The 243,510-nt window shown below is 34.9% G+C and overlaps 11 protein-coding genes across 13 annotated transcripts; 4 read left to right on the top strand and 7 right to left on the bottom strand.

Annotated features, from left to right (window-relative positions):
- Positions 1-4,352: 4,352 nt before the first annotated feature.
- LOC137400848 (uncharacterized) lies at positions 4,353-18,216 on the bottom strand. The gene is made up of 2 exons (XM_068087191.1): positions 17,650-18,216; positions 4,353-4,529 (listed from the first exon to the last, which is right to left on the bottom strand). Exons 1-2 carry the CDS (start codon positions 18,214-18,216, stop codon positions 4,353-4,355), a joined length of 744 nt encoding a protein of 247 aa, XP_067943292.1.
- A 20,543-nt stretch (positions 18,217-38,759) lies between these two features.
- On the bottom strand, positions 38,760-58,896 carry LOC137399829 (uncharacterized). Its single transcript, XM_068086065.1, has 6 exons — positions 58,849-58,896; positions 51,042-51,264; positions 50,045-50,150; positions 44,592-44,746; positions 42,283-42,427; positions 38,760-40,495 (listed from the first exon to the last, which is right to left on the bottom strand). Exons 1-6 carry the CDS (start codon positions 58,854-58,856, stop codon positions 40,287-40,289), a joined length of 846 nt encoding a protein of 281 aa, XP_067942166.1. The 5' UTR covers positions 58,857-58,896; the 3' UTR covers positions 38,760-40,286.
- Positions 58,897-60,437: 1,541 nt separating this feature from the next.
- Positions 60,438-64,128, top strand: LOC137399503 (glutathione peroxidase 2-like). Its single transcript, XM_068085645.1, has 3 exons — positions 60,438-60,690; positions 61,510-61,599; positions 63,478-64,128. The coding sequence occupies exons 1-3, from the start codon at positions 60,445-60,447 to the stop codon at positions 63,757-63,759; spliced, it is 618 nt and encodes a 205-aa protein (XP_067941746.1). The 5' UTR covers positions 60,438-60,444; the 3' UTR covers positions 63,760-64,128.
- Positions 64,129-65,931: 1,803 nt separating this feature from the next.
- On the bottom strand, positions 65,932-97,468 carry LOC137399548 (L-asparaginase-like). The gene is made up of 17 exons (XM_068085712.1): positions 97,406-97,468; positions 86,309-86,476; positions 84,637-84,781; positions 82,801-82,918; positions 79,756-79,873; positions 79,144-79,235; positions 77,212-77,338; positions 75,290-75,433; positions 74,002-74,156; positions 73,164-73,274; positions 71,897-72,019; positions 69,316-69,414; positions 69,084-69,208; positions 68,829-68,951; positions 68,617-68,716; positions 67,949-68,138; positions 65,932-66,324 (listed from the first exon to the last, which is right to left on the bottom strand). Exons 2-17 carry the CDS (start codon positions 86,451-86,453, stop codon positions 66,194-66,196), a joined length of 2,046 nt encoding a protein of 681 aa, XP_067941813.1. The 5' UTR covers positions 86,454-86,476; positions 97,406-97,468; the 3' UTR covers positions 65,932-66,193.
- A 5,832-nt stretch (positions 97,469-103,300) lies between these two features.
- On the top strand, positions 103,301-137,439 carry LOC137399514 (peroxisomal membrane protein 11C-like). 2 transcript variants are annotated; one of them, XM_068085662.1, is made up of 6 exons: positions 103,301-103,382; positions 105,247-105,439; positions 106,648-106,744; positions 107,385-107,492; positions 126,454-126,528; positions 129,302-129,421. In XM_068085662.1, exons 1-6 carry the CDS (start codon positions 103,310-103,312, stop codon positions 129,314-129,316), a joined length of 561 nt encoding a protein of 186 aa, XP_067941763.1. In that variant the 5' UTR covers positions 103,301-103,309; the 3' UTR covers positions 129,317-129,421. The 2 variants fall into 2 exon arrangements, with proteins under 2 accessions (XP_067941763.1, XP_067941761.1); XM_068085660.1 differs by lacking the exons at positions 103,301-103,382; positions 105,247-105,439; positions 106,648-106,744 and adding exons at positions 131,420-131,601; positions 134,579-134,638; positions 136,738-137,439 and having other exon boundaries at positions 107,453-107,492; positions 129,302-129,537.
- Position 137,440: 1 nt separating this feature from the next.
- Positions 137,441-183,069, bottom strand: LOC137399513 (uncharacterized). Its single transcript, XM_068085659.1, has 9 exons — positions 182,946-183,069; positions 165,900-165,962; positions 164,578-164,625; positions 161,652-161,699; positions 151,912-152,138; positions 150,273-150,555; positions 147,386-147,612; positions 146,522-146,804; positions 137,441-138,513 (listed from the first exon to the last, which is right to left on the bottom strand). Exons 1-9 carry the CDS (start codon positions 182,950-182,952, stop codon positions 138,341-138,343), a joined length of 1,359 nt encoding a protein of 452 aa, XP_067941760.1. The 5' UTR covers positions 182,953-183,069; the 3' UTR covers positions 137,441-138,340.
- A 284-nt stretch (positions 183,070-183,353) lies between these two features.
- Positions 183,354-184,589, top strand: LOC137400847 (general transcription factor II-I repeat domain-containing protein 2-like). The gene is made up of 2 exons (XM_068087190.1): positions 183,354-183,451; positions 183,592-184,589. The coding sequence occupies exons 1-2, from the start codon at positions 183,354-183,356 to the stop codon at positions 184,304-184,306; spliced, it is 813 nt and encodes a 270-aa protein (XP_067943291.1). The 3' UTR covers positions 184,307-184,589.
- A 1,051-nt stretch (positions 184,590-185,640) lies between these two features.
- LOC137399942 (uncharacterized) lies at positions 185,641-191,230 on the bottom strand. Its single transcript, XM_068086207.1, has 13 exons — positions 191,129-191,230; positions 190,821-191,003; positions 190,486-190,592; positions 190,221-190,316; positions 189,717-189,948; positions 189,245-189,363; positions 188,659-188,876; positions 188,242-188,452; positions 187,996-188,116; positions 187,639-187,701; positions 187,017-187,202; positions 186,496-186,705; positions 185,641-186,105 (listed from the first exon to the last, which is right to left on the bottom strand). The coding sequence occupies exons 1-12, from the start codon at positions 191,197-191,199 to the stop codon at positions 186,501-186,503; spliced, it is 1,812 nt and encodes a 603-aa protein (XP_067942308.1). The 5' UTR covers positions 191,200-191,230; the 3' UTR covers positions 185,641-186,105; positions 186,496-186,500.
- A 10,959-nt stretch (positions 191,231-202,189) lies between these two features.
- LOC137400846 (streptococcal hemagglutinin-like) lies at positions 202,190-229,125 on the bottom strand. The gene is made up of 2 exons (XM_068087189.1): positions 229,065-229,125; positions 202,190-203,058 (listed from the first exon to the last, which is right to left on the bottom strand). Exons 1-2 carry the CDS (start codon positions 229,123-229,125, stop codon positions 202,190-202,192), a joined length of 930 nt encoding a protein of 309 aa, XP_067943290.1.
- On the top strand, positions 211,313-237,845 carry LOC137400348 (uncharacterized). 2 transcript variants are annotated; one of them, XM_068086677.1, is made up of 5 exons: positions 211,313-211,407; positions 235,600-235,734; positions 237,056-237,160; positions 237,244-237,335; positions 237,436-237,845. In XM_068086677.1, the coding sequence occupies exons 2-5, from the start codon at positions 235,644-235,646 to the stop codon at positions 237,607-237,609; spliced, it is 462 nt and encodes a 153-aa protein (XP_067942778.1). In that variant the 5' UTR covers positions 211,313-211,407; positions 235,600-235,643; the 3' UTR covers positions 237,610-237,845. The 2 variants fall into 2 exon arrangements, with proteins under 2 accessions (XP_067942778.1, XP_067942776.1); XM_068086675.1 differs by lacking the exon at positions 211,313-211,407 and adding an exon at positions 226,606-226,762.
- A 1,600-nt stretch (positions 237,846-239,445) lies between these two features.
- On the bottom strand, positions 239,446-240,034 carry LOC137400845 (uncharacterized). Its single transcript, XM_068087188.1, has 2 exons — positions 239,849-240,034; positions 239,446-239,571 (listed from the first exon to the last, which is right to left on the bottom strand). The coding sequence occupies exons 1-2, from the start codon at positions 240,032-240,034 to the stop codon at positions 239,446-239,448; spliced, it is 312 nt and encodes a 103-aa protein (XP_067943289.1).
- Between the last annotated feature and the right edge of the window lie 3,476 nt (positions 240,035-243,510).

Genomic DNA, 243,510 nt, shown 5'->3' with positions numbered 1-243,510 from the left:
TTGCAAAATGTATTACTCATTCCTGCAGTGTTTTATGGCGCCATACTAAACTTTACTCCCAGAATTAAATACATGTGTTTTGAGTTTTAAAATATGAATGATTGATACAAGTAGTTAACAGCGTTGTAATAGAAAGTCCTCTAGCACTCTAACAGACTGTTATGGAATTTTTGCTGTCACACTAATAGATTGTTCTAGAAATTTCTCTGTCCCACTAGCATATTGTTCTAAAAGATCATATGTCACACTAACCTATTCGTCTAAAAGTTTTTCTGTCACACTAATCTATTGTTGTAAAATTTCCTCTCTCTCACTAACCTATTGATCTAAAAGTTCCTCTGTCACACTAACCTATTGTTCTATAAGTTCCTCTGTCACACTAACCTATTGGTCTAAGTTGTTCTATCACACTAACCTATTGGTCTAAAAGTTCCTCTATCCCACTAACTTATTGGTTTAAGTTGTTCTGTCACACTAACCTATCGTTGTAAAAGTTCCTCTGTCACACTAACTTATTGGTCTAAAAGTTCCTCTGTCACACTAACTTATTGGTCTAAAAGTTCCTCTGTCACACTAACTTATTGGTCTAAAAGTTTTTCTGTCACACTAACCTATTGGTCTAAAAGTTCCTCTGTCACACTAACTTATTGGTCTAAAAGTTCCTCTGTCACACTAACCTATTGGTCTAAAAGTTTTTCTGTCACACTAACCTATTGGTCTAAAAGTTCCTCTATCCCACTAACTTATTGGTCTAAGTTGTTCTCTCACACTAACCTATCGTTCTAAAAGTTCCTCTGTCACACTAACCTATTGGTCTAAAAGTTCCTTTGTCAAACTAGCCAATTGGTCTAAAGGTTACTCAGTCACACTAACCTATTGCTCTAGAAGTTTTGTCGCACTGACCCATTGTTCTAGAAACTGTTATGTCACTCTACCACACTAACAAATTCTTCTTGAATTTGCTCTGTAAGACTAATAGATTGCTCTGTTAGGCACACTAACAGATTGTTTAAGGATTTTTGCTGTCACTAAAAGAGCTAGCTATCAAAAACTCATTTGTACTGTAATACAATTTAGAAAAAATTTGAGGATTTCTAATCACTGCTTAGAAACAAACGTCTTTATTCTCAGAAGACTTTCCAGCCAAGGCAATAAAGATTAAAGTTGTCGATATAAAGTTATTGCATTATCAATAAATGTTGCAAATGCTGGCTGTTATCAATTTAAATTCATTCTTGAAATTCTCAGCATCATATATCAACTAAACACGACTAATGTGGCTTAAAGACAAGATTATTGCTGACTCGCCTGTACACTATAGTCAGTGTAGGCAGCAGTCTAACAAGGCAGAAACTCACTTGCAAGGCCAAGCTAGCAAAGCTGCCAGAAGCACCCCGTATCCTTTTCTTCTCCTTCATCGCCATGCACTTGGATCTAACAATCGCCACAGAGCCATATTTTCGCTCCGTTGATGCCTCCGGTTCCATAACCTCAAATTTAGACGAAAAATAGAAGCAACTTCTACATTCATAGATGTAGATCAAAAGAAATGAACACTAAAATGAATGTCTAAATGCTAGTCATACAGACAGCGCAGTATTCTATTGATTCTCTATATCCTCAAGGTTTTAGCTTTAAAAACCAGCTTAACGATCACGAGTTAACCCAATGTTCTACTAGTAACGTGACAAATAAATAAATGCTAAATAGTTTACGAAGAAAAATCGATAATATACGACTTTACTTGTTAGCATGTCACGCACAAGACAGAATGTTGGTTAATTTGCAAAAATCAGTCGATTGAGATGCAGGTAGAAATATAACTATGGTCTCATCTTCACATTGGCAAGCAGTAGATATTAATGCGACATAGTTATTCCTCGTAACTTATGAATACTATCAGGAATAGTGATGAAAACAAGGTTCGACTAAATCCTTTTACATCCATACAAAATATAGATCCATTTGAGTAAATCAATTTGTTCAAGCCATATTTTTAAACCAAATATTTTTATATAGAATCACCGAGTTTAAGGTTATTTGAAGCATCACCTTTTTTGTAACTGGCTAATGTGTAGATGTCTATTTAGTCATGCTTTAAAAACACAACCAGCCGTTTAATGTCATGTAAAGAGAGTTCTCATTATGATTACAAAAATTTTGTTCAAATTCTTACGTGCTTCAAAAAATTTCAACCTATTTCCGAAGTTTTCGTTTGCCTGTAATATTTGAAGAGCATTTCAGCAGTACGCTTTGGCTATTTAGCTTGATTCAATAGGACAGCAGATAAATGAGGCTATCAGTCAGTTTTTGCATGACAATTCTATGTACAACGTTCGAAGGTCTTACCCTAGGACACTTATGTATTCGCCTCATCTAACTTTCGCGTTTTCGCGGAGTCATCCTCTCGCGAAAATTTCATGAGCGAAACTAAACTATCGTAACGAACGAGCGAAAACGCGAAATTAAATAGCTTTGTTCATTGATACTGTAGAATAGAATTTTATAACGACATTTGTTTTAACGCTTTTAACGACCACTATAGCATCGTTAAAATATAAATCAACAAAATAATTTGACTGTCAAAATTTATTACGTTATTATTTTGCAATTAATTAGGATTATTTTCCCATTAGGAATGATTTATAATGATAGGAATTTGATGTCAGTGCACACGCATTAGTAGCGTTATCGTTTGTTGGGGACATCAATCAATGCAGTGAGCACCGCGTGTTAAAAGAAAATAAGACACACTGACACTCACAGTACTACACAAGCAGCATGGCTCTGGAAAGGTTTGGATTCACCACTGACACCTCTTCAATACCTTGTAATGATTCAGAAGATGAGGCAATAGAGAAAGAGTTAGCTCTGATAAATAACACTAATAAAAAAGGAAGAGAGGAAGTCATAATAACTACACACTGTGCTAGTATCTGTAGTATTACTAGCAGCTGTATCATGTATGTATTTGTATACAACTTGTAATTACTGTAATAAAGATGTTCAGCAATTATTAGCGGCAGTTGAGTGTTTGGGAAAACGTTAAAATTAATACCTATACACAACACCGTTGATCGTTAAAATTAAAATACGTTAATATAAAAACAAGCTAAATTGTGACAAAACGTTAAAATTTTCAGCGTAATTAAATTCCATTCTACAGTAGTCCAAGAAACAAATGGCAGCAAGCGATCACATTGCATTATCGATCTCGGCCATACAATTCTACCTGCGGTTCACAATTACAAACTAGTCCCAAAATGAAAATTTTTTACCGGCGAACCGAACCTGAGGAATATAATTATGTTTGTTCCACTGCATTTATTTTCACATCATTATATTTTCGCACTCATCAGAGTTGCGAAATTAAGTTGCAGCAAAATTTTACTCTGTGTGCTACTCACGAAACTAAATACTAGCGAAATATAAGTGTCCTAGGGTACCTTAATTGGTCAGCTGCACTACACAAAACTGCGCAGCTTGTTTTATACATACTCAATGATTGGTTAAGATTGTAGTTGTTTTACAAGTAGTGGTCCAATATGCATGTAAAATATATTTTGCTAGTAGGAAGAGAACTGATGCTGAGAACTGAGACCACTTGAAATTTGATGTTTTCACTTAAACGACTCTGCTTAACAGTGTGGTGTTAACAGATTCTTACACCCGGACATGGCCCAACAATACCTCCAAGGAAGCATTTTATGGCTCAAACACAGTGGTAAACTTATTTAAGATAGAGTTTAAAGAAAGTATTAATTGTATTATTTCTTTATTTACATTTCTATTTTTTCTTTTTCAAATCTATTGTCGCTTTGTCAAACTGTGAGACTACACGAAGCGGCAAATAAACCCCATGACAAAAAAGGCGATGACAAAAATGAAGTCCCAAAGAAGCAGATTGGTTTAAAAAGTTGAAAGGAGAGAGCAAAATTCAGTCATGATCAATGGACGACAAGCAGAGATAGGAGTAAAGTGGTAAAGTCTACGGTTTGTCAGGGAGGTAAGTTGTTACGCACAATATGCATGTAGATGTGATTGATCACTTTTAGAAGGTTTGCCTAATAACTGTTTGTTTTTGGGGAGGCAAAATTTGTTATGGTGTTAGTCATTGTTCTAACAAAATTCTGGAAATTGCAGCATGTAACTAGCTCAAGAGAAATGTTGAGGTGACAGCTTGAGTCAGGGATGTATTCGAGAGAAAAGGCGATAGAGCTAGACATGACGAGATGGCATGGAGGTATGAGACGAATATAGCAATTCTGATAGCCAAAAATAATGCAACTGTCAGAGTTAGAAATTATCAAGGCATGTAGGGCAATGGAGGAGAAAAGACTTATGGAAGAAGCCTAAACCTTCTTCTGGTCAACGTTCTTCTGGTCAACCTTCTTCTGGTCAACTTTTTTCTGGTCAACCTTCTTCTGGTCAACCTTCTTCTGGTCAACCTTCTTCTGGTCAACCTTCTTCTGGTCAACCTTCTTCTGGTCAACCTTTTTCTGGTCAACATTTTTCTGGTCAACCTTTAGCTGGTACAAGTTTGTTTCAGCTTACAGCAACAGCAAGATTTGTGGCAACAAATTTTTGTGCCTATTCTACCAAATTTCTGTCACATCTTTATCTCCTAACAAAAACAAATGAGAAAGACAAAAGCCAGGGTCGAGGAGGCAGCATCGACTAGACTTTCTGGTTCCGAATTAGGCAACACTGGTGATATTGATGGCAATAGTAGTACCATAACAGTATTTCTGGTGGTAGTAGGAGGAAGAAGAATTCTTTGGTCACTGATTTGCAGTGCAGTTTTTACTTGAAAATAGTGAGAGATCCGACACCAGTAAATAATAAAAAATAAATAATAAGTAAACATATGGAAAAAAATCTAACAGTAATAAGGAGGAGACATGACCAGACAGGTAGTCTGGATGAGAAAGACAAATGAGAACCCGGGTCTTGGTAGCTTTTTGGGAGGTAACCATAAGGGGGCCGTGAAATATATATTATATGTACAATTTATTTATAATATACACATATATTATATAACAATAGACATGTCGGTGAATTTCGTTTGAACAAACCCTGGTTCTATTGGCTAATGCATAGTATTTAAAGCTCAAAACATGCAGAACTTTGTATTCTAATGCATTGCCACTATTGTGTAAATTCAAGTTTAATTGTAACATAAGTTTGTCGTGCACAATATGTAAACCATATCAGCAAATATTAAACATATACAAATTTTTAACTGAAAAATACAAAACTACAAAAAGCTGCCAGTTGATACTATCTTTCAAATCAGTAAAATAGTTTCAAAATGTTAAAATAATAAAACTTTAAGCGATGTAAAAGTATAAAATTTACAAAATGTGCAAACGAATAAAATGTTACAAGCTTCGAAAAAAAAATTACGATCTGCAATTTACTTACGCTTCATATATTTTAAACTGCATGATGGGATGAAATTGTCTTACTTTATCTCTTTGAATGCAGTGGTGAGGTCTTATGTGGGAAATGTTAAATATGGGCATTGCATTGCCTCCCTATTATTCAATTTGCTAGCTTTAAATCTTTGGGTAAACATGGCTAGCATTGATATAACTCTAGTGGTGGTAGAGTAGAAGGCTATCTATTGTGTAAGGGTAGCGCAGTAGCGATGTGTCAAATCTTTTTGGTGTGAGACAACCTATGACTAGAAAGTGTCTGGCTTCTTGGAGGTGAAATCATAGGTGCTCTCTTTTAAAATGCATGTTGTATTAGGGGCATATTAATTTTTTGGAATTTACAAGTTTTAGGAAATTTTATATACTTGAATTATAACCTCAATGAAGGTGTTAATTTATATCTATATTAATAAATTTCCTGTAGTTGTGTATGTCATAGCATTGCCACAGTTTTGACCAATTTTGTCCAAACTTCACATTTATATGCTCCAAGTCTTTTGCCAAGTCGGCAAAAATATTTGGTACCACAACTCTGTCTGGTTCCCGATAACCAGCCACTCAAACACCCATATGCGAGCTATCCGACTGATAATGAAAATTCTGATCATTGCCAGAATTACTTCTATATATATATATATATATATATATATATATATATATATATATATATATATATACCCATATTTCAGAGTTAGGAGTTGAATAAATATATACCAGTTAGGAGGTTTCGGAATATAAGGGATTAGGAGTTAACGCAAATATATATGGGTAAGCCTCCTATATGGTCTAATTTATCTACATTGTAGATATATATATATTTATTCACCTCCTAACTATTATATATTTTTATGGAAATTTTAGGAGAATATGGTATCATACAATATATATTCATCGCCTTATCATACTTTGTATATATGCATTCTAGAAAAACTGTCAAAACTTGGAGAATGTCTAGATGGTTGTTGTAAATTACATATCAATTTGAAGGTAAAATAATTCATACCTCAATGAGTAAGCAAAAATAATGATTACCAGTTAGCAGATTGCTACAACTTACACATAAATTAGAATGTTACCATTGTAACTTATGTAATAGTCACAATGGAAACATTACATAGCATGGCACAGCTTACCTACCCTTTAGTAAGATGCCGTAATCTATATCATTAAGGAATTTGCTATAACTTGTTTGTTTGAGAGGCTGCTCTGATTTACATATAATAAAATATGTTGCTATAACTTATAGATCACTTGAGAAAATGCTATAATTTGAATTTCACATAGTTGGTAGCAATTATCTATATATCAGTGAGAAGGCTGCTATAAGTTATATATTATTTAGGAGGCTGCTGCTATTTATAAATTGTTTTGGAGGTTGCTATAACTTACATATCATTGCAGAGGCTGCTATGAGTTACATATAGTTTAGGATGTTGCTATCACTTATAGATCACCTAAGACCTTGTTATAATTTGAATTTTCCATAGTTGATAGCTATTATTTATATATCAGTTAGGAGGCTGCTATCGATTAAATATTAATTAGGAGGCTGCTGATATTTATATATCATTTAGGAGGTTGCTATAACTTACATATCACTGCAGAGGCGGCTATGAGTTACATATAATTTAGGATGTTGCTATCACTTATAGATCACGTACGACCTTGCTATAATTTGAATTTTCCATAGTTGATAGCTATTATTTATATATCAGTTAGGAGGCTGCTATGGATTATATATTAATAAGGAGGCTGCTGATATTTATATATCATTTAGGAGGTTGCTATAACTTACATATCATTGCAGAGGCTGCTATGAGTTAGATATAATTTAGGATGATGCTGTCACTCATAGATCACCTAAGACCTTGCTATAATTTGAATTTTGCAAAGTTGATAGCTATTATTTATATATCATTTAGTAGGCTGCAATGAATTATATATTAAGTAGGAGGCTGCTGCTATCTATATATCATTTAGGAGGTTGCTATAACTTACATATCATTGCAGAGGTTGCTATGAGTTACATAGAATTTAGGATATTGCTATGACTTATAGATCACATTAGAGTTTACTATAATTTGAATTTCATATAGTTGGTAGCTACTATTTATATATCAGTTAGGAGGCTGCAATGAATTATATATTAATTAGGAGGCTGCTGCTATTTATATATCATTTAAGAGGTTTCTATAACTTACATATCATTGCAGAGGCTGCTATGGGTTACATATAATTTAGGATGTTGCTATCACTTAGAGATCACCTAAGACCTTGCTATGATTTGATTTTCCCATAGTTGATAGCTAGTATTTATATATCATTTAGTAGGCTGCAATGAATTATATATAAATTAGGAGGCTGCTGCTATTTTTACATCATTTAGGAGGTTGCTATAACTTACATATCATTGCAGAGGTTGCTATTAGTTACATAGAATTTAGGATGCTGCTATGACTTATAGATCACATAATAGTTTACTATAATTTGAATTTCATATAGTTGGTAGCTACTATTTATATATCAGTTAGGAGGCTGCAATGAATTATATATTAATTAGGAGGCTGCTGCTATTTATATATCATTTAAGAGGTTTCTATAACTTACATATCATTGCAGAGGCTGCTATGGGTTACATATAATTTAGGATGGTGCTATCACTTATAGATCACCTAAGACCTTGCTATAATTTGTATTTCCCATAGTTGATAGCTAGTATTTATATATCATTTAGTAGGCTGCAATGAATTATATATAAATTAGGAGGCTGCTGCTATTTTTACATCATTTAGGAGGTTGCTATAACTTACATATCATTGCAGAGGTTGCTATCAGTTACATAGAATTTAGGATGCTGCTATGACTTATAGATCACATTAGAGTTTACTATAATTTGAATTTCATATAGTTGGTAGCTACTATTTATATATCAGTTAGGAGGCTGCAATGAATTATATATTAATTAGGAGGCTGCTGCTATTTATATATCATTTAAGAGGTTTCTATAACTTACATATCATTGCAGAGGCTGCTATGGGTTACATATAATTTAGGATGGTGCTATCACTTATAGATCACCTAAGACCTTGCTATAATTTGTATTTCCCATAGTTGATAGCTAGTATTTATATATCATTTAGTAGGCTGCAATGAATTATATATAAATTAGGAGGCTGCTGCTATTTTTACATCATTTAGGAGGTTGCTATAACTTACATATCATTGCAGAGGCTGCTATGAGTTACATAGAATTTAGGATGCTGCTATGACTTATAGATAACGTAAGAGTTTACTGCAATTTGAATTTCATATAGTTGGTAGCTACTATTTATATATCAGTTAGGAGGCTGCAATGAATTATATATTAATTAGGAGGCTGCTGCTATTTATATATCATTTAAGAGGTTTCTATAACTTACATATCATTGCTAACTTTCTGCTCACTAAAATAAACGAATAATGTAACTCAATATTTATAAATATGGTCTATGTTATAGTTTCTTATTCAGTCACATATCGCTGCTGCACTGCATACAAAAACTTAAAAAAATTAGTTGGTAACAATGCATGGACGCAACTCAGTTACCGTGATTGCTAAAATGAAACACACACATCTCTGCTTGCTGTGCATATTATCTACAGTAATAATATGAATTACTTGCACAACATACTTAGTTACTCAATCTAACATACAATAACAGCAATGTCTTTCTATTCATCTTAAGCCACTCTTAGAACGTTAAGTAAAAACATTTTCCCACTTGGGAATGGAGTGTCAGGTTGCAAAACCTGCGCAATACCACAGCACCATAAATTGGGTAGATTCCAAACAAGCCCATTGTGCCTATGTAGAACCCAGGGAAAAACTTAATGTCACATAGAGAGCCAATAAAAATACAATAACATTCTATCTTGAGGGCACTTTCGCTTTTCAAAACTTCTTTCTTACTGCAATTTATTGTTAGCAATGATCAGTCGGGCTGGACCCAGCACAGTACCAAATTTTTTCTAACTTTAGATCTCTTGACTTTGGGTGGTTTTATTGATCAATAGTAATACTGAGTGCTATTATTCACATTTTACCAGTAATAATAATGCCCTGAACTGTCAAGAAATTGATAGAACATTCTACTCAGACACATTCACTTAAATTTGGAAAATGACCCAAAAAGATATATTTCTCATTGTGTAGTGAATTTCTGATTGTTTTTAGTCAAGCACAGCGTTCTAAGTAATTTTTTGGGCTTGTCGGTTTGACAGTAAGTTGTCAGTAGACTGGCTGCTGCGGCATATTTTCTTATATTTGGTTTTTCTTTAAAAGAATTATTATAATTTATCTTAGAGCTTGTTGCTTGAATAATACATCATAGTGTACAGTGCAGTACAACAGATAATATCTATTGTCGGTATTGTATTATCTATCATAGTCATTGTTTTATGCACATTTTCTGTACATAAAATAATAGCTAAGACTGCTTGATACAAAATAACTATTCAAGTGCATTACTGCGGAGTTGGTCTCTTTTAGTCTTCAAAAAGAGCACATTTATTGACAAATACAACGCAATGATAATAAGAAGGTTCAACAACATAAAAAATTCAGCTGGCATTTTTTTTCGCAGCCTTCTTTAGCAAGTTGTTGGCTCGAGCCCGAATCACTATAACACTTCTGTTAGGCAGCGTTGAGTGTATAGCATCCAACACTGATCTTGTTGGCAGTTTGCCTGATTTTTCAGTCCAGTGCTTGTCAAATTCTGCTATTTCCTCTGCACTTTACCGTTTTCTGCTGACTGAAATAGTAAATAATGTGAATTATCATTTATAAAAATCTGATAAGCTATGGCTTTGATGAATCACATATCATTGCTCAGCTCCATTCAAAAGTTAAATAAGCTGGTTTATGTGCGTCAAGTCAAAACAGAATTGACGGTTTCTCAGATACAAGTGAACAATAAGGACATTAATGCTCGTTAGTGTCATTTCTCATTTAGTAATATAATACTTAACCAATGTATTGTTATTCAAAACACACATATACTGTAGAAGGTACTTTGATGACCACTTCTATATACTACTTTAGTAGCTAATTATGAAACTAAATGGTGTGCCACTTGTGTGCATTCGATAGAGCAGTTTGGATTTCTATTTGCTTCAAACTATTAGATAAATGATCAGGATTAACATTCATTGAGCAGTCTCAATGGCCAGTGTTCAGAACGATTGCTGCTAAGCTTAGTGTGACCTGACTGGGTAGCTATTTATTGAGTCATTAATTAGGCTAATACTTGACCTATGGGGTCAACCACTGTGGTTAAACACGCATTGTTCAGGTCTTCCTTGAAACCACTAATGCCTAGATTGCTCTAGATACCTAAATGCCTCTGACTAGGAGAGCTATGTTTTGTAACCTGACAGCAGCAGAACACAAAGACTAGTGTCAGCATTTATGTAGGCAACGAATTTGACTGAAATACTTGAAAAGTTAGACACCTTTATTTTTTCTACTGCATTTGAGCTACCGCAAAATAATCACGCTTGTTTCCCTAGTACATTGTGTTAGTTTAAAGCCACTTATCATAGCATCACCCACATTTAATCTGATGTCTGAAAATCACTCTTCGGTGTTGATAATCCATGTATGTCACTCTGCACTTATTTAAAATCAATGCATTTTTGATTAGATGCTACTACACAAAGAGAAATATACCCTTGGGTTCTTTTTTTAAATTCATGCATTAGTGATTTGCAAATATATGAAAGCAGAGCCTTATTTAAAACTAAAATCTTTTTGCGTCGATATTTGCAAAGTTATGCTTGCTATTTTAACCTTGACCCAAAACTTCAATATTATAACATTCTGAAATACAGCTAAATTGACATAAGGTAGAATCTTAATTTGAAGGCCATGTTCATTTGAGTGCTACTCTAGAAGTGTTGAAAACTAGAGTGTCACCCTTTAATTGACAACCACTTCCAGCTGACTGCGACTTCAACATTCTTTGATCTTTGGATCCGATTTTGGACAGGATGGATAGAAAAATGTTGACAAATTTTTACTAACAATGACTCAGTTACAACAATAGCAATTAATACTTTTGTCAATGCATATTGAAGCGAGTTTTCTAACTTCTAAGCTTTACAGTGTTTTCGTTAAAGCTTTGAAAGCAGCACCGTGGAAATAATTAATAACTCTATCAGGCTGATAATAATTTTATTGTTTAAGCGGCCTTGATAGTTCGGCATATATGAAAAAACGGTTTAGCAAATATGATGAAATCTGTACTACTATTTGAGGCTAAAATTTCTTGCACACGCTACAGCATTAGAATAAGCAGTTAACGATGGCATTTTGCAAGCTCAACGCCCAGTGTATATGTTAACACTGGATCACAGCTTAGTTTGTGTGTTATATAGTTTTTATGTGTTTTTTTCAAAAGAAGTAACGTTCACTTGAACGGTGGCGTTCTATCTTTAACCGTCATCTATTATAGTACAGGTCTAGTAGAAGGGCGTTTAAATGAATGGGGATTCAATTAGAGATTACATAATATTTTATTAACCCTTTCACCGCTGCATGCACATTTAGGCGAAATCAATGGACGACCGGCATATGTGCATGTTGCGAATTTCCTGGCAATTGCGTAGTAACTTAATTTTATTATTCGTTGACAACATAACTAACAGTCTTTAAGACTTTTTATGGTATTGACAGTGTTGTCCAAAAGTTTCCCTGTAAAATTACCCTAAACTCACGAAGCAATTTTAAATTTTTGTTTAGGACTTTTCAACATAAAAAGAAACATTTGTTCTTTCTAATTTTCGAAATATTTAGTGCTATTATAGCTTTCGCAAGTACATCCAGAATTGAAAACAGATAATTACTTATGTTGATAACATTATTGATGATTGTTGATGACTGACGGATTAAGATTTTAGTGATTACACATATAATTAAAGTAGCAGCTCCAATAGTGACTCCAATGGTGGTCAAAGTAATAGTTTCGTAGGAGTAAGGAACATGGTAGAGCATTGTTTTTCAAGATTCGAAGGGATCGTAGCTTCACATAGCATTAGCAATGCACGAAGTAGGAATGCATTAAGATTTTTGAATAGTACTATTTTTTAACGTGTTGGAAAAATAAAATCTATAACAAAAAGGTTTTAGATAGAGTTGAAGCTAATAAAGATTGAACATATATTATGAAGCACAATCGACAATTTTTGCCACTATAATTGGAAGGGTTAAAAAAAGCAGTGCCATGGCATTCAAACATAGATTTTATAGTAATATTATTTCTTATAAATATTTTGAAATAAAACTTTTATTAATGTGGCACGCTCTTGTGGAAATTAACCGTTAATCAGCAACATACCCCCTTCAAGAAAGCGTCCAGCTATGCTTCGTACCATTTTCCATCTGGTGGATATAGTGCTTGGATGCGGTGACCAGGTTTCTACCAAAATAAGCAAAACAATTTTAATAGCCCAAACAGATGTTATGCAGATTAAAAATTGATGCAAAAGATGCCTGATGTTTTTAGGTTTTTCAGCAAATCCGTGTCCCTACCTCCCATTACTAAAATTCTATGAAGCAGTAATATTTTATCTCTTGCGATATTCTTCTACAAAATTGAAACATAGATTTTAAAGCTTCAGCAATTTAAAGGATTTCATTTACTCCAGTCACTTACTTATGACTCAGCCTCTAGTTTAAATCCGTATCAAATTACGACTAAAATGCATCAACTTGTTAATTACAATGAAAATAATACATTATCATAACCTTATACTGCCCTAAGCAAGCAAAACGCCCTATCTGACAAGTTTTTCAAAATTCACTTTTTTGTGCTTATGTGTAATTTAGGTTGAGATCTAACATGTCTCAAAATTTCATATATCTGAGACCACCACAAATAGCACTTTTCACAATGTGCTAAATGCCCTATCCACATTTACCACACATAAAGTGGCAATCAAAGCTCTCTATCTGCAGATACAGCGTTTCGATTGGCCTGAACATACACAAAGTTGGACATTATGAGCAGCATTATGTAATCAAAGAGTATATAAACAAAGGGAAGCGAAACTCAAGCATATATATTTGGTTGTTTTAAGGCAGCTCATACAAGCTAGTGCACTTCTAAGTGCTCATCTTATTGCTATATTTTTTATCATAATATATTTATTATGACAGGACGATATCTAAGTGACAAAAGTCTCGATTTAAAGATCCGACTCCGAGATTTGATGAAAAATTTGTTTTAATTACATGTCCATTGGAAGGTTTTGCTTTTTTAAAATACTGACATTATTGCACTCAGTTGTTTGTTCTAAATTATTTTCAATAAAAGCTTTTGATCTTTTTTAAACTACTATTTTACTTACTCCTTTCATTTCATGACATCAGGTTTGAAGGATACCTAGATCTTTGATCATCTCTTAACTTTTGAGCTAAATATGGCTATTACAGGGCTTTAATCCATGTGTTGACTGGATGAGTAATAGGAATTGCAACATATATCATTTTGTTGACTAATTGCGGGTTAATATCAGAATTTAAACTTGTAATCCTTTGATAATCCAGTCATGGCAAATGGTCTTGTGGCAAACTAACAATGAGAAACCAGTCCAATTATGCAATCAAAAGGCCCTATCTGCAGTGATAGGGCGTTTTGATTGCCTAGTGCCAGCTTAGTAAATTGTCAATTTAAGCAAACAAAATGCCCTAAGTGAAATAACTCCTTTGATTTTAAAGTTTCACGAAAAAAAAATTCGGTAAAGATTGTTGGATATCTCACCATAATAAATAAAAAAAGAAACTAAAATACTGCTAATACTGATGCCAGGCTCGACCAAAACGCGTTTGTGCTTGTGCTGAACAATTTACAAATATCAAGATACAACGTTTTGCTTGCTCAGGGCAGTAAAGTATAGGCTACTAATAATTCTGCCTGTTTGGTGCTATCAATCAGCTAACACTACTAATCAGAATAAAAAGCATCCATAATTATTTTAATGCTTTTTAAAAAGTTACAAAAGTTAGGAGCATCGACAGAGTCACAGATATTCATCAATTGCTGGCTACTGTGCTATATGTTACCATAACTATTTTAATGTGTGTCGGTTAATCTCACAAAGCTACCCTCGTGTATAATTACAAAGTTATCATTTTATGAAAATTAGTAATAATTTCATTCTTTTAGCATTATAAAGTTAGGGTTTCTTGACCTTTTTAACTTGACAATATTACGATCTTGCAATTAAGGCAGTAAAATCCAAATCCAAATTAGCTGCGAAAACCTATGCATTGTTGTTTGCCGTCGCAATTTGATGACATGAGTAAGTTGCTTTGATATAGTATTTAAAGTGGCTCGCCCTACAGGTCAAAAATGGCCACTACCGGTCTAACCTTTTGCATTGGTATTGAGGCGAAGTAAAATACTTTTTCATGATGCCTTTTCACCATAATATGGTACAATTAATTCAATGACAAAATTGGCAAAAGTAATATAAAACAATTGTGACAAACAAATATACCAATTGTGACATGATTAGTCTGTTCTTCTGCTGCTGCAAAACCCTAAATGGCTAGACGCATGAAAAAAGCAAAATGTTTAGCGGCTACAATCTCGCTAGAAGGTTGAACTTATGTGATAAGTCTTTAGGTTGTGTAGGAGTGAGAGGTTGGCTTGTTTCTTACAATCTATTTAATCAATTGACTAGCATGCAAGAAGATAGCAAGCCATGCCACATTAGGAGAATGAGTCACTTTAAGCACAAACCACAATAGCATAAGTACATAGGTCATTTCTGCTAGTGAGAAGACCTTGGAGAATAAGACCACATTATGCAATTCTGTGAAGATTTTATTACTGCAGTTATACTTGTGCTGCAATACTTCTAATAGAGTGAAAAGCAAATGAGCTGCCCAACCACAACCTCCTTCATTATAAAGTTACAAAGAATAGGAATAACAACAATAGCTTTCATTCGGAGGCTGAGGCTATTGAGAAGTAGAAAGTGAATTAGCTAAGCAGGCAATAGTAGAACACACATAATAAGAGCATAGGCATCATGATTGACATGTATGCAGGCAATGAATTTATGTACAATTTCACTACCAAATTTTTTAGTAAAGCTAGACACCTTTGGCTAAAGAGTGCTAGCTATAGGTCAAAACAAGCCAGTGACAAATCTCATGTTATGCATCCTTGTTTGGACACTTTATTTCTAAAGTGTTTAATGCATTGGAAGTTTAACATAAAAGTGTGCCAAGAATGCACAAAGAACATTGACAGCAATAACTGCATAGTACTGACAGCAATAACTGAATAGAACATGATGTTTAATTAAAATGTAACATAAAAATAAACGTTTTATTTTGTTTTGGTAAGCTTGCAGCAAAAATGTTTGCTGTGCACATAAAATATTGTTTTGCTCCAAATACTTTACAAACAAGTAATAATAACTTTATTGATGCAAATTGTACTGAAATTATATTTGCTACGAGCACCAATGGAAGTCAAAATAAGTAATACAATTCTTACAGACCTTTTAAAAACAATGGCCTTTGCTGCTACAGAAAAGTGAGTAGACCCATAGGAAGAGAAGTATATGTTCTTATACTGCTAAAACTACCTTTGGTTCAGAAATCAGATTTGAAAAGAGCAATGAATTATTATAAGCATTGGCAAAATGTTTGGGATGGATAGGAAACAAAGCTGGGTATTTCACATGCTGGTAATTTAGCTAATGTAAATAGATTTCCTACACTACCTAATTGAAAGCATCAATGCAAAATCTAAATACATGTAAATACTTACTAGCCATAGTACAGAGTGACCGTTTAATGTTTGTCAACATAACATCCGTACCGCTTTGAGCATCTTGAAATTATATTAAAGTTGCTTTCATTATGAGCTCCCTTTGACATTTTAAAGTATTAAAATGGGCAAATACAAGTTGCATTTTCAGAGAACTTTTAAATTCAAGTCAGATGCCACAAAAAGTTCCTCTGAGTTGTTTGTAGTATATTCTAAAAGCGCTAACACTACATTTGTTTTCAATTTTAAAGTTGACACAAATAATTGAGCAAATTATGTAGCTTATTAGTAAAACTTTTGTTAACATCAGCAAACAAACTGCATACATGCTGCCCGATACCGAAGGCCAAAAATAATAATATATATTGCTATTTATATTTTAACCAATAGTTTTGCAGTTTTGTTATGGTATAGCAATTTGTATAAAACCTACTGTATTTCAGGTTTGAGTAACTATGAGTTTTAGTAGTGTTCTGGCCCTTCCTATCGCGTGTTTTCAACATTTTGAGGTAATAATTAAAAGCCATGAGTTGAATTGCGCAACTTCAGCAGCATCTTATACATATACAGTGGTGATACAAATTATGGAACCGCCTCTAATTTTCGTTACATAACAATGATTTCTGAGTTGTGTTTGTTTTTTTTACAATCAAAATTTTACATAACTATAAAAAATTATATATCATTTGAATCATCACAATGTTGGCTTTTTGATGAACTTAAATTAAAACCACATTGCATTTTCTATAACACTTTTATTAGAGGTTTACTGAAAGCTGTCAGAGAGTTACTGTACAGTTGTCATTTCTATTAAATAGTGTCTGACCAAAAGTCATAAAATAACATATTTATTTTCTTTGAAATGGCTTTTATTGTGAATTATCTTAAAGAAAAGGTATAGCAGCTTTGAAAAAAGCTGTTTTGGTCCTTAAGATGATCAATACTTGGTTGGCCAGCCTTTGTTGTCAATCACTGCTCGGCAGCGCCTGGGCATACTATCTGTCAATGTCTGAAGCTCTTCAGGTGTAACTATTCGATGCCAGGATTGCAAAATAAGCTCCATCAATCTTCTTTTATTCGTGGGTTTGTCTTTAGTTACGATATTGCCTACTCTGCTCCACAAATTTTCAATTGGGTTAAGGTCTGAGTGACTGCCGAGGCCAAGTCAGAGTGTTAATGTTATTGTCAGCAAACCACTTCTTTACTCTTCTGGTTGTGTGGCATGGAGCATTATCTTGCTGAAGCAGCCACTCTCTATCAAACAGACTTCTAGCAGATAGTATCATCACACTTTGTAGTACTCCACAATTTTTTTCTGCATTCATCATACCATCAACAAAATGTAATCTACCAGGACCAGCAGCCTAGAAACAACCCCACACCATTACTGAGGTGGGATGCTTTATCGTAGGTAAAATACATTCTGGTTTAAACTCTTCACCAGGTCTCCTTCTTACATAATTGTTGCCAGAGTGATTTTGAACAGTAAATGTGCTCTCATCGCTGAATAATACTGCTCTCCAGTCTTCTGGTGACCAATTCACATGATCTTTTGCCCATTGTAGACGAGCCTTTTTTTGCTGAGATGATGACAAAGGTTTTCTACGAGCTTTACAGCCTCGTAAGCCATTATCTCTCAATGATTTGCAAACAGTTGATGGTGCTAACTCTGTACCTATGGATTCTTTTAACTCACTGGCTAGCAGAGGACTGGTTGGATGTCTATCAACCAAGGAAATTCTTACTAGGCGTCTGGTTACTCGATCTGTTGCTAGCTTCTTTCTTCCCCTACCAGCCATTTCTTCAACTTGACCAGGTTCCTTCCATCTGCAGATTGTTGTAAATACACTTTTCTTAGAGCAATATTCCTCCTTTGCAATTTCCCTTTGCGAATTTCCTTGCTGATGACGGTGAATTATTGCAGCACGCTTTTCTTTCGTGAGATGTTGAGGCATGATGATGAAGTTATTAGAATGACATTTACTGAGAGCAGAAGGACTTTTCAATACTACTTGGGCTACATTGAGTAATGCACAACGTCTCACTCAATGCAATTGTTGTCTTAAATGATTGTTAAACTGAGCAGATCAAAGAATTTGGAAACTCTAGACATCATTCACCAGACTACTATTTTTGAAAAAAATTACTTGTTATGAGACACCCTGACTAGTTGCACTTTTAACAGCACTAGCGATGAAATTATGTTTGAATGCAGAAAAAAATTAAACAATGCGACAGCTGATAAAATTCCCTTTCTAATGATATATAACTTTTCATATCTGGACTGAATATAACTAATATGAGAGCCATTATAGCACATTGTTTACTAAAACTCGAAGGCGGTTCCATAATTTGTATCACCACTGTATATCATTCGCCAAACTCATTGTCTTGAATCATCAAAGTTCACTAAATCATTCAAAAGGAAATACATACACTTGTATCTCTAATTCTGTTATAGCTTTACCCTTTTACTGCCACCCATGTACAAACTAAGCTACCGGCCTACCGCCAGCCATTTCACCGAAAATTGCCAATTTAGCTTCATGATATGTACATGAAGCATGTATACAATTTTTTGGTTTCAACTTCAAAGTTTATCTAGAAACTTTTGTAATATATTTTATTTTGCTAAAATGTTAACATATAGTGCTATGCAAAAATCAATGTACCTTCACTTTGTGCATTGCTAAAGCTATGTGAAGCTACAATCGCTACGAAGCTAAAACGATGCTCTACAGTGTCCCTTACACTTAAAAAACTATTATTTTCACTATCATCAGAGTCACTGCTGCTACTTTAATTATCTGTGTAATCACAAAAATCTGAATTTGAATTGGCTATAGTGTCATCAACATACATGTAAGTAATTATATGTTTTCTGACTTGCGCGATACTTAACAAAACTTACACAAAAATGTTCATTTTTATTTTGGAAATTCTCAATAAAAAATTTGAAACTGCTTGGTTATCTTAGACTAATCTATTAGAGAAATATTCGAACCACACTGACAATACCATCAAAGTTTTAAAATCATCCGTTATGTTTTTAACGGATAATAAAATTAAGTGACCACGCAATTGTTGGAAAATTCGCAAAAATGTGCATACGGCAGTTGCTGATAGATTTAGCATAAATTCGCATACGGTAGGGTAAGAGTAAAAACCAACAAAATATTTGTCAATCTCCTGCATCTAAACATGATATCTCAAATCTGATAATTACTCTCAGTGTTGACTGAGTAACTAAAAGTGGTAATGAGTAACCATGGAAAACTATTCATTTTATATAATTATGCAAGTGCTCAGCAATTGCAACCATGACTCATAAAAACTAAGAAGAGCAATACTAAATCTCTTTGCTATGCTACATTCCTTTGATTGGTTTGCGCTATTTATATTATGTAATCTGCCAATAATAGATGAATAGAACACAAAAGTGGCATAATGGTTTATGTAAGCGTTTGAAATAATACAATGCCTGTAAAAATTGACAACTTTTCTTACTGAAGCTATGGCTATATCAAATTATCACACTAATTTTTGGCTCGCATGCATAATGTGCTAGTTGACAGCAACTTATTGCAATATCGCATACCTTTAATTTTATGTCTGCAAATCAGTCTTTGGTGTGGGCCATCAATGCTTCTCATTCAGCAGTTATCTATAACTAATTGATTAATTTGATTATGAAGCGTCATTGATTATTTGCAACTATACAAAGAAAAACTAATTTTGGGCATGCTGTTACATTCTTACGTCAGGTATACATTTGCTAGTTACAGTAAAACTTTGTACAGTATATTTTGTGTTGGTGAATTTAAAGTTTTGCTTATCATAGTAACTTTGCCAAAACGTCAAACATTACTACATTTCAAAATACAACCTTACTGATATAATGTTTTATAGTTTGTAATCTATACTTATGTACATGTTAAAAAATATTATAAAATTCGGTAGGTGAAACCTTGATTATTTTGACATATTTTTTATGCAAACCAACGTGTAATTAGCAACATACCTTTTCTAGAAAAGAACATCCAACTTTGTCTAATACTCTCTGCCATCTGATGAATATACTGGCATTAATGCTTACCAAGTTTCTAAAAAAATGAATAGATAATTCAAATAGCATAAACAGATATACAAACCAAAATGAATGCAAAATACACATTTTAGTTCACTGGTTAGGTTTTTTGGCAAACTTGAATGTCTGCCTCCTACTACTGAAGCTCTATAAAACAGCTAAGCTCTTAATTACTACACAATTACTACACAAGATTCAAACTAAATACTAAAAGTTTTAAAATTTAAAGGCCGCATATACACCACTTACTTGCTTATGCCTATGCATGTACTACTATTACTTACAAAATCATAACTGAAATACGTAAACTCTCACTATTCATGATAACAATAATACAATTACATAATGATCATGATATTCTAACAACAGTTTTGACTGTTGGTAGAACCACATTAATAACTTTACTTATCATTATAAAAAACATCAAAAATTATTACATTAATAACTGAAAATAGATTAATGTTAGAGAATTAACTGATTCACTAAAATAACTATTAATTGTCAGCTGGCGTGTCTGTGTTGATGTTACAAAACCGAACATTCGTGTAACAATAATAAAGTCCAAAATTAGGATTTTACAAAAAGTTTTGATATTCTCCTTTATGGTATTATAATGCTGAACTTTCTTGACTTTTCTATGCAGAACAATATCAGCAGTTGGATGACATAAACAGGTGTAAAAAAATATATATCAAACGTGTTCTATGCTACATTCCTTAAAAATTATAATAATTGAAACATACTTTTTTCACGCTAGTCCTATTTCTTTATTAAATAAAATTTATACTGCTTTTCTACAACTGTATGTTTCAAGTAAATAAACTGTAAATTGACTAAAACAACATGAACAACTTACCAAATGTGACGTGCTCCCTTACATGTAGTTATTCCGCTGCTACCAAGCTCTAGTAGACTACATGGGTGAAGAACTAATAGTCCTAACAGCCACAGCAACATTATAACAGCCACATCTCGCTAGCTGTTATATACTGTGGTTATACTTTTGCCACTTTATTTCAATAAATTTATAAAATCAATTCTTCGACTAAAAAACCATCTCTCAGGTATTGCATTCGGATGAAAAGTTTCAAAAAAAGATTTATTTTGTGGCTGGATGCAACGGCAGCAAAAATATGAATTGTACTGATTATATACTTATTTAAACTTTTACTACAGCCATGCTTAAACATCAGTGAAAACCATAATGTGCAATTATTGTGAATTTTTACAAAAAAGAGCAGATCAATGAGAAACCGTGCAAAAAAAGGGAGTGCTTAAATGGCAGTCTTGAAAACCATAAAGAGGGTCAGCAAATAAATTGTAATGTATTGTAGTTTGTTAATATACAACTTTATTTCCCAAATCTAATAAAGCTATCATGAATATTAGCAAAACTGACTGTATCCGACATAGCTGCTAATTCCTTGTATTGGCTGATGATTAGTCATAAGCTTATTGCAATATGTTTTTAAATAGATTGTGCTATTAACTGAAACGATACCAAAACACTTAAAAGTAAGAATATTTTAAAATTGATATATGCCTCCTAGTTCCATATATAAGAGCCTCCTAGAGTTTGTAATTTATTGATAGAAAATTACACATTTTTGTTGGAGTTGTCTCCTCTTTTCCATATATATGAATATAGATATATAAGGCAATTATGGGAATCATGTTTAAAATACTTCTATAGGGTTGTTAAGCACTATAAACACTGCTAGAATTAGGAGGCTCCCTGGACGCCTCCTAATTTTTCAGAGCCTCCTAACATGGATTATATATTGATAGAAGCCTCCTAGTTGGGAAATATAGTTCTATATATATATATATATATATATAGTTGATTGAGCTACTATGTAGATTCTTTGAAGTGAAAAATGAAAAGTTGTATGATGGCCATTGTTGGAACCCAGGCTAAATTGATAGCTAATGTAAAAGCAGGTGCTAGTTACAACAGGTGCAGGCGTGATGAACACTGGTCTCTTTATTTTCTTCATATAAATGACAATGCGTAATAATGCAACGGTATGCAAAATTATCAATTTAAACAAGAAAACCAGCTCCAATAAGAAAACCACAAATTGTGTAACTTAAAACTTTTGTTGCAGGTTGCTAAATTTTTTATTGTCAGAAGAATCACAAATCAAGTTCATTCTAATCTCAATAAATCTCATGAAAATTTACTAATATAATTTTATTACCATTATTGTTTCGTTTGCATATTTTCTTTTGACTGAAGATTAAGATGAGTACAAAAGTTAGCCCTTATACTAACAAAACAAAATATTAGTCCGCTTTCAATATTTTCTTATTAAGAAACAGCTATGTGTATGGCTGGGTAATGTGACACACTAGATACTGACCATGTGTAGTTTGGCTCATGCCCCCCGATGATTTTTATCAGAAGGAAGCAAAGCATAGTCATACCAGTTTTTTGAACGAATTGTTCTAATTTGCTTGATACATCACCAAACAACAGCAGCAGCAAACAACAATCTATACATATATTTTTCAAAGTTGGTTGCGTGTATGTCGTTCCAGCGTTAGCTATTAAAATCTTGGAATAAAGAATTCATTAAGCAGAAGATTTGATCTCAGTACCTCCCTTTCGGCAGTAGGACACCTTACTAACTAAACCACGTGAGCTTGATAGACTCACTCGGCAATATGTGTCGGTATATTGGCGCAAATAGGTTACAGCTTTCGATTACGGCGCAAAGCGATGGCGTAATGTCATATGGGTAGCTCTTATTAGTAGTAAGCTTACTCAAATTATCCATTGGCAGTGTGCCAGGCTAATAGCAAGTGACAAGCAACTTTCATGACCTTTCATTGTTTATAAGCTGATTTTTAATACCTGGGTAACGCCGGGTAGCACAGCTAGTTCTCTTATAAAAGCCTTCACTTCCAAAGGCAATGCATCACGTTTAACACACTGTCATGCCATTACGTTGAACATAATGTCATGCTACTTGCATAATTTTCAAACTTATTCAGCTCAGAGATATTAGATACATCATTTTACAGTCTCATCAACCATTCAGTTATAGCTCCTCTGTATAGATAACAACAGAGGGATGTTTACACAAAGGCTTTTATGTTAAAGGTTAATCTGCAAAGTTCCTGTATGGTATTCACTGTTATTATCACTTTATATGATACTGTTATTATCTTAATGAGTTCTTATGCAGTCTTTCTCACTCATAATGTTCACCAACATTATATTAGACAATAAAGGAACCTGAACTCCCTATTAAATGTCGAATCCTTGCTGCGGTTCAAATCTCTAAACAAACGGTGGCAGCTACAATAAAGATGGTTCACTGTGTCCATATAGTGTAAACATGTTGCCCTTCATCATATAGAGTCATTGGTACATTTATTATACATGTATGGTCAGTATGCACATGCGGAGTAAATTATTTGTCCTTTATTTAACAGAATACTTCTTGTACGTGTCCGCTGAAAGTTGTTTTGTCGTGAAAATGTATTCTCAGAAGATAAATATTACCTTCCCTGCTATTCTGATCATTATACACTACTTCACAAAGGTCAAGGCCTTTTTAAGCTGGGAACTTCGATATGTCGCAATCTAGCTGCAGCAGCAGCGGGTGCTAACCAATTGAGCTCTAATCAAATAATTTCTAGATGGCTTTTCATCAGCTACAACATCTTCAACAATTACAACCAAATTTCGAGCAATTACATATTTCCGTCAAATATGTACATGTACTTTAGAAATAACATAGATTCTACTGGTGTACACTTTATGGTTTTTAAAAATAAAATGACATAAAATTTGAGCTACAATTTTGAATTGACAAACTGCAAATTGAAACCAAACTGGAAAGCGAACACACTAAATAAACGCTTGTACAAAACTACATGCATTAAATTGAATCGCTGACAGTCATTTAAAACTATTAAGATTCTGAAAGAGAAATGACCTTATATGGTCAACAATAAAATGGACAGTGTTGAAGTGTTATGGCTCTGCACCACATTAGATGGCGTGTACTAAAAGTGGTTGAAAATACCATCTCTCGTCTGACTACTCTATTGATGAATCGGAGAAGCATATTCATGATGATCACCAATAAACAACTGACGCTAACGATAAATCAATAAATAACAATAAATCGCTAACAAATGCTGTCTTAAATAAATAAACTTGGCTCACCAAGTTAAAAATTTCGCGAGGAACAATTAAGTGTACAGTCATACCTTGACATACGAGCTTAATTGGTTCTGAGAAAGAGCTTGTATGTCAATTTTCTCACATTTCAAAGCAATATTTCCTATATAAAATAACCAAATCCATATTAATCCGTTCCTATTTTCTGAAAAAAAAAACACTGAAAACATAATATTATAGTAGAAAAATATGCTTTAATTGTTCCAATTCATTACTTAAACTCACAAAGTATTAAATATTTATTTAAAGGTTATGAGCTGCTGTAAAATGTAACATTTTTATATACAGTTCTGCATAGAATTCTTACCTTTAAAAGAGACTAAAGGGGGTGTGAGAGAGACTTCACAGTAATACGTTCAGTACACTACACTTTTATGACGCTAGGCAACAACCTTAAAATTTAACTTAAATAAATTTAATGAGCCAAACACAGACTTGAAAGTAAGTTTTACCCTTACACTAATCTTAATTCTAATTTGGTTTTCGTTCTAATTTTTTCATTTTCTACTTCTGGATTGGCACCTTTTGTCTCGCCTTCACTGTAACTTCCAGCAAGCTTTTTTAAAACTTCTTCAAACTGATCTGATGGGAAAGACGAAATGATGCTGCTCTCGAAAGTGGCCTCTCACATACTTGTTCACCTAACTGCCACATCGAGAGCTGGCTCGTCTGCTCGTATCTCAAGGTATAATAAAGTCCAAATTATGCATCTCACGTTTCTCATACATTGGGGTACTCGCATTTCGTGGTAGAACTGTGCATAGCTCTAGACACCAAACACCAAAACCGTTAATAAGTGACTCCCACTGAATGGCTCACAAATGATGTACATCACAATGGAATGTTAAACATAGTTTGTAGATCAATATAATCTTTACTATAATAAGGGCCGTGTTTGCCTGAAAACTACATTGTGTTTTGTGGGATTCGAACTCACAACTCTCACCATAATAGACTGACATTGTAACAACCGAGCTACTCAACTGCTCACTGGTATTTCCAAATGAATTTACACATAGCTATTACATAAAGTTAGTTTGCGCATTACAGACGACCTTAGACAAAACTTTAGTGAATTTTATCAGAAAGTATTGGTATTTTTCTGTTGTTTGAGATTGTTTATGATGTTTGTGGTGATCTGACTGCCAGGACGTTTCAAGATTAAAATAGACAACGCTTCCCCGCGATGAAAATGCTCAGAAAAAAAATTGCACACCAAAATGACATCACTAGTTGCGCAGTTGCCTGTCTCTAACAGTATTGATATCGGCTATTGTGATTACGTTGCAGCATTACGCGTCTCTATTCTGTCGCTTTTCGTCGAAGTGCAACTCTCAATGTCATAATCACACTTTTGCTTGAATCAGAGCACTTTAAGAAAAGATTTCATTTAAACTATTGTATTTCTAGACTGGATAAGCCTACAAAGACAAAAATTACATCAAATTACAGCTTGATTTCGTATCTTTGTATTGATATAATTTTATTTGCATAACTTCAAAGGTATAAATTCACCTTTAATATAATATGGATGCAAGTTTAACAGCTAATTTGTTGACAGTCACCTGAAGCATCTTTCGCAGTGGCGATTATCTCTTGTTACTTTTTATCATGGATTGCATAGGTTGACATGATTGGTCTGCATGTAGTAGCCCCTAATGTTTGGTGGGGGGTCCTCCATGTTTCGTGACGTTTCTGACGATCCGACGACAGGAATATTTAAAAAGTGACAGATGAGACGACCATTTATCAATGTAGGTGACGAGGTGACGATGAATGTGTAAGTAGGATTACTAAAGGTACGGCTACACGTAGCGAATTCTTCGTTGGTTCTGAGTTCTGACCAAAATCATGAAAAACACAGAATTATTCGGTCGAAATTCACAGAACTATTTGAGCTGTGGATGCCTACCGAATTCGTCGACGAAACGCTTTTAACAGACTAAACAAATTATTAGCGAGCACGATTCTAGCAGCTTTAGCAATTAGTATAGTCCAAGACACTATTGCGACACACAATAAAAGTACGGAGGCAATTCAAGATAGTACAAATGATGTAACTGTTTAAGTTGCGCTATTGCTGGTTAGCGAGCACGATTCTAGCAAATTCTAAAATATATGTAGTCCGAGAACATAATGCGACACGCAAGAAAAATATCACGGCAATTCACCATAGTAAATACGATGCAACCGACTTGATTGTGCTAAAGATAGCAACATTTTCTACCACAAAACTTTTGCTGCTAAAAAGGAAATTTTTATTATTAAAAAATAAACAATTTGTAGCCATAGTGTACAAACGATAAATACATACAATAGAGCAATCTAAGCAGTTGCATCATGTGTACTATGTTGAACTGCACTTATACTTTTATTGTGTGTCATTATACTTGTCTTGGACTATACCAATTGCAAAAGCTGCTAGCATCGTGCTCGCTAGCGCGATTCTAGCAAAACAGAATAATTCTGTGTTTCGTTCATTTTGTGATTTCGGTCAGAACCAACGAAAAAATCACTATGTGTGGCCGTACCTTTACTAACTTATTATTTGTCCGTAAATCAACACGATCAAACAAAACTTTATTAGTTTTGGTATGAAGCATCTGGTCCAGCATTCATAGACTGCCAGGTAATTAAAGTAAACACCAACGAAATGCCACGACAATGACAGCAAATCCGTTTTCAAGTCTGTGACTGACAGTGATTAGACAATCTCGGTCTATTTTCAATACAATAAATGTAGCCCTAAAAACCTAAGACGGCTGTCCCTTTTCGCGGAGTAATCAGCAACGCTCCCAAACATCACAAATAAGTTTGTGAAGGTCGCTGGTTGAGCCGTGCTTTTGATTAGCAGAAGTTCAAGCTGGGATTCGTTAAGAGCAGCACTCCGAGGCAGTTCAATTAGAAGTTTAACGAGGCTTTACGGTACATTGTATATCACTGAACACGGAATCAACGTCGAAATGTTGAATGTTTAAAACGTCTTAAAAATTGTTGTAATTAAACGTATACATTGTCTTAGCTGAAGAAACTATTAATCGTTTGATTTAAACACAGAATACGTACAGACGGTCCCAACCTATGAATGAGTTACGTTCCGAATGATTGTTCGTAAGGTGAATTTGTTCGCAAGTTGCTTCAGCGCTATATTTTGTATTATAATTTATGTTTAAACCGGTTTTTATAATTTTACCAAGGTTTTTGCAATTTTAAGTCTAATTAACATCACTTACTATAGCTGCATGATTGAGTATTGAACATACATATGTGGAATCATCTGTTAACGATGGTACTGTGGGAGTTGTTATGGGAAAAAAGAGAGAAAACATGGAAATTTCAGAATGAGTCTTAAATCAAACATGATTGATGAAATACAGAGCAGAAATCTTATCACATAAAGTGAATATTTTACATACAGCTCTATGTATAAGTAGGAATTTTAATCCCAGTGATTAGTCGTGTGGTAGTGTAGAGCAGAGCATAATGCAGATGCATTGCTAGTGTTTGCAGCAGTGGCAGATGACTCAACTTCTATCACCTGAATATTAGCATCACTGCCTAAATTGGTGTTTTCAGCTTGACATTTTGCTACGTGAACTTTAAGCCTATCTGCGTGACCTCGCATTACGACAGCGCACCTATTACTTTTTGCCTTAAAACCTTTCCTTTTCAAAACTTTTCAAAACACAATAAACTTGATAAACTGAATTCTAACAATCCAACGACTTTGGCTTGTGCTCAATAAATGAAATATTAGTTTGCAAACTTAAAGCTTTTGTCCAAAAGGATCTTATTGTTTTAATTTCTAATTATAAGTAATCCTTTCTCACTGGCCAGACTTGAGAAAGTATTCATTCATTATTAGAGACGATGATTGGATTAGTATATTTCATATGGTTTTTATATTTCATCAGTAAAGAGATCATCATATCACTTAATCAAACCAATTGAAAATGAAATTCACTAATTCATTGTGCTAGGATTTCATGTAGTTTCAACTTGAGCTCTGTCGTCAATTTACTACTGTGTCCTAAATAAACTTCCACAGCTGATAATTACATATAATTGCATTTCTACCGCACATAAACCACTAGGAGCTTAAAATATTGTTTTTCACAAAAATAATGAAAAAACCGAAAAAAACCATAAAAACTGTTTTTTCGGGCTGGTTTAAACCACTCGGTTTAAACCATTAGTTTAAACCAAGCCAAACCTGGTCATAACACTATCACTTATCGTCACTTATATTGTTGTCATAACAACCCGCTAGCGGTCCTATTTATTCACCTTGTTAGCTGGTGTTCTTACCGTTTGTCAGAACGGTTGATATTATTGTATATAAAGGAGGGCGCTAATTTAGTTGAGCAGAGCAGATGGCCGTACGCTCCTCAGCTAGTGAAATTTCCTTTGCTATTTAAAAGCTGAATGAAACTACACGCACTCTCTTCTCTTTATTTATTAGTCTAGATCGTGCCAAGTAAAGGCCGGCAAATTCCTTTACAATATGTACAGTAAAAATTAAAAAGTTCTCTGCGTACTGGAGATAATAAATAAAGGTTTTTCCACAATAAAAACGCTCAGAAAAAAATTACACACCAAAATGACGTGTCACTGGTTGCGCGGCTGCCTGTCTCTAACATTATTGATATCGGCTACTGCATTCAAGTTGCAGCATTACACATCTTTATTCTGTTGGTCTCTTTGTCGAAGTGCAGCTATAAACGTCATTATCACACTTTTGCTTGAACCAGAGCACTCCAAGAAAAGATTTCAATAAACTATTATATCTCTAAACTGAGTAGGTCTACAAAGTCAAACATTACATCAAATTGAAGCTTGATGTCTTAACTTTATATTGATATAATTTTATTTACATAACTTCAAAGGTGTAAATTCACCTTTAATATAATATAGATACAAGTTTGACAGCTAATTTGGTGACAGTCACCTGAAGCATATTTCGCAGTGGCGATTATCTTTTTTATTTTTAATCTTGGATTGCATAGAATGCCATAATTGGTCTGCGTGTAGTGACTCCTGTTTGGTACTTTTCTAAAATGCTGGTCAATGTATCTTCTTTGGGTGGTTCTTATGTGACCTCTTTTGATGTGCCAGATGTTCTGTCAATTAAACACTCAATACACTTGTTTAATCCAAACTTTCCTTCTATTGGTATGCATTGTTGCTGATATTCGCATGAAACCGAGATGCTAAAAAATGGAAGAGAAAAAAACTGTATTGACAAAACTATTACATGTAATTAGTCAATTGATGAACTAACAAGAACTAACAATAAAAATTGAGGAATCTTTACCGGCTATTTGCCATTTATAAAACTTAAGTTTTGTTTTCTGCAAATACACTATTTTGTTACATGAAGTAAATGCCAAAATCAGATAGACAGGCTCATCTTAAGCGCTACCAAAGGCAGTGAGTGATTCCCTATTTTTATACCGCTGTAGCACTTTTAATACTACATGCTGAACGAACCATAAAATTATTTTTCTTCATAAGCCTACGCATTTGTATTTTGGGTGTTGCTATAAAGCATGAATTGTAATCATATTTTAATTATTTGATAAATCGGGTGTATTTTCATTGTTAGATATTGGTTGTAGGCAAAGCTTTATATTTAATTATGAAACACTCTATAATTACATGTATATATTGTGCAAAATATATTGCTGCTTCTAATTAAATTACAAATATTGTCTGCAAAACCTTGTGCATAAACTGCCACTATGTATAGGCCACACCCTAAACTTTGAAGGTTGTTTTTGAGTTATAGGTATACCACCTGCTGCCGTTCATTCATTCAACACATTTAATTTAACCTAGCCACACGAGTCGTTCGCCAAGGCTACTATCTCTCTGTCATCACACGCATTATTGTCATTGGCTGACGAGATGGCAATCGACCAATGAGTGTTCTGTTCTCACTTTTGTGGAAAAAGTTTTATGCTTTCAGCAAACCTCAGAAAACACGTACTAAATCAGCCAGCAGATTTTGTAACCTATGTCATCAACAAGGGCAAAATTGGCGTCGCGTTTAAATTGAGCGTTAGGAATGTAGCTTTGGTAGCTACCAACAACAAAGCTGCTGAAATTTTTGGCATTGACGAAAAACAACCAGACGAATAGGCCCACAAGCAAGTGTTGGAGATATTGCATGATAGCAATCACGACTAATGATCTCATTACTGTTGCGTAGTGATACTATTGCATTTTATACTGCGCATCAACACGTTATGTAACCAGGTTGCCGACCTGGATGAATACTTCTTTCTCTTACCTCGTGGACATTGCAGAGTACACACCTGTATTTCATAAGAGATAATAAACCAAACAAACAGCAATCTAATCTATGTCTGATCCTGTTAGTAAATGATAATTACTAACTACTAACTGACGGACACAACAATTACGTCAATACAAGCATTGAATATTTCCCAGCGACTCAATGTTGACCAAATTATTTTTAGAGTTTGTGCATTCTAGCCTTTTACTTTTCACCTTTGCACATTTAATACCTTAACCTTGAACGTAGTGAGAAATTTAAAGATATAACTTTTAGACTGCGTGAGTAAGTCACACCACAAACATTTAAATATTTTGAAATGAAGTGTTGCTGAAAATAGGTCTCAGACAGAAGAGGATACGAATGTAAACACTTGACTCGGATTTATGTAACTGACATTGAAGAAAAATCATTTTCCACTGAATCGTGATCAATGAGTTCAATATACTCTTCCCGTTAAAGCTCAAAAATATCTTTAACGATAAATAGATTTCTGTGTAAATGAGATATTAGGCAGATTTGAAAGGTATAAAATTGCATCCACAAAAAAATATTTTTTCACACAAACTATCGTTGTATTCCATTTGTCAAGTTCAATGTCATTTTTTCTCATAGAAATCAGATAAGGTGTGCAACATGTAACTCAGTTTTGGTCTACTCTTGTTTGCAAAAGCTGAAGTTTTGTTTGAAAGGACAGGATCTTTTCAGATAAATCGAGGCACTTGGACCTTTCTGGAGTAAACTAACTCATTCAAGATGGCAAAGATGTAAACCGTTTTTGTTGTTGTTAGCTTTTGTCTTTAAACTGTCATTCTGCTTTTTGATGAGAAGCTGTTTTAGTTTAACATGAAGATTAAAAGTACATTTTAGAACGTTTCCTCAGTGTAAAATAGCAGAGCATTGTTAAACATACCCAAATTATTACTGATAGTGTCAGGTTTTTATGTGCACCAAAAAAAAAACAATCACTTGCGGTGCTCAAACCATGTCTACTTCAGTATTTCAAATATTAGACCATTATTTCATGCTTTAGTCGAGCTCCAAACATAGGTGTCACAATAGAAAGCCTAATGCTCTTTTACAAGACTTGTGTACTGTCTATTTTGCCATATGCTGCTCCAAACTAATATTCCTTTGTATCAAAGGCTGACAAAGAGAAATCGAAACACTTTCGAAAATTAGGTTTTTGAATTATGCTACCTGATATGGACAGTTACAATCAGCGTTTGAATGCACCTAATGCTGATGAGCTAACTGTGTTATTAGAATTTTTTTCGAGAATAATAAGGTCGCATATCCAATCGGCCTAATTATCCATTACACTCCTACTTCTCGAGGAAATCCGTTACACGCATGGTTTTACTTACCTACTATTTATTTCTGTCTCGTCTAATTTGCTTTGAATGGCACTGACCAGTGTGAATAAAGTTAATATCTATCTGTCATTACACAGTTTAGAAAATAGTAGACTATTTAAAGTTTTCGCTTTCACAAGATTGTCAGAATTAACGGTTTTTTAATACTTCTTGTAATTCTTATGGCAGTGTCTTTGCCGCTAATACTTGTCAAATCATACAGTGAGTTTCTATCACTTCTGCTGACTCATTCTCAAATCCAGACCAACATCCTTGCATACTTGAAGCACTATCCGTGCAGACATCACAGTTATTTTTGCCTGAGTATTTTACACTTTTCTAGAAGAAAATCAATTTTGTCAAATACATCCCACATTGTACTAGTTTTCTTGTAGATGTTTACAAAAGAGAAACTTGTTTTTTAAATCTGTCATCATTTATATATTTTGGAGATAATAATTGTGAAATATTTGCCACACTTGTGGATTCATCAAGATAGATGCTAAATATAGGAAGGGGATCAGATAGCATTGCCTGATTTTTATATCAGCTCAGTATGATTGATTAAGTCAGCTATGGTCTAGTGCAGGGAAGGCCAAATGATTTTGGTCATGATCCGCTATGGCCGAATCTGACGAACTAAAGATCCACAACGAGCTGAAAATGTGCATTTTTCTCTTTTGCCATATATAAACACGCAATTATTTGTGTACATCTCACAACAAAGTGACAAATACGATTTTAAAAAACATTGTTCATATACATAATTTAACTAAAAATCACTGAATGAATGTGTTGTAATAAATATGTCTGATGTCAGTGAGAAAAATTATGAGTGAGCTTTTACTTCACAATACTATCAAAACGCAGTTTCCTGCCACTTACAGCGACTCTTAAAATTCATGAAGATGAGTATTTGTGAGCCGTGTTCTTTGATTGTTTTTTACAAAATTCATTGCTGAAAACAATAAATTTACAAAAATTCCAAAAAAGTATACAAAAGCATTTTTTAAACCAAATTTTTGAAAAAGTATTTCAAAAATATTTTGTGACAGCCAACTTGAAAGATCCACAAAAATATTACAGAGATCCGCATTCGGATCTAGATCCGCCATTTGGCCATAGCTGGTCTAGTGGTATGAACCGCTTGACCGGCAAACAACAGGTTGGGATTTAATTCCCGAAATAAGCCACTAGTGGTGACAGGAATGACATCCAACCATAAATTGCTCTTTCCAACTGGACATGTGTTCAGTTGTCGCATTTCCTTCCTCACTAGATTCAGACATGTCCAGCGAAGATCACAGAGCCGTGGTTTGTGCAGCAATGTTCTTAAAACCACGAACACAGCTTTGCTTGCAGTAAGCTAAGAAGGTATTATACAAGATCTTTGAGAAACATTGTCAACTATTCTCCTCTGTACAACGTCATTAAGTGGAAAAATTGCACTGGATTTATTATGAAATTTGGCTCCAATCATCTTAATAATGTCTTTGACCGCTGGCAACAGTAACTCCTCAGCTATGGTGAGGTTTCACAGGCAGGTATTTCTGAGAGCCACCAAATAAGATTGACCATGGCTGCTGCTTTGCTTATAGTAATTTCCCCCGATGCCAAGTCTAACTTTTCAGACTCCATCATTGAAAATACTGAATGTTCATGTTGACAAAGCTTGGATGCTTGCTACCAAAACGATGTTTCAGCTTGTTTGCCCTCCATAAATTCAGCTGATAGAACTTCATCACAAAGAACTCATTTGTTTTTAGTTCCTGTTGTAACTATTGAAGTAAAACTGCCACAAAAACTATTCCCACTTTTATTCTTTCGCTCTTTTGTTTGAAAATAATTTTGTGGGTTGTTTCGTATTAAAAAATTAATTTCCGTGTTTGGTTAATATTGAGAATATTTCATTGAATAAAATAATATTATTTTATTGGAATAAAGAATCAAATAACTAAATGAAAATCAATACATCAACAACAAAATACATGTACATGTATATGTTCCCACTTTGTAATACTCATGTAGCACTACAAACATTTATCAATTTGTGAGAGTCCATTAATACTCACTTATAACAAACTATAATAAATAGCCATTATTAATCACTTGCAAGAAACTGTGAGAAAGCAGCACTACCTAAGATTTTGTTATCATATAAAAGTTTGTCCAAAATTTACTGAACCACATTCTGCAGCAGTTTCAGAACTACTGATTGTATAAACTCCTATTATTCAATTGAATTGCTCAATGTAAGATTTTACTAATTTTGCGGCTTGTGTGAAAGCTGATGTTCCAAGCATCCCATGAAACAATGGTAAGTAAACCGGGTAATGATATTAATAGCCTGGAGTAATTTGACTTGTAATAAACAGTACTACAGCAGCTGTAAAATCCAAAGATTTTTATAACTTTCATAACCTAAGATTATAAAATTCAACTCAACACTAGTAATAATTCTATTACTAAAGATGAATTCTTTACTAACACCCTTCTACAGCGCTGATCATAATCATGGGATTAAAATGGCTACTCCATTCGTTATCAATTCACAGTTTGTTAAGGCAATATGACAATATGCATATCAATGAAAAGCTAGTGCTGAATATTCTACACATGAATATTATGAAATATCAACTGATATTTGTCTTTTTAGCTCGTTTTCGGTGTAACATGTCGGTATCTTCACATTATGACAAAAGTCCAATAAAAACTAAATATTTATTCATTGCTAAAATTGGGAAACCATGGTTTTGAACATAAGTGTATACGTGTAACTATACGAAAGTCAATTGACAGCCTTAATATTTAGACAGTCCTTATTGTGAATCACAGAATAGGATAAAGTGGGCGCCCTACAGATTGTATTTTTTGCAAAAACTTAGTGGCAATCAGAGTGTTTACAAGACTTGCTTGTCAAATATGCAGAGTATGTATGGTTTGAAATAATGATAAGTGAGTTTACGCCGCAAGTGAAGAGGAACATGAAAAAAATTATTAGACGGCACCATAAGTATAATTACCACTGTATACACGATTGATCAGCATTTTTTGACAGACCAATACCATTAGTGATAAAATCTAGATATACAGATGGAGACAATATGTATGGCCATTCTGCCACTGGTTAGTAGTGGCCAGGGCCGTATCCTCCAATACTGCAGCTGCTGCCATGGCAGTATCATTTTTTGAGGCTCAAAATCCTGGAATTCATATCATTTTGCTTGATTTTAATCCTTTGGCTGCGGAAACGACCAAAATGTCGTTTATCGGTTGCGTGGGAGATGACATTTATGTCGTTTTCAGTAGACCTTTGCAAAGCTGTCATCTAGTAACGTAAACAAAGGATATGAATACTAGTAAGTTTTAAATATCATCAACAAGATATTAGTCGATGTCAATATAATCTGCATCAGACTGCTGACTTTGTACTTGCATGTTGCGCAATCACTGAATAGCTGATGTTGCATTGCGCAAAAGTTAAATGGCTGATGTAGTATTGCGCAATCCATGGTTGAGTCATGCTATTTCTTTATTAACACAGTTCACTTACTGAGTTATTACGCAATATTCTATTTTAGCAACTGACTAATAATGCTGTTTTTCTGGAAATTACTGGAATAATGTTTTTAGTAGAGCTGCTCAATGATCGCGTTAATTAAACGATTAACGTGACCAATACAAATAAACGATTAACTGAGTTGGGTCAATTAATATTTAATTAAAATGCAACCGAGGTGATGATCTTGATGTGATTTCTTTCCTTTGTACTGTTTAGTACCATATGTTAGTATTACTAACGTAACGGGTTACTACCATTTAATTTACTAACAGATAAATATTATGACAAGCAACACTTTCTTACCAATAAATTAAACCACAATTATTTCGCACTCAATTATGAAAACACAGTGAGTCGCTAACATTAAACTTGTTTATACAATACAATGCACAAGCGCAGTGCCGATCTAGCTGTAAGCGGCCATGTTGTTAGTTGTTTGAACATGTTTCTAGGTAATAGCAACAAAAGCGATTTTAGTATTATTTAACACGTATCTTACAGATTATTTTTGTTTATTTTTAAAAACTTTGTCAAGTATATTATACACGTATTTTCATTTTTCAAAAAAATCACAATCCTATTTCAGCTTCAGAGTATTAGTGATATAAGATTGACACTTTATTGGAACATGAAAGCAGAAAAATGTCTTCCACCCTAGGTAGTGCATTTCTGTAAGATGTTGGAAGCGTAAACAAGAAAGCGAAGTGCAGTGTATGCCAGAAAGAATTTGCTTACCACCACAGCACATCATCATTAAGATATATTTTAACTAATTCTCATCCTACCGCGCAGAAATCATCCACAAGCTGTCGCAGACAATAACTAACACTACTGACTACCGGCACTACTGTCCCCTGTGAGCGGCTATTCTCTAAAGCTGGCAATATTGCATGCAGGAAGAGGGCATCTCTTTATTTAGATAATGTGAATAAACTGCCTCAACTCTTGGCTGACTTAATTATATACTTTCATAGACAGTTTTCATACTCATAATAATTATTACATTGTAACTTATGTACATTGTACATAACATGTACTACTGCTAACAATTGTCTAAAATATAATTAATTTATATGTAGCTGTATTATTTGTTTTTAAATATGCAGGCTTTTGCTAGATTAATTCTAAGATTAATCGAAGATTAACTGGCTTCAAACCAGTTATTAATCGCGATCAATTTTTATAATCGTTGTGCAGCTCTAGTTTTTAGTATATAAGGGCTGACATGCTGCTGGCTTTATTTATCCGTTATTCATTTGCAATAAAGACAACATCTAGTGAAAAGTTTGAATCTTTTCTTGATAGACCCGCACAAGGGGTCGTATATAGGAACTCGGGGTGTCACCACATCTACAGTGTGACAGCTGATGAATTACAATATGAAATGATTATCTAAAAGGCGTTTCTTTGTACTAAAAGCTAAAAAAAATCCCGCCTCCTGGGATAAGAAAAAAAGTTGGAAAAACCAGTCAACATCGGTTCTACTTTCAAATGGTAAAATAAAAAATTATTTGATCCTGCGATCATACTTGCCAACTCTCACGCATTGGGCGTGAGACTTACGCAATCACCCCAAAGAAAAAATCAAAATGCGTGAGATATGCGTGAGATTTTTGCCTCAATTTTCACAATTTTATATATACTATCATTGATGCATCAATTGCCCCAAAACCAAATCTCAAGCATTGCCCCACTCTTGGGTTGGCAGGCCTGCGATCGTTAATGATTTTGTGTGTGATCAGAATGAAAATAATTCAGATGATAGAAGTGCTGTAAACTTTTATTATACTGGGAATATACAGAGAAAGTCGATCGTTATTGTAGCTCGCACAGCAACGTTATAGCGTTGGACTCAACCGAATGGAATGCTTCCAAGCATTTCATACAGAGACAATTGTACATAGTTGTATTTTTTGTAGTAGTAGATATGTAAATGAACGCTTATGTACAACAAAATTTGTTCCTTGAAATAACTTTAAGTTTGAGCTATGCATGTAACATGCATAGCTCAAATTTAAATCTACTACTTGCTCAGTATTATAGACTATACAGTAGTATAAGTGCATTATTTTTAACATGGTGCTCTATTAATTTTACTTTTTAAATCTACAATAGTATTTAATTAAATTATTTCATAGGAGACTCCTCGTCTCCTATACCATTCAGCACTGTAGGCCGACCCGGTGATAATTCTACTTTATGCTAGCTGTGGCCAACCCCTTTAGCAGATTTCATTCACATTATATTTTCAATAAGCGTTGTTAAAGACAATCTCAATAAACAGTTTTATATTTAGAAAAATGGATTATGTCAAATTTGCTGTTAGAACATGTGCCCCATCAGGAGCCAAGTGTGCTAGATTTGCACCATTTTGACTAGCTATACTATACAATTTTTCAGGGGAGAACCACCGGACCACTTCCCCCCCCCACTGAGAGGGCGTTCAGCACCCCTCTCGGACTCGCCCCGCAGTACCATTTTCAAACAGGTAGATACGGCCTTGGTAGTGGCAGATTGACCATAAAAATAGCATTCTCTGATAATTTAAAGTAAAATGAAGTATACAACTTGTAGATTGTACATTTTAAAACGTAGACTCTAAAATTTTGTTTTGATTGTTGTAAAAAATAAGTTGGATAATATGACTGAAATAAAGTATGTATAACATAGCGCGGTTGAAGAGAAAACGCGTTGAGCTCAACCGTTACGATGGCTATCTCTTAAATCTATTTGCTATATCCGTAACAATGCTATTGACCAATTGGAGAAGTCTATCCGTAGAGATAAACCAGTTAATGAGTTCTTAACAAACAACATATTAGACAAAGCATTAAACTTGGCTCGCTACATTTTACAAACTGGTCATAGACGGTGATCAATCGAAAAACTTACGTAGCGCCAATGTACGGGCGCCTGACTGATTCACTGAAAGCTAACATACATCATGTGATTGGTATGATCAACACAAGGACATTTCAATATGGAGGAAGTTTGTGACGGCAAGTTTATAGACAGTCACCCAACCCACAGATCTGCAGCTATACCCATTGTTTTTATCTATGATCGCACTGCTGCATTAAACGAAGGTGATGATCAAAAAGAGGCGCTCCTTTATCCATTGTTGCCAGCTGAGGAAACTGAAGAGGACAGAGCTGCCGTAACAAAGTTACTGCACTTAATTGGTCAAGTGATGGGGCTAATCAGTAAATTGGAGCAGGAAATCGGGGCATCATTACCTAGCATTTGTCGTTTAGAAGACGTTAACTTCTTTTTCTTGCACATCGGCAAGTACACCGTTTCTCTTCGCAGACCCTCGATCTATCCGGAAAAAGTGGCCGAAAGCGAGTTGGAAATGTTGATTTTTTTATTCAACACATTTTATGGTGGATTTTCTACTGCAGAAGTTCACACTACGGAAACAAATATGACAAATAACCCCGATAAGATCAAAGCTAAAGATATTGACTGCATGTTAAAATTTCTGGAAAAGATTTGTAGACCTCATTTGGCGGAATGCTTGGGCTCTTGGACACTTCAAACCTCAACATCTTCATCAGGAGTTATTAACAAAAAGCTAATTAATCACATATCTTTATTGTTGGAATCTCTCTATACTACACACGCCGTGGTTGGAGCTTTGGCAATGGTCAATGGTAGACTTGTGCTATCAAAGAATTTGCAGCCTCACTTTATTCAGCTGCTGACATTAATACTGGCTGGTGAAACAGGTGAACTTGGGAACCATATTCAATTTGTGGTAGAAAATGTAACTGTATTGCTCTGCCATTTAACGGAAGAGCACCTCATCTCGCCGCACAAAACCATAAATAAGAAATTTCATGTGATGATGCACATTCATGGAGATCTTTCGCTGACCCTAATAGTGCATACAGATACTAATCCTCTCTGCGGTTTATCTTTTCAAGATCTCTGGAGACGTCCTTGTACTAAGCTTAAAGATGAACTTTTACATTTGCATCACCAACAGAGCTCTGCAGTTGAGGAATTAGCATCGGTTAACTTGCCTAGTCAAATGCCCACTGTACGAACATTGCATTTGCACAAACCGTCCAATGTGGTACACATAACGTTGCCACAATCTTCTGGTTCCGAGGCGCAGCTCACTGATAGTAAAAAAGGTTCTTCTGCTACGCTCGCTCAGTCTAGCCAGCATTGGAACGATTGGTATGCTAAATCTCTAGTGATATGTCAACAAGCCTTCACCGAGATGCCCTCAATTTCAGAGATACGTCTCGTATCTCCTACAGACTCGGTAGTGCATGCTACTCAAGACACTGTGACTAACAGTTTCTTTGGCTCTGCAGATGTTCGAAATACTTCTACTTTTCCAGGCTTGTAGCATTTTAAAATTCATGCCTATGTATAAATTATATAAATTGGAATATATTTTCTAAATAATCTGGCTCATATATATGTTCGTACTTCTATAAATAAAGTTATTTATTATAATAGCATACAAGCGGTTTACTGTTAGCTAAAATCTAATTTCAGTTATAGGCTGAATCTATTACTGTTGTTTGTCTCTGTCTTCTTCCGGTTGCAATTTTTCTTCAACCAAATCAATGCTTTGCTCAGCACCAAATCTAAACGTCGATTTACCATGGCTCTCATATGTTACAACAGGATGTGGATAATCTTTGAGTGATCTGTCAACTTTCACTACTTTTTTTTCAGCATCGTTGGTAGTATCTTCGATGATTTTCACTATACTTCCACCTGTTGGGAACAAAAAACAGTGCTACTGATAATAAATTAAGATTACTCAACAAGAGACTTAGATTTGCGCATGGTGTAGATTTGCAGCATGAACAGTTAGATCTCCTGAAAAATATCACAGAGTAGGAAGCACACCAGTCACTTACATGTATATGTACTTTTTAGTGCACTTTTTGTTTACAAAAAGTGTGAAAAAATAAACTTCATTGTGAAAAAAATGATGCTGAGGAAAAATTAGTTCTTGTCAAATTAGTTCCTGTTTAAAACTAATATTTGTATGGTTGCAGGCTGAAATGTAAAAAGCTGTAATTGTTAAAAGCAATAATTGCTTTTATTATAATTCACTATTTGTCATGAGGTTGCGATAAGTGAATTTATCGCTCTTGAAATGTTTGTGATCTCATATAGCATTCCTACTGAAGCTTATGAATTACTGATTGCAACAGAGATTCTTAAAGGTTGACTTGCAACAAAATTCACATTACAGTTATTTGGTATCAAAAGATTTACCATGTCTTACTCTGTTGTGTTGTAGGTGTCAAATACGTGGAAATGTGATTACCAGCTCTTGAAAGCTCAAAAACAAAAAGCCGCCATAGATTGGAATCTGTTTATTTATCTGACCTAGCCATTCCAGTTTGGTTATCGTCTTGTCACGTATGTTCTCACGTGAATTGAAAGGCCAATAAAAAAGCTTAATGTAAAACTTATCATAGCACTAGTTTATGACAAACACTTCGGGTTTTACCGAAGACCCCGTATCAAATATAGATGCTCGCTACTTTACAGTTTTCTTTCGGCATTATTCAATCGTCAGGTCGTAATCTGATCACGTGACCCAATACTGCGCAAATAATTTTTGCAGCTCTTTTCGATTATCACAGGTAACCAACAGGCTCGTCATGATTATAAGACAATGATATATACTCCTTCAAGGTAAGGTTAAAAAGTTTAATGATTTTTTACGGTAAGTTATAAGATATCAGTGCTAAAAGTGACAGCATTACAATGACGATAAAACAGACGCGTAAAAACAATAGACATGGTTTCATTGAATGCGTGAAGTATATTTGTGAAAATATTTCGACGAATGAGGTTGCATGAAAGTGTAAACAGAAACCATCCTGTAACAACTACGCCCCATTTGAGCCATTTTGGAAAGAGAATCCAAACTACGGCAATCTCGTGTGGCTGCAATTAACTGTTCGCTTTTTGAGCTTTTAAGAGCTTGTAATCACATTTCCATATATTTTGCACCTACAACACAACAGAGTAAGACATGGTGAATCTTATGTTACCAAATGACTGTAATGTGAATTTTGTTGCAAGTCAACCTTTAAAGTATTTTGGAAAGCATCTAGAAAATTTGCCTAACATGAATAATTCGATTTTTATAAAAAATCATTTTACTATTGGTGGCACTGAAATGTTTTGCGTTACTTCAATGTGTTACAAAACCTTACAGAGTTTCAGTCTCAGCCATTCCAGAGAGCCTTTTGCATCATTTTATACTTAGTAACAAACTGTAGTAACCCAAGTTTTCAGTGCATGAATCTAGATATGAGAATGAAAAATATAAATTCAGACTGCTGCAGTGGGAACTGCAGTTGGTTATAGAAGGTGGATGTCACCTTCTATTCACCAAACTCAAAATTCTGACAAACTGATCACTCAGGTATCGGCTTTGAGGATAACTACCATTTTCTGTGGTCGGCTCTAGTGTAGCCAGCCTGTTCGGCTACACAAGTTAGTGCTACTTGAGGAAAGCTCAAACTGTAATATCTTACCAGCGTTTAAGACTATGGAGTTGTCCTTTCTCTTACGTATGACAACTTTTATTTGTCCATGGATGACGCTATGCACAACGTAAGTGTCTTTTTGACAAACCTCTTCGACCTGCAATTTGGCTGTTGTTTTATGCCCTGATTCTACCTGCAAGCATAGTGTACATTTATCAGTGAAGGATAACATGGTAATCTTTGTTGACAGATAAAATGCTTATCCTCTGATTGTAAATACTATAAGCAGCTCTTTAAAAATATTACTGAGACATAATTATATTTATTTGTTATTTGTAAAATATAGTAATTTATTTTTAAGCCATTAAACAATAATTATGATGTGATATCATAATTTTGCACGTTTTATAATAGCTGGTTGAGAAACTGCCAGAAACTAATTAATAGTTCAATAATTTACGAACTCTAGGTCTTGCCATATGTATGTACGTATGTATGTATGTACGTACGTACGTATATACATACGCATGTATAACTTCCATTGACACTAGAATATTTATTTTATTGGCTTTTTATTGGCAATGAAAAGACAGAAACCAGAAATTATCAAGGGAGTTGAACAGGCGTGTTTTAAAAGTTGGTAATATAATTGCCAATGTTAGTCAATACATTGAAAAAGCTATTAAAATCCCAGTCAAATTGTTTAGCATGACAAAGATCAATTGAATAGTTATGACAAATATAATCTAATTTAGAATTTCTGATCAAATCCAACTTAAAATTAAGCTACGATCGAGTTACTGTTTTAACAGGGAAACAAGAGTTGCGCCTTTGATGAATGCACAACTCCCAATTTTGTTTTAATTCTTTTCTTAACCATATTTGTTCAAGTGAGTGAAGTAAAAATATTTTAAATATTTCATGAACTTAACTGGTCTGATACACTAATTCTTTATCCTTAATAGTCAATTGTCCTTAATAACATTTGTAACTATTTGCCTTAGAAGGCTTATAACTAAAATTTATAAAATTGGCTTCAGTAACTGATCCAAACACAATAATTTTTTACCTAATCAAGGTTCTAGTCAGCGTTATGTACATAAAATGACAGATAAGTGTTTTAATATCTCGATAATACCTAATTTTAAAGTTCAGGACATACATTATTACAGAGCTTGCACTCGTCTCACTTTGCACCTGAACGTGATATATTAAGTGAAGACGCAAACAGCGTGTGAATGCAAAGACTGCATATCTTTTTATTAAAGATAAACCTTCATGCAGAGCCACTCTTATGTTTACTTGTGTTCTGACAGGTCGGTTGATCTAGTTTGCGGAATTGTATTGGCAATGGTTCAAAACGAACAGGTTTCTTTAATTGGTAGAGAAAGAGTAAATGCATCTGTGATTGACAGATTGGCTCGTTCTACGACATATATTCCATGTTATTTATTTTAACCGAAATATATTTTTAGCTTCAAGTTCCTTTTAAATAGCAATGGCAACAGGGCTTCCCACAAACAACTATTAATATACAAACTAAGACTCTTTTATCTGTAGCAGATATGTAAGAATCCAATGTACAGTTGTGACTGTGCAGAAAACAGTTGAGATATTTTTGCAATGAAATCCTTTTTTCCAGATTTTTCATGAAGCAAAAATGTATTTGTGTTTAGCTACTTTTATAGTTAATGTATATAATTATTAAGCACAACATAGCAATGCAGATAGCTATACAAACACTGTTGTTATCACCTGAATAATATATGTATTGACAATACTATAATAGCAGTACTGACAAATCCAAAAAGGATGCCTGATCTCCACATTGCTGAAACCGATTTTTATAGGTCAAACTATTTGCTGACACAATGCATCATTTAGCAGAATTGTTATGTAGCCAGAGCAAATATCTACGCAGTGCGACAGCAATGCATTCCATTTGTTTCCAGGCCTTAAATCTACTTAATATGTAATTCAAAGAGTTGGGACACGCATTTAATTTAGAGTCAGGCAAATTTATTTTGACTATTACTGTATATATGGTTTATTATCAATGGTCTATATAAATTACTAGGTGAATAGTACTAACTACTATTAGCTAGTAGCCTACTAACTAGCAGTACAAGTTAGTAATGACTGATCACTAACTAACTGTCTAACTCACGTCATTCATTGTTTTAAAGTAGTTAGTACTAAATATAAGTAGTCAGTACTACCTACTAGTAGTTAGTATTACAACAATGAGTAACATGAGTAGATTTTTAAGTTCAAGGAAAAGGGTGCTCATTACATTTATAAATAAACAACAGACAACAGCCAATAAGGGAAAAGTAAAGAAAAAGTAATATTTTTACCATTATTTGACTGTCAACTCCCCAAGTCATCTCATTCACCACAGTTTCAGACTCTGCTGTGTTGACAGTTGTTTCCATTTTGAAACCTCCATGAGCCTCCACCACTTCACACGGTGTCTTAAGAGTCAGTGATGCCTCGACCCCTTTCGTCACACCTGCAGGTTCATAGGTCGGCATAAAGTTTGCTGTTCAATGTAACGTAGTAACTGTCAGTTGTTGTGTATAAAAATATTTGCACGGTTTGTGTATATGTCTGAACATTCCGTGAATATAAAAGTACATGTCGTACCTACTCTGAAAATTCTACTATAATAAAAGCGATGCTCAATCATTCGTTCAAAGCTCTGGTTGTAAAGCTTTGAAAAAAAGATCGCATCATACAGGCTTCACACTCACAATTTTAAACATGGTAGACTGACACTCTGACAATTGCCTCATTTGATCACCTGAATAATTCTATATATAATTATTATGCCTGCCAATCTCTCACGGCACAGAACAGGAACAGGGTGAGTGATAAGCATTGGTATTCTCAGAGTTATCTTTCTCATGCCACTTTAAGTGATGTGACAAAAACCGTAAATAATGTGTCAAAGACGCACTACTGTATCCAATAGACCATTTTGGTATACTCCAAACGTGTTTGATCTAAGGGAAGCACTCAGCAATTTTAACCCAAAACATCAAAGTATTTATAAAGATCTCAAAGTATTTATAAAGATCTCAGCTTTTGTTGATACTGAAAGGAATACGTTAGACCACATAATTATGTTAATAGCAACTGGCATAGAAATTAGCGATCAATTTTAGTGATTGGTAAACTAATGAGAAAATTATATTCTTGTTTTAACGGCAGTATGAGTCATCACTCATAAATAGAAAAAATTGTAATAGTTCATGATAACAAGTGATGAACTCTACATTGAACAGCAACCAATAATGTTAATATTGATATCATACGCCGTCGTTATTAAAACAAACTTTTCTACAACCACTCTCATCTGCATCAGTCCAGGAATATTCATCTAGGTAAAAACAACATAAACATCGATAATGCTGGTAAGTCTATGAATATCGGTAAATAGCGTGCGATGTGTATAGTGGAAGCTACTTCGGCTTTTGTTGGTGTTTTTAATTTGTAAACTTTTGGTGCGCAGCGTTCATAATAATTTAGTGGAGTGTTAGTCGCTAGGGTCTCTACAGCGATTGCCTCGAATTCTATTTGTTGTTCTACTTCAATACATTACTTATCATGATCTTCTTTCAATAAACACTAGCTGACTCAGTTATCATGTGTCCCAGTCTTTTGGGAGAATAATGTTTGCATAGTATTTCCAACGGTTGCTTCAGCTGTATTCTCTACTTTTATCTTTTTTGCAGATGACTGAAAAAATATTCGTTGCAACAAAATGTTACATTGACCAAATATTGTTTATAGACATGAATATTCTTTACAATTGAAAAAGGTATGTCCACTTATATGTCAGGAGCCATAGTTTGAGGTTAAGAAAAGAATTTGCGTCGTATGGAATTCAAACTTGCAACATTTAGTTTGATAGCCCAACACTGTAACACCTGCATCAATCGACCGGCACATATTTCAGAATAACTATGCTTATAGTTATTACACCTGACGATTTCTCATGAGGCCAGCGTACTAGTAGACCTAAAAGTTACATAACATATTCATGTAAGATAAGAAGATTCTGGCTATTATTGTCGTAGGAGGAATATTAAAAATTAATGAACTTCATGTACTAGTGGCGGTGAACCGTGAAAGATTAGGCAATTCAGCACAACCTAGGCAAGAACTGGCCTATTTCTCTTAAAATTAGTGAGGGGCCTGCATTGCAGCTCAAATGCATCAAGCATACCCAATCAAGTGCCCCCTATATATTCAGGATTTCAAGTTTCAATTTGTTGCTGGCAGTGCCTTGATAAATATAAAACACGACCTCAAACCTCATTCTAAATCTATCATAAGGCAATCAGCTTTTGTTTATTCACATCACATAGTCTTCAAATGAAGCCCTTGCAGTGCTTAGTTTATGCTTTGTGGTATGACAGACATTGGTTTGGGCTGGTTGCCGAACGGCAGCACCGGGTGTATTTGTCCATGGTTTTGTTCATGTAGGGAGCTGGCAAAACAGGCTTTTTCTGATTTCCGACTTTCTGTTTTCACTTAGTTGTGTGAAGTCTGGAACTTTGCAAATATCAATTGACATCAAGTTGAATCAAACAAAGGTACCTGCCATCAGAGCTCTGGACACTACTCTACCAGACCTCTCCATAAATCAGTTTGTGGCACACACAGCAAGAAGGCTAAGAGATGATTGACAATTTCTCCAATTCATTCTCGTGTCACAATATGAAATTGATATTTCGCATAAGTTTTACTACTTTGTTTTTCATTACCTTCTGCCTCATTACTTTTTCCTTCCATAGTTTTTACAAGACAACAAAAAAGAATAAAGGTTTGTCTCGACGGAAGCCCTCGTTGAAAACTTCCCACATCCTATGCCATGGCCACTCACGCAACTGTCATAGTATAGTATAATCCGGAACATTCTAGACTATTACTCATGCTTACATTATTGCATTGTTCCTGGTTATGGCAATCCAGTTCAGTATTACACTTCTACATTACAGTTCAATACATTATACATACAGCATACAGCTCTCCTCTTCTACTCTTCCATAATAGACACACACACATACGTGGATACAGAGCAAAACTTTCACAGCAACCAAATTAGCTGTGTTTTTGCATTTGATAACCTATTTAATAATATTTATTTTCAGGAAGTTTGAGGTAGAAATTGCTCTCACGAAGTTGTCAAGCTTATTCCTCGTTAGGGCTTGTGGTTATGCAGGAGTTGTGCCACATTGTATTCTTTTCATAAGAACATTTTGAGATGGATTTGAGAAAGTAAAACCTTTTTTTATTTTTGCTAACGTCACTGGTTAAATGTTATGTTGTGCAGGTAGGAAAAGTTTTATTTTTTCGACCACTTCGATTGTTTCAGTGATATACATTGCACCAAACAAACATCAACCCGTAAGCTTTTGTTGGTCTTAGTTTCACAATAGAAACTCTACTGAGTAGCCTTTGATCAGCCTTAGTTCCACAATAGAAACTTTAGTGAGTAACCTTTGATCAGCCTTAGTTCCACAATAGAAACTATGGTGAGAGCCTTTGACTAGCCCTAGTTTCTCAGTACAAACTTTGGTACGTTGCGTTTGGTCAGCCTTAGTTTTGCAATAAAAAAATGGTGAGTCAAGTTTAGTTCGCTTTAGATTTACCATACAAACTTTGATGAGAACCTCTGGTTAGCCTGAGTTTTAGTAAAACTTCATCTTTGAATATTTTCACAAATCAAAACAAACCTACTGACTAGAGATAAAGTAGGTCAACTACATGTAATAGTGGACATATCAACAGCATTTCTTCTGAGGTGATGTGTGGAAAGAGTGGGCGCTGCCAGCTGCTGTCATGATTGCCGTGATTGCAGATTGTATTTCAAAGTTGGTCTGATGAGGTAATAATGCTGTCTTCTTCAATTACTCCAAAGCTAAGAGGTCAAGCAGAGAGGTCAAGCAGCACCATATCATTACTGCTCAGTCATGCCTACAGGAGGCTGGTCATACCCACATTGGAAGTTTACATAATTGTATGAGAACATCTGCTCATTGCATTTATGTTTATCTGCTAGCCTTTCTACTGGATGGCTGCCCAACAATTAGGTGCAAGAGTTTTCTTCTCTAGTACTACTCCGATGGCAAGTGTAGTCTGTAGGGCCCTAGTTAGAGGGTAAGCAGCATTAATCATCAATCGCTTGATGCTCAAACCTTTTCTTACACAAACACCAGATTTGCTGTCAATATTTTACAAGTGCTGCCGAATAGGTGCTATGGTACAAAACTTTACTCTGTTAACCTACCTAGTTTTCCTTTGTTTTCATTTAATGTTGAAAGCATATATAAGATTATGTTCAAGTACCTGTTGCTGCCTGTCATCAGCTATATAACAAATCTATAAGTTAATTTCTGAATTGCTTCCAATAGCAACTAAGTTGTTTTTAATTTTATGGAAAAGATACGAGTTTGCTTTCAATTATACTTTGTCAAGGTTGTTTAATGCCAGCTTTATACCAATCTTCTAACTTCTTCAATTGTTCAGCTGTCTTGCTACAGTAGTATCACTAGTCTTTTACATCTCCTTGATACAAACATTATAGTTGAACATAAAATGGCAATTTACAGCTACAATCAATAGAGACTACATCTACTTCTACATCTACAACACACTTTGACCAGTAAGTTACAAAGTACTAATCAAACAATAAGCTTTACAAAATCAAGTCCTGCCTTGGTTAGCCAATGTTCAACACTCTCCTCATAGCAATACAAATTGATATGTTTGACTCACGTAACCACAGGCTAGTAATAACCAGCTAGCGACTAGCACTATCTTTCCACTGACTCTCAAAGTCAGCTCAACTATTTTAAATACCTGCCAATGTTTACAATGATTGCTTCTTGCTGTTTATGTATACCTCTAATAACAAGAACCAATAAAGGCACTGCAATTAAAAGTTTTTTTAATTATGTACTCGTTATTGCGTACAAAACTCATTATTTCCCTTCCTGCTGTAAGAACTTTTCAAAAACTGTTTAGACTACAGCCAATGGCAATAAACTGAATGTTTCATAAATATCTTAGAGTTTTTAGACAACCTAATTTTGCTAACATCTCAGTTAGTTCAGAAAGTCAGAAGCCCAGATTGTCCTGAAGTCAGCTAGAAGACAGCCTGACGATAGCCCAGAAGTCCGATTTTATCCTTGTTTCTGGACTTGATTTGCCTTATTATTGTATGCTTGAGCAACAATACATCGGACACTATGAGAAGATCACTGACACACAATTAAGGTGTTCTTTACGGCTAACAAAAGGTAACCAGAAACTGGAACTAATCAAGTTGCGCAATAACTAAATATCTAGTACACACTGACAACCTTACTCATCTTGATAAATTATTAACTGCCCACAAAAGCATTCAAACGTTGTGCGCCTTTGCTATACCGCCTTTGCTATGTTGCCATTCAATACACCGCCAATGTTGTAGCTTGGTGCTTTTGACTGTTTAATTCTGCACTGATGTTTTAGCATTTTGGCTTCAAATAAAACAAAAGAGATCGATGATCATTTGCTAAGAATAAAAATATCAGTTTAAACATTTTAGGCAGATCTTTCAGGCTTTCAAATCATAGAGTGCAAATGCTAAGATAACTAGAAGAGTGTTACTAAATAACAAAACATGCAAATGCTATTTCCTATGCATTCTAAAACTGGTTTCTCATGTCTCGTAAAGTATTTTTAAACCAACTGATTGGTTTATTAAGGTTTACTTTACATTTTACTTCAGCCAATGGTAAATAGGTTAGCAACTTACCTTTCTGTACCTCCACCGCACAACTCGAGCTCGTAGTTCGCTCAGTTTTAAAGCTGTAGTTTTGTGGCCCCTTTGTTTTGTTCTCAAAGACAGTTTTAAATAGAGTCTGTTAAATAGAAACCAAAAACAACAATAATGACCTTGACATATTTGATTGCTGTTTTTAAAGTTTGACAGCACCTTTTGCTTATGATTTTTTTGCACATTTTTGTGTTTGCAGTGAGCAAATACACCATTGAAATCATGGCTTTTCATGAGCTGTTGTTTAAACAAAATCTTAAATTTTCGCACAACCACACGAGCTTCGGTTATTTTTAGTTGATAACAGATAATGAGTGGTAAAATATGCAATTGACTATACTATACCTTATTCATCTTATTCATTTTTAGTTTAAAGAAACAGAATGTAAAAATACAACTATCAAAATAAGGTACCCAAAATTTAATGATAGGATTTGAACATGCCAAATGTATAATTGATAATTTTTCATTCCTTTGATGGCAAACAAAAGTACCTTGTTTAAACCCTTAATAAACGGTTTGCGTATTTACTGTAACCTAGGTTCTAATTATTCTTTACATGTTAAAGGATGCAATAAAAGCAGTTTGGCGACCTTACCACAGACCGGCTTGTAACCGCCTAAAACTGGCAAAGAAACCACTCCTGACCACAGTTATATTCAACACTATGGAACTTGATCACTCTATATAAATGCTCAAATAGTAGTTCTGTTAATACAAAGCTATATTATATATTATTATATTATTAAAATAATTATTAATAAAATATAAACAACTTTGGACATAGCATCAGATCTTTACTTTATTTGCGAATGTTAAAAATTAAATAATATTTTAAACAAAATTGCAACATATTTTTTTAATTGTTTTAGTTTAGCTAGCTTGTTTACTTATGTACAGGTAACAAATTTTCTTTGACGTGTTACTCCATAAGTTTGTAATAAAAAGCTCAATATTTTAATATTTTAGTTCTTACAGACAAGTTGTGCGCTGGAGGACATTGAGGATCGTCTTCTTTCGTAATTCTTGTATAATCAGGCTCTGAGTGTATGAAGTGAACATGGCTCCAGTCAATATCGAAGTCTAAATCTTTTTCCTTGAGAAACTTATGCTTCCATTTACGGTTTCGCTTGAAAAATTTATATGCCCACTCTTGTACTATACGCTGCAAATCTACCATATTCTTCCTCTCACCATTACTGCAACAATAAACTAGCCTTACAAACTACAGAAATGATAACAAAAGAATACATAAGCTTACTAAATAGCCTTCATTCTTTGAAGTAATAAAAAGACTTACAGCTCTATACAAGAGCTAAAGTTAGCGCCTCGTATAATGAGCAAGATCTGAGGCTACGCAAGATCATGCTTTTTATAATGTGCGATATTTTTTGCATAATTTCAACATGTAATTAGTACAAAAAATGTCTATTTTGATGAGCATATCATTTATAGATTAATACAGATGTGAAATCTAAAGCTACTACTTACACAGTGAATAATGCCCTGGCAGCACATCTACAGTAGATTAATAAGCCCCACTTTGTCATTGTGACTGTTAGTCAATGCTACGAGTTTCCACATCTTTCCCCCAATTTTATCCAAACTTCACACACCGTGCTTTCCGCTAAGTCGTCAAAAATATTTGGTTCCAAAATCACGCCTGATCCCTTATAACTACCCTTTTAATCACACATCCTATTAGCGACTCAAGAATGAGACTTCACATGCACTAAGGATGATTGTCACCAAAACACTTTGCAGTGAAAATCGACAACAAATGCTGCCGGCTATCCGATTGAAAATGTAAAAAATCCTGAGTAATACCGAGCTTAAAGCTAGTATATAATAATTTTGACCAATGGGTAAAAAGCTGAGTCGTCTAGACAATTAGCTAACTCGGAGGCAGCAGGTTTTGTCTACTGAAGCGCTCAACTTTGTGCTTGTAAAAACCCATAAATTATTTAATATCTGCAAAGGAAATTTGAACAGTTGTGATTGATTTATGTTATTAAGTGTGTCAACATACGGTTCTGAAAGCAAGCTTCGCGTAGGCCTATGTCCATTGTGAGCAAAACCAGGCTTGTTAAGCACTGATCATGAATGAGAATGAATCACACGTTGAATTGGACGCTGACTGCTGCCATAATAAACTTTGTTTTTCTCACAGTCAGTACTGGAATTTTAACAAATAGTTATTCTATTCATTTTCTCGTGTTTTAAAAATTGGTTTTTTTGTTAAAATTGTCATAAATTGTTATAATACATAAATATGTTTTAGCTAAAAGAGTGAAAACTGAGAGCTCAGTCAAAAGTGCAATATTGGCCGAGTCAAAAGTGACTTAACTGATATCGCATACTAAAATGGAATGTTTAGACCAGCAATCCCAAAGCATGGACTATGAAGTGTTGTTATCAAGTGTTATCAAGTGTTATCAAGTGTATTGACTGTTTCCCATCACGTAGGCCTATAGCAGCTGTTGGGAGCTGTATCTAGTTGCGTGTTGATTGCTATTTGTCTGTCAACTAATAGAAATGAGAATAGCCTGAACAGAATACAGCACTATTATTTGAAGCTCCATATGTTTTTGCATACAGCTCATAGAAAAGCTTACTGTCTATATCTAAACATTTAAGCTGATCACAAAATCGTAATTGTATTAGGTGCTTGTGTCCGTGCCACTTTCAGGGATGAGTTTTGGTACACTGAAACCCTAAAGAACTCAGTAAGAGAGACAAGTTAAGTTCGGATGTGAGCATGCTGCCAAAATCGAGCAATTCTCATTCCGCTTATATTTGTAAACTATTCAGTATTACGCGCAACATCCCTAAAATACAATCTCTGGGACTCGAAGCATCGATTTCGCTATTATGATTAAAATCAGTGAAACAATACCACAAGTCACCTCATCGGGTTGTTTTGAGTAATACATTGATGTCTAAATGCAAGGATTCGCATATTCTAGTTTTTAAGCTGTCAGCATTGGCTTTAAGCTAAGCATTTAAAACTAGAGTTTTTTTCTATGGAAAAATTGATTCATTCTAATACTCTTTATAGTGTAGTCAGTTTATCGCAGATTATTGACATCGAAAACTAAAATGACTCGCAAAAATGTTCACAAGTAGTACAGTAAAATAACCTAATTTAGCGTATGGTTTTGCCAATGTGACTAGAGTTTGGGGAAGTCCTATACCATAGAGAAAGGCTAGCTGACTAAGGAGATATACTTCGACTAAACAGTAATTAAGTTCCTTACTTCTGTACTTTTGATTGATCTGAGCGTTTTGATCGTTATCAGGATTTATCGATTTTAATCTTGAAATCTTCTGGCAGTCAGATCAGCTCAAACACCAAAAACAATCGCATACGATAAAAAATGTCGATACTTTCTGATAAAATTTACTAACATTTTGTGTAAGTTCATTTAAAACTAAATAGTAATTACATTCTTTACTCACGTCAGGTGCTTTCAGACTCTCGCCTCTTAACCCTTTGAACCCTAGCGGCCGCTTTTGCAGCCTTATGGAGAGTGTCTCAGAAACTCTAGTGGCTGGAAAACCGGCCTTGGCACGACTCTGTTTACAATCCCTGTTTCTAAGCAACAACGCAAGCCAATATTTAGCCTTTGCATAAAAAAAAGTCAGAAAATTTTTGTATCCATTCTTACCGTTTTCAAAGATATTTAGCAACTTCCTCTGTTATAATAACAAATCTTTATTAGGACGATATCGCGAAAAAATCGATGTGGCTTATTCGTTGGTAGGTAATAAATGATTATGATGCAAATAAAGAGTTTTATTATATTAATTATATTTTTCTAGTATATTTTGAGTCATGAAATTATGATGAACATGTGTTCGATGGATATGATACTACTGTAAATGTTTGTACGAGTGTTATAAAATTTTTAGAACCTTTTTAGTTTTAGCCTGAATAATGGTGAAGTACTGTTTTTTTCTGTTTGATGACATTTGCTGTGTGTTGCCCTACTTTTTTACTAGTACTTTATCAAATATCATTGTAATGTGAGCACATATAGATTTATTTAATAAAAGTTTAAAAACTTTGGATCGTTGGAAAAATTGTCCAGGGTTACAGACACACATTGTCAAAAACGGCCAGGGTTCAAAGGGTTAACCTAGAATTACAAAAGATAAAAAATACACCAATCATAGAATGGGATATGAGATGAGCAATCGCTTGTAATAATTCATATCTATGAAAATGGAGTTATCCTCTACCGGTAAGCTTTAGCGATATCCGACTGACATGATATTTACTCTATCAGTGACCAGCAAAAAAGTCCAATAAAACATTTTTAGTGAGATGAGAAGTTAAGATGTTTACAAAAATATTGGGCCATGACTTTTAATGATGCATTGACACACATGCATCTTCCTACAGTCAATGAACCCTACCAAAAGCACTTGCTTCTCATAAAACTGTTATGAATATTTGATTGGAATCTGATGCCCTGACGTTCAGCCCAACGGCGTACCTACTAAGCATAGGGAATTCAAAAACATCATTATCCAAACTTCATGCATAATTTACAAGACAAGCAATATTTCAAGTTGAGTACAAACACAGCATTAATGTTGCTGCATTGTTACACTGAAAAGGACTGTAAGCAACAAAATTCGTGTTAAAAACAGGTTATCTAGGAATATTTCTTGTCAACTTATGGAGTGAAGCATTTATTGACAACTTGTTAAAATGAATCATTTACTTTAAACCAGGGCTGGCCGATTAGTGGTGCTCGCGAGCTGTGGAGTACGAGCTGTTGATCACGGAGATGCAAGAATCAATTGTGAAGAATGGCTACCCGACTCTCTTGAAAAGAGCTTAAAAAATCTTGTCCCATTAGGAACAACTTGTCCACATGTATCCAAATTTTTATCTCTCATGTACATGTACATCAAAAATAAATATCAGAACGCCATCAACCCTAAAACTTATTTGCGCATTTCACTAACACAAGGAACCAACATTTCGATCAGATAGTAGTGGAGAAGAGGCAGCAAAAAAGTTGAAGATCGTAGAGTGAGTTGTTTTTATATGTTGCTGCTGTGTGAAAACGTTAAACTCTCCGTAGAATGATCATTCAACAACATATTGTTTTCATATACGGTAAAACAGAGTGCATGGTGTTCAAATAGTGGTTGTGCGGTGTTCCAATCATGTCTGCTTTTCTGCATGTTCTGAGCCCTTTTTGTTCAATTAACAACAAGGGGGGTTGTGAGATTGCCCTTATCAGTCATAGGAAATTCAGCAATAAGGTAGCACTGATTTAAACTAAACTAATCAACCCCGTGGTCTGTTTGAATAGTTGTTATCAGATTAGCCAAGAGCTACTGAGTAACTTCTAACTACTTGCTACTCTATGTTTAGCAGATAGATTCTATGTACCTTGACCTTGTCCCTTGATTCACAGAAATGCGCAAAACCTTAGACCTTTTGATAGAAACTTTTCAACGATGTTTTTCCTTTGGAGATTGAAATTACAGTAAAAACTATTTGATGACAAGAAACAGAAATACTTGAATATTTTAACTGCTGTCTGCATATATAGAATTGTAAAACCTTTAATTTAAGGCCACCTCTATTTGAACGCGACTATTGGAGAAGGGTTCAAAAATAGAGCACCACCTGTAATTGAATGCCACCTCCATCTGACCACTACATCGACATTTTTTGATCTTCACAACCCATAATAGAAAGTGATCAGTAGAAAAGTGTCCACAAAATCGTATTAGTAATGAATCGATTACATCAATAACAATTAATTATCTCGTTGTCCAACTTTAGGGCTTTTCATTTTTTTTTCATTAGAACTTTGAAAGCAACATCATAGAAATAACTAGCAACTATATCAAGCTAATAGTAGTTCCTTGTTTAACGCGGTTTTGATGCTTCGACGTTTGTGTGATATGGTTTACATCTATGATGGTAGATGAACGACTAGTTTTGAGCCAAAGACTACGTTTAGCGAGCAAAACCTTTACGCGCTGCATTTGTGCAAAGTGCAACTCATAGAAGTTTTTCAAAATGCAATGCGTAAAAGTTTTGCTATGCTAACAAAATTGTTTAGACACTGATATCGACTAGTTATGCAATGCAGAAGAAGAGTTGAGGGCAGAAAGTATTGAACAGCCAGAAGATGTTTGTTCTATCGAAAGCAACTATCAGAAGGTAAGTGGTCGAGCAAACAATGCAAATATTTTTGTTTCCAAAGCATTAATTTTTGTTTTTGCATGTAATATAAGTATGGTTCGTTTATGTCACTTGTTTTTGAATATATATTTGTAGCATTTGATAGATTATTCTTATATAACTTATACATTTGCAGATTTATAGCATTATATTTGATAGCATCATTGTGGTAATCTGATCTTACAATGGATCAACGCTCGTAATTCCTTTTCTATTGCACACAAAACACTAGTTTTGACTGTAAACTGTAGCAATCATATCGATGAAAGCAATGAGCTTTAATGCAACATTGTTAAATACAAATATGAATTAAAAAGTTGTCTTCAAATTTAGAATGAAATCAAAATTGAAAGCTCGAACAAATTGCAAAGCAGGAAACAGGCTATAATATCATCGCAGGTTAATTGCAAGCAATAGATATCGACTGTTACAAATATTTCTCGGTTCCTCAATGCATATTTATTACGAGATATTTGACAAGTTGGAGGTAAGTTCACAGATTTATTGCATCCACAAGGTTTAATATCGCTCCACCATCGCAAAGAGAGGGCAAAATATAGGCGACATTCCCTTCGCCCGTAAAAGGGCTAAATTTATTTTCCCGAAATTCGGATGAGCCATATGAAAAATAGAAGGGCAGCCTCTAATAGAACGCCACCTATATTTAACCGCCACTATAGAGGAAGGGTTGAAAAACAGAGTGCCATGGCGTTCAATTAGAATTTTTACGGTATATCATGTAGTATTTGCACCTTTTACATATACCCATACTGGTTACGCTTGCAAGATCTTTTTTATGTTTTCCTATTGAGTTTGTCTAGATTAAATAGCGATATGATTAGTTTTATTATAACTCTTTTGTTACAGCAGGACGTAAGTTTTTTAATTTTGTTTTTTATTCTATTCATGTAGTTTAAATAAAATGTTTTAGTAACATTTATATATCGCTATAATACCACTCTGTGCTGTATGCGATTCCATAAAAGGGGAAGTGAAGCAGTTGGTCTGTATTCAGCTGCACATATTGAAATTATTACTGTAGCAATACGTACTACTTTATTTTACTAAGAAGCTACACTTCATTTAAAACTAACACTGGAAAAACTGATAGCTAAAATTTAAAATATTTATAATTCCTACCAAGCGTTGCTGACATTATTAATACTACATTATAATTATTAATACACGATGATAAACAACTAAATTTAAGTAATAACAATATAAAATAGGTTTTGTTGCCCATTAATTTGTGAACCTGCATACTTTGGTTTTGCCAATTCCAAGTGGTGAAATCTTGTTAAGCATGATTTTTCAAATGTGCATAGACATTTTCCTGCAATTGTTTTTTGAAAAAATAACAATTCTTTCAAGGTCAATCTTTGAAGCATGGAAACACAGTGATTGACTAATTGATGACTTTTCTTCTAAGGAAACCGGTAAAAATGGATTACAAACATTAAAATCGTGAAACCAGAATAATGTTATTGAAAACAGCCATCTAGCAACTCACTACTGCGTTAAGAAGTGTCAGAAAACTCCTGTGACAGCAGAAAAGCTGTCTCTACATGAAATTAATAATTTGACACATTTTAGTTGCTACCTTCATACTAGTATAAATGGATAAATATAAAAGTTTACATGTTTCTGGACATAATGTCAATCTTTCTTATTGTTGTTTATAAAATGTATAACCTTTTGCTTGTCAGACATGCTGTACCATAGTTTACTGTCATTTCTGGTATTGATCAGTAACAGCTGCTTGAATTGAATCAAGAACGCTACTAAACAGAAAATAAATAAATACTTGATTTGGCTGCTAGAGAAATTTCACTTAACCCGGCAGGTGAGAGTAGAGTCTTGGACTAAAAAAGTACCTCATAGGAATAGTGGAACGGAAGTCTGTTCTGTCAGAATAAGTTGTGCATGGCTTCCCACTTTCACATTATCTCTTCACACAATCAGTTTGTATTTTTTGCTTATAGGTTTCAGCACCTTATAGGGTTAGGTTTTAGGCCTCATTTATTTCTTGTTACAGTTTTGCACTGCTGTCAGAGCTTCTGCTATAATATCCAGAACATTCTCTTGCAGATTAAATATGTAAGTAACTATCATTATTTCCCTAGGCGAATACCACCATCTGTATAGGGTTAACCGCATATAAAAATATTATTTCAATAAGCAAGAATATTTATGCAGACTATGAATACATGTTATATTGCTCTGAGTTAAATATTTTAATTTTTCAAATTCAGATAGCTAAACACATATATCTGTTACTCTACCACTTTTTTCAGTTAGCCTCCCCAATTCAAGAGTTTAGTTGCTATGACTACATAATCTCCATGACTTAGTGCTTCAAATTGACATATTTGCTTTCAAAGTCAGCTGTAACAAACATTAAAATTAACTGGATTGTTGACAGCAAATAAAACCATTAATTTTTTGTGTGATCTCAGGTTGAAAATGCAAACGACATCAAAATCAAATGTCAGATTTAATTCCGTTATGACAGTCATCATAATTCTGTGAAGAAGTTTTATTAGAATAAAATAGAGTGTATGCTACTCACGAAGCCATCCTGGTTTATAAAGAGACAACTATCTACTTGTATGCCCCAAGTTGAATAGACTGGCTGAGTACGCATTATATCAGAGCACTTGTTCAGGGCTGCCAATGGTGTTGATAACACCATGGTTTCCCCTAGAGCAAAGAACGAGATACTTTTGAGATGTGTGTTTAGATGACAGTTTTATGCAATCTTACAACATAGTAGCAGATATCATTGTATAGTTATGCAATTAAGGTGGCTATTTTACTTTGTAAAAGTGATTTATTTATACCATTCTTTTTAGCTTGACTATATTAGTTTTGTAGTTTTTTATTACGAAAATTGGTTTATTTTATATGCTTTTAATATATGCTCTCCAAATTACCTAGATTTATTGGTAACAGGTAAAATCAATGAAATGTGCACCTTATTAAAGAGAGTTCTGGGTAAAACACATCAACCCACATGTTGATCGCCACAATATGTTTTACCAGCTAGTATTGGGAGCTCTAGGGTGAACCCTACAAATCAATATCTTTGCATTATTTAGAGATAAACTGATGATATTATGATTAGCCTGGAGTAATTTGACTTGTAATAAACAGCACCAGAGCGGTTATAAAATCCAATGATTTTTACGACTATCATAGCCTAAGATCATAAAATGGACCTCAACGCTAATAGTAATCCTATTACTAATCAAGAATTATTTACTAACACCCTTCTATAACGCTGATCTATAGACCACTAAACAAAATTTTCTAGAAAGGCTAATACCATTAGTGATAGCATCTGGAGTTACAAACAGTGAAACTGTTTAGTAGTAGAATATTTTCTTACTAGTGAGTCAGCTTAAAAATATTGTTAGTACGCTTATGACTTTAATTAAACTTTGAAGAACTAAGTTCAAAATGAGAAACAAATTTAAGCAGTGTTAGGAATATTTTACGCTGAAAAACTATTGTTCAGAGCTACCGCTAGGTCTCACATTGCTTCATTATATGATAGCAATATTATCACAATCATTAGAACGCCAAGCTGCCAGACAAGTTTTTCATTGATTATTTTTATGCATCAGTCTCATCTAAACATTTTGTATTGCCGAATTACACTAACTAGCAGTTACCCGTCTTTGGCATTACACATACTTTTTTCACTCTCTTTTTCTCTTTTTCATCAAAATTCTATTTAATATTAATTAGCAGCTGTATCACCAATTATCATCAATACGAACGGATGTTACACATAGCTACTAGTCCAAAAGTTTGTACTTTTTGTATTTAGTAATGTTAGCTTGTTGAATCAATTTTTTCCGGAGGGTCTCAACAAGGTTGTGAAGAACCAAGCTTTTCTTTTGTGCATTTGTCTCATGAACGACTAGCTCATAAAGTCTTTAAATTTTTATCTAAAATGGCCTAAAATGTTTTAAAATCCACAACAGAAAAAAACTTAGCTGATATAAAATTTGGAGTTGTACCATCTTGCAATTACGAAGCGGACAAGTCATAGGCAAAACAGAATTTGAAATGTTAGCGATGCTAGCAAAGTTCCGTTCTCTAAACGATAAACGCTGAGGCAGTTAGATTTGTTTTTCAAGGTCGTATCTAACCCATACAAATGGCTGCCAACATCGTGGTTCGCACTCCAGTCACTGTTACTAAATTTCACGATTTCACAGTGGAAGACATTAAAGGCAATATAATTAAATTAGAAAAGTACGCAGGAAAAGTTCTGGTAATTATCAATGTGGCGTCGTTAGGGAATGATGCCAGTAAAGTGTTTCAACAAATGAACGATTTCCAAGACAAATTTGGAAAACGAATCGCGGTACTCGGCTTTCCGTGCAACCAGTTCCACCATTCCGTAAGTTTCTAAATATTTTGTAGATTTTCACCAAGGATTTTTTTAAATATTTTTATGGCCAATTCTGCTCATTACTTGCACTGCTCCTAAACGGTGAATGAAACTACTTCAGCTGATAGAGTAAATCTTGCACGATTTCAGAGAGATCTAGTCACCTTTGCTTTCAAAACTCTTTTGCTTGAGGGAAGCTAACATTCTTTACGCTTTCAGCTATGCTGGTATAGTTAATATTTGCACTTGTCTTTTGCTAATATAGCGACTTACGGCACTTGCAATCACTACTAAGTGGGTTCTGGTTACAAGTTGTCTTATACTGAATGAGTATTAGCTCTCATGCACAACTATAGTTGTTCCAAGCAAGATGACTGGTGAATGAGTATGGCTCTTTATTACGCTAGCTAAAACTGCACAGAGATGAGTTAATGTTCAAATAATCCACAAATGTTCATATATAGTTTCGTCGCTTGTAGACAGTATCTTGTGCTCTTTGTGCTTCAGTCTCACTAGTGTATCTTCCTTCGTTACTTATTCTTACCCATCCTCTTCCACAATGGCTTACATATCCTTATATACAGTGTTCCATTGGCTTTCCATGAAAGCTGGCTTGCATATTACTACGCTAATCCCAGGATAGCTTGATGCATATGGCTATTAGAAATAGCTGAGTTTAGCATATTCATAACACTGGTATAGTTTTCAAGATTAATTTTAGTTTCAAGTGGTTACTGACTAATGTGTGCAAGCAACGTGTGTAATTCATTCTCTTTATTAAATATTAGCAATTTGATACAAAATGATTATGGTTACTGAATTTTACAGGAAAAATGTGATGGAGAAGAATTGCAAATGGTTCTACGGCATGTACGACCCGGTAATGAATTTTGCCCAGTGTTTGAGTTGTTTAAGAGGGTAAGTGAAATCCAATTGGCCTGTTCAGATTGAAAATAGGCCTACTGTAGTGGATCTCTGCTCAGTTATGCATTAGGCTTGCATTTAAATATTGAGTTATTTTGAAGGTGTTTATTTTAGCCATGTTTTGTGGATTATATTCGCCAAAAATACATTTTACCTTACATGGGGCTACTATGTGCCCGAATTTTTCATTGAACCCACGGTAGCTGATGATCAGAATGACTTAGTGTGCTAGTCACTATGAACTTGCGGTGATCGGGTTTGTTATTTATTATGATTTCAGCACAAGTGTCACTAGTAAACTGGAGGTTTCTGTTCCATAGAGTTTTTTTTTACGCTAGCCTAGTCAGGCTAATTAAAATATTCTATGACGCTTTCAATGGCTCCACTATTGAACAGCTTCCGTAGAGTATGAGTGACATAATTAGTAGGCATAATTATTATTTCGCTATTCATTATGTTTATTCATTATGTCGTATACAAATTCCATAACGACTCTACCTGACAACATTTTATGTAATATCAAAGACCTCCATGCTATCAGTGAAAACAGCTTCAGTCTTGCTTATTATTTGTGAGATTGCAACAAGCATGATGGAGACACTAGATTTTTATGATACTAAACCATCAGTTTATTGCAGCAAAAGTCAACAAGCTAACGAAACGTTCAATAACATATATGAAAGTAAAGCCATATAACTATATGATTTCTATTTAACTATTTGTGCTCTTGGCAACTCATCAAAGCTTCTTAATTAATTTGTTACACTTCCATACTTGACCTTGTATGCTTAATATTTACGAGATTTTGGATATATACAGTTTCTAGAAAAGCACAGGAGATAAATGTGTCTTTCGCCAACTTCGACTCTATTTTCATAAATATTGTTCAGAATATTGTTTTCCTAAAATAATGTTTTTGATTTGGTGAACTATTGTATTGTAGAACTATTCTACTAATCTACTTCAGGAGTCGACCCACAGCAATAAGTACGCTTTGCTAAAATGAACATTTTACATGATTTATCCTGACGCTTTTGTCGGCGATTTGTTTCATGTATTTGGCTCTTTACGATATCCAAACATTGTGCCCACCTTGAATCAGTCTACGCGTAGGTGCATTTTTACGGGTCATATTGTTTGTAGACAAAAGAAACTTGCATTACCAAAGGCTCTTTGTTCCATGTAGTATTCCAAATATTTAAGGTAATGCGATCACAGACCATGTTAGCTTTATAGCTGTAGGTTACATGACAACCAAGTGACATAAGTTTGGTTGTTCATAGAATATATTACTTTCTTTTCAGTCAGACATTCTTATTGTGCCATATTTTACTGTAATTTCTGGTTTTGAACAGTAACAGCTGGCTTGAATTGCATTAGGGGTTGGAATTGATGATAATGAATAATCAATTGATTCATAGTGAAGATTTCGCTATATATAAAGCCAATTAATTCTTTTGTTGTTACTGATTTATAACGGTTCTGATATTTTTGTCAATGCATACTGCCTGGTTGTTTAGCAGTTTCTTCGGAGGGAGTAAAAGTATAGGTTTCAATTTTTTGCTAATTGTGTCTTTCACTCTTTTAATCACACCCAGAGTAACTAGGTTTTCTAAAGATTGTATGATAAAGTTGAATTGATCTATTCACACTAACAGTAGCAACAAAAGCTGTTTTGAAATTGAGTTGCTGACACCTCTGTGCTAATAGTCATAGTTTTGTATTACCTTTGGAAATGAGATTCTATCGTATTTGTGATATATGGCATTGCTTGTACAACGGTATAATTAATACACGACTCAGCAAATAAACGACGTAATTATATTCCTCAAACAACAATAAAATGCCTGCTCAATTATACTTACATTTTAGGTAGAGGTCAATGGTGCAAATGCTCATCCAGTCTTCCAATACCTAAGGGAGAGTCTACCGTTGCCGGGAGATAATATCCATTCCTTTGTAGACTCTTCTGCCGACATATCTTGGGTGCCCGTCTGTAGAAACGATATCGCTGATAACTTTGAAAAGTTTATTGTTGCCCCTAATGGAAAACCATATCGCAGGTACAGCTCCAAGATACAGGTTGTTAACCTGTATAATGATGTACAAGTACTGCTTGATAAGTTCAAGGACCACCCATCAATGTCAGCATAATGATTGTAAAACATTGAGGTCAAGCTGAAAATGATTCTTTTATCAAATTTTGATTTATCTTCACCACATAATACCATTTATTTAGCTGTTTGATTTTATCAATTTGCCACAAGTATACTCTTGCCATGAACTTATTTTTTCTACCTCTCCGTTTCACATCCACCTTTGAACTACCTGAAAGATGCTTTGCTAAATATGTCGATATTTTTGCATAAAGGTTCTAAAGCTGATCCTGTTAACATTACGATCATTTTATTAGCTCAAGCCGTTTTGTTTTGGTGTTTTTGCCGTCGGATTTAAATTACTTTCCATTACTTTATATTGCTCAATTTTTCTGCTCTGACCATATTTCCAATAATCGTTATTGCCCTTACATTTCCTTGTATGTAGGTCACCCTTATTTGTTTTAATATACCAAATATATGCACGAACTTGAGTTCTTCATTACTATGGAATCCGAGGCTTTTTCACTGATTATTGTATAGACATTTACTATTGACCAAACAATGCAATCATTTGGCTGAAAAAATTGTATTTTTTGTTGTACATCTGATGAGCTAGGTGAAATCCACAATAGCGTGCTCAACTGGCTATTTACTTGTAAATGCCTGCCATGTTTGGGCTTTCATTCGCCTTCCACTACCTCTGAATCTTTGTTTATTTCTGTGTGACCATTCCTTTAGTTTCGAACATACCAGTATACCAACATACCAGTATTACTTCAGGTGCAATTTATTACTTCCTTAGTTACCGGCTATTTCTTCAAAGTTACCTATCAATTGTTGATTTTTTTCACGTAAAGAGGTGTCTTTCAAAGCTTGTCAATGGCAAAATGGGAAACAAAGAGTATGAGGATGACATTGAATGTCGCATCCGGGCACAACCTTAGCACATAACACCAATTAGTAAGTGGAGCAGCGATGCCACTCATCGCAAGCTCAAATATTTACTTTCAACTAATTTTTGAAAAATGATGTTTCAGCAATTGCAAAAATACATTTTTATTGGTTAAAGTATTTTAATATGACATTTATACACTTAATCTTATATGTCGCTATATCCTGTTAGGTTCGCCTTTTTCCTTTGTAACACCCAATTTGAAAGTGCACATGGGATCCCATGGTGATACCAGAAAAGGGGGAAATACAATGCCAGAAACACATATTTACAGAAGTACATAAAGCGAGTGTTTTTAAACCGGAACTTACCCCAGAGACTGTGTGTAGTTTTACACTATTCATTCAGCCACCATAACAGGGACTAGTTAATTTGAAGCAACTTCTTGATTGCAGTCTTTGCTGCTATCACCAAGCTTGAAATTGAATATTCTTACTCAGCAATCTCACATAAATCATCACATTATTCTAAATAACTTCAGGAGTTTTCACCTCTATTACTACGCCATGAAGAAACTCAACAAGTGAAAGACTTACTTTACCAATTCATGTAGCACTGCTATGCCCCGACTCGGTGCGAATCAAAATCATGATATATTGAACTTTAGGTATTACTTGATAAGATCAAGGACTATCCAGTAATGTCAGCATAATGATTGTAAAACACTGATTGATCGCGTGCTGAAAATGATTCTTACATCAAATTTGGATTTATCTTCACAACACCATTTGTTTATCTGCTCGATTTTATCAATTTGCCACAAGTGTACTCTTGCCACGAACTCATTTTTTTTCTACCACTCTGTTTCATGACCACCTTTGAACTTCCAGAAAGATTCTCGACAATCGTTACTTGACAGATGCTGCAAGAATGACGTGTGGCATCACATACAGTAGGTGCAATATATGTCAGCATATAGGCAGCATATACAGTAGGTGCAATATATGTCAGTATATAGGCAGCACATACAGTAGGTGCAATGTATGTCAGCATATAGGCAGCATATATGCTTTTATAAGTATGGTTATTCTAAAAGCATTGTTTTATGGCATTGATGAAGGTGCATGTAGATACCAACCCATAAACATCTGCAAATGATTACCTATTTTATGTTTGCACAAAGAAACAATTCAATAATTCAGCTCTGCCTACCATTACTACTAACGAATGCTCAGATGTCAAACACCGTTTCTATGGTTACCAATTTGCAATTAATAACAAGATCACTTCGACATGAAGTGAATTAATGCTTAAAAGTTTCAGCAGCTGCCTGGGCAGTCGTTGATAACAGATTTATTAAAACAAATTATTTGAAATAAATTATTCAAACTCAATGTTTAAGCACAGTTTTAAAAATAGAGGCATCAATTGCACAACATCCTGAGGATAAGCGTCACATATAATAAGTATCACAAGCGAACAACATATGCAACATTTAAAAATATTGAGTGCGTTTTTTAAATATCACAGAAAACACAAATCCACATGAGAAAGGTTGTCAAAAATCAACCAATCACCGGTGAGAATGAATGACATCTTAACTAGATGCTGATTTCTCTTCTAAGCCTTCCTCTTTCTTTGAACCGGTTGAAGAAGGTTCTGGAACTGATGTAGGAGAGCTAGCTTGAGGCTCAGCAGTTTCAGCAGCCTGAGATTTGTTAGAGTTATCTACACATAAAAAGTGGTTGAATTGTAAGTTGACAACAATTTTTACACGACCACCAATTCATTCGTAACAAGAAATTCAAAGGCAGATACAGTCCCCCTTCCTAAGTTGAACAAATATTTGACTGTAAACTCAAAAGTACTTTCTGTATTAGAAAGTCTGTGGTAATGGATGAGATTGCCAACTTGTTTTGTTTCAATACAAAAGTGTGAGTTGTCTGATTTTGTTGAAAGACACATGATCACACCCCATTCATCTCTCGTTCAATTTCTGTGGTAGAATAAATGCCATCCTTTTTTAAAAAGGCCTTCCAACTTAGTCGTTGGCCAAATCTGTGCCTTCAGCTGCTTAAAAAGGTGGGGGTAAACATTGTGTATAATAGATGTCCAGCCATGCAAACAAGCATTCAGACTTGACAATGCATAAGTTCAGAGAAAGAGCTGGAGATAGAGATGCGCTGCATAGCTTACTCGTACTTAGACCAAGTGAAGGCTTAACTAATTTGGCTCATACATTTTCACTTTCTTATATTTTTAAAATTACATTTATTGCAAGCTTCTTCAATTTCTGAAATACAAATACGTAACCTCATTCAACAATATACAGTGAAACTCGGATAAATCGTCCTCGGATATATCGAACACATGGTTAACTCGAATGGATTTGCTTGGTCCGTTCCCACGCAATGATAAATGGTTTTAGATAACGCGACCGAAACTCTGTTAACTCGAACAGTTTTTTTCCAAATGGCTACCGAGACGGTTGTTACTATCGCTTTAGAATATCACTTTATTCCAAGCCATAGAGATAAACATCGACTTTTAGTAGTTCTTAGGCCTCGTTATTACCAACATCGGCAAATATTTTCATTAATGGCTTGTGCAGTTTTGTAATAACTGACTTACTGCAAAATTGATCTTGGTTAAAACGCTCGATGGAAAAATACGTATGTATTTTTTCTGAGAGTTTTAACCGCGATCAAGTTTTGCCAATTTTAATCTGAGAACGTCCTGGCAGTCACATCACCTAAAGCAACAAACAAATCTCAAGTGATAGAAAAATATCTATACTTTCTGATTAAAAATATTTAAACCTTCACACGAGAGACCCTTTAGCTTGCAACAAGCAATCTATGCTTTTGATTGATATATAGTTTGTATATGTACATGTATCTACTGATAAATACGTGCACTTATGACTGTCCTGATAACTTGAACGCTCTAATAACTCGAACACTTTTGCTCGGTCCCTTGAAGTTTGAGTTATCCGTGTTTCACTGTATTGCAAGTAGAAAATTATTCACAAGTATGTAGTAAAAATGTTAATGAAAACACCGGAATGCATGCTCAGTGAATGCGACTGATACAACTTCAGCACACTGCCCTTTGTTCAACTTCCGTGCTTTAAAACAGCCTTACCATGAACATGAGGCGCTAAAAATAAATCATTTTATGAAAATAAATCAATTTTCATAAAATTTCCAACATGCAATCTTTGAAAGTTGCATGTTGGAAATTACTTTGAGTGTAGATTAAAATACTTGTTTAAATCTTATGTTGTATGTCAGAAATTTGTATGTCCAGTCAATGATAAATAGAGGAATGGCTGTACTTTTATGAGAATTACCTTCTAAATTTCCTGCAGTACCGGAGCTCTTCTTCCACCGCTGCGCAACCAATGAGGATTTAAGCAGAGAGCAGATCTCTGTATGTACAGTTAGCTGAAACGCTGACCTCTGACAGTCGTCCTTGAGAAGAGGGTTACTGCCATGCCTGAGCAGGTACTCTACACATTCGACATGCCGGTACAGCACTGCCTGTCAAGGAAATGTGCTACACACTATAATGACAAGCATAAATGGCACCATAAATACACATACTAAATTTCTACAACAATAATCAATCAGCTAATATATCCGATAAGTAGTTACGCTGATTTAACCAGCTTCAATTGGAATATCTTGCAGTTTGATATGATATAGTTATAATATAAGTAAACCATCAAATATTATAATAAACTCTAGTACAATTATAGTATAACACGATATACCACGGTATAATGTTATACAATACAATAAAGCCATAATTGCCAGTTCTGCTTGGAATATTAGTGATTGTATGAGGGCATCATCTAATTGATGCAGGGAAGTAAACAATTAAATAATATTAAAATACAATGCTCTATTCTTGCAGTAGAGCTTTTACTGTTCAAATTTTTATAATTGGTGAAACAAAAAGCACTATCCAAATAGATAGGACAACTCCGAACAATGAGTAAGCGCGAATAGAACCAACCATGTGTAGCGGTGTCCGCTTGCTGTAATCCCAGACATTTAATTTTCCTCCTGCTACCCAGAATGCCTTGAGAAGCTCGATATCTCCTCGAGAAGCAGCTCTGTGATAAAATACAAATGAAAAGCAGAGTTAATTACAGAAAATTTAAGAAGTAATCAACACTATTTCTCTCTAGCTTTGGTAAAGGACAAACTGTATGTTTATCAACTCACTGGTTGAGTTCTATTGCCAATGTCTCAGGATGGACGTTAAGATGAGCACCCGACCTCCTTAGAAGTTCTATGACATCAAGTCTCCGCGTCATAATAGCCTCGAACAACGGAGATCGGTTAAAGCTACCATGTAAGGAAAGGTATGAAACCCTTTAGCAAGAAAGACTGGGTGACAAACTGCAACTTGCACCAATGTGGTAATGCTAGTTGACTTTATGACATACAAATACATGTACAGTAATTCATTATGCATACTTGTCTTTTTTGTGTACACTTGTGCCTTGCTTGAGCAGATACTGTATGGTAGCATAGCTTCCTTCCCTGACAGCCACATGTAATACATTTCGTCCATCGTAATCTGTTGACAGCACATTTCCTGGCTAGAAAGAAAACTCGTCAGTTGACACCGTAATTACGCTCTAATTGTACAATAAACATGGGTATTTAAAACACCTTCAGGAAACGTCAAAAGAAAACAAACACTCACGTATTTTTGACATATCTTCTCGAGGGCTGCAAGGTCGTCATGTTTGATTGTCAGACACATGAGAGGCAAGATCATGGTGTTTCTTAATTCTGAGAGATTCTACAAATGTTGAATACAGACTTTACTAGAGCTTGTAAAGAATAACTACAGATTTATACAGATGCTATTAGGGTTACATAGAAACTTGGAGAGGTTTAAACTACATTAAGACTACATCAAGGTGAATAAAGCCACCTAAAGATTAAACAGCAAATGGACACAGAGTTGAAGTGCTTCTACAAGGGGTGGATAGAGCTATGTAAAGAGTCTGCAAAAGGTGGATACAAGCTTCCATTCTACTATGGGTGGATATAGATATGGATAGAAGTTTTACAAGGTTTGGAAAAACACTTGCATAAATTCTATAAATAGCAGCTACAAACAAAGGATTGCATGAAGGGTGGATGTAAACATAGAGCAATTAAGATAAGCGTTGATAAAGATACATGGAGAATCTAAAAGGGATTAATACAAGCCTAGAAAGATTATACAATGCGAATAAACACTATTGAATACAAAAAAGATGAATATAAACACATGCCAAAAATAATAATTTATTCCAAGAGTGACAATAACAGCAGGATAATATCTTATTAAAGAAAATTATATTGGTGTTATCTTTTTAAAGGTTGCTGTGCAAAGGAACTGTATATATGTGATCTACTAGAATGCAATATTTATTAATGTAACCGCATGATTATTCAAAAACATATTGATTCATTTTAATAAAAAAGTACGCATACTATTTAAAAAAAGAAAAAAACTGCCAAACACAAATTCCACAAAACACAGCTACAAAATCAGCTGGCATTTAGGGATAATATATCTAAAATCTATTCAACCATATGGGTTACGAATCTAGAGTTAGTTTATTCTTATGGATGACAAATACAGAGCCATCACATCCCAATGTACAGCGAATACAGAACAATCTCATCCCTACCCTAGGACACATGTATTCGCCTCATCTAACTGTCGCGTTTTCGCAAAGTCATCCTCTCGCGAAAATTTCATGAGCGAAACTAAACTATCATAACGAACGAAAACGCGAAATTAAATAGCTTTGTTCATTGATAGTCCAAGAAATAAATGGTAGCAAGCAATCAAATTGAATTATCGATCAATTATCAAGCAAATACAGACGATCTCATCCCTATGCACAGCAAATACAGAACCATCACATCCCTATGTATAGCAAATACAGAACCATCTCATCCCTATGTATAGCAAATACAGAACCATCCCATCCCTATGAATAATACAGTAAGTACAGAGCCAACTCATCCCTATGGATAATAAATAGAAAGCCAGCTCATCGTTATGAATAATAAATACAGAGCCAAGTCATCCCTATGAATAATAAATACAGAGCCAGCTCATCCCTATGAAAAATAAATACAGAGTCAGCTCATCCTTATGGATAATAAATACAGAGCCAGCTCATCACTATGAATAATAAATACAGAGCCAGTTCATCCCTATGAATAATAAATACATAGCCAGTTCATCCCTATGAATAATAAATACATAGCCAGTTCATCCCTATGGATAACAAATACAGAGCCAGCGCATCCCTATGAACCATAAGTACAGAGCCAGTTCATCCCTATGAATAATACAGTGAAACCTCCGTTTTCGAACGACTCGCAGTTCGAACAAATCGGAGTCCGAGCAAAAAATTCAAGAAATTCTTGCTTCGTAGTTCGAACAAAAATTGGAGTTTGAATGCCGGTACGACGCGTGAGTGCGTACATGAGGGTGGGATGCTGAGCGGCGTACGGGGGTAGATCGCTCTCTCCGTGACCAACTGTTGTTGTACTGTCAGAGATTAAACAAATGTGTAGCAAATGGGCCGAGTTACAGAATTTTGTCGAACTCCACCACCCCGATAAAGCTGCAGCCACCAGAGTCATCAATGACTTTAACGACACTATCATGAACCACTTCCGAAAAGTGCTAAAAAGAAGGCAGAAGCAAGTGTCATTGGATAGATATTTCAAGAGAAAAGAACACCCTGTAGCCGAGTAAAAAATCCTATTCATAATTCTTTTCTTTATCTTTTTTTGTTATTTTTACACGTTCATGTTGGCGTAATCTTTCGTATGGAAGATTACGACAACGCAAACGTAAGATTAGCCTGGGTTACATTTATGTTTATGTTATTTGTGTCTTTGCCATTTTTCTTAACATTTTCTGAGATATACATTGCTTTTTATGTGTTGGTCAGCATTTTAATGTGCAATTTCATGCATAAAATAATGTATAAAATACTAAAAAGGTAAACATTCAGGGTGTTGGAACGGATTAAAACTTATATATATACACTATATATTAATTCTAATGGGAAAACCTGTTTCGGATCTCGAACAACTCGGTTTTCGACCAACCTTCTGGAACGGATTGTGTTCGAGAACCGAGGTTGCACTGTAAATACATAGCCAGTTCATCCTATGGATAATAAATACAGAGCCAGCTCATCCCTATGGATAATAAATACAGAGCCAGCTCATCCCTATGAATAATAAATACCAAATTAACTTACCTCAACAGCCTTTCCAACCATGGTCAAGTCGAGTCCAAGAATAGAGAGCGCATCGGAAAGGAGCCTTTGTTTGGGGAGATTATCTGTTGTCGTCAGCTCTCCAATCACATTGTTGCTTATAAACTGCGTGAGAGAAACAATCTTTCATAAAGCAATTATATTGTTCAGAGGGTCATACGATGAGTTGAACAATCTATGCATCCTTAGCACTGCATTGACCAGTTAGCCATTTGATATGAGCTGTTCTATGGTAATAACAACAATAACTAACAAGCAAACCTGTGTAGACAGACAGCAGCCAAGAACTGTAAAGTAATAGTACAGATAATAGGCAACGATGTCGACAGCAAACCATCTGCAAAGTGGGTGCCTCAGATTTATACTAAAATTTCAAACTCTCTTTTAGATACAGCTGTGACACTTTACAATTACATGTATGGTATATTAAAATATCTCAGTTTTTTAAATTGTGCTATCTAAGTATTGACAGTTTATAATCTTTATTCATGAAATTAAAACATTCGTTGAGGGGTTTGCAAAAGATTATTTTTAAGTATAGCTAACTTTTAAGGGTTATTGCAATCCACAAAATGAAATTGGTGGTTAATTGAACTAGCCGATTGATGTTATTTTCTAACCTCCCAAATACTAATTCGGAATGCATAAATATGACATAAACTTTTTTTCAGTAATTGTGTAATCTGCTTCAAACTTGTTGTGAATGTGCAGAAGATTGATATCACGAGGAGGCAGGCTAATTGCCAGACTCTCAACTACTGACTGAACCCTTATAACAGTCCTTGGTAAGTATTGCTAGTTATAATCTTATTTCTACTGTGACATTTTATAACTCACTCATTTTGTTCCTTATAAAATGCCTGCTATGATGTATGGTAAGGGTGAAAGTACTGGTCAACATCAACTAATTCTCTTCATATTACATCAGTTACATCAGTAATTCATGTCTACGTTTTGCCAAAAAATTACCTCTTTACACCACAGACGTAAGGAGGTAATTTTTCTAACAAGGAGGCTGAATAAGGAGGGTAAATAAGGAGGGTAAATAAGGAGGCTAACAACAATCGTCAGGCTTGCCTCACGAGTCTTGTTAGCCTTGAAACTGTTTTTTTTTTCGTTTTATTAACCTCATAATTATGGGTGAAGAATGAAATATAATGATACTGTTATATGATAATGTTATAAATACAGGCTATTTTAAAATGTTGCCAGTTAACCTTTCAGGCAAGTACAATGAGAAAGACATCACCTGTTTTTTCTGGGCGAGAGACCAGGGCTTCGTGATGGCATAGGAGAGCTTAGCTAGGGCTGCTTCTGAGGTCATGTCATAACCCGGTATAACACCAGCATCAGTGAGTGCCTGCAAGGAAAATACTACACCGTAGAGATTGGTGAAACTACCCCATAGCGGTTCATAGAGGCATACGAGATTTCAATATATATAAGTTTATGAAGCATTACCACAGATATTTATACAACTGCACCATAGACATCTATGGAACTGTGCCAATAAAGTTAATGAAACTGCATAATGAAAATCAAATAGTGTGTTAATATGAGTTCTATCTGTAGGTATATATATTTTTTACATTCTTAGATATATGTATGTTACATCTAACCATATCACTAGTTCACCAGCGCTGCTCTAGCTTTGTCTGTACCTGCTGTACACCTGTACTTACACTACGCACATTCCTATTGTACTCTACAAATGTACTTACTCTACACCTATACTTACTCTATGCACATGTTTACTCTACACACGTTCCTACTGCACTCTCCACATGCACTTACACTACACATGTATTCTACACACGTACATACTTACTCTAAACATGCACTTACTCTACCTACGCACGTACTGACTTTGCACACATACTCACTCTACACACACTTTTATTCTACACATGTACATACTCAATACACACTCTACACAAGTACTTACTCTACAGTCTACACACATACTGGCTCCACATACATATTCTACACAAGTATTTACTCTAAACACGTACCTACTCTACACATGTACTTAAACTACACAAGCACTTACTCTCCAACTATCATATTGAAGAACAAAAAATTCTAACCTTGATACCAGCATATGTGAGGCTAACCGCTCCTCTTCTACACTGCGTAGTGTTCACAATGATTACACCTCGGTCACACGCCTCCTTCAACACTCCAACTAACTCTATATTCTCATCAGGGAAGTTGCCTGCTCCATAGCACTGCATGACAATGCCTACAACCATTAAGTCTCTGCATGACAATGCCTACAACCCATAATTCCCTGCATTACAAATTACAATGCCCACAACCCATAAGTCTCTGCATGACAATGCCCACAACCCATAAGTCTTTGCATGACAATGCATACAACCAAGAAGTCCCTAAATGGCAACACCTGCAACTGATAAGTTCCTTCATGAAAATACCTACAAACCAGTCTGCTGCATAGCAGTTTCACAAGCAATATTCAAAACTCACTCAATATCATGCATTTTTGCTCAAAGAATAAGAACAAGGCACATAGGTACACGAAGGATAGCCAATTAGAATAGAGATACACGGGTATATCTCTATGGTAGACGTATATCTCCATGGTGGTAGATATACACAGCTCTATCCTAGCTGTGTATCTCTACCAGCCAGAATAGAGGTACGCAGGCTGTAATTACAATCAGCTATCTACAGCCTTTTGTGAAGAAACATCCCTAGACATCCGCTTAAGTTTCTTTGCTATCCCAACTAGTTGTACAGCTCATCAACACAATTACATTATTAGTGTATATATCAAAAGGATGTTCTGCAATCTTTCCTCCTAACATGTGGGAATAACTCTCTAAGCTCTAACTCGACCAGCTATGATATTTGGGAGTCTTCATTAAAAACGCGCAAGGAAGATGATGCTAGTTATCTGATTTATTTCAGATAATGAAAATATCTTCATCCAACTTATTTCTAAATATAACATGGCTTCAGACAGCATATTTTTAAAACAAAATACTGATACAGTGATGTCATATAAGCTTATAATAATAATAATTCCCATCATCGTTCCTTTCTGCTGTTACCTATGGTAACTTTATGGGTTATATGCAACCTTGACATTTGGTTTTAACTTCAATTGCTAAGCTGTAGTCTTTGCTAAAAACCCAATATGTACATTTCCTTGAGATGCTACAGAAAACAGATTCTGCTGCTGACACCAGTGTTGTAGCTTGACACAAGCCTAATAGTCTGACTACCAATTTCAGGAAGTGAACAAGAAGGTTTTGTTTAGGTAGGAAACTGCTGTGCTTTTTAACTGTCAAAAGCATTCCCATAAATTTCAAAAGGATTACCATAAAATGTTATCAAACCACCTGCCATTACCTTCAATAGGGTCTTGAAGGAAAGCCCTCACTACGGTGGCAGACAAGTTAGGGAAGACTCTGAGGACAGCCACATTGCCTGACAGCAGGGTGTGCACAGTAAAGGGCCTGGCATTCGACTCTCTCTGGACAAGATCCCAGTAGACTAAAACAATTGTCACCCAAGATCAAGGTCATAAAACTCCTACATGTACATGTATATATATATCACTAGTAAAACTGCACATTGATGAAAATATTCTACAATTATGTATCTGTAATACGTTATGCATCTGCATATGTTAATATCTGATATTAACAGTAAACATACCAGATTAACATTTGTGATTGCTTTAAGTATCATGCGTATTGAATAGAATATGATTAAATATGACGATACGATGGCTAGTGATGAGACGTTCCAGAGTTAGCAGAAAGTGATGAGGCAAGACAACATGAACTGATAGCAATCTCTCATTATGAAAGTGAGCTGACCACATCGAAGTCAGAAGTGTAATTTGTCACGAGACATGACAATTTTTACCAATAACTAATAGTGAATTAAATACAACAAGTTAAGGAAGGAACATTGCTGAACAGTCAGGCCATCTGTGATTTGGTGTCCTGTAGAGATATTGAAATGAAGTATTTAGCTCAGCAAATGGTTCCTAAGAACATGTAAGTAATAATTTAGTTAATGGTTGCAAATACATGTACATACATTTAACGAATAGCTGTATACCTCGAATCACTGTATATTACGAGCTATACGGAACAAAACAAAAAAATTTCTTCACTTTCATTTCTAAGTTAATGCAGTTAGTTTCCTGAAATGATTTCGCACTTTGAACTTGCTCAAACCAATATTTCAACAACTGTTTGAGAATTCAGTATTTTGGCTCTCTCTAATGGTTAGTGAACATAGTTTGGAATCAACTTATGAAATCGCCATACCAGAGGAATGAGCAGACTCGACGAAATAGATTACAAAAGTTTAGCTGTAAATACTCAGAATAACAGGTGTATGAAAATGAACGAATTAAATAGATTATATATTAAATACAGTACGTTATATCTATATATATAATATTGATATTACATAGTGTATATAATATATAGTATATATACTATATACACTATATAATTGTACATACAATGAACTATTATATGTATTATTATATAGTATATAATATAGTAGGCACTATATTATAAGTATATTAAAGACATTATTCTTGATATTTTATGATGATTTGCTGAGCAAGCGATTACCAAAGCTAGGACTGCACTAAACCAATTGTTGAAATGGCCGTTAGCTTTATTCATGCATTTTAACTTAAGTAGATCATGTAACTACAGACAGATGGATTTTCCAAGTATAGCAAGTTAATACAGGCTTATGAAAATACATTCGCTTGGTAATAACAGCCAATTTATTAAACTGAACTTTATGCAAGCGTAAATTGTATGGCCAGGCAACCCAACAGTAGATTCCTTTGAGATATTTTACAGGGAGCATCATTAATTCTGGTAAAATGTGTCATCAAGAGGTAAAGATTAAAAGCTGATGTTGGGAAACGATACTAATTGTAGTGGATTAGTAATGTTATTTACATGCTGATAGCTGTCAAGAATATTCGACTATTCATAAGCTGTGAAGCTCTTGATAGTGTGTATGGTGCGGTCTTACATTTAGCTGATGTCTAGCAGGAGCACACGACCTGTTCCAATAAATGAATTAAATCGGACAATTTTGGTTAGCTTCTAGCATAAACCAATTAATACATACAAACACGCCAGCATATGAATGTTTAACAAAGTGTCCTCAGTGTTGACCTGAAGCTAGACAAGCAAACTTTAAAATGATCACAGGACTGGCAAACCAACATGGCTGAAATAACATGGACAGAAAAACTGATGTTTAACCAAAGGATCTTTTAATCTCACCTGTTACTTGTACCTCCAATCTGCCAAGTGGAGGAAAATTTGGTGAATCAAATGCATCCAAAGTGTCTGCAGAAACTTTTCGAGCTCGATTTCCTCTCAGAAGAAGGTTGTTAAAATATATGCACACCTGTTCAACAACAGCTCTATCAAGGCTGCATCATGACTGGAGTAAGGTTGTATACATGCGTACCTATCTATGCTACGCAATTTTATCTCTACTACAGCTTAAACAATGCTATATATTCAGGTCGGTTTGTAACACAACACAATAGCATGTTTAAAGGCTTTCATTCTAACAAAACAGGTTTAAAGGACAACAGAATAATGCGATTTTTCACCAGCCACATAATAGGCAATTCAATTTGAACACACCAGTATAGAACATAGCTTTGCGATTTCCAAAAATCACCAGACAATTCAATATTGCAAACAGACGATTCGCAATATATCGCGATATTATTATTAAGTAAACTGTTTGTAAATCTTTGTTAATATTTTCTGTACATTTTAAATCAAAAAGAAAGTGTTTTGGGTTCATGATAATTAGAAATATTTATTTCATGAATGTCGATTAGCGTGGAAGGCCATTGAATGAGCTTATTATAAAACACCAGTGTGTTGTAGTTTCAGTATCGCTCATTCTAAAAAATGTCAAGTATGAGATAAATCACCATTACACAATTATATCGTTGTTACGATTGTCGATATCTCTTTAAATGGTAGCGACTTTCAACTCATCTACCTTTAAACCAGACAATCACCACCAAACAATTAAACAGCCGTATCGCAAAGCTCTAGTATAAAAATCAACCCCAACATTGCATGTCTGTGTCATATACATGTACATGTATGTACAAACTATCCCTCCAAAACCAAATATGATGTCTCTTAAGTAGAGGCTTTGAGTGTTTTTAAGATCATTGCTGTGCATACAGTGTCTCTGTGATCTTGGCTGGACATGTCTGAGTTCAGTGGCAAGGGAATTCCAACAACTGGCAACACCCAGTGGCAGAGAGCGATTTAAGCTGGGATTATATACCACTGATACTAGCAGTATAAACTATCAAACTATGAGCACCAAAAAAGAGTTTAATTCCTCGTATCAATTTATACCATATTATACTTCATAAAAAGGTAGGTCTGTGTTTAAATGGGCAACAGTGCAATGTTTTGAGAGCTTACGAATGCCTTATAATTATGAAATGATTAACTATAGAGCCACAGAGTAAATGTCACTGAATGTTCTCAGTATTACGAGTTTGAGTGAGAACTCAATATGGACCCTTCCATGTAGGATACTGACACTGCTAGCTATTCATGCTAAGTTTCCATTTGGTGACTGTAAATTTAGCTTGCCACTTAGCGAGCTACATACTATTATTACCAGATGCTGTCTAATCATCTAGCAAAATAACATAAAAAATCACATTTTGATGTTTATATCCATCTATCTCCTCGATACCTTTACTATTACTAAAATATGCTGTGCCATATAGTTTGATATAAGTGTAAGTTCTAGAGACATCAACATTCAGAAAATTTATTTTTTACATGTTTATATCAATATACTTTACCATGTACCTTTACTATTACTACAATTCGCTTTGCCACATACTTACACAAAAGTGTAAGTTTTAGAGTAAGCAACATTTTTTGATAGCCATGTAAATGTGTTAGCTTGTTGAAAAGTGACATGGATTGAACTGACTATAAAACAGACAAGCCACACTACGAGTATGCTGAACAGATCAACCAAATCTAATTGGGAGCTATAAACTATTCTTTAGTTTATGTTTGAGGCTGCTGGCAGAGGTCCAGTGGCACTAGTTTCAAAGTGAATTGTCCGAGGGGATATCTATTTAATAAATACATCATAACCACAATCGGAATGTGACCTGTTGCATGGCAACAGCAAGCCTTCAAATGACGTACCTCTGGAATATTAAAACTAGCTGCCATTATAAGAGCTCCCATCAAATTTTCTCTTCCATCACTTCTAGTTTCGAATATTGGAATCTGTGCACCTGTAAGATAAGAAGCACTTGCTACTCATTTCTATAAACCTTATAGAAAGAGATGCCGAAGAGGTCGACATTCATATGCCTATGCTAGTTCTAGAAACACATTCACAGTTGGGTTAGTAGAGATATGGCTCTAGAAAAGGTTGGCGCATATAGACATGGGAGTAATACACAGACCACCCAACAAGTATTCTGCGGTGCATGGACAACCCAGGCAGTCCTCGGAGATACACAAACTAGCCAGCAAGTCCTAAATGGTACACAGACCACCCAAAAAGTCTTCAGCGATACACGGACCACCCAGCAATTCCTTGTGTGACATCCCCGTGTTCCGTACCCATCTTGCCCAGCATGAAAAATCACTGAGGATTTGCGAGTAACGAAACTCGCTTGACTTGCAGACTTTTGTCATTCCATCTTGCAGATGATGCAAACATGAGGATCAACAGCATCATGGAAACATAGTGATGGAGAAGACTTGAGAGCGGTGAGACCAGACCAATCAGCAAACATTTAGACTAACCTGTGAGAATCACTGGTTTGCCTAGGTTCTCTAATATAAATGACAGGCTGGCTGCGGTGTAGCACATCGTGTCTGTACCATGTAAAATTACAAAGGCATCAAACTTTTTATAGAACTTCTACAAATATCAACCAAAATACAGATAAGTGGTAATAGTTCATACATTCAACTAGCTAATCTACTTGAAAACATTTTGTATGTGAAAAGACAAACGAGAACAAGCCACAGTAAGATATTAAAGTTACTAAACAATATTTCTTTATCTGACTTTTAAATCTAAAAAACTAAATATATATTAGAAAATCATCAAAAACTTTCAGCTACATGTATATCTGAGTGATTAATAGGGCTTCAACAAGGTATACATATGGCAGGCAGCCAAAATGACATCCATTTTTAGTATTAACAATTCAGTTTAAAACTCTCACCATTACACTATCGCAATAGCTCCATCTTATAGTTTTCATCATGTATCACAACTATCTGATACCAAATTATGCGTGAAACACTTCATACCACCATAAGAGAAGACAACCCTTAGTCTGACAAGTCAACCAATAATAACATATTGTTAGTAAATTGCGTATGACAGGACCAGAGTTCCCAAAATATACAATAAGTAAATTTTGAGAGCTTGTACAACATCAAAATATACAATCAATATTGGTGTACAAGTAGTAGTAGTATAGACAAGGTAATACAGTCAAACCTCTACTTGAGACCGCCTCAACATACAACTTTCTAACATACAACATAAAATTCCAGCAAATACTCTGTCCTAGACCTGTTATAATTTCCAGCACGCTAAATGTATGAGTGAAACGTTCTGAAAAACTGTTGTTTCATAGATAAAAGTAAAGCTGGCAAAAACTAGAAAGAAACAAAAGAAAATATAAAAACAACAAAATATGTTAGTTAATTTAAACTTTACCTAGTCTAAGGTAGCGTAGGTCACAAACTGTCTACATCTTATCACCAAATCTGTCTCGTGATATTATTTATTTGGGAACAACAACAAAAATATTTTTCTATTGATCACTACACATTTTTCAATAATTACCTGTGGTATTTATTAAAAAGTTCATCATAAATTTTTGGGCTGTAGAACGAGTTGAAGAAATCACAGTGTATTCTTATAGTAATATTCGCTCCAACATAAACTAGTTTTAACATGCAAGTACGAGTATTAACTTATAACTATAGAGGTTTGACTGCATGAGAATTACAATCACTGAGCTCACCACCATAATCCACACAATGGAGAATGAAGGAAAGGAAACCCAAGCAGGGGAAAAGTAATATTATATTTATAATCTAGCAAGGGAAACCGCAATTGATGGGCAACTAACCTAAAATTTTAATATATGCTGTAATCTAGCTTTAGCTCCAACATGTTGGTTTTTAATACCGTCTATGGTTTTGGATAAAGACTCTTACCTCTGCGAATATACTGAAAAGTAAGGGACTGAGATCAATATACTTTAATTACCAAAAATCTATTGCATGAAATCATTAATATTTCAAGAAATAAAGGGCTTGAGATATTGTTACGCAATAATAAGTGTTATTCACTATTTCATCTTTTTTATATACATGTATATTTATATCTGTGAAAATACCTGGTCTTGGATAAAATGTTTTTACTTAAAAGGATAATATAACAATATTTCATTTTTAAATATATATAAAGTTCGCAATTAAATTATTAATCAGCAAATTTGATATTTTCAAAAGTAAAGAAACTAATTCTATGATAATTGCAAATGTATTTAGACTCAAAAACCAAAAAGATGTATCATTGAATTTAGATAATGGGTTAATTTATATATGGCATTTTTACTACATGAAAATTCATGGTAATATCAAAATACAGTTTTCCTACAAATAAATGAAAAAATAAACCATAATTTCTTTTAAAAGGTGACAACGCCAACAATCCAGCCCATGAATGCCCATAATATAGAACCAGCATTTTCACATCATGTATTTTTAAGAAACTAAAAATGATCTTCCACCTATTAAGGTCTCAGTTAAATGCATCTATTATTAGGTGTGAATTGTCGCTGAGATAGCAATATATAGTTACTTTAACAACTCCGAATGCAAATAATGATGAATCCCAGACACTTTGCAAAATGTTGCTGATCGAAAGATACATCCAGGTCAATACTAGCCAATTGTGTCTGGCCAGTAGGTCTAACCTTGTGGCAACACCTCAAAAAATAGGGTCATGGAAAAAGAAGCTACCGCAAGACTACAGATGTAGATAACATATAAAAAGCAAAAGTCTCACCCATATTTAAATGCTCTTTTACTGTTTCACACTATTTCTAACAAGACATCAAACATTTGTTGGTATTAAATCCTAAAACATTCATTCCTGTAGGACCTGCCTCTATCTCTAATTCATGTAACTGTCCAGCAGCTGGGATGGCCTAAGGATATACAGCATCTGTACACTCTTTATATCATTATCACTGTCCCTCCACAAAAGTCAAGAGAATAGAAAACGCAAGATTAATGCCGTACAAAAGCTGAGGCCGTACAAACCAACATTTATACGAAAATAAGCAACCAACCAGAAGTCTGCACAGTCAGCTATTTGCTAATGATGAGGTAAGTAAACACAGCTATTGAATCATTTCCTTCTGATCAAAGCCTTTAAAAGGTCACCGTATTTTAGCTTTGTCCTTGATCAATAAGCAAAATCAATGACAGCAACATAGACAGGAAAATTTAGTGGTCTAATGTTAAGGCAAAAGTGTTTTAAGCCTAAGCTGTCAAGGTACTCCTGCCTAAACAAAATCTGAATATACAAGATAATAGTTGTATGACGGCATCCAATTACATGCAATCACCAAGTGAGACATGGGGAGATCGAGGTTATACATAACAGACTAGCTGATGATTGCTGTTAGTGCTAAGGTCATCGTCAACACCGGTTTAAAAAAGGTGGGCTGGATGTAGTCAAAGTAACAGATTAAGCAGTATATGCACATATTTATCTCAATTTAACTTAGTTTTACAGAAGAAGTGGGAGGGTACCTTGATATCCAGAGCAATTTGAAGCATGGAGTCTGCATCGACATTAGCACTATCTATGAGGTGCTGGTACTCATCGACCACATACTTCAAATGTTTCGTGTCTTTTCCACTGACCACCCTGCAACATCAACAATACATGAGAATATATACATGTATTCCTATCAGATGAAGTCATAAATTACATCCATCAAACACTAACTTATCTGACAATACTATTTCCTATATACAGTATTTAATAATTGCCCTTTATGCTAACTCTCACTACCTCAAATTATGCTTTTCAAGAAACAATCAAACTTGTGCCATATTCCTTATACTCCATGTTCCTTTTTTGGAAACGTAAATAATTCTCATCTAAATCTTCTCGATTCAGCATGTATAGGATTTGTTGTAATTTATTGCGTGCAATTGTGGTTATAAAAACCTTCTTATACCAATAACTTTAATATACGTATACTTGAATGTACAAATGCATATGATATGAAAGAAGGAAATAAAAATTTAGGTGGTATGATTGTACAAGTATCTGTACAGAATGTTATCTTCAAGCATTAAAAATAAAATGTTCAGAATTTAGCCTACATAATCATTCATAAACATAACATTACAACTGTTTGGTTTACATATTTGAAATCAGGACAAAAAGAGGATTAATATAATATATAATTAATAGTTATTGACTACATTCATAATGAGTAGCTATGTTGTAATGAGATTTGTAGTTTTCCAACAAAGGGGTTCAGTAAATACACTAACATGTCTGGTCAGAGCCGAAATAAGTAACAGAAATAACTTTAGCAACTGCACAATCCGGTGAATGCATTTATGGGTGTCAATCAGTAGTCCTTTAGCTACTAACACTCAAAGCAGAGTAGTTTCACTAGCTGGTTAGAGGCATTTATCCTTACCAAATACGACAAAGTTCCAAGTGCTAATAGCCTTTGTCACGAATATATGTTATATTAAATATTATGTTGAGGTATTATGATAAGGTTATAATTACAGTAACAGCGTGTCTTAAGAGATCTTAGGATAAACTCTAGAACAGAAGCTCTCTGCTTGTTTCAGGTCATCACTAATATCGAGTAAGTATGCACAATATGCATTTTGATTTGAAAAAATATTTTATGAAAACAAAATTTAAAAAGTTATACAAAATTAGCGCTAGATAAAATTCTATTCTAACTGAAATATACTTTCTCATGGATGACCCAAAAAGCACTCAGTGATACATGGACCACCCGGAAAGCCTTTGGTGATATTTGAAGCACCCAAAGAGTCATAAGTGATACATAAAACACCCAGCGTATCTGCAGTAATACATGGACTACCCACAAAGTCATTGGTGAGTCAAAGATTCCCAGAAGGTCTTTTCTGATAAATAAACCACCCAAAAATCTGCAGTGATAAATTAACCACTCCTCAAAACATCTGGAGAGATGCATGGACCACCCAGGAAGTGCTATGTAGTACATGGACCACCCAGACAGTCTGCAGTGATTCATGAACCACTCAAGAAATTCTATGTGGTACATAGAACACCCAGACAGTCCTCAGTGATACATGAACCACCCCAAAAGCCCGACATGGCACATGGACCACCCAAACAGTCCTCAGCGAGACATGTACTGTTAGTTTAGAACATCTGCTTCTAGACTAGATAATCACCAACTAGTTAGTTACACTGTGAATCTACTCAACAGAACAACCATAATCTTACAGAAATGTATGAAAAAAACTTGAAAAACTAATTTTCTTAATTTTTCAATTGCATGAACCAAGGAATAAAAAACAAACACACAAAAGACTTCAACATTGAGACTAATCCAGACGTACGGCATGTAAAGGGGAGGACATCTGAAGCTGTGTACGACAGGATGATCCACAGAAATCTTTTGGACATTCTCAGCATAGACAGGGTCATGAAACATTGGCTGTGATGATAACCAGCTGTGGAGGACGTCCTTCTCACTCACATACACTAAGTAACAGAATGATCATTTGCATGAAACTATCACCTGAATGTCATGAAAAGCTGTGATCTGAATTTTTAATAGAGCTATTACTACCTAGATGTCAAATGAAGCAGCAACAGAGCCACATTAATACAACTTCCACAGAAAAAATCAAAACAAATGGGAAGAAATACAGACAGGTAGCTGCATTCTGAAGGCCAAAGGTTAATCGACAGACCTTAATCCGATATCAGTCAAAATTTGAAAATATCTGGCAAAAACTCAGTTAAAGGTTGACTTGCAACAAAATTCACATTATAGTTATTTGGTATTAAAAGGTTCACCATGTTACACTATGCTGTGTTGCAGATGCAAAATATGTGGAAATGTGATTACAAGCTCCTAAAAGCTAAAAAACGAACAGTTAATCGCAGCCATCACAAAAATGCCGTAGGTTGGCATTCCGCTGCAGTGATTCCGTCATTTACAATGATGATGAAATAGACACACAAGGACAATAGACATAGTTTTATTGAATGAGTGAAGTATATTTGTGAAGCGAGATTCCAACTACGACATTTTCGTGATGGCTGCGAATAACTGTTCGTTTTTGAGCTTTTAAGAGCTTGTAATCACAATTCCACATAATTATTTTGCCCCGACAACACAACAGGTGAATCTTTTGATACCAAATTACTGATATGTAAATTTTGTTGCAAGTCAACCTTTCAGCAAAAATTTAGCCAAAAATGTCTCCTTGTTTGGCTAGTTGAATGTATTAGTTGTTTCTAACGACTTTCGTGTTGCAATTATATATTTATTACCAGGATTCTGAGCAACTTGGTTTTATTTATGATGTATTATTAATATTTATATAGATGTTCAAAAAAGTATCAGCAATCATGAAAAGTGGTAAAACTGTTTACCACTTTTAATATTCAGTATCATATGTATAATTAATATGCTACAGAACCAAATTATGTTCAATATCATATGAGGTATACACGGGTTAGCATTATGAAACAGTAGAGACAGTGATACAGGAGGAAGAAAAACTGTCACAACACTACAAGATTATTTATTGTGGGTGTTTATAGATACAGCTGCATGCTAAATGCAATCATGAACAGAAGAGCTTAAACAGTAGCATGTGGACTTGCAGATTCTGTAAAACACAAACCCTTAGAGCAACATCAAACCTTATGAGAAATGGTTAGTTTGTACAAAACTACTTCACATAGTTGTATGAAACAGCATAGTTGTACATATAAACTATAAAAACTGAAACACTACCAAAAGTAATTTTAAAATATTAAGCTTTAAAATATTTAACAGATATTACCTACAGATAAATTACAGGTACAATGTAGGTTCAATATAGTAACTTTAAAGGCACAAAAATAGTAGTTTAAACCGACAAGTCCATTATAAAAAACTTTTGATGCATGTAAATAGATACTTACTATCATGTACACAGCAAGCAAGCCTATATGTGATCTTTAAAAAGTGGAAACAACCACAAAGAACCCAGTTTAAATAGTAGACCTACATACCTCCATCAGAATTCAACTTCATGCCAATAGTGCCACCAGTGTAGATAACCAGAACCAGTCCAAACTGTATTTCCTCCAAAGACTTTGTATCCCCATCTTTAGCTCTTGCCTCATCCTCATGAAGCCTCTCAGCAAACGTAGCCATACTCCCTCAGTCAATCATTTGCTCTGGAATCATAGATACTTTATCAACACCTGATGATATCTTATCTTTTGATTATATCACATGACATGCAAGGTTACCCAATGAGTTCTATGGTTGATTTTTATTACCACCCGTGTAAGGAATTTAGAAAATCTTAATAAGATTTAAAATGGCATGCGCTAACTATGATTGATGACAGAGAACTAGAAAATTGTTAATCCATTCCTATAGATTTGCGGTGTAAATGGCTATGAAAATACTGGATGGTACTAATATAATTGAACCTAAACTTGACAGGATTTCAAATGGAGTAGCAGAAACATTAACAGTCATAGCTATCTACTTGCCAATTTCAGTATCCACAGCTTTGAGACTTTTCTGTCAATAAATCCATAAAGTTTGCACTAGTAGAAGAACCCTTTAGACGTGTAAATTAAAAGTAGAATGAAGATGTGAGTAAATATCAATACTGTCTACAGCAAACAGCACTTCTGAATAAGAGCTAAAACTGTGACAAAAAATATTTCTTTTATATTATTTCTTTCTTATTTCTTATCTTACATTTTAATCTGTTGTTTGACCTAAGACCTGGATGTCAGCTGCATGGATTCAGTTCGTGCTATGTTTGAATGCCACTTCATGTTGACTTATATACTATTTTCATTAGAATGGATATTAAATGATATTCATTGCCGTAATTGATGTGCCTATGTCTGCATCACGTAGATGTCAACAAACCAAAACACTAATCTTTAGTTGCTGTGTCACAGTCAAAATATCAGTTCTGCAGTTAAAAAAAGCACTACTTTATCTATGATTAGCTGTATTACCCGGCGTTACCCGAGTAATAAAAAAGTCTTTGCACAGAAAATTGATTTGTATTCAACATATAACAACATTGGCCATTTTAACTTTCAAACTTCATATCATGAAAAAAATGTTTTGTGTAGTTGAAATAAATTAAAACAAATAAAACAACTATAAAAAGGTTTAGATGGAAATGTGAAATAATTAGCAAGTAATTGCTAAATTAAGTCTGTTTTGTTACAATTACAAAAAAAGATGATTTGGTAATGGTGCAATTAATACTAACTGAAAAAGCAAAATAAAAGCCTGAATATGTTGAATTAATAATAACAATTCTTGCATAGATGTGTGTGTATAAAAAAGGTTACTGTTCCACCAGAAGTAGTCCATCAAAACTTTGACTACAACGATTCTGGTACCTCTCGATACTGGTACCTCTCGATACAGGTACAAATGTAAAAATGAGATATCGTACTCTCCTTGTCTGATCGAACGGAAAGAGAATGTCGAGGCTCTTCTTACGGAGGCAATATAATTGTCCGCGTGAGAAGAATTGGCCTTGACACTAGATATAGTAATTGAACCTTACTAAAAATGTTTCTTAACAGGGGCATCGTATATCAGGATGTGTATGGGTGTATATTTGACTGACTAAACAGCAACTGAGCACAAAATAGTAACAGCTATGCAGGATAATAACAGAATTATAGACCGTAATTATATACGTAGAACAATACAGGATAATAGACTAGCTATCCAGGATAATACAGGATATCTATACAGGATAATGACTTTATAACACGCCTGGATAAGAAACTTGCAGATGCATTCCTCGTGAGTTCAAATCCATCAGAACGCGGAAATTCAATTCCAAGATTTAATAGCTATAGCTGGAACGACACACGTACTAATATTGAGAAATATATGTGTAGATTAAGAAATTGAAATGTTGAGAAAACTTAATTGTATTGCAAATATTTACTAGAAGCTGGGAGACTACAATTGTTCATTAGATGCCCAGTACAAACACCATAAATGCTTGCAGCCTTCCTGGTCCAAAAATAGTGTATAGGCATGGCCTACATGAACCAAAATGTTGCCAAGCCCCATGCTATTACTTGCAGTAACCCCACTGAGAGCTTAGACTAAGAAACCATTGACTATGACAGATGACTCCCTGACGCTTTTCCCAAATAAAACATTATTTGTAATGTAAATAAAATTTTCCAGAGCAACACAAAACCTTATTAGGCTGTGGGTCGAGCAGGCAAAAAGAGCTCTAGAAATGATGTTCCGTGGGCACCTCTTTTCAGTGGCAATTTCTGCAGTGATTTAGACTAATTTCGGTATGGAGAATTCAAAACTGGAGAGTTGCCGCAGCCGCCAGTCCTACTTCGATGAGAAATTTGATAAAATTATATTTTAGGATTTATCTCCCCTGTAAATAAGATTCCGTCCATAGAAGCATCAGATTTGCAACTTTTTAGCATAATTATTTTGCAGTGATTTAGGATGTCAGTGGTAAAGTCAAAATTTATCTTCTATCTATTATCGAACATTCCATATCCTGTGATTGTTACACACACATGTAAATTATATAAATGTATATACGTATATGTGTATATTATTGTATGGTTTAATAGCTTTATTTTACAAAAAAAAATTCAAAACACTAAAATTATGTTTTATAATCGGACACTGATGAATCATAGAAAATAATAAGATACAGGATAAGTGCGTTCATGATTTGAGCTTGACATGACTTGTGTAGCCCACATACATGGATCTCAAGAACTTAATTTGATAAACATTGACTAAGCATACAGGTTAAACACTTAGTCACTTTTTAGAAAGCTAGAAAAACACTTTTTAAAGAGCCTGAAAGGTCTCTTTCTAATGGTGTATGCCTTCAACTCGTCTGCAGGGGCTCCTCGATTCACAGAACATGCTATCAGAAACTGACTAACAACAGCAAAATTGAGCTTGCTAGGAGAAAACATAGTGAAGTGAGTGAGCATTTTTTTAGACTAGTGATACTTTACCACTCAAACATTTAAGGTGAGATAACGGAACTTATAATTATTCTCTAAAATAATTATTATATCATTTAATTACATAATCAATAATCATGATTAAGATGGAAGGAATGCTGACATTGTAATCTGTAGAAACCAGTAGGCTTAGTGGTGGCTACTGATCAAGATGCTTGTATTCAGATTGAAAAATAAACTAAATTTCAATCCAGCAAAGCATTAACTTTTAGTCTTGCCCTTGTTTATCCAATGGACAAATCATGCATGTATTCACTCTAGTTTATTGGTCTATGCTAACTATGTGATAGTGATTTCCACAGTCAATGTTGACCTGGCATTCATTTAGCTACATGAAGAGAGTCGGAAACCTGCTACTCATGATACACCTTGTCAAGATAAAAATGAGCCACCAAAGAAAATCACAAAATCCAATTCTGCTGTCCACTTATCTGCATCAAGACCTACATTTAAGCATATATGCATGACTTATGAAAATAAGGTGTGGTACTACTCACACAAACAACTACTTGCAAAGCTGTCCTTCATGTGGCCAAAACTTTGTCTGCTAGTATGTCCATCTATCCTGTAAATTAACCTAAGATATGATTTCTTCAGTTGCTTTGACTATGATTAAATAATTGATAAGCAGTACCCTGTATTGTTTTTTTGCAGTCCGACTTGTACTGGTACAACACCAATGATTGGCATCACATCACCCCACAAGCAACTATGGCCCCCACAACTGATTTAAACTCCCATCAGCATGTTCAAACATGGTTTCAGGCAAACACCTGCTTACATATGCAGATTAATTGAAGAATGCTACTACCATCAAACAGGAAGAACGTGTGCTTTATAGAACTTTGATCAATATGCGATTGCTTTAGAGATGGCCTCTCATAACAAGTGTTATGACGAATATATCTGGGTCATGCTCGATACACAGCTGCGTAAGTGGTGGAAATATTGATCAATCTTGCCTCAACAGAATTAATTAAGAATTTTGTTCACCATTTACCCATGGTGTCTTGGAACCTTTTCTGTACAGGAACAAGCAGAGAGCTGTGCCTCTAACTGTAGTTTTTGTATATGACAGCCCAGGTTTCCAGAAGGCAACTAAGTAAGAAACTTTTTCAGAGGACTAGTTCATATCAATAGCAGACATGATCCAACTACCATAAATGAAGTGACTCCGAGCTATGAAAGGTATGCGGCCATCCTTGTGGATGCTATGGCGCTTATTCAAGCCCTGTTCGCTAGTGCCATTCCTTCAACTTGCTGATGCCATTCTTGATGTGCTTATTACTCATACTAAGAAGTACAAGGCTGCTTGTGTAGATTTTGTGATCAACAACTATTGCAAGAATAGAATCAAGGGAAGTGAGTGAAGCAAAAGGTGATAAGAAACTACAGCTATCTTCATTTTAGTAATAAAGCTGTGAAGAAATCCAACTGAACAGCCTCTGCAAAGTCTGGAAGCAACAAGAAAGTGATGTTTGCATTCATTGTTCATATCTATAGAAGACATGATCAAACTACCATAAATGCAATCACTCCAAGCTATTGAGGATGTGGGGCCATCCTTATGGATGCCATGGCGCTTATCCAAGCCCTGCCTGCCAGTGCCATTCCTACAACATTCCATCAATTTGCTGATACCATTCTTGATGTTCTTATTGCTCATGCTAAGAAGTAAAAGGCTGCTTGTGTAGAGTTTGTGATCGAAGACTATTGCCAGAATAGAGCTACTAAGGCTTCTAAGCTCGGAGACAAACTGCCAATGTGAAAATCTTATAGGTTTGCACGGTTTCCCTAGCTGTGATGCAGTTTCATCCTTTGCAGGCAAAGGGAAAAGAGTCATAGGAAACTCATCAAAACAGAAGTCATCTTTCAGTAGGCAATGAAAGGACTCTAAGAATAACTTAATTTTCAGAGCAACTATATTCTCTCTGTGAGTCATACACATGCAGACTCCATGGCCAAGAAGATAGCACCCAGAAAAATGACACAAACTTCAACTGACTAAGGAACAGGCTTTTTGTGTCTAGGTCTAAGCCAGTCAGTCCCTCCCTTAAATCGGTGAAAAAACATGTGCACTGTGCCAATTATGTAGCAGCTACCTACATGTATATGGAAAGAGACAACAACGCAACTTGCCAATGCACCATTCTTTTCTTTACATTGGTGGATACTAGGTAAGAAACCACTTGATATTCTACAAGCAGTTCCGTGGGAGTGTGAAAAATCCAGATGCGAGGGAACTGATGTGCCAGTATCATGGCAAAGCTGCCTTACACAAAGCTTTGCACATGCATGAACTAAAACAAAACTGAAGCAGGAGTAGCAGAGAATGCCGATAGTGAAGATAATGACTAAGAACTCAACATATTGAACAAATGGTTAGGTTATGCAATATTTTGAAATATCTTAGCTCGTAAGATTGTTTATATTAGCTACTAATAATAATGCTAATAATAATCACCATGTTCACGCTTCTTGCAGCGTTCTCATTATTTTCTATGATTCATCAGAGTCAAGTTATAAAACATAATTATAGTGTTTTGAATTTTTTTGGAGAATAAAGGTATTAAATCATACAATTATATTATACACATGTACATATACGTATATACATGTATATAGTTTACATGTGCGTGTAATAATCATAAGATATGGAATGTTAGAAAATACATAGATACATAGAAGATGAATTTTGACTTCACCAATGACATCCTAAATTACTGCAAAATGATTATGATAAAAAGTTGCAAATCTGATGCTTCTACGGAAGGAATTTTATTTACAGGGGAGATAAGTCCTAAAATATCATTTTTATCAAATTTCTCGTAGAAGTGGAAATGGCAGTTGCAGCAACTTTTCAGTTTTGAATTCTCTATACCAAAATTAATCTAAATCACTGCATAAATTGCCACCGAAGATAGGTGCCAACGGAAATGCATGATAAACTGCCTTGCCCACGGCCTATATCTTTCAAGTAGTCCAAGGGGATATCTCTCCCTCTGCAACTGAATACGAGTTTTTGTTGAGACTAGTTTGAGTTTTGTTATTTATCCAGCACTCTAAAAATGAAAGGTAATTTTAAATTGGGATGCACTACGTATTTTTGCAGCCAAAATGCTGTCAGTTCTAATAATGTTGGCTTCAAAACTGCATGTATGCGGACTTTCTGCAAAAACTCTATACCTGGGACCTGCACTAGGCTGACAAACTGAAAATAAGGTGCTTTAGAGTTGAAGCAATGCAAATAAAAGAACTCATAGCTTTTATATCTGATTTCTGTTACCTTAAATTATATTCTATAACACTCTCATATAAACATTTTTTGTCTACATCTGCGTTTAACACTTATAATTTTAGAGAAATATATAAGGTTCCTTCTGTACACCATGATGACATGTCAATACTTGTGTTATAGCAAATATATGCATAAAAGAATAGTGTGTTGAAAGCATCAGTATGCAGATGGTTGCAGAAAATCTATTTCTGGTATTGGTTATTGCTTAAACATTTAGTGTTAGGCTTTTTGATTTATAAAAAATAGAGTGAATTTCTGGTCAGCAAATAACAGAGATGGACACTTGAGTTAACATGCATGCTTGAGCAAGCCTTCAGGCTAAATTTACCAACAAATAGAGTTGAATCGATTCTTTTGTATCTTTTACTTACTGCCGTATTGAAATGACTTGGCTCATCCTACCAGTAGAAATAGAATTAAATCGATTACTTAGTGTCATCATAGACGAATTGACTCGATTTTCAATTTCTTAATATGCAAAAAGACTCAAGTCAATGCTTCTCTTTATTATTATTATCTGAGTATGTCTATGATTAGTATTTATTACTGCGTTGACAGAAAATCCATCATGGACAGCGATATCCCATTAAACCAATCAGTTAATCAAAAGTACAGTCCAGTAAGGCGAGCTAGCTGCACACGTTTGATATTTTCATAAACCTCGATATCATCGCTCATGTTTTAGCTTTGTTGATAATATATAGTATTATTATTTATATACCACATTATGATATAGTATAGTTCTATAGTTTACCTGTGCACTGAAAACAAATTCAGCTATGTCGTTTTGATTGTCATGCGAACGACTGTATCTACATCTCATTCAAGCATAAGGTTTCGTCTTATGCAGTTGTCTCAATTTATCACTAAAGAGTGAGTCAGGACTGAGTAGTAAGTTAAACCTAGTTCACTGGTCCAGTTGTTCTCAGTTTTGTGGTTTGTTGGAAAGATCTTTCTCCCTAGATAAGTTTGATTTTACTAATTAGTTTAATATTTAATAAATATATTTTTCAACTTACTAGCAACAACAACCAATCTTTTTTACAATATTATTTTATTCATATTATAGATATGGTGGACACTACTGATAGGACTAGCGCCAGCAATGATGCCACCTTTTCTTCAGATGTAGCAGTGCCTGCAGTGGTAAGCAGTTTATTATTTATTTAGGTAATTATTGTGCTATAATAAATACGAGATGAATGAAGGAGTCTAAATGTAGTAAATGAATGAGAGAGAGAGCATTTTCTTTAATTATTATTGCCTATCCTAAGCTTTCCATTTTTTTGTGTATCTCAAACTATCTATTAACTGAACGATTGATTGTTGTAATTATTATCAATTTATTTGGTATTCACAACATTCATTTTACGTTTGCTACTAGTGAAAGTTAACAAATAAACAATAATTATTACAATATAACAAATATTAAATTTTTTCAAACGAATGAATAAATTGACTAATAAATAATTTTCATAAACAGCACATTAATAAAAACAATAATTAAACCATAATTGCCACGAACAGCTTTCATTGTGTTTTTAGCTATATCAGACACGCTGATTCCGGATTTTGTACTCAAAATAAAGATTGGTCCCTTAACTTTTAAAGTCATGAAGGCTTTTTTACATCATTTCGATATCGATCTCGAAAACAACACAATCGACACAACAAGCTCCGCCCACAAACATGTGACGTATGCTAGCTTTTTAGGAATGGAAGTTGGGGATGTTTAGTCCGATTTAGAATAATAGAGATGAGTGTTTTAAAACCCATTATTATCTAATTTCAGCCTTCAAAATAATCTGTCTTTTATGAAAGGTAAACAAGCTATTTAACATTGCCCGTAGCTTGTTACAGGGTGTTTAAAGCACATAAATTACATAATTTTTTAATTATATATTTCAATACATCAAAGTCTTGGCTTTCGAATGAGCCTATATTCAATACACAAAGAATAATAGAACTATGAAAAACGGGGTGTCAAAAGTACGTCCTGGAAAGAAAAACACTTGGTTCAGGTACTCAAAATGTGGCGTCATAATTCTCATTTAGCCTTAGGTCGCCGATCCCTTTTGCTGCCATTGAGGCTGTGTTTTTCTGTGACAATTGGTGCTGTTAAACCCAGAGAGCGCTAATAATAAACCAAGATTCTAGATAATCAACAATGCCCGCGATCGTGCTAACGCCCGACCAATACAAACACATGTTCTGGGTTAATTAATTATGCTTCAATAAATGTACTGTCATTGATAAAGGTAATGATATCACATCGATTAAATTATGACCTGCGGTTGCGTGGCCCTAGGACTAAATGTCAATCGTACTTTCGCGAGATCACGCAATGCTTGAAATTAATTAGTCTCAGTCGTCACCCTTAACATCGCATTAAAAATAAAGAGCTAGTGCATAATATCATCGGGAAAATATAGTATGGTTCTTGGAGTCTGAGGTACTTATCATATAAATAATATGTACATGGAGAACTAATGACACTGATTCCTTTGTCATCTTCATTGGTTCTCTGGAGTTGTCTTACCTTCGCCTGCCACTAGCGTCAGTATCGTCACTTTCGTAGTTGATAAATAAGCGGTAAGAGCACACAACAACGAATATGAGAATTGTGACGTCACAATTTTTGAGACTATGCCAGTAAACTTTTTCGCGGTAGAGCTCTGGGGAAATCCTATAAACACCAACCAATGTCTGTCTCACCATGGCAAACAATAGCTCATTCGAAAGCCAAGACTCTGATGTATTGAAATATACAATAAAAAAATTATGTAATTTATGTGCTTTAATAGGTTGAACGCCAAGAAAAATGAGCTCAAAAAGCGTGATTTTATCACAAGTTAGTGTTGTTTTATCAACAACTAAAAATCCCCAATTTTCTTTCACCCACTAATAGCTTTCACTAACTTGTATTTGCTTTTTGAACTCAAAAAATTGGTGCCACATTCTGCTCAGCCAGTGGCACCTGTTGTGGTCAAGGAGCCAGAGGAGCACAAAGTAGGCCTCTTCAACAAATTGAAGAAGAGAACCATTCCTCCTCCAGTGTGTGATATTGGCTGAAAGGGTTAACTACTTAAATATCATGAGTTGGTTGCTACACATGAAGGTAATTTCACCTTTACTATTCTATTTTGGTTGTTTGTATATGTCAGTTGGGACCAATTATTGTTTTAGTGGTTGTTGCTTATGCTGTAGTAACCATAAGCTATGTGTAGTGATGTGTTGAGTAATCCAATGTGATATCGCTCAAATGTTGGTGGATGCAAATCTGGTAGCTAATTTGTATAAATGAGAAATGTCATGCTCTGGTGCTGTTCAATACGCATGCCGGATAAACTGTAGAAGCAATTTGATTGTCATCATTGAAAACTTTTACACAGGTTCCTATATCAAATGTTAAAGTAACAAAAGAGGTAGGTGCTCAAGATGGCTGAAATTAAGGAGATTCTATGCATTCCACATTAGTCATGGTTGCAGCATCTTACGCTCCCATAGATCAAGGGTGACCTCAGCAACTTTAACAAAACTTATATTTTGTAAATGTAACCACCAAGCGCTTTGAGAAACTGCCCTATGATATATGATAAAATAAAACTGCAACAATCAATGTTTATTTCATTTCTCAGTTTGCTTTGCATAGGAGTTACCCAACAACATTCGCGTGGGAGAGCAACTTCTATTCAGAGCAAAGGCCGAACAGACTAGCTAGTGGACAGGTGGCAATTAATAAAGAATTGATGTTTTTCAAAGAGCTGAATTGAATCGATTCATTGAAAGTCGGGATAGCTACAGAATCGAGAACTGAATTGTAGTGTTCTGCCTATTGAATTGAAAAGAATTGATTCTTACCTGATCCATGATGCAAAAGAATTGTGAATTGAATTGCTAACTTTTGATGAGAATTAGATTAAATCGAGTCATGTTTTAAAGCCTCAAAAACATCTCTGGCAAATAATCGTGTAAAAATGGGTTATGTAGAGGTTTGAGTTATCTATTAACGATAAGTCTTGGTTGCGCATAAAATTGAAATGCTTGATGAGTAACTGCATAGCTATTTTACAAACCTAATACTTTTGTCTGTTTAAAACTTGCTATAAAATTCATCCTACTAAAAATAGCTAGTAATTTATCAGCATTGTCATGATAAGCCTTTTACATAAATTTGCTTTTTAAATATGCAAATAAACCGTCTCTACTTGCAGTGGTTCTAACCACAGACATACATATATGGTTGAAAGAATAACCAAAGAATCTAATCCGAGTCTTCTCACACCATGAAGAAAATTAATTGGATTAAACCAAGCTATGAAGATAAAGTAAATTCAAGCCTACACTGAGGCATATTTTACGGCAATCAATTGAGAAAGACACGATAGATAGGGCTTGGTCACGTGAGCTAGTTACTTTCTTTTGCAATTCAAAAGGTCAACGGCTGCATGCAAATACTATACGAGTCCAATTAGTCAGGTGTCTGATATTTAAGAAAAGCTTCAGTACTTCAAGTTTATCATTTATGGTACAAATCTTCAAGGCTGAGACTCAAAATATCAATTCTTGCAATATACGATCAATCACTTACGACTATTATTTAATTTCACAGAATTTTGAAATAAAAATCAATGTTAACGGCAAGCACGCCGGTTCCGTAATCCCTTAAAAAATCATCCATAATCGCCTGACTCAAAACTATTATAAGTTCAAGATTGTGAAACAGAAATATATGAGCCATTAACATATATGCACCTTTAAATTAATTTACCACAACTAAAAAACTCTTTACATACCACCCATCCAAATATAACTCCAGACTTAACGTGAAATCTAATCTCATATGTTTATAAGAAAACGTTCTAGCAAAATTTCCCCAACAGACTGACGACAGTATATAAAGCCTAAGTTCTACAATTGTAATTACAACGTGAACGAAAGACACGTTCACCTTGTATACGCTTAGTAAAACCAAAACTCTGTCTAAGCAGCAAACGATTGCAGGATTCTAGTACGAGTAATAAAAATAATCAGACCTAGAAACTGCGGGCTCGGCTAGTATCGTCTGCCACATTTGGCGTGATAATAAAGATTTTTGTGATATAGTATGTATATTTTGGTAGTTTATGTGGAAAATTCCCATCACTCTTATACATAAAAAAAATTTTGTAACAAAGGAGGGAGAGCGTAACTCTAGTATATACAACAATATTTACATGAGAGCATAAATCCAAAGAGAAACACAGCATTTACCAAATACAGCATTTCCCTTGTAAGAATGCATAAATTCTTTAAAGACACCAATGAGTGTGAGTTTTGGAAACATGAGAATGAAAAAATGAAAACAAAATATTTGCTTAATTTTCTTCTAGTAACGCACGTCTCGTTTGTATGACTTGAAAGGACAACCTAACACGAGCAAATACTGTTATGGACTAAGCTGAAATTTTTGATTTCAGAGTGTCAAAAGCTAGAATGTGAACTATATCTAGACAATTAATCTTAAGAACATTGCTACCATGTTGAATGTTACGGTTGTTTGTACGTGACAGTTGAACTAGTTTCAGAGTGCTAAGGAATTAGTGGAGACAAATACTATAACTAGCAAAAACAATTCACCACATTTCGCAGCCTGCAAAAACTAGTTTATTGCTCATCTTTAGTGTAGCAATTGTCTTACCCCGTGTACATACTTGTTGTACATATTTTTATATGATATATCTCCTGATATTTCCAGGTATTTCGATTTTTAAACAGAATACCCTGGTATGTTTAGAGGTCTAGGTCTAGGCAAGCTAGCACATCTATATAGTATGCAGTTGTATGATGATGTAAAGTTTGTCGTATTAAACGTACCATACAAAGTGTTCCACACTTTTATGTTTTCTGTATGAATAGGTTGAGTAGCTTGTGTACACAATCTTTCTTTACTTTGCATATATTCTTATAATCCAATTCAGTGAACATTCTGCTATTTGCATCTCATTTGTTGAAGCAACATACATGTACGATGTATATCTATATAAGACTCTGCCAATTAAACAACCAGCAGGGTGATCCGATTCTTCCTGAAATTGTTTCATTTCATCTAATGGCAAACTCTACGCCCTACGTCATCTCTTCAACAGCTAGTTTGGTTTACCATCCTCTCACCATTTTTTGTCGATAGACAGAGATTGCCAAGATTTGTAGCTGGTTTATTACTAAGGCAAAGCTAATCAGCCATAACTATTGTTATATAGTCACTCACCACATCTTCATGAGATGGAAGAAGGAAGAAGCAAGTTTCTCAATATGCCCTGGTATATCTATACATGAATATATATAAGCTCATCAATAAGCTGAAAAGGCTACATAATCCTATCGGCCTGTTTAGGAGGCTTGGCCTCCCAAAGCCATTCAGGCTTCTTTAGCCTAAGTTCCTAAAATATAGTCAGGTGCTCGATAGATGCTGCATATACAACAACTATTTCATAATCAACTGGCTAAACCAATCATAGCTATTTCAAGCCTTTTAAAAGCCTTCTGACTATACCATTTTCAAAACAGCAGGCACCTATTTTCGAGGAAGAGGAAGATTGAGAAAGACTCCAACGGTTATGGTAAACTACTGCAGCTAAGCAGATGATTATGTCTCATCATTTTCCAGAGTTTTCCATTGTCCCTTCTCTTTGAACACAGTTGATGGTAAAGATCATGCAAGGAAAAAGAAGTTTTAGCCTTAGGTTTGTCTATATCACTGAAGCCCATGTAGAGTCTTCACTACAATATATAAATATGAAAATGAGCATGATTAAGCATTATTGGCTTTGGTGCTAATTCTCGCTTGTTGGTTTCTACATAGCAACATTCTTCATATTTATTTGTTCTTTAGTACTGCTCTTGTAGCAGACACAGATTTATTTTAATTTGATTGGCACTGTGTAAAAAAACTATAGGTAAAGATGAAGTGAAATGAAAATTAAATGTCAAAAATTAGAAAAAAACAAAGTTTCTGTTCCGTCTAGTACAATATGTGTCGTGGATTCAGTGTGACTGATTATAGAACTGCAGGTGTGTATGTGTGTATTTCAGTTTGACTGTGAAACTGCAATGTACAATGTGTGTATCAAGTACAGTGACATAATATGTAAGATAAAATTAGCTTAAGGTAAAATTATGAATCTATATACATGTGTATAAATCTTTGTGTCTGTCATTTGTGTGTTCAGTTATAGCGATAAAGTTTTAGGACTGAAAAATGTGCTTAGTACTGAATTTGAACTCAGCACCTCCAGTTCTGTAGACAGCGAGCTTTCCTATTAAGCCTTGAGATACAATGAATTATATGATTGTGGCTATAGACTTACATCGATTAAAATACTCATGCTTGTATCGCTTTGGGTTATTTACTAGCACTGTTGATCATTACGCGTAACGTAACGCTTATTAGGCTGGCTTCTGACGCGGCTCTTACTGTAGTAAAGATTTTACTAGCTTATCAGTAAGCTAATCAAAATTATTGGGTAATTATTTTATCACTCGCGTGATGCTAGGCATTCACCTAGTATAGACATGCATATATATATATATATATACGTATATATATATATACATATATAGGAGGCGAGTGCTCAAACTCCCAGGTCTCTGGTAGGAGACCCGAGTTAGAGCAGAATTTACCACCCATACGGGGTATCCTGGATGAGGAAACAATTTTTTTTATTATTATATATATATATGTATATATATATGTATATATATACAATGTATGTATATATATACAATGTATGTATGTATATATATATATATACAATGTATGTATATATATATATATACAATGTATGTATATATGTATAGCCTATATATGCATGTAACATTTTTAGTATTTATAAAAGCAGTACGATATATTATGAATTAATATGAATATGAATATTATTATATTATATACGATATGAATCTCAATGTATAGATGAATTTTAATATTTATATACAAATGTGTTATATATATATATAAGCATAATACATATTATATATAATATATATTCATTCATTTAATGTATATTCGTATAAATTCATGGGGTAATTATTTTATCATTTGTTCAACGCCGGACACCCATCTAGTTATACATAAAATGAACAAGATTTATACTTCTAGTTATTTGTGAAATCCATAAAGACGAGCTAAAGTGTAGAAATATTTTTGCCAATAGAGTAATAGGTATAAGATTACAAAGGAAGAGCACTCCTTTTCCAAGGAAGGAGTGAAGGTCTGACTTATGAAGGCTATGCTTTCGATATGGATGTCTGAGTTCCAATCAAAAGCATAGTTGTAATGTGGGCTTTATGACATGATTAAGATAAGACTCTAGCTTATGTTAGACAAATGGTGAGTGCTAGATAAGGGATTAGACCCTAGAGAGATGCACAGATGGCTTGTATGTAGTAGACTTCAGCAAGAATGCACAAATAAAGGGCCACCACCGATGACCTTCGTTACAGTTTTCTTCAGGCAATAAAAATGTAGCTTTTATCAATAGCCAAAGAAAAAGGTTCCCATATATGCCGCAAGCACTGGCGACAGCACTGCAGGGCTATCAGCGGTGAAATGTGAGCCTACGCGGTGAGTACTGTAAAGGTTTTGTGCCACCCTTACTTGTTCCACCAGTATAAGACTTGATGCATAAGTTTATACATATATTTTCTGCTTCGTTCATAAGAGTACATGAATAGTTAAGCACATGCAATGAACAGGCCCAGAACAGCTCTGCTCTCTAACGCGAATGTTCAGGCTTATATAGCGGTGAGCCCTCCCCCTCCCCGCCCTGAGCTTGGCTTGGCTCTACTCAGCTCGGCTTGGCTCTGACCAGCTTAACTCTCACCTCGATATTCTGCCTGACTGAGCACAGCCCGGCTCGGCTTAGCTCAGGCCTAGGCTCAGCTCTCAGTGGATCGCATTCCACAACAGTGCCGCCGAGTACCGCTGGTGCCGGTGGTAGTTGCCGGCGGTCAATGCAAGAGTTCAGTGCTGTTTAACTTTTGTGACGAGTCGCAAACAAAACCTTCCTGAAATGCATTGTACAGGTGAAGGTCGGCATTTTCAAAACGGCTTGGGGAGTGAACATTTTTTATGCAATTATTAGCGATGCAGCTTCGTGTGAACAGAAGCCACTGAGTCTAGCGTCGCAAGTGTTTTGCTGCGCACGATTACCGCTGGGGTCTCGCAGCCAGTATTGGAGCCAGGCTTTAGAGACTTGGTGGTATGACTTAGTTTAGTGATTTAGACTTCTAGAGTGAACCTTGTGAACAACAGCTGGGAGTTGTTTCCCAACTTGAAGGTCACTGGTGGTGGGGACAAGAAAGCATCCAATCATAAATTACTTCTCTGCTAAACTATGTAGATTAGTCTGCATGGCCACCCAGATTGAAGACTAAGGCCACCTAAGTGGAATCAATGATATACAGCCCCCCTGAAATTCAAGGTTTGCTATTGTGAACCGCAGGGTCTACTGACTGAATGAGCCAATAAAACGATAACAGCGAGTCGTGTTTTTAAAACCTAACAAGGCAACGCGATCGCACCGCGAGAGTTGTGTTAGCTCCGAAACCCAGGCTAGCATAATCCTAACATAGCTCCAGCATTAAACCCCGCCTATATGACAGCCGTCGGCTATCCTTGGGGGGCTATATATCATTGGTGGAATAAATACTGCCACAGTAATGAGCCACTCTACTCATAGGAGACTGCAGAGTATTTACAAAACATTGGTACTAAGGGTATAAAATGAGGTCCATCTGTAACATCCAAAGTGTTTGGGTTTACATAAACACCCATCAATAGCTCAAATAAGATCAATATTCTGACATGAAAAGCGATGAGTTAATAAACAATATTGCTATGAAATATGTGTACGTGTGTATAGTTGAGCAGGTCAGCAGGTTAAAGATAAAAACTGACATGAGCCTTTGCAATGTTAACGGTTCAAAAACTGTCACTGTAAAGTTGGCCAATAGCAATGCATGAATTATGGTCTGACATTACGGTCTGGTATAAAACAATGTACCTACTAACTTTGTACTAACACAACCTGATGTGTTTAAAAATGCGTTATAAAATGATCTCCTCAACAGATGGATATTTCGATATAAAATGTAAAATTTCCATAGAAGGGATTTCTAATACACAGCACACCAAGTTTCTAGAAGCAATGTGGTTTGCTAAGTATACTTATCAGATATTACAAAATATGTAAAATTGAATAAATGGTCAACATTGAAATATTTTAAAATTTGCTCAGTTTTATAAGTCACACTTAGAATTCTTTTTAGCTCTGTTACATATGTCATATTTTCATAGTCAAAGAACATAAAATATACTTGAAAACATATGACTTGTGTATAGTTTTTGTCAGCACTCTCTGAGCATTAAGATGTTCTATTTCTGTTCTATTTCATCTCTTTCCGCTGGCTATACAGACCAGTGTCTCTGTTTGATCCAGATGCTTGTTCTCATAGCTCCGATGCTACCATGTGACACGACATCAGCTGATGAGGCCATAGATTAAGATTGAGCTTTTAGCCTAATACATATTTTTAGAGAGTGCCACTAGCCCTTCCTACCTTTTAATATCTGAGGATATATGCTAGATTTATGTTACCATATAATAAAACTTACAGAATAATGACAGGGCCAGTACTTGCCATACAGTCAAGCTACCACAATGAAGGGTTTAATTGCTGCATTTCTCCTGGTTACCGTTGTCTCTTCACATGACTTCTCATGGAGCAGTTGTGGTAAGCGTTTAAGAGATAGGAACTTACCGAGCTATCTGATATTGGAGCTTATCTAGCTATCGGAGCTTATAACTATGTATCTGATATTGACTATATGATGACAAAGTTTGTTTTATATAGGTTATAATTGTGCACATTTATATTAAATTAAATTGAAGATAAGTTGTTATTGTTTAAGTATTTATGGCTGTGAACCATAACAGTAATAACAACTATAATAATCATTTTAATAATAAGTTTTTCTACACAGCCGTGTGGTGGTAGGTGACTGGTTTTAGGCCGTGTTGAGTCCAGGTCTTAACAAAAGGCCAAAGGATCCAACATCTTCCTCAATTCCACTATGAGAGGACCTTCATATTGAGGAAGGTCCTCTCTTAGTGAGAGACAGACAGACAGACAGACAGACAGACAAACAACAAGTGCTCTATAATAGTAATAAGATATCTATAGAACTTTTTTACTGACCACATTACCTGATACCGCATTATAAATTTTCTTTGAATACAGTTTGTATCTACTTACATGTATATTCACTTCAATGAGCAGCTCTCTTAAGTTCACATAAAACCAAAATATTCTATGTGATCTGACAGTAAGTGAAATTTTCCATTATCTCTGAAGTAATTGTTTTAAGTCTTTGCTCATGCTTATTGAGTTTGAAGTGCTACCTTCTAAATTGTTTTTAAAACTCACCATTACTACCAGTTCCCAAAAACAGACCATAAAAATGAAAAATGTTCCTTTTGCATGAATCAATCCTTTTAAACTAGTATATCTATTACAGCTCAGTAATAGCAAAGAAATGTTGCTGTTTAGAGAACCTGCTGACTATTAGGTCAGAACTATTGTGTCACAGTTATTATTGGTTCATAGCAAATAGGTCATCAGTATTTATTTTGTAATTATTAAGCTATGGCTATGATATGATAACTGTGATTTTAAAGTTCTGAACGATAACTATGAGGTCATCAACTTTCCTAATAAAGATGACCTATTAAATGCAATCTCTCAAATGTAATTTAACAATTTAGATAAACATTCAAAATGTAAGTATTTGACCATATTTACTAAATCAATTTATAGTTGCAGACCCATAATTACTTTGATACAATATCATTTTGTTGCAGTGTTGGGTCATATTTATAAAATTTACTAGTTCCTCTGTTATCATAACTTCACCAAGATATAATTAGGCCTTTTTGATTGGGTCATATTTATTAAGTGCAAAGCAGCAAAAGTCACTTAAACATAACCATCCGTTAAAGAATAGTTAGGTTGTAGTCATTAACACCTAGTTAGTCCACATAATAGTTGTCATTGGTCAAATATAATTAGGTCACAATTATTAGATTATACTTCTTTAGCCTAATAGCTATGAGATCATAATCACTTTGTCTAAATGAGCTTCATGTAATTAAGATAATGCTATAGACTCACTTATATCTAAATATATATAGCCACTCCCTCTTGTATGCCATACATATAATGACCAAACGCTTACATATTTCAATCTTTTTAAATTTTTGTCGACAAATATGCATACATCTGCCAGTTTTCGCAGTTTTTGTTAACTTTTTGAATATTTTACATTTTTTAGAATGCACCCAAAAATCGAATTTGATGAAGAGAGTTAGTACACTTAACAAATAAATGAAGGTGTACTAATTTATGTTATTCTTGTAAATAATTTCATGTGGGTGTGCAAATTACGCAGTCAAGCAGTAAATTATTGGCGAAAGTTTCCAATCATGGATTAGCCATAAAATTAATAAGTAAACAGGAACCACTTGACTTATCCTAGCCACCTGTATGCATATCCATTGTATCGTGTTATCACCTAATTCATACCCATTTTTATCACTAGGCAACACTGAATACATCACTGTACGAAAAGTCGATGTATCTCCGAACCCTCTTGTATTCCCTGGCAAAGTGAACTACGACTCTGAAATCGAAATCAAAAAGCCGCTGAAAGATGTAAAAATGGTTCTGAAGATTGTGAGGAATACATTTTTGCTGGACATCACCCTACCTTGCGTCAAACAGATTGGATCATGGTAGGTTGGTTCACTTGACAAACATCATATTTATGAAGAAAAATCTCTGGTCAAATATTATTAGAACTGATACGTGCAAATTATTAAAATATTATTCTAAATACGTAAATAGAATTATTTTTAGAAATCAAATGAAAATTATTTGTAAAAACCCGTGAAAACAAAATACTATATGTGTTTTTTTTCTGATAGAGACTTTATCATGTATTTTATAGTATAAGCTTAAAAGGTTTGGCAGATCTTAAGGAATAAAAAAAGCTGCCATTTCCTCGGTGATTTAAAAGGCAATAGAATTATTCCAAATTTTAACGAAATTAACGAAAATATAGCTCTAATACTTTTTAAATTGTGGCAATTACATATGTGGAAAAAATAAAACTCCTGTTAAACATAAAAAACAGTCATTGTTGATTTAACAATAATTATTATGTTCTGTAAAGTACAAAAAGCTGCTAATAATTAACAGCAAGTATGTTACAGTTGCTGCACAACATAATATAATGTAGCACTAAAGAAACATAGTACGTATGATGTAATGCACAATAACATAATATAGTGTAAAATAATATGACAAAGTGTAACAAAATGCAATATATATTGAAATATAATATAATGCATAACAATACACTCTATTGTAATAAATAATAGTTTTATGCACTATAATATGATATAATATAATAAATTATAATACAAAAATGTATATTATTGTATACAATAATATTATATAATATAATGTAAAACATAATAACTTAAGGAAAGGTAGTAACTTGCAAGATAATGTAATACAATTCAATACTATTTAACATTATGTATTATATACCACATCACTATAGTATGGTAGCTATCACAAAACTGAAAACACCAATGTTTGCAAATGTAGTGCTATTAGTACATTAGCTACTGTAAGTCATTACATAACAAGAAAGAGAGAGAGAGAGAGACAACAAAACATAAGCCGATATAATATTGAATAACACAATGTTATGTGATTTAACTGCACTTTCTGAATATGTTTTTGGACAACATGAGAATACAAAGGAAGTAAGGCCTGCACTAAATGTTTTATATATACGGTAGATCAAATGCATTGTGCATCTGCATGTACATTGCCTTACTTACGTGCAAAACTCATTTTTCAATGTTTCTTTTTGTAAAATTTTATTTTTAATTTTTTTGAATTTTTAAATTTTATTTTATGTACATCGCAGCACTTACAACAAAATGTGCAGCTTTATTGATGATATGGCTCGGGAGAACTGGGGAGACATTGGAACCAAGATTGGCCAGCAGGTTCTTGCAAAGAACGTGAGTAGCTCTATGGTGCATTAGCATGCACCCTGATTTATAACTGAGTGTTTTTCTATGGCGCAGTCATCATAAGGAGGACATGACAAAACGTTTGAGATTTTTCTACATGGTATAGAACATTTGGTTTCATCTCTAATTAAACAAACGTAATATAACAAAAAATATAATAACATATGTAATGAGAAATATAATAATATCACATCATCTTCTCTAGGTAAGTAAGAGTAAACGTACTTTAACGAATTGAAGTCATAAATTGAATTTTATTCATTCATATTCTCTGCATATTAAAAAAATATACAAAAGTAACCTGAAACTAGAAAAAAAAATAACTCACTTCCTTTTTGTGAATATGCCTGAAAATTTGCTTGATTGTAAATTTTGCAGTTTTTTGCCACAGGGAAGCTATTTTCAAATATTCTTCAAATTTACAAAGTTTATCAGTTAATAGCCAGAGGAAAGTTTATTGAAAACCTACACTGCATATGTATATTTACAATGCCTTCAGTTTCAATACGCTATTATTTTTTATAGAAGCTGTAGCCTTTTTTCACCATGGTCATTCTTGCAAAGTTATGCTGCTGCCAGGTAGAGCTGAGTCTAATATTATTACATTTATTATGGTAATGTTACTTAGCCCCAAATTGGCAACATCTGTGGCGTGGGTATCCAGCCTTCAATCATCAAAAGCAAAGGACAACTTGACATCCCAGAGCTGCCATCAATTTTGAAGTTTGTTGCCGCTGTAAGTCTTTCAACTTTACCTCATTTGTTGTATTTTAATGAAATAATATTTTTTATAATCAAAATAGAAGAAAAAATAGAAATATTTATAATAAATTAGACAATAAATTTTTAGATTCTAGACGAAAATGCAGCACCAAAAATTATATAGTAATTTAAAAACATTAAAATTTAAATTGTTGAAAATTGCTGTTCTAATCAATCTTCACTCAAATAAAACAAATTAATTCTTTCGAATACGAAAATGCATGAAGTGAGTGTGATACATCTACTTGTGAGATTATTGAACTATGGCATTTAACAATGCTACTCTATATCTATGGTTCATAGACATCCACAACAACTTATTGAACCAAAACATTGAGCGATGCTACTGTATATCTATGGTTCATAGACCTCCACAACAACCTCATCAAACAAATATATATTGTTATGATCTTAGATATGCAATTCTAACCAAACTGATGTGAAATGGCGTTAGCACCAGTGATTCGTATCCAATGAGCACTACACATTTTTGTGTGAGAGTAAACCTGGTAATGAGATGAGATATATGGCTAGCCTTAGGCCCAGACGCTCCTGTGATTGGCTATAAAATATCTCTAAGTATTTTATAGCTAGATTACAAGATTATAATCTTGATTACAAGATAATAATGTTGAATAAATCTGAAAGGGGTAAAACGAATGATTGGTGCAAGTGCGCCGGGTGAAGGGGCTGGGAGAGGAAGGGCTGAAGAGTGGAGGGACTGGGGAGTGGAGGGACTGGTGGAAGGGCTGGAGGGTGGATGGACTGGAGGGGGAGGGGCTGGTGGAGGATGAAACCACAAGTGGCATGTTTGATTGTATGATGCAATCCCTTTTTACACATCTAGTCGTGATTTCGATGAATAAACAGACCAGCGAACAGGCGGACATGCTTCTTATAACAGTAAAGGTAATAGAAAAGATTGGGCACCATACCACACATACAATATGTCTAATATACCAGGGCAATTGTAAGAACTGAAGCTTATAGGGAGTCTAAGAAGACACCTTCAGCAAATTAATTACACAATATTTAGTCAACATGCTACAGTTACATCTTTCCACACCAAACTGATTAGTTCTGCGATTTGCTTAATATATCACAGGTATTAGGTGTCACAGGTATCAGTGTACAATAACAAAATTCTTATAAGAATACACTCTATTTCATTTCATTTTTTCTTAGTCAAAAGAGCTAACAAAAAATGCAATTATCAATTTTGTATTAAAAGATTGCAATATGTAAATCTATGTAAACATGAAAAAAACTAAATTATTCTTGAAAATAATATTAGTATAATAATGACAGATACTGATACTAAGCAGCACATCAAAAATGCCAAGTTTCTATAGACAAAAGAACCTGAAACAGGACTGTCTATATCTTTAAACTAAAAATGCTAAAGACAGCTTCTAAGCAAACAAAAAGTTATGCACACTTATGCATGTATGTTAACATAAGTCAGTTTGAACAATGACTCCGTCAGTAGCCATGTAAATATCTTCAGTTACTAATAAACAAAGGAGTAGAGATGTGACCTTATTCAACCATTTATAATGCGATGAGAGTAGAGAGAATGAGTCATAGCAGGGGAGTTCTTTAATCCTACGGACTAGTCAGTATTATACCAGGGTAAATCAAAAAGTCAAGAAGCTATCCAAACAAATAGTTCAAAGGTCAGAGGTAAAGAAAAATTTGATCCTAAGTTAATGGGTATATCAAGCTATCTTGCTATTTTTCTCTCTCTATCTCTTTCCATCTCTCTCTCCATCTCTTTCCCCATCTCTCTCCATCTCACACTATCTCATTATCCTGCTCTCTCGTACTTTAGCTCTCTCTCACTCTCTCACTTACTTCCTACCTCTCTATCTCTCTCCTTCTCTCTCCTCTCTCCTTCTCACTCTCACTCTCACTAACTTCCTGCCTCTCACTAACTTCCTGCCTCTCTCTTTCTTTCTCTCACTTTCTACCTCCCTCTCTCACTCTCTCTCTCTCTCTCAATCTCTCTCACTCTTTATCACTCTTTCTCACTCTCTCTCTCACTCTCTCTCTCTCACTCTCTCACTCTCTCACTCACTCTCTCTCACGCTCTCTCTCTCACACTCTCTCTCACACTCTCTCACTTTTCCCCCTCCTGCCCTCCCCCTTCCTCCTTCTCCCTCTTTCCCTTTCCCTCTCTCTCCCTTCTGATAAAACACACAACTAGAACATCTTCGCAAAAAACAGCTCAGAACTGAAGAGTCAAGAAGGCTATAACTACCACACCACCATCACTAGGCATCATTCAAAAAATAGAACAATACATTCTAAGCATACAGAACAACTACATGTTCTAAAACTGCAAATGACATAGTATGATAAGAAAACTATTATATTATAAAAGTTATGATATCACGAATGAAAAATCTCCACAGAATAAAGCATGTAAAACCAATTGTCATCAAAGTAAGTTGTTTGTATACATGTTTTCTGCCCCTGCATATATTTTTCTTTATTAATGCAATCATTGATTCCTCTTTGATTCCTTAATTAGTAAAATTATCAGAACAAATGGCTGAATAAAGATTTGAAGCATTGCAAATAAAAATGATATCGGTAAAGTGATTTTTGAGGAGCTAATAGATATGTCGTTAACTGTTTTTTATTACAAAAAGCCTACATGTACAGGCATACAAATTCCACAGTAATTTGCAATGTCTATTGCTGCATTTAGGATCATGTTCGAGGTTCAATTATTATATTTGGAGTGTATGGTTTCGTAACACTGTCATCAGTCACAAAGTCATTTAGTGACTTTAATGTATTTACTTGTAGTTTTCAGTCTTGGCGTGTTGTTGGTCTAGAAATGTAATGGTTAAGAGATTATAACAGTTGTGGTATAGTTGAACTCAATAAATCAGTGAAAATTTACGTCTAAAAGGTTTCAATTAACTATATTGATTGTCAGATTTTTTTCACAGCTATGGCATCAAATACTTTTTTGCCACCTTCTTTGCAACTTATTTTGTTAAACTGATACAACACTTCTTAGTGTTGTTCTACTATAATTAGTTTTAAACACTGCTGTAGCAGTACATACTGTAAAGGATGCTTGCAGGGCCCACGTCTATCTTCACTAGTTTACCAGCACCACGTTCTAACTCTAAACAAGAGCTCAGCATGTTCAAGTGTCAAGATAAATCATTACTTAGCTTAATATATTATATACAAAGCAGAAGAAGACATAAGCGGGTGCAAAGTAGATCTGGTCTTCTCATCACTTGCCCCACCTTATATATTAGCTTGGTCATAGGCTCCGCCAGCTTTCTTCCAAACAAAGTCGTGCTGGATCGGCCCTAGCCGAGCTGGACCAAGTAGATCTGAGTCAGCTCGGCTAGGTGCTGGCTCCAACACAGGACTGACTGGCATCACAATAATAAGAAATTCCCTCGTCCAACTGTTCATGTCATATTTTCAACATATTCTTAAATGTTTTTGTTGACTGTTTATAAAAAATTGAGCCTGAAAAAGTTTGAGAACTTTGTTAAAGGTTGATGAACTGTTGTTAAACTTTATTCATTTAAAAAAACTAGTCATAAATTCAAAAGACTAAACTTTAATTTGTCTAAATAAATAATATTCAGCACAACCCAGATAGGTCTACTAGGAAAACTAATATCTGGTTAGGTTTAGAACTAATTTAACTTCATTCTGCTTATTACAACAAAATTTTTCAATAATAAACACGGTTAAAGAGGAAAAGTTAAACTGACAAACTATGTAATTTGTCAATGACAAGCTCTTATTTACATTTAATTAGCTTCACACTTGTTTATTATTGAATTATCCAGTAAGTCAAATGACCTATTTGGGCATGTGATAAAAAGTGGATAAAAACAGCTGTGGCAGTATAGCATTAAAAAGCAGAACAAAAACCCTAGCTGTTGACCAAAACATAAATATGCACTTTTATCATGTAACGACAAGAATGTTACGGATTCAGTAAGAAGAAACAAAATAATTGGAATTACATCTTTTTCATCTTTTGGCTCCTAGCCATTAATTTCAATGGCCTTGTTGTATGGAGATATTGCAAAAACAACATACCAACAGGAAACGCAGCCAGAGCACATGATAGGCGTATAATACAGTACATACAAGCAGCAAAATGCACGAAGACATCGAAAGATCCAATAATAAGAAAACGTCAAAAGCAAATTAAAAACTTGAAAATTGGAAGATTCAATCATAAAAATTGCATCAACACCAAATGGAGAACTTGCCAAAAAGATGTCGAAGCAATTGAACCTACCAACCACTATCACCAAAAAACCACCAAAATTTTTTTAAGACGAATCAAATGAGTACACATGCAGATCTGTCACTACTGTCATATATGACCTAGATACCAGGAGTAAGTCATGAGCTCCACCCTACATGTCTACATCGCGTGCACCAGCTAAAGACTTACGTAAACAAGATATTTACACACGCCTGACATAAAGCGTTGAACCTCAACACTTAATCTATTGTCACAGGCTAGCCGTCCCACATCTCACATTTTATTCTATAAGTCCAACAATTAAAATACACAACTAACAAAATTCTAAAACAATAATATTAATGACAAAAGGTTAAAATAGCTAATGAAAGTTACACCCTTACTCGAATGGTCATCCATGCTTGTTTGCTCAGTCCCGTACGGCTGTAAGTCTTGACAGTCAAACGAGAGCCACGACAGTTCATAGGTGGAGAGTTTTGGCAGTTGAGATAATGGCGTAGAGGAGGCTCAGCTGATGAAGGAGAATGAAGCTTCATAGGCGGGGGAAAAAAGATTCTTCAGTAGACAGAAGGGAGAGCGCCTAAGCAAGTCCTCGGGATAGAGAGGGAGAGAGGCTGAGTCATTGGAGCTGTTGTCTTCATATAAAAGGCATCATATAAAACAGGGTGGGCAAAGTTTTTTCTCAAAGAGCCAAATTTCAAAGTTGCAAGATTTTTGGAAGCCACATAATATGTGTATCAGTATAACATTTCATACTGATAATACAAGTTTGGTAGTGGTATTGTAATTAAATTTATTTATTAAAATACTTTTGCAATAACATTAAACAATGTTGAAGTGAGCCTAAAGAGCTTCGTATAACTTAAAGTTTAGTGAGATACATGGAACTGTTTATGGCTGCTCATTATCTCTTGGTAGTCTGGCTCTCCACTGCAGCATGCTATTCTTAGGAGCTGACACAAGTGATCTTGGGTCAAAGTGGATCTCGACTTGCTCTTGATATTATTCATGTATAAAAATGCTGATTCACATATATCCTACATATGTGGCAGCAAACATCGTAGGAACTGTGCAACCATCTTCCTAGTTGAGCAAGCTGTGTATATTCAGCCTTTGTTGAAGCTTTCAAGTAGAATCCTTCCTCAATTTCATCTATATCTGTACCTTTGAGGTTACACAAATCCAGTTGTGGAGATGAGACATTAACACTTTTTAATGGCAGCTGACTAACCCACTCTCCATTAGGCTTTGCCTTCTGAGGTGCTTTTATGAGTTGTATGATATGTTTCAAAGATTGAAACTGACTAAATCGATTGCTAAACTCTTGTTGCAGCTTTTCTATTAAGTGAGTGTGCTCAGCTGTACAAGAGGCCATTTCTTCATCCTCATCTAAAAATGCTTTTAGAGTAGGAAAGCGAAGCATATCACCTTGCACATCCACCAGAAACAACTCCAACATATGGGAGAAGGCTTGAACAGCTGGTAGTGTATTATTGATAGCCTTGTTCTTCCCTTGAAGCTTGAGGTTCAAATCATTCAAATGGCCACACATGTCAACAAGGAAGGCAAGGTCACTCATATCTTTAGAAAAGCTCATCCTCTTTTGAAACTGTTTTGCATTCAGGCTTGTGCATGTATTTAGAAATGAGGTTAGCTCCTGACAAATACTCCACAACCTCGACAGAGCATTTCTCTTCTTTAGCCATCTAATGTTATTGTATGTTAGTAAATCTTCACAAGTGACATCGCTTTCTTTGGGAAACTTCCTTAAGTTTCTTTGTCTGAGAGCTGATTGACTTCTAAAGAAGTTGATCATCTTTATAGCCTTACACATTAGTTGTTAAAAGTGATCATTTAGTTTTCCTCATAGAACAGTTTGGTGGATGATGCAATGGAATGCTAGCATTGATGGCATATCCTTCTTCAATCTAGCTATGATCCCTTGGTCTCTTCCAACCATGGCTGGTGCGCCATCTGTTGTTACAGATATGCATTTGTGGAGAGGTATCTTCATCTTGTCAAGTCTTTTAACGAGAGCATCATAGGTAGCCTGACCGGTGGTTTCTACTTTTTATCCAACCAAAGTAAGAAGCTCCTCCTTCATTTCTTCACTATTAAAGAATCTGCACCACAGGGTATATGACTAAAGCATAATACTATGCCTTATAAAGAAACATACTGATGCTTCATAAAGAAGCTTGTAGTATAAATGTGTGGGTTAGTCACTTTGAAACAAATATCATAAAATAAATGCAACATTTTCTACTTGGAGTTGTGTTCTCTCTTTGCTGTCTTTGAAAATGCACTCATATGACTTCAGCTTGCAAATGCATGGTAAAAATGATTACCAGTTGTTAGTGTAGCCACAGTAGCCTACATACCTTACAAAGACTGCTAATTGAGCTACATCCATTATATCAGTAGATTCATCAATGGCGATTGAAAAGTAATCCGCCTGGTCTATATGGTTTAGCAAAGTCATTCTGAGATAATCATTAATGCTTTCAATTCTACCAGTGGCAGTTTTCCTAGAAAGTGGTATTGCCTTGACTTTACCAATCACATCACGCTTATCTGGAAAATGTGTTTCCATAGCCTCAACCATGCATTATTTTACAATCTCAGCATGAGAATAGGGAAGCATTGCTTTTGCTAGAATCTTTAAGACTCGTAGAGAAGCTTCTGTAGCGCGTTTATCAGTAGCTGTGAAAGAAACTAGCATATTTTCTAAAAAAGTTAGGGATTTTTGAAGTTTATCTAGCTTTTGATGGCTAGCTAAAGATCTCAGTGAAAATGTTGCAGTAAACTCTTTGTGCTTCGCCGCATGATGTCATTTGATATTCGTCTTCATGTTAGCGGAGATTGTTTCCTGGCACAATAGACATTGCGGTTTGCCATGCCTAAAAATGAATGCATATTCCAAGGTCCACTCATCTTGGAACTATCTTGTAGCTTCGTTTCTATTTCGTTTACTTTGTGAGGCTTCCATTGTAACTCTGGGAATGGTTTGTTTTGTTGAAGATGCCATTGCTACCCCCACTGCATTAATTGGCTCAATTGCAAATGACATGTTCAACTAAGGCACAGCATCTTACGAGCATCTCGTATATAAGCCAGCATTATGAAATCATGATGAAATGACTTCCTGATGAACCTTTCTGGAGCATTCTATTTTTGTCCTCATTAGGTCAGCAACGGACGTTATTACATATGAGTAGTATAGTGAGAGCAGATCTACACACACTAGGCGGAGCTTAGGGAGCAGGAAGTGACATCACATCAGGATCTGTTTGATTGACAGTTGGGGGGCGGAGCTAGGCGGTGTTGAGTCATGGTGTGAGTCATGGCGATCTGTGTGATTCGTGGTGCGAGTGAGTAATGGTGTGAGTTGGTTGGTGACGTCGCGGTGGTGGTGTCGGTGGCCGAGTGGTGAGTCGGGCCGCGAGACGATTCGCGGTTGTATTTGGGATTATCGGATTTCGTTGGCGTCCGGTAGAGGTCGCTCTTCCGTGCCGTTTCGGGGATTGACGGAGAGCTCGGTGGTGACGGGTTGACGGACGGTGGCGGATGGATTTCGAGATCGTCGGAGCTTGTATGTATTTTCTTTTTTCCGATCCCGAATGAGAATGATGTGTCCGCGAACGAATATTCATTTTGATTGTAAACTTCATAAATTCTGAAATTATCTATCGCCTCTAAGTCTTCATCAGGATTAAAACTTTTCAGAATTGACGGAGCATGCAATCTGAAGGAATTCAGAGAGAAATTAAAACAAAGATTATAAACTCTGTATATCAAGACAGTAATGAGTTAAGGAAATGATATTATGATTAAATTTTATATAGTTTATTTGATGATATATCATAGGGATTTAAACTTACTATCAATGGATATGTTATTGAATAAAAGTTTTGTATATAAAAATGCTAAAACATAATATAAAAAAGACTATTGAATTTCATTCAATCCCAATTTTCTTCTTCTTCTTTCATTGTCGAATGAGAATGAACTGTCTACAATCAAAACAGACATTATTTTTAGTGAGATATAGTAAAAGTAAGACATACAATCAGATTAGATCATTCATTCAAACTAAAAATCAAATATAATGTAATACTTACTGAAGAAGAAGAAGATCCATCCTTTTTCTGAATGGAATCTTCCTGTTGAGATACGGGAGCCTGCAATTGCAATGATTACAGTCAGGATGGTTTACTATATCCTTGCTGAGATAGTAGACTCTACATTCACAATGGACTCCAACTTAAATTGTAAATTTCAATTGCATTAGTCATCGAATCATAGAATGATATGCAAGATGTAATGCAGACAGAATAGGATATGCAATCAGCTAGAGTAGGACATACAGACAATAAGAAAAACAAATATGTTACATCACATAGTCAGACTAGGACACACAGACAGAGGAGGATATTCAGTTAAAATAATCTGTTTTAATCTGAGTAGGGATATAACATACACTTTGCTAAGATATTGGAGTTTGCAATTGCAATGAATACAATCAGCCTAGAACACATAGTTACTACTCAGAAGAGAAGATTCATTGTATCATTCCTACATAACATCTAGATTGAATTTGTAGTACTTACTGTAAACCGTAATCTTTCGTTGAGATCTTGATAGAACTTTTCACGTAAGAGAAATCGACAAGCTTTTCGCTTCCGAACGCTTATTTCCATTCCATGAGAGCAGTAACCCCATCGCTTCACACATTTATCTACACAATGTAACCGTTCTTGAAATTTCCTTTTTCTGTTGTCTCTGGTACTCATTGTGAAGTTATGAACTGAATTGAAAAGGCATATTCGCTCGAAGGATTTATAACAAGTAGAAGTGTTGTCGCGGTTCAATAATTTTGTGATCTAATGATATATATAAACAGTTTTCGCGAAATTCACTTTCGCGAAATTCAATTTCGCGAAAGTTGACTATATAATATATATGTGTAATTTCGCGAAATCCAATTTCGCGAAATCCAATTTCGCGAAATTCACTTTCGCGAAATTCAATTTCGCGAAAGTTGACTATATAATATATATGTGTAATTTCGCGAAATCCAATTTCGCGAAATCTAATTTCGCGAAATTCACTTTCGCGAAATTCACTTTCGCGAAAGTTGACTATATAATATATATAATGTGTAATTTCGCGAAATCTAATTTCGCGAAATTCACTTTCGCGAAATTCAATTTCGCGAAAATCTGTTTACTATTTTCGCTTCATTAATTCCTTTGGACACACCCATCATTCTTCAATTCACTATATAAGCGTTGCATAATCTGATGGAATATTCTGCCTCATTAACCATCTCTTGATACCTACTTATATTTGAGAATTTGGGTCGATCGAGTGTTGATACCATAAGGCTTGTATGCTTCAGCTAGAATTCTGTTAGCCGGCTACTCGCGATTAAGTTCGTTGAGTGTCGCTGTTTTCAGGGGCTGTTGTATGGACAAGCGCCTTGGCATTCGACTTGATTGTTTTCCTAGGTTTACCTATGGAATTCTCCTGTTTGGTTTGGCTTAACCATTCCATAACAGTTTCTCGACCAGTAAATAGATGAAGATGATGAACTAGTAAAGGGGCATACATGGATTAATACGTGGATTATTTTGAGGATAGCTCCAACTCAGTGTGAGTATATCAATATATAAAACTTATATCAAAAAGTAAATAATATTCGGTTGTATTTGTTACCAACTTTATTTCGATATAAAGTATATATGTATATTCAATTGTAAAATATAGAAAAAAAAAATTTATGTCAGATCTTCTAGTAATTTAACAATTTGGGAAGTTCCTTGAATATGTACATTGTCAACACCTTCATTTTCTTCGTTATTAAGACTTTTACTAATTTTTTTTTTTTCATTCTAATCATATCTATCTAGTATAGTTTTTCGAACTACATGATCTCGTGTATCTGTTTCAGAAATTTTTAGCATAACTGTTAGAAAATCTTCTATTGAACATCCTCTGCTCCAAAATATTGCAAAGAGAAGACAGTAATCTCCACATGTTGTTGAAATAATTGTTTCCAATGAAACAACCTTGTTGCCAATGACGTGCAACTAAATTTTTGGTTCAACAATTCCATTTCTAATTATTTTTTCAAAAACGGTAAAACCAGACCGTTATCGTCATGACAATAAGAAACACACCGAGTTTGTTCAACGCAAAGAAAAGCGTCAGGAATTTTGTGAGAGTAAGAGTTGCTAAACAATTTTACACCTATCTTGTGGAGAATTTTGTTCTGAATAAGATACATTTAAAAGTAAAACGATATATGTTTTCATTTTTTGAGATATTGCTTAAATACTAACGGTATATCGGATTTTTTAGAAAATCCGTTTGAATTAACTTGGGCAGAATAATCGTTTGGTCAACAATTAACGTGGTAGCGAAAGAGTTAATATACAAGTGAGCAGTGATTATAAATGTATATATAATAATAAAATGTGAGTAAGATAAAAGCTACTGAAGATACAATAAACAAAGCTAGGATTGTGCTAGTCCATGTTGATATACAAGGGAGCAGTGATTATAAATATATATATATAATAAATCGTGAGTAAGATAAAAGCTACTGAAGATACAATAATCAAAGCAGGATTGTACTAGTCTATGTTGATGTACAAGTGGGCAATGATTATAAATGTATATATAATAATAAAATGAGAGTAAGATAAAAGCTACTGAAGATACAATAAACAAAGCTAGGACTGTACTAGTCCATATTAATATACAAGTGAGCAGTGATTATAATTATATATAATAATAAAATGAGAGTGAGTAATGTGAGTATATATAATAATACATTTTATTATTATATATAATTATAATCACTGCTCACTTGTATATTAACATGGACTAGCACAGTCCTAGCTTTGTTTATTGTATCTTCAGTAGCTTTTATCTTACTCACATTTTATTATTATATATACATTTATAATCATTGCTCACTTGTACACCAACATAGACTAGTACAATCCTAGTTTTTGTTTATTGTATCTTCAGTAGCTTTTATCTTACTCACATTTTATTATTATATATATTTATAATCACTGCTCCCTTGTATATCATCATGGACTAGTACAATCCTAGCTTTGATTGTATCTTCAGTAGCTTTTATCTTACTCACATTTTATTATTATATATACATTTATAATCATTGCTCACTTGTATATCAGCATGGCCTAGCACAATCCTAGTTTTGCTTATTGTATCTTGAGTAGATTTTATCTTACTCACATTTTATTATTATATATACATTTATAATCACTGCTCACTTGTATATTAACATGGCCTAGCACAATCCTAACTTTGTTTATTGTATCTTCAGTAGCTTTTATCTTACTCACATTTTATTATATATACATTTAAAATCATTGCTCACTTGTACATCAACAGGGTTTAGCACAATCCTAGCTTTGTTTTATTGTATCTTCAGTATCTTTTATCTTACTCACGTTTTATTATTATATATTCATTTATATTCGCTGCTCACTTGTATATTAACAAAGACTAGCACAATCCTAGCTCTGTTTATTGTATCTTCAGTAACTTTTATCTTACTCACATTTTATTATTATATATACATTTATAATCACTGCTCACTTGTATATTAACACGGACTAGCACAATCCTAGCTTTGTTTATTCTATCTTGAGTAGCTTTTATCTTACTCACATTTTATTATTATATATACATTTATAATCACTGCTCACTTGTACATTAACATGAACTAGCACAACCCTAGCTTTTATCTTACTCACATTTTATTATTATATATACATTTATAATCATTGCTCACTTGTATATCAACATGGCCTAGCACAATCCTAGTTTTGCTTATTGTATCTTTAGTAGTTTTATCTTACTCACATTTTAATATTATATACATTTATAATCACTGCTCACTTGTATATCAACATGGACTAGCACAATCCTAGCTTTGTTTATTGTATCTTCAGTAGCTTTTATCAATTATTCTAAAGTGCTGTAAAAGATCATCAGGAGTGTTAATAAAGTACTAAGAATAAGTATGTGTACAATTATTATAAAGTGCTGTAAGAGAACATCAGGAGTATTAATAAAGTACAGAGAATAAGTATATGTACAATTATTATTAAGTGCTGTAAAAGATCATCAAGAGTGTTAATAAAGTACAGAGAATAAGTATATGTACAATTATTATAAAGTGCTGTCAGAGATCATCAGGATTGTTAATAAAGTACAGAGAATAAGTATATGTACAATTATTATAAAGTGTAGTAAGAGATCATCAGGAGTGTTATTAAAGTACAGGTAATAAGTATATGTACAATTATTATAAAGTTCTGTAAGAGTTCATCAAGAGTGTTAATAAAGTACAGAGAATAAGTATATGTACAATTATTATAAAGTGCTGTAAGAGATCATCAAGAGTGTTAATAAAGTACTGAGAATAAGTATATGTACAATTATTATAAAGTGCTGTAAGAGATCATCAGGTGTGGTAAAAAAGTACAGATAATAAGTATGTGTACAATTATTATAAACTGTAGTAAAAGACCATCAAGAGTGTTAATAAAATACAGAGAATAAGTATATGTACAATTATTATAAAGTGCTGTAAGAGATCATCAAGAGTGTTAATAAAGTACTGAGAATAAGTATATATACAATTATTATAAAGTGCTGTAAGAGATCATCAGGTGTGGTAAAAAAGTACAGATAATAAGTATGTGGACAATTATTATAAAGTGTAGTAAAAGACCATCAAGAGTGTTAATAAAATACAGAGAATAAGTATGTGTACAATTATTATAAAGTGTAGTAAGAGATCATCAAGAGTGTTAATAAAGTACAGAGAATAAGTATGTGTATAATTATTCTAAAGTGCTGTAAAAGATCATCAGGAGTGTTAATAAAGTACTGAGAATAAGTATGTGTACAATTATTATAAAGTGTTGTAAGAGAACATCAAGAGTATTAATAAAGTACAGAGAATAAGTATATGTACAATTATTATAAAGTGCTGTAAGAGATCATCAAGAGTGTTAATAAAGTACTGAGAATAAGTATATATACAATTATTATAAAGTGCTGTAAGAGATCATCAGGTGTGGTAAAAAAGTACAGATAATAAGTATGTGGACAATTATTATAAAGTGTAGTAAAAGACCATCAAGAGTGTTAATAAAATACAGAGAATAAGTATGTGTACAATTATTATAAAGTGTAGTAAGAGATCATCAAGAGTGTTAATAAAGTACAGAGAATAAGTATGTGTATAATTATTCTAAAGTGCTGTAAAAGATCATCAGGAGTGTTAATAAAGTACTGAGAATAAGTATGTGTACAATTATTATAAAGTGTTGTAAGAGAACATCAGGAGTATTAATAAAGTACAGAGAATAAGTATATGTACAATTATTATAAAGTGCTGTAAGAGATCATCAAGAGTGTTAATAAAGTACAGAGAATAAGTATATGTACAATTATTATAAAGTGCTGTCAGAGATCATCAGGATTGTTAATAAAGTACAGAGAATAAGTATATGTACAATTATTATAAAGTGTAGTAAGAGATCATCAGGAGTGTTATTAAAGTACAGATAATAAGTATATGTACAATTATTATAAAGTGCTGTAAGAGTTCATCAAGAGTGTTAATAAAGTACAGATATTAAGTATATGTACAATTATTATAAAGTGCTGTAAGAGATCATCAAGAGTGTTAATAAAGTACAGAGAATAAGTATATGTACAATTATTATAAAGTGTTGTAAGAGATCATCAGGTGTGTTAACAAAGTACAGATAATAAGTATATGTACAATTATTATAAAGTGCTGTAAGAGTTCATCAAGAGTGTTAATAAAGTACAGATATTAAGTATATGTACAATTATTATAAAGTGCTGTAAGAGATCATCAAGAGTGTTAATAAAGTACTGAGAATAAGTATATGTACAATTATTATAAAGTGCTGTAAGAGATCATCAGGAGTGTTAATAAAGTACTGAGAATAAGTATATGTACAATTATTATAAAGTGTAGTAAGAGATCATCAAGAGTGTTAATAAAGTACAGAGAATAAGTATATGTACAATTATTATAAAGTGTATTAAGAGATCATCAAGAGTGTTAATAAAGTACAGAGAATAAGTATATGTACAATTATTATAAAGTGCTGTAAGAGATCATCAGGAGTGTTAATAAAGTACAGAGAATAAGTATATGTACAATTATTATAAAGTACTGTAAGAGATCATCAAGAGTGTTAATAAAGTACTGAGAATAAGTATATGTACAATTATTATAAAGTGCTGTAAGAGATCATCAGGAGTGTTAATAAAGTACTGAGAATAAGTATATGTACAATTATTATAAAGTGTAGTAAGAGATCATCAAGAGTGTTAATAAAGTACAGAGAATAAGTATATGTACAATTATTATAAAGTGTATTAAGAGATCATCAGGAGTGTTAATAAAGTACTGAGAATAAGTATGTGTACAATTATTATAAAGTGCTGTAAGAGATCATCAAGAGTGTTAATAAAGTACAGAGAATAAGTATATGTACAATTATTATAAAGTACTGTAAGAGATCATTAGGAGTGTTAATAAAGTACTGAGAATAAGTATGTGTACAATTATTATAAAGTGCTGTAAGAGATCATCAAGAGTGTTAATAAAGTACTGAGAATAAGTATATGTACAATTATTATAAAGTGCTGTAAGAGATCATCAGGTGTGGTAAAAAAGTACAGAGAATAAGTATGTGTACAATTATTATAAAGTGTAGTAAAAGTCCATCAAGAGTGTTAATAAAATACAGAGAATAAGTATGTGTACAATTATTATAAAGTGTAGTAAGAGATCATCAAGAGTGTTAATAAAGTACAGAGAATAAGTATGTGTACAATTATTCTAAAGTGGTGTAATAGATCATCAGGTGTGGTAAAAAAGTACAGAGAATAAGTATGTGTACAATTATTATAAAGTGTAGTAAAAGACCATCAAGAGTGTTAATAAAATACAGAGAATAAGTATGTGTACAATTATTATAAAGTGCTGTAAAAGATCATCAAGAGTGTTAATAAAGTACTGAGAATAAGTATGTGTACAATTATTATAAAGTGCTGTAAGAGATCATCAAGAGTGTTAATAAAGTACTGAGAATAAGTATGTGTACAATTATTATAAAGTGCTGTAAGAGATCATCAAGAGTGTTAATAAAGTACAGAGAATAAGTATATGTACAATTATTATAAAGTACTGTAAGAGATCATTAGGAGTGTTAATAAAGTACTGAGAATAAGTATGTGTACAATTATTATAAAGTGCTGTAAGAGATCATCAAGAGTGTTAATAAAGTACTGAGAATAAGTATATGTACAATTATTATAAAGTGCTGTAAGAGATCATCAAGAGTGTTAATAAAGTACTGAGAATAAGTATATGTACAATTATTATAAAGTGCTGTAAGAGATCATCAGGTGTGGTAAAAAAGTACAGAGAATAAGTATGTGTACAATTATTATAAAGTGTAGTAAAAGTCCATCAAGAGTGTTAATAAAATACAGAGAATAAGTATGTGTACAATTATTATAAAGTGTAGTAAGAGATCATCAAGAGTGTTAATAAAGTACAGAGAATAAGTATGTGTACAATTATTCTAAAGTGCTGTAAAAGATCATCAGGAGTGTTAATAAAGTACTGAGAATAAGTATGTGTACAATTATTATAAAGTGCTGTAAGAGATCATCAGGAGTATTAATAAAGTACAGAGAATAAGTATATGTACAATTATTATAAAGTGCTGTAAAAGATCATCAAGAGTGTTAATAAAGTACAGAGAATAAGTATATGTACAATTATTATAAAGTGCTGTCAGAGATCATCAGGAGTGTTAATAAAGTACAGAGAATAAGTATATGTACAATTATTATAAAGTGTAGTAAGAGATCATCAGGAGTGTTATTAAAATACAGATAATAAGTATATGTACATCTAATCTGATTGTATGTCTTACTTTTACTATATCTCACTAAAAATAATGTATGTTTTGATTGTAGACAGTTCATTCTCATTCGACAATGAAAGAAGAAGAAGAAAATTGGGATTGAATGAAATTCAATAGTCTTTTTTATATTATGTTTTAGCATTTTTATATACAAAACTTTTATTCAATAACATATCCATTGATAGTAAGTTTAAATCCCTATGATATATCATCAAATAAACTATATAAAATTAAATCATAATATCATTTCCTTAACTCATTACTGTCTTGATATACAGAGTTTATAATCTTTGTTTAATTTCTCTCTGAATTCCTTCAGATTGCATGCTCCGTCAATTCTGAAAAGTTTTAATCCTGATGAAGACTTAGAGTTCATGTAAATCTCACTTCGATCCAATATCATGAGAGCTGGTGTCAACCATTGAAATGATGAGGGAATGTTATACTTTTGAGGTTCGATGATCGAACATAATACCACACGCTCTCCCTTACGTTCAACGAAGAATTGCAACGCAATCTCACAATTGTCATTTTCTTCAGACTTATTTGCTTGTATTACTTCTAACGAAGCTGGAATATCCAAAACTTTTAGATCAATCCATTTCCATGGTTCTTGCATTTCCTCGGTTTTAAAAACTGTTGCAATAGGTGACGTAATTTTCTCATCTCCTTCCATATAATTTTCCTTGGATTCGAATAACCGCTTTACTACCGAACTTTTTCTTGATGATCTTCGTAATGACGTAGTTCTGTTCAATCTAGACTTGGTTGGTCTTCTATACTCTCTTTGTTTCATATTCAATTGGGAAGTTCTTTCAGAAATAATGTCGATATTCATACTATTGGAAGTTGACTCCTCAGAAGCTCCAGTAACAATCAACACTAACTAATAATACTTCATCAATTTATACATTATCTTTAAAAAAGTAGTGGAACCATAACAGCGATGGATAATTTCAGAATTTATGAAGTTTACAATCAAAATGAATATTCGTTCGCGGACACATCATTCTCATTCGGGATCGGAAAAAAGAAAATACATACAAGCTCCGACGATCTCGAAATCCATCCGCCACCGTCCGTCAACCCGTCGCCACCGAGCTCTCCGTCAATCCCCGAAACGGCACGGAAGAGCGACCTCTACCGGACGCCAACGAAATCCGATAATCCCAAATACAACCGCGAATCGTCTCGCGGCCCGACTCACCACTCGGCCACCGACACCACCACCGCGACGTCACCAACCAACTCACACCATTACTCACTCGCACCACGAATCACGCAGATCGCCATGACTCACACCATGACTCAACACCGCCTAGCTCCGCCCCCCAACTGTCAATCAAACAGATCCTGATGTGATGTCACTTCCTGCTCCCTAAGCTCCGCCTAGTGTGTGTAGATCTGCTCTCACTATACTACTCATATGTACATCAGAAAAGCTACATGTACATGATGTCATGAATTATGACTCATGATGCATGTGTAGGCTATATATAACACAGTAATAGTGCACTTTTAGATAAGCCTAATATGTCACAATGTATGTAGTTTTGTACAGTATATTATAAGGATATTTTTATATACGCCAAAAGAATTTGAATTTTCACAGATTTGAAAGAGCCGCAACAAAATTTGCAAAAGCTGCATGCGGCTCTAGAGCCGCACTTTGCCCAGCCCTGATACAAAAGATCTATAAAAGGCTACAGCTTTAATGACTCAGCCTCTCTCTCCTTTCCGAAGGCTTGCTTAGGTGCTCTCCCCTCTGCCTGCTGAAGAATCTCTTTTTCTCCGCCTACGAAGCTTCTTTCTTCTTCATCAGCTGAGCCTCCTCTACGCCATTATCTCAACTGCCAAAACTCTTAACCTATGGACTGTCACGACTCTCGTTTGACTGTCAAGACTTACAGCCGTACAGGACTGAGCAAACAAGCATGGATGACCGTCCGAGTAAGGACGTATCTTTCATTAGCTATTTTAACCTTTTGTCATTAATATTATTGCTTTAGAATTTGGTTAGTTGTGTATTTTAATTGTTAGACTTGAAAATATGAAAATAAAAAAATAAAAAGTAACTTTTACTGGTAAATATGAGTATTGCTTACAACAGCGTAACACCTTTATCAGTACCTGAACCAGTAATAATAACATTAGTTCCCACAAGCTAAGCAAAACTGCACTAACTAAACATAGTCAAAATAGAATAAGATGACAAAGCAGATTCAACACTTATGTTGTGTGGATTCAGATTACTGATGCTTAACATAATTTTTACACATCCACCTATAACAGCCTGCTTCCTCACCTTGCTTATTTGAGAGAATCATATGACCACATTGTGTTATGCATGATTATCATTTTTAGCTTTTGAGTTGCTAAAATAATTTTAGATAGTTTTAAATAGCCTAGTTCTGTTGCCTCTGTTTAATCAAAATCATAAGCTTCATTTTAACAAAGCAGTAAAACTGTTGAGGAGTTGTCACCTTTACACACACTGTGCGGAAACAACTCAAATAGCATTTGCTGGCCCTGATCAGAGCCAACTAGCAGCGTCGAACGGCGAAATTCTAGCCGTAGTTCTATCGTAAAGTTTTTACTTTGAGGAGACATTTATGGCACCCCTCAATTTCTACATTATCCAGGTACGACTGAACAAGTTCATTGTCAACTCATTGCCTGTAAGATTCGGACGCCTGCATCTTTTCTTATCTTTACTGGTATGTAAGTATTTAATTCACCGTTAAAGAGCTAGCCATTGCTTATGCCATTAAAATTGGCCTAATGTTATTTCATGCAACTATTTGAGTCAAATCTACTAGAGTATTTCTAGTTTGAAGCATTCTTTCTTTAAAACCTAGAACAACATTTCGGTGATCTCATCAAAACTTCTTGCAGTGATCCATATGCAATCCTTGTGGTTTGCCAAAAAGGTTGAAAAAGATATCACTTGTAGTTGTAAAATACTTTAGTTAAGTACGCAGCACTGAGCTTTGCTATCAAGAGAGCTGGAATGATAAAATAATCTTGCAATGCCGTTCGGAAATTCCACTTAGCAGATTTTATGGTCCTCTGTTGATATTAGCTCTTGTTAATACATGTATAATTTATTTAAAGGTTAAAAAAACTAAGTGAGGTCAGCTTTAAACTACATGTACATGATCACACGACTAATTAATGATTCTTTGATACAACGATCTGATGTTCGGTATCGGTTGCAACATTGTCAAGTATGCCCTACAGTTATAGTATTACAATTGCGACATTGCCAGACAAATCTTGTGGTAAAACTTTTTCCATGATATCATTATTGATTTAGAGTTAGTTTTTGGTTGTCTTGCAGCAAGACCTTGGCTGTTTAATAGAATAATAACATATTTGTCTTGTTACTCCATCATTTTCTAGTTTCGTTATTTTCATTTGTCCAAAAACATATTATCATTGTGACCCTTTTTTGTGATAGGTGTGTTATTTGTGTTGGTGGATCAAAAGTGATTATAAGAAAAAGTCTACCATTGTCATGCGCAAGTACTTGGGCAAATACTGCTGTTCTTTGCAAGTAATGTGTTACGCATAGACCTATTAACTATACTTATAATTAATAGGTCTATGAGGTTACGCGTTGTTTTTTCTGATTCTGATTCTGATTAAAAAGAGTCTCGAGACCTCAAAAGGAGGAAGTGGAGACCGTTTGCATAGATTGTATAAGAATAAAAATTTATCTATTTGAACAAGTGAATTTAAAACATCAATTAATAAAACCTTCCTGTTCTAATGATCTCCCAATCTAATATCCCGAGAAGTTCGTGGAATGAAGCTGTTAAAATATGTGTTTGTGTTGCAGGCGATTGCCTTTGGAGCGTTAGACCGAGATGATCTGGTGTCATACTGGTGTGGTTGGGACATTAAAAAATTAAAACTTTCAATTAGCGCTGAGTGTGTGCTATTAGATAAAATGTTTATTAAAAGGTTGAGTCTTGCTCGTTTTCTTCTGATCTCTAAAACTTCCAACTGGATATTCTCTCGAGCTTCCGTTACGCTAGCAACTCCTTTCAAATTACATATAAATCTCACGGCTCTTCTTTGTATAAATTCAATTTGAGATATGTGTTTGACTAAAAAAGGGTCCCAGACCTCACAAGCGTACTCCAAGGCGGGTCTACATAAAGTCAAATATGCGATTTTCTTTACTTTATTAGGAGCATTAAAAAGAACCCGTTTTATCATTCCCAAGGTTTGTAATGCTTTGGTACAAATCGATGTTATATGGTGGTCCCAGCTCAATGTATTTGTAATAATCACGCCCAAATATTTAAAGCTATCCACAACTTCCAGATTGGTATTATAAAGGTTGTACTCAGCTGGGACGCCAGAGTCTGACGTGAAATTAAAATTTACAATTTGACACTTTGTTACATTAAAAATCATTTTGGACTCAGAGGCCCAATTTTCCAAGGCAGTGAGGTCAGACTGAAAATTTATGCAATCATGGTGATTATCAATTCGACTGTACAGAAGAGCGTCATCAGCAAACAGTCTGATGGTGGAGTGTTTTAAAACTGATCCGACCTTGTCAATATATATTAAAAAGAGTGTGGGCCCCAAAACGGAGCCCTGCGGCACTCCAGAGTGGACTTTTAAGGGTGCTGATGCATGACCGTTTATAATAACTTTTTGAAATCGGTTGCTTAAAAAATTTTGAATCCAATAAACAATCGAATGATGGACCCCAGCACCTAAAAGTTTAACTATAAGCAGAGAATGTGATACCTTATCAAAGGCCTTCGAAAAATCAAGAACTGCAGCGTGTATTTGCTGATTTTCATTATTTGCATCCATAAGATCATGGACAACAGTGACCAGTTGAGTGGTACACGACAGTCCATGCCTAAAGCCGTGCTGATGCGAGGAAAGATTTAGGCTCTTATTGATATAGCTCAAAATGATGTGTTCAAGCATCTTGCACGCTATTGATGTTAGTGAGACAGGGCGATAATTTCCGGCGAGAGTCTTATCGCCTTTTTTATAAACTGGTGTGACATTGGCTAATTTCCATGCAGAAGGTAAACTTCCGGTATTTAAAGAGTATTGGTAAACCAGTGTGAGCATTGCTGACACTGTGCTGACGTCAACCATGAAGTCCTCTTTTCTTAAGCCGTCGGGCCCAGGGGCTTTGCCCTTTACAAGACCTACGATCATTTTCTCCACGCCCTCACAAGTGACTATTATTGGACTGGTGCTGGTATCCGGTAAATCGTATTCAGGAAAAATACAATTTTTATTAACATAAAAATTGTTAATAATTTTATGTTCACGCCAAATAACCAATCAATGTTTAACATGATTTGGTATTACATGTTTACTATTTTACTGGCGATTAAACTAATCTAACTACATGAAACTAGCAACTCCGCTAAACTATACTATTACCAAAGCGTAAATTGGTGTATTAATCTACCTCTGAGATTTCATTGTATTTTACATCAATTTTAGCAATGGACACTATAGATAAGCTTGCTCATCTGCTTAAAACCCAAGCTTGGAGAGATAGATTTCTCAGGATCATAGGATTCGCTTGCCAGTTGGTTGCTGCACGACTCCAGGGGCGCAAGCTAGCTGTTAGATTTTCTCTATTTGGTACGGCTGTTAGTAGGACACGTGCCTTTACACGCTTTTTAGATGACATTCCAATGCTGCAGACAACTTTAGGCTATGGTCTCGGAACAGAGGTAGGGTATGATATGCCATGTAGTTTTATTTATTTTTTAAGCAAAAAATCTTGTTGTTTTCGACATTTTTCATTTTAAAAGTCACAAAAGGTTTTCCTTTTTTGCTGGTCCATCATTCATAGTTCCTGCATGTCTTCCTTTACTGCATCCATACATTTTTTCTTGTGTCTTTCCTATTTCCCTGACTCTGGCTGTTCTATCTGAACATACTTTTTTGTGTTTTTCATCTCTTCAAGGTAAGACAATATCATTTCTATCACTTAAAAAATCAGCATACCATAATTTATTTGTACCAAATATAGATAAGCTACCCAGAATTTTGCCTTGTTATGGTTTCCTTTTGTTTCACCATTTTTCAACCACCATCATGTTTGGATCATACCTAATCACACTACCTGGATGATTGACATATCGAAATGGAGTGTTGGGTTATCTGAGGGGGTACACTTTCTAAGCTAGTAGAGAGCACTTATGCACACCTTTAGTGAAACCTTCACACGGTGTAGTCGATTGATGAATGATCTTTTTTATGATTTTAACTGACATTATGTAGATAACTTGTGTTTGTTATCCCCTAATATTGTCAAACATTTTCTTGCTAATCTTGCTAGCAAGATAACTTCAAAATAGATACGAATTTTGGCTTATTACTCAGTTATGGTTTTTCAGTGTTTCTCCACCTTAAAGGTTTACTTGCAACAAAATTCACATTACAGTTATTTGGTATCAAAAGATAAACCATGTCTTGCTCTGCTGTGTTGTAGGTGCAAAATATGTGGAAATGTGATTACAAGCTCTTAAAAGCTCAAAAATGAACAGTTAATCGTCGCCATCACGAAACCGCCGTAGATTGGAATTAGTTTATTTCTCTGATGTAGTCAATCCATTTGGTTATTGTTTTGACACATGATGTTCTCACGTGAATTGAAAGGCCAATAAAAGGTTCAATATAAAACTTCTCTTAGCACTAGTTTTTGACAAACACTTCGAGGTTATACCGGAAAGCCCGTATAAAATATAGATGCTTGCTACTTTACAGTTTTGTTTTGGCTTGGTCTAATCGTCTAGCTGTAATCTGATCATGTGACCCATACTTCCTGCCAAACAGCGTGAATAATTTATGCAGCATTTTTCGACCATCACAGATTACCAACAGGCTCGGATGTTTATCAGAGGATGATATGCACTCCTTCGAACTAAGGTTAAAAAATTAAACAAGTTTTCCAGTGGGTTTTAAGATATCCGTGCTCAAAATGACAGCATTACAATGGTGATGAAATAGACGCATAACGACAATAGACATGGTTTTATTAAATGCATGAAGTATATTTGTGAATATATTCTGACGAATGAGATTGCATTAAAGTGTAAACAAGTCATCTTGTTCATCTACGTTCCATTTGAGCCGTTTTGGAAAGGGATTTTAATCTACGACAGTTTTGTGATTGCGGCGATCAACTGTTCGTTTTTGAACTTTTAAGAGCTTGTAATCACATTTCCACATATTTTGCACTTACAACACAGCAGAGCAAGACATGGTTTATCTTTTGATACCAAATAACTGTAATGTGAATTTTGTTGCAAGTCAACCTTTATTGTTGCAATTCTTCAAAACAGTTTGTAGAACGTCAAACTTTACTTGTTAATGCCATGTATTAATAATGCCATGCTTTAGTGAAACACTCTTTTCATTATCGCTATTTTTATTCTAAACTCATGTAAATGATTTACTGGCCAGATTATTTATATAAAGAGTAATATTCAGATAATTAGAACTATTATCCTGCTAAGTGTGCGTAATGCTTTTATTATCCAGATAACAACACTAAAATAGTAGCCTAGTTTAGCGCATATGACAAAATCATTTTAATTTTTCTTTTAGGATGAACCGATGTTACAAAGAATCTTAAAAGTTCTAGGCAACCTTAGCTCGCAACTGTTTTTTCCAGTAGAACACATAGCCATGTTCTGTCAGATAGGAGCTTTACCTGAAAGCAAATATCTTCTATGGGTGGGTCGTGCAACCACCCTCTGGGCAGTCTCACTCAGTCTAGCATTAATACGGTTTGTATACATAACACAATAATGTTGAGCGATCAACCGCATGCAAGTCTACAAATTTTCATTTGTAGCTACATCAAATCGTTCATCAGCATTGCTTTCTCATTGCAGTCGTTCCACGCGTGTATGACAAAGGATGCTAAGTAGTTGGTTTCATATGTCGGATAGTGAAAGTATTAAAATGGGTCACTGCTGATGCTCATATACTTCTGTCTAAGTCACAGCTGGTAAGGGGAAGAGGGGTGTTGTTGAACAGTTAAAGGTCATGTTAAGGTGAAACAATTTGTTTACGCTATGTTGTTATGCAGCATCTTTTACATGGAATCACTAAACTTTAGGTCATTTTAAACATCAGTTTCTTTGTAACTATCTAAAATATGCATAATTAGCCATGGCTTGAAAGCATTAATTGTTTGATAGTGTGGAAAAAGAATTGTGCATTAATATTATGTAGGGCAGCTTACCGATAAATCAATGGCGTTGAAACTTTGAATATGGAACCGTCGTGCAAAAACAGATAGCTCAGTTTCTCCGCCATTCTATGGAATAAAGCTAAACTGTTGTTGAGGTAAAGGGCTACCTTTTTTGTTTGTTTTTTTCGTAATATCGCTGTTTTAATTAGTTCGTCTATCTCTAAAAAGTAAACAAATTTATCCATATATGGGCGGAGTTCATTTTTCAAGGTCAAATCTCGCATTAGTTCTGATAAACTGTTCCTGAACGAATGTACCACTGAGATGTTTACCAGTAGTGTATCTTTATTCCAGAAATAGTTTGTGATTGGTTGAAGCATTTAGGAATTTGGTCAAGTATTTTGTAAACAATAGCGGCAATTCTTTTTATTCATCATCAAACGTCTGATCTAAACTAGTTATTTTTTCGACTGTGACAAAACATTCTTATACATTTTAGTTACAAAAAAGTTTCTTAATAACATGCTTCATGAATTTGCTGATTCTACATAAAAGCCACTCTGCTTAACAATGTATGTTCCCAGATTGTTTAACCTGAACATACATCAACAATGCTTTAAGCTTACCATAATAACATTTCTTAAAATATTCTACTAGGTTTACGTTGGAAACCATCTTTTTAGGAACTGGTTTTATTATTGAATCTAATAATTTTCTAACTTGTCAATGAGCAATCAAAACTCCTTGAAATATGCATCATAGATGAATTGGCTTTCTAGTTTTTGATTTATCTATCTTGCATCACTTCTGTAGAACCTTTATTTTTTACAAACTGGAGTGATTGCACTTTTTTATGCCCATTTTGGCATCAATTGCGAAGAAAATAGTCCCCAGGAAACTTGCTTGTTACTTGCAAGATTTTGCTATGCGTTTGCAGTAACAGCTAAGGTAGATTTTGAGCCTGACAGATGGAAGATTTTAGGCGTTTTACACATTTGACTTTGAAGACCTGCTGCAAATTTAGTTTAATGGCTTGTTCAAGGTCTTTAGCAGAGATATTTATAGAGCTTTGAAAAATGACTCAATTCATTTCAATTCTCATCAAAATATTAATAATTCAATTCCTTATTCTTTTGCATCATATGTCGATAAAAGTCGATTCAATTCGCAATTAATTGCAAAAACATTACGATTCAATTCTTACTTATTTAGCTAGCTTAACTTAAATGACTATTCAATTCCTCAAAATAAACAAAATCAATTCTTACAAAATTGACCTATGACGATATCATAATAACAATAACCCACAATCACTAATTTAGCTACATACATTTGCTCAGTCTATTGACTGTATAGCAAATATCAATTATTTCGCTAGGGGTTTCATTGCTTTCTCAGGTAGAATTGAGTCATGGCTACTATTTTTTGCTGGCATACATTTGATATTGCTGTAAAAACAGAGTTTCTGTCATACAACTTCAATTTAAAGTTTTTTACAATCAGCAAAAAGATTTGCAAAATTATTAATGCATTTTAAAAACAAAAGGAATGTTTAATATTTTCGTAGTTTAGCGGAACCGGTTACAAAAGAAAAACACTATCGTTTTTGCAGTTTGATCAAAATTTAGACACACATCTGATATAGAAATGTAGTAGCCAAAATATCATCGCTTGAAGGATTTTCCTGTTTACAATATTTCTTTCATTTATCTAAAACCAGAAATAAAAAAATTGAACTCATGATTTTATGCTGCTTCATGAGCAAAGTAACAACTTTGCAACTGGTTGGTTTTTGGCTCGGAGATAACCTCACTTCTTAAATTTACTGCGGCAAAGTTTTGAGTGGATCTGATAATTTTGCGATGCTTGATTGTTGTTTTTGTATAGGTACAAAGGCAGGTCGTTATAAAAGCTTTTTGGTAGCACGAATGATATTCATGAACAGCTATAAGGCTTATTAATAAGCTTATTGTCAGTGCGTAGTAGTAATGGCAATCATTTTATTACCCATGTCACGCCTGGCATTCATCTCATTTTCACTGAAATGGGTCAAATCTCAAACCATTTTCTCTTTATATCAGTTATATCTATAACATAGCGTTCTCTAAAGATGAACTTGCACCAAGTTTTAGTAGATTTTATCAGAAATTATCAGTATTTTTCTATGATTTGCAATGGTTTTTTATGTTATTAATCTGATTGCCAGGATGTTTCAAGTTTAAAATTTGAATTTCAGAGAGACACGTTGATGGGAAAATGCTGCAACGAGGGGCTTGAAAAACTTTGTCTTCTAGATAGCAAGGCGGAAAAACCATAAGGCAGGGGCGCTGTAACCTGGGTGTCCACTGTACATGGCTCTTTGAGCCGTTTTGGCCCTGATGCTTATCTTTAATGTCACTCGGCAGCAAAGCTGAAAAGTTCTATAAAAGATTTTGCTCTTCACAACATGTTATGAGCGGAATTATTGCAGCTGCCATTGTTGTAGTGGTCCAGGTTTTCAATTACTAAATTGCATCACCTTGCGCTGCCATATCAGACAATAACCTTGCTATATTTATATTTTCTAGAAATATTTTGGCTATATACAAGCTGAGCAAAGACAAGTCAAGGCTGTCTAAGTCATCAAGGTATGCCTAATAGTTACAATATACTTTAACCTTTTCTCTAAGGTCAGCAATCGTCATCACAGTTAATTATATTCACTCTTGACTTCCTAGGAGTTGAGCTGCTGTTAAAAGAGGTGTGACCACTCCAAAGTTTATTTATTTCATGATCATGGTTGCTGAGTCGACAGCTTCATGCTAATTAAGAGTAATTTATCCTGAAATAATTTATAATAATTTGAAATGCTCACACACGGGTGCTATTGTAAAATCCGGTGTACGAAGTTTGGTAAAATCGTTTTGGTAAGTTTCGTAATATCCTGTTTTTTACGTTTACCTGCCTTCTTAAGTCAACCATTTTCTCTGGCTCAAATCATTTAAATGGAATAGTTCAGCCGGTATCAGACGCGGACGATGCATAACTGATGAAAAGGCATCGCAAAATGTCATCAGCGAAAATGCCCATGCGTTTTTGGTGCCGCTGGCAAAACAAAAATTAACAAAAGAACGAGAGAAGACATTTCTAGTTCAGACCACGGGACTCGAAAAACAACATTTCATTATCGTATCGCTACACAAATCTAAGCATGACAAAGTTATTACAGCACAGTTTTTAACTTTCTCTTGGCAAACCTTTAAATGATATCATTCCTTACTGGTTTATTTTATATGTATGGGAGGTGTAGCTGGAAAAGTTTATGTGTTTAGTGAAAACATTTCTGAACATACACATTTATTTCAATCTGAAATAATATGCTCTTTGAATGTCTCTTAATTGCCCATCACTTTTGTGCATGAACAAGAGTAGAGCGAGGTCAATAACAAGCACATACTATTATTGAGACTGTTATGTATGTGACGGTCAACCACCCTAACTAAAAACTATGTGCTTAGCAATACATTGGTTTTTATATGAAAGGTTTTATCGACTTTTCTTAAAATACTTGCCATGACCTAAATCCTGCTATTGAGGTTAATGTTAGTATTTGAAGGCTAAATTTAATTTCCTTAGGTAGGCAATGCTGTCGTATCAAAGTCATGTGTCGCTGTTTGTATTATGGGCCATATTAAGTTAAAAATGCAATGCTTTGAAAGCCAGCAATGTTTTTAATGCTCAATTTTCACTACTAATTTTACTAAATTTTCATATTTGAAAAAAGAAAAGTTTAAACTTCCCATATTGATCATATATGAAAACGGCTCAATTTTTTCAGCTTTGCTTGTGTATTCGATCAAATTATTACACAGGCAGTATTCAAATATGTCATCAGAAAAATTTGAATGTTCCAGTTGTCAAGCCAGACCAAGGGAGGCAAATCTAAATATAGTTTTAACATGAATTAGATAGTGAAAGCTATTACTTAGTTTTTCAAACTCTGGTGGAATGCCTTCAAATACCATCAAACCATAACAATCTGTGAAGAGATGGTCCTATTAGCCGCTACAATTTAGAAGTTGGTTGATGCCAGCTTGATTTCAATAGCTCTTCATTTTTCTTGGGATCATCACTCAAGTCTTTCTCAGCTATTTCTATCTGCCATATTCTGTAGATGTTTTCTCTGGACTTGCCTGATTTTTACTGTCAAATGATAAGTTGGGTCTTGACTAATGCTCAATGGTTAAGACTCAACTTTTATGGTTTAGTAATGTTCTACTAACTACTGTGTGCATACTTACTGCACGTGTATATCATGTATTATTCAGTCGATTTTTTTTCACGTAAATAGAATAGCATATCCAATAATGATTCTTGGTGGGATTTAAAGGGGCATAATTTCAATTTTAACTTTTTTGCATTAGTCTTAAACATATCGTTGCATAAAATGTTCCGCTTATACTGCAGACTTTCTGGTGCTCTGTATAGTGTGAAGAATAACGTGCAATTTCTACAACCACTTTGCAGCAGGTATCTGAAGAATTGGAATGATTATTAAAATTACACAGTTTTTCCAGTCTTCTGTGAGGTTGCAAAACTCCAATATGACAAAAATACTCATACTCCAATACAAAAATGTCATTCAAATGATTTTTCAAGTGTCTTCCGTAAGAAATCCTTTTTATCGCTCCTAAATGCCTTTGTTACCAGTTTGTCCTTCAAAGTACTCAAGTGTATTCTATTGCAGTGATAGGAGAGGGATGAAGGTAGTCGATGCACAGTTGAGGCTTCAGACATTAACTGTAATTAAGGACTTGTGTGATTTTGCTAACGCCATCAACTTTCTGCCTTACTCGATTCTATGGAATCAGAAATTGTCTCCTACACAAAGTGCTGCATTCGGAGTTGTGGCTTCCGCTCTTAATATGCTTATTCTTAGCATGAATTAGCCTGCGACTTTTATATTATTTTTCATCATATCTGAAGTAATTTTTATTCATGGAATGTGTTGATGCAGAAATGTGTTTGCTAGTGAATTTCATAGCAACCATTTTAGGTCAAATTTAATTTGCCATTTCAAACTAATTTTATAGTTTTTCAAAAAGGTTCTACCTGAAATAGAAGTATTCCTTTGAGGATAACTGCAGAGTACAAACATACTAACAAAACTGGTGCTAGTTTTTATGCAGTTAAATTATTTCTAGTGAGGAAGTTCATTGATATGATTTTCTAGCTCTCACACTAATTACATTATGTATGATTTGAATATTGCTTGCAGAAGTAACCATGTCTACTATATCATTCCTATATTATCCATAGCAGTGATTTTTGCTGTACACTATTCAGGCTTGATTTCTTTCCTGTGACTCATATGAATGAATGAATGCTGGTCCATGTGCAAGTTATTATAGAGTTTTCATGCATTATGGCATTGCAGTTCAATTCTCAAATACAGTATAGATTTATTAGATGCCAACTTATTGCAATTATATGAAGTCATATAAACACACTGTATATAGAAAGTATAGTGCATGAAAGTAGGGGAGGTTTAAGACTCCCCTTAATAGCCTTTTACTAGTTGACATCAAAAAACACCTGCCATTGATACAAAAAAACTTGTGAAAAAGTTTGTTTCAGGCCTTTTTTAGGCTCTACACTACTCTACACAGTGGCTCAGGTAAACTCTATAGAAGAATTGAGTTCAATAAGATTTACCAAATTAGGATTTGATAATGCGAAATTTAAGCACCCTTCTAAAGCATTTGTTTACAAAAAACTTAATTAAAATGAGATCCGAGTTTACCGTAAACCTTTATTTGAACACCATGGTGATTTATTTTTTAACCCTTTTCTTATAGTGGCGCTTCATTAGAGATGACATTCAAATAAAGGGTGGTGTTGCGTTTTTTAAACCCTTGTCAGCATAGCCTGTTGTGACATATTACTATGAGAGTATTTGCTCCTACATACAACGGCTTTGACATTCAAAATAAATAGTGGTTGATTTAGTTTGTATATGGGAAGCTGACTATTACAACTTCTTTTACTTAGCACTAAAATATTTATCGCTGATACATACGCTAGTGACATCATTTACCATACTTTACATTTTAGACCTTTTAAATCCTTGACAATTTGTAAAATATATTATTTGCTCAAAATATACAAGTAATTGAGTTGCCTATATAGTGCAGTGATTCAACTGTTTCTTGTTCTCCAAAATACAATCTGCTAAAAGTCTATTGCATTTACTTAGACCGGCTAAGCAATATGTTCTCATAACTATGAACTGAAGTGGAAAAAGGTGCATCAATGGCTAAAACAACAAACATAACAAACTCAATAAAAAACTAAGACACTTTGTTTAACTTTACATTACTGCAGCGAGCTCGTATGACAGCCTCAGATCGGTACGGAAAAGCCTGTTTTAATTCTCGAATTTTTTCTTTTGTCGATAAAGTGTCGTTAGCATAAATTTCTGCAAATTTATCTTTCTCATCTTGTGTCCATTTCCTTTTAATTCCTGCAAAAGTAATACAAGATTGATCAATAACATCATTTCTCAAAACTTTACTAATATATAGAACATGAGATGACTAATAATATACTGAGTATTTAGCAATGGTTAATAGTTTAAAAAAAGTCATCTTCCGATCCTACTAAAAACAGCTCATTGATGAATTGGCCAGTCAGTGTTGAAAAAGACACACATGGAATCATTAACTGCGATTTATGGCCAGAATCTAATCTCTGCATAATAAAATAGATCATACAAAAAGAAACAAAACTACCTATGGCATCCTGGGTAAACCTAAAAGCCAATAGATAATAACAGAATGTACTGCTGCCCGTAATGAGGTTTTCCAATTTTCCAAAGGTCCGTGATTTATCTATCATCTCACTATAGAGTGGAATCGATCACAAAAAAAGAATATTCTGGTCTCATTGTTCCCGTCATTAAACCAACACTGTATACTGTTAACTTCTCTAATATTACAGGTAAAATACTAGTGGAGAAACTGAAAAATCTAGACACCTTTTCTCACAGTGAACAGATGTTAACCATTCCCACAGAAGATCTAGTGAAGTATCCTAATGAGCAAATACAAACAAAGTGCATCGACAAACTTCTAGCTCGTCTTATTCCAATTACAGTCAAACATGGATAACTCGTCCACGGGTAGCTCAAACACATGGTTAACTCGAACGGTTTCTTTGGTCCGTTCCCACATAATGATAAATTGCTATAGATAACTCGAACTCGACACTGTTAACTCGAACTGTCTTTTGCCCAACGGCTACCGAAACGGTTGTTATCGCTTTAGAAAATCACTTTGTTCCAAGCCATAGAGGTAAACCTCAACTTTTCATAATTCATAAGCGTCGTTATTACTACCATCGGCAAAATATTTTTGTCAACGACTTTTCTAAAGGTTTGGTGAAATTTGATTTATACCAAACATCCGCCTAGCGATCGCCCTTTCGGAAGCGAGGTAAAGTGAGGTAATCTTTGCATAAACTTAAAGTAAAATCGGCAAAATTGATCGTGGGTAAAACGCTCCAAAGAAAAATATGTCTTTTCTTTTGAGCATTTCAACAACGATCAAGTTTTGCCAATGTCAATCTAAAATTTGTCCTAGCAATAACATCACCTCAAACAACAAACCAATCTCAAGTGATGGAAAAATCTCTATACTTTTTGATAAAAACGTTTTAAACTTTATATTAGAAGCATTTAATTTGAAAAAAGCCATTTGTGCTTTTGATTTATATTATAGTTTGTATATGTACATGTATCTACTAATAAATAAGTAAATACATGGACTTGTGACAGTGCTCTGATAACTTGAACGCTTTGATAATTCGAACACTTTCGCTCGGTCCCGTGAAGTTAGAGTTATCCATGTTTGACTGTATTTATGATGTATTCAATAAGCCTGCTTGTGTTTGCCTGCAGTTAATCATGAAACTTCAACAAGTGGTTTAAAAATGTCACAGGAACATGTATTAGCTTCGTTAAATTGCATACTACAGTAAGATTTCTAATCTCTAAAGTTACGGAATTAGAGAAAAAGAATGACAAGTTACAATCAATATCATTTTCCACAGAGAATCCGAAAACTGACATCATCAACTGCATACTATGAGTATACTCATCATGAGCATCAAATCATTTGGATAATAAAGAACTAGCAACACAAAAAATAATTTTTTGACAAGCTTAATGAGTGCGTAAGAACTTAATAGTTCTTACGTTGAGACCAAAAGTCTTTACTTCCAAGGTCAACTACCAATAAAACAATCAAACCTAGGGAGATCCTACAACAACGAAAATATGCATTCCACTTAAAAAATCTAGTCTATTAAATGTTGATAAATATATTCTAGCTGAAGCTGTCAAACAACCAGCTTAATCTAAACATCAAACTGCTTCTATTGGGAACAAAAAAATTGGAATAGCGGTGTCAATACAATCAAAATATTCTATGTATAGATCCTTCAATCAAGACACCGCACGAAAACTATTAACTAGCAAAATGGCCACCTTTTGTCAGACTCATAATTAGTTACATTTGTTGAAATCAGAGAATCCTCAAATTATTATTCAGTTTCAATCACAGGACATCGCAAAAGAAGTTATGGGTTGCTGAAATTCTGATTTCTTCAGTGGATCATCTTGCAGACTAGACTATCCATTGATCAGATTCTCTTGCAGAGAATTTCGTCATGCACTATGTTTCCATGATGCACCTGAAGTGCATCATGCGGGTTTGGAGTTGTGTGCAAGTTGTGTTACCGTGCGAATTAAGTGTTTCCATGGACATTCACATGATGTGGGTTGACTCCGGCGCCTCGTTGAAAAAAGGTAAGGAATTGTATGCTTAAGTGAATAATTAGCGCTGTATGTGTTAGCAACGCAAACACATGAAATTTTATTGAGAAAGGACGACAAATGAAAATGTTTAAAACAATAGCTGGCACGGCATTATAATGCACATCATTTGCTAGTACTGTTTCCATTATTCACAAACATGATGTATTCGATAGTTTTGCGAATCGCAAAACTTGCTTCGCTTGCGGATTCATGCTGTTTCCTAGCCTGTCTTGACAAGCTGTTGTTTTTGCGTAGTTGTCCCCCGTTGAGCGGCGAGCAACAACAGCTTGTCACAAGACGTACTGCACCTGATGTATCAGCTGCACTTATAGGGAGTTGTTCTCTTCCGTCTACGCGGCTTGGCCGCGATGTTATGTCGGTCGCTCCATTGGTAACCATAGCGGATTTCACACAAAAATTTATGTAGAAAAAAACAGGATTACAACGTTTAACCAAAGACAGTTTCTGTGATAAACTTTAGTAGAACTTGAGAATAAAATAAACTCTAAATAAAATCCATAAGAACAAATAAAACTGACTGATACAAAAATAGAAATAAAACTGACTGAGTGCACAACTAACGACATGTTTAGTCGCTGTTGTTGCCTAAGTTCTCAAATTCTAATAAAGTTTACTGCAGAGAGGGGTCGCCAGTTAAACGTTCTTATCTTAATTTTTCTACATAAATTGTTGCGCGACATCCGTTATGATTACCAATGGAGCGACCGGAATAACATCGCAGCCGAGCCGCGTAGACAGAAGAGAACAACTCCTTATAAGTGCAACTGATGCATCAGGTGCAGTACCTCTTGTGACAAGCTGTTGTTGCTCGCCGCTCGACGGGGGACAACTACGCAAAAAACAACAGCTTGGAAAGACAGGCTAGCCGTTTCCATGATGTGGTTAACTTATGGATTGGCTCAAATTTGCACCTCAAGAAAACATAGCGATGGTTCAGAGTGCCTCACCTGATGCAGATGACAAAACAGTCATCGGTACATAAAAATACTAACCCTGATGCCACCATAGAAAGATTGTTTAAAAAGAATAAAATGTGAAGCCTTTGAAGGTAAAGTTTTTTGCATCTGTTCTACCCAAATGTCATCATATACAGAATTACTATATCAAGTGCTTATTGTTATGTAATCCTGAATCCCATAAATGATGGATCTCTCAAAAGGATTAAAAATTAGGAGTCTATCGTCCAAGATGGATAAATTGAAGTATTTGATTTTCAAGTATACCGTAAATTTAAAATTACTTGTTTTTTTTTGAGAATATCATTGAGAGCTAGTCATGGGAATGATTACTTTAAAATAACTGATCACAATTTAAGAAATAACAGGAACTATAACCAAGGTGGTGGTCTGTTATGCTATACCCGACACTTTCGAGACCTTATATAGCGTCTTCGATTTAAAACCTTTCAAATTGGGTCTTATATTGAATAAATCTTTTTAGAGCTTGTAAAAGAGTGTTGCAGTAATACTGAAGAAATTGTGGTACCGGTTGACTTGTCAACTTGTACAAATAAGAGTAACAAATTAGAAAAGCAAATTAGGCAATCCTTTGGCTTGAGAATTATTGGTTAGCAAACCAACCAGAGAAACAGTAAACGCCTGGCACTGATTGATAATGTGCACACAAACCTTATTCATGAAATCAAGTTTTTATGAGTGCTTAAATTGTGTACGAGTGATTATGATTTGATACTTATTGTAAGAATGATTGGTGTCACACAAACCTCATTCCCTCAGAAACTCACTGGGGATCGCTCAAGATTCATGCCTGGCAACATTTTAGATGAGTTGGCCCCAACAGATAGAATGATCTTCTGATGGAGAATGCAAATAACACAATCAATCGATTCGAGCAAAAATTTTGTTTGGTTACCAACAAATGGTTACCTTTTTAAACTAGAAAAGTCAAATCAGAGTCTTTACCTATCTGGCTTAAAAAAGAGGTACAGTAAAATATCAAGTTGAGAGAATAGCTAGAAATTGCAGAGATTGGACGGCTTACAAATAGCATCGCACATTCATCTGCTGTTTTCAATTCACAATGTATTGATGTGTTAAAAAGTACATAATCCAGACGACACACACAAACTTAGGCAAACTTTAACTTTAAAAGATAAACAAACAAAAAGTTATTATACTTGTTAGCTACAAAAACTAAATGCACAGTTTTAATGCATTGCAAGGAAACTTCTATGTTCAGTTTTATCATCATTTAGTTCTTATCTACATGTAAATGAATGCCCGGCATTGCCCAGTAATAAAGAATTCTTTAGACGGAAAACTTACTTTAATTTAACATATACAACATTAACCATTTTAACTTTTAATCTTCATATCGTGAGAAAAGTATTTTGTGCAGTTCAAATGAACTAAGAAAAAAATAAAATGAAACAACTAGAATTTTTGAAACTTGTTTAAACAAATGTAATTTTAAACTTCATAACTTGAAAGAAGTATTTTGCTAAAATAAATTAAAAGGAAAACTCAAAATGTAAAGGTGTTTAAATGTTAATGTGAAATCATTAGCGAGTAATGGCTAAATATAGTCTGTTTTGCTATGATTACAATGAATAATTATTTGGTATACAATTATATGACTTTAGCTCGTTTCAGTGTTGGCATCATAATCCGTGAATATTGTAAGCTATAGATGTATATAAAGTGGAATGGAATCCCATAATAATTATCTAATGCAATCACCTCCTGGTAAAAAAATTAAAAATTAGTAACAAAACAATATGTCAACCTTAGTAACTATAGGTACCTGCAATGACATTAGTGCATTTTGTGGTTACGATTTGCAAAATAATATAACATTACAATGTACTACATGCAGTACGTATCATTGGAAGTTCGTACCTTCGAGACAGACGTGTAACATAAACGCTGAATCTAACTTAAATGAATATAATTTACTAAACACATATTTGAAGGAATTTTTAGTATGTATTTTAATAAACTTCAAACTAAGATTTTTACATTTGTCCGTTTGCCAATCTGTTTTTACCATAACGGATAACGCTGACCTTGCTATGACAAGCAACGTATATTTCTTAATAAAATATATAATCAGCATACAAACCGCCAAATTTTAATTTCGAGAGAAATTATTGTTGATATCGAGCGGCAGAAAAAATTCTCCCCGACGAAAAAATAGCGAAAAAGCATAATGTTTCATACAATTAGGGGAAAAATATTTTATAACAAAGGCATTGCAACGCGCATGCGCAAATAATACGTGATTTAGCATGTGCGCACGATATACACAATATGTTAACCAAATAGCTAAGGGCTCTATAGCTCAGTGGTTACATTCCTGAATTTGAGACTCGTGGTTGCAACCTTTCTGAGTTTTATTATTTAAGATTTTAATAGCCGGACAGACCAACAGATATCTAAACAGATCAAGACAAACCTCGAGAAATATATATACAGTGAAACATGGATAACTCGCCCTCGGATATATCGAACACATGGTTAACTCGAATGGATTTGCTTGGTCCGTTCCCACGCAATGATAAATGGCTTTATATAACTCGACCTCGGCACCGTTAACTCGAACAGTTTTTTGCCGAATTCACAAACGTGGTTTCCGTTCAATTTATTTCGAAGGAGTTTCCACTAGTCGCGGAGCTAAGACTACTCTGCTTTCTTAACGAAAGCGCTTTATATACGCGTATAGTGTACATATAATTTCCCCCGTACCGTATAATGGAACCGAAAAAGAAATCGTATAAAAATGATTAATAGGGTCGCTAAGACGTTCGCTTAGTTACGGCCAAGCTATAAACGTTAGAAGGTATTAGCGAAAAAAATTTAATAAAGATAGACACAGGATGCAAAATACATATTGTAACAGTGATTATATGCGGATAGATAAAAATAAAAAGTCACAAATAAGCTCGTGGCTTGGGGTCCGCTACAACAGATATCCGCTTTATGATGGCATCACGCAAGCAAAGAAAAGCGTGGAAACCTTCTGACAAACTTAAAGTACTCGAGGAAATCGAAGTAGGACAAAAGTTATCAGCATTATCAAAAAGAGAAAATCTTCCAAAAAGTAGTGTCAACATGGATTAAAAAAAAAAAGAATAAGATCGTTATGTGACCAAAATTCATCAAGGCTAAGAGATCGTTCAACGTCGCACGATGATTTGGATGGTGTATCATCGACATGGTTTAGACAAGTGCGTAGTGAAGGCGTACCTATCGATGGGCCAATTTTGTTAGAAAAGGCTAACAAGTTTTTAAGGACTACAACAACTGTTTAAAATCTATTTCTACAATAGGTCACACTGTTGATCTTTGTCAAAAAATACCTTGTCACAGACTACACTCGATAAGTTTTTTAAATGAAACAACTGATCAGATGTAAAGCATGCTTTTTTGCATTGGTCATAAATGTTTACTTATGTCCAGTTTGAAAAATTATCAGAAAGAATAGATATTTTTCTATTGGGCTGAGATTTGTTTGCAGTTTTAGGTGATGTGACTGACAAGACGTTTTAAGATTAAAACTGGCAATATTGATCTCGAGTAAAACACTCAGAAGAAAAAATGTCTTCTGAGCGTTTTAACCGCGATTAGGTTTTACCAATTTTAATCTGAAAAAGTCCTGGCAGTCACATCACCTAAAAAACCACACAAATCTCAAGTGGATAAAAATAACTATACTTTCTGATAAATACTTTAAAACTCTACATCAGATGCCCTTTAAATTACAACAAACAACCTATACTTTAGTTTTATGTATCTACTGATAAATACATTCACTTGTGACTGCTCTGATAACTTGAACGCTCTGATAACTCAAACACTTTCGCTCGGTCCCGTGAAGTTTGAGTTATCCATGTTTCACTGTATATATATATATATATATATATATATATATATATATATATACAGTGAAATATGTATATATATATATATATATATATATATAGATTTTCTTATCTTAATGCTGACTCGAAGAACGCATATAATGAGTTTCAAAAAAGTATTCTTCATGATATTGCAAAATACACAAATCGCAGTATTGATTAAAACACAATGAACAAGCTTGAACAATATTTCAGTGGTGTTTCTGTTATCACTGATGTTTTAAACAGAGAATTATTTTATGACTGTTTTCCATTAGCCTAGAAGCATGCATGAATTGCTCAATTGTTCAAAGGAAGAGATGGCAGTAGCACATTAAATTTTTGTCCTATTTCAGTGCACTCTATTTTATCTAAAGTTTTTGAAAAGCACCAAGTACCCACACCTACTATCATTTGTCCAAAGATGATATTTTAAACCCCTTATCAGTCTGGTCTAAAAAAGTCCCTTATATAGTGATGCTGTCCATAACTCGACTTCAGACTGTTTTGATCTTAAAACTAAGAATAAAGAGACTGGCTTAATGTTTTTATAGTATGTTTCTACTGATAACTATATAAAAGATCAAGTATCACCGGATATGCTTACATTTTACTCTATACCGGAAATAATAATTTTACACAAACTTTTCAAGCTAAATAAAATCAATCAGACTGTGTCCATTATTTACTCACGTTGTGTAATGTCATCCAAATGTGCAACAGCTTATATTTGTAAGTTAACATGGACTGGCATCACCACATACACTGCATGCATACCTGAAGTTGACTTGGTGTCACATAGCCTGCTGAACGATTCCGTAAATTTTCTTTCTATTCTTGGCATTTTAGAGGGCTTTGTGCGCAAGGAAATTCGATTTAGGGTGGAGGGGAATGACGTTGTGGTGTCTTTTGAGCGAAAAGAACAAGTTGCCATGTGGTATTTCAGAAATCGTGATGTGTAGAAGCCAAAGCAATAGTTACAAGGAAGCATTTGGCCTGCATCAGTCTGGCGAATTGGTCTCTTTACTGGCACTAGCTCTCCATCTCCATTATTTAAAACCTATAAGCACAATATTATTGAACGGATTTGCAAAGTTTATGCTACTGATACATGTTGTATATACAAGCTGTAGCAGAGTTCTTTGCAATACAGGTGCCTACAGATGTCAGTGACTAATCAACATATATTTTAAGTCAACTGAAAAAATTCACCTAATGGCTTTCACAACAAAATATGTCATCTAGTATAAACTGGTAAGTAAAAAACCCAGTCCCCTTTAAAGGGCTATAGAAAACCTTTTTATTTAATTTATATACACACATAGATGAACTTGTCTCAAGTCACCAGGCCTTCATGCAGTAACCTTTCATTGACACGAGTATCGTGTTTAGAGAGGTTTTGGGACAGCGCTAATATGATCTAACCTAAATCTAAAATAATTATGAATCTATAAGTGATTTGTTTGGCGGTGTGTCATAATGTATTTATCAATGAAATTTTAACATATGAGTTTTATAGCAACTATCAAAGAATGTTTCTAAAAGTTCAAATTGAGAAGAATAAGTAATTTCTATTAGAGCTTGAAAAATAGGTGAAACTTAATTAAGAGAGCTGATTTGAATCCAAATTGTCATACTTACCTTCATATTGTGCTTGAAATTGCCTTGGTTCTGAATTTTGGCAAAAGCTCGATGACGCTCATTACCTACAAGCTTTAGAGCTTTTTGGACAGCTGTCATCTCTGAGTGTTTTCCGGCATAATGCCTGCTTATACGAGACTTCACAGCTTTCTCACAATAGAAACAGTAGTCTATCCTGGTATAATTTTTAGAGCCATGTTCTTTTGCGGTGTAGACTTGTAGAGTCACTAAAGAGCAACACCACATGGTGCATTAAAGAGAACTGAAGTACCAGAAGTTTATGCTTTACGAGACGATGATAATAATGAACTGGGCGTATCTAATATAAATATTTAAAGAAAGTCCCTAAACTCTATAATACATCAATATAATCTTCGAAAACTGATGTAACCTGCAGTGACACTTACAAGTTTACTTACACCGAGCTTGGAATTCTCATTTTATCAAATACTAGCTGTGCTACCCGGCGTTGCCCGGGTCATAAAAAAGTCAATGAACAGAAAATTGATTTGCATTTAACATATACCAACATGTGCCATTCTAACTTTCAAACAGCATATCATGAAAAAAGTGTTTTGTGTAGTTGAAATAAGTTAGGTGAAAAAATAAAAACAGCTGTAAAGGTTTTCAAACTTTATCAAACAACGGTAACTTTTCAACTTCATATCATGAAGAAAATGTTTCGCGCAGGTCAAATAAATTAAAAAAAAAAAACTACACAAAGGTCTAGATGTAAATGTGAAATAATTAGCAAGTAATAGCTAAATTAAGTCTGTTTTGTTACAATTACAATAAAAGATGATTCAATAATGATACAATTAATACAAACTGAGAAAACAAAATAAAAATCCTGAATATGTAGAATCAATAATAGCAATTCTTGTGTAGAAGTGTGTGTATGAAAAAGGTCACTGTTCCCCAGAAGCTATCTATGAAAACTTTGACATAGATGATACTGGTACCTCTCAATACTGGTACAAATGTAAAAATGAGATATCGTAGCTGTCAGAGCTGTCTTTGTCTGACCGAATGGTGAGAGAATGTTGAAGCTCTTCCTACGGAGATACTACAACTCTCAGTGTGATAAAAATTGGCCTTGACCACAGATATAGCAGTTGAACCTTACCAAAAACCCAAAATAGAAGTTTGAGAAAACGTAAAAAAGCATCGTGTTTTATGGAAATAATAGAATTCATAGCTTTTGAACACGATGATACTGGTACCTCTTGATACTGGTACAAATGTAAAAATGAGATAGATATCGTACTGCCTCTGTCTGACTGAACGGTGAGAGAATGTCAAAGCTCTTCTTATGGAGGTAATACAATTGTCTGTGTAAAAAGAATTAGCCTTGACAGCAGATATAGCAATTGAACCTTACGAAAAAATGAAATTAGTAGTTCAAAAAACAAGAAAAAGCATCGTGTTTCATAGAACTAATAGAGTTTTAAATAATACGTCAGTTAGTTTGTGCATACGGTATACCGTATGTAATAAGACCTTTTATCAATACGCCTGGTGTGGCTCAGTGGGAGAGCGCGTGGATTGAGATCTTTTGGTTGCAATCTCCGCGAGTTCAAATCCACCATGTCACGAAATCTTAAATTTCGAAATTTTAATAGCTATAGCTGGACATACACAACGACAAATACACAGACAAACTTTGAGAAATACATATATAGTGTAGATGTATCTCTGTTTTGACCAGTTTTGATCAACCGCAACGATGCAGCCATAATATGATAGTTTTTCTCAGACTTCAATAAAAGCTTCTGAGGGAGTTGTACTGATAAAATGTTGTTATCCTAACAGAGGATTCAAAGTCGAGCAAAATTCATCAATTGCTATTCATTTTAGTAAATATTTTGCTCACATCATTAGAAGAGCTGAGAATTCACTTAAAATTATTTATCACAGCTGAAACTAGAACGTTTGCGAATCTGCTTAAAACGGGTAGATATTAATTGATTAGCTGCAATATCAAATGCGATTAAAACATCTATCAAATACTTTGAAGCTAAATGCGTTGATTATTAAATATGACTACTGTTATATGTTAACTACCGTAAGTCCTCATGCTCAAGTCGCGACAGATGACAGAAAAAACAGATGACTCACGAAAGAAAAAATAATCTTTCAACAAGCCGCATATGCCTACAGACCGAGGCTAATGACTGAGGTTTTGTCGTCCTTGACCCTTTCGGAAGCGAGTGTTAAGACGGGTTTCGCTATACCCCCATCCTCTTGAATAAGAAAACAGGCTACATCAGTACACGTGAAAAGAACTTTCTTTTACTTCCAAGTTCAAATTAAAATTCCTAAACCCTTGCATCAAGAACTTACTTGCCATGTCTCAGCTAGATTTTTATTGCACTGTTAGAGGGTTTCACACTCATGTTAATAACCTATGACTGTGGTGCGTTAAACGTGAGCGATAAATTCTTCTTTAGTCTAAAGTATTCCATAAACATGACCTTGAAAATAAACGAGTAGGTCGCCAAAACCCAGTACATAAAAGTTTATCACGACTGCGATGTTATGGTTATAGCGCGAAACTGAGCAGAGACAGCATTTATCGAGAAGCCGCCCTGAACCCCGCGTAAGTTTTAAAAACTTGGCTTTAGCCGCGGCCTATGACCTTGAACCAGAAGCCGCGCCCAACGACAAGCCGTGCGGCTTGAGCATAAGAACTTACGGTATATAAAAAACAAGTAATACTGATATGTTTACCGTTGACCATAAATCATAATTTTACGAGTTTCTCAAGCTAAATAAAAACCAATCAGACTGTGTCCGTCACTTACTCGGATAATGTCATCCAAATGTGCAATAGCTTGTGTTTGCAACTTAACATGGACTGGCATCACCACATACACTGCGCGCATACCTGAATTTGACTTGGGGTCACATAGCCTGCTTGAACATTTCAGCGATTGTGTTTCTTTTACTGACATTTTAGAGAGCTTTGTGCGCAAGGACGTCTGATTAAGGGTGGAGGGGAATGTCGTTCTGGCTCTCTTCGTACTGAAAGAGCAAGTTGCCATGTGGGATTTCAGAAATCGTGACGTGTAAAAGCCAAAGCAATAGCTACAAGGAAGCATTTGAAATGCATCAGTCCCTTGAATTGATCTCTTTACTGGCACCAACTCTCCATATCCATCTTTCAAAACCTGTAAACACAATATTATTGAATGTATATTTGCATGGTTACACGGTTGATAACTGGTGCAGATATACAAACAAGATCTAGCAAAGTGTCCTGCAATACACAATTGTGGCACAAGTCAGTGACTATTAAAAAAATATTTTAAATCAATTTAAAAAAGGCATATTAGTTGTCCTATAACCTCTTAAAGGTTGACTTGCAACAAAATTCACATTACAGTTGTTTGGTATCAAAAGGTTCACCATGTCTTACTCTGCTGTGTTGTAAGTGCAACGTATGTGGAAATGTGATTACAAGCTCTTCAAAGCTCAAAATGAACAGTTAATCGCAGCCATCACGAAAACACCGTAGGTTGGAATTCCTCTCAAAAACTGCTCAAATGAAACACAGTTGAGCACGATGTGCTTCTGTTTACACTTTCATGTGATCTCACTCGTCGAAATATTTTCACAAATATACTTCAAGCATTCAATAAAACCATGTCTATTGTCCTTAAGCATCTATTTCATCATCATCATCATCATCATCATCATCATTGTAATGCTGTCACTTTGAGCACTGATATCTCAAATCCTAACATAAAAACTAGTTTTTAACCTTAGTTCGAAGGAGTGCATATCAACCTCTGATAAACATGAGGAGCCTGTTGGTCACCTGTGATAGTCAAAAAATGCTGAAGAAATTGTCATTTGGCAGCAAGTATGGGTTACATGATCAGATTACTACTAGATGATTGAATCAAGCTGAAACAACACTGTAAAATCGCGAGCATCTATATTTGATGAGGGCTTTCAGGTAGAACCCAAAGTGTTTGTCGTAAGCAAGTGCTACAAGATGTTTTATATTGAGCCTTTTATTTCACGTGATAACATCATGTGTCAAAACAATAACCACGTTGAGTTGAGTATTTTATCAGAATACAAAGATTCCAACCTACGCCGATTTCGTGATGGCTGCTGTTTGATTCTGAGCTTTTATAAGCTTACAATCACATTTCCACATATTTTATACCTACAACATAGCAAAGTAAGACACGGTGAATCTTTTGATATCAATTAACTGTACTCTGAATTTTGTTGCAATTCAATCTTTGAGAGGTTATCGGACAACTAATATGACACGAATATGACCCATCAGACAACTAATATGACACGAATATGACACGAATACTTATCAATCCATATAATTTAAAGTTAAAGACCTTTATAGCAACCTTCATATATTGATTAAGAATCCAATTTAAGAAGGTTATGTAATTTCTATTGGTTAAAAATCCAAGGTTATGTAATTTCTATTAGAAATTTTAAAATTGATGAAATTCATTACAAGAGCCTATTTGAGTCCGTATTGTCACACTTACCTTCATATTGTGCTTGAAATTTCCTCGGTTCTGAATTTTGGCAAAAGCTCGTTGGCGTTGATGACCTAAAAGCTTTAAAGCTTCTTGGACAGCTGACCTCTCTGAATGTTTCCTGGCATAATGCCTACTTATGCGAGACTTGACAGCTTTCTCACAATAGAAACAGTAGTCTATCCTGGTATAATTTTTAGAGCCATGTTCTTTAGCGGTGTAGACTTGTAGAGTCACTAAAAAGCAATACCACATGGTGCATAAAAGAGAGCTGAAGTACCAGAAGTTTATGCTTTACGAGACAGTAATAACGCATAATTCGTTTATCTAATTAGAACATTTTAAAAAGGAGTCTCTATAGTCTATAATGCATCAACGATATGCTTTCATTGTGATGAATCTACTTCCTTAGTTGGCAATAATCTAAACTATATTACACGACTATGATTAGTTGTGGTAAAAACTTTCTTTGACCCTCAATGACAGTTTTTGAAGGGTTTAGTCTTGCTCATCTGTATTTTTTATTATATTGTTTTTTAATGTTGTCCCAAATTGTGTCTTTTATCTTCGCATCGATTTTCATAAAAGACCTGGGATTCAGACATATATTGGGGAACTAATATTGTCAACTCATTAAAGAAGTTTTTAGACTCTCATCTATAGCCTAACTATGAATGCACTTTTTAAAATGCAAATTTCTAAAACAACTGTTAAAACAGTAATAATAATATAACAATCAACAGTATTATATTAAATAAAATAGATGTATTAAAAACCACGTACAGTCAAGAATGGAATGTAAATACTAACTGCCTGTTAGATCAGAGCGCTGTAAAAGCTAAGCCGGATCATTCAAAAACATCATTGTGAAGAACTGACAGTTATGTACTAAAATCAGCAAAATATGTATACAGATGATTCCAAAAATCTTTAAAAACAATGTTGTTTGGGTAAGCACTGAACAAAATTGAATCCAGACAAGTGCCATCAGCGCTTTAGAAAAATTATATTTTAGGAAGGGCTGGGAAAAATTGAAATAGTAAAGCATTTAGAATTTGTGCAAAAGGGATTGTTACTACAAGAAATCTACCGGAATGGCACTAGTGAGTGGATCTTTTAGGATAATAATGTGTTTGGCAGCCGACCTTCTTTTCTCAAAGAGTGTGTGACAATGGCATTTTGCGAAACTCCTTACAGTTACAGAGGTGATAACTTGACTTTAATCAGCGCTAGCAGCAGAGCAGGACACTAACAAACAAATTGTGCTTGTTAGTGTCACAGCAACATTCTTGGAATGGATTATTTCCATGGTAGGATCATCTACTGTTTTTCAAATTTATCTCATAAATTTGAAGTATTTTTGTACTCGGCGGCTGTGTTTATTGAAAATATGTAGCATTAATTCTTTGAGCAAAACATAACAATACAAACAACTGCATTTAGGTTATTTGTATAACAAATAACTGACTTTCAAATAGGTGCCTTCCAATAAAAAATCCCCACATAATCTCATAGGTACCTCAGAAATAGTAGTGCCAAACCTGCCAATCTCATAGGTACCTCAGAAATACCATTGCCAAACCTGCCAATCTCAAAGTCATAGCTAATGTGCTGAAACAACTAAATATTTGATGCATAAAGTGATACATTGAAAACAGTTTAAAATGAAACTCTCCCCCCCTGTAATATACCTTTCAACACAATAACATGAAATATATTAAAATTTTGCAGTTCAATCTTCAGAATGTATCTCTTGATTCAAGCATCGCTGACTAAAATTTGCTTTATTAATGAATGTAAAATGTTCTGTCCATTTTTAACAAGGCTTTGTGGCTCTAGGTAACTGGTGTATTCGGATGTTCCACTTGCTTGCAGTTTATATCCCTACCAGTATTCTGTTCTCAAGATCTAATTCATATTTTTCATTCAAACTTATACAGTTTGATATAATATATGAGATCTCAATAAAAATGCCAACATATAAAAAATATAGGCTACTATATCAATATAATATATAAAATGAGCTTGTATTACTGATATATAAAATTATTTTTGAGCTTTTTATCGTCCTTTTGGTTTTAGAATGAAGTGGAACGCGATGTATTTTTTAGAATTATTGGCTCTAACAGAACTGTTGACACACAGAAAATATATTATAATTTATCAGCATCATGGATGCTGAGACACAACTTTAAAAAATGCAAGCCATGTTTGAAACCAATGCTAGTAAACGGCTACTGGTTCATAAAGATAATAGCAGTTATGGATAAATATATGCTTCATTTGCATTTGAATATATTGCTACTGGAATGCTGAAGTTGTGAAACCCTGATAGAAGACGGGCAAATATATGTACCAGTTAAAAATGCTACTAATAGAATGCTATTAAAATATATATATCAAATAGGAATTCCCATTGAACAACCATATCCGTAACTTGAAAATGATGCTATCACTATTGGGAGATAAATGACATATATATGTTTGATAAAAGTTTATAGGAAATCCATGATTTCCTTAAAAAATCTAATTCGAGGCTACTGGCATATCTTGAGCTAAAACAGCTTTTAAATATATATACATGCTTAAAAAATATCGTAACTTGCAGGCTATGAGTGCTTGTTTATGTAAGATTGGAGCAAAATATATACTTAATTCGAACAAAATATTACAAACAACAAACCGATAGCTTAATTACCTAATGAGCAAATTGATAATGATATAATATATAATCTTATACATATACAATGATAATCCATATATATTTCAAAGTTTGTGTCTTCCTGTATTTGTGGATGTGTTTGTCCAGCAATAGCTATTATTAGAATCTTGGAATAAAGTAACCATACCAAACAAGATTTGATCGCAGACCCTCCCATTCACCAGTCCAACGCTCTACCAATTAGGCCACAGAGAATGATTTCTTCATTAGCCGATATATGTCGCTATATGGGAGAAAATACCCAGTGACTTTGCATATTACCTAGGGTAATTGAATAACATCGCGGAGACGAATAGCTCTCATTAGTGAGCTGACTCAAATTTCCCATTGGCAATGTGCCAGGCAAACAGCAAGTGGCAAGCAGCTCTCATTACTTCTCATTGTTTTTAAGCTGATTTTTAATACTCGGGCATCGCCGGAAGCACAGTTAGTAATACAATAAATTTAAAAACTAGTAATATGTATTTGGAAGTTTAACAGCCTAGAAGGTTTTGGCAAACAACTATGTGAACTCCACCTTTATTTGACCACCACCTCTAATAGAAATACCTAGGAAGGGTTGAGAGGGACAACACCTTTTTACACCGTCAATTAGACATACAGTGGACCCCGCCATACGACATTAATTTGTATGACATTAATTTGTTCTGGTATTGGGATCGTAAAGTTAAAACATTGTATGGAGGGGCATAGGAACATCTAGTAATTATCTAATGCAAACCCCCGATAAAAACATCAAAGTTTTATATACGTGCTGTACACATCAGTGACAAAATAGTATCATAACCTTAGTAACTATAGTTACCCATTCAGTGGTTATGATCTGCAATAAAATTTCAACAAAACTAACAATATTATGTACAGTACTGTAGGGAGTTCTTACATTAAAAAAGACAGAGGCTAACGTAAGTGTGAGAGAAACTTGACAGCGATGCATTCAGTACACTAAGTTTTAGTGATGCTATGTAACAGAAACTTTGAATTTAGCTTAAATACATTTAGCATACTAAACACACACTTGAACCTAAGTTCTAATATTTTACCAACCTTATTTAAATTATGTTGTTTTATTTTTCATGATCTATTTTTGGTTTGGCACATTTTGCCTCACCTTCACTATAACTTTTAGCCAATCTTACTAAGACGTTTTTTTTCAAACTGATTCGACGAGCCAAGCGATGCTGTTCAAATTTGAATTTGAGAGGCATGTTGATGCCATATGGTGGAGAAAATGTCGTGACAAGGGTCCAGAAATCTTTGTGTTCTACACTGTAAAGCAAAAACTCATTAGGCAGGAACGCCATAATCCGGTAGTCCTATATACATTATGCTTGATCTTCACGAACCCACAACAGAAAGTGATCATTGTGACATTTAGTGACATTGTGCCTGAGAAGATTGATTGTCAAAATCATCAGAACTAGACTGATTTGAAGTAACCAAGGTCTAAATCCAATAAACTGTCTTCAGATCTGTCTATAAGGTGGTCTAAAACCTCATCTGAAGATAAAACGTTTCTTTTATAATGATGAGATTACTCTTCAGGAACACCGTACGACATAATAGCAGTCATTGTTAGGGCGTATCAAAGTCTGTTTTTGACCCTGAAGCTTTTCGGTTTTTTCGTTATAACTTCAAAAGCAACACTATCAGTATGATACTAATAAGTAATAGCTGTATCTGTCTAATATGGTTTACTATACATGTAAGTAGTTCTCTGTTTAACGCAGTCTGATACTTGGATGCATGTAAAAAATGTCGAGGCATTAATCTCGCTCTTCCCGAAAAAGAGTGCAAAATATAGACTAAAATAGCTTCGCTTTACCAGTAATAGAGTTAAATTAAGCATCCCAAAATTTGAACGTCATCTTTAGTTGAATGGCACTAAAAGGGAAGGGTTGAAAAATACAGTGCCATGACGCTCAAATAGAAGTTTTTGTGAACAGAAAACTATAGGCATCTTACCTAGGTACTGCAACCTTGTAGGAGGCTGAAAAAACTTCCGTAAAACCTCTAATTGAACACCACCTTTATTTTAACGCCACCTCCATTTGGCTGCCACCTTAGAAGAAGGGTTGAAAAGCAGAGCGTAACCCTTTTCTTGAGCACCACCTCCATTTGACCACCACTTTGACATTCTTTGATCTTTACGAGCCCATAATGGCAAATGATCAGGAGAAAAGTGTCCATAAAACCGTACTAATAATGACTTGGTTACATCAATAATAATTATTTTATTGGTTTTGTTCCTACCAAAGTCTAGTTTCTAAGTCAAAATCTATACAACTTTTTTGTTAAAACTATGATAGCAACAACTCCACAAAAATAACTGATAAAATTATCAGGCTAATATTAGTTCTTTGTTTAATGCAATATTGATACTTCGATATAATTAGGGTCAAGTGGGGTAAGTACACCATCAAAAAAGGGTAATTCAATTTCGCAGTCTTGCTACTTTGCTTTAACTAAACATTTGAGTCTAATATTGGTCATTGTGAAACTCCAGAATGTTCTGAGCAAGAATATCAGCACTAGAAGACTGTTAATTAAACATCATTTCTTTATATGAAGCGCTAAAAAATGTATGTCTAGGTGGTGCAGTTACCCCATACACAGGGGTAAGTGCACCACCTAGCCTTCTTTGCCATTGTTATGCATTGGTTGATAAGCAGAGGCAAATGCACCAAATTGCTGATATTGAAATTATATAAAATTCAATAAAAATGGAAAAAAAAGTTCTTTTGAGTTTGTACCGCACCACTGAAATTTTGATCGCATTGAACATTAAAATTTTAAAAATTAGCAATTCTACACCATTGAAATTCAAGTGACCAGTTTCACTCAAGTGAACCACAAATTTGACATAGACTAACGCAAAAGTATAACAAGAAAGACTATAGAGATTGGGAGAACTTGAAATGAGATTGAACTATCTCTTTTGATGGGGAACTACATGTGTGCTGGGTGGTGCACTTGCCCTGCCCCTGTTATATGTTAAGGTGCACATAGGTTAATGCTAATGTGCACTACATAGGTGCACTTGCCCCTGTCTCTAAAATTATCAGGGGCAAGTGCACCACCCCAGTTAAAATAATACAAAGTTATTTGTGTGGATTAAAACAATAAAAAAAGTATTATATGGATATTCACCAGTTACACTCAATAGTTAGCCAAAACAAATATCCACTAAAATGAAAGTTATAAAATTATCAATACACACCTCTGAATTTAAAGCCAACTACTTAAATAGTGCATTTACGTTTTTGTTGCTCACTTCACAAAAAATTTGAAATCAAGCATGCAGGGAATATAGCTTCCTGTGGTGGATCATGGGTAATAGTCCTGCAACTCAGAGACAGCTATGCAGTGATTGGCTGATAAAATATCAACAGCTGGTGCACTTGCCCCAATGGTGCACTTACCCCACTTGACTATATGTGAAAAACGCTTCAGATTTACCATGGTATATGAACGAATAGTTCTAGTCTAGTTTATGTCACTTGTTCATGAATATATACATGTATTTGTAGCATTTGATAGACTATTGTCATATAACTTATCAATTTGCAGATTTATAGTATAATATTTGATAGCATCATTGCGGTAATCTGATCTTACAATAGATCGACGCTTGTAACTTCTTTTCTATTGCACATAAAAGGCCAGTTTTGGCTGCAAACTGTGGCAAACATATCAATGAGTGCCATGAGCCTTTAAGCAACCATGTTTAATATAGTTATAAAATGAAAATATGCTTTTAAATTTAGAATGAAAACAAAACTTCAAGCTCCAACAAATAGCAATGCAGGCTATAAGATCATCGAAGGTTATTTGCAAGCAACATATATCAACTGGTAGAAACGTGCAACAGCTTCTTCGTGCATATTTATTTAAAGATCTACAAGTAGGTGGTAAGTTAGTAAATTTCTTGCATCTAAAAGGGTTAATGTCGCACCGCCCGAAAGTGACTGCAAAAGATAAGCGACATTTGATTCGCCCGTGAAAGGGTTAAATTTATCTTCTCAACAGGCTATGCTGACGAGGGGATTGAAAAATACAACGCCATCCTCTATTTGCATATCACCTCTAATGAAGCGCCACCTTAACAGAAGAGTTGAAAAATAGAGGGCCATGACGTTGAAATAAAGGGTTTACAGCAAGCAAATTTTTTCAACTTCTCCCTCCTGCAACTTTCCTCCCTCATTCTCCTGATTGATAAAATACCACAAACGTACCAATCGAACTTATTACATAATTTGATTTCCACTTACATTAAGTTAGTTTTGCAAATTGGGATTTACCACATAATCTAGTGTTATGATGCAGCCCAAACCTTTGATGCTGAAATTTAGGATGAAAAGGGAGCATTATACTTGGGTTATTACAGTAAATACATGGGCTTCACAAATAGCATTAGAAACAAACAAGCAAATGTAATTTGATTTTCATTTACATTCTTTCGTATCAGAATGTCTTTTGCTTGTCTTATTCTACTAGGCTACAGTTAAGTTCAATTTTAAGAGCAACTAGCAGCGTAGAGATATTAAAACAACTGACTAGCACCATAGCCGCTAACTGGTTGACACCTCAAATATTCCTTTCAACTGTATGAGTACTAAGTGTATTCTATGCAAAGAATGATAACTAAAAGTTTCCTGCTGATAGTTGTTTGAAAACACCAGCTGAAAAACCTCCTAATCACATCAGGGCAACTCAAAACAATTTATTTTTTGTCCGACAATTCATGCCAACTACTCCACAAACATTCTACCCAACAGCATGGAAGAGGAGTACCAGACTCATGAATTTCTGTAATTTTAAAGTAAATGTTAAGTAATTAAGTAAGCAAATGTGAGTTGTTAGGAAGCCTGGTTGAAGACATGGTATGAATAAGGTGTTGAACATTGCAGAATAATACCATTTAGCTGAAACAATTGGAAATCTATCCCAATAGGGTTTGTGATCACAAACGCACTGCTACATACCCTAGGACACTTATATTTCGCTAGTATTTAGTTTCGTGAGTAGCACACAGAGTAAAATTTCGCTGCAACTTAATTTCGCAGCTCTGATGAGTGTGAAAATATAGTGGTGTGAAAATAAATGCAGTGGAAAAAACATTACATTCCTCAGGTCCAGTTCACTAATAAGAAAAAAATTCAATTTGGGAATAGTTCGTATTTGTAAATCACAGGTTGAAATGTGTGGGTGAGATCGACAATTCAATTTGATCACTTGCTGCCATTTGTTTCTTAGACTATTAATGACGTCTAGGTCCCTCCCGCCGTGACTTTCACACTCGAATCCCAAGAAGAGAAAAATAGATAGGTAACAACCAACTTCACAACCAAAACTGTATAACCCTTACGCTGCCATAAACGCATTTATGCGTTTTCTAGGGGCCACTGACATAAACGCATTTTCTGACTTTCTCAGCAATTGTCTGGTAACCTGATTTTATTATTTGTTGACCACATAACCCACGGTCTTGAAGTGTTTTATGAAATTGACTGTGTTGTCCGAAGATTTCTCTATAAAATCAGCCTAAAACAACGAAGCAATTTTAAACTTTTGTTTGAGAATTTCTAATCTAAAAACGAACATTGTTCTGTGAGTTCATTAACTACCCCGCGCGAGTCATAAAACAGGTAATTAGTTGATGATGACATAATAGCCAGTTTAGATTTTCGTGATTATACAGATAATTAAAGTAGAACTTGAAAAATACTGTATACATATCATGAAGCAATATCGGCAATTTCGGTAAAATGGCTGGCACTAGGCCGGTAACGAATTTGTACATGATTGGCAGTGAAAGAGATAATGTGGTTGGACCTGATGAGGGTTGATATTGTTTTTGGATGGTAATAAAATTCATCACTGCAATAATTATTCTTCAATTTTACGACTTCACCTACCAGATTTTCATCCTCATCAGTTACAAATTCGGTGACTAAACTGATATTGCTTTGCCATGCTGCTCAGTTGGTGTATTAGCTATAATGAGTTTACCAGAAATTTCCCATTTATCCTAACCACAGACGAAAGTTGCTAGCATTTATAATATTACGATTTTATTGTGGATATTAATGAACAAAGCTATTTAACTTCGCGTTTTCGCTCGTTCGTTATGATAGTTTAGTTTCGCTCATTAAATTTTCGTGAGAGGATTACACCGCGAAAACGCGAAAGTTAGATGCCGCGAATACATAAGTGTCCTAGGGTAGCGGAAATCTCAACCAGCGAGCCCTTATTTTTTGACGAGTTAAAAAAAAGGCATCAGTTTTGATAATATTTATAATAACAATACAAAAGTTGAACAACTTTGCCAATGTCTGTAACTTTTAGTACACACTAGAACATTGGGTATGTAAATTCACCAGCCAGTAAAATAAAACACAATCGAGTAAGTTTTGACAAAATTTGGCTAATCAAATTATGGTGTGCCGATTTCAATTGAGGTAAACAGAGCTAAACAATGTAAATTTTGATTTGAATAAATCTTAGTAAACGCTATTTAATATTTTGTCTATAGATATAAGATGCTTGTCTATAGATTTCTATGTCTATAGATGCTTGTCTATATAAGCAAATGAAATTTACAGGAGTTGTTAAGAAAACCTTATCAGCTCTTTTCCAGCATCAAAAAGAACTATAACAATTACGCCGGTGCTGCAGGCACTGCAAACAATCTCCAGAGAGTTATTGCATTATATTTCATTGTTGGTTGGATACTAGGCTTAGCTATTGATTGGAAATATGCTAAAATGCTGAAACCGACTTTTGGATGATTTTAGCAGTAGTTTACAGAGTTAAATTTCGGTCAATAAATAGGACTTATTGCGCTACGGCAACTCAATCTTCAATAGCAGTAAATAAAAACTTAGATTAACCTTTCAAAAAAATTACCAAAATATCTTGTCGCGTAGTTTAAATTTTATTAGCGTTTCGAGCATTTTCAGCAGTTATTTTCATGGTCACTGAGTGTTTGCAAAAGAGTTGAGATGTCATTCAAAATTTTACTGACCTTGACCCTTTTGTGAAACATCCTTGGGCTCTACTTTGACTTCTACATCTATAAGCAAAAATTGTAAATGTTTATAAGATGTTAAAACACCATCTGATCCTCAGAGTTTTTGCGAAGAGACAATAAGTAAGTTGTTTCCTAGCAGCATAAAACAATGATCAATTAATAAAATAGAAACCACATATCTACAAAGCCACATATGCATCTGCTCACCGACATCACATCTGCTGACCCATATAACGTACCGTATACATTAAAAACAGTGCTAGAAGGAAGATCGCTTGACAGCTAAAACTTTGAAAGTAACACCAAACAAAGGTTATTCAAGACTGTTCAGAGAACGCAGGCATCACGATAGAAGTCATCAGTCTTATGAAAATCACCATGAAATTAGGAGCATGTTGTTTTCCGAATTTTCCAATGATGAAAAGTGTTAAAGCCAAAGTATGAAGCCAACAATGAGACATGAACTCATGTAAACCAGTAGCTTCAGCTAATGTGTGCTAAAAAATTTTATTGACCTTCCTAAACAATATAATCATATAAACATATTATGTTAGTCTTGAATCATTGCCAGACCAAAATCATTGCTGAATTGCGAGAGATGTCATCTCAAAAAGGTTTCCAGCAATATTGAAGTTTAAAAATTCTGAGTTGAGGTGCGCAACTTACTGAAAAATCCATGATAGGGCAGACTACATCCTTAAAGGTTGACTTGCAACATAATTCACATTACAGTTATTTGGTACCAGAAAATGGGGCAGACTAGATCCTTAAGTGGGCAGACTAGATCCTTAAGGATGCAAATTTGCTAAATTTTTGAAAAATCACTTTGCACAAACATGATATCAAGAATATTTCTTTCTTTGTGTAAAGGGATGATCAGTAAGAAACAGAACTTTATTACGTGAAAACGTAAAATCATATCAGTCATATCATAACGTCATATCAGTTCAACAAAAAACTTAGGACCCTAATAGTTTTTCCCGTGTGTAGTCATGAAAATAGTTTTTCAATATACAGTGGAACCTTAGTTCTCGAACATAATCCGTTTCCGAAGGTTGTTCGAAAACCGAGAGGTTCAAGATCCGAAACAATTATTCCGAAACAATTAATTATTATTATTATTATTAGATCCGAAACAATTTACATACATTATTAAAATTAATGTATGTAAATTTTAATCTGTTCTAAGTCGAAAAAATGAGTTCGGTAAAGTATTTTTATAATATTTCCACCATAAACTGTACATTACATACTATAAATAAAAACGGGTATATATAGAACGTGTTTAATTTTATTAACATATTTTCTATCTATGATGATGAAAAAAGAAAACAGAAAGTAAACATTTTGTATGTTTTGCTCTTAAAACATCGAAAACATTCTAAGTTAAGATACAATACCGAAAGTTGTAGAAATTGATAAATGAAACAGCAAAAAATGCAACAGATTAATTACATCAAAAATTGGGTGAAAAAAAAAACAGCATTGGCACATTTATTTCACATCTTTGAAGGATAATGCTCCTCCTAAACGATTTAGGGTAACACGATTGGAGGAGTTGTCTCTCTAGTCAATCTTTTCGGTAGAGAGACGTCGTCCTAGATGGTTCAGTCCTTTTTGCAAAGAATCTATAAAGCGTAACTTCCTTACCCCTTTGTTAAAGGTTGACTTGCAACAAAACTCCCATTACAGTTATTTGGTATCAAAAGATTCACTATGTCTGACTCTGCTGTGTTGTAGGTGCAAAATATGTGGAAATGTAATTACAAGCTCTTAATAGCTAAAAAACAAACAGCGAATCGCCGCCATCACGAAACTGCTATAGATTGAAATCAGTTTATTTCTCTGACGTAGTCATTACATTAGGTTATTGTTTTATCATGTGATGGTCTCACGTAAATTGAAAAGCCAATAAAAGGCTCAATATAAAACTTCTCGTAGCACTAGTTTATGACAAACACTAAGGGTTTTACTGAAAAGCCCGTATCAAATATTATAGATGCTCGTTACTTTACAGTTTTGTTTCGGCTTGATCTAATGGTCTAGTCGTAATCTGATCATGTGACCCATATTTCGCGAATAATTTCTGCAGCATTTTTTGATTATCACAGGTGACCAACAGGCTCATCATGTTTATCAGACAATGATATGTACTCCTTTGAGCTAAGTTTAAAAAATTGTACGAATTTTCACAGTAGGTTATAAGATATCAGTGCTGAAAGTGACAGCATTACAATGATGATGAAATAGACGCGTAAGAACAATAGCTTCAACATGGTTTTATTGAATGCGTGAAATATTTCGACGAATGAGGTTGCGTGAAAGTGTAAACAGAAGCCATCTCGTACAACTACGTCCCATTTGAGCCATTTTGGAAAGAGATTCTAATCTACGGCATTCTCGTGATGGCGGCGATTAACTGTTCGCTTTTGAGCTTTTAAAAGCTTGTAATCACTTTTCCACATATTTTGCACCTACAACACAGCTGAGTAAGACATAGTGAATCTTTTGATACCAAATAACTGTAATGTGAGTTTTGTTTTAAGTCAACCATTAACGAATGTTTCTATGCTGTTTCTGGAGTTGTTCCGAACGTTTAATTCCAATGTGCATGCTCCGGTTTGATCGAAAACTGAATTTATATTTGAGATCCGAGACGAACAAATCTCCAACTAATTGGTTGCAAAACAAATTGGTCGAGAACCGACAAATTCGAGAGCCATTGGCAACTCCAAGAGCTGAGAACCATTGGCACACTAGCTTGCGAACAAATTGTTGAAGTAGTGAAATTACTGTCTAAAGTAATCGCTACCAGGTTTGTCTAACATAATGAATCAAGATGCTAAGTGTGTAAGAAACAGACAGTGCAAACAGGTTATTCATAATAATCCACAACACATAAGATCTCAATGATATCTACCTTGAGCATTGAATGGAATATCTGTGGATTCAACCTCGATCTCTATGTCTACAAAGACCATTCATAGACAGGTGTAACAAATACCAAAGCGCTACTTGGCACTTTGAATTATTGCAGACTACAAATCTAAAATTTGTACTAAAGAATAATCATTTGTGATTATGAATAGCAGACATGGTCAAAGGTTTTTCTAACAACAGCTTAAAAGCATATAGTGGAAACCTCCTTCTTGAAAGAAGTTGGACATGCCTTTAAAATCTAAGCTATTTAGAGGTTCAGCAAATTAAATTTGAAATGCCATTTAAAAGAAAAATGCAACACAGTACAGTAGGCAAGTTTTGCATTTAGCAATAGAATCATATAACAGTTGAATTATACACTTTCGTTAATTTTGTACTATAGAGTTGTTAAAACAATTACATTAAATATACACTTTTGACAATATTGGAAGACAACACGGATTAGTATTAGATAGAAGACTATCGTAGCCCTCAAGCAGCTGTGACAGTGTAAAAGAAAGAAACCGCATTACACCAGTGACTTTAGTAGTTAATTTAATAAGTGATGCATAAGTAAGAAGTGAACCTTAAAAAAGATTGTTGGAAAATTGAAACAGGAACATAATAAAAACTTTGCAAATAAAAATGATGCTTGCGCATTACCTAGAAAGGCCCTTATGGCCAAGTGATGCTTGGAGTATTCCTATTTATCAATATGAAAAAAATGTGAGAAAAATGTGAAAAAAGTGCCTTCAGCTCCACCAACAATGACCGCACCCTGGGACATAGCCAAAGAAAAAGTTTGACACTATAATGCACTGCCGAAGTGTAAATGTATTCCTACAAGAAAAAACAGCCCTGCATAATAAACCTGGAGCTATAGCCATTCTTCACGGATTTATTAAATGGGTTGGTTCTGAGAGACTATGATAGCAGATGAAACATCTGGATACTGTGCAAAAAGATTGAGACATTTAAAGCCGAACTGGATCATGATCATCTTGGCAATGTTACCTTCATAAAGTCTAGTATTCAACTTTAAATTATTTTGCCTTTTTTAGCCCCATTTGTAGCAATGACTCCCTGAATGTGCAGACTACCACATCCAAAACACCAACAAATAAACTCTGAGAATGTTCTCTCTTCGTATTGCCTGACAGTATTGTTGAAACCTTCTACGTAAACCAGAGCCCAAAAAGCGTGATGGTATGAAAGCATGATAACCATCATGACATTATAGCTAGGTGCAATCTGTGGATACTTGGTTTTCTTGAGGAAATCATAAACTTTATATTTTAAGCATCAAAGTGTATGAATACTGACCTGTTGGGTAAAGATTTAGAAGACTGTCAGTAAGCTGTATTTCCTTCTTTATAGCAACTGTTTCTAAAAAATACATAATATTGCAAAAAGGGTAGAACAAAACTAAAAATGCGAAGTTCTATTACACTCAAAAGTCTGTGAAGTAACAGCCGGTGAGTACGTTGTTACGCAATATTTGTCATACAACAGAAGTAGTGTGCACAGTGAAAGCATTAATATCAATGAATACCATACCATGACTATAATACATGAATATTTTATGAACCACCACTTTTACTTAATGGCACAAAAGGCACTAGATGTAACTGCATTTTTTCGTTTATTCTTTCAATTTAAACAAATAGATAACAGCCATGGAATTATACTTGTATGAGTGAAAGGGAAATGAAAAAACGACAGGATAACAGAATTCATGGCAAAAAATGCCCAATAACTGTGTTTCACACATGATGATATCAGATTGATATCAATACATATAACTGCAACATGCATGCAGTGTGATATCTCAAAGCTAGAACTAAAACGTTGGTTAAATTTAAAAGTCTATTGATAGATGCAACACTTCAACCAGTAGTTCCTCTAAAAAATTTAATAACTGTGTATATTGTGAAGCACCCACAGATGATCATTACAATATGCTGCAGTTAATGTGTAAAATCAGTCAATTTGTAAAATGCCTGAATTTTTCAGTCAGTTTGTAAAATGCCTGATTCTCTCAGTCATTCTTTCAGTCATTTTACAAATTGACTGAAATGTTCAGGCATTTTACCAATTGACTACAAAATTAGTCCATTTATTTGACAAATTGAAAATTGATCTGAAGTAAAACGAGTCATTTACATCAAGTATTACAGTATGCTCTATTGGACAGCCACCCTGAGTGAAGATTTTAAAAATAGAGTGTCACTCTTTAATTGAATGCCACCTCCATTCGATCATCACAGGTTGACTTGCAACAAAATTCACATTACAGTTATTTGGTATCAAAAGATTCGCCATGTCTTACTCAGTTGTGTTGTAGGTGCCAAATATGTGGAAATGTGATTACAAGCTTTTAAAAGCTTAAAAACGAAAAGCCGCCGTAGATTGGAATCTCTTGATTTTGATGACGTATTCACAGAGTTTGGTTATTGTCTTGTCACGTGATGTTCTCGCGTGAATTGAAAGGCCAATAAAAAGCTCAATATAAAACTTATCGTAGCAATAGTTCATGACAAACACTTCGGGCTTTACCTAAGAGTCCGTATCAAATATAGATGCTCGCTACTTTACAGTTTCAGCTTGACCATTCCGTCTGACAATTCCACATACGTGTACATGTCTGAGTTGCGATCATAAAAAATGTCAAATTCTGAAGAGTTAAGAGCCTGGTGTTTCGAGCCTGACGCTCTATCTGAAGAAGATCCTCAACAGAATCAAACCTCCCAGCAAGTAAGCACCGCCACTAGCCAGCTCTTATGTGCCAAGCTAGCTAGTAGCAATAGTTTTAGCTAGAAAGTGATAGAATGAATGTTATTATATATATATATATATATATATATGAATTTAATGATGATAATTATCGCTTCATATTGCAAAACAATAATTACAGATTTTTCTCGAATGACAACATCAACAATTTTAATATTTAAATCTAGTGCTGCACTGATATACTGTTGGATAACATCGACCTGATGTATCATGGTTGCATAGACATATTTGTTCATTTCTTTAGGAGCTAATACCACTGGCTACAGAGTGGTGTGTCTGCAAGCGCTGTCAAGACATGCCATCTCTTCCTGAATGTTTGTGCTGCCATGATGATGAGTTTGCGCGTCGTCTCCATGACCGCGGGGAGCATGAATGCCTGTGTATGCATCCTGGTGTGGACAAACAAGTGGCGCCTGCACCCCTTGAGTTGGAGTGGAATAATTACCTGCGATATCATAGTGAGTTGGATTTTCATTTAATGCCAACAACACCAAAGCTATGCTAATGTGTCAAGCATTATCTACAATTCTTGTGTTACACATTTAATGCATCGGTTGAACACACATATTCTGAACTCGTGGAACACAAGGAGAATTGTTATATTTGGCTTGTACACTTAATACAGTAGAGAGTGTATTAGTTTTATGAATTTATTATATAAAGATCGAGATTATTTTGATGATCAGCAATTATTGTTTTTCAATAATTGTTTTGGTAGATAATCTATTCCCATTTGGAGAGCCATCGCCAAATGCTCGGAAAAGGTTGTGTGGATACCGAAATCTTGTGTTTTAGTTTATGCCGCAAATCTTGTTTGCAAGTCTGCAAACTCTTCTTCATCATCCGTTGGTAGGAAAAGAGCCCGAATCTTAGACACCAAGCAGGCAGGTAGAGGCCGTGGCTCACCGCGACGAATTTGCGGCATAAGCCAAAACACAAGCTTGCAGTATGCACACAACCTTTGTAACAACATCCATTGTAATGGACTTCACTCTCAGGCCGTGGGAAATTAGATCGGACTGGCATCGCTTGAAGCCTTCCAGCTCTATGGCGTTAGAGCTGGTGGTCTCCGTTGACTGCAAAGTAAAAAAAGTTACGACCAGGCTTGGGGCCACTAGTGAGTATTGAGCGCACTGCACTATTTGCTGGCTAGACGACAGTAAGGTGCACTAGGCACTGCACTAGCACATGGCATAGTAATAATATAAAATGCACTAGGCACTGCACTAGCAGAAATTCTTGTGCACTAGGCACTGCACTAGTGCATGACAAAGTAATAATATAAAATGCACTAGGCACTGCACAAGCAGAAATTCTTGTGCACTAGGCACTGCACTAGCGCATCGAAAAGTGAAGTCAAAAATGCACTAGGCACTGCAATAGCAAAAATTCTTGTGCACTAGACATTGCACTAGCATTAATGCAGTGTAAAATCATAAATGCACTAGGCACTTCACTATTAAACTTCACTAGGCACTAGACCAATGAGCTTTTTGCTATAGCAGCTGCAAGAATTGCTTGCTAATCAACAGATATCTACTGCTATCCACTGCAATAGTACAATTATAGCCGTGCAAAGGATGTCAGCCATGTATTTGTCAAATAAACTAGCCTCACCTAAAATTTCAAACAAACCATAGACCTACAATAATGCTCAATATTAAATAGTGCCGATGACAACAGATATCAAATAGTGCAATGTATTACAATTACAATATCTAAATATACTAAGCAAGCATGGAATGGAAGAATTCACTTCTTATTACATAAATGTACTATGTACAACAAGAAAATCTACCCTTGGATAAACCAGTATCATGTAAACAGTAAGTCATATTGATGGCAAAATTGATAAGCAATATTGTTCAGAGAAGATGTTTATTAGACCGAAGGAACATTAGCCTTTCAAAGTTGGCGTCAGTCAGTTTAGATCTAGTTTAGACTAGTGCATTCTATGTCGCACTAGGCACTGCACTTGCATTAGTGCATTTATGAAAAAGTTTCCAATCCGCACTAGGCATTGCACTAGAGCATTTTATGTTGCACTGTGCACTGCACTTGCACTAGTGCGTTTATGGGAATTTTCTAACCCGCACTAGGCACTGCACTATTACATATCATGTCACACTAAGCACTGCACTTGCACTAGTGCACCCAGGAACTCATGTCAAATTTGCACTAGCATTGCACTAGACATTTCTATTTTTAGATTGCACTGCACTATGCACTGCCCTAGTGCAGTTCACTAGTGCAGTGCGCACTGCACTGCTAGTGGCCCCAAGTCTGGTTACGACCAACAATCACTTTCACATTATTTGAATGAATTATCTAGCTAGATCAGCAACTTCATGTTTATGTATTGATAACTACTAAAAAATTTGTATTTTTGTCAGACCGTGAAGTAAAAACTGTCAAAGTTTTACCTTGACAAAATGGCTGCTGACTATTAAACCGCAGCTCTGATCCATCATAGTGTAGGCCCCGTATAGTGCGCAATGCCCCAGACTATCGCATCTACCGTCACATGCCAAATCAAGCTCCCAATCAATTGCTGCCATAAATCCCTCGTTATGCAGGGTGTACTGCTCAGCAATACACTGTAAATTATTGTAAAACTTCATTATACAAGATTAATTTGTGTCATTATCATTAGTTTAAGAATGTAGAATCCCTTCCCCCCTTTTTGTGTTATATTATGATGAAGAATCAGCATTTTAAATTATAATATATTTCGCTTGAAGGATGACATATTTTCATTTCAAGAAAAAAATTGTTTCTAAATATCGTTATTCAATTAGTGTGCCTAGCTTTTACTCACATTTTCCAAGTTTATGGGTAAATATTAACACTCACACCATGTAAGTATTCTCTTTGTTGGTAGAAGAAAACGCTGCGGCTTGGTATCGCGATGTTCAGGAGCGACAGAAAACGGAGGTTCTGCGTAAGGCATTCGCCAGAAAAGAGTGATGCAGCTGCCAGCAGGGGGTTGATGACGTGAGCTATGTTCACCCTGGCAGTTGTTTCCCAAGTGTACGATTGGTGACAGGAGGCACATGTAACCTTGAACTCTACCCATCCGCCTTCTCGCACCATCGTGAATGAGCAGGGAGGGCGCAGGCGTGACAGTGAAATAGTCGCTGGAGTGCTGTCACGCTTACTATTATTTTCTCCTTTTTGAAGGAGGATTCGGGTCTGAAATCGCAAAACAATAGTTGACTTGCAATAAGATTAGTACAACATCATTTCCTGTTATTATATCATATTTGCTTGATCAAAAAAGAATAAATATATAGCCATGCAATCATGACACAGATTTTAAAAAACCTTATTAGAATCCATGATATTGTAAACATAAAAATGTGAGTTATAACTCTATGGATATTCTTTATATTTTGTCAAGTTTGGTTAAGTTCAGCTCTATCTTACATGTAATTGGAGAGTGTTTGACGCTGGCCAACATAGCACTCAAACTCTTCTCAGTCTTCAGTGGTTGGCACAAACTCTTCATCATCTAATAATAATAATCATATAATAAGACTAATATGCTATTAACGATGATACCAGAAAATGACAATAACTATTTTATATAACATATCTATAAGTGAGTGGAGTTAAGAAATTTGGCAAAATTAATCGTGAAACTTATAACATTATTTTATCAATTATAGATTAATATATTACGTTTTACAGATAGATATGCAGTATGAACTAGTTTTGTTATTGTAATAATAATACATGTAACTAAAAAGATAAAATACTAATAATATCATATTACAATTAAATGACATTAATATTGTTATATTAAATATAGATTAATACAGTAGTATTAGGAGAATACTAGAAAATAACCCGCGTTACTACTACTAATACAAGTAGTTCATAAAATAAATTACTCACGTGCTTTGGTGACATGTGAAGTATGCAAACAGGTTAGAAAACATGTCGTCTTTAAAATGGCGAAAACAATGGTAAGAGTAAGCAGGCGAATAAATTAAGTTTGTCACATCCAGCTTCACCCAGTTGCTCCACGCCCGGTGATGGTCTGGTCTTTTCTCTGCTCTTGGCCAAGAAAAAAGGTGCTTCTCAGTTTGCCAGCTGCACAAACACGATGTGGCGCGTTAGACATTATGACGAATTGAAATTAACAAGTTTAATACGAGAAAGCGTGTCTGTTATTTGCGATAGATCAAACTTGAACTGAAACTAACATTATCTGATCATGTGACTTACAATTCCCGCCATTATGGCGCGAACAATTTATACAACATTTTTCGACCATCATAGCGGACCGAAAGGCTCATCATGTTTGTCAGAGGATGATATGCAATCGTTCAAGCTAAGTTTAAAAAATTAAACATATTTTTATGCTAGGTTTTGAGATATCAGTGTTCAAAGTTGCAGCATTACGATGCCGATAAAATAGACGCGTAAGAACAATAGACATGGTTTTTATTGCAAGCGTGAAGTATATTTGTGAAAATATTTCGACGAATAAGGATGCATGAAAGTGTAAACATAAACTATCTCGCACACATACGTCACATTTTAGCCGTTTTGGAAAACGAATCCAAACTATGGCGGTCTCGTGTGGCTGCGATTTTCTGTTCGTTTTTGAGCTTTTAAGAGCTTTTAATCACATTCCAACATATTTGGCACCTACAACTAGAACTGCACAACAATTATAAAAATTGATCGCGATTAATAACTGGTCTGAACCAGTTAATCTTCAATTAAACTTAGAATTAATCTAGCGAAAACCTGCATATTCAAAAACAAATAGTACAGCTACATATAGATTAATTACACTTTAGACAATTGTTAGCAGTAGTACATGTTATGTAAAATGTACATAAGTTACAATGTAATAATTATTATGAGTATGAAAACTGTTTACGAAAGTCTATAATTAAGTCAGCCAAGAGTTGAGGCAGCACAGTTTATTCACATTATCTGAAAAAAGAGATGCTCTCTTCCTACATACAATATTGCCAGCTTTAGAGAATAGCCGCTCACAGGGGACAGTAGTGCCGGTAGTCACTAGTATTAGTTGTTGTCTGCGACAGCTGGTGATGATTTCTGGTAGGATGAGAATTAGTTAAAATATATCTTAATGATGATGTGCTGTGGTGGTGAGCAAATTCTTTCTGGCATATAATGCACTTCACTTTCTTGATTACGCTTCCAACAACTTACAGAAATGCGCTACCTAGGGTGGAAGACATTTTTCTGCTTTCATGTTCCAATAAAGTGTCAATCTTATATTACTAATATTCTGAAGCTGAAATATGATTGTGATTTTTTTTGAAAAATGAAAATACATGTATAATTTACTTGAAAAAGTTTTTAAAAATAAACAAAATAAATCGTAAGATATGTATTCCCACGACCAAACAAGAGCGAAGCGATTGATTGGGCGATTTATAAAAAAATGCACATGTGCAAACAACTCCCGAAAAATTATCCGTTAACGACAGTCACCAAACCCTTGCAACGAAATCCTATCAACAAACTTAACTATTTTTCAGTAAAGTCGTTTAAGTATAATAATGATACAAAACGCATATAAACCTATTTAAATATGTTACCAAGCCTTTGAAAGGTTACCGCAAATTCCTAAAACTAACCCATCTGATCGGATTATACACAAATAGACAGATTAATTTGGACGAAAATCGCCACAAAACGATTGAAAAGCTTGGTTTAATAAAAGTTAAGATCGGAAATTGAAATACCGAGCGACAGAGAATAGAACGATAAAGTCATGCGCATTTCACGAAAAAATAATGTGCACATTTCACCAGTCTAGCATTGTCAAAGGTTTCTGTAATTAACGTAGGAGTACCGAACTCGTTTCGTTTTTGCCGATCTCAAAGTAACTGACATTTTAGACTCTTGAGTACTTTGGTATTCTAACTGATGTACAACGTAGTGTAAGTAAAGGAAATGACGATGATATTTTTTTCTAACGATTCTTATGAGATTTTAAGATTATGAGATTATACTTATGAGGTTATAAAAACTATGACGTTTTTAAATGTAAACAAAATTGTGTATTGGTTTTATATTATTATTGTATTAATAATATTGGTTATTCTAATAATACCAGTACATTTTACTTCTAATATTGGCCAATATTGCATTTCTCCTATTGCAGGGGGAGAGATATAAACATATAATCTTTTCCTTTCATTATTGCTATTTGTTGCATATAATAATACCCACACCCAGTACATTACAGCTACCATTGCAGTTATCCTATTGCACTGCAGTGCCATTTGACTGCTAATGTTGCATTTCTCAACCATCAGTACCCTTTCTTTTTTCCAATATCTCTTTGGTCGTGGGCAGTATGACAGTGGAATTTCTAGTAAATAATACTGAAACCACTTTTGTTGCTATTCCCAAGAAACATGTTCAAACACCTAACAAAATGGCTGCTTACAGCTAGATCGGCACGGCGCTTGTGCATTGTATTGTATAAACAAGCGACTCAATGTGTTTTTATAGTTGAGTCCAAAATAATTGTGGTTTAATTTATTGGTAAGAAAGTGTTGCTTGTCATAATATTTATTTGTTAGTAAATTAAATGGTAGTAACCTGCTACGTTAGTATTACTAACGTATGGTACTAAACAGTACAAAGGAAAGCAACCACATCAAGATCATCACCTCGGTTGCATTTTAATTGAAGATTAATTGGCCCAGCTCGGTTAATCGTTTATTTGTATTGGTCCGCGTTAATCGTTTAATTAACGCGATCATTGTGCAGCTCTACCTACAACACAACAGAGTAAGACATGGCGAATCTTTTGATACCAAATAACTGTAATGTGAATTTTATTGCAAGTCAACCTTTAACAATCTTTGATCTTTATGAACCCATGATATCAATTGATCAGTAGAAAAATGTTCCCAAATCGTATTAATAATGAATCGATTACACCAATAACAATTAATTACCTCGTTTTCCAATTCCAAAACCTTTCGTCTTTTTTTCGTTAAAACTTTGAAAGCGACACCATAAAAATACTGAATAACTGTCTCAGGCTAATAATAGTTCCTTATTTAACCCGGTCTTGATACTTCGAAGTACATATACATAAAAAATGGTGTACATTTACCATGGTAAATGAACGACTAGTTTTACGGAGAAAGTTGCGTTTAGCAAGCAAAACCTTTACGCGTTGCATTTGTGCTAAATGTAACGCGTAAAAGTATTGCTCTGCCAAAAAAATTGTTTGGACGCTAATATCAACTAGTTCAGCAGTGCCAAAAAAAAGTTGAGGTCAGAAACCATTTTGAAAGGTATTGGGCAACCAGAATAAGTTGGCTAGTCTAGAACAGGGTTGGCAAAAATATCATATCGCTGATATACATTGTATTTTTGATTTTTATGATGTTTATGATATTTTTGAACAAATGAATATTTTGAAAACAATTTGAAGCTAGGTTGAACTGGTATGGTGTTTACATTGTGATTGATGTATTTTATAGGTTCAATTAAGTTGTATGTAGTCAGTCAGCAATGTTTAATACCAAACACTTGATTTATTGTAGGCCTAGTATAATAATGATATTTGTAAATATAAAAATATTCATCAAATATTGCATTGGAAATCATGACAAGAATGAAAAGTGCAAAAAAATAGTGCAAATAGTAAATACACACTATGATAGTCCAAGCATGTTCAATGTCCTACTCTTGTCTAGTTTAGGTATTTGTAAACAAACACCAGCATGCCAGCCTTCACCACACCGAGACGGTTTCTCAACTTGCTGTGAACCAGTCCACGTGATGAAAACACACACTCAACATGAGCAGTAAAGTTATGTCATCCCATTTATAGATTTTATACTGAGCCAGAATTCTTCGAAGCTATTCATTGAAAACTTTTTACAGAAAATGATGAGATGAGTTACTCTGTCAACTCAGTGAGTCAGTGTAATGCGCTGACAATTCGGTCTTTTGGTGTCTGATAGTTCAATTCGAAATCATGGATTATGAAGTTCAAAAGGTTTTCAGCAGGCTGGTCTTCCAATAAGCAATAAAAATAACAGTTTAACATGAGATGAGATAATCAGATTAGTGAGATAGTACAAGGATGAAGAAATGCAATTTAGATCTGAAAAACTCTTCTCAACTCAAACACTAATTATTTGGTCTAGCCAATGTTACCTACTTGGTCTGGCTGTCTTTGTTTGTCTGTGTTGGTTAAGCCTAATAGGACCCTATACAAGTATTTGATGATTTTAGGTGTTATTTAGCATTTTTAGACTGTTAGCAATAGTTGTGAGGTGAAAACGGAATGATAAAATGAATATTTTCGAAAATATCGATTTTTTTGACCCAAAAATATCCTATCTATCGGCGATATATATCGATGATATATATCAAGCGATTAATATCAAATTAGCCCTGGTCTAGAACGATGCCGACCGCCTTAGGAATGACTTGCTAGTTACATCAAACTGCGTTTTTGTCCCATTGTGACTTCTTAAAGAGGTGATTGCATCAAAAAAAGCCGATCAAATGATATTAAGATCAACAAAAGGCTAAACATCAGCTACAATTGGATGTCATTTTTGTCTTTGTAGACTACCCTGTCCAGAGATATAAGCGTTTAAAAGAGATCATTTTTTAATTCGTGACGTGTATCATGTGATACAAATGAAAAGAGTCCACAAGTGATAAATATAATACCTCTTCTTTAGCCAATCATCAACATGAAATTTTTATATAGGTCATAATAAGTGTTATCGCTCGTAAAACGAGTTGTCTGATCTAGAAGATAGGATTGTACTCAATTACTAGATCGCACATCGACATTATTTAATTTACTGAATTAATTGACATCATTAATTTACTGAATTACTGCGTGGACAGGTTTTATTAACGACAGGTTTTATTAACGAACAACAGAATTGAAACAATGCTTCCAGTTCCTGTGAAGGTGACTCAGAGTTTTCTGAGTATCAGGTGGTTAAAGTTTGGGGCAGACAACTTATGGTTACAGCTGACAGGCGTCTGCAGCGTTATGCTGCAGAGGAAAATAGGAGAATAGAGGTAAATGTATCTTTAACTTTGGGTCTCTCATATATATATAAAGACCCCGATGGAAAAACCAGTGATATCACGCTTTGCAGTTTCGAGAAAATCAATTTTCAAGTTTTGAGACTGGATCATGCATTGAAACTACAGTTTATGACAAATATATGTAAGTTTATTGACAGACATATAGTTTGGTGCTTATAAAATAACATTTGTAACTCCGAATATTGGTTTTTTGTAATTCAGTGGTCAAAAATGAACATGCATGTTGGCAACGGACATCACTTATTTCTTCATTTGAATGCACTAAAAAGGTTTCGCTCAATAAAACTATATTTTTTCACTTTAAACTATTTTTAACTATAATATAAGTACAGTAACACAACCCGTAATTAATATCAGTTTAAAGTTTCACAACAGTGTCTAAATTTCATCCCTATCTGCTGACCGAAAATCACTGGTTGCAAGATTGTCAAAAAATGGTTGATTCTCTAATTTGCAAAATCGTCTAAGGACCTGCAAATTTTGGTATTTTGCTTTGCTGGTTAGCAATCGACTGGTGGTAATGCAAGTTAATTGAGTTCAACGAGGAAGCTTGAATAGCTTTTTAATAGCACTCTAGATGCAACTGCCATTCCATGATTCTCTATAAAAAGCTATTAGCTTGCTTTTCGTACTCGCAACTTTCACTTGACGCATAGGCCTAGTTTTCATTGGGCAAGTTGCCTTGTACATCTGTTTAAAATATTCTGTGTTATTGAAGAACTTTGAGCTGTTAAGATGAATTATATTAATGGGTTTAGAATGTTTGCGAGCATTTTGAAACAGCTCCACCCAATCAGACGGTAGATTTACACCTGACTTGCAATTCACTGCATTCATGTCTCAATCACATTCCATGTAAGAATGTCTACACATTGAATAGCTTGTTGTAATCTTGTTAAAAAAGGTTCTCATGCACAAGCCAATAAAAATAGTGAATGAGTGTGTAGTTTTTGTTCTGTCCAGCGTATCCATCACAGAACAAATCTAAATCCACTACTTCGGGACCAATGTGACTTTCAATGGGGCCTTCTTATTTCTACTTTACACACAGTTATTAGCAAAGATAAATAAGCGCGTTGTTGATTCCTTGTAGCGTAAAATTGATTAAAATCAGTAAACGATTTCTGCTTGTCAGCTGCACACACAATTTTAAAGCACTTACCGTTTGCATAAGCAATTTTTTCCTGTTGTGTGATTAGAAATCTTTTGCTTATAGCCTTCTTTCGTGCACTACTATTTTTTCTTTATATTCTAGGCTGTTCGGTTTATTCTGAATATTCAGATCTATCTCCAGATGCCGTCATTATTAATAATAATTTAACGAACTAGCATCGTTATGCATCGATTGTTGCTGCTAGCTAAGCAACATCAAACAATTTACCAATTTATGTTAACGAGCAAAACCAAGAAGCAAAAAAGTTAATAACAAAAAACTAGTTTCAGCTACTAACTGTAGCAAACATATCAATGAGTGCAATTAGCATTTAAACTTTTAAATTTAGAATGAAATAAAAAACTTGAATGCTCCAACAATTTGCAACACAGGCTATAAGATCATCGTAGGCTAATTGCCACCAATAGATATCACTGGTTGAGACATGTATCAGCTTACCCGTGCATATTCATTTAAAGATCTACAACCAGTTGGAAAGAAGTTAGAAAATTTCTCACATCCGAAAGGGTTAATGTCGCTCCGCTCGAAGAAGAGTGTAGAATAAAGGCGACATTTAATTAGCTCATAAAAGGGTTAAATTGATCTTTTCAAGATTCTGACGAGGTGTTTGAAAAATTCCATGCCATAATTTATTTGAAAGTCACATCTAATAATGCGCCACTATAGGAGAGGGATTGAAAAATAGAGCACTGTTGTGTTCAAATAAAGGTTTTGCAGTATATCCCGCCATATAATGCTAGCATTGTCATAAAAAGTTACCATTAGCCATGTCAGGGTAGCATCTTTACAATGTCGTTAACAAGCAAATGAGTTTCCATTAATAAAATATAATTTAAGATGTTATAAAATCAATTAGCCAGTTTATTGTTCGTCATTAATGATATAAAATATATATATATTATATAAATAACTATATATAACCATAACTATATATAACTAATATAAATATAGGTATCTATATAAATCTTAGTTTGTCTTAGTCTGTCGTCGTTCGGTATCTGTCCAGCTATAGCTATTAAAATCTATAGCAATGAAAAGTATGCAGAGCAGAAGATTTGATCTGGGACCTTCCCATTCGAAAGGCAAAAACTAACACACTAAGCTAAACAAGATGCAATAGATTCATTGGGCGATATGAGTCATCTGAATTAAAATATGAATAGCAACTCTGTGTTACGTGCAGCGTTACGTAAACGTAGTGTACACTTAAAACGTGTTACGTTAACGGCACTAACGGTTGCTCTTACGGTTCTTGTTAGCAAGTTTAGCAAAACGGAGACTAGCTTACTCAAACTAGCCAATGAAAACTACATTACCTGCCACTGTTTATAAGCTGTTTTAATACCCATGCAATGACGGGCATTCGGCTAGTATATATAAATATTTTTTATAGTATTTTTACTATTTTTGGAATATATATACACGTATATATATTATCAATCAAGCAATAGTGCGTTTATATACATATATATATAAGCACACTATCGCTTGGTTGATATTATTTATGTAATAAATATAGAGTATTAAGCGTAAATGTGTATATACAGTCAAACATGGATAACTCGTCCACGGATAGCTCGAACACATGGTTAATTCGAACATTTCCTTTGGTCCGTTCCCACGTAATGATAAATTGCTATAGATAACTCGAACTCAACACTGTTAATTCGAACTGTTTTTTTGCCCAACAGCTACCGAAACGGTTGTTTTCGCTTTAGAAAATCACTTTATTCAAAGCCATAGAGGTAAACTTCATCTTTTCGTAATTCATAAGCGTCGTTATTACCACCATCGGCAAAATATTTTTGTCAACGACTTTTCTAAAAGTTTGGTGAAATTTTATTTATACTGCGATACGATGAATAGCACGGGCTAGCCGGGTCACGCGCGCAAGAATTTTCGCCACGCACATACAAAACAAAAATCGCATGTTGTTTTGTATGTGCGTGGCGAAAATCCTTGAGTGCGTGACTCGGCTAGCCCGTGATGAATAGTTTTCCGACGTTGATTCTGTGTTGAATCAACGTCGGAATGTTGAAAACGTCTTAAAAAATGTTGTAATTAAACGTATACGTTGTCTGAGCTACAAAAAACTATTCATCGTTTGACCTAAACACAGAATACGTGTGTACATTCAATAAGTAAGTATCTATTAAAAAAGCGTGAGTGATATAGAATGTACCGTAAAACCTCGTAAAACTTCTAATTGAACTGCCTCGGAGTGTTGCTCTTAACGAATCCCAGGTAAAGTAAGGTAATCTGCATAAACTTCAAGAAAAAACGGTAAAATTGATCGTGGGTAAAACCCCAAAAGAAAAAAATGTCTTTTCTTTTGAGCATTTCAACAACGATCAAGTTTTGCCAATGTCAATCTGAAAAACGTCCTGGCAATAACATCACCTCAAACAACAAACCAATCTCAAGTGATAGAAAAATCTCTATACTTTTTCATGAAAACGTTTTAAACTTTACATTAGAAGCATTTAATTTGAAACAAGCCATTTGTGCTTTTGATTTATATTATAGTTTGTATATGTACATGTATCTACTAATAAATAAGTAAATATATGAACTTGTGACAGTGCTCTGATAACTTGAACGCTCTGATAATTCGAACACTTTTGCTCGGTCCCTTGAAGTTCGAGTTATCCATGTTTGACTGTATATATATATATATATATATATATTTCAAAGCAGTTTGTGTGTGATTTTGGTTGTCCGGCTATAGCTATCAAAATCATGGAATGAAAAATCTGTATTGCATAAGATTTGACCTCGGAACCTTTGTCAATAACCGCAGTCAATACTTTCAACCATTGAGCTACGCGGCATTGATGGATTCATTGGGTGATTAGGTCGATATCTGGGTGAAAATATATATGTATAGCGCTATGCATTATGCTATGCAGTACGCAACATGCTTAAAGCTTGCTCTGACGGCTCTTATCAGTAAGTTTACCAATAGAGATACTAGCTTCACTTAAATTAGCTATTGGCAATGCGCCAGGCTAATGGCAATTGGCAGGCAACGACATTACCTGTCACTGTACTGTTTATGAGCTGATTTTTAATACCTATGTAACGCATTCCGCTAGTAATATATATTATAAACTTTATATATAATATTTGTGTGTGTAATCATAAGTTCGATTATAAAATCTGCCTGTTTGTTATAAAATACATTGTATCAAGCCCTAGATATATTTTCCTACTCTTACATAATGAAGCGCTTAAAGATGTGGTTGCGTCAAAAAATTCGATTTAATGAAATTAAGACCCATAAAAGACTAAAACATCAGCTACAATTTGTTGCCATTTTTGTCTTTGGAGACCAACCCTGTCCAGATATATATGCGTTTGAATGAGGCCCTCTTTTAAAAAGCTCACATTCCAGCGGGTGCTTCTTTCGTGACAACACAAGTAATACCTCTGAAAAGAAACCACGAGCGATAAATATGAGTTCGCTTCCTTAGCCAATCACCAGCACGGAATTTTTATATAGGCCGTAATAAATGTTATCACTCGTAAAATGCGTTGTCTGTGATCTAAAATTTAGGGATTTCACTCTATTATTAAATCGCATGGACATCGATATTTACTAAATTAATTAACACCGTTACTTTAATGAATTACTCGATCGACACGTTTTATTGGCGAACAACATAATTGTAAAATTTGCTGTGAAAGTTACTGCGAAGGTGACTCCGAGTTTTCTTGGCATCAGGTAGTTAAAGTTCTACGGCGGAAGCTCGGAGAATGGAGGTAAATTTATCTTTTACTTTGAGTCTCCTATAGAGTTTCCTGTTGAGTTTACATTCAGATTATATTTCCCTGTTTTAGGCTAAAATTTAATTTCCTGCGCGTGTGAGATACGTATGTACAGTGAGTTCTTGACGGCTTCTTTTTAATCGTTAGCATCTAGCAATACAATGGCGTAAGGCGTGGTCACACGAGCGCCGAACTGAACTAAATGACGCAAAGCGACGTCGATCTCAACTGTAAAAAGTTCGGCCGAAGACATTTCTGGCCGAAACGAACCATTTCGGTACTGCTCGAAATTTCGTGGCCGAACCCTTGCTCTTATTGGCTGGTTAAAATTCCAGAATTCTAGCGAGCACACGTCACATTTCTCCTTACGTGCATGTGAGTAAAGTTAAAAAATAAGCGGGACGATACTTTTATTTCGTTAAATAAACAACATGAAGCAATATACGACAAGGTTCACCCGGACTTGTGATTGTGATGCATAAATGTAAGATGTTGCACTCCAGTTTTTGATAAATGTAAGAGAATGGTTGTGATTTTTTTCGTGTAGAATATAAGTAATGTGTCATATTCATCCTGATGAAGTATCGTTGACAGATTTATTAATGTAAAATCACAGTACTATGATAAAGACTGTTTTTGTTTGTTACGTACTCAGCATAGAAAAACATTCATATGTTAATAAAAAATATAATTATGTTGATGGTAAGGGTTAGCAAAATCTTTGTATCGAGTGATTTACTTTGAGCAGCTGAATGATCTTCTGATAAATCTGCTGTGTAATTATAATTTATAATGGTTCCTCAAAGTTTTTTGTTTACAATAGAAATATTTAACTCAAATACATACCAACTACTAATGAAACCGTGTCCTGTCTCTATACGTATGGTACCTAGGAAGCGAAGTGACTTTGGATGCCGTGTGACATGTGCCACGAACCGAACCAGCCTCCGAACCGATCATACGTCGGTTCGGTGCTCGTGTGACCACGCCTTTAGATTGATGAATATACTAAAGGTAATATTTTAGTACTCATTAATACATGTACTAATTAATAAAAGTATAACTTTTTGCTATCACTAATCATCGTTTTTCATTTTTTTTGAAATTTGAAGAAAAGTCAAAAATACAAAGAACTAAGAAAATTGACCAAACGTTTTTAGTCTATTTTACGTTATTACTGTAAAGCCCTCAAAAAGTGAGCATATTATGTAACATTAATCCCTTAAATATGGCCAAAATTGTAAATAAGGTTTACCTTGATTGCAAAAAAAACTAAAGTTCACAGTTGCATACAAAAGTCGTACGTTTAACCAATATATTTTGCTGCATTCGGATAAATTATGCGAACACCTACCTACCATAGTACTGCCAGACTATATTATCCTTATATGAAGAAAAGCTGTTTACGAAAAAACTATTTCGGATGAAATATGTGAACACCGACCTACCATAGTACTGCCAGACTATATTATCCTTATTATATGAAGAAAAGCTGTTTACGAAAAAACTATTTTCTAGAATAATTAACAAACTTGACATACTTTCCATACTAAGAGGCTTTATTAACCATATATCGGATACGATGGGTTATAGGCAAACTAAGCGAGCTGCGACATAGTCCTCCAATTTAGATTATTAGTGGCTAAAATGGAGTCGGTACTGGACGCAGACGACCAGTTTGATTGGATAAATATTAGATAATACCTTTACCTCTTTATGTGACAGTACATGTATTACTCTTTGCACGCAAATAGTGGTGCATTCGTCAGTCTACGATATTGCTGTCCAATAAGTTACGCTAATTTACTAAAACGACCAATGATTGCTTACATTCACTAACATTATCGAGCCCATTTGTGCCGGTTTATATGAACTGCACCGCGAGAGGAAATTAGCACCCCAAAAACTCTCGTGAGAGAAGTCAAGAAAGCGCGATTGTGCCGCGATATATGACATTATCACAACCAGAGCCGTATACTATACGGCTAAAATTTCTCCAGGAGTCTGATTCTCAGTATGATGATTTGTTAGTACACAACAACGTCAGGTTAGTACCATACTGCTATTTTTGAATTATATTTGACATACTTATTTTCATTACATTATGAAAAGGTAAAAAAGGACAGCAAAGTTGTGAATGTTGTGAATTATTTTTAATATACAATGTACTTTAATGTATATTTGCAGATGGCTGAGTAAGGGTATAGCTTTGCAAAGGGTATGGACTGTAAGACAGCATATTGAGCAGGTTTTTAGTGAGATTGGAGGAGATGCAGCAGAACGATTTTTAGAGATTCTCAGATCGGAGCATTCACTGAGAGACATGGCTTTTCTGACAGACATTTTGGCCTATCTGAATGACCTAAATTTGAAATTGCAGGGTGAAGGTCGTAATGTGGTAGAACTCTGGCAGGCAGTAACATCTTTTAAAGACAAACTCCACTGTTTTTACGAGGACATAAACAGTGATATGAACCACTTTCCAATCATCAGAGAATTTGAGAATGGTCGTGATGATGTCGTGGACCTTACAGCAGCATGCGCTTTTCTCATTGATGTTTCTTCAGAGATGGAGCGTCGCTTTGCTGCCTTTGATAGTATCAATGGCATTATTGAGCTGGTTGCGTGCCCATTTCAGGCACATCAGCTTTGGAAAACCCAAGTTGATAACTTTCCTCATGTTCCGAGAGGTGTGGCAGAATTAGAGCTGTGTGATTTAAAGGCAGATATACTGGCTAAAGCTCAATTTGCTGAGCAAACTATTGTAGGGTTCCGAACACAACCTGCTGTCCAGGAGAAGTATCCTATGCTATGCAAAATGGCAGTGCACTTACCTACTTTCTTTGGTACAACCTACTTGTGTGAATCAATGTTTTCAAAGCTGACATTTATAAAAAAGTAGGTATCGGAGTGTACTGACAGAGGAACACACTCAAAAGCTCTTATCTGTAGCAGTAACCAAAGATAAACCAGATATTGCAGCAATAGCTGCAAAGCAAACTTGCTTCCATGTGTCTCATTAACATTACATATACTTCTTCTGCACAGTAGATTTTGTTGAGAATAAACCTACATATGTTATTATGTTACACCTTGTTACTTTCATGTTTATGTTCATGTATACTTACACATTACTTAAAATACACATACAATTCATGTATATGTTCATGTTTACTTACACATTACTTAAAATGCACATACATTTCATGTTTATGTTCATGTTTACTTACACATTACTTAAAATGCACATACATTTACATATATACAGCTGTATTCATGTCTGGCCCTCCTGATAAGGCCTGGTTACCTGTTTGGCCCTCCAGCAAAAGTATTTGGGCACCCCTGCCGTATAGCTTCTGAGTCCAGCATCAAGAACCGGAAACAAAAATGCTGTTTCCAAACAAACCCGATCGACATACTGATCTCTAATGGAATATTCTTACCTCGCTCTCAACATCTCACTTTTTTGCATAGATTTTATTTTTTTACAAAAAAGGTAGTTTCTTCTAGAAAATGTTGTCCTCTTTCAAATGGTGTATGATACAACAATCAACTTTAAAGCAACTGCCAATGAGAGTAATATGTGTTGGTTAATGTTGCGGCCTCTCCATTATAACTTTTATAAAAAATAGAGCTCCCATATATGCTTCCGCTGGCCATGGAACTCTGAAACTATACGGCTCTGATCAAAACGAGGAAGTAGCTTTGTTGATATTTGGTACGCTGTCTTCCAAACTTCAGTTCATGATTGAGCAGTTGTTTATAGAAAAATGCAATGTCGCTGCAGATTATGTAAATTTTGGGAACTGATCATCTTTTCCTCAACGCCGAGAACAAAAGTTAATTCAGTTTTTGTGTGTGTACCATTGAATGGAGTGAACTTATACTCTCAGTGAGAGTCTCTCACTTTGGGTGGTAAGCTATAAAAACGCCTTTGGCTTGGCTGATCTAATAAGGAATTATTTACAGTGATGAATAGCACTGCTGCTATACAACTGGTGCAGAATTTTTACATGCCACAACTCACTTACACATCCGCATTTCATCATGTGACTTTTGAAACAGATCAGTTGTAATAGTATGTAACAATATCAAACCAATAATTCTTGATCAAATCAAGTCAGCTGTGATCTACATGTACATAGACAATTCTTGGCACAAATGCAGGCATCAAATCATCAAGAGGCTCAGTTTGATCAAGCTGTCTCAATAAATATAAGTAGGACAATTGGCCAGGCTGTGTCTTTATATCTTTTTACAAATCCCAAAAGCGTTTTAATCCTCACTATTGCTACAGCATAAATTAGAGTTTGACTAACAATGTCTGGTGTTAGCCATTAAAAAGACTCATGTTTGAGCCTCATCCAGGAATCACGTCTGCTTTATGATGTGGTGGATTAGGGGATAAAATGTGAGATAAAGTTTGAAAACACTTACAATGTATATCCAGAATGTTCATTGTATTCTTTCAATAAGTTTTAATATATAAAAACCTTATTTGGAAATACTCAGTAAGATGCTATTCAGACTGTACGAGGATGAAGTCTTACGCCTAACACACCTAAAATAATAAAACAAAATAATGCAAAGGGGTGAGCTTCCATGTCATATATGGGAGATGCTGGAACATTTTCTGATGTAGTAATGGTATCTTCTTGAGCCACTGGCAACTGATCATCATTCAGTGTGTCATAAGATTTACTACAATAATAACAAAAGAAAGTGTTACTAACAGAAAGTATACAAAAGTGTTAACTAACAAATGAGACTTGAGATGTACTCACATGCATCTTATCAACAATAATGAAAAGTAATTCCTAAAACTGATCAATAAAATTGATTAAATGATAAAAGATTTAAGGAGATGGTTTTTTAGATTTATAATATTTTACACCTATGTTCCATTCAAACATGTGGATCGGACAGCTGCGAATAAAAATGCATGGCCTGCTGATATTCTCACAGAGCTTTGGACGTGTAAAGAAGAAACCATTATCATTCATAAGACATCATCATTTATAAATTCTGGTGAGTACAGTTAATTAAAAGCGCAAGTCACAGCCATAGACTATTCTATACCTATAAACATACCGGTATCATTTCTTGGAGTGAGTTTTGCCTAAAGAAATGGTTCTTTCCACACAGAATAATAAACTGTGTGGGGCAGGTTGGTTCTTCTTGGTTTCCTTCCCATAGGCATGTTCAGCAGCCTTCCTACGAGAACCTCCATGTTGGCTCGTTGTTGTGCCGAGTGGCCTTTTTCTTCTGGCCACTGCTGAAGGCTGCACTCCAATTTTAGTCCTGTAATTATTATGATATTTGTTCTTTTTCATGTGAAATATGTTTTTCGTTATGTCTTACATGGTACAAATCTGATGATACTGTGATTAATCACAAAACTTTATCCAGAATATCTGATGAGGAGTGTCTGACACCAGCCAAACTATTAGTCCCAAAACCGCTGGGGGGTGGGCCTAATAGTTAGGCATGTATCAAACGGCTATCAACATTTAATACCATGTGAGGCATGCTTGTACATTAATGTATAACTGACTGACTTGTTATCTAAACTATGGCAATACTACACCCTGCCAATTCACCCTAAAATTCACCTCTTTTGCATAAAACTGTATCCTCCTAAAAACAATGGTGTGTTCAGGAGAGTGATTTTCTGACTCGCTGTACGGGCCTTCCACCGTTCGATGAAGGTCTCAAAGGCCGGACCATACATAGCCGCCTCATAGTAGTTTTCGAGTTTATCCGACATGTCCTTGTGGAATGCATCAATAGCTGCTTGCCTTTAAAAAACTCAATAATATGTACATGATGTGCATATTATAAACAGTAATATCTCCCAGTGTTATGTAATCTTGTCTTTCAACTATTGAATCATCATTGTTCACACAGAGTATGAACTTCGGCATGAATCATAAAATGTACAATCATTTGAGAAACAAAAATCATTACTGAATAAACTGAGCAGGAGAGTAAACACACCACTGGAGTAATGAAGCAAGAAGCAGAAGGTGGTAAGTTTGTTGAACAGAGAACATAGGACAAGGGGCTTCTGACATGATTTTATCAAATCAATCACCACAGTGGCAAATAATATACATCAGGTATGTTATGCGATGATGATTGCTGACATGTCATAACAGGCATGTGTGACAAAATAGCTTATAAATGAAAAACATGTATAAATATGATGATCATGTGCCTTGTCTCGTGGCCTACCATTTCTGGCGCTGTAGTTCAGAAACCTTTGGTATCACATCCACTTCTGAATAACTGTTCTCGCTAAAATGATAAAAACAAATGAATTGTTCACAAAATGTAACATATCCAGCTATCTAATGAATTTTAGTGTTTGAGTAATCATGCCCACATATGACCAAACTTTATATTGTATAACACAAGTAGGTTCTAGTTGAAAAAGATTATTTATACTTTCGTACTGCAAGTGGTTCGAATGAATTCTTCGTCTCAAAAAATTCCAATCTTTAGTAATAGTAAGCTTTATGGCTGACTTTTGTTAGTCATACATGACCACTCCATTTTACGAAGCGAAGATGGTTAATACTAGGCCAGTACCTTTTAACAATCTCTTCGTATTCAAGATGTTCTTCTACTTCTCTTTCTGTACTAATTGTTTTATTATTTATACAAGTATTGTGGTGGAGCGGCTCCAACCAGCCTTTCTGTGCTTTCTGACCTGTACAATAGTTTAGAATGTTTTATGAGAGTTCACTGTGAATAGTCAAACTTTACATCTAACAAGGCTAAGCAAACTAGTTGACTTATTATCATTTTAAACAGTAATTAGTCCTATGGTATTACCTGTTGAAAGCCAAAACAAAACCTCCCTTTGGTGCTGGAGTGGCTTATAGTGGTGTGCATTTGTTCCACATTCAAATGCACTCTCCATCACAGCCCACAGGTGCTTACACAGGTTTCCTGTGTTTCCATAAGTGCAGCTACACAAACCTAGATCAGCTTGGACGAGTCTCTTGGTCTTCCCTATGACCACCTCATACTGGTCACCAACCTTCTGCAAAGACCAAGTAAGTTATATATACATAAAAAACCGTAAGGTCATTATTGCAGCAGAACTTACTATACTTGAGGAACGCTTAATGGGAATATCAAGAAATCCGACACAAGACATCTCCCCTGTAACTCAACTTACCCTACTCTAAAATTACGTCCAATAACATAAATTGAACTAATCCACCTCATGTACCACATGCTACTCACATGCTTTATTGTTGCTGATGAAGTTGCAGGTCGTTTCCTTCTGTGTCTAAGCTCTGTCCTGCCATGGGCAATATCAAGAAGTCTGTTACAAATTGAATTCTCAAATTTTGTGATCAGATACTCCGTCAAATGGACACAGTTGAACGCTCTAGCTCGATGAAGAACTGTGTCCTTGAGGAGTCTGAACGCTGCCTCCACAAAATTGTTGGTGTTGTTACCTTAAAGATCGAACATAGATGTTAAGTATAAAATAAATAATTTGGTAGCACAGGCCCACATAAAATCATACAAGAGGCAATATATAATAAAGCTAAAAGGCCATACAATTGGTGCTTAAATGAGTATAAACTAGACAAATGAAAGGACAATAACATTCCATGCGATTTCTTCTCATACATAATATCAATTGCAGACTCATGCCAAGCATTGAACTTTGTGGTATACACTATATGTATGACATGCAATGCAACACCACATTCAATTGACCATAGCCCATGGATACACCTAAAAAGCTAAGAAGGTGAAGAGCAGAAGCAAGGAACAGTGAACAGTGGATTGCATGCAACAAGCTTCTTTTAATAGCCACCTCTTGTGAGACTGCTCTGGCGGAAGCACAAAGCCCAAAGACTTCGCCTGCCATGTAACACGCCAAGATAATTGGCATAATTTGGATATTTTGCCAGACACGAATGGTCACTCTCATAGCTATAAATCATTAAGGAAGTTGTTAATAGCTGCTTGTTAATCAAATCATCAAATATACATTTAAAGTATGCCAGATAAATTACAAAGAATTACACCTAGCCTAACTATTAGTCATCAACCCTCCTGGGGTTTGGGGAATAATAGTTAGGCTAAAATTACACCAAATAAACACTAACATATACATAACAACACCAAGGATTGGTGCTGATATTCTGCTTTTATTATTTTCATTATCCATAACACAGGGTAATCATTGCTGCTCCATTTCTCGCTCCAAAATATCAGTAGGTATTTGAAAATTGCTTTCTGAATAATACAAATATCAAATACATAGCATTATAAATTATACTTACATTTCCATGTATTCAGATTCACTATCGCTGTAGAGAAGCCTACGAAACAGTTCCATGCATGTGTTACGATCTCTCAAGTGGATCCTGTTGTGGCTGTTCCACAGCCATCTCCACACCGCTTGCTGTATGTGGAATGTGCAAAGCAGCACTCGACTTTCTGGAAACACAGTGTTAATGGCCGCATGTTCTGCCTTTGAGTCATCAACCATAAACAATGTTGGTCCAACTAGGCCTAAAATTGTTGAACGATGGGTGTTGATCATACCAAACACGAAGAAGGGCAGAGATGGGTTCCTTGTCATCAAAACACTGATTGCCAAGAGAAGTTTTTATGTGATTTGTGAAATGCATTGTTCTGGGTACTACCAAGTTCACTCATTAACCACTAAACAGAGTGGGGATTTTTTTCACGTGTCTCTCAGCCTACATTGTTTTTTCGAGTACCAACATTCAATGAATTATAGTTTCAGATGAATTATCTTCAAAAAAATAATAATGAAAAACCTCTGTTATAGAAGCCAGAACTGTCAGCAAGCTGTTTGATCTGGTCTAATCCCATGGTGATGGCATCTTCACTTTCACTTGTGGTCAGAAATGCACCTGCAATAAAATCACAATATGTTTAGTTTGGGTTTTTCGATGTTCTAGCATTTCAAAACCTTCATGGCTTTTTGCAACTATAGCATGCATTGTCTTGAACAACAAAAACATCAAATCAGGTTGTTATTAGTGAATGAAGAATTACATTGTATTTAAATTTTATTCATACCTAAAGGGACACCTCCTCCATGGCAATGGGTTAGAAGTAGAAAGAGGCGGGTCTGGTGACCGTCCATTCCACCACTGGCATCTAAAAACACTATCTCTGCAGACTCTCTGCAACAGATTATGTGCCATGTATGTTATTTTCACTGCCAGTTTGAACATAAAGGCGCATTTAAATGATAAATAACAATAAATGACACTGAATGACAATTAATAGAGGAATATAATCAGTGGTTGGGGTCAGTGGTTGGGGTCACTAAATCCTATATCCTATCTAGTAAGTGCATGCTGTACATAGACTATACCTATGTAGAGTCACAGTAATGTTTAGAAGCTGACCTTAAATTGTGTGAGCGCTCCATCAGTGGAGTTATCAGAGAAACAACCATTTGGCCGCTCTCTGTTAGACCTGTCAAAAACTTGACATCCTCATTCTCCAATTTTATTTGTAGAGCCTCTCTCATCTCTGCGGTTGTCTTTTGAAATTCACCATATTTGATTTTTTTCAGTTTGTTATAAAGTCTAAAAAGCAAAATATGAGAATTGCTAGCAATTTGAATGGTTATCAAATAATTTGTAGGTCAGACAATGTACGCGGAGCGTATAAACAATGTTCAACTGGCCTTTCCTTCACACAAATTATATACCTTGAGCAGAACTTGGATGATGGGATGATTGACCTGTTCGCAAGTTTGACAACATCCTCTTCCACAGTCATTTTCAAATGACTTAAAGCTGAGATCGGAGAATGTCCATCAACAAAAAGCTGTTCTAGTGCTCTAGTGGTTTCTTCAGAGACACGATTCTTTCCATATGAAGCAGCAGAAGCTGTTTGGTGGTTGTGGGCCAAATTGAGCTTAACCACTGCTTCACTAGATCCCCTTGAAACAGAAAATATTTATTTCTATTAACTAATCTGATGAATTCAGTCCAACAGTCGCTTAACAAGTTACAAAATCCTTTTAGAGGCATAGAATCAGGGGTAACAATGTTTTATTTAATTGTTATGTTACCGATTGATTTTGATAACCGATTTTGGTTTGAAATACAGGCATTACCTCAAAATGTATAAATCCTAAAGCAATTGATAAGAGAGACTCGCTATATTCTAACTTACATGTTTCCCTTTGACTTTAAATTTATTGTGAGCGTGGCTGGACATCCAGTGTTTTTTATGTTGGAATATTTTCGCTTCCTCTTCTGCTTATTTTTGCAGCTATGCTTGTTTTGATACTGTGTTTGATGCTGACAAACAGCTCTAAGCTGAAAAAGGTACGTAATATATTAGATCCACAGAGTACAAACATGACAGTGTATACTATACTTGCACCAATCCAATGCCCTTGAGGTTCTTCTTTCACAACTGTATAGTGTGTCGGACTCGGGTCTTGTGCCCGACTTGTGTCTTTCGAGTGTGGTGAGGTTAGAAAACGATTGAATCTGTTTTTGAGTCACAACCAGCGATTCTGGTTATACATTGCAGGCTGGTGATAAACCTGGTTTAACAACACTAGAGTATTTTCATACCTATTATACTTGTGATAACTTACACGAAACAGGAGTCTTTCTGTAGGCTTCCTGATTTCCTTTGTGCGCCATCTGTTGTTTGCCTGAAACGAGGCCTTCCAAGCCAAGATATCGGATTTTGATTTTAGTTCCTTCACAGAGAAGACAAAGGTCGTCTTGGAGGTTATTCGGACCATCTCGTGCTTTAGAAGGTGGTAGGCAAAACCTTCAGGTAGGATATTCTAAGAACAAAAAGTATCATCAAATACCTTCATTGGTGAACACATCACAATCATACTCAGACCATGATTGATAGCAAAGATAAACTGTATAGTTGCTTCGTCATTAGTAGTTTGACCAATGTAGTGAGTAGCTGGCGGCAAATGCCCACCAACCTCCCCCAAAATAATGTAATGGGGCAAATGAAATGCATGAATTTTGGGAGATTTTGACAACCAGGTGTCATATTAAAGCGAAGTACTTCTAAAAGATGAGCTCATTTATGAAGCGCCTCATATAATTTGGACAGAGTAGGCTTGACTTAAAAGACTGATTCATAATATATGCTTGGCAGGCATGATATTTATTCTGTGAAGCAATTGTATGAGAAAAGGTTTTCTTTGGCTTGTCTTTGGTATGAGCAAGCAAAATCGAGTTCAGTATTCAGTTAGATAACACAAAGTGCAAGTAGAGCAAGTAGTTCGTGATTGATTTTGTTACAATGTAGTTATATACAAAATTAAAAATCAAATTATTTTATCTCTGCTCTACTCTTCCCCTAACTTAACTGAAGATAAAAGAACTGACAGACAGACCACACAGGACAGTCTCTTGAGTCTTGTTTTCAGTTCATGTCATGCCTTACTTTACAAATGCTGTCCCATTCTGATACTTCCACTTCTTGGTGACTGGCTGCTGGTTTTTCACAATGATATGTGTGGTCAGTGCTCATGGTATGATAGGTGTCTGATTCAAGCTTGCTGAAAGAATCTTTTCTCCAAGATAGGGAAGATGCAAGTTTAGTGTACGAGTTTAGAACGTGTAGTTTAGAACGCGATAACGAGCGAGAGGAAATTAGCTACGAAATTAGCTAGGAAATTAGAATAAGTACGCTCGGCGTACTTGGCGCTCGCGGGTAAACCCAACAACCCATTATTCCTACCTCCCGCGCGCGTTCTCATTTGGGGTGCTAATTTCCTCTCGCGCACCGCTGCTGTTTACGATATACGTAGGCGTTAGGATAAGCTATTATAACTAGGGAACTCGCATAAATGTATTGAAACTGTGAAACTAGGTGAAGTTAATGAAATCCATATTTGCTGCATCACATTCTGTACTGTCCTTCATATATAAAAGTGAAAGTTCTATGATCTGGTTGTACATATACTATCTTTGTATCGATTAATCATTTGCCTAAGCTAAACCTTGGTGCATGTAACAAGTGACAGCCTTAACTCCTGTTGTCTTTTTGAAAACAAGTTATCACTATTATTTACATACAGTTATACAGTATTTTAGGCATAACCATAGGGTTTGTGAGGGTAATCTAGAATGGTTTTTGCTACTATTCGCTATAGTGATTTCACAATTTTCTTTAAAGGTCAAAACTTTGAAGGGTAAAGTAGGCGTTATTACATGCATCAATGCAATCAAATAATTTTCCAAAAAAAAACTCTACACATCTTTTTAGCATTAAATAAAAATGGTATGCATAGCAAAAATTCTTTCTTGCCTATGGTGAACAATGACAAACTTGCTTACTAGTAAAGTTAAATGACAACATTTGGGACTTTTTTGTGAGTTTGTTCTGATTGCACTCTTATAGGTTTGGCAAGTGGGCTTGTGTAAACACGACATACACTCAATAATTAAGCAAGTGGGATATTCGAGTAGCGTACACTGTGCATACGGTAATAACATGTAAAAACCAACTCCCCATAACCAAAAGTGTTCTTTTATATAAAACCTATAATAATATGATTGACGCCAAAGCATGAAATTTCAAAATCAACAACAACTTGGCATACACAAAGCACTACATTAGCCAAAGTATATATTTTATGTTTTAGACAATGATGACATGACCGAAGTTCACAGACGGACATATCAGTATGTTGGATAGAATGTATAAATAATAAATATTGAGGCAGGCTCAAGATGAGATTGTTAACTTTAATCGTAATTTGCAGCAATGACTGTCAGCAATGACTGTCCGCAATGACAGTCAGCATAAATAAGACAGTGAAAATTGCATGGCTTGCGTTAATTACTCTCTTTTATGGGAATATTACAGCAATGTTGTTGTAGTGAGATGATGGTTGTCAAATAAAGGTCTAGCTGACACCACTCGGTAAGGCTGAAATATTTAAGTCAAAATCAATACATCATTTTAAATAAACCATTCTTTTTGCCTTTAAGATGTGTTAATATCTTACAAATCACTTTGTTTTCTTGTAGAACGTCATTAACGTGTAGGTTAATCATTCCTAAAATATTGGTTTTAGAAATCAGATCAAAGTGCAAAAATTTTTTTCATATTTGCTTTGCTACAATAAACTCCATTTGAGCATAGAATTCCAAGTTTTGTCGCAATGGGTTGGGTATTACAAAATATTGCCTCTGAGACTGTCGGAGTTTCTCTCAAACTTGTGGTTGGATATCTTAGAATATCTTAGAATTAGAAGTCAACATAGTATTATAAGTCAATCCAATGTTATAAGTCAACACAGTGTTATAGATCAACACAACGTTATAAGTCAACACAATGTTATAAGTCAACACAGTGTTATAGATCAACACAATGTTATAAGTCAACACAACGTTATAAGTCAACACAACGTTATAAGTCAACACGATGTTATAAGTCAATACAACGTTATAAGTCAATCCAATGTTATAAGTCAACACAATGATATAAGTCAACACAACGTGATAAGTCAACACAATGTTATAAGTCAACCCAATGTCGTAAGTCAACACAACATTATAAGTCAACACAATGTTACAAGTCAACACAATATTATAAGTCAACACAACGTTATAAGTCAACTCAGCGTTATAAATCAACGCAACGCTATAAGTCAACACAATATTATAAGTCAACACAACGTTATAAGTCAACTCAATGTTATAAGTCAACACAACGTTATAAGTCAACACAACGTTATAAGTCAACACAATGCTATAGGTCAACACAACGTTATAAGTCAACACAATGTTTTAAGTCAACACAATGATATAAGTCAACACAATGTTACAAGTCAACACAATATTATAAGTCAACACAACGTTATAAGTCAACTCAATGTTATAAGTCAACCCAATGTCGTAAGTCAACACAACGTTATAAGTCAACACAATGCTATAGGTCAACACAACGTTATAAGTCAACACAACGTTATAAGTCAACACAACGTTATAAGTCAACACAATGCTATAGGTCAACACAACGTTATAAGTCAACACAATGTTATAAGTCAACCCAATGTCGTAAGTCAACACAACATTATAAGTCAACACAATGTTACATGTCAACACAATATTATAAGTCAACACAACGTTATACGTCAACACAACGTTATAAGTCAACACAATGTTATAAGTCAACACAACGTTATAAGTCAACACAATGCTATAGGTCAACACAACGTTATAAGTCAACACAACGTTATAAGTCAACACAACGTTATAAGTCAACACAATGCTATAGGTCAACACAACGTTATAAGTCAACACAATGTTATAAGTCAACCCAATGTCGTAAGTCAACACAACATTATAAGTCAACACAATGTTACATGTCAACACAATATTATAAGTCAACACAACGTTATAAGTCAACACAACGTTATAAGTCAACACAATGTTATAAGTCAACACAGTGTTATAAGTCAACACAGTGCTATAAGTCAACACAATGTTGTAAGTCAACATAATGTTATATGTCAAAACAACATTATAAGACAACACAACTTTATAAGTCAGCACAGTGTTATAAGTCAATCTAATGTTATAAGTCAACACATTGTTATAAGTCAACATAATGTTTAAGTCAAAACAATGTTATAAGTCAGCGCAATGTTATAGTTTAAAATAAGATTCAGCAGTCTTAAGATTGGATGTGAGTGATATAAATAAGGTTTTAACTGCAAAGTATTTATATTCAGCCACTGAGCCTTTTTGTGGTCTTGGGTCCATAATGCATTGTTGAATCTTTCATCACTGAACCCACAGATTAGCGAATATCTCTGCTGTTGACTTTTTAAGTAAAACATAAAGTCTTTAGGTTTGAAAAAAATAATTATCTACTTATTACTAAGTTGTAACTGCAAAATCATAGTTGGGAGATTAAAAGTCCTCTGATAGCTGCTTTACTATTCTGGAGAGTTTCCATTAGGTTAGACGTTACTTATGATATGTATATGCAATATGGTTTAAAAAAGCAGAATAAATTCAATATATTGTTTACTCTTTATCTAAAATTTGCTTTGTTTTAACTTTCTCGAGTTTTGGGTATCAGTGAGTTTCTACCTCATTGTACTCAAGAGTTTTTTTACATAGGTAGATTACAACGAATTCCAATGTTGACAACTGCTCTACACTCAATTTTGATTGTTTCAGCTTATTTTTTCTTAATATTCAGTAAATTATAAATTTTTGCAAATAACAGGTTTAACCAGGATTACATTATTTGATATTAAAGATTACTAGCGACTCATGAAAGAATAATCTTAATTGGTTCTACAGAGTAGGAGATTTAGCAACGCAAGCTGTGAAATCTATCATATACAGGTAATGAAGGCAGTGTCATTCAAGTTGGTGTTATAAACAATAAATGATAAGAATATTACCGCTATTTCTATATTATTCAACACATAAATGCCAGCAAAAACTCATATCGTTATGTGATTCATGAGGTTAAAATACATGTAACTGGCTCATTTCTATTTCAGCAAATTCTTCTTTGACCTGAACAAGTTACATGACATCTTATGTTGGCTACAAAAATAGTCCTCTCACAAGCGTTATGTTTAAAATCTTTCAAAAAATTTTGCTTTATCAAAAAATTCTAATGAACAATAAATTATAATTGTTAATAATTTTATATAAATTTTTTTGATAGTTTCTTGCACTTCAATGATTGCTATGCTTATGATAGCGTTTTACAACAATTTTTCAATCGCCTAAAAACATTGCTGTCTAAATTGGCCGCCTCTGGTTTTACTCGTATATGTGCAACTCCAAAAGCTCAACAACCATGGTCTTACAAGAGTGACATTCTAGTGGTTATGCTTGTTAGCAATTTTAAGCCACGTTTGAAATTTTTATCAATCAAAATTTTTGCGTAGCATAACTCAAATATTCTTGTTGCATTTCATGCATTCCATAGCTGTGAAAATGACATGAAGGCAAAACTATTTGAATAAGGAAATGGATTCATTTATAATTTGGACTTTAAGAACTCTCATCCTCACATGTTTCTTCACAGGTTAGTCTTTAATAGCAATTGAATTTACAAAGTTGAACTTATACCAAAATCCTGCCACAGACTTTTCTTGAGTCAAGAAACAAGGATATTGGAGTGAAAAAGTTGCAGTCATTTTCCTTTTGTTATTCAAAAGTAGAAATCGAATTAATATGTTGCAATGTTTTGGTTTTTTTTTGCTTCTCATTATTTGTTAAGACAGAACTTTATTTAAACATTTTATATGCAAATGCATGTAATGGTACTACTGAGAGATGATCTACACCAAAGATCTGCTAGCAGAGTCAATTGTCTATGACACACAACACCCCGCATTAAAGTTTCTGTGTCATACATGTAGATGCAAAAGTTCTCTACAAGTCTGTGAAAATCATCAAAAATGGTGCTACGCTAATTAAGCGCTGGTTTAATTTTATTTAAAAAGTCTTTGTAGATGCAACTATTTGCCGTCAAATATATTTCAAAACAGTTTTTGAATCAGTTTTGAAAAGCCATTCACGCAATACTTTAGTAGCTTTAGAATAGCTAAAAGCAATGGTGTCGACCTATCTCAAAGGATCTGTAGGGTTAATCTTAGAAAGCGTAGACTTACCAAGTACATCGAGCTTAGATCGCTCTTCTCTTATTACACCAGCTGAAAATGAGCCTAGATAGTTTTTAAGAATTTTGGGAGAAGTTTTGGACAAAGACCTTTGCTGGTCATAAAGTTTTAGACTTTAGAAAAAGCTGCATGTGAGGACATGCAATTTCTCCGGACAAAGCATTTGTCTATTTTAGGTCCTTTTTGCATATACTAGCTGTGCGACCGGGCATTGTCTAGGTATTAAAAATCAACTTATAAACAATGAGAGGTAATGAGAGTTGCCTGCCACTTGCTATTAGCCAGGCACATTGCCAATGGATAACGTGAGTAAGCTTACTAATAAGAGCTACCGCTTTTCATGACTTTGCGCTGTGGCGAAGAGCTATAGCGTATTTGCTCCCATAATATACCGACATATATCACCTAAAAAATCCATCAAGCTCGTGTGGCTGAATTGGTAAGGCATCGGCTGGTGAGCCGGAGGTTCCAAGATCAAATCTTCAGCGATATGGGTTTATTATTCCAAGATTTTAATAGCTATAGCTAGAACTACCCACTTGCCGACATACATACACACAAACTTTGAGAAATATGTATATAAATTTATATATATATTTATATATATATATTTATGTATATATAAATTAAAAAGAGTATCAACTTTACTAAAAGTAAAAACAATAGGGTCAGATTTTATGAGAAGGTTTACTACGCAGCAGTACAAGTTGTTATCTGACGATGAGTACCCAATTTAGATATAGTTTTGCTTTTGAAGGATGCTAATCAAGGAGAACGAATGCACTTGAATGACTAGTTGGCCTAACAAGGAAAAATATCTTAATTGATTGTTGTAAGTGTAGACACATAAGTTAGATATATACAGAATGCGAAACCATCACACGCAATCCTGAAAACCTATGCTAATGGAAACAGATGGTAATCCACATTGTCATGAATCGATGGCTGCAACAACAATTCAAAACAACATCGCCAAAGAATGTAGGTCATTTCAGAATACCAGTACCGAGAGATGCTTGCAGAACTTTATTTGAGTAAAGCAGCCATTATGCACAATGGACATGTCTATAGTCATGAATGAAAAAAGCCCTTTAACCAGACCCTTAATTAAAGACACAGACAAGGACTAAAACGTACAGCAAACATTTTTGCTACCTTCAACAGTGCCAAGTAATCAGACCTTCTGTAAAAGGTCAGATTATATATGTTCAAACTGCTTGTACTTTTTAAGCAGGTTGTTTCTAGCTAGCATGATTAAAGAAAGACTAATACAATTCTTGTGGAACAATAAAGCATAAAGCAATGCTAACGGTGTGGCTAAAGCTCTCTGCGGTGAACTTCTGGCTCCCATGAACTATGACACAGCATTATGTACTTCCTTCTTATTGCTAAGTATCAAAAATGACCAACATGCTATTCCATGGAATTTTATAAACAAAGCGGAGACCAAAAAGTTTTAATAAGTTATGCATTGCCGTGACTATCTGACTATCCGTGACCATTGATGTGACTATTTTTACTGATAGTTACATCAGTAAAGAATCGTTTTAATTACTGTTTGTTTGCTTACAAACAAGTAGTAAGCAAAGATGAAAAAAACTTCTGATTTTGCATGGTAAAAAAATATCATTGATAACAAATTCTAATTGTTAAGCAAACTAGCAAAACAATGCTCTCACTTAGTATGGACTGTGGTGTAACATAAAAAGAAATTGCCAAGTCTCACGAAGAAAAATAAACACACGAAACATATGTATACCATTTTAGCTTGGCCTCTAAAGATGCTGATAGCTCATTCTCCTGTCGGGCGTATGGTCTACAGTATGTAGTTTTGCAGAGAGGTCAGTGAATAATTGCTGATCTAGTGCATCTAAGTGTATGTCAACATTTCATTTTGAAGAACAGTAGATAGTGCATATGATATTGGAGCTGATTGCTTGTCTACACAACACTGATAGCAGTTGTTGGAAACGTTTTGTGCTTGAGTTGTTGTTGGCAATAGAAAACGCAAGTTAGTGAATGAATGTAGCGAACTATTAAGACTATGTGGAAGTGTTGTAAAACTGTTTGAAGTAATTGGCTTGTTTGGTGGTGTAAATTTTTTGGTGATGTTACTTGTGTGGCGGTGTCACTTGTTTGGTGGCAAGACATTGACAAAATAATTAGCCTTTGCCTTTGCAACGGCTACTATGCTTTGAGCCTAGCTCGACTGTTAAATGTTGGCAACAGTGGTAGAACCCTCAACCAGCGATTTTGCAGAGACGATCAGTGTAGTCAGTTTATGAGGTACTTGAAAGAAAAAAGTTACTCGCTGGTCTGATTTAGTTGTCATCAGGCCCTTATTAGCACCATATTTGAGATGTCTCAGCCCTTCTTCAACCCTGGCTACTTGGGTATTTTTTCGAGATGAGTTTTATTTAAAATTTCTTCTGCATGGCAGAAGTTGGGACTAGTAACGGATGACGAGTCTACCATTGATGGATTGTTGGAGAAGTTAATTTTCTAACTTACAGTGTAGGTTAATCCTCTGTTACAAGTTGTAAGTCTGCTGTCATCAGAGTCAGAACAGAAAAGTTGTTTGACATGTGTTTTGAACTTGACCTAAAAAAGCTGCCATTTGTTAAGGGAGCAAGGCAAAAATAAAAGCTTCCAAAGTAATCTATACTGAAGCCAGGTGATGCCATGCAAGTCTAAGCCACTAGTTTAATAGTATAAGTAAATACTATGACACTTGATGCTGCTAGCTTCCAAAACCAAGTTCAGCAAGAGCAAAATACGTCATTTTCATGTTGACAGCTTAAGTTCGCTAGTATGTATGTAGAAAGATAAAACCCATGAATAAACAAAAGATATCTGCTCTAATTTTAACAACTGGCGGAAGCCAGCTGGCCACCAACTCGAGCCAGTTGGTTCAAAGACAAGTTTACTTGACGATAGCCAGCCGGTTGAAAAATAACCTGCCAATTGAAAAATGACCAGCCAGCCTTCTCTTGGACGGAAGGGTGAGAGTAGGCTATATAAACAGCCGTAATTCTTTTCCTCAGTGTGCAGACTGCAAGGACAGCTCAAAAGAGACAGACCCATGCACTCATATTGTAATCATTTTAGTTATAACGTGTTGATATCTGACTGATGAAATATACACTATTAACGAACTCGAAGTGAATGGTTCTTTTAGCTTTGAGAGGTGACATCTTGCACAAGATATTTTACATTACTGACATTTGCAATATATATTTCAAAAAGTATGAGATAATGGCAAGGTGACTTAATAAATTGACTCTTGGAAAAATTTTCATAGTAAGTTGTAAACTAATTGAATGTGACAATATCTAAACTAAAGGAAATTATTTATAATTATGAACAAACCAAAAAAGTAAAAATAAAGGAAGAGAATTACTAAAAACACAAAAACATTTAACACTCCATTTCAAAATAATTGTTTTCTATGTAACAAATTTACTGAAAAGGCAAGTTTGAACTTTTGCAGTTTAAGCATTCACTTGACCGTGGAATTAACTTACCGAGTTGCTGTATTTTATGAAGTCAAGAGTTAATCAGAAACTCAATGTCGATGGCTCTAGTTTTCTAGACCAATTACATACCTCCACTATCAGCACTTCAACTCAGGTTTTGGTTGTTTCTAGCTCAAAGCCTTAAAAATATCAAAGGTTTCCATAAATTTGATTACCACAAACTGCTAGTTCTCTTAAAACTACTGTAGCTTTCAGTGTTGAAGTCGTTGTCCCAGGCAAGTAGAAATGTCTGCCCAAACATGGTTAGAGCTGCATTATTGGTTTAGTGTAAGCTTGGCTGTGTAATCTTGTACTCCAACAAAAAGCCCTGACTAAATCATTGACAACTTGTAGTAGGAAAAGAACCATATCACTATGACTGCTATTTCAGCTGTATGGTCTAGTATACAAATTTTTTACGGGTTATTAATGGCTAAAACATCCTATCCGCAATATTGAATAAATAGTACAGCAATTAATCTCACATAGTATTACTAGGTCTTTCTGGATGGTAATTAAAAGAATGAAAAGGTTTCTGAGATAGGAACTAGTCGATGAGGAATCCTGTAAATTTGTGATCGTTTTTATGATATTTAAATAATTAACATCTGACTGATATGGTAGTGCTGACTGCTGACTGATATGGTAGTGCTGACTGCTGACTGATATGGTAGTGCTGACTGCTGACTGATATAGTAGCGCTGACTGATAGGGTAGCGCTGACTGATATGGTAGCGCTGACTGATATGGTAGCGCTGACTGATATGGCAGCGCTGACTGATATGGTAGCGCTGACTGATATGGCAGCGCTGACTGATATGGTAGCGCTGACTGATATGGTAGCGCTGACTGATATGGTAGCGCTGACTGATATGGTAGCGCTGACTGATATGGTAGCGCTGACTGATATGGTAGCGCTGACTGATATGGTAGCGCTGACTGATATGGTAGCGCTGACTGATATGGTAGCGCTGACTGATATGGTAGCGCTGACTGATATGGTAGCGCTGACTGATATGGTAGCGCTGACTGATATGGTAGCGCTGACTGATATGGTAGCGCTGACTGATATGGTAGCGCTGACTGATATGGTAGCGCTGACTGATATGGTAGCGCTGACTGATATGGTAGCGCTGACTGATATGGTAGCGCTGACTGATATGGTAGCGCTGACTGATATGGTAGCGCTGACTGATATGGTAGCGCTGACTGATATGGTAGTGCTGACTGATATGGCAGCGCTGACTGATATGGTAGTGCTGACTGATATGGTAGTGCTGACTGATATGGTAGCGCTGACTGATATGGCAGCGCTGACTGATATGGTAGCGGTTACTGATATGGTAGCGCTGACTGATATGGTAGTGCTGACTGATATGGTAGCGCTGACTGATATGGCAGCGCTGACTGATATGGTTGTGCTGACTGATATGGTAGTGCTGACTGATATGGCAGCGCTGACTGCTGTTACTAGATGTTGAAAAATAAAACCTAGAGCTGAATAAATTAAAAACAAAGTATAAATTTTGCAAATCGAAGACGGAAAAGAAGTATTTAATAGCGTGCTGATTAAAAGTCTTTTTATTATTTATTAAAATTTAACTGGTGAATTGTTTTTTGTTTGTCATGTTTGGTAAAGCTTTCACACTAGTTAACTTGCTTAATATAATTATATAATATATTATATACTTATATTACGTCTAAGTAATTTAATTATTTATTAAACCAGGAATTCTAATAGCTTTAACTATACTAAACTAGTGGCTGCAGAACTTACATATATACTTCCATGAATCTCTAGAAAGTTTGAACATGTTTAAGATGGAACTATACCACTTATCTTGTTAGAAACTTGAATAATTAACTATATTTTAACAGTTTCTGTAAAACATCATAATTTCTCAGATTTTTTAAGCAATTTGCCAAATTATTTCACTTTCTACCAGTTGACACATTTTTAAATTTTCTGAAGTTTGCCTGTATTATGTTTCATCGAAAACTGTTTTAGAAGTAACATACATGTATGTTTATTTTAGTTTCATTGAGAGGACAATCTTACTATGATATTACATTTCCATTTTCAAATAGAGGCAGCTGTCAAGCGCGCTGGATGCATATAAACACATACACGTAAGGCAATGTATATTCATTTTGCATACCTTTTTAACAAATGCTTGACTGAAAGTTATTTATCTTCCAGCTGTTTTACTGAAACTTCGCAAAAACTCCTAGACAGATTTTCATCATTCACGGTTTGTTTCGTCATTTTATACGGGCCAGCAACAGGTTTTCAACTAATATCAACTTACGTGATATGAAGAAATTGCATGCAACACCTAGCAATTATTTTAAAAATATCATTGCTAGCTGCTTTAACGATTTTTCAATTAATATCCTTTCTCTTAGCAGAGAACAGTATTTTAAATTATATTTGTCAAACCATTTATTTGACTTTATTAGTTAATTATTGCCTTTTCCTTTTTTTGTTTTTTATTGCTATATAGCAAAATTTGAGAAACATTTTATTTGAAATGAAATTAATGCCAATAAAGTAATACATGTATTGCCATATTTTATTTTGACCATCAAAGCAGAAAAGCTAAAAAGTGTTTTAATCGGAAAATAGGATGATCTTCTAAGCGTATAACTAATAGTATTAACAATAGAAATGTTTTAGTTATTTTGACTATTCCAGCTTGGAGAATATTTTCTATTATTATTTAAAGGGCAGAGAAGGCTACCAAAGACTATTATGACCGCATTCTTACTGTGAGAAACAATACTTGTAAAAGACAAGGAGCATGCCAAGACCTTACTGATGTAAGTGTTAAAACAAAAACGGAGTCATTAATGAGTTCACTAATTTACTTGTTAGAAGTTTTTATAATAATTTGCATGGATCTGTAGTCGATAGTAAACTTTTTGCAGTATATTGTTCAGATGACAGTTATTGCCATAAAAGAAAGACAATATTAAATATACATGCATATTTAATATTTATGAAATATTAAATATCATGTTTATTTAATTTGTCTAATCACTCTTCTTTTTTATATAACTTTTAAGCAAATTAAAAGAAATATGTAAAGATGCTGTTTATGTACTAATACTGATTTAGGCACATTCTGCATCATATTCACTATGTTTCCATTCGGCAAATTTGCGCATTAGGAACTGTGCGCGTGTTGAGTTGCTGCGTGGCCGGTGTTACAATGGGCAATCGCATATTGCGGATTAACTTGCTGCTTTGTTAAAAGGGGAAGGATTTCTAAACCAGGTCTTAACGTCGAGTTCGAAAATGGTCAAATCAAAATAGGAATGACTGAAGTTTGGGAAATGTTTAAGATTGATTATCTTGTGCATCATTAGTGAAGGCCATTACCATTTTTTGCATGTATGAAACATTTGGTAAAGGACTACTTATCACCGTAGTCGCAGTTGGAAATCTAAGATTCTGTCGCCATTTCAAAGGTGATAACCAAAATGCCCCAAAGTTTTGTTTTTAAATGAATGTGTAGGATAAGTTCGGAAAGTTTAATTCTTTTTGAAGGTTGAAGATAACAATCTATACAAATATGATCACACCACATACATTTTTATTTGTATATTTAAAGCCATATACATATTTACAACGTATGACTTGAATCCAATTTCTTAGTTAACAAACAAACTGAAGATTGTTAAAATAAACTCAGGCTTGGTTTTGCTATTTAACATTTATTCATGTTTCCAATTGTGGCCTATTACTACTTGGTTTAAATTTTGCTGTAAAAATATCAAGACCTTCACTTTCCATTATTAATAGCCTTTGCGCAAAGAAATCAGCTTTTTTAAAACTTTTGTGTTAATGTGACGGGCAGAGACAACTCACACCAAAATAGATCAAACCAACTTAACCCATTTCTGACCTATCTGACTTGGCACAGACCTACAGAGGGAGGCAGAGCCTGTTACCTATAAAAAGCACAGGCGGGAAGCTATAAACCCACTCAATTTGCACATTTTTGTGAATGCTTGTCTTGGACAATTTCGAAGTGGATGCAAATACGTTATTCTTAACTTGAAACATGCGACGTTTGTCCTCCCTGAGTTTCGGCATTGAGCTAGTAAAGGTGACACAATAAATCTCCTTACAGTAGCTTCTAATCGTCTCCACTTGTAGATTTTTGTATAGAAGTATCAAGTTCCTCATGCGTTCTCAACATACGACAGTTTATTTTTTCCAATTGTACAACTTCACTAACTGTTTTAGATTTCTTAACGATGGCTATTACATTGAGTTTCCTGCAGCTACTATATATGAATTTCAGTGGTTGTCGTTTTATATTTTCGATAAAACCGGTGATATAGCAATTAAAACCTAGCCATGAAAACTCCGCACAGCGCTGGATTTGATCTCAGTACCTCAAGATCTAAATTTGGTGAGCTTAATTATTATGCTAAATGAAATGCAGTGGATTCATTGGGCATATAATCATTACATTGGTCAATAGACGGTAAAACCTCTAATTGAATGTCATGGCACTCTATTTTTCAACCTTTCTTTGATAGCGGCAGTCGATTGGAGGTGGCGGTCAAATTGAAGCTGTTGGTGTATTTTTCAAATGGCTCTTCAGAATTTTCGGAAGATAAATTCAGCCCTATTACGGGAGAAGCGAACGTCGCTTATATTTTTCTCTCTTTTTTTCTGTGGAGTGATATTAAACATTTTGAATGAAATAAATCTGCTAACATACCTTCAAATTGTCAAATATCTCTCAATAAATATGTATCAAAAAACCGAGAAATATATCTACCAGTGGATATCGATTGCTTACAATTGACCTGCAATGATATCATAGCCTGTGTTTTTCTTTGCAAATTGTTGGATTGTTCAATTTTTATTTTGTTCCAAATTTGAAGACATATTTTGATTTTATATCTATATTTAACAATGTTGAGCAAAAACTCATTGATATGTTTGCTACAGTTTGCTGCAAAAATTAGCTTTTTATGTGCAATAGAGGGTTAGTTATGAGCATCGATCCATTGTAAGCCATGTTAAGATAACCAAAGGGATGCTATTAAATAACAAGTTATAAACCTGCATATTTATAAATTACACAATAATTATCTATCAATCGATACAAAAATATACACACAAACCACATACACAAACTATACTTATATTATTAAAGAAACAAAAATTAACGTTTTTAAAACAAAAGTATTTCCGTTGTTTGCTTCGATAGTTGCTTCTGATTGTTGTTTTTGATGAAACAACTATCTTTTGGTTGTTCAATACCTTCCATCTTTTGCACTGCTCAACTAGTCAATACTAGCTTTCAAACAATTTTTGGCAGAGCAAAACTTACACGCACTGCATTTAGCACCAATGCAACGTGTAAAATTTGGTTGCTCAATGTAACCTTTGGTCCAAAACTTGCAAACCGGCTTTTACATGTGGCTGCTCCGAAGTATGAGAATTGCGTTAAACAAGGAACTACTATTAGCCTGAGACAGTTAGTAGTTATTTTGATGGTGTTGCTTTCAAACTTCCATTTACAATCGAAAAGTTGAACAATTTTTAAATATTTACATGTACTTCGAATTATTACGAACGCGTTAAACAAGGAACCACTATTAGTCTGAGACAACGATTATTTCTTTAAAAATTAAATTTAAGCTGTTTTTTTTCTGTATATGTAGGCTACTTTGAAGTAGAAAGACTGTGTTAAACAGAGAACGACTACTAGCCTGAAACCGTTTTTGATTATTTCTATGGTTTTGTTTTCCAAGTCTTAGCAAAAAGACGAAAAGTTTTGGAATTGGACAACAAGAAAATTAATTGTTATTGATATATATATATATGATTTATCGACAATATGATTTTGTGAACACCTTTCTCAATATTAGTTGATATTATGAGCCTGAAAAGATCAAATATTGTCAAAGTAGCGGTCAAACTGAAATGGCGTTCAATTGGAGAGTAGCAGTCTATTTTTCAACCCTTTTCTCAGGGTGGCGGTCAATTGGAGGTGGCATTCAAATATAGGTGGTATTCAATTAGAGGTTTTACGGTTGTCACGTTTGAAGCACTTGCTCAGCGTTATTAACTAGCCCTATTGACAGCTGCTTGTAACCATTGTTAAGCTCATCCAAAATGTGGGTACTGTTTTAGTAAATAATTCAGTAAAGTTCTAGCTTTTTAGGTAATGTACTCAAGTTCATCAGGTAAGTATTCTATCACCTATGCAATGCCAGGCATTCATTTCAATAACTATACTCTACAACCATTATTATTCCTGAGAATAAACTCTAGTCTCACTCTGATCTTAAAACATTATACTTTTCATGACTTCATGGGAACTTGTGAACCTTGCATGCAATTGTAGAAAAGTTTGCAAGAATGCGGTTGGACTCTACTTTGTGGTTTGGCTTATTTGGTCCCATACTTATGCATAAATCAAAGAAAATATAACCGAACCGAACTTCAAAATTATTATCCTTCAAATTACGGATGTAATGGGTATATGGCTCATGGTGCTAGAGACAGTATCGCAGTGGCTCCTAGATACTCAGGTAAGAATACTATGCAAATAAAAATCTTGAGAAATGCATGAAATGCAAAAAAATTAAACAGGCTGTATAATAGCAAAGTGCTACTGAGAGACAAAGAGAAAACTATTTATAATAATTTGTTTTCCTATATTACTTCATTATTGTTAATATTATCTTTTGAAAAATCATGAACAACCTCAAATTTTGATATGTGGTAATAAATTGGTGTGCAGAACAAAAAATATAGGCTTTCCAACCTCAAACATTACCTGATATTATGAAAACTACCCAACAATCACCATCTTTCTTGTATTGTTACAATTATAATTTAAATCCTAAAGCAATTTATTTTTAACATTCAAAGCGTGGTCATATCTTGCTGATCTTACATTAAGATGCAACTGGTTTGTTCTATGTGAAATCTAGCAGTTGTTTTGGTATAGACCAACTTATTATTCTAGCCAAATGTTTTTAACATATTTGCTTTCTTATTCCTGGCATTGTTGAAACAAGTGTAAAATTATTGTTAGTGAGTGAGAGATCAATTTTAATGAATGCATTCCATACTATGTGAACTAGTACTTTTTATAAACATCGTTGTCTATCTGAGTCGATGGATTGGATACGATACTAGCTACTGGTGTAGAGAGTTTGTTCGATTCTTTAGCCTGAGCTGACTATGAAAGTGATGTTTCTATTGTACGACTAGTTTCAGTAGCTGGATGTTCTTTTTTGTTGGCACTTTAAGCTATGTCATATATATTCGTAAGCACAATAGAGTGATATGGCAACCTTCTGTTCATGTCAATATCATGGATCACAGATCATGGATATTTGTTAGCCTAAGTGAGTTCTTGTAGCATAACCTTGATTGCTTATAGACCGACTTGACCAGCAAATGTAGTTGGTGCTGAATTTGCTCTGAAAATCTAACAATGAACTTTGTACTTGCTTTTGAACATTTCCTAGCTTATAATATTGTGATTTGCGTAGTAATTAGTATATGGACTGTTTTTCTTTAGAACATCAAGCAGTCTGTGAAAAAATTGTCATTCAATCTAAAACAATTATTCGATGCTCCTTTCTGACAGGCAGTGCAGTATTTAGTACGCACTCTCTAGATTTCTTTAAAACAAACAGTGTAGTTGCTTCTAACACCATCACATCTGACTCAGGTGATTAAGTAATTTGTTCTGCCAATGCTGATAAACCAACCGGCTACATGTAGCTATTTTGGATAAATGTCTGTGGTTTTTCAAAATGTCTCATCATGCAGCATCATAAATATAAGCTCAATGAAATTTTTCATCCTTGAAAGCTTCAAAGGAAGTTTATTAGAGTTCATTGTACATCGGTTTGTTGAGAGTAGTTGCTTAATTAAAGCCTGCTAGCTTCTGCGTTTTGGCAGACAGCTCAGTGGGATTCTCTATGAAGTTTAAAGCTATCTATATCAATTGGTTATTTTTTAAATATGTTAGCATTGTTATTATGATAGTCTGACATTATTAAACCAATCGTACAAGCAGATAATAAACTTAAACACCTACTACTGCCTCAGCTGTGATTGGTCACTCAGAAAGTGTGTTGTAAAACACTGACTGTAGCAAGCTGTAACTTGGACATATGGCTCCAAAGAGGGCTTTCACATTTAAAAAGATAAGTAGAAGTTATGCTAATTTCTGTAAATAATAATTGTAAAACCAAACTACCATAAAATCTCTAATTGAACGCCCCTTCTATTTAAATGCCACCTCTATTTGAACGCCACCTCTAATTGTATGCCACCTATATTTGACTGCCACTACGAGAAAAGGGTTAAAAAATAAGCAACGTAGCTATCTGAGCAAACAACGAAAATAATTTTGTTTTAAAAACATTAATTTTTGTTTCTGCATGTAATATAAGTATGATTCATTTGTATCACTTGTTCAAAAACATATATTTGTATCATTTAATAGATTAGCATTATATAACTTATAAATTTGCAGATTTATAGCATGTTGTTTAATAGTGACCATGCAGCTATCTTAACAGAGCTTACCAATGATCATTGCTCATAAATCCACTTCTATTGCACATAAAAAGCTAGTTTTGCTGCAAACAGTAGCAAACATATCATTGGGTGCAATGAGCTTTTTATGCAACATTGATAAATAGAGACATATAATAAAAACATGTCTTTAAATTTAGAATGAAATAAAAATTGAAAATGCCAACAAACTGCAAAAAAGGACACAGGCTATAATATCATCGCAGGTCAATTGCAAGCAATAGATATCAACTGGTAGAAATATTTCTTGGTTTCTCGATGCATATTTATTATAAGATCCTTGACAACTTAGAGAGAAGTTAGCAGGTTTATTGCATCCAAAAGGTTTAATATCGCTCCACCGGAAAAAAAGAGCAAAATATAGGCAACATTTGCTTTGCCCCTAATAGGGCTATTTATCTTCCCGAAATTTTGCTGAGCCATTTGAAAAATACACCGCCAACCTCTATTTGAGCGCCACCTCTAATTGACCGCCACTATAGAGGAAGGGTTGAAAAATAGCGCGTCATGGCGTTCAATTACAGGCATTCAATTTACCGTATGTATACCGTATGTTGAATAACATATGGTACAACCTGTAACAAAGCTGTCCGAATTGTTCTAACAACTCATACATGTTGGTAGAATGCAACACAGTGTTAGAATTATTAGAATTATCTGCAACTGTGTTAACAAACAAAAACCAATGAGATAACAAATAAATAATAATTGTTTATCTGTTCTATACTACAATTACATATAATGTTTAATATTTATTTTATAATTCTATAACACAATATGTTACATAAAAATTGCTGATGACAAGCAGTTTCTGCAGTTAATAATGAACCCGTCAGCTAAAATGGCTTCTCCTGTTTAATTATTGTATTAGATAGACATGAACTGTTTTGATAATTGATCGATTGCAATCGTGGTGAAACTATTTTCTGAAAAATTGCACAAGTAGCATCTGATTTTGTGAATACAGTATTAGTAGAGTAAAGCTGATATTTAGCAAAAACTATTTGGTCGCCAAGAACAAGAGAACCTTTCAGCAAGAGCCATTATGCGATAAGAGTAGGAATGACAGCTGATTATTGCATAAGCTGTCTGCTTGTATGAACTCATACACAATCATTCATTACTATTGTTCTTTTGTAGAATTCTGCAGGAAAAATGACTACATAATCAGATTTCATAATCCTTCAGCTATCGCCGGAGGCCGCGTATTTGTTGGAGATATAGCAAAGGTATGATGCGCACCACTGCTCTTTCACAAGTCTGCAATTTTTTTGGTTTTGGATTAGTCAACAAAAACTTGGCTATTTAGTTTTACTAGTATTTATGGAATAAATTGACAGTTTTGTAAAATATTGCGAGAAACTTAGTCGAGGTCAGCCGAAGTAGAAGACATTAGGAGTTGTCTACTTCCAATCAATGCAAGTAAATTGTTGAACTTAGCCTACATAAAAGTGTAAAGTAATCAACCGAGTTCCTTTACTAGCTCTAAAGAAACCAAACCACTCGAGTGAAGTATATATATTATATCTATTATATATATATAATATATATTATATCTATTATATACATACAACAAGCTTTTACTAATGCTATACTCAGTTCAACTGAAGCCAGACACATTATCTATATATGTAAATGTCAAATTTTGTGTCCTTCATTATGGCTAGCTATACATGAAGCTATTAAAATATTGGAATGAAGAGCTCACATTGTGCTGGATTTGAACTCACAAAGATTGCAACCCCATGTTTAGTCACATGATTGCAACCAAACATATTGCCACAAGTCTACGAAGGCTCATGTTATGTACTGTATACCCTCTCTCAATTTCACACCATAAATAGTGTATTAATTGATACATCGCGCCTAAGGGTTACGTTATCCCTGTGATAAAATATTGTTTGCCTAACTCTATGAAATGCGATCTTTTTTGTTCTTACCATATTATGGTGAGTTTGTTTTCTCACCATACAATATCAACAAAACTGATCTCGAAATTACGATTTAGTGATTTGTGTATCGATTATATACGTCAGTAGGAGATATACATTGCTCGCCATCTCAGTTTGGCATTGTCTGTTATGGTAAAAATGGATTCGCCAACAGAAAAGTAATAAAACTTAAGTTAAAAGTTTGAAGTTTACCAAAACTTCTTTCAAGTATACATGTATTTGTTTAGTAAGCTAAATTTATTTAAGCTAGGTTTGGCGTTTATGTTACACGTTTGTCTCGAACATAGAAACTTTTCACAGTACGTTTTGCAAGTAGTACATTGTAATGCTACATTTTCTTGCAGATCATAACCACAAAATACACAAAGTTATTGTAGATAAGTATAGTTACTAAAGTTAATTTATTGTTTTGTTACTGTTTTTGAATGATGATGAATTTGATGATTTTTACCAGGTGTTTGCATTCGATAATTACTATGGGTTTCTATATCACTCTATACAGTACTTTGGCCTTGTGATGCCAACACTAAAACTAATTAAAATAGTATGATTATATACTAAACAATTTTTCATTGTAATCATAACAAAACAGACTATATTCAGACATTACCTGCTAATAATTTCACATTCACATTCAAACACCTTTACAGTTTTACTTTTTCTCCTATTTTATTTCACCTAAACACTTCTTTCATTATATGAAATTTAAAAGTTGTGATTGTAATAAAAAGTTTGAAAACCTTCACAGTTGTTTTAATTTTTCTCTTAATTTATTTGAACTGCACATAATACACTTTTCTCATGATATGAAGTTTAAAAGTTAGAACAGTAAAAGTTGTATATGCCAAATAAAAATACATTTGTTATCCAAAGACTTTTTTACTACCCAGGCAACACCTGGAATTCACCTAGTACATATACGAGTACAGTTCAGGACGCATTAAACATACAGTAAACTGCGCAATGAGATACTTTGATACTTTCTTTTGCTCATCTGAGACAGTTCTATATGCTTTACAGTTCACCACTTTAAGCTCAGCTGATCATGCATACATGACTCGGCTTCAGTACTATAAGAAACTACCGAATGACTGTTGTTGCCTGGGTAATAAAAGTCTTTGCACAAAAAAATTATCTTTTTTAAACATAACAACAGTTACCATTTTAACTTTAACAATTTAACTTTCAAACTTCATATCATGAGAAAACTGTTTTGCAGGGTCATATAAACTAGGAAACGAAATTAAACAACTATAAAAATGTTTAAATGTAAATGTGAAATAATTAGCAAGTAATAGCTAAATTAAGTCTGTTTTGGTACGATTACAATAAAATATAATTTGGTAATGATACTATTACCGCAAACTGCGACAACAAAATAAAAGTCCTCAATGTGTTGAATTAATAATAACAATTCGTGCTTAGAAGTGTGTGGGTATAACAAGTGTTACTGTTCCAGCAGAAGCTATCCATCAAAACTTTGAATATAACGATACTGGTACTTTTCAATACTGGTGCAAATGTAAAATTGAGATATTGGACTGTCCTTGTTTCGTACTTTTTCTGACTGAACGGAGAGGGAATGTAAAGACTATTCCTACTCGAGCTAATACAAATGTTTGCGTAAAAAGTATTAACCTTTACCAAATTAGCAATTGAACCCTACGTAAAAGCCGAAATATAAGTGTAACGGCACATTTGAATTTGAAGAAGCATATTTGAAAGTTACAAGTTAAAAAATAGGTAATGGTAGCAAAAGAATAGTTTTGAAACGATTTCAAAAAATAACAGATGCAAAAGGTAATATTAGTTAATAATCAAAAGTGTGTGATAAGAGCGATAGAATCATAAAAACAGCGTAGCTTGGTGGCTAAATGCGCGGTTTGAAACTTGCAGTTGCAATCATTAGGAGTTCAAGTCCAGTAGAGTGCGAGCTTTTAATTCCAAGAGTTTAATATCTATAGTTGGTCATAATGAAGAACACACAAATTTTGAGATTTGCATATGTAAATAATGTGTCTAACTTTAGTTGAGCTGAGTATAGCGTTTCTAGCCGGGCTGACTTTGGTCTAGCAATTGACCTGGCTATAGCTGTGCCAAATGTACTCAGCCGACTGGCTCGATCTCGCCTGATTGATTGTGTATGCAACTAGTTTTTGACCGTTTGGTTAAAAAACGCCCAATGCTAGTGTTCTCCTGGCTTTCACCACAAAAGGATAATAATGTTTTAGTACTAAAAATGCAAACTGCATGTTGTGTGCCATTACTAAATAAAATGATACACATTATTTTAAATAATAAACAGTAAAGATGAAGCTAACATTTATTTGTGGAAATTGTATCCACAAACATTTCATTTTCTATAGTAGCTATAAGCTATAGCAACTGCTACATCTTTAGTGGCACTACGCTGCACCACAACTAAGCTTTTGAGATTGCGCTCTAATAAATCATTGCTTTGTTATATTGATTAGTAAACAATGTATTACATAATTTTGCTTTAAATCTGAGTTTTTACAGGTTTAAATTTTTTATTAAGTAAAGTATGGTTTTCTATCAATATATTTAAATATAATCCCATTATGCGAGTTAAAAGTTTCAAGGTTTTGAAAATCTTTAACTCAAATGGTGAAAATGTAGAATAAATGGTTCTGACACAAAAGTGTTCTTTTATGTTCTCCCTTCTTTGCCAGGATCACCAATTGAACCTCTGACTAAGCAGTCAGAGGCTCAAAACCAGTATGCAAAAACTCAACATCATTTTTCAAAAAATTTTAAATGGAATTTTGAAACTTCTTATATAATTTTTCAACATAGTATATTTAAATTTTTATAAACCACTACTATATGTTCAGAAAATTAAAAAAAAAGATCCATAGCGGATATAAATTATTAAAGCAATCCTCTAAATGCTTGTGATGAAATAAAATCAAACTACAGTTTTCCTATAATTTTCAAAGGTTTCATTCATCTTTGAATCTGAATGTTTTAGAATAAATGCAAAGCGTAAGAAAACTAGAACAATGAAGTTTGACAACTATACAATTTTCATTTTAAAACAGGCTTCTTAGCTGTGTTTGGTTATTATAAGTTTTAATGTACAGCAGTGATATAGGATACTTATGTCAACATTTAATTCGCGTAAACAGTAAGAATGGTAACTTTGTATAAAATGATTATCTGTAGATTTTATCTAGTTTATTTACCCCTTATAAAAACAAGTACTTAAGAAAAAGAAGTTAACATTTCCCAAAAATAAATTTAATAAAAAGATGAGACCTAAACTAAATTTTGATTTACTTTTTGAGAAACTGACAAATATGCCAGATTCTACTAAAATCTTTACGAATTATACTGTTTAAATTTAGATGGTTTGCTATGACAGCAATTGTTACAAAAGGTGGCTTTCAGTGAAAATGTTAAAACATGGAAAAACCTTTCACTAAAGACAACGTTTCTAATGCTATTTATTACTTCTTATAAATTCATGGAGCTTTACAAAGCAAAATCTGCAGTCAACTGATCTATTCGAACTTTACCAGTTAAAACTCTGGTTTGCCTCTATATATATATATATATATATATATATATATATATATATATATATATATATATATATATATATATATATATATATATATATATAAACTATATTAACTCTAGCACTCTCTTCTAGTGAACTGCAACCTTCTTCTTCATCAGTATATATATATATATATATAAATTGTTTCCTCACCCCGGACACCCCGTATGGGTGGTAAATTCTGCTCTAACTCGGGTCTCCTACCAGAGACCTGGGAGTTTGAGCACTCGCCTCAAGATCTTAGCCGTTCCCAATCGCGCACTTTTCTGCAACTCACCTGAGTTGATTGTTGTTGGTATTTGGGCAAGCCACATTTTATGTGCCGGTGTTATTGCGCCCAGTGCCCCAATGACTACTGGTATTACAGCTGTTCTTACATTCCAGCATTTTTCAATTTCTTCTCCAAGAGGGAGATATTTCTCTACCTTTTCTTTTTCTTTGCTGACTATATTGTAGTCATTGGGTACTGCTATATCTATTATAGTAGCCCTCTTGTTCTCCTTGTCTACCACCACTATATCTGGTTGGTTTGCTAGGACATGCTGGCCAGCTCGGATGCAGAAGTCCCAGAGGATCTTAGCGTGGTCATTTTCATTGACCTTACCAGGAGCTTCCCAACAGTGTTGTGGTTTATTAAGGCCATACTCATCACTTAGACTTCTATACACAACACCTGCGACATGATTATGTCGCTCAGTATATGCGTTCCCTGCTAGCTGCTTGCATCCACTGATGATGTGTTGGATGGTCTCAGGTGCATCTTTGCACAGTCTGCATCTAGGATCGTCTCTAGTGTGATAGATTTTCATTTGGAGTTGCCTTGTTGGGAGCACTTGCTCCTGGGCTGCCATGATTAGCGACTCTGTATTGGCCGTTAGGTTTCCTTTGTTCAGCCACATATATGTCTGGTGAAGATCGCCAACCTTAGATATTTGTTGGTGGTAAGCACCATGAAGAGGTTTCGTGTGCCAGTCAATTTCCTCATCATCAGGGCGTAGGTCCGTTGTAAGAGCAGCCGATTGAAATTCAGCTAGCAACTTATCTGAAATGGCCATGGAGGCTGCATATGCTTTGATGCTTTGCTCCTCCTTTTTCACTGTCTGCTGCACACTTTTGAGTCCCCTACCGCCATCTTTCCTATCAAGATACAATCTAGTAGTATCAGATTTAGGGTGGAGTGCTCCGTGCATGGTCAGCAGTTTACGAGTTGCTATATCTGTTTCTTTGATGGTTTCCTCAGTCCACTTTATTATGCCTGCTGGATATCTTATTACTGGCAGTGCGTAGGTTTTTATTGCCATGACTTGGTTTTTTGGCATTGAGCTGGCTCCGTAGGACCTGCCGAAGGCGTTTCTTGTATTCGGTAATGGCTTTGCGACGTACATCGGCTTCGTGGTTGATGTTGCTTTGCATAATCCCCAAATACTTGTACCCTTCTTCTATATCTTTGATAGTACCATTTGGCATTCCTAGGCCATCTGTGAGCATAGAATGGCCTTTCTTAAGAACTAGCCTTCCACATTTCTCAATACCGAAGGTCATTCCGATGTCCTTGCTGTATACCTGAGTGAGGTGTATTAGCGAATCAATGTCCCTTTCTTTGTTAGCGTACAGCTTGATGTCATCCATGTAGAAGAGGTGGTTTATCTTGGTGCCACTCTTAAACTGGTACCCATATTGAGTCTCTTCCAGCATATTGCTTAGAGGGTTTAGGCATATGCAGAAGAGCAGCGGTGATAAGGAGTCACCTTGATAGATGCCTCGCTTAATTTGTACACTTGCCAGCTTTTTGCCATTAGCCTCCAGTCCCGTCTTCCATTTGGTCATTGACATCTTGATGAATGCCACAAGAGCAGGGTGAACATTGTACATACTGAGGCACTCAAGTATCCAACTATGGGGAATTGAGTCATAGGCCTTTTTGTAGTCAATCCAAGCCAAGGCAAGATTGGTTTGCCTTCTCCTGCTGTCTTGACAGACTGTCCGATCCACCAGTAACTGATGATTAGCTCCTCGGGTGTTGCGACCAATTCCTTTCTGAGCACTGGTCATATAGTGACTCATGTGCTCTTCCAGCTTGTCTGCAACTATTCCTGAGAGCAGTTTCCAAGTAGTGGGCAAGCACGTTATTGGTCGATAGTTTTTGGGAATCGGCCCCTGCTTTGGATCTTTTATCAGAAGTACAGTTCGTCCTTTGGTCAGCCATTTTGGATGGTCACCTTGTTCTATTAGGCATTCCATCTGCTTAGCCATTCTAGTGTGAAGTGATGTCAATTTCTTTAACCAGAAGGCTTGAATCATGTCATGGCCAGGTGCTGCCCAGTTCTTCATACGCTGCACTCTGCACTTGATGTCCTCTTTGCTGATGGTGAGTCCTTGCTGAGCCACAGTGTGTTGATGGCTCTCTTTAAGCCTCTTCAGCCGATTTGCAGTGGTGTTATGAGTAGTCTCTTTCTCCCAGATGTCCTTCCAGAACTTTGAAGTGCTAGATCGGGGAGGCTCAGACATTGGCTTCTGCAGTTCACCTTTGAACTGGGAATACACTCTAGATGGATTATTGATGAACAGTTTGTTCATACTCTTGTTATCCCGCTCTTTGGTGTACTGCTTCAGTCATGCCGAGAGTGCTACTAGCTGCTGTTTGGCAGGTTCTAGAGCTTCTATTTTGGCTTCCCTTTTTGGACGCTCCAAACTGTGGTTAGATCTCTCACTGAGCCTACTAACTTTCTTGCGCAAGTCCTTGATCTTATTTTGTAGCCTCAGCTGCCAGGATGGAATGGCTTGAAGCCTTGTTGGCAGTGGCTTAATATCCATCTCCTCCAAGATGACGGTTGCTGTGCTGTAGATTAAGGCATTAGTCTCACTGATTGATCCAGTTGAGATCGACTCCAGTGCCAAGTTAATGTCTTCTAACAGCTTCTTAGATATATCTAAGAAGCTGTATTCTAACAGCTTCTTATATATATATATATACATATATATATATGTATATATATATACATATACAAAAAACTACAGTTAAATTAGAATGGAAACATATATTATATATATATACATGTATATATATATACATGTATATATATGTATATATATATATATATATATATATATATATATACAAAATATATATATATTTTGTATTTTGTATATATATATATAATATATGTTTCCATTCTAATTTAACTGTAGTTTTTTGTGATTCTTTTATTTTTGATTTTTAACTGAAATGTATTATGAACTAATAATTAGTTTATAAATACAATTGCATTTTTACTGCAGTTGATATGCTTAATTTTATGTTCTGAATAAAAATCTTTGACAAACTTTAATAGGCTTTTAATTAATGGCAATTTCTCCTTGCATATTAGCAGCAGATAAAAATGATGCACTTGCGCACATGCATACAGATGAGTGGTTTAGTAAGAATTATTTTAACCAAATTAAAAATCAACATTGGAATATAAACTTCAATTTTTTTGCCAACTCTGAACTGATAAAATGAATCATGGCCCAGCGACATTAACTCAAACCTTGTAGCAGTCGTTCGAAAAAATTATCTATTTCTTTGTTTAAAAAAGTGACTTTTTGGTTTGATATTTACCTCATATGGTAATGCCTTGTTGTAGAGGTTCTGTTGTTTTATATGCTCAATTACTGTCTGAGTGGCATTAGGCAAATCTAAAAGTAGAATATATATTGCTGAGCACAATAAAGGAAAGTGCCAAAAATCTGACTTACTGATTCTGTCTAATTTCAGCATTCTTAGACCACAAGATTACAAGTGTTAAGACATTCACATCACATGAACAAGCGATGCGTGTTAGGGCTAATGTCAGATAGTGTCTTTATTTAGAGGGATGATCCTCCGCACAGCGCGTTTTGGTACAGCAAGCAAACCATATGTTTTTGGATGAGAGTAAGGGGTAACAGAAATGCCAGAAAAGTAAATCTGTTTGCTACACGAGTGCATCAACTACCTCGGACCATCAGTAACAGGTATTAAAATTGATAATGTAAGCATAGTCCTAGTAGATATATATTCATGAGTAAAATCTTGTATTGCCCAGTCTAGAGCCTGATGGTTGGATCAACAATGTGTCTTCAACCAGAACTACGGTCTTGCTTGTCACTACCTCGCTCTCACTTATAGAACCACAACTACGGTCTTACTTGTCATTACCTCGCTCTCATTTAGAGAACCACAACTACGGTCTTGCTTGTCACTACCTCGCTCTCACTTAGGGAACCACAGGTACGGTCTTGCTTGTCGCTACCTCGCTCTCACTTAGAGAACCACAACTACGGTCTTGCTTGTCACTACCTCGCTACCTCCACTACATTTGTCAAAGTCAGTATGTAGAAAAAATATCATTGCTGATACTGAAACTCTGTCAGCTCTGTTATGATAAATTAAAGTTGTCTATTCTTGCTGCAGTAGTAAGACAACTCTAACAACAATAATAGCAAATGTTTCCTGCGCATAGAAAAGGTTTTGCTTTTGCCCATTTTTTTGACATAAAACAGTTTTTTATTCTATAAAAAAGTTGATCGTTGTAATTGCCTAAAGAGAAGTTTGATTTAGTTTTAGACTTATTACTAGATTCAACATATGAAAAAGTTGTTCAACAATTTGTTGCCTAAAGATTTCAGTGAAAGAGCAGAATATTGCAAGCCATTTGAACTTTATTACTATAAAGTGGCGTCATTATTTTATCACTTTTATGGAAGAATGGGTAAGACTATTTATTGCAATTAAAAGCACCTCTAGAAGTGGTTTCTTTTACTACTAAATAGTGTCTAAAAATTTGAGATCTTTAGCTCATAAAGGTGTTTAAATATTGTATACAACAGGGGTGACCAACATAGGGCTCTAGATTCACTGTGGCTCTTTGCCCCAACTTTGGTGGCTCTATGCTAAGTTACAAAATCATGTGCAGTACGCTAATAATATTCATTCTACAACTGATTCTCATCAGGAGTACATACACCAACAAGCTGCAAGGGTTGATCATAAGACATAAGGGGATTTCCCCTTATTGCTAGGGAAATTCTTCATGACTGTTCATTTGATTGGTTGCTGAGTGGTATGATAAACTGGTATACATTTCCCACACAGCATCCTTAAAGGTTGACTTGCAATAAAGTTCACATTACAGTTATTTGGTATCAAAAGATTCACCATGTCTTACTCTGTTGTGTTGTAGGTACCAAATATGTGGAAATGTGATTACAAGCTCTTAAAAGCTCAAAAACGAAAAGCCGCCGTAGATTGGAATCTCTTTATTTCGATGACGTAGCCATGAAATTTGGTTATTGTCTTGTCACGTGATGTTCTCACATGAATTGAAAGGCCGATAAAAAGCTCAATATAAAACTTATCGTAGCACTAGTTTATGACAAACACCTCGGGTTTTACCGAAGACCCCATATCAAATATAGATGCTTGCTACTTTACAGTTTTGTTTCGGTTTGGTCTAATTGGTAAGTCGAAATCTGATCATGTGACCTAATACTTCGCAAATAATTTCTGCAGCACTTTTCGATTATTACAAGTGACCAACAGGCTCGTCACGATTATCAGACAATGATATGTACTCCTTCAAGCTAAGGCTAAAAAATTAAACGAATTTTTACGGTAAGCTATAGGATATCACTGTTAAAAGTGACAGCATTACGATGACAATAAAACAAACGCGTAAGAACAATAGACATAGTTTTATTAAATGCGTGAAGTATATTTGTGAAAATATTTCGACGAATGAGGTTGCAAGAAAGTGTAAACAGAAACCATCTCTCGCAACTACGTCACGTTTGAGCCGTTTTGGAAAAAGAATCCAAACTACTGCGGTCTCGTGTGGCTGTGATCTTCTGTTCGTTTTTGAGCTTTGAAGAGCTTGTAATCACCTTTCCACATGTTTTGCACCTACAACAAAACAGAGTAAGACATGGTGAATCTTTTCATATCAAATAACTGTGATGTGAATTTTGTTGCAAGTCTGCAAGTCAACCTTCAAATAAGCATATATATATATATATATATATATATATATATATATATATATAAATTGTTTCCTCACCCCGGACACCCTGTATGGGTGGTAAATTCTGCTTTAACTCAGGTCTCCTACCAGAGACCTGGGAGTTTGAGCACTCGTCTCAAGATCTTAGCCGTTCCCAATAGCGCACTTTTCTGCAACTCACCTGAGTTGATTGTTGTTGGTATTTGGGCAAGCCACATTTTATGCGCCGGTGTTATTGCGCCCAGTGCCCCAATGACTACTGGGATTACAGTTGTTCTTACATTCCAGCATTTTTTAATTTCTTCTCCAAGAGGGAGATATTTTTCTACCTTTTCTTTTTCTTTGCTGGCTATATTGTAGTCATTGGGTACTGCTATATCTATTATAGTAGCCCTCTTGTTCTCCTTGTCTACCACCACTATATCTGGTTGGTTTGCTAGGACATGCTTGTCAGTTTGGATGTAGAAGTCCCAGAGGATCTTAGCGCGATCATTTTCATTCACCTTACCAGGAGCTTCCCACCAGTGTTGTGGTTTATTAAGGCCATACTCATCACATAGACTTCTATACACAATACCTGCAACATGATTATGCCGCTCAGTGTATGCGTTCCCTGCTAGCTGCCTGCATCCACTGATGATGTGTTGGATGGTCTCAGGTGCATCTTTGCACAGTCTGCATCTAGGATCGTCTCTAGTGTGATAGATTAGATTAGAACCTTAGATATTTGTTGATGGTAAGCACAAATATATAGCAAAATATACACAAAATGTACAAATGTAAGCACAATATATATATATATATATTGTGACTTACAATATATATATATATATATATATATATATATATATATATATATATATATGTGTATATATATCTGCGCTATCTGTCTGTATACAGGACAGATAGCGCAGTTGGTAAGGTATCGGGACCGTGATCATTAGGTCCTCGGTTCAAACCCCAACAACTGCACTTTTCTGGTGGTCCTTAGACAAGACCTTTGCTTGTATAACGTCTACAACCTCTATGATGAGTGCAATAACCAAAGCCATGCCGGCTCGGACGTCGCCCGGTCAAACAAGGTCCGCGCTGCCTGTAGCTGAACCAGGACAAGGCAGTGAAAAATGGGCTACTGGTTCAAAACGGATGAAATGGACTCGGACTGATAACACGGACCTCATGCAGTGCTACTTTATGAGTGAACCTCAAAAGTGGGGCTACATGGGAAGGATGCGTCAACTGTGGATAAACATGCGCCCTGAATTGCCACTAACCGCTAAGCAACTTGTAGCTCAGAGGAGTAACATAATCAAGCGGCACCTCATATCACAACTTGAGGTAGATGAAATTAAGGAAAAGTTCACCCAAGTAACCTCAACCAACGAGGAGTGCATATCAACACACACTGTCATGGATACACGAACATGTGTTGACTCACGGGCTGAAGAGGACATGCACTTGGACCTTGACCCAAGGGTGAAAGAGCTTGCGGAAAGTATCATCAACAAGATGTCAGCTGCTAATGATTATGGAAGCAGGGTACCACTACGAAGAGTTAGCAAGGCCATACCTAAGAAGCTGTTAGAAGACATTAACATGGCACTGGAGTCGATCTCAACTGGATCAATCAGTGAGACTAATGCCTTAATCTACAGTACAGCAACCGTCATCTTGGAGGAGATGGATATTAAGCCAATGCCAACAAGGCTTCAAGCCATTCCATCCTGGCAGCTGAGGCTACAAAATAAGATCAAGGACTTGCGCAAGAAAGTTAGTAGGCTCAGTGAGAGATCTAACCACAGTTTGGAGCGTCCAAAAAGGGAAGCCACAATAGAAGCTCTAGAATCTGCCAAACAGCGGCTAGTAGCACTCTCGGCACGACTGAAGCGGTACACCAAAGAGCGAGATAACAAGAGAATGAACAAACTGTTCATCAATAATCCATCTAGAGTGTATTCCCAGTTCAAAGGTGAACTGCAGAGGCCAATGTCTGAGCCTCCCCGATCTAGCACTTCAAAGTTCTGGAAGGACATCTGGGAGAAAGAGACCACTCATAACACCACTGCAAATTGGCTGAAGAGGCTTAAAGAGAACCAACAACACACTGTGGCTCAGCAAGGACTCACCATCAGCAAAGACGACATTAAGTGCAGAGTGCAGCGTATGAAAAACTGGGCAGCACCTGGCCATGACATGATTCAAGCCTTCTGGTTAAAGAAATTGACATCACTTCACACTAGAATGGCTAAGCAGATGGAATACCTAATAGAACAAGGTGACCATCCAGAATGGCTGACCAAAGGACGAACTGTGCTTCTGATAAAAGATCCAAAGCAGGGGCCGATTCCCAAAAACTATCGACCAATAACGTGCTTGCCCACCACTTGGAAACTGCTCTCAGGAATAGTTGCAGACAAACTGGAAGAGCACATGAGTCACTATATGACCAGTGCTCAGAAAGGAATTGGGCGCAACACCCGAGGAGCTAAACATCAGTTACTGGTGGATCGGACGGTCTGTCAAGACAGCAGGAGAAGGCAAACCAATCTTGCCATGGCTTGGATTGACTACAGAAAGGCCTATGACTCAATTCCCCATAGTTGGATACTTGAGTGCCTCAGTATGTACAATGTTCACCCTGCTCTTGTGGCATTCATCAAGATGTCAATGACCAAATGGAAGACGGAACTGGAGGCTAATGGCAAAAAGCTGGCGAGTGTACAAATTAAGCGAGGCATCTATCAAGGTGACTCCTTATCACCGCTGCTCTTCTGCATATGCCTAAACCCTCTAAGCAATATGCTGGAGGAGACTCAATATGGGTACCAGTTTAAGAGTGGCACCAAGATAAACCACCTCTTCTACATGGATGACATCAAGCTGTACGCTAACAAAGAAAGGGACATTGATTCGCTCATACACCTCACTCAGGTATACAGCAAGGACATCGGAATGACCTTCGGTATTGAGAAATGTGGAAGGCTAATTCTTAAGAAAGGCCATTCTATGCTCACAGATGGCCTAAGAATGCCAAATGGTACCATCAAAGATATAGAAGAAGGGTACAAGTACTTGGGGATTATGCAAAGCAACATCAACCACGAAGCCGAGGTACGTCACAAAGCCATTTCCGAATACAAGAAACGCCTTCGGCAGGTCTTACGGAGCCAGCTCAATGCCAAGAACCAAATCATGGCAATAAATACCTACGCACTGCCAGTAATAAGATATCCAGCAGGCATAATAAAGTGGACTGAGGAAGCCATCAAAGAAACAGATATAGCAACTCGTAAACTGCTGACCATGCATGGAGCACTCCACCCAAAATCTGATACTATTAGATTGTATCTTGATAGGAAAGATGGCGGTAGGGGACTCAAAAGTGTACAGCAGACAGTGAAAGAGGAGGAGCGAAGCATCAAAGCATATGCAGCCTCCATGGCCATCTCAGATAAGTTGCTAGCTGAATTTCAATCGGCTGCTCTCACAACGGACCTATGCCCTGATGATGAGGAAATTGACTGGCATACGAAACCTCTTCATGGTGCTTACCACCAACAAATATCTAAGGTTGGCGATCTTCACCAGACATATATGTGGCTGAACAAAGGAAACCTAACGGCCAATACAGAGTCGCTAATCATGGCAGCCCAGGAGCAAGTGCTCCCAACAAGGCAACTCCAAACGAAAATCTATCACACTAGAGACGATCCTAGATGCAGACTGTGCAAAGATGCACCTGAGACCATCCAACACATCATCAGTGGATGCAGACAGCTAGCAGGGAACGCATACACTGAGCGGCATAATCATGTCGCAGGTATTGTGTATAGAAGTCTATGTGATGAGTATGGCCTTAATAAACCACAACACTGGTGGGAAGCTCCTGGTAAGGTCAATGAAAATGACCGCGCTAAGATCCTCTGGGACTTCTACATCCAAACTGACAAGCATGTCCTAGCAAACCAACCAGATATAGTGGTGGTAGACAAGGAGAACAAGAGGGCTACTATAATAGATATAGCAGTACCCAATGACTACAATATAGCCAGCAAAGAAAAAGAAAAGGTAGAAAAATATCTCCCTCTTGGAGAAGAAATTGAAAAATGCTGGAATGTAAGAACAACCGTAATCCCAGTAGTGATTGGGGCACTGGGCGCAATAACACCGGCGCATAAAATGTGGCTTGCCCAAATACCAACAACAATCAACTCAGGTGAGTTGCAGAAAAGTGCGCTATTGGGAACAGCTAAGATCTTGAGACGAGTGCTCAAACTCCCAGGTCTCTGGTAGGAGACCCGAGTTAGAGCAGAATTTACCACCCATACGGGGTATCCGGGGTGAGGAAACAATTTTTAACAATTTTTTGTGTGAAACAACTAGATTGTCTCACAGACTTTAAGAAAGTCAATGTGCTGGCACCAGAGTGCTCAAATCACAAAAGTGATGAGCTTTGCACAAAGGCTAATAGTACCTCACCTCTCACAGAGTGCTCAACCAAACCGAAGTGAGGGAGCATATACTTATGCTACTACAGACAGTACTGTTTTGGCTATTGAAGCCTCATCAGTGCAGCTCAGAGCTCAGGCAAGGAATTATAATAGCACACCCCAAAATCATTAATTCGCGTAAGAGACTTGACTTGACAACTTACTTGCACTGAATGATTAGTTCTTGCTAGAAATGTTCTAAAATTTTGCTTTTCATTTTACCCTCTTCGTTGCAAAATGGGTAGGGAACATAAAAGCACAGCGTTGCAATGCCATGTATCACCATATTTGCAATCTTACGTATATTACTGAAAATGTGTAGAGTACATGTGCTTTGGAATTACAGCGATTACCAAGTCTCCGTGTACTTAGAAGATAGCTATGAGAAACTAACAATTGTTTATGATCTACGGCGCGGACGAGACACCGAAAAGCATACATTTTTACCAAAGACTCCATATGACTGGAACTTATTTAACACTGAAAGTAACTGGCACCTGCTCTGTCTGACTCACAAAGGAGAAAACAACCGGAGAGAGGTTTGCTTTAAATATTTAGTAGTAATCAAAGCTAAATATTCACTATTCATATACAAAAATCAAAAAAGTTTTTCATCCTTCATCCAATCCTCCATCTTTTCATTGGTCTGTTTGTTCGTACATTCATTTTTCCATAAACTGATATGAATGTCATGTGTCGAATAAAAAGATGAAAGGGACCGTCTTTTTAATCATTTGTTCATCTGTTCATTTGTTCAATCTTCAGCCCTATTCTGACTTTTCGACTTGTACAGCCTTCAGCCAAACATTAATTGCACAAATATTTCGCAGACAGAACATTTTGGATGGTCAAATGGATAACATATTTGACTACAGATTATAGGATTGTGGATTTGAATCATATAAATGTCAACATGCGTCTTTTAGTTTTGTCCATAATTTTAAGCCAGACTTCTTTTTTTGCGATTAATACTACTTATTCTTTTAATCTTTTTGCTACAGGGAGCATACAGCTTCAAAATGCTCAGTGTACTAAAGCAATCAGTATTGAAAGTTTTACCTCAGACATCACGGCAAGAAAGCTGCTAAATACATTCACTAATTTGATCAAGCTATTTTTACCAGGATTTTTAGAATTGTCTGTGAAATGCAGAATTTTCGTAACCATTCAAAACTTGTTTCTTGACATCATTTTACTAAATTAGTAAATAATAAAGAATCATTAAACTAGTTAGATAAGAAAGTGGGCTTTTTAACAAAACTGACTAACAAAACAAAGCCAAGCATTTGCCAAAATTTTTCATTATCTTGGAGTTCGTAAATGTTGTTATGTTTTTGTACCTGTATCTATCATTTTCATTTACTATAATAGCCATGCTGAGCAAAATTATAAAAACCTTGAATAGTGAAATATAGGGTTATACTTGGACATACGGATTTAATACACTTTGGGACTGAGCTCATATATCAATTTCTTCGTATCTCAAAGCGTTCAAATAACTAAATACAAATTAATCCTCTTTCATACTCGGAAAAAACCAGCTAAAACATTATAATGCAATAGAAAACATGTTTTTAATTGTTGTAATTAATTACCTAAGCTTATAAAGTAACCAATACCGAGTTAGTGGTTACATGTACTATTTGTTATAAAATATAACATTACTAAGTATAGTATGGTATGGAGTTCTTACCTCCGAGTTAAACATAACGACCAACAGAGAGTTTGTGAGAGACTCGACAGCAACATGTTTGGTACATTACATTCTTGTGATGCTTGCAACATACATGTAGCATAAACTTTAATTTTAACGTAAATGAATTTAGCTTACTGAACACACACTTAAAAATAAGGTTAATCGTACGAAACACCTATTTTGAATTTGGACTTTGTTTTCTTTCTTTTTTTCAGCTGGACACAATTTTTGCATATTTGGCCACTTACTAGCAGTAGCGAGAACAGGCTCGTATGCTTGTATCTCAAAATAATATTGAGAAAAAGCATTAGAGCTCAGAGAAAAGGGTTTGATACGTGTTCAATCTCTTGTATTCATCCTCGACATACCAAACAAGAAAGAATTAGGCTCAAAGTACATTCAACTGGGTAAACGTAGCCAGAGTACAATTGCTGAATGACATCAAATTTCCAGACAGGAGATCAGAGGAACAAATGATACATGCATATGTCTAAAGCTAAAAATCTAAATAAAAGAGACAGCAAAGAGACTTACCGACCAGCAGAACACAGAGTAAAAGAAACCCAAGAACCTAATATATATAATATGTTAGGAAATAGAGTGTGGTTAAAGTAAGGCATTAAAAGAAAGGAGAAAACTTTAAATTGGCATGCTGCTATTTGGGACCCAAAGCAAAGATTTTCGTACCCATTTGCTATAAAAACGAATTAGTTGGAAACCAATTGATGAGAATTTAGACAATTTGATTGGGCAGTAGATTGGGTAATTGCCAGCTAACAACACCAAAGAGTAACAAGTGGAAACTCGTATTACTCAACCATTTCTCCTAACGGCAGGATGCTTTGGCCTTTCTAAAAGCTACAGAGTCAGTAGTAGCTGGTGTCCTAGATTAAACAGTATTTTGTTAAATCGGTATGCTAAAACAGATCCACGCCAACCAAGGAGCGCAGTTCAAGAGTCAACCAATGACTGAGCTGCATTGATTCCGGGGTGTAAAAAAGTTCAACACTACATCATACCATTCTCAGGCCAATAGAGTATTACAGCAAAACAATTGGCAGCTAGGTGAATACTTCAGAGTGTTGCTGTTAAGCACGGGCCAAGAAAATTGGAACATATTATTTCTCCAGCAAATGAGGGCGTACCGGGATAGGCGACAAGGACACAGGAGGAGACAAACCGAAGAGACTCCGAGGAGACACACATGTTAATGCTTGGAAAAAAGTTGCGCTTGCCGATTCAGCTGAAGCACCATCATCTACTTATGGAGTTTCAGCCAACACTTGAGTATGTGGTAGAGTTACTTTAATCTTTTCACTGCCGCCCATATACAAATTTAGGTATGAGCCCAGTGCCAGCCATTTTGCAAAAAGTTGCCAATATTGCTTCATGATATGTATACAATATTTTGCAATTTCAAAACTCCACCTAAAATTTTTTCGTTACATACTTTATTTTTCCAACATTTTAGCCAACACCGCTATGCAAAAAACTTCAATGTATCTATACTTTGTGCGATGATAAAGCTATGTAAAGCTGAGGTCGCTTCGAAGCTAAAATGATTCTCCACAATGTTCTTTACAAAACTATTACTTTCACCACTAGCAGAGTCAGTGCTGCTACTTTAATTGTGGGTATAATCACAAAAATCTGAATCTGAATTGGCTATAATGTCATCAACATAAGTAATTACCTGCTATCCGACTCATGTGTTACTTAACAAAACTTACACAAAAAATGTTCGTTGTTATGATGGAAATTCTCACACAAAAATTTTAAATTGGTCGTCACTGTAAGCTAATTTTATAGGTAGATCTTTGGACAACACTATCAATATCATAAAAGTCTTAAAGGTCGTGGGTTATCTTGTCAACAGATAATAAAATTAAGTTACTACGAAATTGCTAGAAAAGTCGCAAAAATGCGTCTACAGCCCTCGACCATAAAAAACACATAAATGCGTCTACGACATCAAAAGGGTTAAAGGCTGGAAGATGTACACACCAATCTCTGGCAGTGACAGATAGAAATAAGACAGGATGACTAGAAGGAGCCATCTCTTGGAGACTTGGTTTGAATGGTAAACAAGTAGCTGATTATGGGAGGTAACCTTGAATTGTAAGCCAGGCTTGTGGATCCATACCAGGTCATAAAGGTCTAACTCAGTCACACATATTTTGTAGAGTGACAGTAACAATCTTCTAATCAAAGCAAAGGCCTGCTGAAACCTTACTATGCTTGGCTAAAAATTTTGAGACTTGCCAGAATAGAGCCTCTTAGAGGCCTCAACATAGAGGAGGCTGAAACAGGCAACAAAAATCTGAAGCTTTGACTAGAGGAAATGCTGAGGTTGTTTCCTCCTAAAACAAACGCTTTGAATGGTGAGAGCCAGAACACAGCACAAAAACTCTTTTGGAGGAACCCAGAACAATAAACACAAATGACAAAGATATCGCTGTTTTGGCACAACCAGCCCAGCTCAAAGGCCCGGAAAACTGGCTCAATCAGTCACCCAGCCTAATCCTTGATCGGCTTAGAAAAACCAGAAAGTTTGATTAGCACGATGAGTAAGCCTGTCTCAACATACCGTCAGCCAGTATCATGCAATTTTGACGCAAATGTACTGAGACAAAAATAAAGGATCCAAGCTCAAAAATAAGCTATTAAGTAGCCATTTCTAATTTTAAGTGCTGTTTAGCTAGTTCAGCATCCATATGTTTTCTTGGTATTCCTCTACCAAGCTGATCACAGCCGTTTCATCATGTCACTATAAAATCTCAGCAAAGTGAGCAGAATAATTCTCTTAAAGAAATGCTTTACCATTTGGGACACTTAGAGGCGGCTTAGAAAAAAACAGCTAAAAAGCCTCCTAGACTCAAACGAGGAGTCTGTGAGCATGTGTTAAACCGCGGTCACGACAGACTTGAAATATGCAGAAGGTCTTTCAATGAGGAGAACACTAGAGATGTATAGTGTCCTGGCTAAACTGAATCTGTGGGGAAAAATTACAGGAATGCTCATGTTGACTCACACCTGGTTGGCCCTTAGACCTCTAGCACAACTGGCCTAATGCATAGTTGAAGGAGCAACCCAAAGGACTGAAAGATTGTCGAGCAGAAGATTTAGCGCTTTGAGGACAAGGCAAGGCAGCACCGACTCTGGGCCCAGCTGATCAGGACTTTAGGTTTCATAATAAAAAACCTTGTGACCTCTATGGTAAGGATAATGCAATGGCAAAATATAGCAAATTGACCACCGAGCCAGCAGCTGAGACACTGACCCGTTGCCAAGACTAAATGAACCGAACCACTTGCGCCCGAGCTGGCACTGATTGAACTGACTGGTTACCGAGCCAGCTATTCTGGAAAATAGGCAGAGCTTCCCAGCTTTGACAATATATAAAGAGCCTAACAAACGGAGAGTGGCAGAACCTTGGAAAGCCGTATTACATGCAGTTGTTGTTGAGCATACATATACTGTGATTATTTATACATTTTTCACAAATATATATACTGCCTGATATACTCCAAGCAGTGTGGTACTTTGGGGAGCAGTAAATGTTCACTGTAGATCTTTGACACATACTCGTGCGACAAGATGAAAATACAAAATACAAGTGCGAGCAATGTATTTTGCACTGTCGGGTGGGGATCTGGGATCAGGTGTTAAAAATAAAACCTAATATCTTCTCTACTAGATCTTTTTGAAGACATAAGTAATCAAAAGCTTTGTCATTTATCAAAAACTATTGTAAAAAAACACGAATAAGCCCCAAAATGTTTTAACCTAATTCTTAATTAAACAAGTTGTACTATTTAACAAGTTAAAAATGATTTTTTTCAGACCAAGATCTACTTTGACGGACGTCGTGCAGGCCAGAAAGCTGTTGATTCGAATATGGGTTTACGTTCTGTGGCCATACAATCACTTGGACTAGGTGAAATTTATATATGCCGTGGCTCCAGCCATTATACTCCTATTGATTAAGTGGTTTCCTTTTAAAAGTGATGTAAAAGTGTTTGGCTAGGCATCTTTGCAAAATACGTAATAGATTCACCTTCTAAATCATGATAAAAACAAGAACTTATAAGACAGCCATTTCAAATATTTTATTACTAAAAAAGATGAGCTAAATACCGCTGCAACAGTAATGGCCACCGTCAAACTTATTTGTATATAGTCAGTGCTAAACACTTTAGCTTTTATATTATTACTTTGTTTAATAAAACTAAATAAAACAGTTGGATCAACTAAAGACCACCAAGTCATACCTTTTTAAAAATTGTATTATTTTGGTAATGGTAATTTTTATTAATATTACATTAATTTTTTTGTTGGTTCTCAATTATTTCTTGAAACAAATTCAAATTGTGTGTGTAAAATTACTTTTGAATATGAAGATGCATTTCAAATACCATAATTAAAATAATACCATCTAAATGCCATATTTGGTATTTAGATGCTACTCAATCAGTTATATAAAACCCTGTATAGCAAATATATAAACTGTGAAAGCACTTTTACAATATTGTAGCCTAGGAATATGTGTGGGAAAAAATGTAGGCTGTTTTATGTACTCTACAGCACCCAGTGTTCAATTACCGGAATTCTCAAATGTTTTGCTATGGCCAAGTCTGTATTAGTTTGCACAAACAAAGAGATAAAAGGGTACAACACTCTTATGTACTTTGTTTTACATAAAAGTTATGTCACATGCCAGTGGCCATAAAGAGTCAACCAATTACCTGTGGTATCATTTTCAAAGTCATCGTTAATACAAACATACCGATAGTAATAGTACATTATGTTTCAAAAACCTGCTGAGATCTGACCTGCAACTACATGCATGTATTGTAAGAAAAGTTGCTGACTGTGAAATTTAACCTTCATATTTACCTTATTTTTAAAGTACGGGTAAACAAATTTTAATGGTTGCCATGTTGTTAGTGAATTCAAACAAAAGTAGACACACATTTAACATAAACACAATATAACATAAACATAACATAAGTAATGGCATGCTTCTGTCATGTAAGGTTAGAAGACTACAATGTTTGGTAGTGTTCTCATGTTCTAGCAGTTTTTTATAAGCTACCTTGGGTGGTTCTAACCCTTATCAAGGGCTTCTTCTGGAACTTTCAGATTAACCCGAAGGGATGCATTTTGCAACACACCCAGTCTGACCGAGCCAGGTAGTTATTTCACTTGCCCAATGTGCAAAGGACAGTTCTTTAACATGCCCACATTGTTAGTGTGGCATTAAGCAGGGCTCAAACCACCAACCCTATGGTTGAAAGTTGAAGGCGCTACCACTACACCACACTGGCACCCCTAATATAACATAATATAAAATAAACTTTTTTCACGTAAATTCTTTTTAACAGAATGAATTACTGTAAAGTTTTTGCTTTTTGTTATGTAAAACTTGTTATATACCATGAGGTGTCAAATCAGTGCAAGCTCTGAAATTTGATGTGAATGATGCTAGTTCTATAGTTAGCTTTAAAATAAAGTTTCCTCTCTTGCCAAATTTGGGAGAGAAAGCAACACCTAAGGCTATCTCTGACTTATATACTAATACTCTGACAGTGTAGCGTGTTGAGAGAAATTGTCAGGTTTTATGATAAAGCGCAGTGAATAAGTAGCCATACAATTATTCAGAAAGGCATATAGCGGTCGATTACTGCAGGTGTCAGAGTGCCGGTCTATCAATCTAAATGCCACAAGTTGTAGCCTTGCAAAAGGTAATCTTTTATCCTTACCTTTTATTGAAAAAACGGACATACAGACAGATGTCGCTGTTACTATGTTAAATGTATAAAAACTGTGCAAAATCTTGTAAACTTTTCTTTTTAAAGTTTTGCAAAAGGACATCAAGTAATTTAAACTTTTAGTAAGGGGCAATATGATTTAATTCTCACCTGCAGCGATATCCACAAAATGATTTGAATTGCTGAATGTAGAAAGAAAGTAGTATTTTTGATATAATGCTCCCGTTCATTTTCTTCATCCAAACAAAGTGAAAAAACTTTCTCGAATTGCAAAAGTAAAATTAAAATTTCTGAATATTTACCTAAACTTAACTTCAGGTAGAAAAACATGTGTAAGCACCAGTGCAAATAGTAAACTAGATAATATCTTTATTGCAATAAAAGTAACGCCTACAGTCTGTTCTCCGTTTGTCATTCTGTCCATTGTTTGGAGAAAGATGGCTTTCAACAAGATTTAAAGGCGCAATTATTAACTTTCAAGGCTGTCACTCTAACACCGGAACCAACCGACAGACTACTTTCTAAAGGTCCAAAAACACTAAGCAATTTTATTGCGTGCGTCATGAGGAGCACGGAGATATTGCTGGCCTGTGCCTAAACCAACTTGAGTGGTTCACCAGTAAACAATAATGCGGGCGTGTTCACAAACTGTCAATAAAATTCCGTATCATTAGTTTCTTCGAAGTTGTTAATAAAGTTAGCTAAGTCAAAATGGCATTGTCTAGGCAATGACGTAACCAACTTCCGCTTTTGTTATTAGACCTATCTCACTTTTATGGATTGTTCACTACAAAAATACATAAGAAAAATTGCTTTTTGTATTTTTAGCAGTAATATTTTACGATTTTTACATATAGTTTACTTTATAGCAGTTTTTTTATACAATAAATATTTACTATTCTCACAATGGTCAACCTGCGCAGCGATTGACTACCAAATGTTGGTTTTCAACTGGGTTTCTTTGTAACCATTGTGTGTTGTATCATACAGGACTGGTTCTGTTGTAATTAAATCTATTAACAATTCAGCGTCGCTTTGATAATATTTCAATCGTAACTAAATAGCGAAATGTTGTTGCTGTACATTGGTGAACATCGCTATGAAAAAAATTACCAGCCATTGAATTGCATTCTGGGTGAAACCAACTAATCCAAATGCATGTCGCATGCGATAAAGTTGTGATAGCGTTATAACTTTGCATGAGCTGTCTGAACGATTTCTAGCGCAGATTGGCGAGAAAGACCAGAGCTCCTGGAAGTCTTATTCTACGCAGTTATTTGTAAACGCAATACCATTGTTTGTATTATATATTTGAGAAATATATATATTTACTACTTGAATGTCCTGCATTGCACGGGTAGGTAAAGCAGCTTATTAACATTACATTACTTTATCTACTACATTACCTTAACACTACAATACTCTCATCTGTTTACAAACTGTTTTTATTACCCGTACAACGCCAGGGCATTTACTTAGTGAGGTTACCTGCTAATCGTTACTGGTGATGCAAAGTTGTTATGTGTATATTAATTGCTGTAATGAATATTGCCACCATTACTGACCACTATGCTTAAGTGAATCCTATAGTCTAATGGATAAGTGTAATGCTTCTGTTACTGGAGGTTTTAAGATCCTCCCGGAAGCGGATTGTTCATTGATAGATTTTAATCTCTACAAGTCGAAACAGGAATGAAAACTAAAAGACCAATGAAAAGACAAACACTCTTATAGAAACAGATTGGTTGATAGGGGTTTGTTTCCTTGTGAAACAAGTAGAGGAACTCGATCTGGTCCTTTAGAGATTGATGAAAGGCTGCAACACAAATACATGGGTTCTAGTGCTTTGTGCATAAAGTGGTCTGCAAATATTTAACTGTTATATACTGTCATAAAGCTTTATTTTCAGGTAGACCTAGAGATTCTGGATATTTGATATACCAACCTAAAGATATGGATTTCTATAACTTGAAGCACTTTGCGTATGTTGTAACAGATCAACAAGCAACAGAACTATATAACAATTACTGCGGATCATTCAGTCGTAAGGTTTTAAGTAAAATTACGTTTTTCCTAGCACTATGCGCTAGAAATGATACATTTAAACTCTTATTAAAACATTGGTGAAAAGTGCTAAGCAGTAAGCATTTTACTCTTGCCTATTAGGTTTTCACTTAAAAGGAAAATGTGTTTTTATCACGCCTTATCGTGTCTATTTATGTTCATTCTATTATATGGACCACCGTTTTGCCAGTTGAGTTGTCTTTTGACATGTTTCTGAATGGAAAATTTATAATTTACTAGACAATGTAATTGTTTTAATAGCTTTTAGAAGCTGTGCAAAATTATAAATATCATGTGAATCATAACTGAAAACTCCAACTGCTCTCTTTTAGTTAGGAATTTTTTTACCATTTTTAGCTACTAGTTTTGTCTATTTTGCTTCAGACTTTTCCTTTACCGGTTGATGTCTATTTATATTTTATTTTAATGTCTCAATTCCGTCTTTAGGAACATGACATTCAAATCTCATCAGAATTTGATCTCAATCTGTATAAAGTCTGAATGTACTGGCATGCAAATAGCTAGTTTCACCTAAATAACCTCTTTATTAACTAAATTAAAAAATATATCAAAGGACAGTCTTTTGACATGTAAATTAGCTTGTTTACTCATAGTTTTCCTGTGATAGTTTCCAAAATGTTTCAATTCTACACTATTATAGGCACTGAAGCTGTAAAATCAACCTTGCTTTAAGTAGCCTTTCAAGCGCTTAATGTATTTAAGTCTATTGGAGTACAAAATCTAAAAGTCAATAGGTGACAATCAGTCAGTCAAGAAATTTATATTACCGTATAACTTCTGATTGAATGCCACCTCCAATTGACCGCCACTATTATAGTGGCGGTAATAGAAGAAAGATTGAAAGATAGAGTTCCATGGCATTCAATAAGAGGTTTGACAGTAGCTGTAATTGGCTCACTGTTTCAAAGTCATTCAAAAAAGGTGTTTTAATTCATTTTATTTAATTTAATTGCTTTATTTAATTCAAATTAATAGAATTAATACTGTAATTTAAATAGAAGCGTTCTCATAGTTCTTCAGTTTTGAGCTACAGAATCACGGTCAGTATTCAAAGATGCTGCTTTGCTGCATTCACATGTTATTAATGTCTCAAGTCAACAATTAATAAGTGACAACATTATTGGTTCATTGATTGAATTTAAAAGTATGCTTAGTTGCGCCTTGTTATTAGTAAGCAGAATTGCATTTTTTTATCTGGTAAGATTCTATTTCAGTAAAGAGTCTATCAACCCTACATTTAGTAACTTGGTATAAACTGACCAGCAATCGTTTTTTTACAGCTCTGACTATCTGGAGACCAGCTGGTCGATTCCAAACGATTTGGGTTGATCTGCCCGAGGTCTATGACAGCCCGTATATAACTGTTGAAAAATCTGATATACCTGGTCAGTACACTTTTTATTTATTTTGTTTTTGCAGTTAGTAGTGAGAATTTAATATTTATCTTTAAATTAATAAATATTTGCAGGAAGGACGATTCTTACGGCATCATATCCCAGAGCAAATACATTCAGATGCACTGTTCGTCACATTTTTCCAAAGCCAGTTCTATTTTGGAGAGTAAGCTTTATACACACTAATGTTGTAAAGATCTATTGTATCAGCTTTACAAGTCTATCAGTGTCATCTCATGCCTGAATTATCGATTGTTTATTAATAGCTTAACCGGACAGGTGACCAGCAGTACGAGCTAGGAAATAACTTACCTGGTTGGAACGCAAGACAGATCTCTTTCAAAACGGCTCTCACTCATTCTGTAAATACCTTTGCTTGGGAACTTACCATTCGAATTTTACCTGGTAAACTAGTCTTTTCAGTTATAGCTAGCTCATGACCTGACTTGCAAAAAATCTGAACATTGCTAATGTGGATTTATAAAGAATAGAAGTTTATTGTACAGAGGTGGTCCTGTTTAGTTATTTTATTTTATTTTAAAATGTTATTTCAAATGACTTATGAACCTATATGTATAACCTATTATTAGTGTAAAACAATTAAAATAATGATTAAAATGGTCACCAATCATTGTAGTTACATAATGCTTTGTTGAAGTAAAACACAAAAATATAATAGTAATGTATCAATTCGTGTTGGGCTTTAACGAGTTTAACCTGATATTCGCACTACGTAATTAGTACTTCTTGGAAGTTTGAGATCTGCTAGACTAACTTGAATTTTTTGTGGCTCCAAATAAATTTTAGTTATTTCATTGTCTTTTTTAGAACAATTTAGAAAAGACAAAAAATGCAGATAACTATATCAAGCAAGCTTCTGCAAGAAATAGTTTCCCATGACTCTATGAGTAATTTTATACAACACGAGTACTAGTACTAGTGCTAGTATGTTTTAAGATAATTTTTTGACGATCACTTTTACACTAGCAGTTATGCTACTGCTGTTCTTAACAGACAGGTCAGCTGACCAAGCAAAAACAAGAGACACAGTAGCGCTTAAATCAAACAAGAGCAACATCCTATGGCGCATAGTGTCTGTCAATGTGAACAGCGGTTATGAAACTATTTGTTTCAGGAATTGTTGCGACATAGGTGATAAATCTGCAAGTATCAAAATTAGATACAACACTTAACCTATACAATATTTGCAACAATATATTCTTGCATTGAATTTGACATTAACTTTTTCAGTGAGCTGGGAAATATCAGGCATTCTTCAGAAGAGAGAAAACCATCCAGCTCATAAATCAGGGCTTACGCTCTAATAGGGGGGTAGAATTGTCAAAGCCTGACTTTGCACGAGCCAGTCCAGCCAAGCTTTAGGGCATTTCTCAACAGTAGCAGTATATTATCTTCAAAATAAGCATGTCTCAGTATGTCAATTGCAATGGCATTGGCTTCCAAGCTGTGAACCAAAACAATTTCATTCTAAAAGACGGCTTGAACGCTGTTAATTTTTTAGAGATAAACCCAGGTCAGCGTGTTGAAAATATAAAGGTAGCCTACTTTCTTGGAATATAGGTAAGCTCAAATATCTTGTAACGCTGAAGCCTCAGTAGTAATCTCTGAATTACCTTCTTTACTTTATGAAAACGTTCATTAATTATAGAGATCAGAGGTTTGTGATCAGTCTGTAAGCACACCTCGCATCTGTATATCCAATAAGGTAGCGTACGGCAAGCAGTTCTGCATCGGTTCGGGGGTAACTGATTTATGTCTCAGCTAAGCTTTTGTTTCATAGGCTACAGGTTTACCTTTTTGCCTTAACATAGTTTTAAAACCGCTCTTTGAGGCATCGACTGGCAAGTGAACATCCTCAGTGACATCAGCATACTGCAATTCTGGTTCAGACTTGGGTAGGCATTTAATAAATTGGAAGCTTTTCTATAGATTTGTTGACCAGGTCCATCAATTTTCAGTTCTCAATATTATTCTCAGTGGTTCTATGCAGCTCAAAATGTTAGATATGCAAGCGCTGAGAACAATGAGGGTATCATTTAGTGTCTACCCAACCAACCAATATTCATTTTCGACTATTAGGGTCTAGCTTGGCATTGATTGTAGTCACCCTCTTGGAATTGCGTTCTAAACTATCATTCAATACATCATGTTCCAGAAATCGCATGCTAGACCAATTGAATTAGATTTCTTTGCAATTGAACTTTCCATTGGTAGCTTTAGCTTTTTAAAAATAATTTTCAGAGATTATTATTGCCCTATTGTTGTGTCTTTCCAGCTACAATAAAGTCATCAAAATATGCTGAAACACTCAGTAAGACTCCAGATATCTGTTCAAACATTTTCTCAAATACCTTAGCACTGAATGGAGTACGCATGAAGCCCTGTCAAAAAATACGGGATGTCGAAAGTAGTCAGTTGACTACTACTCCCTTCTGTGTGTATTGTTGTATTATGGGATTTTTAGGGCTCAGGCTATATTGGCGCCTGAGTTCAGTAGTTGCGGGTGATCGCAGCAATTACGATGAGTAGATAAAGCTAGTGGATGAAGCTAATAGCTTTAGTAGTATTAGGCAGTATTGGGTGGGATATAAGGAATTGGAAAGACAAATTGCTCTCCTTTGTTTTTGCTTCAACCCATGTGAGTACCTTTATTTATACAGCAAGTGTCACATCCCAATATCCAAGTTTCATGTCCATAATGGTGTAGTGCTGTATTTCGTTGAACTGAGAAGCAATGTCCTCCAGTGTTGGTATTCTTTGGTGCTCACACTTTACAGCTCTGATGAGAACTTTTAAATCCCAGCATATCTGCACTGACTTATATTTTTTGTCGATGCATACCATGCTACTGATCTGGTTTTAAGTTTTTTTAATTTTGAATTTACTCTAAAATTTTCTATACTGTCCAGCTTCTTTTTCACTCCATCCAGCATGTTCCGAGTTATCCACTGAAGATGATTCACAACAGACTCCACTTTTTCACTAATGCATATCTCATGTTTACCTTCTAAACATCCAATGCCACTAAGGGCATCAGAAAACTGTTCCAAAATTGAAACATCACATTTCACCTTATCTACACAGCAGATAGATCCAAACAGCTCAGGAGATTTCAGGCCTAAAATAGGGAATAGGTTTTCATCAACTGCTCCAAAGTGTACTTCATGGCTTATACTGTTGTGATCCACACTTGGGCACCCAAGTGTGAACATTGGGTATCCAAGTTCACACTTGGACTGTACTTCACCAACATTATTGATTTTCAAACAGGCTGTACCCATACAGTATTAAAGCAGTTTGTCCAAATTGATACTGTCTTTTTTGTTCCCAAATCATTTTTTAATGAAACCTCAATGACTTCTTGCTTGTAGATCAGGTTCATTGGTAAAATCCCGTATTTAGCAGACAAGATTCTATTTGCTTAAAACATCATCTACTGAACTCACAAACCAATTGTTCCTTTGTTTCTCAGGGTTGTTCTTGAGTTTGATGCATACATTTCCAAAGTGATTCTTCACTTCATAGTTATTACAGGTTCTTTCATAGGCCAAAATAAAGCCTTTAGTATGGCTGTATCCACAGTATTTACATTCACACTGAATAGAGTTGACACAAGATTCAAGGGCTCGTTTTACACAGCCCTTAGAGATGTGTCACCAGAAGCTAATCTAGTCATAGGCTGCTGTGTGATTTTTACAGTACATATGTCATCCAAAGAATTTTGCACAATAATGGCCAGGTCTCTAAAGAATTTTTTTTTAGTTTGCCATCAGCTTTTCCAAACACATTACAACATAATAGCATTTGATTACGCAGTGTACTAAATTCACAGTTGGCAGCGTACGCTTTTTTTTGTTTGACAAACATATCAATAGACTCATCATCAGTTTGATTCATCGAACAAAGCTCATGCCATTCATAACGCCTATTGCGTTCAATGTTACAGTACTCCTCGGGTTTTTCCAATAAATCAGTTAGTACATCTTTGCTTTGGCCAATTTCATACTCAGACTGACTAAATATATTAGTAATCTCATGATCTGCATGATTAAGCAGTACAGCTGCCTGACATTTGTTAACTAAAACATCTGGCTTCAATATTGATCCATTTGGATTTGGCGGATTTCTTAAAAGAAATCCATCACTTTCTCCTATAATCAAACACATTACACACAGGAGAGAGCTTCTTAGGGGCTTTCAAACCATTTTTTATTACAAAAATTTAAGGACATCACAACAGCAGACTACAGCAATAAAAGCAAAAGGCAGAAAACTGCAATCCGAGCAGCAGAGCAGAGGACCTACTATAGTACTGTAGCAGAGCACCTGCTACGGCACTGTAGTAGGTATCAGTACCGTAGCAGGTGTCCGAGTATATCAGAAATACAGGTGCACAAGCTGGTTTGTCAAAGAAGGCCAACAGCGAGGCGTGACCAGATTTTTAAGTCAGATCATGTTTTTTAATCTATTGATTTATTACACATGCTTCAACTAAAGCTGTCTTTTACAATCATTCTAGATTATGATCATTAGCGTAATACTACTTTAGTCTTCAATCAAATGAGGAATATGGCTACATAGTCAGTTGGCTACAGTGCTATTGTGAGAAAAGTAAAGGCTTCATATAACGATTTAGCTGAGTGGAATTTCCTCATAAATGTGTAACTATTCCCACTCCTTAATTCCCCAACTCCTAGTGGTAATGGTGACTCAGACTACCATTACTATTCTTTAGCTAGTTTCAAATAGTGTTTCCTGAATCAGGAAAAGCGGTCTCCTTTGACAAGTACTTAAAAAAAACTTTACTACTGTGCCATAATCAATATTGATTCGTACAATTTAATAAGAATATTTTCATTCAAAATTTCTTATGAATTTGTTTACATACTAAATTACAGCAGAGTAAACTGGGTATTTTTGTGTTAGGATTAATTTTAGAGGTTCTCCACTAGTTGTCTAGAGCCACCAAAGGTATCGAGTTAAGGCGAGTCGATTTCTTTTTGAATAATTGGCAAGTACTATTCCTTCTTTAAATGCTGCTAGTAGGTAAAATACATCTGAGCTAGATAGGAACTCTCAAGCGTAAACTCAAATGACATTTCTTAAATTCAGAAAACCTGTATCTCGTGATAAGTGCATCTAAAATCTTTCTAGCTGAGGATGCACCAAATTTTCCGAAATTTTCCAGCACCTAGTTTTTGGGGCCAAAGCTGGGTGTTGGAAAATTTTTGAGGCCAACACCTAACTTTGGCCTCACAAATCTTTCACCGCAAATCATTACTTGAGCCCATTAAGAAATAGTACAGTATGTATTACAGTTCTTTACCACTGAAAAGCTACAAAGTAAGCCAATGTCAATCAATTAGCGCCTTTTTCATAGTTCTATCAGACTCAGATTTTCATTTGATGGTTGCAATGTTGTACCTACTAATACTTTGACGGTTGAGCTTGATTTCAAAAATCAGCATCGATATATATCAGTAGATCACGAAAATTGCGTGTGACATCTATTTTCATTTTATAGACAGACAAGATCAAAACAGAGTACACCGGCTGTTGCACGGAAAGAACATGATATGTGACATCCGTAATAAGACAGAGATTTATGATATAAAAGAAGATGACTCAATTGATTATCCCATCAAAAGACTTAACCTGCGCTGTATGTATACCGAATTTAGCAATAGAAAACTTTATTGATGCCTAAATTGATAGAAGTTGTGGCAAGCCTAAAGAGCCTACTTTGGCCAAACATATCTTCAAATGAACTGTTTTTAAACAAATCAGTAGCCTTTTCAAGTGTAACACATGTAGCAGTAACACAATTTTAGCGGCATTAAAATTACAAAGTTCTGTTTCAAATATTGATGAAAACGCTTTTATTGGCATGACAGATTTTTAGAAGTTAGTAATTAATAAACGTTTACTACATGTAAGTCCCTATGCAACAAAAACGTAGCAACGCACCCCTATGTGGTACTAAAAAGCCATCATGGAAACGGTTTCGTCGCTCTAATGCTGCCGTGATTCAGTGTCACTGTTCGGAAGTGAACACCCGCGTCATTCGCTATCGTTGTGCCATAAAAATTGCCTCATTGACCAACATCGTTGCGCTCCTGCACGCGTATAGGTTTTGGTTTTCTGGTACTTCATCTGCAGACTTAATTTTGTTAAAACATTTCAATTTATTTGTTTTTGCTTGAAACCTTCTAAAGATACACAATTATTAAAAGGTTTACACAATCATCACTCTGCTACAGCGCCTGATAAAACATGATATGATTTTCAGCCCAGTGCAGCACTTTGGTATATTATCATTA

The sequence above is a fragment of the Watersipora subatra genome, chromosome 7, assembly GCF_963576615.1.
Source record: "Watersipora subatra chromosome 7, tzWatSuba1.1, whole genome shotgun sequence".
In the NCBI taxonomy this organism is placed as follows: Eukaryota; Metazoa; Bryozoa; class Gymnolaemata; order Cheilostomatida; family Watersiporidae; genus Watersipora; species Watersipora subatra.
This window is presented reverse-complemented; position numbering and strand designations above follow the sequence as displayed.

Bases quoted from the DNA above. Each gene is read 5' to 3' on its own strand.
- LOC137400848 (XM_068087191.1), bottom strand. From the start codon at position 18,216: ATGCCTCAACATCTCACGAAAGAAAAGCGTGCTGCAATAATTCACCGT. The intron at 4,530-17,649 runs GTAATGGTGTGG...AACTTGTACCAG, and splicing joins CGATAAAGCATCCCACCTCA to CTAAAGGTTGACCAGAAAAA.
- LOC137399829 (XM_068086065.1), bottom strand. The intron at 50,151-51,041 runs GTAAGAACTAAA...TCTATTTAACAG, and splicing joins CTCCAGCGCACAACTTGTCT to ACTCTATTTAAAACTGTCTT. The intron at 40,496-42,282 runs GTAAGATATTAC...TGTTCCCAACAG, and splicing joins CTCCATAGTCTTAAACGCTG to GTGGAAGTATAGTGAAAATC.
- LOC137399503 (XM_068085645.1), top strand. From the start codon at position 60,445: ATGGCTGCCAACATCGTGGTTCGCACTCCAGTCACTGTTACTAAATTT. The intron at 60,691-61,509 runs GTAAGTTTCTAA...TGAATTTTACAG, and splicing joins GCAACCAGTTCCACCATTCC to GAAAAATGTGATGGAGAAGA. The intron at 61,600-63,477 runs GTAAGTGAAATC...CTTACATTTTAG, and splicing joins TGTTTGAGTTGTTTAAGAGG to GTAGAGGTCAATGGTGCAAA.
- LOC137399548 (XM_068085712.1), bottom strand. From the start codon at position 86,453: ATGGCTACGTTTGCTGAGAGGCTTCATGAGGATGAGGCAAGAGCTAAA. The intron at 79,236-79,755 runs GTTAGTCTAAAT...CTTATCTTACAG, and splicing joins CAAACCAGTGATTCTCACAG to GTGCACAGATTCCAATATTC. The intron at 68,952-69,083 runs GTATGCATAATG...CTTACATGGTAG, and splicing joins AGTGTACACAAAAAAGACAA to CTTTAACCGATCTCCGTTGT.
- LOC137399514 (XM_068085660.1), top strand. From the start codon at position 129,304: ATGGACACTATAGATAAGCTTGCTCATCTGCTTAAAACCCAAGCTTGG. The intron at 131,602-134,578 runs GTTTGTATACAT...TATATTTTCTAG, and splicing joins CTCAGTCTAGCATTAATACG to AAATATTTTGGCTATATACA. The intron at 134,639-136,737 runs GTATGCCTAATA...ATTCTATTGCAG, and splicing joins AGGCTGTCTAAGTCATCAAG to TGATAGGAGAGGGATGAAGG.
- LOC137399513 (XM_068085659.1), bottom strand. The intron at 161,700-164,577 runs GTAGATATCATT...TTTTGCTTATAG, and splicing joins TATTCCATTCAATGCTCAAG to ATGTAGAAGTCAAAGTAGAG. The intron at 152,139-161,651 runs GTCAGTAAAATT...ATTGCTTTTTAG, and splicing joins TGTTTCACAAAAGGGTCAAG to TGACTCTACAAGTCTACACC.
- LOC137400847 (XM_068087190.1), top strand. From the start codon at position 183,354: ATGACATTATCACAACCAGAGCCGTATACTATACGGCTAAAATTTCTC. The intron at 183,452-183,591 runs GTTAGTACCATA...GTATATTTGCAG, and splicing joins TTAGTACACAACAACGTCAG to ATGGCTGAGTAAGGGTATAG.
- LOC137399942 (XM_068086207.1), bottom strand. From the start codon at position 191,199: ATGACTGTGGAAGAGGATGTTGTCAAACTTGCGAACAGGTCAATCATC. The intron at 187,203-187,638 runs GTAGGCCACGAG...AGTTTTTTAAAG, and splicing joins GAACTACAGCGCCAGAAATG to GCAAGCAGCTATTGATGCAT. The intron at 186,706-187,016 runs GTGAATTTTAGG...TAATAATTACAG, and splicing joins TACAGTTTTATGCAAAAGAG to GACTAAAATTGGAGTGCAGC.
- LOC137400846 (XM_068087189.1), bottom strand. From the start codon at position 229,125: ATGTGTGTCTCCTCGGAGTCTCTTCGGTTTGTCTCCTCCTGTGTCCTT. The intron at 203,059-229,064 runs GTACGCCCTCAT...TTCAACATCTAG, and splicing joins TGTCCTTGTCGCCTATCCCG to TAACAGCAGTCAGCGCTGCC.
- LOC137400348 (XM_068086677.1), top strand. From the start codon at position 235,644: ATGGATTTCTATAACTTGAAGCACTTTGCGTATGTTGTAACAGATCAA. The intron at 235,735-237,055 runs GTAAGGTTTTAA...GTTTTTTTACAG, and splicing joins TTACTGCGGATCATTCAGTC to CTCTGACTATCTGGAGACCA. The intron at 237,161-237,243 runs GTCAGTACACTT...AAATATTTGCAG, and splicing joins TGAAAAATCTGATATACCTG to GAAGGACGATTCTTACGGCA.
- LOC137400845 (XM_068087188.1), bottom strand. From the start codon at position 240,034: ATGGTATGCATCGACAAAAAATATAAGTCAGTGCAGATATGCTGGGAT. The intron at 239,572-239,848 runs GTATAAATAAAG...ATTTTTTGACAG, and splicing joins ATTGGGATGTGACACTTGCT to GGCTTCATGCGTACTCCATT.